Here is a 287,574-nt window from a genome sequence, read left to right as displayed (position 1 = left end):
GAGAAATGGACTGAAAAGCAGAGCACACACTTTTCATGGGGCTGCAGAAGGAAAACGAACAATGCTGGCATGGCTTAGAGTGCAAGGGGGGTGAACTACATGAAAAGAAAGGGATTAATAAAATCATAGGATCATTAAGGTTGGAGAAGACCTCCAAGATCACGGAGCCAAGATTGTCAGGTCCACAGTCCATTGCTCAGAGCTACCAGCTGATGTCCCGAGCAGCTCGCAGGGCTCATGAGCCCTCTGGAGCCGTTTGGAGGGGTGGGATAACCCCGGGAGTGCGTGGGCTGCCCCAGCCCCGGGAGCACTTTCACTCCTTCCGACAGATGCCACGGCCAGAGCGAGCCCAGGGCCCGCTGGCACCGGCCCAGCTGCTCTTGTGGAAAGGCCCCATCCCTGGGCAGGAAAAGGAAGTCGGCACTAAATCCATGTATATCAAAGGAAGTGAGTGGAAAAAACACAAGCCCTGCCAGAATGCTTAGTAACATTTTTTTTTTTTTCCCCCTTAAATAAAAGTTATCTTTACTTCCAAAGCTCCAAACTGGTGACAACAGGCTTGGGCTGTTTGGAGCTCAGGAACCACACAGGTCACTCTCCTGCTTGCAAAAAACTTTAGCTGAACACTGCTTTGGACTTTAATTGCATGACACAGTATGAGTTGGAGAGTCTCTGTGCCTGAAACACCAGCAAACAGGGCACATTCCTCCTCCAAACCAAAGACAGGAAAAGAGAAGGAAGAAGAAATTGATGCAAGACCAAGCTATTGCCAAATTACCAGCAGACCTCTGACACAACTGGAACTCTTCTGGAACCTCTTCATAATGTTTGGTACTCTGACACGTTCAGAAAATAAAACCAAAGGTTTCTTGACTGATGAATGACAAGCTATTCAGAAAGCATTCATAAGCTGGGGTAAGAGGAAAGTGTGTAACTGGGATACACAAGGAGCCCCTTATCACCATACAGTTTACCCATGACACTTGCTACAGTCTGTTGGCTTTGGCACCATTATCTGGATACCTCAGAATGTCAGTAAAGAAAAATACGGATATAGATATATTTTAAATGAAATAATTTTGGCATTCAGTTTGTCTGTTATAGAAGAAACGTGGTGTTCAGACATGCATAGATACCACTTCTCAGGACCAAGGAATGTTGCTCTTTTTATGCATATTAACTTCAAACTAGGAAGGAGAGTAAAAGTCTTTTTGTCCCCGTTTCAGTCACGTACTTCACAAGCTTTCAGTACTTCTTTGTTTGTTTGCTGCTTCATAAAAGCAAATTGCACAGAAGGGGATCAGCAAACTCTCCACAGGATACAAGCAGGTTTGTTAGACAAGTCCCACACTGAGAACTACTGCTCTAGTTCACAAGTCCTTCCCTCTGAGCTCACTCTCCCAGTTACCTCTGCTCAGAACAGTGTGGATCCAACTCTGGCTTGGACCCCCCCAGTATGGAGACTGTTGTGGTTTAAGCTGATTTATTATTTGATACTTTGCACTGCAAATACTGATCTAAAATCATGTAATAATTCTGCCTCAAGTTCACAGAGTTAATGAAACTGAAGCACTCCTTTGTTACAGTGAAGAACTTGCAAACAAAACAACTCTGACATTCCCAGCTCCTGGTACTGCCCTGTGTGACTGGCATCACTTGTCCTCAGGCATTAGCTCTGACAAGCCCCAAAATAGCTGTCATAAAAACAGTCATAAAAACTACAGAAGTCCTACATGAACATTTCCCCCAAACAGGAATTCACTGAGCTAACAGAAACCCAAAGAAATGAGACAGAGGTACATATTACTCTGATTTTTTTTATTATCTTTTGTGTACCTCTGATTTTGTCTTGTGCTCTACTCACTTGATAATTCTAGAAGTGAAAGTTGAGGCAACTCAGAATGTAGGACACTAGCTGGATAGGCAATAGTAATTCCTAGCAAAATGCTTGATTACAGGAGACAGGACAGATTCCAAAGCCCGACTTAAAAAAATCAAATCTAGGTTACATGAACTGAAATTGCCAATCTAAATAAAAAGCTTAGACTCACATCAGCTTTCCAAATTTCTAACCACAATGGCTCTGGCTTTAGGACATCCCCTTTAGCAGCTCCTCAGCTGTTCCACAACTTAGCAAGGAACTTTGAAACATTCTACTGTAAACATATTAAGAGCTTTTGAAAATGAACTGCCTTGTCCCAGAATAACCTTTCAATTTCTCATGGCTCTCCTAAATGCTGTACCATAATCACTAGTGCCCAAAAGCTACATTTCAACAAACAGAAACATGTAGAAGTGGCAAAAATACTCACTGACAGACAGATGCCTGCTTCTGGGTTCTGGCTGCTGATAGGGTGTGCTCACATCCCCTACAGACTGGGAAGTTTTAATCCTGACTTGCTTGGGCAGTCCAGAATGGGGTGAAGAACTGGTCTGTTGGGTAAAATGAAAAGAATAAAACAAAATAAAGTGAGACGAAGGAGCTCAAGCAGTTTCAAAAAATATTATGCTTAGTACCAAGAAAGTGCTGAGCAACAGTTCTAGAGCCTGAAATCTTATTAATTCAGAAAACACAAACAAAAAGACAGCAAAAGAGCCAGGTCTACAACTATGGTGTAAAACAGGAGTCAGAGAAGTAGAACAAGTGGAGCTCAACTCAAGTGCATGATTTGCAGGTCTCAGTGTCTGACTCTAGCAGGTAACTGTGAAACACGAGGTGCTCCTGGCACCCCCTGAGACCAGAACACAGAAGCACCTACAATTTCCATCAGCCACCTTGGCCAGGAGAGATAAATTCTGAATCTTGCACTGTTCCAGAAACAACCTGACTCCAAACAGCCTTTAAAAAGTAAATTGATAACTCAGACTAAGTAAAAATAAATTCTGGAGAGTTTAATAGCACCAACAGTCTGGAGATGCCAAGATGAATTTATTCATCCTTCCCCTGAACTTACATAGATATTATCTAATTAAAGATAATTTTTCCACAGAGCCCTCATCTCATTCAAAGCAGGAAGAGGAATGAGACACATGAAACCTCCCCCAAGCCAATGAGGTCCTGTGTTAAAGCAGGGGCTCAATACCTGCAGACACTTTCAATTTTAACCTTGACCCAACACACCTAGTTTTACAAGAAGGTGTAATAGTCTCTTCCTCTTGAGTTATAGAATTGATCTTATTTGAAAAGAACACAACCAAAGACACCTCAAGGAAATAAATTCTGACTTCTGAAAATTATTTGAGTATGACAGGCAAACGAGATACAACAATTCAAATACTTCAATTTGATATTAAAGTACTGGATGGATGCACATTTAATGAGTACATACACCTGAAAGCAGTAAGGAAAGAGCCTGATTGAAGTCACATGAACTCCACCATGGGCAGGTGTCGCCCTGGTTATCAAGAGTTTTCTAAAGCCTTCTGAGTTTACATTCTTGTAGAGAACTTTCTCACACAACTTTCTGTAAATAACCTATTGTTTTGCATTCTTTCATAGAGACAGAGAAATTTGATGTACAGGTAGTTTGTGCAGTGTCGTTGGAGAGGTGGCACGTTCACCCTCCAATCCACTGGCACCTTTGAGAACTATAAAAGATTGGAGTCAGAAAAAATAAATTAGTCTCTTCATCGTGACCAAGGCTGTGGTGCGTCGTTTTTGCTTGTGTCATTTAGTGACAGGCAGGTCCATGGGAGAGGGATAAAGGGTGCAGAGGTCACCCTGCTGATGGACAGTCTGCCTTTGGTACCACAGGTGCTCCAACTTCACCAGCTCTCTCCACTAGTTTCTAATTACAAAGAAAAAACTGGCAGCAGGGGTGAACTGACTGAGAAAAGAAATGAGTCGCAGAAAGAGGCATGAGAAAATTAATCTGAGTGCTGCTCACAGACACAGGCTCCTGTACAAGGGACCCAGCTACTGCTGTAAGGTTCATTTGCTTTCTGTACATATTTGTGCCAAAGTCACCTTTCCATCCCCAGAAAAAGAAGAGCACAACCAAAAGAAAATCTGCATCCTGTAGTTCAGGAAAATAATGCTTCCCGCTCCCTCAGTGGGATGAGATCATGCAGCCAAGAAACCTCCTTCAGGCTTGTGGGCTTTATCCCATGGAGGGCTCTCCCATCAGGCAACTCAGAGCAGCAGAGGAAGTTGGAGGAGAGGGGGGGAAACAGTGGCACTTAGTGAAGGCTGTTTGTTTCTGCTTTGAGTAAAAGAGGAAAAAACAGCTAATAAAAAAGGACATCAGCAGTGGCTACTGGCTGGCACAGGGTGAGATTTACCAAGTGTTTATGCAAAGTTAGATGGCATCATGTGACATCGGGTTGCAGCCTGAAGGCACTGAACAGAGGCCTGGAAAGAGGATTGTCTGAGTGTGTTGTACCAAAAGTTGGGGCTACCTTTCACAGGATGTTTCCTGACAACACAGAACTTTGGTCTGACTGCACCAGGTCAGACCAAAGACCTTCTTGCCAAGTGTTATCTAGAGAACAGGCAGCAACAATTGCACAGGACAAGGAACAGCATCATCCCCTCCTACACCTTCCCAGTCATTTGGGAAAGGGCTGTTAACACTCCTGAAGTTATTTGTATTTCCATTACCATGGATTATAAAATTAAAAAATAGCAAGAAGTAAATTTAAGTTATCATGACAGTGCCAAGAATTACAGGTGTGATTATTTCAAGAGTTGAGCTCCAGCCTGCAGAACTTGAATAGGGATGAACATTCCAGACTGACAAGCTACTACCAACAGAGCAGCTTTTTGTGTCACACTCTTCAGGAGAATGTGGTAATTTGCAAATCAACTATCTAAGCTATTGAGGTCTTTGGTTTGAAAAGCTGCATGACCTTAATTCTGAAGAAAAAAAAAATCTATATTGGTTGAGTGAACTGTGTTTTTCAGTCACAGATCAGGAATAAGGGAAAATTCTGACTCCTTTTGCCTTCTTCATCTTGCAGTTCATTCACTGTCTAAAATGGGCATCTTTGGGAGCTTGACTTAAAGATTTATTTCTCATATTATGATCTTTTCTGCTGAAAAAGCAAACTACATTGACACTCGCTTGCCACAGCCACCTGTGGTAGAGGAGAGTGAACCAAGAGACAACCCAGTTCATCTTGGGTCTGAATACACCACTATCAGCAAAGGCAACTCAGTTTCCAATGCATTAGGGCTACAGAGCTGAAAAATCACTGGAAGCTGTCCCCAGACTTCTCACCCAGGCAGAAAAGTGATAAAGGCTTTTCTTCAAGGACACCTGTACTCTAAAGGCAAAATGATTCCATGCATTTTCATCACTGTGCTATTAATCAAAGCTAATAAAACTTCTCTGCAAACCAAACTCATCGAGTGTTTTCTGCCTACAGCCACTGGGTATTTGATATAAAGTGGCCTTCACATGACAGCTTAAAAAGCTGCAATGTTTTAGCTGCCAAACAGCTGCTGAAGTTAGGGAAAAAAAACCCAACACAAAGAGACACCTATAGCTGAGCCAATGCAAAGAGGATCAACACATGCATTTGTGCCTGGCAAGAGTGATTTTATAATCCCTGTCACACTCAGTTAATGCTGCCATCATGCTTTAGAGTCTTAAGGGTAAACCCCTTGATTTTGCTGCAGTCCCAGTTGTTACCTACATGGTTTCTGTCCTGGGACAGCAATAGTATCCTCAGGCTTTTCACATTCGAGCTCCTGTCTAAGAGATCCACAGCTTTATCCAGGTCATCTTGGTTTTTCAAAGGAATAGAAAGCTGCAAAATCAAGAGCATGGAAGAAAATCATTAGAAAAGACAGAAAAAAAAAGTCTACTTCTACAATGGGTTTTTTAAATACAATGGGTATTTAAACAAATATTAGAAAAATACCAGACTGTACAACAAGATTCTGATTGCTCAGTTATTCCACAAATTTTCATTCCAATACTGTCTTACTGTCCTTTTTAATGAGGTTTTCCTCCCATGTCAGAGAAATGGCTGACCCTAATGCAACCTCCTCTAGAGCACCACCCACAAAAGTATGAATTGCTACCTGCATTTGCTGTTTGCAAAGAACAGAGACTTGTCAGCCCCTGACTCTCGGAGGAGAAAATGGTCTCAGAATATTTATGAATCCAGAACTAATGATCACGTGGAAATTGGGTTTCAAGTAGAAAGAGTGTCCTAAGCAGCAGCAGAACAAGGGAACAAGATGCTGATGTCTGTACAACACACACATCAGTGAGATGCTTTACCAGGATCAGCACATTTGCCTTTGGATCAGGGATTCAGCAATGGTTTGTATTAAAGAAAGACCCGAAAATTAAATTTCTGCGTAGGGGATTTGTGATGGGGAAAGGAGGTGTCATGCAGAGAGCACTGACAGCTCAGTACCTCGTTGTTCATGTAGTGGAGGTCCAGGGGCTGCCCAAATGCTGTTTTCACTTTCTGCTGCACATCTTCGTAGCGCACAGGACGGACAAACGGGATAATCCTGGGAGGAAACAGAGTCACGGACTCAGTTCAGAGATACACCTGATAATGCAATCAAATCACATGGCTGAACCATTAAAATCACATTTGAATGTCTCCTTTCATCCACAAGCAAGTAGTGAGCCTTGCAAATTTAAATTTATATGCATTAGTCCAATAAGGGATTATTGATCTCTGGCTCATTTCCATACAGTTTGTCAAAATGCAATATTCAGCTGGAGATTTCAAATAGAATCCCTTTGTCCCTGGGCAGAAAAGAATTCTTTTTTGAATAAATGTCTTTCACATAACAGGATACAAATGCCCTGTGCACCTTGGCTTAAAAAATACCACCTGCTTTGGCACAGATGAGATATTGCCACAAAGAGCTGGATTGTGAGCACCAATTAACAAACTTGTCACGAGGCAGAAATAACAGGATACAACAAGGTCTCCCCCGAGCCTACTCTTCTCCAGGCTAAACAATCCAAGATCCTCTTCACACATGAACTATTATAATATCTGGCTATACTTTTTGTCCTCAGTTGGAAGATTAGTGTTCTTTCCAATGCAATTTCTGCTAGTTAACTTTCAGGAAAAAAAAAAAAATCTGTTCCAACGAAAAAGCTTTCAGTTTTTTTATATTTATCTCCCTCCTATTTCTTTTGCTACATCAGCACACTACAAATGATCAAAGGACTGTTTGCACTTCCAATTTACTGAGTGGACCACGGAAACTCAAGACCTGCTCTTGCTCATAGAGGCGTCTCAGTGAGACCCTGAATTATCTCACAGGAGTTTGTGGGGAAAGGGAGGGACAGGGGCTTTCTGTAGGGGCCACAGATAGAAGCTGTGGCTGCCCCTGGGTCACTGGAAGTGCCCAAGGCCAGGCTGGACGGGGCTTGGAGTAACCTGGGACAGTGGAAGGTGTCCCTGCCATGGCAGGGCTGGCACTGGGTCTTTGAGGTCCCTTCCAACCCAAACCATCCTGGGATTCTACGGCTCTGTGATGAACCTGTGCTTTGGAGAGAAGGCTTAGCTTCCCAGTCATCCATCCACACAGCTTCATCAGCCCTGGCTATCCTTTCAGGAGATGCAGCTTTTGTTTTAAATTACCCTGGCTTCCTCAGCCCCTTCCCATGAAGGGTTATCTTGCTACCAGACCTACAGCATTCAGCTGTTTGCAAATAATTGTCCTTGTTAAAAAGCAGCCCACAATAACATTTTCTACATATTCCTAAGAAACCCATATGTGAAATCACAGTACGCTGGCACCACACAAACGCCTCAGTCCCTTATAAAGGCTCCCATTCTACACTCAAAGCTTTTAAAAGCAGAGCTGTTCTCAGGTGCCACAAATTTTATTAGTTTAAAAACTCTGTGCACTCCTCCAACACAAAATCGTGGACTGCAGGGTTTAAGGAGCCCATTCCTGCCTGACCACCTTAAATATTTGTGGTTAGATCTGGCAGCTCCCGTGAAACCAAGCACACACACTGACATTCTGGTGCAAGCTCCCTGTCTGGAACTGCACACTGTGCTGGGAGCAGGGAACTCAGGCGAGCACAACTGCATAATCAGACTGACATACAATCAACCTTTTCATTTTAGAAAAGAAAAACAAAAAAACCAGGAGAAAACCCTTCTGTCCCCCGGAGTGCACCCAGCAGACAGGCAAGATGATAAGCCTGTGGTGACACAGTGTGACAAGTAATTGTGACATGTCCCACTGTGGCTCTGTTGTTGTCCCCACAAAGCCCCTGACACAGAAGAGTGCTGAGCAGACCTGGCTGACAAAGGAGGAAGCAAATCCCAGTGATGACTACCTGTAAAATTTCTCCCACAGCACAAGAAGTCACTGACAGAATTCATCACATAGGATTTCAGTGAAAGAAACAGTTCAAGTTTTGAGGAAGAGTAGAAATTATTCTCCACAGCCTGCTTTGCCAACAGAGAACAGCTCTGCTTTCCTAACAAAAATCTCAAAATCTGACAAAGGAGGAGCTTCAACAACTCAGCCAATAACCTCTGCTAGAACAGGCTGTGAGGATCACTACAGACAACTTGTCCTCCTGTGTCACTGGCATTAAATTTGCATTTTATCTTGAAATTGCAAACTACTTCATGTTGGAAGTACTGCCTGGCCTGGGAGAAACCAAAGGATTCCCACAAGATGGCTGTGAAGATGGCACATACATTCATGCTTTCAACCCAGTTAATATCTTCCAAAATATGGACACTATAGCCCAGCATCAAGATCATGTTTTCCCTCAGTGAGAGCAGACCCAGCGACCACAGACAAGCCTGGAGCCTTCTTGTTCACACAGCCACGAGTCATTAAATGTTTCAAGAGTTCCTCTTCAACTGATAGCAAATAAGAGGCTTTTTGAGACTTACTTTGAAATATTTCAGCAATTTTACCCATTGTAAACAATGCTGTAAAAACTGAAACTGCTATTTCAGTTATTTCTGTTTTTTTCTTGTAAAAAAATGTCTCTCAAAACCAAATATCAAAGGAAATAACAAAGAAGCTTTTACACCAATGAAAAAAAAACCTTCCCTTGCTGTATCTGTTGCTCAATCACAGCAGGACAGTGATAGTGACAGGGCATCAGGAAGTGAGAAACTAGAAAAGAATGACGCTGATTTGATCAGCTTCATTTGGTTTCAGTTAAATGAAACAAAATGGGAACATATCTGAAATAAGACTTTCAGGTTGAACTTCTTTCAGGCTGGACAGCTTTTAAAAATGCTGCAGTTCACTTACAAATAAATGTTATGGAAATAAATCAGAGCTTTATGACACACTGATCTCTAAAAATAACCAAGTTGTGTGTGAGCTGCTTGCTATTGCCTTCACTGTGTGATTTCCATTCAGGAAAAAGGAAAGCAAAGCCAACAAAATATTTAAGCTAAATTACTGATGACTAAATTACTCTCCTAAGCAAAGAATCAAAGCAGTGAAGGCCAACTTACCGTCTCTCCCCGTTATGTTCAAACTTTATCCTGACATCATTCTGCAGGAGAAAGAACAAAAGGTGAGCTCAAAATCAAACTCTGGCACACACAACAGCACACAAATCCCATATTATGATTTTAGTATTTTAACTTTCTCCACAGAAGCTGAAGCAGATTGTGGAAATGAGTGGCTGACACATGGACACAGCACACGAAGAATGGAGAAACTGCTGCAGGAGAAAGAGAAGGAGAGGGGTAAAAACTAAGCTGTAATTTTTGTAAACTGGCACTTCAACAGAGGACATTGAAATAAACTTTAAAAAAAATTAATCTTTAACACTGCATGGGAAAAATCTGAAATTCAGTCCTAACTGCTTATTAATCTGAAGGCAATTTTCTTTAAGCATGCTCAAAGCATGCATGGCAGAAAACAGAGAGGGAATGTGTTACATTTTTTATTCCTACTCCTACTTTAGAATTTGTATTCCTATTTATTATTCTTTATTCTTAAGACATGGACTAAATATCTGCTTTTGCAAAAATGCAGCTCCTGAAACTTGGAGCTACAAACAGGTTGATTCTGTGTCACCTTTTAAAGTTCCAAGGTTTTATCACCACCACATGATATTTAAAAGCATTGACTGTGCAACCTGTGCAGTCACTCTAAACTCAGAAGATGCTGGGTGGCATGCAAGAGTCAACAAGCTGAACTTTCAACTCTGGACATTGAAGTTCAAATCCCAATTTAGGTCAGAAAGATAAAAATAAAAGGGAAAAATCTACTCTGATAAGACTCCATCATTTCTGCTGCACAATTTATGTGATTGGAATAGATTAAGCCATCTGTGAAAGCCTCAGACAATAGGCAATCATACATCTAGGAACTTCAAAAAAAAACGTGGCCAGGAAATGCTCTTTAGCTGGAGGAAGTTTCTGGCAGGCCCAGTGGTCAAGAATGCAGTTCAAAAGGACCCACGGAGTCCCTGGGAGCACACGGAATTCCTGCAGCATGGAGGGACAGCATGGACCAGGGAAAATGACCTTCCCAATCCCAGCAACGGCCAGCTGCAGGTGGGTCACCCACACATAACTTTAAAGAGTGGTTTTTCAGATGTGGGAAGAGAAAGAACTTAGTCTAGAATTACTCCCAAATGAAACAAATTCTAGAGAACCCATTTGAATTGATCAGTAAAGGAACAATGCCACAAACAGCACAGGAGTAACATCCTATAAAAGATGTCTAGCAGCCAACTCCTGATCACAAAAAGTTGTTCTTAGACATTGCTTGAAGGAACGATTGCTTTGTATCAGGGTTTTCAGGAAAGCAAGGCTCTGGTTTGGTTTTAACATTATACTACTTTAAGTAGCCCGGTCTAAAGGAACTAAACAGGACAGTTTGGATGAAATGGAATTCACACCATTTTTCAGATTAAATTTCTGACCTCAGGTGTGATTTAGGCCCTGGAGCAGCCAAGTGACATAGCTCTCACCAGCTGAAATTAGACAACACTAAAGGATCCCCAGGGCTCTTTGGAAGCCTCTCTTTTACTTGCTGGTACTCAAGCAAACTCCAACCTTTTCCTCAACTCCACTGCTTGCTTTGAAACCTGTAATTTGGAGTAAAGGAAAAAGGGGATGGAATTTGGCATTTATTGCTTCATTTTTCCAAAAGGACCTGACACTGCCCATTCATGTCTACTTATCAAAGACCTAAGAAAAGGTGTTCAGAGTGATCTTGGTGCTCCTGTTCCAGAGAAAGCCCAGAGGAGCTACACATCCAGTGCTTTCAGTTTCCCTTGAAAGCAGTGAATCCATCACTTCTTAAAGCAATTCACATAAACTGTCCTGAGAGATGATCAAAAAGGCAAATCCAACTTTATCACTTCATTGTTCCAGTTCTGAGATGTGGTATCATAAATCACAATTACGGATTTTGATTTAAGGATTTTGATCTCTGGATTTCTGTTTCAAAGCGATTTCAAAAGGATTTTGTATCAAAATCCATCTATGGATTTGTCCAACACATTCAAGGAAACCCCAGATCCAGTTGAACAAGTAGATTATGAGCAGGCAAAGAGTAAGGAAGACAGACATGAACTTCAAGGCCTGCTCCAAAAAGCTTAAACCTGTAACAGGAATAAAACTGAGAAGAGTTATTTTACTGACATAGGAAACTTCTCCTGTTCACGTCAGTCTTGCTGCCAGTAACTTGATTTGATTTTGAATGACAGTAATGGACAAACAGTTTTTGACTAAAATTGTTGCTTTTGCTTTGTTTCATTTAAATGACATTCAGCATCTCCAGACAAAGCTGCATTATTCTGTCCTTCCTTCCTACCAGAACATCAACACCATTGTTTTCTCCATGAAAAAGTCTGGAGAAATGTGGAATGAACCGAACAAGACCTCAAAGCATTGACCCACCACTCCTCACCTTGGGAGTCACAGACTGGTTTGGCTTGGGAGGGACCTCAAATCCCACCCAGTGTCACCCTGCCATGGCAGGGACACCTTCCACTGCCCAGCCTGGCCTTGGGCACTGCCAGGGATCCAGAGGCAGCACAGCTGCTCTGGGCACCTGTGCCAGGGCCTGCCCACCCTCCCAGGGAGGAATTTCTTCCCAATATCCCATCTAACCCTGCCCTCCTGCAGCTTAAGGCCTTTTCCCCTAGTCCTGACCCCACAATAAAAGTGCTACACCAGGACAGAGTCAGGGAAGAAAAGCTTTCCCTGCCTGCTACCTGCTTAAAGGAACTCTAAAAAGTCACTGCACACAACTTGAAGCTATACTCCTAATTTATAATTGCTAATATGGAAATGAAGTCAGTTTTCTTACCGGAATTTTTTTTTCTTCCACTGCAGAGGCACACTGGTTCATTATTGCAGGGCTGCCCAAGAGGGGGGGACTGCTGGCATTGTGTTTTTTCTTTAAAAAAAGAATAAAGTAACTTTAAAAAATGGAAATATGACTGTGAAATCAGAAAGCCACTTGCTAAATTTTTCAGCTGGGCAGACCAAACCCCATAAAAAATACATATGAGGAGAATGCAGTATACATACATGTATAATGTAATATATATTGAATATTTTATTAAACTACATGAATGTATAGCATATAATATATACAGTTGATATATGAAATTCATTAATCTTATATAAAAATATAAAAAGTAGAAAAACTACCATATTTGCCACAGCCTGAGCAGGATCAAGGAGCTACTTCACATCTGATGCTTTGGCTGTTGGAAGCACAGGACAGAGCCAAGGATGTGAGCCAGTCAGATCCTCTGCCCACCTGCTCTGGCCCTTCTGCCCCCAGGTCACCAGTTCAGGTATGCACAAACTGGCCCGTTACCTGTCTGTTGGAGTGAGCAGTGTCTTTATTCTTCATGGTGTCATAGCCAGGCAGCCGGTGACGCCGGCCCATCTGGAGTGCCACCAGGTCCTTCATGATGGACTTCAAAGCCTCTTGTTCATCTGTGATGCACAAGAATTTTAGGAGTAAGTTGTCTGAGTGAGCACCAATCATTTCTGCACCTCTGGTGCTTCTACACTGGTTTTCTGCTGGCTCATAGAACAACAATCCTTTTTAGGATCTTTGCAAATACATTGTGATTTAATTTAGTCATAAAAACGCCCAAACTTAACTGAATATCATGACATAATAAATTGACAGATAAATGTTAAGTCACTCGTCCAATATCATAGAAGGATCTGGCCAGAGTACAGATGAGAATGAGTATCCCCAGCTCCTAATTCCGTTCAAAAGTCTTCACAACAAACAGTAAAACCTGGACAGATTTGCTAGACCATCACAGGTCATTTAGGAAGGGCAAACTGACGTGCTTCTGCCAAGGAAAACCCGGTAGAAGTCTGTTCTTTCCCATTTTATATTCTGTTAACTCTGAATTCTTGCCTGCTAGTGGAACAAACCACGGCCAGTAGAAAGAGAAATGAAAATCTGGACAAAGATTCATCTTGGAGTATCTGTGAACACAAATCCACTTGCACTGATTGCCCCAACACGTTCCTCTCTTACCTCAGAACAAGCTGATGGAATAAAATTCAAACCATTTTATGAGATTTCAAGATCAGCACTAGGAACACTGTCTGCTGGCAAAGTACAATGCAGCAGGTTCAATTCAAGGCTTCTTGCCTTGCAGCAATATAAAAACACACATTGATTTTTTTCTTGTATGTTCCACTGACTAAGAATTACTTTCTGGAGATTCCTGATGTAACCAATTTCAAGTATTCTCTCCCACTCCTTGTTCGTTTTGAGAAGTGATACTTAGCAGAACTTTGTGCTTAGAGAAAAAAACAAAGATGTAAAATGAGAGAAAAGCACAGTAGCTGGGCTGTGATGGATGGCAGATGAAGGTCTAAAAGCTATGGAAATTAATCCTTCCCTTGAGCAAGGGTAACGACCCTAAATTCCTTGATACTCCAAAAGGTAAAGGAAGCTGCCAAGTGAAGTTCTGCCCAAAATGGGACTGCACTGGGCACTTGGCTGCCAGGCACTGTGCCACAGCTAACAAAGCAGCACCTCATGCTGTCACTGCTCCTGGCACACTCCTGCCCTCTGGATTGCCCGGCTGCTGTCTCACATATCAAGACTCAAAAAGGTTTTAGGGATAAAGTGTTGTTTCCTTGGCAAATAATACACTCGGTTAAATCCTTCCTGATATTAAGGCATTACTTAGGCATGGAATTTGAAGCAATGATTTGATCAGCTCTGGACATGCCCAGGAGAATCTGCCCTTTCCAAAAGAGTTTGGGAGGACCTGAACCCTAGTTTTGAAAGAAAAGCTTTTTTTTTTGATAATTGGGACTTCTAGAAATGATGTGAGCCAGACAAGGTTATCACAGCCCTACTCCCATGATGGTGTGTCAGGTGTGCAGTGCCTGATATGCACAGCTCCCCCTTTCTTCCCTCACTATGTCACTTTGAGAAGTTTGAATTGAAATGAGCATTTCTGAAGCTGATTTGTAAGTAACTGAAATTTAATTTTAAGAATCCACCACGGCTCACACACTCATCCCTGATTCATGGCAATGGTTTGATGGGTAATCACTTGCATTTGGAAGAGCTGTCCTGGGGACAGCTGCTGGACACCAAACGATGGACTGGCTCCCACTGGTACTTCTCTGTAAAAGGGACTCAGTGGGACTATTTGTTTCTGCAATTTCGTGTCCTGCATTTGTTCACGAGTCTTTCCAAAGCAGTTAGCTTATGTTTTATGCAGAAGGCTGGCTTCATAATTAATCAGTGTCTGAATAACAAACTAGATTTTCGCAATGCTTAAAGATGACAGATGTGGGACACACACGGCTTGTAAAGCACGCAGGGAGCGGATCCTGCTACAAGTTAAAAGCAGAACAGGAAAAATGCACCTCTTTGTAAGGTGGAAACATCTGAAAAAGTCCCAGTCAGAACAGAAGTCACATTAGGATTATCTTTGCTAAAACCAATAGTTTCTGTTTTAGCTTTCACAGGATCCCAAAATGGTTTGGGTTGGAAGGGACCTGAAAGCTCATCCAGGGACACCTTCCACTGTCCCAGGCTGCCACATCCAGCCTGGCCTGGGACACTTGCAGGGATCCAGGGACAGCCACAGCTGCTCTGGGCACCTGTGCCAGGGCCTGCCCACCCTCCCAGGGAGGAACTTCTTCCCAACATCCCATCTATCCCTGCCTTCTGGCAATGGGCAGCCATTCCCTGTGTCCTGTCCACGCAGGCCCTTGTAAAGTCTCTCTTTGCCTTTCTTGCAGGCTCTCTTCAGGCACTGGAAGGCGAGTCTTAACTTGGTCCTGAGAGCACCCAACATCTGAGATACATCCACTGTGGACTCCAGAATGTTATACCAGAAACATCAAGCCTAGACCAGATCATGAAAGGGAAGGAAAAGAAATCTCCCAATGCATTTGCAGAAGGTGTTAATTACAGAAAAAATCTTAAAAAAGGAACGCAGAGCAGAGAATATAAAAAAATCCAAATGAAAACCCACCAAATCTCTGCTGTCCAAGACAAGCCAAATGAGACAATAACCACATTGTGGCAGTGGAGAAGGGAGAGCACTCCTTGACATTCCAACTGCATGTGAAAGAAGCAAGCGGTGTAAGTAACACAACCAAAGCAAGAGGCTGCTTTTTGAGAAGCACATCAGCCAAAGGAAATAAGTGCTGGGATCTATCTCAGCACTAAGTAACCCCTTGTGGGATGAAAATCTGAAGAAACAGCTGTGAATGAAGCTAAAGTTCCAGGTAGGCAATGGCACAACTTTTTCCTTTTTTTTTTTTTTTTTTTTTAAGTTTCCAACTTTACAGTTGAACATTTAACCTTTTACCTTTACTGGAGCGCCTCCAATTTACTGGTATTCTTTCATTTTGATGGTATTAAGAGCAGCCTTGGAGTCACCTGGCAGACAAAGGCTGAAACCGTGCACAACAAAATACTACAACCTATGGCCTGGAATATCCCCGACCTTCCTACCACCCAAAACACTCAGGGAAGAGCTGGGCTACAAGTTTTCCACTACAGTGCAGTTTGGGTTTGGCCAGATACCAGGAGGATGAAGAAGAGCTTGTCTTGGCAGAGTTCCTTTGGGCAAGAAGCAAACGAGCTAAGAAAGCAGTTTATAACTGAGGGCTGATGACAAGAAATCAAGTCCATCAAAGAAAATGTCTGGGAATAAGAATTCTCCTCTAAACAGAATCATCACTGGAAAACAAAGATCAGTGGTTGCAATGGCTGGCTACAGGTGTTCCACCCCAGGTTCCAGGCTGTGTGGAGTCAGCAGTCACTCACTTGTGGCACAGAGGACACATCCAGCCAACTGTGTGTTCTTTATTACAGACTGTAGCTCGGCTATGAAGAGAATTTATTTACTAGCTGAGGCAACTTGTGAATTTACAACACAAACTCTGAAGGGCAGCATCTGGCAAACACTAGAGCTCGATGCTCTCAGGCACAGGGTGGGATTGTTGGGGTGTCCTGAGCAGGACCAGGAGCTGGACTCCACCATCCCTGTGGGTTCCTTCCAACTCAGGATATTCTATAAAGCCCAGTTAGTGCCCTGCAAGGTCTGTATCTTACTGCAGTCATTCTACTCCAAAATATTATTTATCTTCATAAAATGGGAACAGTTAATGTTCTAACAAAGGGGATGGAACAACTACAGGTGAGTTTGAATCTTATTATACATTTTTTAGTAGTCTTACACTGAGCTGTTGGTTCCCTACTACTAAACCATACATCCTGTAATTCATCCCTATGTTGATGAGGTAGGACATGACAGAGCATTTATCTCTTAAAAGGATAAAATGAAGTCAAATACTGATCTGAGCTGTATCTGGTGAGGACAGCAGTGTGATGGATTTAATGCTGAGAGCATGAGCACTTCTTTAGTTCCATCCCAACACAGGATTTCCATAGGCTGACTTGGAGAAGCACGTGGAGCAGCATTACATTAATCACACAATGCAGAAGCTGCTACAAATGAAAATGAAGCAATTTTTGGAGCACTGAGAGACCCTGTTTTGCCTGGTCTCCAGTCGGTCTGGGAAACACAGTTCTGCTTTGTGCGGGAAAGATGTTGTCCAGGAAATGCTTTTCATGTTTTAAAAACTACACTCAAGGATTTTTATAACTTCGATAAAAGCGAACTGCTGCTCACAGAGAAAGTTGTTCCTCTCCACAAAGCATTTACTTCAACCAATCCGTGGTTTGTTACACAGGTCTGAACAAGTCAGACATGGAAACAGTTTAGAAAAAGAAAAAAAAAAAATCAGAAAGTTAGAAGAGCGAAAGTATCTGCATATGTCTGTGAACCCCCCTTTTCCAGGATCATGTTTTATATGGTGTCACAGTGGGACACGTGATGCCATTTTGGTGTAAAAGAGAAAGAAGTGACCACATCTGTGTATTTGTTATCTACCACCACAACAGCAAAGCTGGCTTGGGCGAGTGATTGGCAGATCTGGGGACAATGAGGAAATTTTAGACAAATTGTCTCTATGTTAAAGGTCTCAAAAAAGCCTTGAAAAGAGTTTCATTTTGAGTCCTTTGCTGTGGGCAGTTTTAGTGGTACCAAAATGCTGCTTTAGGAAATCGCAAAGGACCTGGTTTGTGGAGTGAGAGGAAAAATCAGAGAGCTCCATCCTTGCAGGATATATTCAGGGTCCCTGTTCTCATTCACAAGTCAAGGGGGAGGAGTGGGCTTTGGGATTTGAGCCCATCCTGACCCGCCGGGCCGCGCTCCCTCCCGCGGCGTCGCTGGGTGCGTGTGAGCCAAGGGAAGGAAGTGACACAGGCAGGAAAAGCCAGCGGAGCGGGGAAGGCTGCAGGGAGCAGGGCCTGCACCCCCAAACCCTGCATGGCTCAGGGATGCACATCCCCGTTTTCCAGCCTGCCAAGGAGTGAAACAAACCCCAGGAATTGTCCCGGCCGTGCAGGGCTCGGAACCGCTCCAGGTGAGCCCTGGCTGAACCACTGGAGCTCCTGCAAACTCTGGCATCAGCCACTCCACGTGCCCTCCAGGTGGGTTATGAAACACCAGATTAAAGAAAATCAGAGCGTGATATACAGCCCACTGTCCATGATTAATCAGATTATTTGATCACAGCTGCTGAATGAATTTAGGTTTTTTTTCCCATTACAAAGGGAAAATCTGCTTGCAGCTCTGCCATGATACACACAATGCTATGGTGGAGTGGGCCATGAAATTGTTATTTTTTCATTCTGCACTCACATGTTTACAAACACAGGTCCAATTGCTACTGGAAGACACTTTCATGGAAATCCAAGTTCTTACTTCTAAACCATTTTAAGTTTATGAAGCACCCTGCTGCTCTAAACAGAGTGGATTACACTATTCCTCTCTGTAGCAGAGAAATCTAGCGATGGATTTGCATGAATTTGTTGTATTTACCAAATCAAATCAGAGTAAAGAGATATTGAAGTAGTTGTAGAATAACATTTGCAATGCTTTTTGAATTCAAAGTATAAAAGCTAATTATGCATACAGACTAAATGAAGGAGAGTCTTAGAAAACTAAGCTTGGTTGTTGGGAAGAAACGTTTAAGTTGTAGCCCATGAAGCCATGAAACTCCAGACTTAGAAAAGCAGGAATTTCCTTGCCAATATGCAAGTATGAGTAAGTTCTGGTTTAGAGCAATTAAAAGTTTCATTCTAGCACCTCTCTTTAAGCTGAAAAAGGAATTAGGAAGCACAAGACCCCCTCCATAAGCAGTTCTTTCTACAGGACATACGGTCCAAACCCAGATTAATTTGAATTAATCAATCACATTCAGTCGTGGCAGCTCCTCATAACGTTTTCCTCTTGAAAAGGAGTTCTTCCAACTCCTTTGCTTGTTTTTACATGTTGCTGTCTGGGCTAAGAATGGCAAATGAGCACTCGGGGGGGAGCTCCATAAAAGAAAACCTGTTTTGATGGACTCCCAAGCTGCACTTAATGCTAAAAATTTCTCCAATTAAGCTTGAGCGCAACAATTCCCGTCTCAAGAAGAGCCAGCGTCTGGAGGCTGAGAGCCCCCCGAGCCGAGCCCAGCCCGCCGCGCTGATCCCGGCCGGCGGGGCACCGCACCGTCCGGTAAACGCCGACTTTTTTACCATTTTAACCAAAATCCTTGAAAATCCACCGTTCCCCCGCGGCGCTGCCGATGCCCGGGCCCGCCCGGCGCCAGGAGCCCGAGCGCCCCCGGAGCGGGGCCCGGAGCGGGGCCCGGCCGAGCCCCCGCGCCCCCTTCCCGCCCGCAGCGGCCCCGGCCCGTGACGCGGCCCCGGCTCCTGGGGCTTCTCCGCCGCTCCTCACCCATGTCTGCGGGCGGCGGCCCCGCTCGCGGCGGGCGCTGCGGGACGGCGCTGTCACCGCCGCGGCTCCATGGCGGCCGGGCCGAGGGGAAGGGGGGGGAGGGCTCAGAGCCGCCGCCGCCGCCGCCACATTCCCCAGGCCCCGCGCCGCCGCCTCCTCCCGGCGGCCGCGCTCCGGGAGCGGCGGGCGGGGGCGGGAGGGGCGCGGGCGCTGCCGGTGCGGCCCGGTGCCCCCGGTGCGTGAGGGCCGGCCCCGCCGCCGCCGCCGCCCGCAAAACAAACCGCTCGGCGGCCGCCGCGCACCCGCCGCCTCCTGCCAATCACAGCGGCACCCGCCGCCGCCCGCCAATCAGCGCCGCCGGGGCGCCCACCCGACGGCGCTGCTGGCCAATGGGCGCGCCCGCAGCCGCGCCGCCCGCCCCGCCTCCCCGCGGAGCCGGCTGTCAATCACGGGGGCCCATTGCGCCGCGGCAGAGCCACGCCCCCCCCGCCGCCCGTCGGAGGCGGGGCATTACAGACCACGCCCATCTGGTGTTGTCAATCAGAGTGACGGACGGCGGCGCGGCCACGCCCACGGGCTGGGAGCGGGGCCGGATCCGAAAGGAAAAGAAGAATTTGTGCAGTTTGTGCTGTTTGTGTTGTTTGTGCTGTTTGTGCTGTTTGTTTGTGCAGTTTGTGCTGTTTGTTTGTGCAGTTTGTGCTGTTTGTTTGTGCTGTTTGTGCAGTTTGTGCTGTTTGTTTGTGCTGTTTGTGCTGTTTGTTTGTGCTGTTTGTGCTTGTGCCCCTGCTGTACCTGCGCTAAAGCACCTCTGCGAGCCGAGCCGCAGGGCTAATGGGAAGAAATGTTCCCTTAAAATTAACTGATTTAATTAAAAAGCTGATATAACTGATGTAATGAAAAAAATCATGCTGGACTGGGTCTGATGCAACTGCCGGGTAACTCCACGCACCACCGTGTGCTGCTGTCATCACCCAGTCTAAGCCAGGAATTCTTCTCTGAATCATGAATGCTTTGGGTTGGAAGTTACCTTTAAGATCATCTCATTCACCCCTCTGCCACAGGCTGTGTTGAAATCAAATCGTACCTTTTAAATCGAACCAAACCTTCTAAACCTGCCCCTTTCCCCCGCTGGTGTCCGTCCCAGCTGCAGGGTGCTGTTTTCATGGTGTCCTTCCCACCAAAGGGACGGCAGAAGGGGTTTGGTGTTTTGAAAAGAAGCCCAGCCCCGATTCCCTGTTGCGGCCAGGGCCGCCCTGCTGCTGGGAAACCCACCTCGAGCAGATGTCTCAGCTGCTGCTTCTCAACGTGCCAAATCTCTGGCAGGGCTCTGCTCACAAACAACGCGGCAGCGACGTCAAAGGGGTCACGGAACCTGGGCAAGGCACACGGAGAGGAAAGCTAGACTGGAAAGGGAACTTGCTCCCAAGTGTGACCCTACACATCAGGAGGAATTTGGGTCTTAGTCAAAACATGACAGCATTATCTGTAACATAATTGATTTTTTTAAAAATTTTTATTTAACTGTCGAGGTAATAAAAAGCTCTTAGAGTGTCATACCAGGTGGACACGGAAATAGGAAAAGGGATCCACAGACCCAGGCACCTTCCTTTCTCAATACAGGTCTTGTATTTGTGCTATCAAGCTGGCAGCTTTTTGTCCCTGTTCCAGTTTGAATTCCTCTCTCATTTGACAGCATCATTATTGATCTTGGAACCATTTTTTGACATGCTTCTTCACAGCTTCATGATGGCTTATCACTTTCCTTTATCAACCACTAAATCTCAGCTTCCTTTCCTCACTAATTTCCAATAAAATACTCTTGGTATCCTCCACAGATTTCTCCTTGTCCATAAATTCACATCCTTGCGCTCTCTGCTGCTACATTTAATCTCATCTCTATTTCTCACTCTTCAGTCATCCCATCTCCAAGATACTCCAGTTCCCTCACATTATTGAAGCCTCCCACTTCTGTTCATCACCAAATTTGATTTTAATGCTTGCTCTTTGTGCCAGGATCATTACAAAAAGGCTTTTCTAAGAGAGGGAAGAGCCCACCCCATGCCCTGGGAGGCAGAAATTTCCTATCAATTCCCCACTGCACCAGCCCTGATTTCAAACCACTCCATCATCACCTCACCATTTGCTATCTTTACCTGTCTTGCCCTGCTAAATGAGAAAGATTCCATGTCCTTTGAGTAGAAACTTGCTTTCCTGAGTCCAAAAGATATTAGAGCAGCGAGTGGCAGCTTGTGACAGGAGGCAGCAGCTCCTGGCAGATGGCAGGAGACACCCACCCTGGTGGAACTCGCTCTTCCCATCTCCAACTGCCCGGGGTGTCTGGATCTCACTGAAGCTTCCCCGCACCTTTTACCAGATTGAAAATAGAATGATTTGTCCTTAGCAGCTCATCACTTCACCCACCTGTCAAGCCTAATGTGTAAACTAACAATTTATCTCTTGATTTGTGGTTTCCCCACTTTACAGACATTCTCGCATCACTATCTACATGCAAGTGCCATCAGGATTTTTTTTGGACCACTACAGACCCTCACACCTTTTTTTTTTTTTTCCCCTCGACAAGCTGGTAAATCCTTCCTGAACTGGAATCCAACTTTCTACCAAAATAATTGCCCCTTTCTTGTGTAACTTGAGAAAAAAAAAAAAGAATAATTCCTTTCTGACTTTTACTGTGTACTTAATACAGCACTGGTTTTGTGCATAATCACAGAATCCCAGAAGGGTTTGAGTTGGAAGGGGCCTTAAAGACCCCCCAGTGTCACCCCTGCCATGGCAGGGACACCTCCCACTGTCCCAGCCTGGCCTTGGGCACTGCCAGGGATCCACAGCCAATCTGGGCACCTGTGCCAGGGCCTGCCCACCCTCCCAGGGAGGAAATATCCCATTGAATCCTTCTCTCTATCAGTCTGAACCCAGTTCTCCTTGTCCTGCCATTGCAGTTCCTGATGAGGATCAGGTTGTTTGTTTTACAGCAGCTGATATTCCGTGGTTTTCCACCCGGATTGTCCACATCCTTCCAAAGCTGCAGCTTTCCAGCAGAGAAGCTTCACTCCTGTGAACAGCAACTGCAGAACATACTTAATTCTTGAATTTATTCACATTGTCCGATGCCATTTAATGTAAAGTCATCAGTAAAGATATTCACAGAGACTCTCCAGGAGCTCCTATGTTCCCAGTCAGCCCATTTGTTTAAAAGGAACTTTATAAGGCCTAATTGTTTAATGCTGTCACGCAGCATCAACTAAGAAAAGGAAGTGCAATCCCTATTTTAGGGACTTACGGGCATTGCACAGAGAGACAGTGACTTGTTAAAAGTTACACAGGAAGTCTGGAGTAGACCTTTGGGATTTAACTCCTGGCATCTTTACCTAGTGTCTTAATCACTATGCCATCATTTTATTTTCTATTTTGGTAGTATTTCCATTTTCTGAAGCGTACCTGACTCAAAGAGCCCCTTTTCCTCACTATCAGATGTACTATTTCTTCTTTCCTTCCTGCTTCCCTTCTTGTTTAGGTAGACACATCCTTCCTGGGCAGCTGAGCAGGCTCCAGGCTGAGCCTTGTCCCATGCCAAAACTTCCTTATGCTACATCTTGGACTCTGCAGCCACAGAAGGGAGCAAGGAGGAGAAACCCTGTCAACAGAACTGGAGAATCCTTCAATGGTTTGGGTTGGAAGGACCTTAAAGCCCATCCATGCCAGCCCCTGCCATGGCAGGGACACCTTCCACTGTCCCAGGTTGCTCCAAGCCTGGCCTGGGACACTGCCAGGGATGGGATATCCAATCTTCAAAGGATGCAAGAAAGGGTCCTGCACTGTCTTCAGCAGATGTAAGAGTAATCTCATTAATCCCAGGCAGTTCTGTGTCCTAAAAATGTCTTGTTGTGTTCTCAGCTTTGAAAGCAAAGAGAATGGCACGCTGTCATCATGACCCAGCTCTAGGACAGCATGGCAGGGCAGATACGGGCCCAAATGGATCTCTTCCCCCAAGCAGAGACATGAATCATGTGAAACTCCTGTAAACCACAGCCTTTCTCCGCCGGGAGGAGAGGTGTGCACCTGGAGCTCTCCGGCTGCCGTGGGCTGCCAGCAGCATTCCAGCAGAGGGGGCTCTGAAGCTGGTTAAAAACCAGCAGCTCTTCTGCCTTTGGAATGGCAAAATTAGAGAAGGAAGGGGAGGAAGAACGTTAAAAATATTATATGCTGACAGTCTGGACTGTTTCTAAAACAGCACGAATGAAAAAGCTCAAAATGAAACGTCCCAGACCCCAGAATAATCTCAGAGACCACTTTTTCTCCACAGCTATTCCTGTGCATTGTGTTACCACGGAGGGTTTCTTTCAAGTATTTTCAAGCCCTTTACTGATTGCTGATTAAAAATGTGCTTTTCACCCACAGCTGGTATCAGAGCAGGGACTTTCCCATGGTCACAGAGCAAGACAGCTGTGCCAGATGTTGGCCATCCCATAGTATTTATCTTTTTTTTCTACCCACGTCCCTCTACATCATTTTATGGCACTTGTTTTGCCACACTGCCAGGCCACCTGCTTCACCCATTATCCACCACTTTTTGCACCGCTCCAATTTGCACAAGCTGCCTCCTCTTCCACCATAGTGGCAGCTGAGAACGTTTCTCTGGAGTATTCCAAAGCACAAATCCAGGGACAAAAATAATCTGTGAGGATGCAAATACCTTTCTAGGGTGAAAGACAAACAATTCTTAGGAAAAAAGTATTTTTTTCTGAGCAGGAGAAATTAACACAAAGTCCATATATAGCTTAAAAACCACTGCAGTATCTTTGCAGACACTCTTTCCACTGTGGTCATGAAGCTTAGTAAGCTTTTATTTCAAAGCCAGTACACAAAGAATTAGAAAGAAATCCAACCATTTAGTTGAACTAGATTTAATCTAAATGCTTAAGGAAGTCATCAGTCCTGCTTGCCAAGGCCTAAGGTACAAATTTCCAAGCTCTGCCACACTATTCTCCTCTTGGCCCCAATTCCAGACACGACAGCAGTGACTGAGTGTGTGGAAAAAATACCCTTTAAGAGAGGTCACCCTGCCCAGGAGAGACTTAAAGCTACAGAAGTGCCCAATTGCTGTGTTTTCACTTTGCCTTCATTCAAAATCCCTCAGTGACTAATTATTTGAATTCTAAAAAAAAATAATCCCTCTTCCTCTCATCTTAAAAACAAAACCACACAGCAGATAATTCCCATTTTTTTTTTTTTTTTTGTGCATGAGCAGAAACAAAACTGGAATACACAGACCCTGCAGCAGATTTTTAAGAAAACAAATATTTAATGTACAGCTGCATTAACCATTCTGCTGGAGTTTTGTCGTGACTGGGTTCCTAATAAAGTATTTGGGGAAAGTTGCAACTTAAGAGTAGGTGGAATTATCAGGTTTGTTTGGGTATTTGTAGGATGAGGGATCAATGTACTTCACCAGCTTTGCAGAGGCAAGGCAAAGCAATCAGCCTCTTCTTACAGCACCTAACTCCACACAGAAGAAATGAAGTTCATTTGTAATTCCCTGCTCCCCCCAGGTTTTCACTCATCACACAGGGAACTGCAGTCAATCTACAAATGTTCCGTTTTTATTACAAAGTATGAAAGGCAGAAAATACTGTACCTAATACACAGGAGGCTGAAACTTAGAAAGAAGGTTAAAAAATCTGAATAAAACTACATAGGAAGCAGGAAATAGCATAAAAGGATGCAACATTCCACTTTCAAGCAAGTTCAGAAAATTGCCTTAAAATTTACAGTTTCAACAATATGGTTCCATGACTCAGGTGTTAAAATCCATTGTAACAAACCCTTTATATTTTCTGCATAAAAATAAAGGAATATAGGCAGTTATCCATGTCAACAATATATGTCTGTTGAATAGCAGGATACTGGGACTCCTCTAGGACAGAAAAGTAGCGAAGTTGCAGGTGGAGAAAAGGACAGAAGTAAAATTACTATTGCTTTAACATACTCTAGTGAGAACAAGAAGTCAGGAATCTCATATGGATGTTTGTACAATCATGCTACAAAGATTACACCTTCAGGAAATTACCACAAGGGGACTGTGAATGGGGAGAGCAGAAGGGAAAACACACCTAAAAGTAGTATCTCCTACCCGGCTACTGGTAACAAAAATGCTTCGGCGCAATGGATTTAAATTACATTTTACACTGCTAGCAACCCAAGGGTTAAAAAAAAGGTTCTTTTTAAATAGTAGATTTCATCATTCCTATTTCCCAAGCTGTCAAAAAAAGCAACATACCTTTTTCCAGCTGCACTGGGACTCTGTCCTGCTCTGGTTCTTGCCTTTCTGCCTTGCTAAGATTCCACAGACTCACCCTCAGCACTAAGAGGGGGCTGGAGTTGCATGTGTTGCACATGGAAAGCAAACTCCAAGGAATGGGAGTGCTGGAGCACAGGCTGCACATGGCCACAATATTTTTTTAAGGAAATAGCTTATTTTTCCTTAATTTTGTTAGATTTCCTATAAAGAAACAAGCTTGATGGAAGCCACCGAGATAATTTTAATTATTTTTACGACTATGGAAGTTCTCGCATGAAGCTAAGTATCAGAGGCTGCACAAAAGGCCACTGAGGTCCTTGGCAGACACACTTGTCACGTGAAACAGGCAGCAGCAACACTCACAAGTCCCTTTGCATCTGGTGTCTGTCATGAATCAACAGATGAGCCTTCAGTGACTGGTATTTAGCTGCATTTCTTATTACTGTTCTTTTTACTGCTGGTGAAAGGTGCTGATTGGAAGTTCTGGAGATCTCTTCCAGAAAATAAACCAAGTCAGGGGCATGCTAAACTCTCCTCAATACCCTCAAGAATGAAACATTTCTGACTTCTTGGGTAAGCAGGGGAAGTACAGCTGCATCAGAAAGTGCTCTTTAAGTGCCACATACAATTAATTCCTTGCATTCTCTGCAAAGATCAAGAGGAACTGGGACAGAGTTGACAGTGACTTGCTCATTGCTTTCCATGTCCACAGAACAGTAGGTACAGGCTTGCTCTGAAATACTGGTCTGAGAGCAGAAAGCAGGAAACACGTGTTAGAGAGAATTTGTGTTACCTGACAGGATAACAGCACGCATTGGAGGTGGTGGAACCACTTTGCTACGAGCAGTGGGAAAACTCAGCCCTTTAGTACTTTGATGGGACTGAAACTGTGCAGTCTGCTGAGCCCAGAGCGTGGCTGTGCTGCTGTCCAGTGTGTCTGGAAAGAGTTAAAACACCACTAACCAGCTGGTCAGTTCAATGTTTCAGGCTGTGTGAATTTACAGGCAGCAGCTGCAGTTTCTCTCTCACAAAATTCAAGTTATCCAAAGACTCCAGGCACATCCCTACACAACCAGCTGGGCACTGCCATCATCATGCTCCGATGGTCAAGAAGAGGATTCCCAAACACCTCTAAGTTCCTAAAGGAAAAGGACTCTCTGGGGGACACGCAGCAGTACATCCCTTGGGTTGGCCTTACAGGACAGTGTCAGTTTCAGAACATGAAGCTTCAGTTTAACATTTACAGCCTTGTCAAGTGCTCATATTTTTGGCTTTCAGTAAAAACAAGTGAGGGTCCACTATGCCCCCAGTTTAGGATTTTGGTGACGGTCGTTATTTAACGTTTTCTACACAACACAGACAAATGCCTAGCCTAGAAGGGCTGAGGAAAAGATGATTCTCCTCCTAATCTTACCAAAAAGATCCCAGTTAAAGTGCCATCTGCAAGACAACAAAACGGACACACTCAGCTCCTTATTTCCATCGACAACGAGCACGAGAACATCTGTGAATTCTGTACAGACTCCTCCCCTCACCTGGTCTCTGGCAGGCTATGATCCACACTTGAGACTGAGGCAGCTTCTCATTGCACCACGAGGCAAAACCAGAGCTTTTCACTATTATCCAGAACATTCAGCAGAGTAATTACTGCTAAGTTTTGAAAGGATCATTAATTCTGACTTATGAGAGGCAATGCCTCCCCTGTTAAATACATTTCAAGGTTCCATAAGAAACAACCTGTTTTAGCAGTCTCCTTTCCTATTATTTGAAACCACTGTGTTTTCTTTCTAAATAGATTGTCAAAGCACTCAAATCCTTGCCTTTTAAATCCCTGCACACACAAGTACAATTCCCATAGATGCAAGCTACCATAGCCCTCCTCATTTAGACAGTTTACACACTACACGCTAATTGAACATTCAACTTGTTAGCTGCAGGTTTTCACCTCACTAACAAGTTTTACATTGTCAACAGATGCAGAATCTACCTGGCTATTCAGACCATGAGTTCCTTTATACAAGCTCTCTCTTCTTATTATCTTAGCATTCATCTTTGACTCATGCCATCTGTACAGGAATGAACTTTGAAGCAAAAAGGGGACATGGAAAGTACTAACATTGCAGGTAGTTCCCTCTTAGTAACAGCACGTTTTGCCTGCCATTTGTAATTAAACAGAGCATGACAAGCCTGTGAATGTATTTCAGATGACTCCTAAAGCTGTGAATGCCATTAGCTGCTCTTGCTAAGAAAACCCCAATTTTTGCTTCATTCTACGTAAGTTTTTTCCAGTTTCAGATGAAGTGCTATTGTAAAAAGTGATTGTTTGGCTAACACTGCTCTGACATCTAGTTAAAGCCTGTCTGTGGAACACACTACTCTCAGTACTGCTGCTAATAAGAAAAATTGACCTTCAAGTCAAATCAAGCTTTGTCAGAAATCCCACAACTGAACACACTGACAGAACATCAGCTTGAACAGTGTTAGTCTCTTGGTTCTCTGCTATCAAAAGGAGTGATGGAATACAGCTGCCCCTAATGAATTCCTATCAAATTCCTGAGGCAATGCCTTTCTGAGCTCCACGGTGAGAAGCAGCCTGCAGAAGAGCATTCCACTCTGTCTACAATGACAAAACTTTGCAGATTCTGTTCTGTATTTGACAGTGTTCTCAGTGTCAGCTTCAGTGTTCCACAGCAATTGCTTTCCCAGCTTGCCTTTCCTGCATAAACTGACAAGATGCAAGTTTGCCAGTGTCCTACTATTTATAATCTGCCTCCAGTTGCAGGTGAATAATCATTAGGTGGAAAGAATTTTGATGGTTTCTGACATTTACATAGACACTGGGCTGCACACCCTTCCAGACGAGCTCTGGCTGTCATGTCTTCATCAGAGAGCACTGCAGAGCCTTCAACACAGGACCTGTGTCAGGGTAAGACTCCAACAAGGATTTTTATCTTGCCTAATCCACTCAGCTTTCATTGAACAGTATTATTATAGAGTGATCTACTATTCCAAAGAGAAGCCCTCTGGCACATCCCCCGAAGTCAGGAGGATAACAAATGCCAAACCTTGGCCTCAATGGCACAGCTTCTTTCCTTCCAGATCCACCTCTGTGCATCACATTAGGGAGTAATTTCTTTCAAAAAAACAGCTTTCTTTTGGATAGCAGAGCAGCTTTTCTGACTCGTCATGTTCATTAAACAAGACCTGGCAGTATAAAGCAAATACACTTCACAAAAAGATTGCTTTGCACTCCCTTCAAGACCTCCCAGGAACACAGGCCAAGCACTATCTCCAAAGTACAGCCTAACCACAAAATCTTGCTCATATTATTTGCCAACCAAGCAAGCTACAAAGTGTGAAACCATTTTATTTTGACTTAGATAAGGTAAGTCTTCCAAGGGGAAATAATTTGATTGGAAGTGTCAATCCCAAGCCCATTACAAATACATTTTTTCAGGAATTGTTTACCTCCTGGGAGCTCACATCATGCATGGATCTTCTTTCTCAACCTATCACTGCTCTGTTTGCTAACACGACTGCAGGATACACACTAACTCAGTTCAAATTTAAAAATAAGACCTACCATAGTAACAACTGCCTTGAACATCAGAAAAATGTAAAGAAATTGTGCAACAAGTACTTGCACTTCACAGCACCAGAAAATTCTGCCCAGGTCACCAGATACAAGGAGCCAAGGCAACAGTTAATTCTGGCAGGCCTTTACTGCCAGGGAGCCTGCAGTGCTACTGTGGTTTGTATCCATGAACAGGTCCTGCTTTGGACATATGGAAGTGGATCACATATCAAAAGTAAGAATTAGGGAGAAAAACCTTACTCAATAGAAAGTTAGCCCAATATATAAAAAACATACAAACGTTTAAACAGTTTAGAGGCAGCAACAACAGGAATGATAAAGATTCCTGCCAAGGTGGCCGTTAACAACATTGTCTTTTTCCCCCCACCTTGTTTTGCACCTGCATCTATTAAACTGGTGGATGTGCTGCCTCAGCTGGCTGACAAACACGTGGACATATGCAGCAACTTAAAAGCCTGCAAGCTTATTAATACAGTCAACAAACAAATATACAGAACTTTTACTGAGGGAAAAAGAATTTCACAAGAAAACCAGAACCCAGAAGTTCCAAGAGGCTCAGCACGTCTCTGCATTTTAGAGTCTTGAGAGACAGGAGACCCCTGCCATCGATTCTTGTAACAGTTTCTTGTAACAGTAGATGCAAAGCAACAACAGATACTGGCCACTTGACTGGCGATGTTCTTACTTTGGAGGGGAGGGGGAAGGACACAGCCCTGCCTCGCTGTGCATGAAGCTGCAAAGTTAGACTCTGAGGATCTCCAGGCAGTTGTTGTAGCAGATGGCTATCCAGTCTGGCTGGGTGGATGCCCACTGTACATTGTTGATCTCTCCCTCGGCTGTGTAGGCCAGGATGGGGTCCTCAATGGCACGAGGCATTTGCTGGATGTCCCAGATGAGAGCCTGGTGATCATCCGCTGCACACAGACAACAAATGCAGGTACAGTCAGAGTGTAACAGTATCTCCACATGTGCCTACTACAGGCTGTAGCCTAAGGAGCCAGGTAAGACATGGCTGTTCCAGTCCTGATCCATATTCAAGCCAGATACGACAACACAATTACGCTCCTTGGATCATTATACATGTATAGATATTGTATATTGTATATTATACAAATCCAAGAGAGAGCTGATAAGAGAATGACCAGTGGAATGCATAACAGCAGAAAACATTTAAGAACTGTATTACAAAAAAAGCTAAGGAGCATTAAAATAACAGGAGCTTAGCCAGAGCTGATGTACAGCTTGGGTACTGGGCTCACCACTTCCACACAATAAACTCTAGTAGGTGTCTATTTCTGTAACATTTTAGGAAAGTCACCTAATAAAGAGCTTCTAAATTGCAAGTATTCTTTAGCAAAAGGCAGGCAGAGAATTGCATATACTTTAGGATGAAGAGGATTTTGCAAATGCAGTGGAAGACTCCGAGGTTCCCCTGTAGGTCACACTTACCTGCTGTACAGATGTGGCAGGAAGAGTGAGGTGCCCAAGCAATTCCATTTACACACGCTCTGTGGTTGTTTAACCTGGCAACAGGGGTGCAGGGAACTCTGACATCTAGAATCACAACCTTCAGGGAAAAAAAACAGCTACATTAATGAACTGCATTTTAAAAATTAATTTATTCAAAATACAAACTATTTTGAGGTAAGGCTATAAACATGGCTCTTTCCTAAAGGATGTGGTAGGTAAGCAAGCCCTGCTCCTAAAGAACAGCTTCCAGTTGGTCAGTGTGCCATGTGTCTCAAAAGAAGTCAGACTTCACAGGGGTCTTGTGAGTTAGGCCACAGTGGCAAACAAACTGTGCTTCCCTGAAGCAGCCTTGGTAGCAAACTAAAACTGGACTGGGAAAGAACAAAGTGACTCAAACACCTGCAGGTAAGATATTATATGAAAATTATCGCCCAACTGCTCACAGACTCCTCTTAAAATCAGCTGAAATATATACAAGCCATAAAGCTCAAATCTATAATGTCAAAGTCATCTCCTCAGTGCACTAAGAACTGGTCTTTAATCTTACTTTGGGTACTGACACTGCCCCCTTACCATTAATACTGGGGTATAAATGAGTATCAAGCCACCTGCCCCAGAAAATCACCATCAGCACCTAGGGGAGGGGCGCTGCTGCCTCACCTCCATGCCGTCCATGGCCATTGTGGCGAGATAGTTGGGGTCCTGCTTGTTCCAGCAGAGCCGCAGCAGCGGGTGGTGCTGGGGGTCCTCGTAGATGATGGTGCTGTGCTCCAGGTGCCGCAGGTCGAACATCCTCACCGAGCCGTCGGCGCCCACCGAGGCAAACATGTCCCTGCCGCCGCCCGCGCGGCTGAAGGCGATGTCGTACACCTGCCACACAGCAGGGCACAGCTGGCACGGCACAGCTGGCACAGCACAGCTGGCACGGCACAGCCGGCAAACCTGGCACAGCTGGCAAACCTGGCACGGTGCAGCTGGCACAGCACAGCTGGCAAACCTGGCATGACGCAGCTGGCACGGCACAGCCGGCACACCTGGCATGACGCAGCTGGCACGACACAGCTGGCAAACCTGGCACAGCACAGCTGGCACGGCATAGCCGGCACACCTGGCACGGTGCAGCTGGCACAACACAGCTGGCAAACCTAGCACGGCACAGCTGGCACGGCACAGCTGGCACGGCTGGCACAGCTGGCACACCCGGCACACCTGGCACGGCACAGCTGGCACACCTGGCACGGCACAGCCGGCACACCTGGCACGGCACAGCTGGCATGACGCAGCTGGCAAACCTGGCATGGCACAGCTGGCACGGCACAGCTGGCACGGCACAGCTGGCACACCTGGCACGGGTTGGGAGCCGTGCACACGACACGGCCTCCCAGTGCTTCCTGCTCCCTGCGACTCCTTAGCCACCCACCAAAAGGAGGAAATAACATGCCTATGGAATTATAGTATCACTCGCTGAAACAAAAATGTATCCATTTCCCAGACTCGGGAGGGTTTTTTACATTAGTTGTTGAAAAGTAAAATGTTAAAATGAAAGAATTTTGCAAGCTGTTTATTGCCTTTGATATGAAATCAATTTAAAGTCTAATTTGATGCTTTACCTCATTTTTCTACAATATTCTGGAGCACAATCTGTTAAAACAAGCATGTTCTTAAGTCAAGAGTCTATGATGAGTAAAAAGAATTGTTTCGATAGCCAGCAGTATTTAGGTACTCAAAACCATATATAATTTTAGAAAACCTGTATACAAACTTACATAAATTATCTTTTTGAATCATTAAATTGTTCAAGAAAAAAAAAAAAAGGAAAAGTTCTGTTCCTTTTCTACTGCTTTTAAAAGATAAAATGTAAACAATCAAAACCCCCCCATCACCTCTTTGTCATGTGCAATAAGCTGGGTCTTCACGTGGCCAGACACCAAATTTACTCTTCCCAGAACCTGTCCTGTCTCCAGACCCCAAATAGTGCAGGTTGTGTCGATACTAGAGGTACCTGAAACAAAACCACTTGTATTAGCAAAATTAATATTGTCACAAATGATTGAATCACTGTTAATGTAACATCCCCCAACATCTACAGATCAAAATAGCCATGAGAACAGCACAGAACTCAAATCAAGAATGTCAAACAGCCAGCAGCCTTCCATGCATTTAAATGACCCAAACCTTTTAGCTGCAGAAATAGCCTTCCACACAGGAATAAAGTGTAAATAGCTCATGTCTGCTTCAATCTTTTCCGAAGCCTGATGCAACTCTGAGATCAGCTTTCCCATCCTGTGCATCTCTTGTGTATGCCAAACCCCAAATTCAATCAGTGTTTTGATGGTGTGTTATTATTAATTGATTGCTGATGTGGGCTGAAGGTGGGGTTAGCAGTAAAGCTCTTAAGAGATGAGACATGTAACACACAAAAAATAAATAATGCACTAAATAATTACTAGGACAAATTATCACTGTTAATCTCTGGGCAAATCCCCCTGACATAAATGGCTGTTCTCTTCTGGGAAACAAACCTCTGCATCAGTCATCCTGGATTCACAATTTGTCCCGTAGGCTATAATTAAACCTTAAGTGTTCAGCCCCCTCCTCCAACTGAATTAAAGACTCTTGGCTCTCCTCCTGCTGCTGAAATGGCTTCACAAAATACACACCTCAGTGCAGAGTTTTAAATCCACTCCAGAACACTCTGAAATAAGTTACAGAGCTGATGGACATCCTTACTCAGAACTGCAACAACAGCTCACCAGCCCTGAAGGCCAAGACTCCCTATCCCCAATGTCCCTAGCCCAGCCTGAGTGACCCATGCTGCACTGAACAGGGCACCTTTCAATGAAAAAGAAAGTCCTCATGAGATGGCTGTTTCCATTTTTTAATGTAAAACAACAGCAGTTTCTACGATGCAGCAGTCTGGTTAATTATCAGCTCTACCAGTGGACACAACAGCAGTTACAGCCCAGACTTCATCAGATTCAATCAGAAAATGTGCCAAAACCACAACATTTTGTCAGTCCCACCTAACAGGTAAGGATCCACTTCATTCCAGTCAAATGATGTCAGTGGAGCGCAGAAATCCGAGTTCTTGTTGTTGTTCAGCAAACACTCCAGCCGGGTCTCAGTTTCACCCACCTTCAGAGCAAATGAAACATCTGACTTAAAAAGCAACATCACCTGACTTGTTTCCCTGGCACAAAACATTACGAGTTAATCCTAGGTTTCTTTCCTCTCAGCTTTACATCCTAAAGCCCTGGAAAGCACAGCCACCAGCTCCATTTTCAATAAGCTGATTAAAACAGCAATTGCCATGATAATTCTGCTTCTCTTAAAGTCTTCATAGCCACATTATTGCAGCCAAGAAAATCTTGTCTTGAGTGAAAAAGAGATCAATATATAACACAACTCAGTTCATGGTTCATCTTTTCCTAGGGAGGATTTACTCACTCTCCACACTCGCAGGTAGTCACCACTGGTGGCCAGCAGGTCTGGGTAGACTCCCTTGGTGTCTGGGATCCACATCAGCTTTGTGGTGGGGTAGGGGTGATCAAAGGTGTTCCTGCAAATGAATTCTGAGCTCTCTTCATCCAAACCAACAAGCTGCACCTGTGAGAAACCATATTTAAAAGAAAGCATTTTATCAAAATACTGATTTCTAATGACAGCATTAAGAGTGAGTGTGTTTCAGGACATTTTCTGTCACCTCAAGGACAACATAAAAGGATCATCATGTCAATGAAATGAGAAATCGTTAAAGCGCTGCTGGGGCATATAAGTAAAGAGAATATCCATAATCACACAGTGCTTTGATTTGAAGAGATGATCCCAAATGAACTGAAATCCAATCCAAAAGGATTAAAGACCACCCTTCTCTTTTCCACATTGCAAAGCCCAGTTTAAATCACAGACTTAAACTGCACAAACATTATTCTAATTCATCCTTAATTGAACTTATGCTGACAATGTCATCTTCAGGGAGCAAAACAAGCTGTAGTTTGCACAATTAAAGTGCATATTATGGAATTCTTGGCCATAACCTTGCACACTGTGATGGATCATGTCAGGTAGCTGGCAAGCTTTTTCAGCACCACATGATGCAAAATGTTCTGTCACAAGTGCATGAAAAACTCATAAATTAATCATATCAGAGAGGAAGAAAGTAAAACAGAATTCAAACTTAAAAAAATATATTGGGGAGCTAAAATAGTTACATAATTATTCAAATATTTTGTGTGAACAGAGCAAGAAAGCAGGTCTGCTGAAAGATTCTAGGTAACTGAATTCCAAATTAGAATCTTTGCACAATGATGTGTCAGGGGGAAGGGCTAAACTTGCCCCGTTGTGAGGATGATGCAAAACAGAGCAAACAAGAAACTATCTCCACACAGCCTGGTCATGACAACACCTGAAGTAATGCTTGAAGTCCCAGACATGATGCTATTAGAAAAATATTGACATGTCAGAAAGTGTGCAGAGAACAAAAGGTGCTGGGAGGACTTGTTTAACCTGCAGTGACTACGGGACCCAAACAGGATGAAAGTCCCACTGTGTAAAATGCTGCTCAAACACAAACACCATGGGGACAACTCACTGCAATTAGTTTGTAAGCTGCTCACAGTAGGAACTTCCTAGTACTTTCCACACAGCAGCTTCCTCCTGGGAATAGTAGCTTAATGGATTTTTTTTCTAAGATGTTTATCTGAAAAAATCCTAAATTTATGCTTATCCTGGGATAAGCAATTTGTCTAATAAACTACACATTTCAGCTAGATGGGAAATTTATCATATTTTTCCCCCATAACAGAAAATCAGCAAATACTTCAGTTGATCTTCAAATCTAATTAATTTGCTGTTTTATGAGCTCATTTAGAGATTCTCTTAAATGCAAAGCCTTGCCCGCCCTCCACAATGAGAAGCTCCATCCTTTCCATCTCATAACAAACACTAAAACATGCAGCCAAATATGCTTCCAAAAACTGAAATACAGCCTGTCTTGCCCTCTCTATTACAACTACTCCTTGCTATCCTTCACATCCTAGTATAAATCAGTCAAAAATCTCCCAGACTTCTCAAGTGATTGACAAACAGCTTTCTAACTCCTTTAGGGATCAGAAGTACTAAGCAGATTTTACAAAGGAAGCAAATTGTCCTTGATGATAGAAAATCTTATGGCAAGGTTAGGATCAGAAGACAAATGACCTCTAATCATTTCTCCTTTGCTTATGTTTTTTTTTTTTTTTTTGCCACTCAACATGATTGTATTAATCCTACACAAAACAATCAACATCCTCATCACCAGAAGCAAATCTCAAACAGCAAAGGATCCCCTCTCACTGGTGTTAATGTAAATATTCCTGCACTGCATAATCACATTTAACCCCTCCTCAGACCTTAAGATGAAGCAGTTCAGCAATCCAGCATCTCTGATCTTTGACATGTTTAGGTGCAGGCCGGGTGTTAGAGAACAGAAATTGTGCTATCATCACCAGAGCTGCTGCAGCTCAGGTGCCTGCCCAGCCCTCAGAGCTGGAGCTGCTGGCAGTAACTGCGAGGGGGAGGCAGGAGGAATGCTTGAGAAGCTCTGCAAATTCAGAGCTGTGACTCTTCTCTTGGGACTTGGTCACACACAGTCATGACAGAACCCCTCTACTCGTCCTCTCGTGCAGGCTGAGCACGAGGGGATGGAACATGGAATTATTTCTAGGATGCCAATGATATCAGAGCCCTGTCTCTCTCCCTTCTGCAAGTGAGGCAAGAATGCTGCTGCACAAAGGAGTGCCTGAGGTCCAGCCCAGATAAGACTGAGATAATGCCTATGGGAAAGTAACTGTCAGTCTGGATACAATTTGAACCATTCTACATCTCCCTGTAAGTCTTTCCAGTGAGAAAAGGAGGATCAGCGTGTTCAGTCTCAACTAGTTTTGGGATTTTGCCATTACAGTAGCTAGGAATGCTAAATATTTATTTGTTGCACAAAAACTTCAAGATAGGAAAATCCACATCTAATGTTAGCATATTATAATCCAAGCACTTACCAACACAAAGCATAATTGCAACAGTGCATGTGAGTAAAGAACTGCTTTTAATCAGCATTTCTTAACTTCTAAAAAAATCCTATCTCCAACTTGATACTAAAGAATTAGACAGCACTAAACTATGCAGAATTTGGTAACAGCTTCTTTTTCTTATATGGTTGGAGGAACAGTGAAGTAAGTCCACAGTAGTTTGAAAACCCCCTTAACTTTAATCTAATTAGTAACTACCTAAAATGACATTTCACGATTATTTTAGAGTCACGTACAGTCAGAAAGGTGTCACTGCACCAATTAATCTCCAGCATTCAACCAATTTTTTCTTTGCAGTGCAGGATCTTACAGAACAAATGACCTTCTGGCAGAAGAACTGCCCTGAACCCTCTCTCTTTTGAGGCACTGCTTGGGAGGAGGTGGAAATCTGGGAAGCACCTGGTCAGAGCCTGTCCATCTGCTCCAGTGCTGGGAGCGAGCTGTGTACAGCACAACCTCTACTGTCTCCTAAACTGTCACCACAGCCTTGCACAGAGCCCTATCCCCAACAGCAGCTTGCTGATGGTATTTCCCACAATCTCCTTTAAACACCTTGACAAGGCTACAAAGCTACATGCTACAAACCAAGCTCTATGGGCAAACCTTCAGTTTCACAGGATGCTCTATAACTTCATCCACCTTCTTATCTCTCTTCTATTTCTAAGTAATTCACTACACCAGACCAGCACCTTGAAGGTTGTTCAGAAGTGACTGCACGTGTGTTCTGAGAGATGAACGCAGTCTTTGTCACCAGTGTGACATCCTTCACTTACACTTTGCAGGGAAACACTGAAGATACAATCCCATGCCTCATTCCACCCTTGTTCTCAAGGAAAAGTACTGAGGAATCAATACTGAGAGTGGTTTATATACCCATGAAAAGAAGTTATCACACACAAGTCTTCCACAGCAAGAAAGTTCATGAGAACAGCACATTTCCAACAGTCCCAGACACCGTGTACATCACAGGGACTGGAAAGGAACTCTCGAGATCATCCAGTCCAATCCCCCTTTCTAGGCAGAGTAACCTGGATCAGGCGACACAGGAACACATCCAGGTGGGTTTGGAATGTCACCAGAAAGGGAGACTCCACAAGCTGCCTCACCAACCTGTTCCACTGCTCTGCCACCCTCCATGGAAAGAAGCTCTTCATTAGATTGAGGTGGAACTTCTTTATATGCATATATATATGTACAAACTTCAGTCCTGGCTACAAACTTTCCTTTGTATTGACCAAAAAGCCAGATATGCCCAAAACCAGGGAACTTTGTTTTATTTCTACAGCAGCAGCATCCCGACTCATCTCACACCTTTAGCTTCCAGCTCTTTACACCACAGAGAACTCACAGCACGCGGTGCTTATGTGACCGAAGCCAACACAATCGTTAATCCCGAAGATCACGGGTCACGAGAAGCCCTGCAGCAGCAGCGTTCTCCCAAAACCAGCAGCACCCAGGGCTCTTCCCACCGCAGCGGTCCCTCACCCCCGGGCTGCAAGGAGACCAGCCCGAACCTGGTCCAGCGCCCGCACTTCGGGGGGCACCTGACGGCTCTGTGCAGCTCCACCGCTCACCCCAACCCCGGCATGAGGCGGGCCAAGCCCTGTTCTGCCCCACTCCCTGCGCCCACCGCTGCCCACCTTGTTGTTGTACTCCTCTACGAAGCTCCCCAGCGCCAGGCGGAACCGCTTGTCGGGCCGGACGCTCCAGTTCATGGCGTACACGGTCCAGGGCGCCTCGTATTTGTAGATCTCCTTCCGCTTCCCGTGCAGCGACATGGCTGGGCCGGGTCGGGCCGCGGGCCTGGCCCCGGGAGCCTGCGGGGGGACCCGGCTGGAGCGAGCGCGGAGGCGGGGCGGGCCGGGGGGAGGCTCGGCGCGGCCCCCGGGACGGGGAGCGGAGGAGGCGCGGCACGGCCCCCTGGGCGTCGGGGAGCGGGGAAGGCTCGGCTCGGCTCTCGGGACGGCGCGGCTCGGCCCTCGCGGCGGCGGCGGCGGCGGGGAACGGGGAGGCCCCGGCTCGGCCCCCGGCCCCGGCCCAGACCCGGCGGCGGCGGCGGCGCTGAGGCCGTGTGCGACTCGGCCCCTCACACAACGGGAGCGGAAGCCACGCGGGGAGCCCCGCCCACTGCGCGCCGGTTGGGTGCCCTGGCTGTCATTTAGAGCGCCGGCTGCCTATTGGGTAATCTGCCAGCGCGCTCAGCCCGCTTCGGTTTCCCATTGGTCGTTTTGCCCTTCACTCCAAGCGGACACGCGCACTCTGGCTGGGGTAACCTACGGCTGCGCTTGGCCCCGCCCAGGAGGGCGGGCGCGCTCGTTGTCGACATCTTATTGGCTACCCGGGGTCGCAGTGACTGGAGGCGGGATCTCGAGCCCTTAGCGGTGATCGATTGGCTGGAAGCGATGTCAGTCACGCCAGCCCGAGGCGGGTGGGGCCACTTCGTGCTCTCGAGTGAGCCGCGGGTTCGAGTCCCGCCTCGGCCGAGTGGCGGACGGGCCCGGGCTTATCTCTAATTAACAACAAATTAATTATGGTGCTTGTTTTTGGACATGGGCTCTGTCAGCCCCACTCTCCTTGGATGAAGTAACCGGGCTTTGACCACGTCCTTTTTGGGGAGAAGACGCCCGGCATGAACTCGTGGATGCTCCGAACGAACACAGCTTCAATTCAACATTAGGTGCCAAAAACATCTTTATTAGCAAAGTGTACACTAAAACTCCAGAGAAAGAGATGCTCACAGTTTGACTACTCTCGGAGGGAGCTTGATACATTACTTGAGCTGGCGGCCTAGGACTATCACAGCATCTACCCGAGCGGCGAGGCGGCGGCGCTACGTGGGCTTCTCCTACGGGAATGCTGCGGAGTCTGCCGGGAGAAGGGGTGGGCAGGAGGAAGCACCTATTGAACCTTTATCAAAAGAGGGAGGCTGGGAGGGAGGACTGGGCACGGGGTGTCTGGGGCTCTTCAGCTTTCTGGGATTGTGCTTTTGAATTTTGTGCTTTATGCCCAGGCCAGTGGCGAGTTGGATTTACCTGGTGAGCTGTGGGATGCGTGTTGGGGTTTGCAAGGTGCGATCAGCCTTGCTGGAGGAGTCAGTGCTCTGGGACTTGTGCTGAAGCAGGCTGAGGTGGCAGGGGCTGTTGGCCCTTCACTTCTCAGTGGCAATCAAGTAGGACAAACTTCTGTCCTCTGTCCTTGTCCTGGGCTTGCCACCTGCAGTTTCCCCTGGACCACACCGTGGAGATCTCACACTCCTCCTCTGGTGACCCACCCTTCTGTAACACCTGCGGGCTCTGCTGGGCTGAGCCTTGTACCAACACAGTGCTCCCTGCTCCCGAGGATTCCAGCACGGCGGCCTCGCAGCCCAGAGCCCTGGATTGGCTCCCCTGCGGTCGCTGTGGCTCGCTCGGCTCGTGCCCTTCTCGAGAAGAAGCCTTGGCAAGGAGGAGGTGGTGGGAACCACGTGGCCTAACCAGCTCGATGGCGGCCGCAAGAACTGTTCTAGGTTCACTCTAATGTGCAAATGAAATCTACTCTATTGGGAACCGCTGGAAAACGTCGACCTTGGAAGCCAGCCACTCTATACTTCCTGTCACGGTGGCAGAAGATAGCTACAAATGATACCCCTGAGCCAATGTCCGATGTCTTACCCTTGCAGTCAAAAACCAACGTCAACTGACCGGGTTTGCGGCTGAGGTTCCTCTTGACTCGCCCCGCAGCCCCCACGTCTCTAACTTCCAGGAAGCACGGGGTCGGAGAGGTGTCTCTGAATGTCCTGGTGCTCGGAAGATGCCTCCAAGTGCTCAGGGAGGGAAGGGAAACGAGAGCCCCGCAAGAGTCCCTGGGTATTTGGTGCCCTTTGGTGGGGAGGCTCTGGGTTCGGGAGAGGTGGGGAGGGGTGCTCCTGCTCGGAGTAGACGGTCACGGTTTTGTCGGATGACACGGACAGCTGCATCCCGCTTGACAAGGAGTCCCTGGATTTCAAGTGGAACTTTTCTACCTCCGTGTAGCTCGGGCTCTGGTGGGAAACGAGGAATTGTGTGGGTGATGGTTAAAAGCAAAACGAAGTAGCCACACTCTCTCCTCATCAGCCTTGGAACCTCACCAGGCTCCAAGCCCCAAAATGTTATTTTTCACTTGAGGAAGCCTCAGAGCAGAGGAACCCACTTCCTTCCCTACTGATGGGGCAACCTGGCAGTGTTGGGGATGGCAGCTGTGCCCCAAAACCAGTGATGCACTGGGCAGATCTGCTCCCACGTCAAGACCCCGTGGCTTTGCCGGGACCCACGAGTGTTTGGCTGTGCCTTGCCTGGAGAGAACTCGGGACTGGGGCAGAAGGACCCCGTGTTCAGGGTGCTGAACCAGCAGCGGTGACCTTACCTGCTCCTGGGTCGGCAGCTCCTGCTCCTCCAGAGGCGCACAGGGGGCGAGCGGCTCCAGGCTCCGCGGGGCCATGCCGTACATGGCCAGGCTGTGGGAGGTCGGCGAGATGGGGCTGTACGCGGGTGGCACTTGGGACAGCTGGCGCTGCAGGAGCTGGAGGATTATATGAATGTCTGACGACATCCTGGACTCCAGCCTGGGGACAGAGCAGCCCGGCGTCAGCGCAGAGAACCCTTTTGCATCCTGCAGCTGGGGCGGGGAAGGCACAGGGAGGAGGTGCCGGTCCCGATACCCGAGGGCAGTGATGCTTTGCCTGCTGCTTGTTGAGGTTTTTAAGAGAGCTTCAAACCAGCACTGCCAGAGAGAGATCAATCCTGCCATCTCTCTCCTGCCACACTCAATCATCCTCTGCCCAATTTTATGTGGAGCCAAACTGGGATCTGGAGCGGGGATTTGAAAAAAGCTAAAATTACCCTGGAGGGGGGAAAAAATTGCAATGGTTAGTTTTAATCTGGATCAATTCTCCAGGCCAGCTGCCTGTGCTGACAGATGGAGCAAGGCAGGTTAGTGCCAACCACTTTTAACTCAGGAACAGAAGGAAACGGAAAAGTAGAAGTCTCTTCTTTCTGCCTTGTCCTTGACTGAAGTGAACAGCACTGGCAGGAGCGGGCACAGCCCCACTTGCAGGACACAGCCACAGCATCACTGACAGAGTGGGCAGATCTGTCCCCCAGTGCAGTAGGATGGTGCACTGGAGAGACACCTAAACACAAGTGTGTGGTGAAATGAGCTCAACAAGGGCAGCAGAACCCACAGTGGCAGCCCCTCATGTGCGTGCTGCCTGGGGACCTTAAACCTGCACCTCCAGCACGGGCTCTTCCTTCTTCAAAAATCACAGAACAGATGGGGTTGAAAGGGATCTTAAAGTTCATCCAGTTCCATCCCCAGCCATGGGCAGGGACACCTTCCATTAGAGCAGGTTGCTCCACGCCCCTTCCAATGTGACCTGGAAGACTTCAGGGATGGGGCAGCCACAGCTGCTCTGGGCACCCTGTGGCAGGTCTCACCCCTCTCACAGGGAAGGATTTTTTCCTAGTAATCAATCTAATCTAATCTAATCTAATCTAATCTAATCTCTGTCAGTTTGAAAAACCATGTATTTTTTCTTATTTAGAGGCCAGTGATGGCCATGAGGCTCATTTGCTCGAGCAAGAGGATGCCTGTAGGTCTTTGCAGCACGAAGAGGGGACCTGCAAAGGGCTCCCGTTTTGCCTGTGGATGGTTTAATATCTGCAGTTGCATTGAGTTTGGAAGCCACGGCAAAGTGACAGATCTCAGGTGGCACTGTGGGAGATCCTGGGGGTGGTGACAGATGCCAAGGGTGGTGGCACAGCAGCAGATGAGGGGCTGGGCTGCAGTCAGGGTCAGGACTTGCCCTTTGAGAAGCCGCTGCCTTTGCAAAGCACTCCTACCCCCTCCCCAGGAATGCAGTGTCCCAGGGGTCAGGACGTGGCGTTGCTGCACGCAGAGCCCGCTGCAGCCACCTCTAGAAAGCAGAAGGTGATGGCCCAGAGTCCTCCAGGTCCTCTCCAACCCTGCCTACCTGCTGAGCTGGGCCTGCAGGAGCTCCAGCCTGGACTCGATCTGCCCCGGCCTGCCGTCGCTGTGCAGGGGCACGTCCCGCGAGCTGTGCACCAGCGAGATGTGCTGCAGAGGCTCCGCAGGGTGGGCCGGCTGCCGATCCTCCCAGAAGCTGAACATGCTGGGGATATCCAGGGGAGTGGCTGGAAGGAGAGGAGGCATCTCAGCACTTGTCTCGCATCCTCCAGCCCCGCTGATGCGGAGGTGCTTCAGATTCTGTCACCTCACACGCACAGAGAGCCATCACCAACACACACACGTGGGGCCACCAGTGACGTGCACGGAGAGCTGTCCCAACACATACGGAGAGCCATCACCCACACACATGGACAGCCACCACCCTGACATACATGGAGTGGCACAGGAGGGACAGAGCAGATCCAGCTGGGGACAAAAGGCAGCGAAGACCCTTGGCCTTGGAGTGTGGCTCCCCTCAAATGCACATGAGCAGCTTGGCCCAGCTCCAAGACGAGGCCACCATACCCAAGCATCTCTCAGCACCCTCCTGCCAGCTCTGCCTGCAGCCCTGGGTACCTGTGTAGGACTGGCTGCTCTCTGCTGCCTGCTTGCCGACCTCCGTGTTGCCGGCGCTGGTGGTGATGAGGCTGAGCGAGGGCAGAGCAAAGTCATCCTTTTTGGCTGTGGGGAAGGGCTCAGCTTTCACAGGGCTGCCAGTCTTGGCCTCATCGTCACTGGCCTGGGAGCAGGGAGAGGTGCTGCTGCCCAGGTCGTCCCACTGGTCCTTACTCAGCGGGTCCTGCGGGTTGGTGAGCTCGGAGTAGGTGTGATACTGCTCTGCATCAGAGATGCCCGTGTCTGGGTCTGTGGCACAGCACAACAGGTCAGTTTGGCGAGCACCACACACGAAAAAAAAACAGCCCCCCATTCCCTCAGGGATGTCTGTAGGCAAGGGGAGGGAGGGAAGGCAGCTTGGTGCCTGCAGGATGGTTTGCAGGGACAGAGACACCATCAACCTCTGCTTTGGGGCACCTGCCCGGGTAGTAATTAATAGTGAGCCCACCCTCGTGCCCTGCAGGCGGGGCTCTGCCCCGGGCAGTGGGACTCACCAGGCTTGCTGGGCTGGCAAGGGGAGTGCTTGCGGCGGCGAGCCCGGCGGTAGGTGCAGTCGTACTCCTCGCTGAGGGGTGAGCGGGGAACGCTGTCTGCCTGAGGAACGAGAGGGGCTGCTCATCAGGGAAAGGGGCTCGTGTCCCATCCATGCGTCCCAGGGGGGCTACAGCCCTTTCCATGTCCTCTGAAGGTGATCTCTGTCTCTTCTCCACTGCCCTGTCCCACCCAGTGCCTTCTGGACTGGTTTCAGAGCTCAAGGGATTCCTGAAGCTGTCCTTGCTGCTGCGAGACTGAGGTAAGTGTGTGAGGGCCATGGGGAGGGAAGGAGCACCCAGAGAAGTGGCAGGACATCCCAGAGTGGGATAGGACATGGAGGGAATTTGACTCTTGTCTATATTTCAGGTCTCTGAAAAAAAAAAAGTCAAAGCTCAGTCACACACTATAAAAGTAGACATATCCTGCTGTGGGGGAATCATAACTCTCTGGAAAATGCCCTGGGAAATGTGGCTTGTTGCACCTCCTGACATCCTTGCTTCAGCCCTCCTGCTTGCCAAGTTTAAGCACTGACCACCCTTGCTCCCTGGGGCAGCCCTGGCACTCACATCTCGTAGGTTGAAGGTGATCTCTAGGTTGCTCCAGAAGTTGTCAGAGAAGGCTGGGTACATGTCCAAGACCTCCAGCAGGTCCTCGCGTTGGATCTTGTGCAAGTCGCAGTAGGTCAGGGCCCTCACGTCGGCGTTGGACTTCCCCGGGCGGGCGTAGAGGCTGATGGGCTCCCCAAAGATGTCATTCTTCCCTGTGTCAAAGAGACAGCTCATTATGGAGATGTGGGCACCCACTACTGCTCCAGCTGTTCTGGTCCAGAACCCCTTTCTCTGGGGCTTGTGAACAAGGGGATGCCCAGCAACCCCAACCCTGACTGTGTGTGTTGGGAAAAGCCACCAGTGATGGTGACACCAAGCCAGGGCAGTGGGTCATCAGTGATGGCTGGAGACTGCTGAGCCATGCTCTGCTCTCCTCACTCCTCTGTGGCTTCTCCCTGGCATCTCCCAGGGATCCTCCTTTCCCTGTCCACTGGCATGGGGATCCATCAGATGCTGAGGAGCAACCTTCCCTTCCCCAGTATGTGGGGAAGTTCTCTACCCTCACCTGCCACCCTTTGTCCACTGCTCACTGCCCCTCGCCCACCACCCCTCGCAAAAGGAAGCCCTTTTTCACCTAAGATGGCCACCACAATGTCTTCCCGGAGGATCTCAATGGAACCCCGGGAGATGAAGTAGAGTGTGGTGAGGACATCTCCGTAGTGCACCAGGGTGTCTCCGGGCGGTGCGTGAGTCGTTTTGAACTTCATGGCCAGGGCGCGCAGGCAGCCTTTGCTGGCTCCCCGGAACGCTTTGCAGTTCTGCAGCAGCGTGCGGTTCAGGTGCAGGCAGATGTCGGCCTGCAGGCAGTCGGGGAAGCCCTTCAGCACCTGTGGAGAGCCAGGGAGAGATGCCATCACGCCACTGTCCCACTGGGAGGGAATGCTGTGACAGAACTGAGAGGTTGTATGACACTCAGCAATAGGGCCAAGCAGGGAGACCGTGTGCCCGGAAAGCCAAAGGTGGGGACATTTTCCCATCCCTGGAAGTGTTCAAGGCCAGACTGGATGGGGCTTGGAGCAACCTGGTCTAGTGGAAGATGTTCTTGCTCATAGCATGGAGTGGAACAGTTTGAGCTTTGAGGTCCCTTTCAACCTTAAACCATTCTGTGATTCCGTAATTTCTGTGATCTTTTGATCTTCCCTTGGTGGATCCCTGCCTGCCTGCAGCTGGCTTTTACTGCTTGTCGCTGGGGACAAAAGCACTCCCAAGCAATAAATAAAAGTAACCAGTTCAATCTATTTATACCCACTGGTAGCATATCCCCTTTTTCATCTTTGCACCCACTAATGTTGGATGAATGAGAGCAGAAACTGGCACAAAGAGCACAAAAACCTTAATTAAACAGCACCTGCCTGAATGCCAAGAAACAGCAGCACAGGACAGTTGTGTGCACTGACAGCTAAATATACCTGTGCAAATACCTCATGTTGAACAAAAGCTGAATCTGAAGGTGACATCAAGGTAAAACTCACAATATGGAGAAAGCTGCTGCCATCAATGACTCACAGTGCCAAGGTGAAAACCACCTGGGTTTGGGTTTTTTTTGGAGAGCAGCATATGGCCCTGGGGTCCTCCTTGCTGTCCTCTTTGCTCACATCTCGCTGGTGGCCAAATCTGGAACAGCCAGGCTGGGGCTGGTGAGCACGACTTGTTCCTGGCTTCAGCTTGATCTCCCATGCTAGCAGAAGTGTTTCCCTACTGGGAAATCAGGGGTGGACGAATTGATCAGGCTGTGGGGTGATTGATGAGATCACGCTGTGTCTCTGCAGCAGCCAGCAGGAGTTGGTGTGAGCGGCGGCAGGGCTGAGCTGCAAGCTCAGCTCTCACTGGGGATTTGTGACCTGGGTTTGCACTAAGCCCAGAGCACCTGGTGCCATGGCACTGCTTCTTGTTATTGCCACTGATGTCCAGCCCAGGCTGTCTCCTCCACCTGAGAGGTGGAGCAAGCTCTCCCAGCAGCAAACCCCCAAATGCCGCCCAGTTGTTTCATGTGGCAGCGGCAACTTTAGAGGGAGATGCTGAATTCATACAAATCTGTGCCCTGATGCTGCTCAGGATTAAATCTTGAGGAAAAGAAGGAGCAATATCTGGGAATGAGTGGGCTGATAACCTGCCCAGGGCCAAGAGACCAGGAATACGAGGTCTCATGTCTCTCCTTGCCTCACTCTTTCTCATTCCTCTGCCTTGCTGCTGGCTGAGCCATCACGTCTGTGCACTGAATCCCAGGGCTGTGAGTCCAGTCCCCAGCCCAGAACTCCTTGGGGAGCCACATCCTCATCCCCACGGAGCCCCGGCGCTGTCGGCACAAGCCCTCCTGCCAGGCTCGGAGACACGGCGCCTCTCCAGCACAGCTCCGCCATTGATCCCCCCTTTGCTAACAAACAGCTGCCTCTCTGGGCTCTAATTAAAATGGATCGAGGTTTATTTAAATGCCCTCCTCTCCCTGCTGCGAGAGCAGGATGCACTTTGCTTAGCAACCGGTGGTGTGGAGAGGAGCTGGATCGATACCTGCTCCGCTCCTGTGACACCAACAGACACCAGCCTGAAAGTGCTCAGTGCCAAGAGGGACTCTGAGCTCCTCACCAAACCTGCTCTCTGGCCAAGAAATGTGCTCATGATCCTGGAAAACCTCTGGGTAGATGTAAAGGAATGGGCAGAAAAAGGAGAGAGGGAGAAAGGGGGATGTAGGAGGTGGAAATGCAGGTGTATGGATAGAATCTGTCTCCAGCCTCCCAAGTCTCCTGCCTCTATCCTGATCAAAAGGATGGAAATGTTTGGGTGGACCCAGATCTAGATGCCGTGTTGGTTAGGACAAAGTGCTGTGAGGACACAGGGCCTACCTGCCCGTACTCACCGCGTTCATGTCAATGCCGTTGGTGTAGGACCAGGCATGCTGGAAATACTCCTCCAGGCGCTGGCGCAGGGGGTTGGGGATCTGGTGGAAGCGGATGAACTCCTTGACCCGCAGCATCTGCGTGTGGTAGCGTGCTGTGCCTGAGTAGAGGCGCTGGATGATGGCTGAGACGTTGCCGAAGATACTGGCGTACATCAGAGCTGAAATGAGAGGGCAGGACTCAGCGGGGCATGGCGAGATGCATGTCCAGCTACGTAAGACCTGGAACCAGCAGATTCCCAAAACCCATATCTACAGAAACACGTATTTCTATCGCCATTTGTCTGTGTGGAAGAGGCACAGGCAAGGGGAGATGCTCCACCCTCCAAAGCAGGGATGGGAACAGTGGGACGTGCGCAGGCACTCACAGCCAATGAGCATGACACAGATGGAGAAGATCTTCTCGGAGTTGGTGTTGGGCGAGACATTGCCAAAGCCCACGCTGGTGAGGCTGCTGAAGGTGAAATACAGGGCAGTGACATATTTATCCTTGATGGACGGCCCAGAGGAGAGGTCGCTGTCGTTGTAGCGCTTGCCGATCTGGTCACCCAGGTTGTCCAGCCAGCCGATCTTGTGCTCCATGTAGGGCCGCTCCACGTTGCCGATGGCGTACCAGATGCAGGCCAGCCAGTGGGCGATGAGGGCGAAGGTGCACATGAGCAGGAAGAGCACGGCTGCTCCGTACTCCGAGTACCGGTCCAGCTTCCGCGCCACGCGCACCAGGCGCAGCAAGCGGGCAGTCTTCAGGAGGCCAATGAGGGTGGTGGTCTGCAGGGGAGAGGTGAGACGCCTCAGGGACAAGCAAAGGATAAGTATGGCATGTTCCAAAGGCACGTTCCCCGCTGAGCCGTGCTTCCTTTGAAGGACAGAAATGCATTTCTAGAGTGTGAATCACCTTGTCCTGGAGGTGACCTCTGAACTAGGTCAGATGAGTCACAGCACAGGAAGGGCAAATTGCCTCTGCTGATCATAAAGGCAACAAGCTCTGGGATTAGAGGTGAGCAAGTGAGAAGAGCCAAGGCCAAGCCCATGTTTCCTGATGGGTCCTCGCCTTGCCAGACCTTGCTCCCAAAAGAGCTGCCTTTCACTCCCAGATGTGGAGCCTCCAGGCAGTACAGTAGCTACAGGGTTATCCCACTGCCAACATTTTGAGTCTCGCTGGTAATGCACCCCAAATTCACCCACACTGGAGTGCGGGGTCAGCCCTTAAACTGAGCCCCCATCCTGCTCTGCTGGGTCGGCCTCAACAGGGGGAGTGGATCCACTCTTAACACTTAGAGTAGGGACTGCCTGACCCTAAAAAACAAAATCCCAGGTCCCTGCTGCTTAAACACCTGTAAAGACACCCTTCTCCACCCTGTGACCAACTACTCCTCTCCCCATGGATTTAGCCATCCACCACTTACATCAAACCACCCACATCCCTTTCTTTCTTTCTTTCTCACACATCTCCCCCTATCCATCCTCGTGTCCCCTCCTGTCCTGATAGACCCTGCTCTTACCTCATCAGAGCCAGAGCGGAAGATGAGCAGGTCGAAGGGGATGGCAGCCACCATGTCAATGAGGAACCACCCCTTGAAGTAATGAATGGCGATCTTGCCGGGGTGGCTCACCACCTCGTCGTTGATGTTGACGTAGGTGGTGCGGAAGTTGATGACAATGTCCACGATGAACATGATGTCCACGATGAGGTCAATGATGTTGAGTGGGTCACAGGAGTAGCTGCAGTCCCAGCGCTTCTCCTCCACCTGCTCCTCGTTGAGCAGGAAGGCGGCTGAGTAGGGGGTGAAGACGGCTGTGTAGATGACCAGCAGGAGGATGAGCCAGTCCCACACGGCCTTGAAGGGGCTGTAGTGCAGGATGGTCCATCGGTGGATGCGCGGCGCCTGCAGCTTGTACTCAGGAAGGACGTCAGCGCCCAGGGACAGCACCTGCCAGGAGAGGGGTGTGAGAAGGATGCGAGACCAGGAGAGAGGCTGGGTAATGCCAGGAACCAAGCAAGGGACTTCCATGAGCATCGAGGAGCACACAATGGTTTCCTACAGCTTTTTCACCTTTGTTGGCTGCATATGTGTTTGTCCAGTTCCCACTGTGGCTGACACCAAGGTCCTTGTCCGTCTCTGATGGTCACAGCACCCTTGGGGCAGCTTCTTACCTGCTTTATGGCCTTCTGACTCGGCAGAGAGGAAAGTGCCTGCTGCTGTGCCTCCTTCTGCCCTCAGCTCTGTGCCAGCTGCTTGGGAGCTGCTGGGTGACCCTGGTACATAGGATGGGCAGCTTGGAGATGCCCTCGCGTGGCTGTGTCACCTGAGGGTGACAGCATATTCGGCACCCTGCAAGCCTTGCACCATGCTTTTCCTGGCCGTAGCAAGTACCTTCCCCTGGACGCCCTGCTGGCACACTTGTCCTCCAAGCAGAGCTTGGGCCACCTGCAGCAACGCTGGTGCAAGCACCCTCCCATGCTGTCATGTGTCCCCACAGCTCGCTGCTTTCATGGGGACACTCCACAGCACCACTGAGTTCACAACACAAGACACTGGGTATGGGAGGGGTGGCGGCATGAAGGGGCTTATTTGGAATTGGAGGCAGCTGGATCCCCTTCCTGCCCCTGCTGCTCTGTTGTCCCCCAGTGTCCCTGTGGTGCTGGGACCAGTGCCAGTTGCAGAGGAGGGCGAGGGACACCTCAATTCTCTCTCCTGGCCCTGAGCCCCCAGCTAAAAGGGAGCTTTTTGCTGGGCTGCAAAGGAGAGGAGAGAGGAAAGAGAAGAGAGGAGACAGGAGGATCCACATATCCCAAGGCAACAGTGATGAGCATCACCGTGGCTCTGGCAACAGACCTGGAAGAAGGGTCTGATCCTTCCTGCCCTGACAGCTGTCTTGTTCAAGGGTTTGCCAAGGCTGCGATCTGAAGTGGATCCGTCCCTGTAGCCCCATCCCACGGCAAGCAGCCGCTCCCACATCCCAGCGCCCCAGGCCGCTGGAGGGTCCCGAGCCCCAGGGCTGTCCCCTGCTCCTACCTGCCTGCAGCTCGCCCGGCGCCCCAGGCGGCAGCTGGCCCTCGAAGTCCGGGTGTCCACCATGGGGGCCCCCAGCCCCACACGCCCGGGCAGCGTCCGGCACGGCGGGCGCAGCGCTCGGGCCGTGGCATTGCCCACGCAGGCACGCAGGCACTCGGCCAGGCGGGTGGGAGACATGCGGCTGCGAAGGGCACTCGGGAGCCCAGCGCGGATTAATCAAACCCGATCGATGCTGGGCCCCCGTGGGGACGGGAGCGCCAATGGAGCGGCGGGAGCCGTCGACGTCGTTGGTGGACGGAGAGGGGAGGGATTGGAAAAAGTGACCCGAACGCAATCGTTGTGAGGGAATGAGGCACCAGCTGGGCTTGGGGACCGGCTCCTTTAGGGACGGTGGGGAAGGGAACAAGGCAACACTGATAAAGCGCTTGATCCCAAAACTAGGAGGCACCCGGAAGACCTGAGATGGGCTCCTTCACCTTGTGTCTGGGAAAACCAGCAGTGCTCCCACTGTCAGCAGCTGAATGCTTGTTCTGCCTGGCTGGAGGCAGCTCTGTGGGGCCAGTCCTGAATTCAGGACACCAAATACTGTTCCCTATGCTGGGCACCTGCCCTGCCCCTCGTCCCTGTTCCTGGCACCTAGCTCTTGTGGCAGAAGCAATAACAGGTTAAGCACTCTTACTTTCCAGGCAGGAATGAATTAAAAAACCACAGCCTCGAAGATCTGAGGCAGAAAACGGTAAAGAAACAACTTCCAGAAGAGCATCCAAACCAACACGGAGCTAGGGAGCAGCTGCAGCCTTGTTCCTCTCTGCCCCTAAGGGATGGGAAGGTCACCCTTGGGTGGCCTGGGAGTCTCTGAAGGTGGCAGTGCCAGTGTTCCCCATGGTGATCCTCCTGGATGCCCCTTCCTCCCACACTTACTGGCTTTAGCTGCAGGCTCATGGCGTGGGGTGCTGGGTGCTGGCAGTGAGCAAGGGAGTGCAGAAGGGAGAAGGAGGAGGAGGAGGGAGCAGGGTGTGTGTGGGCTGTGGGTGACAGAGGGGGGAGGCTCCTGTAACCCTGGCTAATCCAGGTTCATCACCTTCCCAGTTGTCCCCCAGTGTCCCTTGCCCAGTGCTGGGGATAACAGGACTGACCTGAGGTGGGGCCCACTCCAGAACCACCAGGAGAGCCTCAAACACGAGTGGCTGGGCAGGTTCAGGCCCATGGTGCCGGCTGCAGGCTGGCAGTGACCCAGTGTCACTCCCAGCACATATCCTGGCACAGCTCAGCCCCCCATCCCCATCCCCAGCACCCTCCTGCCCAGCGGGGCAGATGGGGGGACTGGGACACGTGCCACCTGCAGACAGGACCCCAGCCTGCTGACACCGACCCCACAGCATCCCCAGGTGCCTCCAGCTGTGCTGCAGGGCCACAGCCCTGTGAGGCTGAGCCTGGCACCTTCACAGCACTTGTGGCCTGCCCTCCCTGCCAGCTCAGCGCGGGGCCAGGCCATCCCAAAGAGCCCATCTCCATCCCTGCCCACCCGCTGGTATTTTTAGCCGGTGTGTCTCGCCGCTGTCTCTGCCTCACCATGAATTATTTAGCAGCCAGGAGCTGTGGCTTGGGCGGGAGGAGTGGGGGACATTGTGGGGAGGACAGGCAGGGAGGGGAGGAGAGGCCCATCCTGTCCTGTCCCACCGCATCCCACCCCATCCTGAGGTTGAAAGTGAAGATTGACCTCTGTGGGTGCTGCGCTGCAGGGCCCTGCAGCCACCACCCGCCAGCCCCGATGCCATCGCTCCACCACCAGCTGCTGGGCCCACACTGCGTGGCCAGCACCACTGTGACAGTCACCCCAGTGCGACCACTCGTTCCTGGTGTGCTCCTCGTGATGGGGACTGGGGCGGGGAGGCTGCTCACTGTCCCACTGGGGAGTTCTGTGGGGCTAATCCTGGGTCACTGCAGTCACTCCCAGATTAGAGGGACTAATGAAGGGGACAAGCCAGGGGGAAAACAAGCCTAAGAACTGTTCCATGCTGTGTGAAGTGGAGGGCCCATCCCCTGTGCACGGAGGCTGTGAAGTTAAAGGTTTGCTGGCACCGAGACAGAAGGAGAATCCTGCATATCACCCCACTCTGATGGAGCAAACTCCCAAGCCTGGAGGCTTTTCTGGACTCAGATGGCTGCATTTTCATTAAATTTGCCCTGGGCTGCTGCTGGCAACAATGGGAGGTGCCCTTAGATGTATTTCGTACATTGAGGCTCTCCAGTGCCTCAGTTTCCCCACAGCTAGAAGAGCTCCTTACTCGGGACTGTGGGATACATCAGCATCTTTCACACACACTGGTATCCCCATGGGATGTACTGTTCCATGCGCGTCCCTTTGGGTGACAGTGTCCCCTGCAGTGACAGTGCAGTGCCACCTGCTGTCTCCCAGGGGATCCTGTGGCCCTTGGTGTGCTGACACCAGGCCGGCTCCTTGGCTGGGCACCTCGGGGTCAGTGGTGCCCCAGGGGCTCCATTCCCAGTGCTGGGGGGCAGGACCAGTGGCCAGATCTCCCCACAAAAGAAGCCACACAAACATGCAAACACGTGTCCCCTTCAAGGCCACCATCACGAGCAGTTCATGCCGGTGTTTCCCCAGCCACAGATTACCAAAAATACTCATTTAGGGGACTAAAACGAGAATTTCAGCCATTCAGAGGAAGGTATAACCAAACATAGGGATAACTGGCATTTCCTGGGATGGAATCTCCAGATGCCACTGCCCTCTCTGCTTCTCTCCTCCCAAAGCCACTGGAGTGCTTGTGACTGTCCCCCAGCAGCAACACCAGCACCCCATCACTGCCTTGGTGGCATCTCACGGCCCCCATACCTGCGTGACCTTCTCGGTGACGTTCTGGGTGCGCTCCATCACCTTGTGGGGAGCAATTATCTCAATCTCTGTGGTGGAGCCCGAGCGGTGCTTCTCCAGGTTGAACTCCACGAAGTTGAGCGTGAACTGGGGGATCTGGCTGATGGTCCTGTACTTCATGAGGTCCGAGTCCGACGTGGAGTTCGGGGGGTTGGGTTTGACATGGGAAGCCTCTGAAAGAGGATGGAGAGGAGCACTGAGAAGGGCAGTGTGAGCAGGAACAGATCCCCAGAGCCCTGACCTCATGTAGGACCTCCAGGAGCTGGAGACCACCACAAGGTGCCACCAAAAGATGCCAAAATCTGCTTGGCCATAAAGGCTTGACTTCTTCAGGCTGGCTCAGATGGGGGATGCCCAGCCTGGCTGTTTTTCCCACACATCACCCATCTTTTCACCATTAAACCTCCTGCAGGAGGCTCAGAGCAGCTGCCAAAACACAGAGACACTCAGTGTCCTTTGCTACCCCTGATGACTGTAGTGGGTTGGGGGCCAACCCACTGAGATTCACCAGGGAGAGATGCCAAAACTGGCATGAAAACAGAGAGGAGGAGGTCGTTCTCCTCCACCCTTGCATGCTTTAGCCCGACAAACATAGTTCCTGAGCTGCTGTCTTGGTTTTTGGCGACCAAACTGAACCAGGATTTGGATGACATTCCCACTCGGATGTATCCTCTACCCCCCGGTCCAGGTAGGGAGGTCAGAGCTTTCTCCAGAAGAAGAGCTGTAGTGAGCATGGATCCTGATATTTTTCCCTGGGGACCTGCCTCTGGGTCACCACAGGGCAGGACCAGGGAGGGAGCTGTGTAGGTGGTAATTTCATGGTCAGGCTTGTGGCAATGTGTTGTTATGAGTGGGAGCCTGTGCCCAGACCCAGAGCTCCAGGAAGATCCCCAGGCACTGTACTCAGTGTGCTCCAACCTTTCCATCTCCTACAGGCAGGGCAGGGTTGTATTTTCATTTTTTTACCCCCTCTAACCCTTGCACTCTGACATTGACCCAAGTGGTGGTGTGGGCAGGAGGTGTCTGAAGACATTGTAAAGGTGCCCAGTTAGCACCAGCCATCCTGCTGCCACCCTTCTCCCTGCTCATGCCCCTTCCCTCCCTCTACATTGTGTCTCCTCCTGAGGGTCTTTAACCTGTGACTATTGGAGGACCATGAACCCCCAGTCCATTTTTACAGCCAGATTCCACAGATCGATCTCTCTCACCCCCAGCTGAGAGGCTTCTCTTTCTTGACCTCCATCTAATTTGTCCTCATCACTCTCGTGAAAACCAGAGGTCTGGATGTGGACAGCATGGTGAAGGATCGTTCCCTCCAGCCCTTCAGAGTGGCCTGACTGGTGTCTCTCCCACCTCCAACACACGGACACAGCTCACACTGCACATGCCTGCAGACCCCTTCCCTCCCTCCAGGGAAGGTGGGATGGCATCGGGATGGCCCTTGTGTGGGGCAGCCAAATGCAGCCTCACACGGTCTCACATCTCACACACAAACCATGGATGGCTCTACCTACACAGCAGGACCTGCCTATGCAGGGAATCACATGGAGACCAGTGGGTTTTGGGGAGAAGACACAGGTAATCTCCACTTTGCAGGGGGAAAAGAGACCGAGACCTCCCACCCAAGATGTGCTGAGGCCATCGCCAGAACCCTGACTCCCGCAGTAGAACCGACAGCTCCGGGGTTTTCCCTACCTGAGTTTGCCCTCCTTTCCCTGAATTTTCTCTGGAATTCAGACCTCGCAGCCTCAAAGTTGTCCAAGGAGGAGACCCTGCGGAGGCTGTGGAAGCTGCCCCCAGGGCGAGACCGAAAGAAACCCCATGCGGGGTACGACCCTCGTGGGCCCAGCACGGGAGGCTCTTGTTTCGGGGACGAGTGTTGTAGGGTGGGGTCGGCCTCCAGGCTTGGCCTCCGCTCCTTTTCCAGGAGGGATTCGGTCTCTGACTGCATACAGTTTTCCTTGGGCGATGTCTTCAAGTCCCTCAAAATCAGGGAGTCACCACCAGGCTTTAAGACAGCCAGGAGAAAGCGTTGTATTAGAAGGAGTCCCCGCGTGCTGTGGGGGAAGGTGAGGGAGCCGGGGTAGGTAAGAGGAGAGGCAGAGAGGGCTGGGAAGCACTGCAGTTCCTGAGGTCATCTCCAGCCTGGACCAGGACCTGCTTTGGAGTGGGGCGACCGAGTCCCTGGGGACTGGGCAGCTCCTACCTCCTACCAGCTCCCGCCGGAGGCTGGGCGGCCGCGGGGAGGTTTGCAAGGCGATGCTGCACAGGTGGAAGCAGGTGAGAGCAAGAGAAGAGGAGACCTAGGGACAGGCTTGCCTGGAGTACCTGCTGTGCCATGCGTTCTTCTGAGATGTCCCAATGTCCCACCACTGGGGCTGCCCTTCCCTCCCCTGCTGCAAGAGCTCGGGCCACGGCCAAGGGTCAGTGCCCAGGCCCTGTGCTGGTGTTTATGGGAGAGGATGTGCTCTGCACCAGGAAGCACTGGAGGAGCTGCTGCGTTTGCAGATTTGGCCATATTGCTCCTCCTTCTCCTACAGCCGCCGTAAACCATGGCTAAACCTGGAGACCTGAAGAGTTTCCAGACTTTAATTTCTGCAATGGGGTGTGCAAAGCAACCACCTTCTGGAGTAGAAACCCATGAGAATGTGCGCCTCCAGTAATACCCACAGGAGGAACTGTGGCACTTCTCGCCGTCCCTAAGGCCCTTTAGGGCAGGTTTTAGGATGGGGTGCCCAGAGAGGCTGGCTGCTGGCTGGCCCTGCATCTCTGGGCTGTGCCCACTTGAGCAAGCTCCAGCAAAATGGTGGATCATCAGGTTGTCCTCAATGCACATTTTCCATGTGTGCCCTGAGACAGTGCAGTGCCCCGTGCAGCTCCAGCCTCGGGGTACCCAGAGCTTTTAGCAGTGCTGGTGCCTATGGGAATGACGTACCCAAAGCATCTGATAACCCTACACACATCTTCAACCTACCAAAAGCACAACCTCTGAGAAGACAGGCACCTTCCATCTCATTAGATCTATGATTTGGGGAAGCAGATTTATCCAGGCTGCCTGGATACACCCAGCACAGCAACACCCTGGCACCTGGGGATGCCTTAGCAGAGCAAAAGCCTCCTGCTCACAGCCTTGAGCTGCAGCATTTCAGAAAACAACAGGTCTTTGACTGGAGGTACCCTGAGCACTGTTGACAGTCAGGAAGCCACCAAGAACAGCAATCTCTAAACAGGCCCCACCAACAGTTTTTCAAGGTTGGTGACAGCATCCCCTTCCATCATGGGAAGTACAATCTTTGCTGAAGGGCTGAGAAGCTGGACCTGCCTGTGCTGCCTGGTCCCTGCCAGGAAAACATGGGGAAATGAGCCTGCCAGTCCTTGCTCAGAGCACACCTGATCCATGCTCCTACAGCCACCAGCACGTCCCCTCCTTGAGATGGGGACAACTCCCTGGAGCTCCACCATCCTGGACAACTTGGAGTATGGAGCCAGCCCTTCCTCCCCGCTTTGGCACATCTCCCGCTCCCCCCACGAGGCACGGAATGTGCAGAGCAGCAGGGTCGAGCTCCAGCCCACACCGCCAAAGCACCGCGCTCGCTGCCAGCCCCCAGCGGGGCCGGCGCTCGGCGCTGAGCCCGCGCCGCGGCCCTGCCGCCGGAGATGGCCCGAGCCACAGCAGCCAAGGGGCAGTGGGATGGGGACAGCGAGGAAGAGCGCTGGGACCTGGCCTGAGGTGTGGGCTGATATCAGACAAAGGCTACGGTTACCTTTCCATAGTCAATGGCTACTCCATCAAACTCACTGGTGGGCAGAGATTTCCGCTGGATTTTGAGTCGCCGCAGGGACGGGAGACTAAACTTCAAACTCCTACCTTCACCTTGTTAAAAAGAAAAACAAAACACAAGAGAGAAAGATGTGACCTAGCTGCATGTGATGGCTGGGGTGAAGCGGGACAAGGGAGAGGCCAAGGAGGATTTTGGGTGGCTCTGGGGGATGCACATGCTGTGTGGCCCTTTCTCCTCCAAAGCGCTTGCTATTCCCATGCCATCACAGTGCCATGTGCTCAAGGCAGACCCTGACCTGGCAGCAAGCTCCTCTGAGCTGGAGAAGAGTTCCCTACAACTGTGGATGTGAGATGGGAAAGGTGCAAAGCATCCCTAAGCCAATTAAAGAGGTTAAAGCCAATTAAGGGATTTGGTCCCAGAGGAAATCGAGCCTCTAAATCTCCTTGGTGGAACTTCAGGGGAAAAAAAACCCACACAAAAGAGATGGTAATTTAGAAAGGCATAGAAAGAAAAGTAGTTCTAACAATTTTGTTCCTGGATTTGTTTTGACTTTTCAGTGAGGGAATTTGAACCACACAAACTGGATCCCTTTCTGCCATCACAGGGGACCAGGAGACCACCTCACGGGGGACTGGGGCTGGGACAAGGGCAGCCAGGGCTGCTAGGAGCTGTGAGAGAGGTGCAGGAGAGGAAGAGCCCAGATCTGGAGAGGGTCCAATGGCCCTGGTTGTGACACTCCATGCAAAGTCACTTGTGCTCTTCTAGAGGAGACCACGGTCACTTGCTACTGCAGAGTTTGTGTGAGCAGCTAGGTTCACACCCTCAGGGCCTGGGTCAGTCCTGAAGCTCATCCAGCAGCACCAGCTCAGCTCCCTAACTGCACAAAAGGTGGCCTAAATCCTGGGGCACCTGGCATGTGGAATGACCTCCACAAAGACATTGTCCCCTGGGAAAAAAGCAGCACGTTGAGGAGCTCTTTGGTTTTGGCAAGATTAGCTTCCCTCATCCAGCCCCAAAACACCACCGAGCTGCTTGGGCAGGGTCCCAGCCTGCCCAGAAATGCCCCTGCCCATGGGGCACCACACAGGCTCCCCCTGCTCACCCCATCCCCACTGCCTAGAGCAGCTTTTCAGCTGGAAGAAGCAAGCATCCAACTTTCCCTGCACACCAATGAGCTGGCGACCAGCAACGCAGCCAGCAACGAAAGACTGTCAGAAAACCTGTGCACGAGAACCCAATCAGGACAGGCACCAGCAGTTCTGGCCTTTCCACACCCCCCGTCACTGGAGTGGGAAACCCAAGAAACACAACATCCCCTGGGATGCACAACACAACATCCAACATGCAGGGAAGTGGCAGGTACTCTTGATTTTGGGTGCCTTCTGGCTTTGGGTGGGACGGGGTATGGGTGCATCATACATTGAGATATTCTGAGAACTGGTGGGCTGCAAAGCAACGCTGGTGCTGGAATTTAGGATTTCCTCAGCAAGTCATGCATAGAGGGTAGCTGGTACTAAAGCACTCCATCAAAAAAATGAATCTCATCACTTCACAGACCAACGAACACGTGCACAGTTATCTGCCCACTCACACTCACACATCCACGAGCCCCCTGTGTACATGTGTGGCCTGAGCACATATAAACCCCTGCAAAACTCTGCTGGTACCTGCTGCCATAGACAGAGACCTGAATGGCTCCAGGATAGAGATACGCACCGGGCGGGGACGCACGGAGACACGCACACTCCAGTTCAACGGGCAGTTGTCCCCTGATGTGGCCCTGGCTCTGATCCTGGTCCTGCTGTGCCACCCCCTGTGCCAAGGGGGGACAGACCCACAGCTTTATTTTGAGGCCTGCCCAAAGCCTCCCAACAGCACCCCTGGGGAATGTGGTCATGAGGGCAGAGGTGGGATTATTTCCCTGACTCAAGTAGAGGTGACCAGCACTGAGGGCTGTATGGAAGGAGGAGATTTAGAAGTCACAGCTCTTTGTCAGGTCTAACATCTGCATCCCTGAATATCCACATCCCCTCAAGAGCCTCACCACAGCTTCCCTTTGATCCAGTCTTCCCAAAAAAGGGAATTTGAATTTTTCCACTGTCTCCAAAACCCTAGAATGAGCCTAGGAGAGCGGGGAACAGCCTGAAGCTGGGGCAGGCTGAGCTGCCACAGTGCAGCCATCCTTGTGCCATTGGCCTGCAGTGACACCCCCACAGCACAGCCAAGCTGTTGGTGACACCAAATGTCCCCTGGCCCTCCTGGTGACCCCGCACCAGCACCTCCAGCCCAAGGCAGTGTTAAATATGGAAAAGATCCAGCAATGCGGGGGGGTTCACGGAGGGGACTCCACAGCTCCACTTCCAGCGAGACCTCCTCTCAAAAATGCACCATCCCATGCAGAGGGTCAGTCCCCAGGTCTCTGGGATTTTGGGAAGTGTAGGCGGGCAGCTGTGAAGGCAAGGGGAGCACAGCTGGCTCAAAAAGCCTTTTCCCGTCCAGCTGGGGTTCGGCTGGGCCAGTCCCTGAGCAGGCAGAGCTGCGGCTGTGCAAAAGCCACAAACCTCTTCCCATGCAGCATCCTGCCCAGACACAGATGCATCCTTCGGTCCCCACGTGCTCCCAAGCAAACCATGGGATGAGGGTGCTGCTCTGCCGGCCCCCGCCGCCCCCGGACACGCACCTTTGTTCCAGCTGTGCGACAGGCGCTGGTGCAGGCTCCGCCCGGTGCTCTTGGCGATGAGCTGTGCCAGATCCTCGAAGTTGAGGATGAACATGATGACGACGCCTTCCTCGTTCTTCACAGGCACCACATCCACCAGGCAGCGGAAACACGACGCTGCCGAGCAGAGACAGGCTCAGGGGGGCTGCCCAGGAGACCCTGACCGCCCCCTCCCCTCCAGCACCAAATACTTTTGGCAGAAAAGCGGGTTTTTGAGCACTTTGATGGGTGTAATCCCTGCTGTTGGGTAGTGGAGGATATGGAACTTGATCTGAGCCCTGGGAAAGGGCCATATCCCTGAAGCATCCCAATCACACTGATCACATCTCTTTTTTCTGTCCCAGACAGTCATTTATATTAATGTACTTGAGAGCAGCAATTAAAGAGTGAGTAATTAAGAACTCAGGAAGTCCCAGGTAGTGGTTTAACCTCATTAAGCATCCTGCTTGTAATCACGCTGCAGTTAATTGCCCTGCAATCACCAGGCAGTTTTTTGGGGACTGGATGCAGGCAATGGGCGTGAGCCCACGTGGGCAGCAGGACCGGGTGGGATCGGTGTGAAGGTCTCCAAGGACATTCCCTAAAGGCATGGCCTTTTCTTGTCCTGCCATGGGGAAACTGAGGCACAAAGGGGGCACAAGGGCTGGCTCAGTGTCCTGGGAGGGATGGAGGCTGTGAGGAGCATCCCAAATACGTCCATAGGGATTTTCCTGTTGGATGTCAGCTCGACCCTGTGGCTCTTCTCGTGCAGCAGCCAGGCACCAGTCTGCAGTTAGAGGCAATTGAAAACACCTGCAGATCTTTTCCAATGCACCAAGTGAAGGATACAGGTGGTTTCCCACCTCCTTTGCCAGCTTTATTCCCACTAAATCCTCCAAAAACCCTACCTTAGAGTATAGTCACTGAGTCCCTTCCTTGAGCTGCTGTCTGCTGTTGCTTTGGCACTGATGGGAGCGGGACCCCCCCAAGCCACAGCCACTGTCACGGTCCCTCTGGCAAAACCCCCTGAACATCCCCAGGCTCCTATCCCACAGCTCCTAGAGATGATGGAGCACCCAGGTACCATTCCAGCTGATAGGGAGCCAAGTCACCTCCTTCCACGGCAGCTTTTGCCCCGTGCAGATCCCTGATCTCGCCTTTCCCCCGGGCTCTGATCAGCAGGGATTAGCAGACCGGCAGGGATGTGCTGCCGGCCCGACCCAGCGCTCCCGCTCCGGCCGTGGCCCCGCTCCAGCCGGGAGGGGCAGGCCGGCCTTTCTGCGTGTAATTTTAAGGAGCTCAGGGCCTCCCGTAATCAGGAGCAGATGGCCGGCATCGGGCAACTTCAAAATCTGCCGTGACGTCAGGGATGTGCACATACACGGACACACACAGGCACAAGAACAGGAAAGAAATGGATATGGTGAAATCTGTTTAAAGACCCCAGCAGCCGTGATTTGTTCATTCCTTCTTTCTTTCTCTCTCTTTCTCTTTCTCTCTTTCTCCACTGCTCACCAAAGGGAGAGGAAATCCACTTCAATGTGTGAGCTGGGGAGGAGAGAGTGGATTTTTGGCAGATAAAGCTGTTTGGGGGCTGCATGGCACATGACAGGTTACCTCCGTGTGGAGCAGGAAGAAGTGAACTCTTTTCCCTCCCTTTGTCAGGACTTTTAGGGGCCTTTAGATGAAGAGATGCCCTGTAAGTGATGCTGAGTGAGTGAGGTGGCATTGTGCCCGGTGGGGTGACACGGTGCCATCCCCAGGATGCCACCGTGCTGGTGTGTGCAGGGGCTGTGCACAGGGGAGCCCACTCATGGATGCTCTCTCCTTTGGTGGGTTAGAAAATGAGGAGGTCTTCTCCCCCCCAGGGGTGATTCTGAAGCATCACTGACTTCCTGGAACCCACATGGTTCATTGGCATGGGCAGCCATCAACTCCGTGCTTCCCCCTGGCCTGGGAATCCTGGTCCAGATAAGCCCAATCCTGGCTCAGGTGCTCTGCATTCCTTCACTGCCCCAGGTTTCCTTCATAAGTTCCTCCATGGCTGTGGGAGGGGATGGGCTCTGAGCTGCTCTCAGGGGGGCTGGATCCTGGCAGGCCCTGTGTGGCATAGGAAAGGGTTAATCCCATGGCCAGTGCTGAACAGCTGAAAACTGGGCCCAGTTACATCCAGTTGGAGGGATATAGGGAGCAGCTGGGAGGTGGCTGGGGGTGGGTTTGGGTGGCAGCTGGTGCCTGGTTTGATCCTGCAAATCTGGGAGGTGCTGAGCTTGAGCAGCCCTGGCCAATGTCACTGTGAGCCCCTCACTGATCCCTTCTTAAATTAAATAAAATAGACTATTTCTGTTGGGAGGGAACTACAGCAATAATCTAGTCTAACTGCCTGGCCAATTCAGGGCTGGCCAAAAGTTAATCCCCCTCCAAAACCAGGGGGAATCACCCCAGAAGTGGCCCCAACAGGCACAGCCCTGCATGCCAGGAACTCAGTGCCTTGCTCAGACCCACATCACACAGCACGGAGCTGTCAAGGGAATGAGGGAGTATCCGGGTCAGGGATGGGAGCAGCAGATTCCCTTAAGCCTGGCCCAAAGACAGGGCATTCCCCTAGGGTTTGGGGTCTGTGCAGCTGTGATTTGGGGTACCCCCAGCTCTGTGGAGAGGCTGCAGCTGGGAGAGCCGTGGCATTCTCTGCCCTGGCTCAGTTTCCCTATGGTGAGCCAGCCTGGGCTCTGCTGAATGCTGAGCCTCCTCCTCCTTCTTCCCAAAGCCCAGGCACCCCCGACCTGCTGTAGCACCAGCGGGCTGAGCCAGCCCCAGGAGGCACCTCAGGCCTGCCCTCCCATCCTTGTTCCTCCATCGACTGTCCCCATCCATCTGACTGTCTCTTCCCTTCAGCTGTTCAGCTAATCTGTCTCCATCCATCTAATTTTATCCAGCCACCAAATGATCTCTTGGAGGAGCCCTGGGGGCATTCACAACCTGCCCGTGCTCTGTGGCCACCAGCATGAGGGTGCCTGTGCCCATCTGGGGTGAAACCCAGCCTGGGGGCTGCAGAGAGGCCTTGGCAGGGGGGGGTACCACATGGATGCTGGTTTGAAGGGCCCCACAGCCAGTGTGGTGGGCTTGTATGGGCTGGGCAAACCAGCTCATTCCCTAAACTTCTGGTTTGATCTTCCAGCCCGGCTCCCCCAAGCTGAGAGTGAGGTTTGTGCTTTCTGACCCACCGTGTCTTCTGACCTTGATAAAAGCCAACACTTAATAACACTAAAAATGTCATTGTTGGGGGCCCTCCCTCCCTGTGCCTCTTATCCCCCGCAGGCTCCGGTGGTTAATGCACTTGTCAGTATCATCAGTATTAAACTAATCAACAGGACACGGGGGTTTCCGAGAGCCGGACACAAGCCAGTATTGTTATGAATATTAAAAAAGCGAGCTATTAATCTGTGCCTGGAGCTCTTACCCAGGCCTGCCCTCCCCCCGGCCAGGAGATTTAATCTGCAGGGTCTCATGGCAGAGTGGCTAAATCTATAGTGGTATTATATAAAGGAGCAGAGGAGAGGGGCTGGGAAGGGCACGGAGGGGACGGGGGCAGCGATGGGAACAGAGCTGTGCTCTGGAGATGGCTGGCATGCCCAGAGAGAAGCCTGGAGGACCAAGCTGTGCTCCCACCCTGGGATAAATCAGTGTCAGGGCTGGGTAGAACTTCAAAGGGAAGTGCAGATTGCTGGGAGGCCCTAAAGCAAATCCCTGAGGTGGGATTGGAAAAAAAATGGAGATAGAGTGAGCTAGTGGGAGATTGGTGACTCTTGGGACCTGGGGTGAGCCCCTGCATCCCCCTGCACAGGGAGGGATGTGCAGCACAGGGTCTGCCCTGGCCCCTCTCCCCACACCCAGACAGGGCATCAGGAGACAGAAACCCTCCAGGACACCAGGCCAGCAAAAATGACCTTATTAAGAAACATCAGCGGGACAGAGGTTCCCCTGTGCAGTGAGGAAGGGCAGGGGTTTGTGTGCTTGCAGGTCTCGCTGGCTGGGAGCAGCAGTGGAGAAGGAAAATCAGGAGTGTCAGCTGGCTGAGGGTACCCACCAAAATGTTGCCACAAGGAAGATCCAAGCCTAGCAGGGTGCTTTTGGGTGCAGGTGGAAGGACGCTCTGATCCCCAGGAGCCAAAAGGGGTCCTGGATCAATACAGTGGGTTGGCAAAATGCATCTTAACCTCCTCTGCAAGCGAAGTGAGTGGCTGAGTCTAGGCCCCCAGTCCTTCAATCCCGCTGGCTGCAGGAATTAGTCCATCTCAGAGCGGGGCTGTGTGGCCAAAGCTGCAGTGCTGACAGCATTTCCTGGGGCCATCCGGCCATCCCAGGGCCCTGCTCCCATGGCACATGGGGCTCCCTCCCACTGGGGATGCAACAGTCATTAAGGATGAGGATGGAGAGCTTGGGGTGGGAATCAGGGACTCTGCCAGGGCAGGGATTTTAGGAGAAAGCCTGCTCCAGGCAGCATTCTTAGAGGTGCTGGGGATGATCTGGGCCTGTCCTTTTGTTCGTGGGACATCAGGTCCAAGCAAAAAGCATCTGTGGAGCAACAGAGGATGAAAAATGTGTCTCTTCCAGCTCTCTGCCCTAGTCACACTGGCCCTAGGGCACAGCCAGGGCAATGGGGGTGCCTGGAGCTGCAGCACAGCCGTGCCAAGGATGGCAGAATCGGCTCCGCAGCGCAGGATCTCTGGCACCAGAGCTTTTGCCATTGTGAGGCGGGATGTTTATAAGTTCCCATCTGGAGCTGGGCCCTGGTGTCCATCCCTTTCCCAAGGTCACAGATTGACCCTTAAAGCAAACAGCAAGCAGCAAACAGCCCTAGCTTGGCATAAACCCCATGGGTTTGTATAAGCCAAGAGCTCAACTTGGGGTTGGGGTTTGTCAGCTGTCTGTGTCTTCCTACTCCTCCAACACCCAAAAAGGCCCCTTAATCCTGCCTTGACCCCACCATGGGGCAGGAGCAGAGGCTCCCTGGGGCTGCCAGCACCAAGTCCCTGACAGTGCCAGGATCCAGCAGCTGCTGGTGGGATTTGCCCTCCTGCTCCCAGTGCACCCGTTGGGCGCGTCACATTCTGCTGTTTACAAAGCTGTATGGAGAAACCCTGGCTGGATCCATCCCCCTGCCTTAGCCAGGCTTCCTGGCAGCAGCTGCTGGAGAGGTGCAGTGCCACGGATGTGCCCTGGGCTGGGGACAGAGGGGACATGTCACATGAGTGCCCCTGCCCCCTTTGGGTGCATTGGCACTTCCCAACCCACGCCTGCCTGGCTGCTTGCTTGACCCCCACCCATGGGGACCTGCTGGGGGGAGATGCTGAGTGGCACAGGGCACCCCAGTCACTCTCTGACCCTCCCACTCCTGGAGCCCCCGGGGGAAAATCCTGTCTTCCGCACCAGTGTTAGGAGTTTGCTGGCCGGGTCCCAGTCCCTAATCCCAGTTCCATGGGGCCTGACACGAGCTGCTGCTGGAGGGGACAAGCTGTGGGCCCTGCCCAGGAAAGGACAGCATGGCAGGGCTGGGGCTGCCCCACCAGCTGCTCCAGCTGTCACAGCCACATCTCCCCTTTCATATTCATCAGCATCACATTCACGCAGATTAAGCAGAGCGAGTGCCACCAGCTGCTGCTGCTCAGGCCACGCTAGCACCGTGGCACTCAGCACCTGTGGCCACCTTCTGCTCTGGGGACCCCGTGAGCCCTGGCCAGTGGCTTCTCTGCAAAGCACATCCCCACCTGGGGAGGGGAAAAACCAACCCTGGGTGCAGCTCAGCTCCTCAGTGTCGTCCTCAGGGGATGATTTGAGCTCACCCTGGCCACAGTGGACAGTGTGTCTCCAGGGCTGGAGGCCATGGCTGCTCCTTGCTGTGCCAGGAGCTGATCCCGTGCTGACCCCCCTGTCTGGGCCAGTTCCAGCTGTGTAGCATCTTGTAAGGAAATTAACTTTTCACTGATCTCCCAGCTTTGAGCTGGGGATTAGAGCTCACACGCGCTGCGGACGAGTTCTTCCCTCTTTCCAAGGCCTTTTTGGGGCTGGTGGGGCAGGGAGGGACAACTGCCCTGCCTGGGCTGGTCCCACCTTCCCCCATGGAACCCCTTGGTTCCATTTTGGATTTGGGCTCACTGTTGGCACCCCTGGCTCGTTTGGCTCTGTTTATAATTATAATTAGGTGATGGGCATCGGGGTGGGGACCGAGCAGCCAGGCTGTCCCCAGGGACACGCATCCCCATCACTCAGCATCCTGCCTGACCCCAGAACCCACTGGCCCAGACACCCTTGGGTGGCCCCTTCCTACCTACCTCCATCCATCCCACCCTGGCCCTGCTTGGGTGTCTCCAAGGGGCAGATTTTGGGTATAACATTGCCTCTCGTCAGCCAGAAAAGCGAGGAAACAACCCCGCGAGCTGCAGAGCCGGGAGTACCGCAGTAATAAACAGCAGGTCGAGGCTGGAGATTGGTGCTGCTGGTATGAAAAAGAGGACAGGCAGGTTCGGAGCTCCGCCGGCTAATTAAGCAGCAGCTCCCTATAATGCAAAAGCCTTTTCTTTGCCGATAAGACCCATTTATAATGGGCCGAGCGGTCGCAGGCTGAGTGCTGGGGGGAAACAATTGGAAAGCATTCTGCTGGTGGGGTTGGGTTTTAAAAATAGACATGAAGGGTTTGCTTCTGGGCTTTTTTTTATTTTTTTCCCCCTCTTTTTTAATAAAAAAAGAGAAGAAAGCAGTTCAGAGCTGCAATGAGAGTTCCCCATGGCCTAGAGGAAGAGCAGGGCTCTGAGGACAGCACCGAGCATCCCGTGAGCCCGGCAGGAATGCTTCAAAGCAGGGAGCACGGTGATGGATCAGGCTTGCAAGCCAAGTAGTCCCCAGGGATGGAATGGGAAACTATCCTGAAGGAGGGAGGAAGGAAATGGACCAGGGCTGCACATGCTGTCCTTGCCACAGCCAGTGCACGGCCACGCAGTGGCATTGGATGGGAGCAGGGGGACAGCGTGTGCTACTTCTCTGTGTCTCCTGCACTGCGCTGGGCTCCAGCCAGGCCCTGCAACTGCTGAAGGGGGGGACTTGCACCCAGACCTGGCACCACTCATGGCCCCTCTCCACCCAGGAGTGCCCCACAGGAAGAGCCTCGACCCTGTGGCCTGATCCTACCACCACAGGGTCGGGTCCTGACGGGATAACGCCGGGATAACGCGCGGAGGTGCTGCCAGTGAATAGCTCCAGGGGCCGATACGCTGGCACCTGGATGCCAGCCCGGGAGATAGGGTCTGGGAGGGAGGCCAGGACTCCTGGCTGCCAGCGCCCAAGATAGGGTGCTGGGCTGGCAAAAGCCTTCCTTTTGCTTCCAGTGGTTCTCCTCTAACTGGCTGTCCGGGAGCTGCCAGCAGTGGGGTGCAGCCCTCTGCTCAGGCCAAGCCCCTGTCAATACAATCTGAAGCCATGGGAAAGCTCCCTAGGTTAAAAAAAGGAAACTTCATATTTTTAACCTCCTGTGAGCACCGGACCTGCATTTCCCTGCCTCTGGGAGCCCTGGCCACTGCTGTTTTGCAGCATCAAGCACTAAATATTTATTTAACTTCCTGCCGTATTAGAACTAATCACTCGTATTTTCCATCAAAGCTTCATTTTCATCTTAACGTAATTCCATCTGTGCACGCACAGCCGCATCCTGCTCACTGGAAAGGCAGCTCTGAGGCCGTCGGCTGCACCCACTCTCAGCAGAGATGGGGGGTCTGTCTCATCTCACCTTGGAGCACAGACTGGGACACCCGTGTCTGAGCCTGGCTTCTCCATGGGCTTCCCACTGGGTTCTCATTCCCGGTGCAGGGATCCCACAAGCAATGACATTGCTTGTCCCAGGAGCTCCGAGCCATCCCCAAGGGCTCACAAATGACCTGATTCCCAAATAATCTGGCAACATCCTCTATTGCTCAAGGTCCCAATGTGCTCCATGACAGCAGAGATGCCTCCATCCCACCAGGAGCCACTTTGTTCTCAGCAAAGCCCTGAGCCTGGCTGCAATCCTGATGCCCTGGCAGCATCAGATCCCGTTTGTCTCCCACCACAGCCGAAATGCGGGGCAGGTCACACCGCCCGCCGCTGCATCACCCCACAGAGCGACTCTTACTGTCTTTGCGGTAGTAGAGGATCTCGAGCTTGCACTCCTCGGAGCCGAGCAGGGCCTGGGTGAGCTGGGCGATGGAGCTCTTGGTGGTGTCGGGGCCGGTGAGGAAGTCGCAGGTGCAGGGCTGCTGCATCACCTCCACGCGGGAGTAGCCGAACATCTCGCAGAAGCCGTCGTTGCAGTAGATGATGGCACAGTTCTCCATCTGGGCGTTGGCAATGAGGAACTTGCGGTCTGCGGGGAGGCAGAGCACGAGGCTTAGAGGGGTGGTGGGGACCCACGGGGACTGGGGGCAGCCTGGGTGCAGGGGGCGAGCTGGCGGATTTTGATGTCACCCGCTGTGGGGCTTGTGCAGAGACAGGCTCCCTGGGGACACTGGGGACAGGTCTGGGGGGAGAGTGGCTGACCTCAGCCCACGCAGTGCCAAGGATGGCACTCTCTGCTCTTCAGAGAGAGAAAATGTCCCCAGTTCAATGTGCATTTGTGACTGTGGGGTCAGGGGGACCCAAAGCGGGGGTTCTCAGGAGAGGCATTTTTGCTGGGATTGGCCAATCCCTGCAGCCTTGGCATTTCACCGCTGGCATGTGGGGACTCTCTGCTGTCTAATGGGCAACCTGTCCCTGACCGGCACTGCAGGCAGAGGGGAGAGCTGCAGCCTCTGTCCCTCCCCAGGAGCTTATCAGGGACCTGAGTTATCTCAGACTTTCCACCCTTGCTCAGATTTGACTGAAGTCAGGCAAGGGGCAAGAGGAGGAGTGAGTGTAAGGCTTGGCTTCATGGGAAGCAGGGGTGAAACCCATCACATTAATGATTCTCCTGATACTTTACAGGATAATTGTGCCTTTGGGCTGAAGGTGAAATCCAGGCTCTGCTGGGCTTTGTGGACCCTGTGCTCAAAAAGTAAAGTGCTCAAGGGAAGGAAAAGGGAAACTGAGGCAGAGAGTGGTGCTGCAGCCACCTAGGCTGGGCTGGGGCCAGACTTGCTGCCTTGCCAGGGTGTGTGGCAGTGCTGCACAGCCCACGTCATCCAGCCCACATGGAGCCACTTCCATCCTTATCTTGGGGTGAGCTCTGATTTGGTTTGATTTTGTTTTTTTTTTAAGGATATCGGGGAGTGCTGGGCTCTGGAACAGGTTTGCTGGGATGTGACAGGGGGCTGGATGCTTACGTGGTGAATGCCACATCCCCCCCCAGCAGCATCTCCCTCAGCATTTGGCATCAGCTCCGGGCTGGAGCTGAAGGCAAGTCTGAGCAGAGGGTCCATTTGGAGGCTGCCTCCCAGCCCAGACCCCAATTAATCTCCTGGATTACCCAGGAATGGCATCTGCAGCTGGCGTGCTCCAGAACCCTGCTGCACTCCAGCCTCACGGGGAATTTCACCCAAATGCAAGAGAAACCTCTGCACAGCTGCGGCACCGAGCGCTGGGACCTGGTGGGGCGGGGGGACCCCTCCCAGGCACATCAGGCCTGTCCCCCATGGCACCTGCAGAGTCCCAGCTCTGCAGGATGCCTGCCAGTGAAACCAGTGTCCCCAGGGATGCTGCACGAGTCTCCCGCTTCATTCCACCCTCTGACAGCCCCTTGGTAGCCCTTTATGGGGGACTCCCACTCTGGCACCTTTCCCTTTCCCACACAGGGCTGACGCTGGTGCCGATGCTGCAAACAGCACAAGCCACCACAGACAAATGTTTCCCAGCTCCTTCTTCCCGATCCTTCTCTATCCAAACTGCTTCAGCAGCTGGAAGACAGCACTAGGAGGGGACCTTCTCCCAGAGCCCTACTCCTGGGGCACACTCCCCACCTGTGATGAACAGTTTCCCCATCCAGTGTCAGCTCCATGGACTGGATCCAGTCTGGATCCTGGCTGGGCTGGCGCAGGACAGGATTTACAGGGCTGGCAGGGCGCCGGAGCAAGCTGTGCTGAGCACAGGGATGTGACCAAGACCAGGATGGGAAGGAGCTGCAGAGCCAGGTCTCCTTGGGGGTTTTTTCACCCCCAATTTGCTTTCTGCAGAAAATCACCTGCAGATTTTCCCTTGGTCCCACAGTACCAGGGCTCTGCACCAGCCCTGGCAGGGAAGAATTGGGCCCCTCTGGCTGCAACGGGGACTCACCAGGAGCAGCTACACCCATGGGAGCTGCGGCGTTGGGGGTGCAGGCACCCACAGGCACGGAAGAACTCGCTGCCTGTAGCAAAGATGTATTAGGTGTGCTGGTTTGGTGTCTCCCAACACCTGTCACAGCACGAAACTGCCGCGGGGGAGCGTGGGGTGATGTTTCGGCAGAACCCAGCTGGTGCCCGACATGGCTGGCAGAGTGCAGGCAGGGGACAGGGGGCCTGGCTGCCTCCTCGCTGTCACGCCTCACCGCGTGGCCCCGCTGCTCCCCAGCCGCCGCTTCCCAGGGGGAACTGATAGGAACCAGGGACAGTTTTTCTCACTTTCCATCCCCAGGGTCACGTCAGTCACTGCCAGGCCAGGCAGCGCAGAGCCTGCAGGGATGGCAGCGCCAGGGAATTTGCACACTCGGGAAACTTGGGCACCAGAAAACCCACAGTGAGCCCGGGCAGTGGGGGGTGCACGGCCCCGGCACCCCACAGCAGCCCCCCGAGCTCAGTTTTTGGGGGACCCCGGTCCCCTGGTCCCCTCCCGTCATCCTCAGCATTGTAGGGGGGACCCAGCCCCCTTGGGGTGCCCAGAGAGTGGGAGCGGAACCCCCGCGCCCCCACGCAGCCACACGCAAACCCCAGCGCTCCCCTATGTGCACGGACCTTCCTCTGCATTTGACACGAAACCAGCCCAAAAATTCATATAAAGGGATTACTCGGAGCAACAGCAAATGGCAACATTTCACCAGGGACGGCGGCCGCCGAGAGCGCAGAGTTGAAGGCAAACAGGCAGCGAGCCCGACTGCGCTGGGTACACCCTGTCCCCCAGTCCAGCCGGCCGGGACCCCCTCCCCGCCAGCCCGGGCACAGCGTCCCAGCCCGGGGGCTGCGAGGGGTCGCGGCGTCCCCAGCCCCCGGGGAAACACCGAGGCTGGGATGGCTCGTCCCCATGTGTCGCCCTGTCTATAAATACCCGCGGGGACACTGCCTGGCTGTCGCCCACCCCTCTCCCCCCCTCGGGAGGTCACAGGGGCGCCTCCGTGCCCCCGGGGACACCCTCCCGCCTTCCCCCCCCTCCTCTCCCCGCTCTGCTTCGAAGTTGGGGGGCCGCCCCGGCCGCGGGGGAGCGGAGCGGGACCGGAGGGTGCGGTACTCACTTTGTCCTTCAAATTTGCGAATGATGGTGTCCAGGTAGGTGTTTTGGGGGGCCACATGGCCCCGGCGCACCGGCATCGCTCCGCTGCGCTCTGCGCGCCCCGGGAGCAGCGGAACTTGCCGCGGGCGCGGCGGGGAGCGCGGCCCGGCCCCGGAGCGGCGCGGCACGGCACGGCGCGGCCCCGCTCCGCCTCACCCCAGGGCTGACCGAGCTCTGGAGCCCAGCCGGCCCGGGGCTCCCATGCTCCCGGTGGCCGGAAGGGGGAACCCCTCCGCCCGCCCTGCCGCGCCCGGCCCCGGGCGGGGGCGGCCGGGGAAGATGAGGATGGGAGGGGGAAGCGGGGGAGAGAGGGGGGAGCACCCGCTTGAAAGCGGGAGAAAATAATAGAATAAAATAATAAGAGTAGAAATCCCCAAAGTGCTTAGTCACCGCTGCCCCGGCCAGCCGGAGGAGCCGTCAGCAGCAACAGCTGCCGGCCGGGGAGCGCGCACCCCCCGGAGGCCCCCGGGGCTCCCCCGGACCCCCCGGCATCTCGCGGCACCGGCACCCGCACGGCCCCGTCTGGCACCGGCCCCGAGGGCGGGGGGGGCTCCGGGGCGGGGCGCGGGGCGGGCCGGGGGAGCAGGTGGGTGCTGGGGGTGCGGGGGTGGGGTCCCCGAGGGGCTGGGGCAGGGGGTGCTGAGAGGTGAAAGGGGCTCTGGGGCGCTGGGACGGGGAATGACTAGAGGCTGGGGGGAGAATCCCTATGGGGCTGGGATGGGGGGCGCTTGGCGGGGGTGGGGATGGGGTCCTCGGGGTGCTGGCGAAGGATGTCCTGGAGGTTTGGGGTGTTGGAGCTGGAGGTTGTGCTGGGGATGTGGGGATTTGGTGGGAGCGCAGCTGAAGGGTGTTGGGGGCGCTGGGGGAAGGGGTGGTGGAGGAAGGGGTGCTGGAGAGGGGTGCTGGAGGAGGAGGCACCGGGAGCGCCGGGAGCTGCCGGGTGGGGATGGTGAAGGAGGATGGTGGAGGAGGGAGTGATGAAGAGCGTTGGGGTGCTGGGGGTGGCAGAGGAGGGGATGCCGGGGTGCAGGGGTGGTGCAGGGGAGGAGGAGATGCAGAGCTGCAGAGGCAGAAGAGGGGGTGCTGCTGGGTGCAGGGGTTGGAGGGGGCAGTGTCTGTGGGTGCCAGGGGGCAGGAGCAGAGGAGAGGGTGCTGAGGAGGGGGCGCAGGGGCGCAGCCCGAGTAGGGAGTGTCAGAGGGTGAAAATGGGGTGCAAGGGGAGGGGAGCGGGGGGCTCTGTCGGGACGTTGGGAATGCCGGGGGGGAGGTCAGGGTGCTCCCAGAGGTCCCTGAGGTTCCGAGGAGGAGGTCAGGGTGTTCCTGAGGGGCCGGGGGTGCCGGGTGCCGCTCCAGGTGCGGGGCCCCGCACCTGGCGCTGTCCAGTGGAGGTGGTGCTGAAGGGGCGTGCGGGGCGGGTGGGAGGGGGGGACCGGCTGCTTCTTTTTGGGGGGGGCCTTGCCATGGGACGAGCCGGTCTTGCGCAGGGCTCTGCGGGCACGGCAAATCCTTGAGGAACACGGAGCGGTCTGAGAGTCCTGAGAACTCTGAAGGACGTGGAGAGTCCACGGCGTCCTGGGAGCTCTGGTGGACATGGAGAATACAGGAGGTTCCAGGGTTCTGGGGTCACAGAAAGCTCCATGGGCCCTGTAGAGCACGGGGGCTCTGGTGGGTCCCCAGGTCTCTTGGGGGACCCCCATCACATCGGGGTCCCATGGTGATGCTGCACGGCTAGAGCAGATATTCAGACCTAGACCCAATTCAGTTCTTCTCCTGCCCACCTCAGGGGTGGAGGCCAAGGGGACTAGCTCCCTTTCCTTCCTGAGAAATCCACTCTGGCTGACCCTCTTCTCCCGTGTCCACTGCTAAGGACAGTGTCCACTGAGGGGCTTTCTATTATTATTTTGTTATGCATGATTTTTCAGGCATGAAATTGCTCTAAGAGGATTACGGTCCATTATCATCAGCAGAAGTGTTTTGCTGGGATTTTCAATTAATATTCCAGTGCACCTCAGTGATGTCCATGTGGACCAGGCCATGCCAGTGGGGCACTCGACCCACAGCATGGTTTGCCCGGTTTGCCTCCTGTCCCTTGGCCAGCAATGCAAGTGGGTGAGGCAAGTGCCCTTTCAGGCCCATTTTGGAGCCTCAGTGCTGTTTTTATCTCCATCTCTCAGAGAAGTCAGCCTTCCCTAACGCAGAAAAACTTGTTCTATTGTTGAGGAGGGTGAAAAACCCATTATCTCCCCCCATCCACTCTGCACACTGCCTCTGCCGTGATTTACTGCGACTCGTGGAGGATGTTTTGCTCTATATTACACAGATGCAGCTTAATAGCATGGGGGAGGGAGAGGGACACAGAGTCCAGACTCCTGCCTTCTCTGTTTTCTTGTTGATATACTGTGTGACTCAAGGGAGACAGCTCTGTGCTGCAATTTCCTTTAGAAAATAGGGACATTGGTCACTTGGCCTGGTAAAACCTCTTTGAGATTCCTGGATGACCAGTTCTGCAGGGGAAAGCAAACTATTACTACTACAGCTAATATGATAGTAATTATGATTATTAATCACCAGGCAGTCAGGATTTAAGGCTGGCCTCCTGCCCTCCTCTCATCCCATAAATCAGTCCGGGATGTTCATGGACACATCACGTGGATGAGGATGTGTCTGACAGAAAGGGCACGTGCCGGCTCAGAGCCCTCCTGGTGGGGTCCAGAAGGCACCAGCACAGCTCTGGGCATGGGGCAGGGAACAGCCCCGGTGCCTCCAGCCCCTCTGCCAGGGCTGGGCTCTGCAATGACCCCAGAAAGGTCTGTCCTGCTCCAGCCATGGCAGTGGGGATCCTTTGATCCCACGTTCTCCACGCAGGGAGTTCGTTCCGGTGGAAGAACCTCTCTTACCTGCCCTCTTCCCCACACAGCCCTTGCATATGGAGCTGAGTCATGTCATTCTCTTTCAGGTTATTGTTGACTAAGCTCCGGGAGCCTCCCAGTGCACCCATGGTTCTTCCAGTCCCCTCACAGCTCCCCAGTCCCCTCAGTGCATCCCTGTAGGGGCAGGTCAGCCACGCAGCTGCAGTCCGTGCCCTGCCTCCCTGCCCTCTTTGGAGCACTTTATGCCCAGACTTTATCAATTCCCTGGGTTTTAAGCATATGCTTGTAGTTAATCCCGTGCTTACATTTTATCCCAAATTGGAAAAATTGGGGTCTTTGGGCAAATTCTCCTGCTGTTCAAGTCAGCTGAAGGGCTCCCTCTAATTTAACTGAACAGTAATCCTCTCTCTCCCTGCCCTGCTCTCCTCCTCCTCCCTCACTCAGTTCTACTTCTCCCCCCTCCTCCTCCTCCTCCTTTTCCTCCTCGCTGAATGTTTTTGAGGTTTTACTCCTTTCCTCTTTTTTTTTTTTTTTTTTTTTTTTTTAATTTTTATTCTTCCTTCCCACACCCTGGGGAATCAGTGGGAAACTACCTGGTTTCCAAGGGCAAAGGAGACCTGGGTGCTTCCCAAGGGTGTCCTCCCCCTCCCTGCTCCTGGAAGTGCAGGGATTTCTAATCTGTGAAGGAAATCATCACCTGCTCAGTGAGGGGCTGCCCTGGGCCGGCACAGGCACACTGGGAAAGGAGATGCAGCCTTAATGGGGTATGGATTTGTGGTGGGAGGTGTGGGATGGAGGGGATGGGAGCCCACTTGGATCCCAGCATGGCAGCTGTCGGCTGGCGCTTGCCAGGAGAAATGTTTGCCAACCGAGACGCGACATTTCTCCCTATTTCTGTAATTAGAGCCACACTGCAAACACAGCTGGGAAGGGAGAGACAGGGCTTTCGTGGTCCCCAAAGCTGCTTCCAGCCACCAGGACTGTCCCCAGACACTCTCAGGTGTCTTTCTGCCTGGCATGGCTCATGCCCCTGCTGTGCCCTTCACCTTTGGAAGATGCTCCACGGATGTGACACGGGATGGAGGACTTGGGGCTATAAATTTATTTTGCAGGTGGAAGGATGCTCCTTGTTTTGGCTCCTTTCTCTGCCTCACCACTCCAAATCTTGAGGTATTTTTTAAGGCTCTCACCTCCGCACTGTTTGTTAAGTAAAAAACAAAATCCCAAAACAAGGGTGAAACGTGCAGCCAAATTGAACTCTCATCAGCCTGGGCCTTCCCAGCCCTGGGAGACTGCAAATCTGGAAAGGACTCAGTGACATTAAACCAAGTCACGGACATTGTTTCCTGACAAAGCCACTTCCCACTTGTAAGTGGCAGGAAATGCCACGGAGACTCTGCTCTGGGACGTGGCCTGCTCAGGTCATGGCATCCCCCCTGGCATCCTGCCTGTCCTCACTGCACAGCAGGGGAAACTGAGGCACGGGGCAGGCTCGTGACTCACCTGCCAGGAGGATGGATGGGGCCTGCAGGCTGCAATAACTCGTGACGCTGCAGGGAAGAGCAGGGAAAGGCAGCATGCCCTGGGAAGGGGGTGCTGGCAGCGGCTGCAGCGGGTCTGTCTGATTGGAAACTCTCCTGGGCAAGGGGGGGTAGGAGCCTGTGCCGAGTTCCCAGCACTTTTGGTGGGGGACAGTTCTCTCCCTGTCACCTGGGATGCCTCAGTGGGACACTGTCAGCCCCGAAGGGTGGGGACAGTTCCCCACCAGCAGTGGGAGATGGGCAGAGCCTGCTTTGGGGTCCTGCTGCTGAGGCACCCTGAGACAGGGCGATGCTGCCCGTGCAGGGTAGGGTCTCTGTGGGGCTGGGGAGGGTCAGCACAGCTGGCACCCCTGGGCACATCCCCTGGGAAGGATGGCACCCCACTGGGTGCCCGGTGCATCCAGCCACAGGCACGGATGACACTCCTCCATCAGGGATGGACATCGGGAGCGTAGAGATGTCATTTGGCTTGGATCTGGCCCTGTCCCCCTTGGTAGGGAATTCTAGCTAAGCCATGGGGCTGGGAAGAGTCTGAACGTGCTTGGGGGGGAATATGGGGTTTTGCCCCTCACCCCCAAATTCACCTTTACCCCCCTCAGCCCTGCTTGAACAGTGGGGAGGGAAGGGTGGTGCTGAGCTCGCAGGGGCTGATGCCAAGGGCAGGGAGCTCCAGGGATGGAGCTTTTCCCTCCCTTTCCATCCCTTCCACAATTCTGCTGTCCCCTGAGACCCCCCCCCCAACACCACCTCGCCCCTCTCGTCTGCCCACGGTGGCCCCTTCTGACGGCCCCAGCTGCTGCCGAGCTGTGGCTGCGCATTTCCAGGCGCTCCTTGTCCCCGGGGAAGGGGAATGTGAGGAACGCAGCCCTGTGCACCCTTGTCTGCTCCTGCCTGGCCACCCGTCGGCTAAGAATAGACCTGGCTTGGCCAGGCCTCACCAGCACCAAGGGGCCGTGGGGTGTGGGAACCCCCAGCCACCTTCCTGAGGGGGAGAAATGGACCTGAGAAAATGAAAAATGGGTTCCTCTGATTCCCAAAGGGTCCTCGTGCTGGTGAAGGCAACCCAGAGTGTTTCTTGCTTTGAATTCATGTGATTTTAAAGCAAATATCCTCTGGAAGCTCCATGTACAGGCAGGGGGGGTGCAAAGCAGCCCCCCAAGCCTCAGTACCCACTGCCTCCTGAGCTCCCCTCTAGGAGTTCTGTGAATTAAGGGGGAATCTCCTCCTTTTTTCTGTTTTTACGTTTCTCTTTTCTCCTTAGGGAGTGATTTCGCTGAGCCTCCTAATTTCAGCTTGCAGGCATGATGCAGAAGGCAGAAGGCAGCAAAATCTCTCCAGATGTTATCACAACGGGGAAGGGAAATCATCCTTGGTTTAAAGGTATCTTGTAAAACACTGCTGCCGGCTTGGCAGAGCCCTTGGGGCACGAGCCAGCCCTCACAGCCCTCAGAAGTTTCACCCAGGCCCCCCATCTCAGCCAAGAAGTTCCAGTGGAGCTCAAGGTGGGACCTTCAGCCTCCCCCTGGGCTGGACTGGGCATAACCTTGTGTCCAGCCCCATCTCCTGGGTGAACTTTGCACCTGTGTTGAAGGTGGCCTGGTGTCCAGCCCCATCCCATCTGCTGTGTGGACCTTGGCCCCGTGTGGAAGGCTGGCTGGTGTCCAATCCCACCTGCTGCACAGAGCGTGGAGCTGTGCTGAAGGAGCCTGGTGTCTGCCTCTGTCTTCTGCACGGCTGGTGGGCCTGGGCTGTCTGTGTGCCTCTGGACACAGCGCAGTGCACCCATCATCCACCCTCGTGCCCATGGCCGGGCAAACTCAGCTCCTGTGTGGATTCTCTGATGTCTAGCTGGGGCTGAGTGCATGTTGCACTCCCTGAGTGACAGTGTTCAGTGTGGCTCCTTTTTTTTTCTTTTTCTTTCTTTTTTTTTTTTTTTTTTTTTTAAATTTAATCCTCTTCTCCAGAAAGCAATTTTCATGAAACTTGCAGGATCTTGATGATCTTGGAGACCTCTTTTCCTCCACTAATGGGGGCAGAAAGGAGCCAAGGAGCTCAAAATTACCAGTGAGGAACTGAGCTGGATGGAGCACACCTGCACCAGCCTGCTTTCCCAGGCTGAAAATACACTTGGCTTCCAGCTCAGCTCTCACCGTGCCAGGTCTCTGCTCCATGAGCAACGCACTGCTGGGAAGGGGGGAGAGGAGGGAGCCTGGTGTGCCGGGATAGAAAGCAGATGCACCAGGATGGGGCGAGGGAAGGAGCCCGGAGCTGCTGCTCGCTGGGGCTGGGGCTGCTGCTCCGGGACCTGGGCTCCAGAAAGACGGAAGGTCGGGGTGCCACCTCGCCGTGGGCGTCCTGTGCTCCAGGAGGATGGAAAGCAAACAAACACCCGAGCGTGGGCGGGCAGACACCTGCTTCCTGCTCCTCTGCCAGGTGCAATAAGCCGCTCCCAAGCCTCGGCTTCCCGGCTAAGACACGAGCGAGGGCAGAGGCCACGGGATGGGACAGGGACGGGTGGATCATCCAGATCCCCTCATTTCCCCTGCTGCTTCGGCCTGCAGCAGATCACAGCTCTTTAAGGCTGCAATAATCCCCGGCCTGGGATTAGTTTTGCACCTAATCACTGCAGAACAAATACGAAGTTTTATTTACAGAAGCAGAAGAAAGACGAGGCCGGGGATGGGGAGGACGGGGAGGGGGGGGGGACGGGTGGGCCTCAAAGCACGGCTGATCCCAAGATAATCAGGAGCTGGAGGGCAGCAGGCGATCGCTGACCTTGGAGCCCCCTCCCCGGCTCTTACGTAAATGTGGCACTGGTGCTGGAGTCACCGTGAGCTCCAGCCTGGTGACCCCCAGCCCTTTGAACAGTTCACGTCTGGACTTTGGGGATTCCTGGCCCTGATTCAGCCCCTGCCTTAGGCACGTGCTGCACTGTGAACCCACGAGCTGTCAGCTCTGATGGGAGCAGTGGCTCAGGGGAGGATGGAGACGCTGCAAACGGATGCTGGTCTTTCAGATGGGGAGGGGAGAAGCTGGGCGCTGCAGTTATGCTGCCCCAAAGCCAGACTGCTCCCCAGGGATTTGTGTTTGCACTGCACTGGGGTGGCAGCTCTCCTGCCTGAGAGCCTTGTTCCACTGAGCCCCCAGCCCACATGCAAGAAGAAGCTGAGCTGCTGCTTGAAGGGGGACAAGACATAAGTTTATTTTTCATCCATGCAAGCGAACAGCCTGGTAGCAGGCAAACCAGGATGTGCTCCATCCCTCCCCAAACTGCCCTCTGTCACTCAAGTCTCTGTGGCTTTGCCCACAGATCAGAATTGGCTGGTGGGTGACCAGGCTGGACCAGCTCCAGCCCTGGGCACAGGGGCAGCTTGTGACGGCTCCGTGCCTGCCGGAACCTGAACTTCTCTTTCCCCTGATTCAGACATTGACAAATAAATAGCTCTTCTCTGCTCTGGCTCTTGCATAGTGGAAAGGAATGTCTGACCTGATAGGAGAGAGGAATCCTGGGTTGTGGCAACCCATGGCTTCCTTGGCAAGTGTGCCCATGGCATGGCTGCCAGCCTGGCCAAGTGCCCATGCTTGCACCCTGTCTACGTTGCCCTGCTGGTGGCTGCCTTATTTCAGTTCCATTTCTGAGATGGATTTGAAGTCCTTTCCCCTGCCTGAGAAGAACTTGACACCAAAGAAGATGGTGGTGATCAGGAAGATGAGTGCCAGGGCGAGCAGGACCCAGCCCCCAGCTGTGGCTTGACTTTTGGTCAGGGACATTCCCAGGAAATCAGTTTTGCTGGAGTCGTCTTGGACTGGAAAAGAGAGAAATGAGAGACATGGCTGTTGCCAGGGGCTCTGGGCTGTGGTATGTTGGGCCACCTTTGCTGGTCTCTTGGATGCCCTTTGGCCTCAGCTCCAGGAGGAATCGAGGAGAAGGCTCCAAACACCCTGTGGTTTTTGGGATGGCCAAGCAGCACCGAGAGAGCTCCATTTCCTTCTGACCCTGGTGAGGGCTGAGCCCTGGCCAGTCATGGACCTGCTGTGCTTGGCTGAGCCCTGCATACCTGTGTAAGGAGTCCAGCTGTATTCGGGCCAGCCCAGGACCTCCCCGTTCTTCTTGTTCTCTTTCTCCAGCCACGTCATGAGTGGCTCGAAGTAGCTCATCAGGGCCTCTGCTGACATGTTGGGCTGCCCTGTGATGAGCTGCATGGCTTCGGGCCATGGCTTGCTGAAACCCAGCTTCAGGGCATCCCTGTGGCAGGAGAAATCAGCTCCAGTGTGTTCCCCGTCACCCTCTTGGCTGCCAGCCACTCCCTTTCCCTTGGGGTCCTTGGTATCAGCATCCCTGGGTACAGTGTGAACCCCCAGAACCACAGGGCTGCCAGCCTGGAGCACAGGGAAGGACATTTATCTGGGGGGGGGGGGAAGAGGGGTTTGCACAGGTTAAAAACCTCCAGTGGATCCAGGCTGATGCAGAGCAGTCCCTTGGTGAAAGAGTTAATTTTGCAGGTGCTTTTCTTGAAGCAAGGGGGGTGTTTTCTCTAAGGAACTGGGGGCTGGGAGGAGGAGGAGGAGGAGGAGGAGGAGGAGGAGGGAGCCTTCCCCCTGCCAGGGGCCTAGCTACCATCTAGCGGCTGCTTTTGCAATCACAGCCCCAGTGCCCAGCCCAGGGTGTCTGCCCCAGGGATGGGCTGGGAGGGATGACCAGGGGCTCTGTTGCCTCCTGTCTTGCTGGGCTGGCTTTAAGGTGTTTGGGGATATAGGTGCCTTGGCTTTACCCTGCCCACATACCTACCCCAAGATCTTCCCAGCCTCCTTGGACTGGTAGATGTCACAGGTGTGCAGGGGACCCTTGTGCCCGGCTGCATCACAGAGTGCCTGGTGGAATTGGAACTGGATCACAAAGCTGACGAAATACCTGGTCGAGAGGGATGAAGAGATGGGAATGGACCCTGCTTGTGCCTGTGCAAGAGAGGATGTGGCTCCCCTCATTCTCTGGTGGCAGCCTCCCAGTCTGGAGGAGCATCACTGGCTTTGGAGCTACACCTGCTTCAGCTCAGCTCAACCTGCTGAGGCCATTTCTCCCATAACGTGTTTTATGTTTGTCAGAGTGGATGAGCTCGTCTTCCTTGGACAGGGAGAAATTCCCCTAAATCCAGACTTCTCGTCTGAAGCTCTGTCAGGGTCTCTGGAGCTGCCCAGCCCATGCAGGATGGTACCACCAGCCATGGAAAAAGATGTCATCGCTGGCATCTGACCTGGGGATCCTGCTTCTATGTCCAAGTGGTGTCCCTCGTGCCCCAGCCCTGCTGGCTCACCTAATGTAAGGGACGTTGGCAGGAATGTGAAACTTTGCCCCGGGGTCAAAGTCATCTTCAGACCTCAGTGCTGGTGGGCACAAGCCCTGGTACTTCATCCTGTGTGAGAGAGGGAGAGTCAGGCCAGCTTGGGGAGCAGGAGATGGGGCAAAGCGGGAAGGAACGTAGTGGAGTGTGAGGGCAGAGGGAGGGGTTGTGTATCTCATCATTCCCATTGCAGTCAGCTGGACCACAAGGAGAAAACACCCAGTGGGATGATGGCCAAGGCTCTTGTCCCAGACAGGGGTCTGAATTCAATCCTACCTGAGGTTCCACCACTCCTTGTTGTACTCATCCTCCTTGATCCGCCTGTCAAACACCTTCCAGCGCCACTGGTCCATGAGGTATCCAAAGGGCAGGAAGGCGATTTTGTCCAGGGCGATGCTCATCAGATAGTTAATATCACTTTCTGCCCGGGGCATGAAGATGTGAGCAAGACAGTGCTGTATCCACCTCTCCTCCCTCTGTGGGTCATTGTGCCCCAGAACTGGTTGTCCCCAACAGGTCCTGTCCCCTCCATGCATGCAAAGCCACCACGTATGTCCCTGAGCCCTTCAACCTTGCCCAGCCCCTCCTGACTATCTGCATTTCCAGCTGTTCCCATCATCACCCCCACATTTGCTGTGTGTGGCCCTCCATCTCACCTTCGTTTTCCATTACTTGGTCCAGCAGATTGATGCTATGGAGGTGTTTGGGGGTGGAGACAGACAAGGCCATGACATCCCCAACAGCCTCATGGAAGCCAGGGTTGGCCCCGTCACGGAAGGAGACAGGCTGGTCCTTGTACTGCAGGAAGTACTGGACGTGGCCCATCTCGTGATGCACTGTGATGAGGTCGTCCATGTTCACCACGGTGCACTGCTTGATCCTGGACCGGGACACAGGGGTTGGGGGAGAAGGGTGGTGGCATGAAAACCTCCAGGAACCATCACACTCCCTTGAAGTATTTTTCCTTTCTGTGTGCCCCCTCCTCACATCTGATGCCAGAACAGGCTGGTCCTGCTCCACTGGGTTGGTCTCTTCCTCCTCCTGCATCTCCTCCTGACCCTGCCCATTCCCTGTCCCTGTTCATCAGCTTTTCCATTCCCCAGAACAGGGCAGGGCAGGCATGGATTCTCCTCCATCCACCCTGGGGACTCCTACCAGCACCTTGGGTACCAAGAGAAGTGCCATAGCTGGGGTGCCACAGCCACTGTGGTGGCATCAGCCTTCGTGCCCTTACTCTACGAAGACTCTTTCTGCCCCAGCACCACATCAGCAGTGGCCACCACCTGCTCCCCACGGGCACCTGAAGTCCTTGCGATTGTAGAAATCCCAGGCCGAGGCGTGGCACACCACCTCCCGCCCATCCGCTGGCTTCTCCATCATGGACTTGTCCCAGAACTCCTGTGGCATCGGGATGAGGCCCAGAGAGGTGAAGAAATGGTCTGACTCTTCAAACATTTTCTTGGGTGTCCAGCCCTGGGGAAAGAGCAGAGACCTGGTGAGGGGCAATGGGGGATGCTGGGGTGCTGGGGGCTGTGGAAGGATGGGAGGACAGGGATAACCTTGTTCTGGGCAGGGGAATCTCCTGGAGGCAGCTAGACCTGCATCCAGGTCTTGGCATATAGAGGTAGGGAGAATACAGATGAGGCATGGATTTTTTGGGCAACATTAGAGCATTTGGCAGTATGGGTATTGGCAACAGCCAAAGGTTGCTGGGTCCCAAGGGACTTCCCCAGAGCAGCCTAGAAAAGCACTGACCTGTTTCTTCATGGCCGGGGTGGCATCCACCTTGGTGGCATCTGGGAAAGGCATCACCAGGTCGAAAATGTTGGACCATGACTGAGCCCACATGTTGCCTGGGAAGCGCAGAAGGATGACACATGTCAGGAGGGAGACAGGGAGAGGAGAGCTACCAGTTACTCCCTCCTCCTGCACAGGTGGATCACGCTGCCTGGTCCCTGCCCTGTGTGCATAAGGGCAACGTGGGCAGGAGCCCATCCATGCAAGAGAAGTCAAACCATGCTGAGTGTGCTGCCCTTCTCTGGGGTAGATTGGCCTCTAAAGACCCATCCCAGGGGACCTTTCCCCTTCAGCCAGAGCTGAACAGAGACCAGTCTTAACTCTTGGCATGGCACAGAGACAGCCACGCCTGGTGGGAGTCGCAGCGTAGCTCAAGCAGAGCCCTTACCTAGCAGATGGGCAGGGATGGGACCCTTCAGGTTTATGTGCTCTGCACCATACTTCTTGTAGAGGGCTCGGCGTACATAAGCATGTAGGTTGAGGTACAGGGGCTGCAGCTGCAGATACAGCCTCTCCAGATCTTCCTCGAAGGTGGATGTCTCATACAGGGATCTCCAGTAGGCCCCATTGTCCTTGTAGCCTGTGGTAGGGCAAGAGCAGAAGCTGTCAGACTCTGTCCTTCTTGGGCAAGGCTCTGTCTTGCTGCTCAGACACTCCAAGTCCCTCCATATCTGTGAGAGAGTAAATCTCCTGGCAGTTAGTGAGACCTCCACACCCTTAGGATTTTGACCCCCAGTTGGATAAAGAGCCCAATCCTTTGCTCACGGGGGGTTAGGGCCATGGTGGGCTCTAGGGGAGCAGGGCACTGACCATTGAGCACGGCTGCCTTGTTGCTCAGTTCCACATATCGCTTGTAATTGTTCCTCATCTTCTTCCCAGAAGCATCCCGCCAGCCCTTCCAGGCAAAGAGGAGCTCATCATAGTCCCGAGAGGTGGCCATGATGTCTGTGAGGTCTAAGGGAGAGCAGTGAAGCCACTGTGATGCTGTGATGGGCCGAACAGTCGCAATGATTCTATACCCTGTTGCTCAGGGGCCATCACAGAAAAGGTGAAAGAACCCTTCACGGCCTTTCTTCATGCCCCATTTAAAAAAATCCCTCCCTTCTGGGCCAGTGCTGATGCCCCACAGGACACCCTGCTTGATCTTACCAGGATCCAGTGGGTGACAGGTTTTGTTCTCTCTGCAGACCTTGGCCACGCTGTACGTGGTCTCCATATCTGAGAGGAGGGTGTTATACTGCAAAGGAAATCAGAGTATGTAAAGTGGTTATCCTTGCTCCTGATATTGGAGGATACTGGAGGATGTCCCAGCCCATCGAGATTTTCGGGTGTTTTACTCTGGTCCCTTCCAAGATCAAGTGTGACCCCAACGGAGGCAACACAGAGTCAATACAAGAGAGCCTGGGGCCAACAAGCAACGTGCTATTGTCACCCAAACATCCAGGCCCCACTGCAGCCTGGGATAAGCAACCTTGGGGTGGGAAACCCTGAAGACAAGGATTTTGGCTTTGTGTAGAAGCTACCAAGCTATCACCTTTTTCAAGGCAGATAGTGGCTGCCCAGTGGCATTTCTTAAATTTTGAGAGAAACTTCTGTCTTCACACAAGGTGACGGCAAGGGACACCCTCTCTTGCTCTTGCCACCCACCTCCTTCAGCTCATTCTCAGGTAAGGCTGCCCTCTCAATGACACTCAGCTTCTTGAGGATGCGGGTGACACTTTCGTCCTGGAAATCGGAGGTGTCAAACTGCCTGGCCCTCATGCCGTACTCCAGGGTGTGCTTGGACATGGCCAGGTTCTTCTCCAGCTACAATGATAGAAGAAGAGTTACTTCAGGGAGAAGGCACAGGCCACCACTAGAAACTCCACCTGGCATCCCATGACTGACACCCTCCCCACAGCTGCCTCATTGGATGATGAGGATTTTCAAGGAAAAGGCACCTCCTGGGTGAGAATGTTAACCCTTTACAAGGGGCAGAGGTTGCCCTGGTTTTCAGAGCTCCTGTGAAAGGTGCCCTGGGTACCACCTGCCTTCCCTGGCTGTTGGCTCTCCCTGCATAGCCCCAGGGTCATGCCCATACCATGATCTCCTTGTTGTGGTCAGTGATGTTGGTGTTGTAGGCCCAGGACGCCTCTGTGTAGGCATTCCACACTTGCTCAGCTGTGCTGTTGTACTCGGACAAGAACTCTTTAGCTTGTGCCTCATCTGCTATTTTGTCTAGAGGAGGAAATAAATGGGGGAAGAGATGAGAAAGGTCAGGAGAGTTGCAAGAGCACTATCCCATGGAGAAGCCATAATTAAGCTTTTCTCAGAACTGCAGGTCCATTGAAGGATGCCACAACCTGGGAGCAGGCTGAGCTGAGAAATCAGGGAAGAGGTGCCCAGCTGGGGTGTCCCATTGGACAGAGGATGGCATAACAGGACAAGTTGCATGCTCTAGACTCTCCCACGTGAGCACAAAGGATACAACTAAGAAGAGAAACTCTTCACGCCCTGACTGATGACATCACTAGGCAGCTTCAGACAATGGCACCTGCCCCCTGGGAAGCAACACCCCGTGGGACTTCACTGGAGCTGGCTATTTCTCTTTCCTGGTATGGGGACCACCCCACCCACAGCAGAGACCTCCCTCTGCTTCTGCCTGTGAATTGATGATGTCCCTTGGGGGACATCTTCCTGACCCTCCCCAAACCCAGGATGCAGCTGCAGCCTTACCAATGCCTTCAGGGTAGCCTTCAGGGACAGGGGGACGCCAGTCAAACTCAGGCCAGCCCAGCACCTCATTGGTCTTGTTGTTCTGCTCCTGCAGCCACTTGGTGACAGGGCTGAAATACTCCAGAAGGGGTCCAGCATCCATCTGACCTGTGCCAGTGAGATTCAAGAGGATATCCTGCCACGACTTCGAGGACCCAGCTTTCAACACTTCCCTGCGGAGGAGCAGAACAGCAAGAGCCAGCGTGAGGCCAGAGGATGGATGGGAGAGAAGCAGTGATAGTATCTCAGCATCTCTAGGGTTGAAAATGCTGTTCCAGAGTGGGACATGAACCTGGGAACTGCCCTGGAAGCCACCACCTGTCCTGCATGTGGGAACTGAGGACTCCCTGTCACACACTCATGCATTTAACACTCAGGGAATCAACAGGAGCCAAGTGTGCTTTAGTGACCTCTTGTCTGGGTGGGAGTTCATGGCTGGGACAACAGCAATACTCTGGTGAGGACCACTCACCCCACCCCAGTGCTTCCACGTATTTCCATCCATCCATCCATCCATCTGCAAAGCTATTTCTCCAGTTCACTTTTCCTTCCTTCCTTTCTTCTTTCCTTCCTTTGCACACCATCAGCTGTCATGCACACATCTGCCCATGGCGATTTTCCTGACCCTCCTCTGTCCCCACCTGAGTTTGGCTCCAGCCTCTTTGGACCTGTAGATGTCACAGGTGTGCAGGGAACCGGTGTGGTTGGCTGCCTGGCACAGTGCCTTGTGAAACTGGAACTGGAGGATGAAGCTCACAAAGTACCTGCCAAGGAAGCCCGTGAAGGTCAAAACTGGGGACAAGGGGAAGCAGACAAGTCCAAGAGCTCAACCCCACCATTTGTGGTCCCAAGTGTTGGGAGATCTCTATGTCTTGAGCAGGAGCAGCACGTGACAGTACCTGCCCACAGAGGCGATCCCTCCCCCACTGCATCCCAAACCTTGGTCCCCTTGCCAACACTTCCTCTACCTGATGTAAGGAGTGTTCCCCGGGATGTGGTACTTTGCTCCGGGGTCAAAGTTGCTCTCATTCCTTGAAATTGGAGCGCAGATGCCCTGGTATTTGGTTCTGTGGACAACAGAGAACAACAGCATGAGCACGGGAATTATAAAGGGTCAGAAGAATCTAGTCAAAGAATGGGAAGACTTGGCACAGTGCTGAAGAAATCTGCACAATTAGAGCATGATTCCATGTATATCCATCCATCCATCCATCCATCCATCCATCCATCCATCCATCCATCCATCCACCATCCATCCATCCATCCATCCATCCATCATCCATCCATCCATCCATCCACCATCCATCCATCCATCATCCATCCATCCATCCATCATCCATCCATCCATCCATCCATCCATCCATCCATCCATCCATCATCCATCCATCATCCATCCATCCATCCATCCATCCATCATCCATCCATTCATCCATCCATCCATCCATCCATCCATCCATCCATCATCCATCCATCCATCCATCCATCCATCCATCCATCCATCCATCCTTCCATCCATCCATCCATCCATCCATCCATCCATCCATCCATCCATCCATCATCCATCCATCATCCATCCATCCATCCATCCATCCATCCATCATCCATCCATCCATCCATCCATCATCCATCCATCCATCCATCCATCATCCATACATTCATCTATCCATCCATCCATCATCCATCCATCCATCCATCCATCCATGCATCCTACCCTCCCACCCATCTATCCATTGTTCTCCCACCATCTCCGTGGCTACTTTTATGCTTTTTCTTTCCTCTTTCCTGCCTCCCTTTCCCTTGCACATGCCCAGCTTCCACACCCACATCCACCCTTGGTGACCGTCCCCTACCTCAGATACCACCAGTCGTAGTTGTAGCGGCTCGGCGGCGTGTGGCCACTGAACACATTCCAGCGCCATTGGTCGATGAGGTAGCCAAAGGGCAGGAAGGCAATCTTCTCCAGGGCCATCTTCAGCAGGTAGTTGATACTGCTCTCTGCATGAAACAGAGCCTGAACCAGGCTGGAAAGGAGTCTGCATAGACAGCACTACAGGCACCAGAATTTTAGTGGCCAAGAGAATGGGCAGATCTGGATGAGAAATGGGGACAGCACCTCAACACCTAACTTTGCTCCTAGAGAAGGCTGTGTAGGACACAGGAGGTTTCTCTAGATATAGTTACTACCTGGGGCAACACGTGCCTTTTACTGAGTGGGGACAACGAGAGTGACAAGCGTGGTGTCCCCTTGCCCTTAGCCCAGCTCACAGAGTTAAAAGGTCTTTGGTGAGTGTAACTCTTCACACTTCCACCCTGGGGCCTCAGGGTGAGGGGGTTTGGGGGAGTTTGTTCTGCAGTCACACCAAAGGCTCTGCAAAGGCTCTGATGGTTTGGAGTCAGCTCTAGGACAGTCACCACCGTGAGGAGCACAGGGGATGGTGACATCTCTTTTTCCCCTCAAAGAAACCCAGGGAAGGAAGTTTGGAGAAAAACCTGCTGGAGACCCAGCTGAAGCTGTGGGGTCAGAGGAGGGTTGGCAGCACTGCCCTGAGGGGCTATTGGCTACCATCACTATGGTGGCCTGGCTGCCAAGGGCTGGCAAGTCGGGTAGCAATGGCTTGAGGCAGAGACCATCTGCTGCATTGTGTTTATGCAGCACTGGCCCGATGCTCGTGGCTGCTGTGATGTCTTTCTTGTCATAAAACGTATTTAATGACACAGCAGGAGGATCCCGGGACTGTCCCTCCTCCGCCAAGCTGCCGCCTGGGGCAGGTCTGGCAGTGCTCAATTTCTTTTGCCACCATCTGCTTTGATGTGTCAGCTGAGGGACGTCGGGTGGGAGGATGAGGCTCTCGATGAGCTGGGCAGTGCCTGCAGCAACAAGTCCTGCCCTGCCGTGCCGGCTGGCAGCTGGGCATGTCACCCACCCTCGTGACCGTGCGTGTGCCACCTCCACAGAGCCGCGCCGGGAGCTCCAGCGGTGGATGCTTCTTGGTGAGGGAGGGAGGGAGGGAGGGAGGAATGCTAGAAAGGTCAAAGCCAATCAAGCACAAAAATGTTGTTTTCCAGTTCGGGCTCTGTTGGTGAAGGGAAAGGCACAGAGAGCATCACTCCGGCCTCAGGGGTGAAAAGGATGGAGCCAAGAAGGGCTCTACATGGACCCATGGAGACAAGAGGGCGTTGTGCATGGACCCATGGAGATGAGAAGGGGTTGTGGCAGCTCTGGGCTGCATTGCCAGACTACAACCCACCCTGGCACGTCTCAAACCCTTCCCAGTGCCACAGGCAGTGCCAGAGCCCTCCAGGTCACCCTGCTCCCCCGGGGTGGCTGCCATACCTTCATCCTCAGTAGCATTACTGAGGAGACCAATTTTCTTGAGGTGGCTGGGGGTGGAGACAGAGAGGGACAGGACATCACCGATGGCCTCATGGAAGCCAGGATTGGCCCCGCTGCGGAAGGACACGGGCTGGTCCTTGTACTGCAGGTAGTACTGGATGTGGCCCATCTCATGGTGCACTGTGAACAGCTGCTCCATGGTCACCGATGTGCACTGCTTGATCCTGCCGTGTGAAAACAGCATTGCCTGAGCTGAGTGAGGGACCCCAGCTGCCTGTGCACCCCCTTGATGGGAAGGACTCCCCACAGTCTCAGAGAGGGTGGCAACACCCCACAGGGTAAGGGAAAGTGGAGGGGAAGGCAGGGCAGCATTGCCGCTCCAGACCTTGCCCCAGAAAGTGCCATATTGGGCTGCATGGCCAGGCTGGGGGTACCCAGAAGGGGGATCAATGGGGATAGGAGAGGGTCTTGCCCCGTAGCCCTGGGTCCCTGCACGTCCCCACAGACCTGAAGTCCTTGCGGTTGTAGAAGTCCCAGGCCGAGGCATGGCACACCACCTCCCGCCCATCTGTCGGCTTTTCCAGCATGGACTTCTCCCAGAATTCAGTGGGCATCTCCAGAAGCCCCAGGGAGGTGAAGAACTCCTCCGAGACCCGGAACATGTGAGTGGCATTCCAGCCCTGGTGGGCAGCAGGCAATGGGTTATGGCTGAGGAAGGGGCTGCCTGTGCCCTGGGCATTGCCTCCAGTGCTCCAGGACCGTGGGAAGGAGGTGAACTGCTCCCAGGGACTGAGGTCCTGCCCCAGAACTGGTGTGAACATCACTAAAAAACACCGAGCGATGGTGCTGGAGCTCAGCAGGGGCAGGAGAAGGGAGCAGGACTTCCACCCAAGAAGTGCTTGGAGCTGTGTGATGGTGTGACTGCAGCAATGCAGCCGCAGCCTGGGACAGGCAGCAGTCCCAGTGCATTGCCCACTTTTCTCCACCTGCTGCCTCCTTGGTCATTGCCAGATATGGAGTAAGATCATTTCTTTGTCCCTTCCCCTCCCAGACATGGATTTTCTGCTGTCCCCTATACAAGTATGAGAAATGATTCCCACAGGGTCAATGTCATGGGCCAGCCTTGGAAACACCTCCTGCTTTTTCTCCCTGATCCCTCCAATGAGTCCTCCAGCCCATCACCTGCTGCACCATGGTGCTCGTGACATCAAGGTTGGGCTTCTCAGGGTAGGGGATCATCAGGTCATAGATGTTGTTCCACTGCTGAGCCCACATGTTCCCTGAAAGGAGAAAATAACTGGAGTAGAGCCGGTGGCAGGTCAGAAGAGAAACACAGTGGTTACTGGGACCTCTCTGGCCTTGTGTGTGCCCCTGTGACCCCACCAGCACCTCTGGGCTCAGGCTGGGGGAGTGTCATCTCTTACCCAGGAGGTGAGCAGGGATGGGACCCTTCAGGTTGATGTATTTGGGCCCATAGCGATCATAGAGCTTCCTCCGGACGAAGGCGTGCAGGTTGAGGTAGAGTGGCTCCAGCTGGTTGTAGATGTGCTCCAGGTCCTTCTCAAAGGAGTCTGAGTCGTACCAGGAGCGCCAGTAGCTGCCTGTGTCATTGAATCCTACCAGGGATACAGGGAAAACCTCTGTCTCCAGACCCCAAGGCTGCCCCCCACTACCCATCCCCAAAAGGTGGGACCAGGGACTAGCAGCAGGATCCTCCCCCCTTCCCTAAGTGCTGGTACTTGGGAAATAGAAGTCGGATGCCTGGCTGCACGTGGGATGGGGAGAGCAGTAGGGCATCCCAATGTCCCAGTCCCGATTTCCAGCCCCGGCCCCTGACCACCCCCTGGCTGGGGATCCCCTTGGTTTGTACCATCCTGCAAATAGGCGGCGTTGCTCAGCTTCACAAACTCCTTGTACTTGGGGCGCAGCGGGTTCCCCGCAGCGTTGTGCCACCCCTCCCAGGCGTACAGCAGCTTCTTGTAGCTGCGGGAGGTGGCCATGATGTCCGAGAGGTCTGGGACAGAGGGGACAAGTGGGACATGAGAAAGCGGCTGGAGAGGGAGGCGTATGCCACAGCTCTGCAGAGGTGCCACCACGCCACACCCAAGTGCCCACCCTCACACTGGGACAATCCTGATTAACGTGAGTGGCACATGCCAACCCCAACCCACTAAGGGTTGTGGGGACCAGGACAAAGTCATGGCCATGGGGTGCTCAGCAGCTGGCGGGATCGAGGGGACAGGGACATACCTGGCTCCAGATCCCAGCAGGTGCCGTTGGGCAGGCACACCTTGGCCGTGGAGTAGATTTTGTCCATGTCGCTCAGGATGGTGTTGTACTGTAGCAAAGGAAAAGACTGCTGAAAGCAAAGGGGCTGCCAAGGGACAGGAACAGCCCTTCAGGATCTACAGCCTTCCCAGCCCTGGAGTGTGTGTGTCCAGACGGATGTGGGGAAGGACTGGTGTGTTTATACAGCACGTTTTTGGTGAGATAAGTGTGTTATCACTCAGGGTTTTGGCATGGTGGGAGCAGGGAGGCTCTTTGGGACAGACAATCCCTGCAGAGCCATGCTCCAGAGAGGGGCTGTTTATAAAGCTGTTTGTCAGCAGGGCCACGGCACAGGCTGTTTATCTAAATGGGTTAAAAAAAATAGGAGAAGAAAAGCCGGAGGATGAGGGGGATTTATTGCTGTGAACTGCAACAACAGCAAACAATAGCAACAGGAGGTTTCCTGGAACATGCCTGGGAAGCTCATTCCCAGGGAAGGAAATTCCTCTGCTCCGTCCCTCTCTCCACTCCCATTCCTCTGCTCCATCTGTGCGGAGGGGATGGAGATGGGGACAATGGTGGCTGTGGGATAGAGCTGCCCAGGGATGGGCGAGGCATGACTGATGTGCAGGGAGGAGACATGATGCTGTCTGTTATCTGGAAGAGGGCAGGGATGGGTTTCCTGGAAGGAACCGGCGCCGACAGCTCTCCGGAAGGGATTGCATCACTAGGCTTTGCCAGGGTTTGGCTGGGAATGGCTGTCAGGGAGACGTGGGTCAGGATGGAAGGGCCTGTCCTGCGCTCACGTAGAGCAGAGTGGCTGCCAGATTCAGCCAGGGCAATATTTTCATGTGTGGAAATCAAAATTCAGATAAACTGCCCTGAAAGCTCAGGACTGTGATGGGGAAGGCTCGGGATGTCCTGATGTCCCAGGTGTGGGACTGTGTCACCAAGGCACAGCAGTCCTTGTCTTATGGGGAGATCAGGAGCCAGGTGGCTGCATCAGCCCTTCTTTTCAGCGGGCTGCATACCTGCTGAGCCCAGAGGGGTTGGGACAGCTGGCTCCAGCCATGGGCACAGCCTGGCTGCTCTCCAGGTGATGCCCAAGACTGCTCTGTGTAAGCAGGAAATCTCCAGTTCCTGCTGGGACAGCTCCAAGATACGGTTAGGGCTGGCTAATAGGGCCAGAAGGCACCCCTCATCCCCTGAAGATAGCACCCCATCTCCTCCTCAATCACTGTGTAGAGGCCAGTGACACCCTCCAAAATGCACCAGGTCAGCAGTGGAGTCTGGATGCTTGCAAGAAATCCCTCTAAGGCATTTCACAGCACCCCAGCCCTGCCCAGGGCTCCGCAGCCACCTCGCCTACCCGCTCTCTCATCTTCAGGGGCAGGTTGGAGGGTCCCAAGGTCTGGATTGATCCAATGATTTTCCTCAGCTGGGGGTCACTGAAGTTATTCCACTTGTCGCCATAGAGCTCCTTGGCTTTCTTCCCCCATAGCTCTGTGAAGTTCTGCTCCTCCAGTGATGCCGTGACCTGCATGGTGAGAGGGGACACGGGGGCTCAGGACCAGCCCTGGGACGCGCCACCACCCAGGCGATGGTTTGGGGGGCAAAGTCATCAGGGTTTGTGGAAGTCAGAGGTGACAGGACGTGGGATGGCAGGCAGGGCTTTCCCCAGTCCATGGGTAGGGACAGCAGCTTCCATCTGGCACTGCAGTGTCTGCAGCCCCTGCTTCCCTGTGGAGCTCTCCATGAGCACCCACGAGGGTGCCCTGTGAGGGTGTTTTGGAGGGAGCTCCAGGGTCTCATATGGGATGGGAATGCTCAGATTGGGTGTCCAGACCATGCAGTCAGGGTGTCTGGGTGCTCCTGGGCTGGCTTGGACATCTGCTGGACCCTGGTTTTGGAAGGAGCTCTGAGGTCTGGCTTAATTTTATTTCTATTCCTGCTGTTTTCTCACTTTCACAAAAGTCCAAAAGATAACTATAAAGGTGCCACATTCACCTTTCTCCTTCCTGTATGTCCTCATTTTGTCTGTACACTTCTATTTCTATACATTTCTCAATTGGCTGCCTGCACCCTGTGACCTGTAAATGCCACATCTGGTGTTCACCCATTTACTCTGAGTTCCCAGTTTTGGGTGTCTCACTGCCACCCAACTCCTGCCAGCCCTGATCTCCCTTCCTGGGGCCATGGGCTGGCAGTAAGCTGCTGGTCCTGTGGGGTGTTATTTAGGCAGCTGGGGCTGTGGCCCTGCTTTTGGGAAGGGGTGCATTGCAGGTGTTTGTATCCCAGCCTGATCAGTGTCAGCTGTGTTTCTGGGAAGCTCCATCAGGAGTGTCCTGGCCCGATGCAGGTGGAGTGAGATGGTGCAGAGTGCCTGGTCGGTGTCCATGTGCCATCCTGGTGTGATTTATGGAGCTCATTAGCTGTGACTTGTGGCATTTTTAGCCTGGCTCCAACATGCCTGGTTTGTTTTATTTTAATCTTCACATTCCCTCAGCAGGCAGCAGGGAAAGGAAGGGAGTTGTGGTGTGGTAGAGGTGGAGGCTGCCCGGGGCAGATACCCACACGGCTCTGGGACATGGGGGTGGGAATGCCAGAAGTGCCAGCTGCCCCTGGCTACCCTGCACTGCTCCCACTGCTTCCCTTGGACATCCCAGTGCCCACAGCATCACTGGTATCAAGTGGCTGCAATCCCCCAACATGCTAGGACATGCCAGCCCCACAGACACCCTGCTCTAGCCTCACCCCTCTAAAGAGGAGATGCCTTTACCCTTTCCCAGACTCCGTGCAGAGCTGGAGGAGCTGGAGGAAGCAGAGTTCAGCTGTGTTTTGCTTTCTCCTTGAACAGACACCTGTGTTTGGTCAGGCAAATTGTACCCTAAACTCTCCTGACAGCTCTGGTGGAGTGAGTTGAGGCCAGTGGTGCTGCCTGAGACCCCCTTGCCGTGGCCATGCCCACCAGTCCTGGCCCTTCACCCCCACATGTGGGATCTCTCTTTGGAGGGGATGCCCCTGTGGGGGGCTCAGAAGCCCCTTGGCACCCACAGCCTCAAACCTCCTACCAAAAGCTCCGTCCCAGCCCCTCCCAGCTGGGTGCACAGTGAGGACTCAGGACACTGGGACTGCCTTGGCCCAGGCATCTGCAGTAGTTCTGCACCCAAACATGAGCAGCCCCCAAGCCCCATTGCCAGCCTCTTGCCCAGAATCCCAGCTTGCCAAAGATGGTACATCCCTCTGTCTGTCCAGCATCCCTCTGTCCATCCCTGCCCCTGCCTTGGATCTCCTGCCTCTCATGTCATAGGGTCCCCTTTTGTGGCAGGCCCCAGAGCTGCCCATGCCCTGGTGGCCTGGCTCAGCCCCTCTTGTGTTGAGGTTTGCCTGGCCCAATGCTCTCCCAGGTCCCCCAAATCCAGCTTTTTTGGGCCAGCTGTTATTCCTTTAGCAGCCAGTGACTCCCCATCCCACCACACCTCCCTGCTGCCCCATCACAGACTGATCTCAGGGCTTCAGATCCTCTACCTGGGCTGGCTTAGGAGCCTTGACATTGCAGGGAGCTCCTGGACATCATCCTCACACATTTAATAGCACATAAAGGGGGGAAAGCTGGTCTGGAAACGCCTTCTGAGAAAAGTCCATGCAAGGTGCTCTCCTGGCCTTAATTATGGACTCGGTGTAGCTGGGATGTTCCTGCTCTGCCCCAAGGTCCCCCGCCCCAGCACATCTGCAGCTAGAGCTGGGTGCCTGCCCAGACATCACGTCAGCTTGACAAAAAAAGGCTGAAGGGGCACCTGGGCCCTCTTGAGTGTCCTGCCAAATTGGCAGTGCCCGGACCTGGCAGTGATCTTTCCCCTGCACAGGAAGATGCATTTCCTTCCTGCACAGGGCACACTGTGCTCCCGTCCCCACGGGATCTGGAGGGTTCAGGGCTCTGTGTGCCAGCCCCTGTGTGCCACCGCTGGCCAAACACACCACGGTCACGTATGGGCTGCGCTGCCCCCTGTGCTCTGTAGCCACGGGACTGGCACAGGTACCCCGAGCTGCGTGCAGTGACTTGTCCATGACCCCGTGCTGGGGACACCGGCAGCTCCCCGAGCACGGCGGCACCGGGGGAGCCACCACAGCCTGTCCTGGGCTGGGCTGGGCTGGGCTGGGCTGGGCTGGCTGGGCTGGGCTGGGCTGCAGCTCACCCGACCGAGAGCAGACCCGGGGCTGCTCCAGCTCCCTGCCCCCCCAAATACAACCCAGACACATGTGAACTCCTGGGAAAACACACACGTGCCTGTGGGATGCACACAGCGCTGCTCCCCGCAGAGGCTTTTCCTGCACTAACCTGGGCTGATGTCTAATTCCCTACAGCCTGGAGTGCTTTCCCACCGCTGTCTCTGTCCCCGTGGGCTGGGGACACAGCGACAAGAGGTGGCAGCCTCAGTCCCGATGCCACCCAGCTGCTTGTGCACTTTGGGCTCCCGGTGTCCGCCCCAGACTAAAACCCTCAGCACTGGGATGTGGTGACACCAGGCAGGGACAGGGACACGAACAACTGACACCTGGTCCAGCTCTGGGAAGGGGGAAAGGAAAGTGGAAGGTGCTGGGAGGAGGGAATCACCTCTAAAAATAACCTTGACTCTGCTCTGGGACCAGAGCTGTCATTCTGGGGCAGAGTCTCTCTGAAAGCAAATCTGGGGCAAAACCCCGCGGCTCCTGGACTACAAGTCCAGCCTTGGTTTGCCACCCCGAGGTGCTGAGACAGAAGCCCGCAGGGAGGAAGGGAACCACACCAAGTGTCTCCACCGTGACCCAGCCCCCCCCAGTCCCCGGTGCTGGGGACACCCCCGTGGTGGCATCGCCCCCGTCCCGCCGCCCACCTGCAGAGCAGCATTTTCGGCCGTCAGGTCGGTGTTGTAATTCCAGCTGGCCGAGACGCTGTCGAAGAGGACGAGCTCGGCCGTGGTGTTGTAGTCTCTGGCGAATAGGGCGGCCCCTTCCTCGCTGCTGTCGTGCTGGGGGGGCTCGAGGCCGGGCCGAAGGGCACCTGCGAGGCTCAGCCAGAGCAGCAGCCCCAGCGCCGCGGGCATCGCGCCGGGAGCGCTGCACGGAGGGGCCCCGTTCGGTGCCTTCCGAGACAGCTTTGCCTCCGCCGCCGGCTGCTTATAAGGCAGCAGCTTTCGCGCAAACCCTGCCCACCGAGCCTGCCTCCCCTCGCAGATAAGAGCGGAGAAATCTGTTCTCCCCTTCGGCGGCTCCAAGGCTTGAGGGAAGGAAGGAGAGGCGAGCGAACGCTGCCGTGGGGTGCAAAGTCCTTGTGGCTCCTGGCACTGCCGGGAGGGAAGGGGAAGGGGCTGGGACAGGAGGGAGGGAAGGAGACGGAGGAGAATCCAGGGAAAGGCAGAAAAACGAGAAAGGAGGAAGGCTAGGGTGGATGGGGTGGGTGAGATACAGCTCCATCCCTGCAGGGTCCCGGTCCCCTCCCGATTTGGCGCAGGGGGATCCAGCTCAAGCGGTCCTTAGCAGAACATCCTTCACCGGCATCACACGGCAGACGCCCCTCGGCAATCCCGATCACCGGCGGGGGGCTGCAAGGGCAAGCACAGGAGGGAAACTGTTCCTGTGGGACACAGCCAAGGTCTGTCTCACACTGCTTCCTGCCAAAGGTAACCCCTTCCCGGCAAAACCTCATTTTTCAGCGAAACAGAGTATTTCTTCTGGCTGTGAAGGAAGTCACATCCCATCACACCAAGCGTTTTGGACTTGGGGGAATTAGGCTGATGACAAACGGGTAACAAAAAGTTCCCTCGAAATGAAAACCAGACTCATGTTGGTGGGCTCGACAGCTCCTTTGTTTTGTTTTGTTTTCTATTTAATCAACCAAATCCCTTTTCCCCAGGGCCTGGCCTCAGCCCTGGGAATGGTGCCTGGGCTGAACTTAGGCCCTGGGTTGACTGACCTCATGACTCCCTGTTGGAGCAATCACCCCATAGACACACAGTGAACAACTGCCAAGAGAGAGCTTTTTTTTTGGGGGGGGGGACAGAGGGAAATCCCTTGACCTTTTGTCCCTGCTGGGAGCTGCAGAGCAGCTGGACACCATCATGGCCCCTTGGAGTGAATCACTGGGGTGACTCCATGGGGACAGTGTGACCACTCAAAAAGGGACATGTCCTCCTGTCAGCACTGGGCACCCTATGGGGTGTGCACAGCCATTAAAAAAACAACAACAACAAAAAAAAAGAACTTAGAAAACTGCAACCCTCCGATGTCTATTAAACCTCACTCCAAAAATCACAACTTCACACCCTGTTCCAGCACCCTCCACCTGCACAGGCTCATGTGGGCACATGAAAACCTTTCATCCCTCTGACCCCAGGCCCATGGGGGAATCCCTCATGCACCAGCACCACCTGTGAGCCTGGACATTGTAGACCTGGAGGCTCCAGGAGTCAGCATCTGCCTCCAGCCCCCCCTTGCTGACCCCTTTCCCCACCAGCCAAAGCTCTCTGGGAAGTCCAGTTTACTGGGAAGTTGGAAAAAAAATGGTTGGTTTGGGTCCAATTTGGCTGGAGACCAAGCGCCAGTGAATGGAGATTTCCTGCCCCCCTCCAGCCTCTGTTCCCAGCTGCGCCAGGGAGGGGTTTTCCCAGCTCTGGGTCGTGGTGCAGCCTCTGGCACCAGTGGGGGTTTCAGGAGATCAGTGAGGCTGAAACAGTCTGTGCAATGTCCCTGGTATCCAGAAATCCCAGCATCTGAGGCCTTTTCCAAGGCTGATGTGTCCAATGGATGATCCTTCAGGAGAAGGGTGGTGCTCCATCCTTTTACACAAGAGTGTCTTCCAAGGCTGGTGCAAGAGGGGCTGCTGCTGCTGCTGGACTTTGTGCAGGAGAAAAAGTTCCTCTCGAAGGCTGCATCTCCAAGGATGCCCATGGCTCTGTGTCACCCTGTCTTATAAAACTCCAGCTGCATCAGGCAGAAAAATATCCCACATGTAGGAAAGCAGGTTGTGTGGCTGTTGGTCCAGGAAGGCCGGTGAGATGCCTGCAAGCTGTCAGATGCTCATTGCTACCTCCGTGCTGCCCCAAATCCGTTCTGTGCTCCAGCACCCGCCAAGGATGGGGCTCTGAGTCACCTGTGGGCATTCTGTGGAGCAGCGGCACCAGTCCCGACTCTCCCCGCCCCTCTCAGGGGTGCTGGGGTGGGTGATGGACATCCATCTGCTCCCAGCCTGCAGGGTACCCGGCGCTGCCAGCACCGCAGACCAGAGGGGCAGGAGATACTGAGGAATGTGAAAAATGCGTTGCCACGGAGACGGATGCGGAGCTGCTCGCGGGGACGTGGGTTGGGGGGACGCCGGGGCGAGACGTGATGTCCCCCGGGCAGCTGCCCTGGCCCAGAGGATGCTTCCCCATCGGTTTGCATCGCCGTCATCACTCCGTGGAGGCTTTGTCCTCCCCCTCCCTGGGCACGTGTGAGTGGACACGTGTGCCATGGCCGGGCTGGCGCGTCGGCGGTGGCACCGCGGCGGAGCCTCGCACGTGAAGGAGCGCGACTTGCTCTTCAGCGTTTCGGGTCAGCTCCTTGGCTTGCCAGACCTGCAAAATCTCCCCTGCCCACAGTGAGCAGTGCTGAAAGGGGCGCTCGCTGGCGCAGTCCAGAATTCCCAGAAGAAAGAAATAAGGGGTTTTGGACAGGAAATGGTTTTTAGGGGGGGGGGCTACAAGGTGTCCATGATGGTGGTGTGATGGGAGACGGTGAGCAGGTGTGGTGCAGCAAAGGAGCAGGAATTTGGGAAAGATTTGGTGATTTATGTGGGTGTATCCCAGCCCTAAGGCCTCTGACTGGGGATGCTCAAGCTTATTTCCCCCTTCTTTTACTATAAACCACATTTTTGGCTTCTCCATCCAACCAGTTCTTAAAGGGTTCAGGGTTGCTTCATAACTTCTGTCTGATCCATCTCTCTAAAGAACCAAGGAGCTTCTGGAGGTGAGAGAAAGGATTCCCTTTTGCAGAGAAATCATTCCTTCCTTATTTAGACCCAAAAGGAGATTTTTTTAGTCCAGAGTGCAGTGCTGTGTGTCACTTTTCCTGGTGGCTGTGGTTTCATGGCCATGACGACTCCTGCACCTGTGGGTACAAACCACTGCAATGAGATTTTTTCCTCCCTCTCCAGACCCTGAGTTTAAAGGCGGCTGCTTTATTTACTGATGAATTCAATCAATTATCATAGTGTATAATTCGCTAAGCTGCTTTCCCAGCTGTGGTGATGCTGTCGTGAGGGAGAGGGGAAAAAGCACCTCTCCAGTCCAAATTTTTCATCTAAACAAATAGCTTTTTTTTTTCCTCAGCCTTCCAAAAAAAAATAAAAGAAATGCTCAAAGCAATCAGGCTTTTTACCATTTATTTCAGACCTCTGATTGCTAAGATAATTTTCAGCTATTCCAGTGAATGTTGAGGCCGGTGGAGCCCCTCGATGTCACCTGGATTTGGGGACTGTAATGGCAAGAGGGCACAGAAGTCATTGCTCCTGCTGTCTGATTGCAGAAGGTCTCTGCTGTGCAGTTGTGGCATCACTGTGAGGCTGTTTCCAGCTTTCCCCTGGATTTAAGGCGTGTTGAAAGCCTGGTGTGTCCCCTCTGAGGGGGATGGGGGGCAGTGAGCTGTGGGGGAGCCCACCCTGGCCCCATGACAGCAAGCGTTGCTTTATCACTCAACGTGCACACTCAGTGGCATGCAGCAGAAAGCTCCTTATCGTCACAATTTCCACCCCACCCCATAAAAACTCCTTCTAGCACATACCTACCCTAGGACAAGGGTTTATTGTCCTGCCAAGACTGGACCTGGCTCAGGTGTGGGGACGCATGTGATCCAGGCTGGCTGCACGGGGCAGCCCGAGAGGGACCATGTGTTTTCCCCAGCTGGGCGGCTCGGTGGGGCTGCAGGTGAGTGGGAAGGGGACAGACGTGTGGCTTTCACCATCAGATCTCCTCAGCCTCATTCCCAGACTGGGAGCAGTGCCAGCAGCCCAGGGATGTGCCCATTGCAAAGAGAGCCCTGAGGATGTGCTGTGACACTGCAAGGCCCTGAACGTGCAGCATGCTGAAGGCACTGGTGGACTCAGGGCTCCTAAATGATTCCCATGTTTTGGAAGGGTCCTAAATAAATGTAAGGCCCCAGTAGTCCAGCCCCTGGGGAGCCCCCAGCCACATGTGCACAGTGCCAGGTACACAGTCAGGAACATCACAGGGCAAGAAGTAAAAACCTGGTGAGAAATCATTGCTAATTCTTCGTCCTTCATCCTTCATCTGTCCTCTTTCGTCCCTCCTTCCTCCACGTTAATTTCTCATCTTTCATCTCTCATCCTTCATTCTTTGTCCTTCATCATTAATCCCTCATCCTTCATCACTCCATCCCCCACCTTTGCCACTCAGCCAGAGCTGGGCATGATACAGGGCGAGCAAAGAGGCCAACATGTTCCCCTCTGCACCTATCAGCCCAATAAAACACGGCAAAGTCCATTATTCCCCCCCCCCACCCCCCTGCTCTTTAATAAATGAAAACAATCCCAGCCCTGAGGCGAGCGAGCGTGACTGTTCCAGGAGCATTAATCATCCTCTGGGAGCCCAGCACGGGTTATCGACGCTGTTTATCCAAGCTGCTATTAAAAAATGGCCATAAACTCGCCTCCAGCCTCTCCTGAAGGAGATGAAGTGTCTGCAAGGGCTGCGCTGGGCTGATTGTATCAGCAAAGTTGTGTTCCTGGCGAGGAGGAGGACAGGGTGGCTTAATTGCTGCCAGGAAGAGAACCAGAGTCTTTTCCAGCTGATTTGCAGCCTGGGAAGGATCCAGGTTCTTGAGGAAGTTTTGTCCCAGCTGGGAATTACCTGTTTTTTCAGCCCTCAGAGCATCCCAGGGAACCAGAGATCAACCCTTTTGATGTTACCCAGTGCTTAATCCCGAGCCACTCCTCAGCCACCCTCTTGGCAGCCACCGAACCTTCCAACATGACTGTTAGTTTTTCTCTTATATTTAGTGAAAAATGGTTAATTTAGCCCCACAGTTTGGGGTTTCACATGGAACAGCAGCAGCTGAGGTTGTTTCAGGCTGCACCTCAGCTCCTCCAAGGCAGCTGGGCTCTTGAATCGCAGTCCTCAGGGGAGGCATCTTGCAAATTAGCATTTCTTAGCAATAAGAATTTGATTTAGGAAGGAGAAGAAAGAAACCAACCAAAAGAAGTTAGATCAGCAAAATGGTAATTTAATAATCTGTAGCAGAGAGAGGGAAGATGCCCATGCCAAGGTGGGAGGCACAGCTGGGCAAGGACAAGAACTGCTGGTTTTCCCTTGAATTATCAGTTGATGATGCTCTTATTGATCCCTGGATTCTTGACAGCCCAGGACAAACCTGGAACGGGTTCCAGGCTCAGCCAATAGCTGGGGAGCTGGAGCAGCATCTCTAGAGCCACTTCAACTCACTGATCTGAAGGAAGCTCTGGCAGTCCCACGCACACCCGAGCATGCCTGAACACCTCTAAGCATCCCTGAACATCCCCCAAGCATCCCTGAGCAGCACTGAACGTCCCTGAACATTCCTCAGCAGCCCTGAGAAGCCTTGAGCATCCCTGAGAGGCCTTGGGCAGCCCTGAGCAGCCCCAGAGGTCTCGAGCATCCCCTCAACCTGCAGGTCCCTGCCAGGACAGCCAGCACAGGTTCTGGTCCCTAACTGACACATGCCCATGCCAGCAGTGCCACAAGGATTTCATTACCTCCAGCCTGGGCAAGGCTCAAGCAGATCTAATAAAGCCATTATGCCCCTGGCAATGCCTTTAATTAAAGAGCTGATTATAAATGGCTGCTGCTCCCTGGTAAGAGGAACTCAGCAGGGAAGTGGCTCATTTGTCCCTGGACTGGCTGCCACCATGGCCCCTCAGCAAACACTGCCATTGTTCCTGCTGGATGGATGGGACAAGATCCACCTCCGTTTAATCCTGAAGGCTTAAGGGCTGTTCTCTTTCCTTGTCTGCTGCAAGTTGAGATAGTTCAGCTGGACACATGTTTATAAACATTTCTAAACCTATTTGGTATTGGGTTACACAGCGAAGCTCTCATCAGGGCGAAGCTTTATGTCTTGCCAAGTATCCTAAAGGATGAATCCCTAAATCTCATCCCCTTTGTGGATTTTCCAAGGATCTCAGCTGGGCTGTTGTGCGGGGAGTCTCTCTCTGCTCTGCCCAGCCCCCTGCCCAGCCCATCCCAGCCATGGCTGAAGGTTTTCAGTTTATGGTGGCTTTTATGGCTTTAGCAGAGGACTGTGGTAGAACATTTTCCAAGCAGTGATAAAGCCCCAGTGCAGGCCGGGTGGTGACAGTGTCACTGTGGCAGTGCCATATCTCGTGTGTCCCCTCCCTCTGCTCTGGGACTCTGCCCGGGCTGCAGCCAGGCCCGGACTTTGCTGCTGCTCTGTCACGTCTCCATCAGGCTCTGGGGCTGCAGTGGGGTTTCAGTTCTGCCGTGGCCCCACCTCCGGGGGTTTGTGCCCCACAGCACAAGTCCCTGCTGGGCAGGGAGAAGGGAATGGGGATGCTGGAGGAGGGCTCAGCTGGGACTTCGGGTGCCTTTACTCAGGGTTTCTGTGTGGGTGACAGCAGACTCGAGTGCCCAAGAGAAGGGCTGGGGGGCCAGCCCTGCACCCCAATAGAGGCTTTTACACCTGATCTTCTGCACCACGGGAGCCCCAGATCCCACCAGGCACTCCAAATCCCGGGATGCTCCAAGCTCCCACGGGTGGTCGAGGGCAAAGGGTGCTGCAAACCCCATCCTGAGCAAGGATGCGCTGGTTCCCCAGGGTGCTCTGGCTCTGGGGGTGCCCCGGGTCCCTCTGGGGGTCCAGCTTTAAGGCTGCTGCCGTTCCTACCCGGTTCGTGCCTGGGGTCTGATCCAGGGCCGAGGATGCTCCAGATCCTCTGGGCGGTCCCCCCCTCCCTCCCCAGGGCGCTGCGCGCTGCGGGCTCCTGGTGACATCTAGTGGTGTCACAGACAGGGACAGACACAGGGACACACACAGGGACAGACACGGGGACACACACAGGGACACACACAGGGACACGGACACACAGACACAGCGCGGGGGGGAGGTGGTCCGGGGGTGCTGCTCGCCCCGGTGCGCAGCGCTGCACCCCCGCGGCCCCTGCCCGCACTCGGCCAGGAAAAGCTGAGATGGGAACACCCCTCCTCTTCCCCCAGTTTGCCTTTATTTCCCCTCGTATCCTGCCTCCAGGCTTTTTCCCCCTCAGGGATTTTCCGCAGGGGGCGCAGGATGTGCCCGGCGGTGCTGGAAGGGTGCGGTGGCGCAGATGGAGGTCGGGGGGTGCTGTCACCCCTCTGCCATTCCCCGACCCACCAGCCCGGCCAAGGGGTTCTGGTTGCCAGGATGTCACTCCAGGGCTGCTGCTGGGTGCAGGGATGACCCAGACCCAGGCAAAGCCCAAACATGAATTAAACTGTGACCAAGCCCCTGTGCAGGGAACGGTCCTTGGGCTGACCCTGGTGCTGGGCTGGGCTGTCACGGCGTGCAGGGGCTCAGGTGGGTGCCTGGAACAGCTGGGGGGGGTGGGGAGTGTCACCTCCTTGGGGACTGTCCCCAGAACACACAGAGGTGGTGATCCCCCTCTCACTTTTGCAGCCCCCCCTGCCCCCGCTCCTGGCACCCTCCCCCTGCAGCCATGCCGGGGGTGCAGCTCCCCCTCGCTTTGTCATCGCTGCGTTGCCGTGCCAACGCGGTGGCCCTGTCCCTGCTCAGACACTGTCACCGCTGGGCCCGGCACAGGCAGCACCACCCGGCACCCACAGGTAGGGCTGGGGGACACGGGAGCTATGTGGGTATCTGCCTTCAACCCCCCCAGTATGTCCCTCAGGCCTTTCTCAGCTGTGAGCAGGAGAGAATCCCCTCCCCTGCATGAGCATAGAGCCCCCATCGAGAGCAGACACAGTCCCTGAGACCCTCCCCTGGCATTTTGGAGAGTCCCAGCCAGAGGCCACAGTGAGGGGCTGCCGGGCTGTGGAATGTGCATCTCCCCTCCCAGGGCACGGGGGTTTACCAGATTACCCGGAGAAAACAGCCCACGGAAAGTAAGGAGCACTGGATAAGGAGCCCCCTGTGAAGGGGGAACTGTGGATGTGCTTGGAGGTGCAGGGGAGACAGAGGTTGGGAGGGGAGCAGGCAGGTGCTGGAAGGGGCCCAGTCGCCTCCAGTTTTCCCAGCACTCAGTGGTGGCTAGTGGGCAGCTCAGAATACCCCACTCCCACAGGCACGCCCTGTGTCCCACTCTCAGGCCCTGTGTTTGGGGGTGTTCACTGCCTCTCCCTCCATCCTCAGTGCTGTCGGGGACTGTGTTTGCCCTGTGTGACTGCCAGCAGGGCCAGATGTTTGCCTCTGGTGGGAGGGCAGAACAGGGCTGCATGGGTCCCCATCTGCGAGGCCCAGATGTGCCAGCAGCCCCTCGGTGTGATGAGAGTTTGGGGGAGGCTCTTGTGATCTGGGGGGAGCCGGTGCCTCCCACTGCTCCCCCCCAGCCTGGTCCCCCTGCCCATCCCACAGAGCGCCCCATGGCCCCAGGCAGTGAGGCTGGACACAGGCAGCCTTTGCAGTGCAACTTAATGGGATAAACCAATTCCCTTAACCCACTTATCCGGCTGATCCAATAAAGGTGGCTGGGAATGAAGTGTGTGCGTGGCCTTAATGCATTTCCCCTCTCCACGCTCCCCCAGTCCTGGCAGCACCGTGGGTCCGTCTGCCACAGCTGGCAGGGGGCTCCTCCCCAGAGGCAGTGCAGAGGGGCCGGGGCAGAGGGGGGACATTGCACCTGGGGACGAGGACCTGCTGGCTCCAGGTGCCAGGGAAGAGGAGAGGTGGCTGTGGCAGTGGTGGAGGTGGCTCCGATCCATTGAGGGATAACAAAGCATAGCACAGGTGAGTTGTGGGGGCCATGGGAAGGGTCTCTGGTGTAGCTGTGGTTGGGTGACACCATGTGTTTGTGCCCCCCACCAGCACAGATGTTCACTCAGCCCCATGTCCCCAAGGGCCACTGCTTTTATCACGGAGGGGATCCCTTGCTTACCCTTGCACTTCCTTCCTCTCAGGGTTTGGGGGCTGTTGTGGGGGTCTGGGAGTGGGTGGGCTGGGGAGGGGGTGGATGTGGGACATGGGATGGGCATGGAGTGAGAGGGATGGGGATTGAGGGACAGCGCTGGAGGGATGGGGATGAAAAGGGTGGAGGCAGGGACAGAAGGACAAGGATGGAAGGGGGATGGATGGAGGGACGCTTGTTGCAGGAGGGCTGGGGCAGCAGGAGTGGGGCAGGCAGGGCATAGGCAGGGGAAGGAGGGTTGGGAAGAAGGACAGGAGCAGGCAGGCGGGGACAGGAAGGTTGGACAGGAGTCCAGGAGCAGGCAGGAGGTGCAGAAGCACGGGGATGGGTGTGCCGCGGCGCCTGGGAGCCACCTCCAGGTGCGGGTGACGCAGCGAGACCAGGAAGCGTCCGGCTCCGTGGCAGGTGAGGGTGGAGCAGAGGTGACAGACGCTGCTCGGAGCAGGACCTCACCCCAGGTTCGGCCAGCAGGGACCTGCTGTCGCTTGGGGCCACTGTGGCTTCGCTGTCCCCTCCTCTCTGCCCCTGCAGGCTGCCATGGACGGGGCCCCGCCGCCCACCAGCCCCACCGGGCTCTCGGCGTACGTGGCCGTGTCGCAGCTGCTGGGCCTGACGCTCCTGGCCACCACAGGTGCCTGGCTGGGCCGCTACCGGGGCGGCGTGGCCTGGCACAGCCCCCTCCAGTTCAACGCCCACCCCCTCTGCATGGTGCTGGGCATGGTGTTCCTCCAAGGTGACGGTGAGCAGAATGGTGGGACACGTGCCCTGTCCCAGCTGTGGTCGGGCAGGGAATGAAGGGGACAAAGTGGTGACAAAAGGCACAGGGAAGGAGCAGCAGCATCCCTGGGCAGTGCTGGGTGATCCCCGTGGATGCTCAGGTACCTTCTCTGTGCAGCTCTCCTGGTGTACCGGGTGTTCAGGCACGAAGCCAAGCGCTCCACCAAGGCACTGCACGCGTTGCTCCACGGCCTGGCCCTGGCCATCGCCCTGGTGGGTGAGTGCTGGGCCGCCGTGGCCGGGCTGGACGGGGCAGATGCAGCCCTGGTGGTGACGGGCCCTTCTCCGCAGGCATCATCGCCGTCTTCGAGTCACACCGGACGAAGGGCATCCCTGACATGTACAGCCTGCACTCCTGGTGTGGGATGGCCACCTTCGTGCTCTACCTCCTGCAGGTAAGGGGTGGGAAGCCCCTGGACCCCCCCCCCCGGCAGGGGAGGGACTCTGCAGCGCCTGTGACATCCCCGTGTCCCCACAGTGGTTCCTGGGCTGTGGTTTCTTTCTGTTCCCCGGTGCCTCCTTCTCGCTGAGAGGGTGGTACAAGCCCCAGCACATCTTCTTTGGCATCGCCCTCTTCATCCTCTCCATCGCTTCCTGCTTGTTGGGAATTACTGAGATGCTCCTCTTCAAAATCAGGTGAGTGACCGAACTGGGGTGAGGGGGTGGCCCCCCAGACCTCCAGCAGAGGGATGCCCCTGTCCCTGTGGCTCTTAAATCTCCCCTCGAGGTCTTTATTTCTGCTGCTGCCGAGTCACTTACCAGATGAAGTTTAACAAGGGGCTGGATCCTACAACAGCTTTGCTTGGGAATGTGGATAAAATGCCCAGTGCCACTTCCCTGCGTCCAGGTGTTTGCAGGACCACTCAGGGACTCATGTCCCTGAGACCTCTGCTCCTGCAGCTGGAGGACACTGCTGCACACTGGGGTCACCCCCAGCCCCAGCACTGTGGAGACAGGGCTATGGGGCACCCCAGGAGCCACTTCCCTCCAGCAGGGAGGGTACTGGGCTGGCTACAGCCCCAGTACAGGCTGTGCCACCAGTTTAATCTGCTGTCACCAAGCACCTCTCCCAAAAGTGAGCAAAACACCAACACCCCTCTCTTGCTCTGATTTGGGGAAGGAACCTTTCCCATGGTGTGTGCCTGAAGGATGAAGATGGGCATGAGGAGGGGGTCCCAGCCAGGATAGGGATAGGTCACCCATCCCGTAAGGCTTGAGCATCCCTCTCTATCCCTGCAGTGATTCCTACAGCCACTTTGTGCCTGAGGGCATCCTGGCCAACACCCTGGGGGTGCTGCTGGTGGCCTTTGGGCTGGTGGTGGGCTACGTGCTGACACGGGAGGAGTGGAAGCGCCCACCACTGGCAGAGGAGCTGGCCCTGTCCATGGACTTCAAGACCCTGACAGAGGGAGAGAGCCCTGGTGGTGGCAGCCAGTGACATCCGCAGCTCCTGGTCTCCAGCATGGGCTCCTTGTGATGTCTGAAATGCTCCTGTGCACCCTGTCCCTGGTGGTTTGCATCTCCGCCCAGCCCAGGGGGACGAGGACAGCTGGAGAAGGACATGCTTGGTGCAATGCTGCCTGCTGGACTCAGCTTGGCTTGGCCTTAATCATCCTAAGCTCTGCCCAGTGCAGGCCCTGGTGACCCCTGAACCCGTCCCAGCCCTGTGGGAATGGCAGTGCTGTGGGCAGGGCAGGGGCACGAAGGAGAGGGGTCTCCGGGCTCTTCCTCTTCCCTGCTCTGGGGACAGAGTGGGAGCAGAGATTTCTGCACTGTGGGCTGTTCTCAGTGCTGATGGACAGAGGGGATGTTTGCCACCACCAGGATGTCCCCCTCACTGGCAGCCCCTCACCCTCCAGCACGGCCCCGTGGTGGGGACGCTCCCCTAAAGGGCTCCCGGGGGGTTCGGAGTGACCCTATGCCTGTGCAGGTTCAGCAGCTTGGTGTCTGAAGTGTTTTCTCCCCACGCATGATGTGTTTGCTCAGTGGATGCTCCTGACCTAATAAAATGTTTGCAACTAACCCTGTCCTCCTCCTGACTCTGCCCCCCCAGATCACAGTTTTGGGGTATCCTCGAGTTCCCACACGCCGAGGGCAGCTGGGAGAGGAACTGCCTGAGGGGCTGGGGAGGGACCCCATGGGGATATCTCCAGGGTCTGGCCATGCACTGGGTGTTATAATTATTATCCACTCTATTATTATATGCCTTTTGCTGGTGGCAGCAGTAGTGCTGCCTCTGTTGCCTCCCACTCCTGGTGGCTCCCAGGTCTCTGTCCCCAACCCCATGGTGGCAGCGACTGTGAGACCCAACTCTCACACCATCATTTCCACACCAAGCATCAGAACACTCCTTCACTGACCCCAGTGTGGGAAAAACAGCAGCCCAGACACCGTTTCCAAGTGTTAACCATTTATAAATAGGTACATTTTTTTCATACATACAGTTTTCATTGTACAGATTACAATCTGTATACATTGGGGGGGGGGGGAATGCATTCTTTTGAACTTTTCACATCTATCTCACAGCTCACATGTACAGACAAGAAAACTCTGCTCAAGCAAATACAGCAAAGGAAAAAATATGTTTTCTTCTTTCCTTAGAGATGAGAGGCGAAGGCCTCTGCTGTTGGCAGGGGCTGCTCTTCCCACTGCACAATATCACAACTGTGTGGTGTTCAATATATCAGAGAGAACAGAACATGCATTGGATAATATACTGTACAGAGAGAAAGTCCTTTACATCTGAATTATAGAAAAGCTAAAGGAAAATTTAAGTGTCTTAAAGATCTTCCCAGCAAGTGTCTCAGAGCATGGCAACCAGGGAGCTGTACAAAGCACAAGGCAGGTGTAGTGGACGTGTTTGTACCCAACTCAGATCCTCTCGGATGTGAAGACAGAAAGGAGATGGAACGCTGAATGCAACACTATGGCAAAGAAAAGGCTGGACAGGGATGAGCCCGGCAGTACTGGCAGAGTCCACACGAGTCTCTGGATTATCAGTGTAGCAACACAAAGGACTTTATGGAGCACACAGTGCTGCTCTCAGCGGCTGGCTGAGCAGTGCACGGCGAGGCAGACCTGTGGGGACCCAGCTCTATGGGCACGAGGCTTCCCCACCTACCCATTCCAACCCTGACTGGCCTCCCCACCGCCGTCCCTGGGCAGCATCGCCCAAAGGGACGAAGCCTTTTAGCAAAGCAGCTCTCTGCTTTCACAACCACGGGATGTGATCCCATCAGATGGGAGCCGGCTGCTGACTCCCCAGTACCGTGACAGCTAAAAAGGAGCAGGAGGAAGGGCACGGCTGGTGGGTTGGGTGGCTGTTGGCTTTCCCCGGGATGGCCGCGCTTGCTGTGACCTCTTGGGTCGGTCTGTACCAGTTTGGCGAGATCCAGCTGTAGAGTCAAGAGTTGGACACGAATGCATCTTGCTAAAGAATTGAGCCCTTAGTGGTTTATATTAGAAAAAAGAGTTTGATTGAATGAAAATCCAGCAATTATTCACATAAAGCTGAAAAAAAAACGCAGATTCACTTTCAACCATTGTGCTTTGTGTCCAACACACCCTCCACCAGCCTGCAAAGTGCAGCCGGCATGGGGTGAAGGCTTTGATTTGCAGAGGTCCCAGCAGGTACAGCAGCTCTTTCCCTAAGCCCTTGGGTAAATGCTGATAAACCAGTAGAAGAATTACCTTGAATTCCCAAGAGTACAGCAAAGCACAACCAGCAGGGAGCTCGCGGCAGCGCGCTGTGGACCCCCGCAGGCGAGGAAGGCGGAGGAGGAGCAGGCACGCTGGCTTGCTTGGTTCTCTAGATAAGGCAGAGCTGGCACTTCGGTTTTAGCTAGACTTCTCCTGGGTAACCCTGAATGTACAGCAACCTTTGTAAAGGAGACTGAACCGCTCCCAGTTTGCTTCCCACCCTGGTTCCAGACCTAGTCCCAGCATGGCTCCGGTGTTTGGCACACGCACGCTCACACCTTCACACCAGCCACGTTCACACCAGCCACCGGTTTTCTTCACAGCCAGGTTCAGGAAAAATAACCAAAAAGTTCAGTGCTTAGACAGACTGAGCTGGGCACTGGTGCCACAGCAGACAGACAGATGGACAGACACATGTCTCAGATTGTTGGAACCATCACAGTCCTCCTGAACAGTGACACAGAGAAGGCAGCTCAGGCCGTACCTCCTTCAAAGGATCTGTCTTTGCAAAACCCTCCTTTTCCTCAGCACTTTAATGCCCACTCTGTCCAAAGCCCTCTGATGCCACTCCCAGCCTGGCTGGTGGGACTCTGCAGAGCCCTCCACCATGTGGGTGTCCCCTCCCCTGGGACCACAGCATCCTCCTGACCTGGGAGAAAAGCGAGAGCCACTGAAGCCCCACTGAGGGATGGGGCAGACACCCACACCTGATGCTGGGAGAGAAGATTCCAGCTCTGCAGTGGCACACCTGCATCTCAGAGCAGCCACAGGTGAGGATGAGAGACACCTGGTGGGAAGGTTGGCTAAAGAAAGGGATCAGCTTCAGCATCACTTCTGGCACTGCCTTCAGCATGTACCCCAAGAATGAAAACTGGAGTTTCAATCTCATCAAGAACCTGCTTTACTTGCTGGACCCAAAATCCTGCTTGCTAGAAGATGGGGCTTTTGCCAGCGGTACCACTGCAGTCAGGAGGGCATGAAGGCACCAGCTGGCAGCATTGACCTGCATCTTAATTACTCAAAAAGTAATTAAATACATAGCACAGACGTACAGAACAGCTGTCTGAAACGGAGTGTGATCCCACAGTGTGGCCTGATCTTGTCAGACCCAGATCTAAGGGTAGAGGATGAAGGGCCCTCAGGGTGAGACCTGACCTTGTGCTCCCCCAAGCACAATGGGGCCTTGCCAGCACAACACAGAATGACCCCTGCTTCTCCTCATGCAAAGACCAAATTATGACTTTGAAGACATAGGGGACTGAGCAAGAACAGCTTTTCCAGGAAGAAATGTGCTTCTTACCCACCTGGTGACCACAGCAGCCATCCTGCCTCAACTTTTCCTAAGCAGAATTGCCAGGGAAGTGCTTTAAAACCACTGCAAATAATTCTGTATTCAAAAATTACTCAATCTGTTGATGCTTATATACAGGAGTCAGTTCTTGTGCTATAAATGTTATGATTCATTGCTTCGTTTCTTTTCTCTTTTTTCTTTTTTTTTGAAAAATACACTAAGAGACATGAGCTGTTTTGCTATTTTTCTAATGAAGACACTACTCACGCTTAAATATCCAGTATTTATCATAGTAACAAATTCAAACAGTAAAGTGCACCCATTTACAGAGAGAACAGATGGAAAACCATTAGTGCAAGAATCCTGTGGAAAATGTAACACGTGGAATCGTGGAAAAAAACCTGCATGCTGCAGTGTTTCAGGCCTTCTTCAGCTTTGTGGTTGTGTTAAAAGCGTGAGCTGTTTTCTTTTTCCCTTGAAGCATCTTCAGAAAGTGGGAAGTTACAGACAGGAGTGCTGTGGGGGGATGTTGTGAAGGACAGGACTGGGAGCACAAGGCAGTGAGCAGTGAAAGCAAAGCGTGGGCAGTGCTCCTGTCACTGCCCCTGGACCACCCCGCTGGCGTGGCCGGATAGAACAGGGACAGGGCTGAACTGGGTTACTTTTTCCTTTCAAAGAAGCAACTACAGGTAGGAAGCCACTCACTCAGGCAGAAAGCTGGAGGACGGGAGGCACTAAGCAAAGTGACTGATGCTGCTCCAGACCCAGGAAACATCTCCCAGCTATGGGCATGTGGGAGGCAGAGGAGAAATCAGTTACTCCTTACAGTACAGAGCATGTTATTTCAGAAATGAGAGGAAGAAAGAAAACCATCACAGCCCATTTTCAAGGAGAGAAACCATGCACGGAGCTGGGTGTCCCCACGGGGCACCCACCCCATCGAAGGGGTCCCAGACAGGCCCCCATCTTACAGACTCCTGGGATAAAACAGAGTCAGCACTAGGTTGCATCTCAAGGAAGAAAACACCAACCTCAATCCAAATACTGGCTTTGACAAAGACCAAATGGTCCCTGGGGCACCCCAAAATTGCCAAAACTCATAGAGGAACGCCCCCTTCCAAATGCTCTCCATGTGTCTATGAGACACAAGCCTCCCCTGGCCCAAGGTGTGCATGTCCCAGCTTGCTCTGAGCAAGTTAGGCAATGAAACAGCAATGAGATGTGCTGAGCCACACACAGGGGAAAAGAAAAAAATGCCCCATCAAAGCCAGGGTTTGCTTTAAGACCCTGTCCTGAGCTGGTGTGAAAGGGTGCAGCTGCAGTGATTGTTGCTGGGATATGCTCACTCACACCAGCGGAGGTTGGAGCCTGTGATTTGGTTCAAAGTCTTGCAATCAATTCACAGTAGCCCTTTGGAGGTATTGCTCCCCTGCTCAGCACTGAATCGCTCCCAGGAGTTGATCTCAGTGAGGTTTGGCATTGGGCAACAGGCACTAGTTTGCTTTAAAACAAGCTACAGCGTTATCACTCTCCCTCCCGTCATCCCACCCTTCACCCTCAGAACAGAAAAGGCAGATTACAAACCCACCAGGAATAAAGGAATCGGTAAAGGAAGTTCTTCCCCCCCACCTCAAAAGAAATTTTCAGCAAATAATTGAAAAATTATTGAAAATCCGATAAAAAGGATTTTGGAACCGGCCCCTGCTTTTCACGTTGTCTTGATGTGACTTGCATTTGATTACAAAACTGAAAATAATAGAAAAAAAACCAACCTGAACTGGAAAATGTCCTGAAATAGATAACATAAATAAATTATAAATAGGTCTCTCTGAACTACAGCTTCTCAAAAAGCAGCACATGGTCTCTACCATGTACAGATATGGAACACGGTGTCCCATTCCAGGATTTTGGGAACAGAGGATCTTAGAGGAGCACAGCCCTTGCTACAGCCCCTGCTCCCTGGCAGGACTGAGCCAGAGAGAAGAGATGCTGCAGGGCTGGGACTGCAGAAGGACCCTTCCTCTTTTGGGACCATCATGCCATGTTCTGCATCCTCATCATAAAAAAAATGTAAAAACAAAAAAGATTAAGAATTGCAATTTTCCTCTTTGAATGCCATTTCCTAAGTGAGATTTTTGCTCTTCCTTGCAAGTGATAAATCCCCCCTAGATGAAGTCCCCGACACTGACTCGCCCCGTGCAAATGCTGTGGGTGAGGTGAAGTCTACCAACAGTGTGAAGAAGTAAGTGCAACCCCAGCTCATGCACAAGAGGTTCCTGGCCAATTCCCTTGCCTGATTAAAACACGTAACAAAGGGCCAACCTTACACCCTCAATGCTTGTAAAATGCCCCAGAGCAAAGAAATCAGTGTGAGGGCACCTGGTAGGTACTTGGGAAGAGGCAAAGTGCTGTGTGATCCCCACCCATTCTGGCCAGTGACAAGTTAAGTAAGGAAGGAAAGAGCTGTAAACCAGCAGATATTGTGGGTGCTGTGCATAGCTACTGGTGTTAAATCACATCACTGAGGGTAATCTGCTCTTTGGAGCAAAGAGCCAAACAACCTGGCTGGCACGGGGACCTGCGGACGCAGCCTTGGGAAAGGCTCCTGTGGAATTCCCTAGGAATTCCCATCAGAGTTGAGTAAGAGATCATTGAGACAAAAGAAACCAATTTAGAACCAAGGCAATTGTTGCTTGAAAAAGAGCTGGTTACCTCCTGCTGCGTAGGGATATCTCTGGACCACCCCACACCATGGACTAAGATATCCTGGTTGGAACTTTGCTGGAATTGGGCAAATGATACTGGCTCGGCTGATGTTGGCTTCACAGTCAGCTGGGGAACAAAAGGGCTGGAGCACGTGCATGGCTGTCTGACCACCACATAAAGTACCGGAGAAACTTGATCATGTAGCTATCAAAGAGAAATGAAAATAATAATAGTAATAATAATAATTATAATAGTATGCATGGAAATCAAGCTTGGAAGTGTGTGCTGAAAACATGAGGGTCTCACTCCAACAAGTGTCTTTTACACATTAGACTCCACAAATGGTCTCTTTGGTTTGATTGGGGATGTCTGCCCTTGCCTGGAGTCCCTGGAGAGCTGCCTGTACAGGTTATCCTGGTAGGCCTGCGCCACGGGCAGCGTCCTTGCCACCTTGACGTCGGGGTACGAGGAGGCTTGGGTGACTCTCTCCAGGAGGTCTCCCCGGGACCCATTGGCCAGCATCCCATGGGGGCTGTAATAGTCTTCCTCTAGCAAATGGCCATTCTGTGCATTGTTGGTTTTGTTATAAAAGGCAATGTTGCTGATTGAAGAGGGCGGGCTAAAGGATTCCGGCTGGGGCAGATTGCCAGGAGATGTAGGACTAATGACAGTGTCCACTGACGACACAGCCCAGGTCCGGTTCTGCTGATGGAGATGGGGGTACTGCTGAGTCCGAGCAGTTTTATCTATGATTCCCATGAACGGCGTGGTCCGGGAACGGGCCGGCTCACTGGGGTAGCCCCCCTGCGTGGGCGAGACTGGAGACAGCTCATCGCAGGATCTGTCATAGGCTGGCTTGAGGGGAATCTCCATTTGCTGAATCGAAGCAGAGGGGCGAAAGTTGGGAGTCAGGTTGGAGGTGGAGGAGATGCTATTGCTGGAAGGGGAAAAGCGGAGGCCAACGCTCTGAGAGTGGAGTAGAGGCCTTGGAGTCGGTGGGTGAGGCTTGATCTCGCTGGGATTGACTGAGATGGGCCTTCTTATGAGGTGAGACACATCTGGAGAGCCCAGCTGGTTGGCAGGGAGGGGAGAACGCTCCAGGTCAAGTTTGGAATGGCACACCGGATAGTAGGAGGCGGACTGGCTTCGCCCAATCTGAGGTGTCTGGCTGTATCTCATCCCCCCTCTGTAAGCTGAGGATGGTCTCTGTGGAAGGTCTTCTTTGGCCAGCCCTCCGTGCTGACAGATGGCTCCAGCGCTGAGACTTGCCTGCACATGCTGCACGGGCCTGCTGTCGCCCACGATGCCCCCAATGGAGCCCTGGTAGACCAGCCTGCTCTGGCTGACCCCCATGTCCCCCGATGACGACTGGTACTTGCTGGCCATGGAGTGGGCGACCTGGCTGTACGCACCAGTTGGGATGACAGTACTGGAATGGATGGCAGAGCTGGGCTGATTGCTCCTCACGATCTGCGCCTTGGCTGGCTGCAGCCTCAGCCCCGGCTGGGGCACGGCCACGGGGAGCTGGGGCATCTGGAAGGATCTCTGCGTCATCTTGGATAGCGGAGACTTGGGTCTGCCGGGGAGCTGGGAGACGGCGCTGGGCTCCTGCTGGTAGCGGACCGGGGAGCCGGACTGCGAGCGATAGACGCTCATGCTCTCTGCGGGGGGACTGGCGCGGTACTGGGGGCCCCTGCGAAGGGGAGACGGCGGTGGGCTCTGGTACTCCTTCCCTTGGCTTCCCACGGGAGGGGGGCTGAAGCGGTAAGTGGAGCCTTGGTGAGCTGGGGACGTGTGTGGAGGGCTGGGTCTGTAATGTGAGTTTTGGTGCGTCGGAGACAGAGCAGGAGACGTGGACTGGTAGCCCTGCCTGGTCGGTGAACCCACAGAGCTGTTGGACCTGAAATCAAAGACCTGATGAGAGCCAAGAGGTGAGCCGGAAATATAGGCTGAGTCCCTGTGAGCTGGAGATGGAGGTGGGCTCTGGATGATGGGCAGCCCTTGGTTTGGCCTGGACTCCGTCTGTAAGCCAATGGAAATATTTTCTACATCCTGCTCGAGGTATTCCTCCTCAAAGATATCTTGCACAGAATACAGCTCTTCATGCTGGGCTTCGGGTTCTGGCTCCACTGGGAGTGGAGGTGATGGCTGCTGCTGCTGCTGCTGCTGCTGCTGCTGCTGCTGCTGCTGCTGCTGCTGCTGTTGCTGCTGCTGCTGCTGCTGCTGCACCTGCCTGCACTCCTCCTCCACTCGCATCAGCAGCCGCTGGATCTCACGGTTGTTAGGGCACAGCTTGATGGCCTCGTTCAGGTCCTCCAGGGCTGCTGAAAACTGCCTGCTTGACAAAGGAACAGAAATGAGAACTGAAAAGTGCTTTGGATTTGGATGGAGCTGTTTTCAGGGATCCCAGGGGAAAAAAGTGGCTTGTGCATGTTACTGAGGGAGAGAGCTGTGATTGCTACTGCTTGCTGCACCTCTCACACGCTGCCTATGGGCCTCCCTTGGACTTATGTTATCCAAACAGAGGGAAAATTCTGGAGAAGAAGGGAACACAGTCCTTAGATGGCACAACCCAGACCAGCAAACACGCCTGCCTCTGCAGGTTATGTTAGGGGCTAATTAATTACTCCCCCTAGCATCACCATGAGCTTCACCTCTGTTTTAGCGAAGGGGACACCAACACATTGATCACTGCAAGCTCACCAACTGCTGTAAACAAGCTCTGACAGAGCTACAACCACTTATGCCAGTGAAAATTTAACTCCTGCCAGATGCCAAGACCACACAGCGGCAGGCCTGGCTCCAGAGTTCAGGGGCTCCCACAGGTCAGTGCTCTGGGCAAGGCTTGTCTCTCCAATTTTGCACTGGATTTGGCTAACTTCTTTGGAATGAAGCAATCAAGCAATGTGCCAGAGGCTGTGAGCCCAGGGAAGCCTTTGTGAGTGGAAGGCCAGCCTAAGAGGTGTAACAGGGAGGTGGGGGTTTGGGAAGGGGGTTGTCATTTACAGGGACACTGTTCACTCTGGAGTTTGAACATGACTGTTCAAACATGTTTGAACATGACTGATCTGGGAAAACCCACCATCTGGGGAAAAACTCCCCATGTGTGATCCCCCCAGCACCTCCCAACACCGGCTTCATCTTCTGTACAAGCCACTGAAGATCAGGAATAAGGAAAGGCCTTCTCTTCTACCAGCTGTGTGACCCTAGGGGTGCTGCTGGGCACAGACTGGGACAGGAAGAAGTAAAGCCAAAGTGGTGACAGTTTCTGTTGGAGACACCGGGGAGAAAAGGACACTGGTATGTGGGAGGCTGGTATAATCTGAAAGGGAACATGGGTCTTGAAGTTCCTCTTAATGTTTTGGGAACAACGGAGAGGAAACCATTAAAGGAAAGGCATTAGGTGTGTGTAGAGCTCAGCCTGCAGGGCTCCTCTGTGGAGCAGAAGGTGATGGCTTCACCTTCCACATCAGGACCTGGTGGACCTGGACCAGCTGGACCAGGGGCCCAGTTCCACACTTGCCTCCAGCATGGAATGTCACACACATTTTTGTGACATTGTCTGTGGTGTTTGCTGAGCTGGGATGTTTGCACAGAGGGGCTCACATACCTGTGCTGCCATGTGAGACATTCTGATTGCCAATTAAACAGGGATGCAGTGGCAGGGTGCCCAGTCCTTGAGAACAGGACTCTCAAGCAGCCCTGCTGCTCATTAGGAATGACAAATGGATCCCATCTAACATCTTTTAGGATGCAGTGCAGGAGATCCCTGCACTGCAGCTCTCCAGGAGCTGGTTGCAGTGCCCTGGGCACAAGTTCTGGCTGTAGGCTCCCTGGCCAGTGCCTGCCTGCAGCCACTGCCCAGCTGGTCAGCAGCATCTCCTGGGCAGAAAGGGCTGCAGGACAGAGGTGCACAGATTTTAAGGCCACAGGAGACCACTGTGATGAATGAGCCCTTCCCTCCTGTATAAAACAGGCCATGAGTCATATTCTGCTTTGAGTCCAAGTTGTGGTCAAACTGAAGTGTACTTTGAAAAAGAACACCCCACTTTGGTGCACAGGTCTCCAGTGTTGTAAGACGTCCAGACAAAGTTCTGCTAAGACAAACCTCTCAAAACATTCGGACTCAGAAATCACCAAATGAGGGAGGGCATTACTTTGGAGTTCAGGACATTTGTGATCTCACTAATGAACGTTCCTTGGCCATTTCTTCCCACGGGGGCACTGCCTGGCTTTGCAGGGTGGGTGCCCACACCTGATGTGACAGGCTGGCAGAGACTGGCCCCTCACACCCTTCTCTCTGTCCCTCCTCACCTGCTGCTGCGTTTGGCCCTTGCTCTTGCATAGTAAGCTTCGTAAGACTTCGGTTTCAGCTCCAGTGCTTTAGTGGCAAATTCCTCTGCCATTCCAAAATCCTGTCATTTGAACAGGTGTGCAGGTAAGTAACTGAATAAATTTAGCAATAAAAATACATACAGCATGGAAGAAAACAAACTTAGTATGGACTTTCTTTTTCATATCGCATGGAAAACTTGATGGTTTTGGAATAATTTACATGGATTCAACATCATTTACCAACAGGGAGCTATGACAGCATTTCCAAAGACTCGGGTGTTGTTAACCCAAGTTGCTGTCATCACCCACAGAGGCCAGCAAGCCTCACTGTGTCCCCAACATGTGCATGTAAATCCCTCTCCAACAATCTACAGTCTTGAGGAAACATCTGGTCTTGCACAGGCTGGAATGTTATCTCATGAACGATTTTTTTCCATAGTTGAAAGCAATAGGAAACCTTTCCCGTGCCCTTCTGCTTCCCTGAACACACTGACATCCTTCAAGGGGCTGAAGAAAATTGCCTGTGAAGGACAGGGCTCCATTAGCCACAAACAGGACTTGCCTGGCAAAGGTCTCCTATCAATCCCACTGCTCCTCACTTCTCCCTGACAGCTCACCTGGGAGGACAGTGTGGGATGGGACTGCTCTGGGTGCTTTCCAGGGGCAGTGCCATGAGACCAGATTATCAGCTCTGGTTCAGACCCTGTCACCACCCTCCCTTGCCTTGTTCTGAACGCTTCATGTCCTGCTAAGCTCAGCACTAGTGAAGGAGAACTCCTTCTAGTGGGGAGGATTCCATTTCACAGCCAAACACTGCTTTGGATTGCTGCATTGGGCTATGACCTGAGCAGCTCTGGGAGACAGGACTGAATAGTGCTGCTCCTGATTTGTGATGCCAACTCTTGCTATGGGCATGCCCTGCCTGGGGAACCTTATACTTCTGTTTGTACCTGCAGTTAGCAGTTTCTGAGGAGTTACTGTCCAACAAACTGAATTGGGAATGCAGTCATGAGACAGGTATCTTTATGGTCTCATCTATAGGTGCAAAAATTGCAGGAGCAATTACAACCCCCTAAAATTTTCTATCACAAAACCTGGCATTCCCCAGTTAATGATAAACCAAAAATCTTGTCCTCAAAGCACAGGACAAGAGCTGGAGTTGATTAGCTGTGAATTGGCTGATTTAAAGAGAAGGTTCACACTTTTTCTCCAAACTGTGTTTGTTCACCAGCATTAAGGTTTTACTCCCCTTGTTTTCCATCTTTCTTCCTCACAGAAAAAGAAATGAAGGTGTCCCAAAAGCTCCTTCCCCTCCAGTGTAACCTTTGCTGGCTCATGACCTCAGCTATGTCACTGAGTTTATGGGGACTTTAATTTGTGGAAGTTAAAGCCCCCGCACTCCAAGTCAGGGAAGGGTGGCAGAACAGGCACCTGCACGAGCTGGTTGCTGGATGCTGCCAGATTGCAGTGGGGAGAGTGACAGGGATCTGGAAGTTCTGGGCCGAGAGGGAGTCTTGTGGAGGTGTTTCTGGATGAGTCACTGCCCTGAGGAAGTGCTAACCCCCTAAGCATATGCTCCTTCATTTGAAATTAATTAGTATTCAAAGGAGCATATCTCCTGGCTCCTCCTCACTGCTGCCCCAGAAATCTGGAAGATGCCTCCACCCCCATATGACGATGTGAACATCATCATCAAAGGGGAGTAATAAAAAATTCAAAGAGCTATAAACATAGCAATGAATTTTTAATCATCTGAAACACATACTAAATCCCTACTGCTTTGGAATTATAAAATGTCAGTGCTCTGTGAAGGACAACCAGGTTACAGAAAGGAGAGATCTGAGAGGCCAAAGCACGATTAGGGGAGGACATGTCTCTGCAGAGGCACAAAGCTGTGGGGTTGTGCCATGAAAAGAGAGGACACTTACATTCATTTTCCTTCGACACCGGGAGAGGTTGAGAAGCAGCGACACCTTCAGCTCACGGAAGGTTTTCAGGTCTTCTCCAAACCCTTCCCTGGGGAATTTTTTCAGAGCATACTGGTAGCGCTGGGCAGCCTCTTTCACTTTGCCTTTCTATTAGAAGGAAAACATGTCAAAACTCATCCTTGGGTTGAGTGTACCTCCCTGCAGAGAATTCACTCACCAGCCCAACCAATGTTTTAGGTGGCTAAGGGAGCACAACTTCACTACACTTAGCTCTTTCCTAGAAAAGAAGGGCAGAACATTTGATCAAGGGAACATCTGAGCTGGAAAGGCAGATGCCTTGCACAAGTTGAGATCTCTCACTTCATACAGAGCTGTCACACTACAGCAGGAAAGGTGGAGAAATGGTGTTAACTCGATACAACTCCATCTGGTTCTTGGCTGGATGGTCTTTTGAGCTGGGTGATCAGTTACCCATTCCTGGAAAACACCCTTCACCCAGAGCTTAATACACATCCAGGAGGGTAAGGAACACAAACTGTGGGACTTGGGGTGGAGCTCCAGGGCTCGGAGAAGCCTCTGCAATAGCAAAGACAAATGTCATGGCACTGCTGTGGCTCTGAGCTTGGACAAACAGGGTGAGATCCACCTCCCTGGGCTACAGATGTTTGAAAATCTACATCTAAGTCTGTTAAGTGGGTTCCTTTCATAATTACTGGTATGCAACAGTCACCTTCAAAGGTGACTCATGTCTGCTATTTTGGGCAACTAATTTTGGGATGGGATGATGTACATCCTGAAGGGGGGCAGCCAACAGGCAGGTTGAGAGAAAGAGGGCAGGATGGGATCTAGGACACACACAGCTCCTCAGGCCCCAGACGTAAATTTTGCAGCTACAAACAGTGAGTTTTAAAAACTTGTAGACTCAGGTTTCTCAGCTGTATCACGTATCTCTGGCAGATAACTCCTACTACAATGCCAGCTTTGTGCATTTTCTGCTTCACCCTTAGAGCCTCACAGTGAATCATTGTTGTACTTGCACAATTTCTGTGTGTGTGCAAATCTCCAGGTTTTAAAGATGGGCTTAAAACAAACAGAGAGCAAAAAAAGACTACCTAACTGTAACAGTGGAATGTCTCCCATGGGCTAAAGGACATGACAAATCCAACTGTGTCCTGACAATCTGTTCTCATTGCAAGAAGTTTATTCCAGGAGTTTTTCTGGGATATTCTATTCTGTTCCCTTGATCTCCAACAGTGAGCCCACTAGGTAATGACAAGGCTGCCAGACCTGATGCAACGGCAGCAGCAGTCCCAACAAACACTTAGGTCCTGCTGTTTTCAAAGAGGAAACGAAGTCCTGGCTCTAATCCAGAGCAACTTGGCTTTGCTTCAGCTTTGTTACAGATTTGGGCAATCAATCCCCCTCTTCTCCAGCCCCACTAACCAAAACCAAGCAGTTTAGAACACAAGGAACACTGTGAGTGGGAGCTTTTACTTGTCATGGGTTAAGGCAGCAGCATGAGGATCACAGATCCACTTAGGCTGAGGAGGACCAACCACTGACCTAACACGGCCAAAACCTCACACCAAGTGATGCTGCCAGTTGCATCTGTTCCATGTTCCAAACCCACCCTTCTCACCTTATAAAACATGTCTCCCTCCTCCATCAGCTTGCTCAACAGGATGATCATGATGTCTGGTTTGGAGGTTGCCATTGCCCAAGTTGCTGGACCTGTAGTGTACAGGATGCATGATGGGTAAAGAACTCATACAATGCAAGGGTGGTAGGAAGCTGGGTGGAAAAAAATACCCTAGGGTGGGAATTTCTGCTGGAGAGAACAACTTGGCATGGTCAAAGGGCAGAGTGCTCCAAAGGACTGGGCTGACAATTCCTCTGACACCTAAATTAACGTCATCCCCCTTGCAATGGTTCTCCTTTGCAGTCATAAGGCTAATCCCAGTGGTCTGGGAAAGGATGGAGCAGTTTCCACAAGAGGGCAGTGCTGAATATGGGACAGGCTGAGATGGGGGAAACAAACTGTATTTAAAGGAAAAATCAGAGTGGTTACATAAAAGCATTTCTAAACTAAAATCTATGGAAGTGTACTAGGTAATCTGCAGTTTGACTGTTGATAGGTGGTTTGTGGCTAAGTGGATTGTGATTTCCAGCTTCACAAGATGTGAAAGACTAGAGTAGAAAATCCATTAAGGCAGAAAAAATTACAAAGGAAAGGTTGTGTGCAAGTGCTGCTGGTGCCGGAGGCGTCACTGGGCTGGGGGCACTGGCTCTGCACAGGGGCCACCCTGCAGAGCCAGCTCGTACCTCAAGGACTAACACTGGGAGGGAAGGGGTGGCAAAAATTTGAGGACAGCTCATTAGTGTGGGTGAAGAGTAAGTCAACAATATTCTATAAGTAGATTCAGTACGTTTTGGGGGAAGGAGGTTAGTTTTTCAGTTCAAGTTATTCTCTGCAACAGTCATTAAAAAAATTATTTGAAGGTGAGGTAAATTAAAAGATTAGAGGTGTTGGGGACGCATGCAGACTAAATCAAACAGGAGAAAGCAAGGCTAACAAAGCTATCAGATCGAAGCTGATGCTGACAGCAATGAGATATACCTCGTGGGCGACTCGGTAACGTCTGACAACCTTCAAAGAAAGGAGAAAACAAGAAGTTGTAGGAGAGAGGGGAGAAAAAAATGGATGAAGGTGAAAAAAAAAAAAAAAAAGAAAGGAAAAAAGCAGCTGTGAGAGGCAGGCAGCGAGGAAGCCAATGCACCAGCAAAATCCCCTTTCACAGGAAAACGTAACGTGAGCAGCTGTGTGGCGCAGTGCAGGTACACTGAGGTCTGGAAGCATACACAGAGCAAGTGAACGCAGCAGCTCACAGCAAGGCATGGACAGAGTACACTTGGCAACTCAGACTAGTAAAGATAGAAAAAGCATTACCAGAGGAAAGACCTTGCCAAAGAAACAGTTGTTTGTTGATTAACTTTTGCTAAGTAATACCACAGGAAAACAAATAAAGTCCCCGTTTTACTAAAGAGAACCAAGTAGTCCTGACTCGCCATCTGCTTTCCAAGTGTGAAGCAGTGGCTGCCTCTGGGTTATACTTGTGGTTTTTAGGATGCCAGCCCCACTGTTTGAGTCCTGACTGAGCACAGAGCTGCTGGCAGTGTCCCCCTGTTCCTACCTATCTTTGCTCCTTTCTTCAGGAGGGTGACGACAACCGAGGTGTTGCGGCAGCCCACTGCCCTGTCGAGGGGCCGCATCCCACTGTAGTCAACGTGCTCGATCATGGCCCCGTGGTCCACCAGGAACTGAACCTGCAACGAGAGCCCAAGAGTCAGTTCTGTTCTTGGCTGAGACCCCCACACACTGCTGGGGGTGTAGGATCAGCAGAAGCCTGCTCTCCTCCACTGCCTGGGCTAAAAGCATCTCCACGGCGTCTGAGGGTACATTGTGGGAAGCAGGTCAAGGGAGGGGATTCTGTCCCTTTACTCCATTCTGGTCTCTGGTGAGACTGGAGGGCTGTATCCAGCTCTGGGGTCCCGAGCACAGGAAAGACATCAACCTGTTGGAACAAGTCCAGAGAAGGCCATGGAGATGCTCCAAAGGCTAGAGAACCTCTGTTAAGGAGGCTGGGAGAATTGGGATTGTTCAGCCTGGAAAAGGCAAGGCTCCAGGAATACCTTAGAGCTCCTTCCAGTGCCTAAAGGGGCTCTAAAAAGGTTGGAGAGGGACTTTGGACAAGGGCCTGGAATGACAGAACAAGAGGGAGTGGCTTTAAATTGAAAAAGAGTAGGTTTTGACTGGGTATTAGGAAGAAATCCTTCCCTGCAGTGGTGGTGAGGCCCTGGCACAGGGTGCCCAGAGAAGCTGTGGCTTCCCCATCCCTTGAAGTGTTCAAGGCCAGGTTGGACAGGGCTTGGAGCAACCTGGGATAGTGGAAGGTGTCCCAGCCCATGGCACAGGGTGGAACGAGATGGTCCTTAAGTTCCCTTCCAACCCAAACCATTCTGGGATTCTCTGATCAGCTTCTGTGGAAGCACCTTCCCATACACAGGGCCAGGACTACATGTGTTTACTGCTTCTTCAAGCCGAGCTGTACGATTTTATGGCTTTTACACCGACTGCCCGTTTTCTCTGGCTGTGCCACAGGCCACTCACCACCTCAGCATCGCCGTAGAACGCCGCCAGGTCCAGCGGCGTGCGGCCGTTCTTGTCCGCGTGGTCCGTGGCAGCTCCGCTCTCCACGAGGGAACGCACCACGGGCAGGTGGCCCTTCAGGCAGGCCCAGCTGAGGGCTGTCAAGCCCTCTTTGTCCATCAGAGAAATGGAGGCACCTGAAACAAAGAGCAGCAGTTCCCTTCAGAGCTCTCCACTGTTTAGCACTGTTTACCACAAACCCTCTGCTCAGCAATGACAGCTTGTTTTCAAGCTCTGTGCTTAATTATTAATTCCTTTATTAACGTTTCTCCCACCACAGATCCCACCCTCTGTGGCAACTTCAAATGCACTGATGGGAACTGTGGCAAATGAGTTGATTCACACCAAGCTGCAAAGTTTTTCACGCCTACCTCTGCGGGCTTTCCTGGCAAACATCTGAGTAGCATGGTAGATCTGACTTCCCTCATCTGAAACATCATCTTTTTAACTGATTTGTTGTTTTTTGTTTTTTTTTTACTTAATCCAACCTCATTCCAGCCTGTGTGAGTCAGAGATGAAGACTATTTTGCTGTTTCAGCAGGTCACCATGGGGAATTAAGTCAATTCAGCTCAGTTCTCCTAAAAAAGCACATATTTTCCCTTCTTCACTCCCCTCCCCTTTACCCAAAAGTACACAATTTCCAGCACTATTTCTTCCTGAACTTTACCCAATATAAATACAACGTTGTGGGATATACTACTGCCAACTGCAAGCCAAGGAGAGGAGGACTTGACGTTTTCTTGGATGAGGAAATGGTGCTGCCATACCAACGGGTCAGTATTGCTCCACACGGCATATGGATACAGATATGAGAGCTGAACAGCAGTTTTAAGTGAGCACTCCTCTTCATGGCATGAAGACAACTCCTGTTGCCATGGCACAGCCATGGCTCTGGCTCTGGAGAGTGCAGAGATTATCTGTGTCAGCTCTGCTCCTCCGAGGAGCTGCAGCTACCTGCGGGGTGCTCCTGCCAGCAGCTGGGATGAATGGCTGCTGCAGTGCTTTTCTCCTGGAGGCAAACTCCAAACCTCCCAGCATGAGATTCCCTGCCTCTAGAATGTTCAGTGACTGTGGGAGTGATGTGAATTTCCTAAACGTTCCCGTTCATCCCAGCTGACACATCCCTGGTCTGCACGGGTTGCCCAGCTGAGAGCAGACTAAGAGGTCTCCCTGCTGGCACAAACTATTTGTGGAGGAGTACAGCACGTCAATGTTTGCTCCAGGTGTGTTCAGAAACCTCCGGCCAGAGCTCTCTCTCAGCGTGGAGTGTCAGTGGGGGAGGAGGCAAAAAGCATCTGGAGCAATCAGGAATGCCAAGGTGGGACACGGGCTGCAAGGTACAGGCTCAGGGAGGACAATGTAGAACCACAGACTCATCTGGGTTCGGAAAGACTTTGACATCATTGAATCCACCTGCTCCACCAGCACTGCCAAGCCCTCCACTAACCATGTCTCCAAGTGCCACATCTTTAAATCCTTTAAATCTCTCCAGGGATGGGGGCTCCACAACTGCTCTCAGCAGCCTGTGCCAGGGCTCAACAACCCTTTCAGTGAAGAAATTTTCCCACCCTTAGAGCAACTTGAGGCTTTTTCCTCTAGTGCCTTATTCCCTGGGAGCAGAGCCCGATCTCCATCTGGCTGCGCCCTCCTACCAGGAAGTTGTGCAGAGCCAGAAGGTCCCTCCTGAGCCTCCTTTTCTCCCGTCTGAGCCGCTCCCAACTCCCTCAGCCACTTATTGTGCTCCAGATCCTTCCCCACCTCTGTTTTCTTCTTTGGACATGCTCCAGCACCTCAATACATTGCCAGTCTTTTCTCACGTTGCCCACACTGTACCCAGGAACCATTCTGAAGCTGTGGGAAAGCCCCTCCAGATGATCCCGAGCTGACCCAAGCCCAAGTTTTGCTCAGGACGAAGCTGGAGCTGGAGTGGTGGGATGTACCACAGCTGGTCCCCAACACCTCCCAGCACGTGCTCTAACCTTGTGCAAGCAGGAACTCCACAGTGCCCAGGTGTCCCTCGGACGCGGCCATCATCAGCGGCGTCCGGCCCTGCTTGTCTGCCATGTTCACGTCAGCGCCGTGCGTGAGCAGGAGATCCACGATCTGCAGCACACAAGGCCAGGACTCGGGTTACACGTGGAGACACAGCTGAGAAGATGCCAGAGCCAAGGAAGAGCAGAGCAGACCCCACCATTCTTAAAAACTCCCACCTCTACAGGCACGGTGGCCTCCGGGACCGCTGAATGGATGATTAAGGATTATGAAAATGAAGGGAGGTATAAGGACAGGAAAAATGTTCTTGTAAGTCGTGAGCATCCTGTTTGCTTCTCAAATGGTGAGATAACCAGAGAAGCTGTGGCTGCCCCATCCCTGGAACTGTTCAAGGCCAGGCTGGATGGGGCTTGGAGAAACCTGGGATAGTGGAAGGTGTCTCTGCCCACAGCAGGGGGATGGAATTAGATGGCCTCTTAAGATCTCTTCCAACCCAAACTATTCCATGATTCTATGATAACACAGGACTTAAGCAAAGCTGTCTGCAGCCAGCCACAGCTTGGGGTGATAGAAGAACCAGCATCACTTCTTTTTGCTCTGACCATTCCCCAAAAGAGCTGGGGGTCGCCAGCAAGACAGAAGGGATGACCTGACCCACCATCTCCGGCCACCCCCAGGGCGAGAGGACCCCACTGACCTGCCAGTGTCCCTGTCTGACGGCGCTGAAGAGCGGGACGACCCCGCGGCGGTTGGGCTGCGCCACCGCGGCGCCCTGCTCCAGGAGCAGCCTGCACACCTCCAGCTTCCCGCGCCCCGCCGCCGCCGTCAGAGCTGCACGAGACAGGAGAGCGGTCAGGGAAAGAGCCACGCGCTCCGTGGAGTGCTTTCCTATCCAGAAACGGGTCTTTCTGCTGCATCCCAAAGTGACGGGGCCTGAAATGCCAAATCTCATGGCAGGAAAAACCAACAAAGGAAATGGGCTGCATTGGGACAGCTTCCACTCTTGTGATTTTAGTTACCTCCAAGGTCAGCTCTTCCGTGAAAAGTTTACACAATGTCACGGAACGAGGCTGTTTGGGACAATCAGCTTTTACTGTCTTCTGCAAGTCACAGTGAAATGGGATGAGAACCCAAATAAGTATAAAATAATCTACAGGCACTTGTGACTGAGGTTCAAGGGTTGTCTGAGGTTCAAATGTGACTGAGGTTAAAGGTGCGCCTTAAGTTCAGGTTTAGCTGCAAAGAAATGTCATCATAAATCTGTCACTGTTTTCCCTAATGCCAAAGCCATAGGCTGTGAGGCCAAATGTATCTGAGGAGGGGCACGATATCCAGAGAAAAGAAAGGTCTTCAGGTACTTGACAAGACCTTCTGCAACCTGTCATTGCCTCATCCCACCATGAGTACCAGGGAGCAAGTGAGGGATCAAGCAGGAGGCATGACAGATCCTGCTAGCCACTGATATCAGTCACATTTGTGGCTTTTCTTTGTCCAAACAAGCACAAAGCAGTGTAATCCAGATGGAGGACTTTTATTTTCCATATCCCACTTTAGTCTGTAGATCTTTGAAACCAGGGAAACAACTGGAAAGCAAAACAGGATGGATTTGTTCACCTGTCTTCCAAAAGAACACTATTTCTGGGCTTTGTTTCTGGCCAGGGCTGACCCTACCAGCCAGGGTCTTTGTGCAAACCCAGAAGTATCTCTCATTTTCATATGCTCATGATATTACAGGTGGGTAGAAGCAACACCTGAGAGCTCTTTCCCTGACAAAATGTGCTCTGTTAACTCAAAGTCTGGTTGAGTTAGAGAACACATATTCAATCTGAAAATAGTTCCAAGTTCAGGACCTGCCGGTGGCTTGTTTCAGTATTAATTTTAGATTTTCTGGTTCCTCCCTCTCCCTAACTTTCTGTGCACTTCAGCACAGCCCCACTGGCTCCACGTTCTGCTACTTCTGGTAGGAGTTGGAGCAGAAGGTGGGAGTCTATTTCTGACTGATGTCGCTTGTTTTTTCTTTGAAGTACATTTCTGTGGGTTGGCCGATTACAAGGTGTTGATGGGTTTCCAACTGCAACACTGTTAATGGTGGGGGATTTAATTAATTCTCAATTCTCTTCCAGATCATGGCTGAATTTTCTTCTCTTGGGGTTGAGAGACACCAAGAGTTAAATGAAAAATCATTTTGCTGCCACAAGCAGAACATTCTGCAAAATCTATAATCAGATCCATGTGGGTTTTAAACGTAAGCTACAAATATAGAAGGAGGCAGAGGGATTGGCATGCAGGGCTGCTGGGTTCCATTGCTAAACCTGCCTGCACTTGAAATGTTGCAGGTTAATTTGAGGTATTTTACATCAGAATTACTTGTGTTTGCAACAATGAAAATACCGTGAATCACTCCAGTGTTTGGTGCTTATTCTTTGGGGAAGACTTTACTGAAACAAGATGATTTGATCCACTATTTCTCTACCTTCCCTTGCAATTCCTTCTGCCTGTAGAGACATTTCTGCTGCTCTGTTCCTCAAGATCCAAGCAACTGGAGTGGGTATGTGGCTCCAGCCTGTCCTTTGCAGCTCCAGCTCAAGGGAAGCTCAAAAGCTCCTGTGCCACTGAGCAGTCAGACCTTGCTCCTCCAGGAGGAATTTAGGAGGATGAAAATGGGCTGGTTTGAAGTTTCACTGTCTGCTGGAGAGCTCCCATGGCCCAGCACAACCAAGGTGAGTCCACTGAGCCCAGCCAAGGAGCAGCAGCCAGGCTCCTGTGCCAGTACACAGGAATGCTCATTGTGCAGCTTTTCCATGGGGATGCAGTTCCAGAAGGACCATTCGCCGTGCAATAACCAAGTCTTGGCGTAAACACCACACAACAACTGCTGTGTTTCTCAAAACAGCTCAAACAGAGCCTGAGACCGGGTTCAGGTGTGGACATGCCCATCTCCTTCAGCGAGCAATGTCAAACCACGGCCTCCTACATCAGGGATCTGCAACAGTGTATTCTGCTTCTGCTGCTGTGTTTTCTTGCCGAAAAAAACAACTTTATCTGGAGAAGGAATCATTAAACTGCTCCTATCCAGCACATGGATCTGTTTCGCAGCCTGGCAGCAAGACAAACAGTTTGATGGAGATGTTTTTTGCACCTCCAACTCTGATGGAGATAGCATAAGTGACTCAGACACTTTTCTGCTGGGTTTTGATGTTAGTTCTGTCCCAGGGGGAAATGCTCCATCTGGAATTGGCTAGAGTGTGCTGTCAGCAATTCCTAAACTTATGATGTCATTTGGCACTGCCATTTGGATGATATCAGGCTGATATCATTGAGCCAGGCATTTGGTTCTGCTCTGTGGAAGATGAGACATGAGCAACAAGTATCAGAACTCAGACAAGCCAGGATTCAGATTTTCAGAGCAGACTGCTATTTTTAGGTGGAAACCTGCATTTCTCTCCAAATTTATTTAAACTCTCTATTTACTTTGGGAAAATAAATAATCCAGTTATGTGAAAGTCAGTCTTGAGTTTCATATGAACGTACAGACTTGTTTCATGTAGACAAAAGGCTGCTCAGTTTTGTGGCTGGCTCATTTTTGTTCATTTTCCCATCATAGCTACTACCAATTTTAATGTAAAAGTGCATATTCCTTTGAGATGGCTCCCCAGTTTGTGTGTGATTTGTCAATCACAAATTCACATTCCCAACTCTCCCAGTTACTCAGAAACCCCTCTCTGGTAGAGAAAACTCCAAGATGTCTGGTTAGTCCAGCTTTCTGCATTTTGGGGGTAGAGGTGTGGGACAACAGAGATGGAAACAAGTGGGCTGGGAATGTCAGAGCTACCGAAGGGAAGGGAAGGGAAGGAAGGGAAGGGAAGGGAAGGGAAGGGAAGGGAAGGGAAGGGAAGGGAAGGGAAGGGAAGGGAAGGGAAGCTACAGCTTCTACAGAAATCACCTGTCTCTCCCCAGAGGCTGTCAAAGCTGTTGATCTGTGCTCTCTCCACCTCCTCTTCATCTTTTTCTGGAAGATCGAGCAGGTAGGAGACAATCTAAAACGAAACGATGTGTCAGATCATGAACTTGAATGTGTTATACAGGAACTACTGACACCATCACACGAGCTGCTTGTAATACCCAGAGGGAAGGGAACAGTCTCTGCCTGGCACCCTGAGATCAAGGAAATATTCTTTCTGAGATTAATCACTGAACTTGCTGCCTTGTACAAGCAAAAAAACCTAACCAAGTGTCTTGATATGATGGCACGCGATGAGACTTGGTAGGGTCAGTTCCCTATAACTGTGGCTGTTCTGTTGGAGATGACCTGGTGTGTGCAGTGAGTGCATCTCCTGGAAGGAGGTGAGGCTGAGAGGAGGTATTTGGTAGGAAAGAAACTAATTCTTAAGGAAAGGAGAAGGAACTGGGGCTGCCATGGGTCGCTGGGACTCCGTGGAGTACAAATGGCACTGGTGGGCTTGGCACTGGCTTAACATTGGACCCAATGACCTTCATGGTCCCTTCCAACCTAAATGATTCTATATATAATTTTCCCCATCATAAATCTTTGTCAGGCTGGCAGGAGGAAGCTCTCTGGCTCTTCTCTCCCTCGACACACAGTCCAAAGTTACACGTCCTCACAACTCCCTATCCGTGCTGGAGGAGCGGTGTAGGCAACGTGTGTCCATCCATCTTATCCCTGCTTCAAAGTTTCTTCCAAAAGTTTATTCGGACAACTTAAAGGCTTGTTATCCTTCCTCTCCTGGATGCCTGCCCAGACCACAGGGTTTGCCAAGGGATCTGTGAGCACTGGGATGGGACAGGGAGGAAGAGCAGGACTCTGGACTCCACCTCCAGATGTTCTCTGGTGAGTGGGCAGGAAAAGGCCAACCCTTGGTTTCCCTCCCTGCACAGGCAGAGTAGGTCCTACCTCGGTGTAGCCCATGCTGGCAGCAGCGATCAGGGCCTGCTGGATTGCGTGGCTCTTCTTGAACACTCCCTGCTGCTGTCCAGCCATGCTCCAGTCGCACTGGATCAAGAACTTCACCACCTCCAAGTGTCCCCTGAGAGCAGCATGGACCAGGGCACACTGCCCGTTTTTGTCCAAATGATCCACCTTGAAAAGAGATGAAAAAATGCAATTAAACAAAATCATGAGCGACACATCTTTGCTTCTTCAGAGTTTCCAATCCCGGGTTCAAAATAATGCCACATTTGCAAAATGTGCATTTTTCTGGTAAACTATCACTTCCCCGAGCAGAAAACAAACACTTCCAAAACAATGTCCCAGGCTCTGGCATTATCTTGGCCACAAATGTTTGCTTTGGGAAAAATAGCATTACTCTTTTTTAGGTTTCTCCAGTTTTCTTCAAAAACTCAAAGACTACAAAAATATTTTTTTCCGTTGTGTCCTGAAGTCCAGCACTCAAATTTTCTTGTGCACTGAGATATTACACACTGCTATTATCTCCTTTAGCTATATCTACAAAAGGAAAACCAGTCTGTTTTTCAGGTCTCAGTTCTTTTGAGAGTGCCAGAAGTGCCTCAGCCTGCAGTCAGACACCGTAACGTGAACCCAGTGCAGGCACAATCAATAGGAATTAGAGACAGTGCTTGCCAGCCCTGCAGGAACTTATTTGGTTCTTTTTCAGGGCATGGTTTCCACTTGATGCCTGAATACATCAACTGGGATTTCTAGATACTACCCCAACAGGGATACTTGGGGAACACAGGAAAGGCAGGGCAGTTATCATCCTCCTGCTGGTTAACCCCTTCTGTGCTCTGCAGTGTACTATTTATCATAAAAATAATGAATAATTATTACAGTAATGTATTTTTACTAATATTAATTCATAGAATCACAGAATGGTTTGGGTTGGAAGGGACCTTAAACACCACCTCATTCCACTCCACTGCCATGGCAGGGACATCTCCCACTGCCCCAGGCTGCTCCAAGCCCTGTCCAACCGGGCCCTGGACACTTCCAGGGATCCAGGGGCAGCCACTGCTTCTCTGGGCACCTGTGCCAGGGCCTGACACTAAATTACAGTTATATAATATAGATGAGAAATACTGAATATATTATAACACATTCACATTAATAATATATCAATATTTCTCCTTTCTCAACTCCTTCAGTAATCAGTATTGCAATTTTCTGCAAATATCTCAGTCTTCAAACTACACCAAACTGTGTTTTGGGGTATTTCCTCAGTACTGTTAGGGATATTCAAGGAAAACTACAAGTGGCAGGACTTACGTTACTAAACTCTCTCAAAATATCCAACAAAAGCAAAATTCTTTCTTTCCTTCATACCGTCCTCACATTATTACAGACAACACAACCCAGAAAGATCTAAACAGTCCTTCAGTCATCCTGACATCCACACCAAAACTACATAAACCCATATTTTGCCCTTTGAACTAAAATTAAAGATATAGAGAAACCACAAATTGTTTCCAGGAGGCTCCACTTCAAAAATCAGCATAATTTTCTTCTTCGACAAAGTATTTTGACTTGACTCATAATATACAATTAAAACTCCACTCATCACAAAGCTAAACAAAGGGGATTTTTCTAGGACAAGTCTGATGAAAATTTTAGGAGAACGTGTCTCAGAGAGATATTTAAAGAATGGTTTGTGCTGGAAAAGCAGCGTTGCCATTTTAACCTTGTGAAGTTCAAGGATTTTCTCCAGCACATCCTTATGCAGGTCACCAGTGCAGCATCACAAGGCAGCTCCTACCTCAGACCTCAATTCCAGACACGACTCTCAGGAGCTGGTGTCAGTGTGGGACTTTTAAACCCGCTACACTTTAGCAGAAAAAGCACCACCAAAAGCAGCCTCCTGGCTTCATCTCCTGGAGGATGCTCCCTAGCAAAGCGTCCCACGTCCCGCCTGCAACAAACACGGAGCAGTTTAGATCAGCTTCTGAGCAATGTGGTTCCCTCACCTTGGCCCGTTTCTTGCACAGCAGCACCACGATGCTCAGGAAGCCGGCGGCAGCCGCGTAGCCCAGCGGGGTCAGGCCGCTCTCAGAAGCAGCATCAACGTTGGCCCCGAACTCCAGGAGCAAAGCCACCATCTCTGCGTAGCCCAGGTGAGATTGGACACACAAAACGGGGGCGTTGTTCAGAACTTCCGTCCGATAATTCACATTTGCACCTCCTAAAATCAGCAACCGACTGACCTGCGCAAGGACAGGAGAGCTGTAGGCTGAGCTTTGCAGAGAGACAGGAGCTTATCGTCAGGGTGACACCGCAGCAGAAACCAGGGCCTCGACTCCAAGCAAACAGCAAAGGACATAAAATGCTGAGCAAAACATCTGCCTCATAGATGGTTCCATTTGATGCAGATGGAGCAGTTTAAGCATTTCCCAAGTGGCCAGGAAGTGGTCTGAAGGGTGCTGCCACCCTTTGCTTTGGAACAGAGTGGCTCCAGCCCTGCTGCAGCATCTGGGGACATGGCAGGGATGGGGAATCAAAACACACAGCTGGAGAGAGCTGAACTCAGCACCCTTCCCATGGGATTCCTCTCTAGGGTTGGTCTGGCTGTCCCAGTGCACGGCTCCCTTCGCACTTGGCACCAGTGGGAAAGCCTGCGCCTGATGCTCGAGAGTGACAAGGAAGGGACAGGGGGACAGACCCTGAGCTCACCTCGCCTGGCTGGGAAGGACCTGGGATAAACATCCTCCCATGTGAGAAGACAATTCCAAACCTGTATCTCTGTCTGAAATCCTTTCTGCTGTAGAGATGGGCTCACCTGTGTCAACACGTTCATCTTGCAATGATGTCAAAGTGTCTGAACCAGCTCGTGTGCATGTGCTGCTGGATTTGGTGTCACCTCAGAGTTCATGCCTATCTAAGCCAGAGCCCTTTACATGTCAAGTTCTGACATCAGTTATCCCATTCCACATCTTTGGGAAGGAAAAATCCCATTTTGCACAGGCACAAACTCACTATTTGCTCATTGCAATGAAAAGGAGATCCTCTGTCAAAGTAGCAGAGCTGACAGACTACCTCACATGGTAAAAAAAAATCTCAACTGACTAAAGGCCTCTCCTCAGCCCAGCAAGCTGCTCAGCCTGGCCAGGACACTGGACACAGCTCCAGTGAATACTCTGCACTGTCACTGCCCATTGCTGGAGCTCCTTGTGTCAATTCTGAACCCCCCAGCTCTCCATCTCCTCCTCCAGTACCTTTATGTTTGGGGTGTAGAGATTTCTCAGAGATGCCAATGCCATTGAAAGACCTTCAGTACTGTAGGAGATCCAAAGCCCTTGCAGGATGGAGGAAGATACCCCAACTTTTTTACTCAGACCCTGAAAAAGAGAAAGGAACTTAGATCCACACTTACAAATCTGTTCAGTTACACTGGGGCAGATCCTCCTGGGTCTCTGGATTTCAAAGGAGTTTCAGGACAATAATGACTACACCCAAGATAATGTGATAATTTGCCATATCTGACCTCCACAGTCAATTAAACTTGCAGAAAATTACTTGTAAAGCTAATGTAGCCATCTCCAAGGTCGAGGAAAGGCAGGATTTAAATGTGACCAACCAGATCCATTCAACACCCTCACAAAATGCCATGTTAGGAACAGAGACTGCTGCTTTTTTTTTCCTTTTTAAATACAGTACACAGTATCTGCTCACAGTAAGATAAATTCAGGAACTTTCAACCACAGCCTGGAGCAGTATGCCCTGGTATCTTGTACCAGATTGTCTCCAACTTTTCTAGTTGGTGTCCATGATCAGGTTATACATAATATATTGAAGGCCTGACATATTTTCCAGCACCCCTAATTGGCAGAACGTAATTTAGCAGGTTTCTCCCTCCTGTGGAAGGAGACATCATTTCTCCATAGCCAAGAGACGGGAGCGAACAGCTGGATGGAAGAGCAGAGGGTGGGATGGCGAGTCCAGCAGGAGCCATGCCATGAGTATGCCCTGAATGCTGCTGTTCTGCTGCTGCTTTCCCACGAAAGCCTGCTGATTCCATGGAAACTGCACAGGCATCTTTAATTCTGTTTCGATGTGCAAACCCTGATTTCTGCTTTCTCTGCACGCCGGGTGGTCACTTCCACCCCTGCAGAACACCAGGGTCCCAGTCTGGCTCGTGTGCCTGGCATTGGGATGATGCTGGTGGAACAAAACCAGCAGCACAAGGTGGGATTTGTTTCCTCTGAAGGAAGATGTGTGGGAATCATCATCCCAACATTGCTGGACTCGGCTGCAACCTCTAATTCCTCTGTGTGAAAGATAATCTGCAGCATCACCCTAGCCATCAGCAGATTTGTCATTTCAAACGGTTTTATCACCAAAAGAAGCAATAGATTAGACAAGATCTTATAAATAACAGCTCCGTGTACTTGTTTCCTTAAAATTCAGGGAGCTAAACCACAAAAAATGCCCTGCTTGTATTGAGGGAAAAAGAGCTCAGGAATTTGAGCCACTGTTAAATGCTGCTTTTGAATTGACACAAAGCAGGACATTAGAGGTCAGTATTAAATTTCATGAACTCAGGATGGTGAAATTGGAAAGGGAAAGCATTTTTATAATAAACAGTTAAAATAATTTAAAACCAGTTATACTACTATCAAGCCCATAAATAAGCTGCCTGAATCACCATCAGGACCAAGGAAAAGGGTAGATATTTTGAGAATAGCCCTCTGAAGATAATCACAGATGCTATAGAAATCTTAACTGTTGCATTAGAATATATATATATACACTTAGATATTAGTGCAAGACATAAAAGGTGACATTTACCCCTTAAAGAAAAAGCACATTCAACACCATTATCATTCAGTTACCATTCAGGCAAAAGCCTGCCCTATTTCTCATGTTTTAGCTCATATCTTCCTTTTCTAATTCCCTCTTCAGAACATTGGGGCAGTGACACCTTCCACTAGACCAGGTTGCTGCAAGCATCACCCACCTCTGTATTACTGATATTTTAACTGGTTGGTTAATTTAAGATTAACCCAAAGCCTTCTCTTTTGCTGATTTGCAAAACATATGTCAGCCTGAAGTTTGGGCCCTCCTGTATCACAACTGCACATTTCTCTTTGTGCCCTTTTATTCCATGCCAGGCTTTTAGAAAGTTGGCTTTCTATATGCTCCTGTTAAGACTGGCAACTGATTTAAAAGACTAAAACACTTGGACTTATTTTTTTTTCCCTAAACTGTTTGAGGATGTTTGTGTTTAAAAGAGAAGACAAACCATCAGATCTCAGCCAGCAAGAGAAGATGGGAATGTGAAAATGTCTTCCCACACACGTGTCAGGTCAGCACTTTGTGTCTGTGCATCACTTACTTTTTTTACACCTGGAAATTCCAAGTGTTCCATCATCACCTTGCTAAGGTACCAGTGGATTCAAACTAGGAGAGATTGGAGAAGGATAAACAAATTTTCTGCTCTGTTTTATCCAAGTTTGCCTCTATACCCAGGTCTCAGTACTCCCTGGCTGGACAAAATGCTTTAGCTCTGGTCTAATATTCTTCTGGCTTCCTGGTGAGTACATAAAATGGAATTATGATGGCACCAGGCCTTCATAAATACCTTCAAAATTAGGATCTTTGTGTCTGCAGAACGATCTTTGTGTCTGCTGCTGTAAGGTGGCAACTTGAGGAAAAACACCCTGAATTGATGACCTGACGTGCTCCCTACTTGGCAGAAAGACTATGGCCACATTGGTAATGGCTTCAGCAAAAGATCAGCCAGAATGAAAAGCCTGAATGGGAAAAATGCTTGTTTAGAAACAAATACAGTTGGTAACAATGGGCAAAGAGTCTGTGCACGTACTCGTGGAAGTATTTTCTTTAAAGAATGCTTGAGCTCCTAAATATGGTCTGCAATATTCCAGCCTAGTGCCTCCTTCAGAAACGAATGCAGCTCTTGTTTCACTCAGTCCACACTCACAAATCCGCAGTAAACACTTGTTAAAATAAGCAATAAAAATACATCTATTCAAGGAAAAGCAAAATGCTAAGTTACAATTTCTAATCTGGCTAATTCAAACCCTTTCAAAACTTTGCAGTACTTGTAAACAACATTCTGTTATGGTTATCAGTCACTGTGGCACTGGTCTTCCTGCAGTGCTGTAAACCCAAGGATTTTGCTGAGTGATGTGGATCAGAAGGCTGGACTGACATTTGTCATATGCTAACTGGCATTTTCTATTATTGTAAAGACTGCTCAATTAAACCTGGAATCTACTGGAAACTTTTCCACTTAATGAAAATTACCATTTGCTCTGAGTCTGAATCCCTGTTACTGGTTCCCACTATGGACATGTGAAATGAAGAAGGTTTGGAACCAGATTCAGATGTAAATGGCAGCTGAACAGTAAACTCAGGGCTGAATTTGGCTTTGGGAATGTAACTGAAAATGTGAAATTGATACCCTGAGGGGTACTGCACCAGGCTGGGGTTCTTCCCTTTGGCTCCAGCCATTATCTTCCCAAACAAGGAGACTTTGCTGCTACACCTGATGGTGAATCTGCCATAGGGAATACAATAAATAAATCCAACAGGACTGACACAAGGCAGAAATCACCTGTTAGCTCTAGGAACAGAAACTGCAAGGCTATAAAATCATACAGAGACCAGATGAAAATACAGCCTTGTTTTTACTAGTGTTAAGCACCCACAGGTCCTAACAGTTTTAAGAAAATCTGTATTTCCTGTGACCTTACAAATCCACCCTCTCATTCCCACCTTCTGGTGCCTGGGCCAGCAGGAAGAATGACAGTTTATGGGTCACACTGGTACTCACATCCAAGTTTGCCTTTCAATCACCCAGGTCTTAAATGTTGGTGTGAAGAGTAGGGTGAACCAATCAGCCAATTTCAACAACAATCAGATTTTCCTGTTACAACCTAAATTTTCATTAGACTCTTCAAACCCACTCTTTTTAAAAGGTTTCCTTTTTTCTAGATGCTGCTACAGGAATTCATCTTTCAGGGCAAGAAGAGGATGGTAGAGAGCAATTTTAGGTAAGGAGGCTATCTGCTGAATTTACCATCTGAAGGAGGGTTTCATTTTAAGGACTTCTTAGGTACCACAGCCAATTTTCTAAAGCTGATTTCTACACTCTTCAGCAGCCTCAAGCAATCACACTTCTTGCACCAACCCCACGACGAGACCGAGTGCTGCCGGTGCTGCGGATGAGGTTGGCGTAAACCTTCACTTGAATTTTTGTTACCTTAAAAATATGTGCCTTGAGAATGTGATGTCCCAGTTCAATAGTCTGCTGTCTATTTAATTTTCCTTCTTGTCGAGAAAACCAGAAGGCAAGTAGTGTGTGGCCACTCCTAAAATCAGAAGAAAAAGTATGTTAGTATTTGTCATTACACCAACAAAACAACTTTTGAAGACAAAAATGCTAATCCTTCAACCACATCCAGCTTTGGGAAACAGAGCTGCATTCTTTATTATTGGTGATCACTGACAGCTCAAAACCCCTCAGACATGGGCAGACAGCAAAAAAAAAAAACCAAACCCCAATACATTCCTACGAGTAGATGTAAATTTAGAAACACCAGAGGTACAATGCAATGAAAGCTGAAGTGCTACTTTTATAATCATTTTGCAGAGGCAAACCACATTTGCAAAGCATGTAACCAACCTGAAGCCACTAGAAAATGCCACATTTAAAATATCCACACTTTGAATAAAATGTCCTTTAAATGACACCTGCACTCACTACCCTGTGGACAGTCCCATGGAATGAAACATCTTTATTTGTAAACATGTTCTCCAGCTTTTCCAGTAATAAAGATGCTTCTGGCAATGCCCTACCAGATTGACAACCACAGCAAATTAACTGAACTACACATCAAGTCCTGTTTAAGGCAAAAAAAAAAAAAAAAAAAGACAATAACTTCTGTTGCTAAAGATGATTTTACTGAGATTTTTAAACCTTTAAACATTTACAGATTTCCATCTTGTAATGCTGCAAGTTCAACATGGCTGAATCTTCTCAAAGATGCGAGAAGACGATTCTCCACAGACACACATGATGCAGAAGTGTGAAGCTTTGATAGCATTTCTGGGTGAGATCAATAAATACCTGCTCCTGCAGGTGCCCCAGGCACATGTGGATGCCACAGCAGGACACGCAGCAAGCAGGGCAGGAGCCAGAGAGGCTCCACCCTGGGACCTCAGTGGTCTGTGTGATATTTTTTTTTTGGTTTTACCAACAAAATTATATTCTTCCTTAAGCCCCTGGCTGCTCCCAAGGGAGTCCTTTTAAGCCACTTCATTTCTGGAAGTCCATAAAAATGTGACTGTACTAAAAGCAATCGAAGCCCTTCCAGCCAAGGAAAATAAAATATGATATCAACTGTGCCTTTAAAAGGGCTTTTAAGGACAGGAAATGTTATTAGCTCATCCCTGTCTGGCAAAGCAAAGAAATACCTTGGATGGCCAAACATCTAGTGAATATTACACAAGACAGAAGCTTTCACAGCAGTGAGGATTTACCAGCTCGTCCCCATTCAGGGATGAATACTATCCATCTCAAAATAAACTCAGAAAAAAAGTGAATGACTTCTAATGCCCTGGCCAGGTTTTTGGCAAAGTGTCCCCTGAGCCCTGCCAATGAACCTCCTTTTGGATTGGTAACACATGGATTTGTGTGAGCAGAGCCCAGTGATGCTCTGTCAGCCCTCATGGTGCTGGGAGGACAAGAATGTGCCTGCTGGAAAAACAAATAATATTTTTCTTACGAGGCAGGACTTGATCCCCAGGTTTGGACAGGTGAGAGAGCACCACATCCCATTTACAGGTAATAAAACTGTTGCACTGGGGGGGAATTCTGTTGTGCTTCATTCCAAAATGCAGCTCTGTTTATACAGGCAGCATCCACTCAAATAACTGTTTTCTGAAATGTTTTTATTGACTTACAGTACTTTCACTCTTAGGTCATAAAAAGAAACGGAAGAAAACCCCCTTTTTTTTGCCTGTCAAGCTGCTCTCCACACCCTTGGCCTGGCACACGGCCCGTGCTGGGATCCCATTGCTCCATGCTTCCCTTGACTGGAGGAAAAGCCTCTCCAGATGGTGACTCTGCCCATCACAACACAGCTCTGATGCCTCAGCTGAGTGCTGAAAACCTATCACCATGCCCTAGGGCACAGGGAGTGCCTCCAATCCCATGCATCTGTGCTGTGAGAATTCTCCATACAGCACCAACAGAAGGGACAAAACATAAAAATCTGGAACAGAAGGGCCCTGAAAGTGGTTATAGCACCTTGAGGTAACCCCAGCTTGTTGCCTTGCCTTCCTTTGGCTCTCCCCCTCTTTGGAATGGGAGGAGAATGTCAGGTCTCCTATTAGAGAAGACAGAAAAATGCATTTGCTCATTACAATGTTAACCTCTGGCAATGTCCATGAGAAGGAAGGAGATACAGATCAGAAGAAAACAAATGACCAGGAAACACAGCTTGAGTGTTGCCAGACACTGCTGGAAGTCAAGCTGGAATGGCAATTGCTGGATTGAACCCGGCCCCATTCTGCCAGGTTATGAAAACCTGTAATTGCTGGAATACACTCAGTCCATCCCGTTGAGTCATCACATTCACAAGGCTGCAAAGAGTTTTGAGAGAGGCCAAGGTGCTCAGCTCCACCCAAAGGCTGCTGGTGCAAGTTGAAGAACTTGTAGGTCACTGCCCAGGGAGCTGGAGAGAGACTTTGGACAAGGGTCTGGAGTGACAGATCAAGGGGGAACAGCTTCCAACTGACACAGAGTAGGTACAGATGAGACATGAGGAGAACACGCCTCCCTGTGAGGGTGGTGAGGCCCTGGCACAGGTTTCCCAGAGCATCTGTGGCTGCCCCATCCTGGAAATGTCCAAGGTCAGGTTGGACTGGGTTTGGAACAACCTGAGCCAGTGGAAAGTGTCTTGGACTGAATGGCCTTTAAGGTCCTCTCCAACACAAACCATTCTAAGGTGTTATGATTCCATGATTCAGAGCCATCAGCTCCTTCCCTTCCTGGGGACTCCCCAGGCAGGGGATCAGGAGCTGCATCTTTCTGCTCCAGACTGTGCACAAGGACTCTGCAGCCACACCCCTCTGCCTCTGAGCTCTGCACCACAGGAGAGCAGGTAACACCACCTTTTTGCTTGTTGGTGAAAAACTCTTTGAGAATGTTTGGGAAGACTCTGAATGGATCTGTAACTGCAATAATCCTAAGCATGAATTGAAAATCCAGAAGCTTCTGAGGTGCTAGTTCTTCACAGCAAGAGCTGAAGTGCAGCTCCTGCCTGACACACCAGTTCAGTCAGCTCCTAAATTGCTCTTCAGCTGCAGTTGGAAGAGAATTTTCCTAAATTTCATTATAGACATGACTTTGGTGTTATGAATAAGGCATGCACGAACTACTCCAGAATAAGGTACAGTATTCATGAGTAACACATTACCTCTGCAATGCTTCCCAGACCTTGGCTTTTGGCTGCTTGATAAATACTTGTTCTGTCAGCATTAATTGGAAACTAAACCAGGCTGCAACAGCACAGGATTTTTTTTTTTCTTTAGTACAGCAGAGTGGCAGTAATGATTTCTACATCAAGGAGCTCAGTGAAATGATACGCTCTGAATTTCATCACTGCAGAGTTTATCATCAGAGATTTTTCTATTTTTAATGTAAGAGTTGTTTGGTTTTTTTTTTTTTTTTTTTGGTTTTTTTTTTTTTTTTTTTTTTTTTTGTTTTTTTTTTTTTTGTGAAAAATTAATAGCCCTGACAGCTCAGCTCCTGCAGCTTTAATCTGCTCTCTGTGCCTGTATCAACTCCTGTCATGGTCAGGAGCCTGCCTAGATGGGCACATACGTGTGTGTGTGTGTGTACACATGTGCATATATACACTGTGTATATAGATAAATAATTACAGATGTGTAAGCATATATATATATTTATATATGTAAAAAAGACTTAAAAATGAGTCTCTAATCATTTCCAACACACTGCAAAGCACCAACCAGTGCACAGCTACAGCAGCTCTAAGGAAGGTAAGAGAAGGCTGCACGTGAGGTTATGTGGAACTATGGAATGGTCTGGGTTGGAAGGAACCCTGAAGTCCATCCAGTCCAACCCCAACCTTCCACTGCCCCAGGCTGCTCCCAGCCCTGTCCAACCTGGCCTTGGACACTTCCAGAGATCCAGGGGCAGCCACAGATGCTCTGGGCAACCTGTGCCAGAGCCTGACCACCCTCTCAGGAAAGAATGTTTTCCTAATATGCAATTTAAACCTACTCTCAGTCAGCTTGAAGCCATTCCCCCTTGTCCTGTCACTTCATGCACTTAAAAATAGATGCTGGCTCTGACCTCTACACAATTGTCCCTTATCCACCCAAACAGGAGGCACACACAGCTCTGGGTGCACAGCAAGATGTTGGTACCTCAAGCACAGTCCCCAGGTGACCCCATTCCTCACGTCACAGGTGGAAAAGGACAAAGTCTCACTGATAAAATGCTGGTGTGACCAAAGAGAAGTGAAGGGGAATGATTAAATACAAAAGAAAATATTGAAAGCTTCCAGATCTGTTAATCATCTAAACTCTTCCAGTTCTCAGGTAAAAAAAGAATTTAAAGAGTATAAAATTACTCTGGTGTTAAGGCATTGCAACACCAGAGTAAAAGACAAATAAAAAATAAATGAGAATCAGTCCTGTTCACTTCTGAACATACCAACGTCCAAATTCCCTGATTTATACCCACATCTCCCTTCTTCCAGCTAATCCCATGAAAACATTCCCAAATCAAGAGATTTGACAGTGTGCCCAGTGAATCTGGTCTTCAAAAGATGTGCATTCATGTTTTATTCAGCTCTGCCAAGTGCAATGTCATAACTGCAGTGCAGAGACTGATGTGTGCTCTGACAAAGCCCAGAGCCTCTTCCCCTGCAGAAGGATATCTGGATGTCTGTCCTGCAGAAAGGCCAAGCTCACCTCCAGGAGCCCCTCTCAAAGGAACAGTTTATCACCTAAATTGATTTATTTGTCATGTAGTTTCCCTCTGATGTCATAACTGCAAATTAACTTGGAAGGAATTCGCATGGTAAAAAAAATTCAAATAAAATAGTCAAGGCTACTCTCTCCTGCACTGCTGGAAGATGATTTTGCTCTAAAAGTGGGTATTAATATGTGAGGAATAAAGTAAGAGGAAGAAATTCAGTAACATTTCTTTCTTCAATCAGTTTCTGGTTAACTCTACTCCCCTCTTCTTGGTGGCTCAGTGCCACAGGATGAATTATTCTGTGAATATTTTCTTCCATTTAGAGGTGGAAATGGGCCAGCAGAATGAAGTTTAAAGTCCAGAAGAAAAGAAAAAGAGCAGATTTTATGAGGACAGTAACTTAAGATACTGAATATGTTCAACCCCTCGCTGCATCCCGATGCTGAGGTTTGCATGTCTAACGAGCCAGTTAAAACGAGCTGCTCTACTGATGTCCTTTATGGTGGCAGTGATCACATCTGCTCTCCATCTCATCTGTCATCATTTATAATCTGTGCCTTTTCTCCTTGTCTCTTCCAGCTGACACTGCAGCTGCAGTTCAGGGGAAAACCTGCAAAAAAGTCACTTCACTGCACTGCACAATCCCAGATTTACAGATTCCCAGCTTGCTACCAATGGCTTTAGCAATTTATTTTTGACCTCTGATTTCTGCATGAGATTAGAAAGGGATTCCAAGACAGCTGGAGAGAGACACTGGACAAGGGTCAGGAGTAACAGGGCAAGGGGGAAAGGCTTTCCACTGCCAGGGGGCAGGGTTAGACGGGATATTGGGAAGGGATTGTTCCCCGTGAGATTGGTGAGGTCCTTGCACAGGTTGCCCAGAGAAGCTGTGGCTGTCCCATCCCAACCTGGTGTAGTGGAAAGTGTCCTGGCCCATGGCAGGGGTGGAACTGGATAGGCTTTGAAGTCCTTTCAACACAAATCACTCCATGATTCTCTGACTAGAGTTAACATCTTGAGATGCTGGAGATGTGGAATTTGCATATGGTAAGTCTCCTACACTCACTTTGTTATTACCCATTCTTTTTACATTTCAAAATTACTGGGTTCCGAGTCATGCAATCAAAATTTTTTTTTCCGAAAGACATGTGGGATGCCTAAAAGTTGTATTCTCAGAGTCAGCACTCCATACTTGGTGAACAGATTGGGTTTGCCTCTCCAATTTACTGGAGGACGTGATGATGGACTCATCTCTGTGATTCACAAATATGGCACTCAATAAATATGGCTTGAGGGGTAAATTAAAAGAGTGAGAAATGTTTCACTCTCCTTCCCTTGCAATGGGTGCAGAGGAAGTTTTGCCCGAAATGACAGCTCAGCCACCACTTCCACCACACTCCACACCCCTGCCAAAATTAGAGCTGGGGAAATGATCTCGAACAGCCAGACCCCACGGTGATCTGGTCATTAATTGCACTAACTGAGCACGGGCCTTGCCCAAGTGCAGATGACCAGACAGCAGGTTGGGCAAAGAAATAACCCAACCTCATTTATCAATTAATCCACGCACCATAATGCCCAAGTGAGCGCCGCACGGAGGACTGATCGGGGGTAATTTTTAAGAAGTTAAGACGTGCCATGCAAGGACCAACTCCCCACTTAAAGCTGTTTGTTGTATTCCTGAATTGTTAGAAATATCACTTTCACCAATTTCTTTTTCTCCCAACTTTCTAAATGAATTATCTTTACACGGAGGGCTGTTATTTGTCAATCAGATTCAGCATTCCATCAAAATAAAACAAAACCCCCAATTTTGCTCTAAAGCCTTCACTCTATCATTTTGCTGGGTGATACATAAAAACATTAATTTTGTGTAGGAAAAGTCTCCCCTTGCAACGTGATCCCAAGAGAGAAAAAGGAAAATGTAAAATACAGACAGAGTATTGTACTGAAAGACAGTTCTGCTAGAAACCATGGCAACTCGGGTGTTAGATGAGAGCTGTATCCTTCTGCCTGGATTGCTGCTGCATATTTATCCATGCAGTGTCTCTTGATCTGGGGTTTGACAAACAGATTTGGTTTATGGATGTAGAAGAGGAGGGAAGAGCTGAGCAAATGGCCTTGTTGTGGGTTCATAAAATGCTTATCCTTCAAAGCCCACTGCCCTAAGAACAGCAACCAGGAGCAAAGCTACACCAAAGGCACCACCTCTGCTGCTTCCCATCTCTGCCACGTTCCAGTCCCGCACAGGTCACCTCCCTGGGCAGCATGTCCGTGCCTCAGTGACCCTGAGGCCAGGCCAGGGACTGGGGTTTGGGCTTCAGTCAGCAGCTAGAACAGGCCAGATGAACTGCTCCAAGGACCCAAGGAGATGAGAGTGAGTGCTTGAGCAACAGACACCTGGATGGCAGGCCCCTAAAAATTTGGTGAGTTTTGGCTGCACCAAGCCAGAGGTGAAGCACCTGAGGTGAAGATCTAAAAGGCTTCATTTTGCTATGGTCCCATGGATGCTGGGACACCCCCAGGCAGCACAAAGAGCCTCTTTCCTCAGCCACCACCACCAGCACACACAACGTTGGTTGGTCCAGTGCCACCCTGAGACACAGAAGCCCAAACTGGGATACTCACACAGGCAACAGCACTGAGAGTACCTTTATCCCACCTTAGCTTTCCTAAACAAGGAAAGAAAATCTGTGACTCTGCTTCAAAACCCTGTGTGTGGGGTAGAGGAGCAGCCTGGAGAGATTCACTTCATCCAGCCTTGTCAGTACTGGAAACATCTCCTGGGGAGCCCATCACCCTGAGATTCCTCATAACTCAGCTGGAGGAGATGCTTCCCAGGCACTCCTCATCTGGCCTACTGTAGCCTTTCAGCTCAGGATGAAATTAGTCACTCTAATTTCTCTCCTCTGACTATAAAGCAAGTCTAGACAAGTAACTCAGATGTTTACACTTAAACCTGGATAAAGTAATTTCACTTCTGGGGTCCATATCTGACTACAGCTGTAGTCAGGGCAAATCACTTCATTTCTGTCTTGCTCACAGCCCCTTCAGCAGTAGCACAAGGATAAAAAATTTTATTAGTGTTGTAAAAACATGGAAAATAATTGCATAGAAGTTTCTGATTAAGTCTGGGCAGAAAAAAAGCACTGCATTAGAGCAGAATTTAGGTTTAGAAATACAAGTGTAGGAGGAATGTGTAATAAGAACTATTTTCTCCAAGCACCAGTCACAAAGGATTGAGTCCTTCCCTAAATGTTTTATGTTATTTGTCAAGGAAGCCACTTGGTTGATGTGCTGGCCTGACAGGCTGGGGAGGTCGTTACTGCAATGCTGGTGAAGAGCTCTGACAAATGCCTCGCTGGAGCCCTGTGTTAAAAACTGGAGAGGCTGGGAGGGGTTCCTCTCTGGGGAGACCAGCAGTGAGAACGTTACCCTTCAGAGCCAATTAGCCTTTGCTTTGGACAGCAAATGCATGATAAGGGTTCAAAGAAGAGGGTCAGCATCTCAACGGGCTAACCAAAACCCCAGAGGGTGGAGATCTGCTGTTTTTCTTAAAAGCATAGAAAAATGTGGTAATTCCTGGATACTGTGCTCCTCCTCTCCCCTCCCCTCTTTTCCACGCTTCTGAGAACATGAGAACTCGCTGTCACTAATGAAATCAGGAAGATTATCCCAGCTGCACTGCTGGGATATGACTGGACACGAGGCCCATTATCCCAATTTCCTTCTTAATGGTCTCACACCTGGACACTCTGTCAGGGTCAGTCAATTAAAAGCAGCTTCACAAACCCACACTTGACTTCAAAGCTCTTCTTGCAGGGAAAAATACCAGGCTCAGCAACCTTACTCTTCACCGTACTGCCACGGTTTGGTCAAACTGCTCAACGTGTGACAACCCCGAGGACTGCTCTGCACAGTTGTCATGTCTTCTCAATTCCCAAGTGAGCAGAAAGCAATCCATCTGGCTGTGAACAAACCAGATGCAGACAAATTTTAACAGGCTACTGCCCTGAGCTCTGTCAGTGGCCAGCTCTGCTTCTCTTCCAAGAAATAAAATGAAAAATCATGACTTCTCTTGATTGTTGCTCAGGGTTTCCCATGCTCTGAGCTCAGTATCAGCTGGACAGGAGGATTTTGTGGAGTGTCGTAGCTCAGGGATCCCTCTCTATTAACCTCTGGATTGTATCTGGTTTCATTAGTTACCATCAGAGCAAAATGCAATTAGTGCACATTATACATCAGAGATTTATATTAGTCCTCCAGTATGTATGGGCTCATGCCCGTGGCAGTGAGAGCCTGTTGATGCACTGGAACTTCTTTTTGCCTGTGGGAAGGAGCTAAGCCAGGTCAGCTCTGTGGGGATACCCAGCTTGCACAGAGCATGAGTGGTCCCCATAAAGTCACCATTAACTTCCTCACATTAATGGCATATATGAGATGGAAAGTGATATCTGAAAATCTCCTGAATTGTCTTGAGGGCAGCATAATGTGTTTGTGATGCTCAGGAAAGGCAGCACCAAACCCAAATGTTGAGCAAAAATCTTTCTGGTGACTTGTTGAGAGAACACGGTCTGATTTGTGCCTTTGTGTTGATGACACACTTTGTTTCAGTGCAAAAACATCTGAAATGCAGCACATCTGAATTTCCTTCTGAATCTGGTATTCTGAGAGTGCCCTTTCCCACCACTGTGAGGATGAAGAGAAGTTCTGGACCCACAGTCCCCAGGTTACTCAGCCATAGGCACTGCTACCACCCACAGCACCCAATACACGCCTCACCCACCAGGGAAGCATCCTGCACCTAGATTCTATGTTCATGGCAGTGATGGGAAGCAGTGATTTGGAAAGCAGTGGTTTTTCTGAGTTGCTCTTGTTCTGGCAGGTGCTGTGTGATCAGTGACAATTGCCAGGAGCACTGGCTGCTGTCCCCCTCACCCAGCTCACAGCAAGCTCTCTTGCAGCCAGGCCACACAGAACCAGCAGCACCAGGTGGGAGTGACTGGGATGGAGGAAGCTCTCAGCTCCACTGGAGCAAGCACTGCACAGATGCTGCAAACAGGGCAGAACAGCATTACCTGGTGGCAAGCACTCAGTGACTTCCAAGTAAGGATATTAAATAGGTCTTTGATTGATCTGAAGGCACCTGCTGCTGTGAGATGCTTTACCAAGGGCTCACTCAACAGGAATATTGTCAGAACCCACTAAAAACAAGAAGATGCCCATTGGGAGAAGCTATTTCGTATTTTTCCACTGTAGCCTGTTTACCTTGGAATTTAAAGTGGTAAATTACTCTGATACCACTCCTAGCCACAGCTGCCTTCAGCAGCCAGGTGCTTCCCAGCTCCAGCAGATACCATGAGATTGTCTTCAGACTGACCACTGGGTCACTGACACATCCCTGAATCTGAGTGTTTCCCTGATGATTATAATAATATTTTAAGAAATGGGCAGAAAAATGGAGCAAAACTTATGCAGGGTAAACGATGAGAATTACAGTCAGATGGTCTGTTTCCTCTTGTCACGAGAAACAAAAGTCATGTTGTTGATAGAGATCACTGGGTTTAGAGAATATAAATCTAACCATGACTAAATTCTGTTCCCTGTGAGTTAAGCCAGGAACTCAGCTGCTGTCAGGATAGAGATTACAGATGCATTTACAGTCTGAAATCACTACAGAACAATTCTGCTCTTTATTTTGTTTTCAAAAAAACCTTTAGTAGAACTATGAGGAGCACAACATGAAAAATAAGCAACTACAGAAAATGTATCCACACTACTCATCTTTCCACTTCTTATCTTCTACTTCCTGTGCTTTTGATACCTTTGGAGAAAGGGACAATGGTGCCCCTTCTCCAGGACTGAGCTGGAAGGAGTAACCTGCCCCTGGTGATAACTGAGCTAGGCAGCCTGGGGCCTTCTGAGAAACAGCTCATCTCATTCTAAAGACAACTGTTAGGTTTGCCAAGTTAGGTGTGTGCCCAGGGGTGCTTGTTTCCTTCCATGAACAACATAAAGACCTCAGGTGATCAGGACAGAACGCAGAGACCTACAGTGTACACAGAGCAAACTCTGTGTACAGAGTAACTGCAGCCATGTGCAACCTCATAAAATAAGAGGACTCAGGTAGCAGTGTAGAGTAACACATTGGTAAGCTCTGATTTCTCAGAGCATTTTCTTACCTTGGATCACAAAGAAACTTGGTTTTTTCACCTTCTTCTCTCCAAATAAGCCATTCTCGGAAAGAGGGATGAACAAACATTCGCGTCATGTCTCTACGTTTGATAAGAAACATAGAAAGGTTCTCCATCCTCTGCTGAAAGTCCTCCCACTCCAAAGTGCCCTCAATGTTACCTGCATTAATGGCCTGAAAAATATGTTCATCTGTTAATGGGTGCAGAGAAGCCACTGCTACGTTCAAGAGAGGCATGACACGATCAAAGGAAGACTGTGTTGGGAACTTCATATTGCACTGCAACAGGTACACTTCGGACAGGGACACTGGGACCACTTTGTAGCTGGAGCTTTTTAGAACTAGGTATCCTTTCTCTATGAGATCAAAAGTAAGTTTCAGGTATAGGTAGGACCCTTGGCTCAAGGTCTTGAGGTGAGAACTGAGCTTGCCAAACGTAGTGTTGTCCATTTTGCCGTTGAGCGAGATGTTGTTCTGGATCTCCGAGCTGCTGTGTATCCGGTGAAGGATGTATGCCTGCAGGTCCTGGTCGATGGCTTCATTCTCTTCCAGTCTATCCAAAAATATTCTGTGGAAGGGCAACAGCTTAATTATTTCCTACAAAGAAAGAAAGAAAAAAAAGATACTAATGCCAGCAGTGTTTACTATTCATTAAGTAAACTTAGTTTCTATTACAACAGCACCTTTGAGACTTCTTTAAGACTTTCCATCAGGGCAAGGACACAAACAGCAGTTTGTGCCCTCAGAGCCTCACACCCCCATCTATAACCAAGCAAGTTGTGTGTGACACATGACTGATATAAAAACAAGGGACACTTTCTAACAGTACATCCATGGAAAGGGCTGGTAAATTCACACAGAGCAGTGCCCTTGTTATTCCCATCTCTCCCAACCACGGATTCACCTACCATTCCTTCTGCTGTCCAGGACATGCAGATGACAGATCTGAGCCCACAAGAAACTTTCTGAAGCTGAGACCAAGAACCTCCCTGGGAGCATCCTTCTGCATTCTACATCAACAGATGCACCAAAACATCAGGACAGAAAATAATGAGTATTTTCCAGTGCAAAGCACCTGTGTCTGTGTGCTGCAGGACACTGCGCTCAGGGAATGCTCATCTACTGATCTCCCTGGTTCAACATAAACCAAAGACCACCACAGGCCTCTCCAAAGAAATTCTTGCCTCACACACTCTCAGCCACTGTGAGGAGAGGCAAAGGGATGCAACAGATGTGTACAAGGCCAACTCCAGGAAAGCCAAAAGCTCTCCAACAAAACAGAGAGGGAGAGCACAGTGCAAACTCAAGTGGCAGTGAAGACTTTGCGGATGCAAAAGCCCTAATTAAGTGAGGAATTCAAGTCATCAGGATCCAATTTACTTACAATTACAAAAAGATTTCTTCCAAATTATATTTCATTTACTCCATTACTGAGCAAAAAATGGACCCCAGCACTGAACAGCAGATAGTCTGTGCTCTCCTGGATCTTGGGAAGCAGCTGCCATTCCCACTGACAAAGACTATGTGGAGGCTGGCTGCCCTGATGGGGCTGGAACCAGACTCAGCTCCCTGCTGACCTGCTCACAACACTCTGGAGCTGATGAACGTCTTGGCCCAATCAGACTGAAATCATCATGCTCTGGGTCACGCTGAAAGGAATGAAGATCTCAATTCCTCTGCCCTTCCACATTGAGCTGAGGATGTTCTTTAGCTGCACAGGCTGCCAGACACCAGGCCCTGCCTTCCTAATGGCTCCATGAGTCAGGCCCTGCTGGCGTGTGAACAGTCTCACAAAATGATCTGAGCTGTTTGCTGATGAACATTTATTTACACAAATAAGCAATAATGGATTAGAACCTTCCAAAGCTGTAGAGTGAGCCTAGGGACATGGATGTAAATCCAAGAATAAAAAAGCCAAAAGGATAACCCGAAATAAATGGTCTTGAGCAAATCCAGAAGATCCAGTAAGATCTTCTTTACCAAAGTCCATCATGACAATGACACAGTTTATTTATCCCTGTTTTGGGTCTCAACATACCTGTAGACTTGTCCTGACTGTCACTACCAGCTTCAGCCAGGAAGGGAATTTTCCAATCATTTTGCTCAGGAACGATACTATGGTGTCTCCATAATCTGGCTTGTGAAATTCAGCCTCATTTAAACCATCAATTAATATAATGAAATCTTCATCAGGGATCTTCCTCTCTGAGAGAAAGAGAAAAAGCATTTATTGGACAGGCTATAGACACGCAACCATAATGTACTGCAACGTCACTACAGAGCTTTAAAACATGACCAGATATTGCCAAAGAAGAAAACACCTACAGCAGCAGCACCTTGTTAATGATACATTAATTGCATATTGACCTTTACAGGTCATCTCATTCCACCCTCCAGTTGGGGACAGGGACATCTGCTGTTGCTCCAACCTGGCCTTGAAAATCCTACCAGAAGTAAATCATGGACTGTTTAAACAGGATTTTTTTGCTGCTGGAGAATACAGTAACCCAGGTGATGCTGACAATGCAGGCATTGACACTGAGAGCTGAGTATGGCTCTATGACTAATGGTAGAGATACCTTTGGACTTGTATCTTAAGCTCAAGGGCTATCTTCTCAATGGCAATTTTGCCTAATAAGACTCAAAACCAGGTGTAAAATGTGAAATCTGAGTCTATTGATGGCATATGCTAATCACATCTACTACAAGTCCTGATCTGTAAAGTACTACAGGTAAACTCCTGCTATCAAAAAGGTCAATGTTTCTGGCAGCAGGTGAGTTTTTCCTCTTTTGACTTTTAATTGCACCAGAAACTTTTCTGCAAAACCCCAGCACAAAATGTTCATTGGGGATGAGATGCTGTGGTCCCTGTGGTATTCCAGGGAGAACACAGGTGTGAAAACACCGTGTGTTTGGGACTGCTGAGCACCTTGTCCTTGCCTTACATCAACTGCACTGTAAACATACACATGAAAAATACTAATGTTAGTTAGTATTTGGCACTAAAATTACCATAGCTGCTTTTTCAGTTAATTTCTCAGTAAGATTTTTGGGTACACTAGAAAATATACTTTATTCCTCTCTGAAATCTTGAAGTGAACTTAGTGCCTGAGTTTTATACCCACATCTCATGTTCCTGATAAAGCCTAAGGGAGAGAGGAGAAAGCAGGAGTAGGGGAAGAATCAGAACTTTGTTCTCCTATATATTATTTAGATTCTTTGACATTAAATATATATATATATGTATGTCTTTGAGAAACATGAATCTTTCTCAGTGACGTTCACCGTTAACACCTGTGCAATAGTTTTGTCCCAGTAGCACTAAATCTTCAACAGCACCTTGTAAAAGGCCTGCTGACATATTTACATAGTCTTAAATATTATATATTTTGTATTTCCAGATACTGTTCATCTTGTTAGAGAACACTTGGTGCAAATTAGATTGCCAGCACTCTCAACCAGCAGGTTTGAAAAGTGGGAGTCTTGGTCAGTGGCTCCACTGGAGCTGTGCTGAGTGCAGAGCACAAGAGGAAAGGAGAAAAAAAAAAGGTTTCATATAAATTTTTTCCACCTCACAGAATTTAGGGCCAGATGGGGGTCAACCTCCTTGACAAGAAAAATAAGAATCCTCCAGAACACTCTGAAATCAAGAGCTGAAACATCTCCCAAGGAGCTACTGTAATAACCAAGAATTATTTTCCTCTGGAGCAGTGGTTCCTAAATGTATCCTTTTTCTTTTTGCCAGGAGTGACGATAGGAAAGAGCAGCCACACTCCTTCCACAGTGACATTTCTCCATGCCAGGAAAAACAACCTGTGCTGTGCTGGCTCTCCTTATGCTTTGTGCCTGGTGGAACAGGGCAGGTTGGACCCCGATGCTGCTGCTCAGAGCTTGGACACAGTTTTGAAGAGCTGATTTGAACATCAGGGCTTTGAATCTGGCAGAAGCTGCGTCTACTTCACGGTGGATCTTACACTGTAGTGTGTAGGGTGGTAACAAAATTAACTGAACTATTTTTGCAGCCAAGATGCAGCACAGGCACAGTAATAAACATGATTCTGCAGGACAACAGTCTTGAACTCTGCAATGCTCTGACAGTTTTCATGGCAACGAGCAAAGATCTTAAATTTAGTGACTGTCACAATGAATTACTTATAACTTGCAGAGGAGAGAAAGAAAAGAAGACAAAATCAATGCTGTATTAGAAAAAGCTCTGAGTCTGTTATCAGGATAAGGCTTGTCACCAGCTCCCCCAGGAGCTTTACACAGGGTGTCTATGGACTTTTATGATACCAGTCCTTTGGTGAAAGCTTCAGATTCTCCAAAACCCACTAAATAGTGACAGGGAAAGGGAAAAAAAGTCACCCCTACACAAATAAATCAGAACATTTTGCTGTAAGCAGTGCTGTGAATGGAACTGGTTGCTTGTTTTCATCTTGAGAACAGCAAGGACAGGTTTGGGAAATGAAAAAAGCAAGAAAAGGGAAGGCCAAATGGGATACTGGGAAAAAATTCCTCCCTGTGAGGGTGGGGATGCCCTGGCACAGGTTGCCCAGAGCAGCTGTGGCTGTCCCTGGAAGTGCCCAAGGCCAGATTGAATGGGGCTTGGAGCAGCCTGGGGTGGTGGAAGGTGCCCCTGCCCATGGCAGGGGGTGGAATGGGATGAGCTTTAAGGTCCCTTCCAACACAAACCATTCCATGATTCTCCATCTTCCCAGCTTCTCCAGATCCCACCTCTTCAGCTCGAGAAGCGATGCAGGCAGATGAATCCATTGCTTCATTTCAACGCCCAGAATCCAATTAAGCATCATTTATAAAATCATGATAAAAAAGGTGCATGGGAGTGTCGGGGTTGCGTTGGCAAGACCCCAACAGTATGAAAGTCCTTTTTTCCCTAGCCTGGCAGCCAAAGAAAAGCTCTGGAAGGTGTGAAGCTGAGTTTTAAGGTTGTTTATTTCTTATCTAAAATATTTTCTCTCTGACCTGCTGAGGTCCACCTAGTACAGAAGCCATGGCAGTCTGCCCCGAGCCCCGGGCGTCTCCCACATTATAAACTCAAAATTACGTGTACCATGTTTACAGTTCCTGTACCAACACCTAAAATCTGTGTTGGACAGGGTGTCCCTATCCTAAACCAACAGAAAAGTGTCACCATCACACCCAGACATGGAGGATAACAAGAAGGAAGAAAAGGCTAGGGCACACCCAGATTCCTCCATCTTGTACCCCTGAATTACATTCTAAAAACCCCAAAATTCTACTTTTTCACCCTGTGTCAATTCCCTTATTACACTACTCGAACCCTTTTGGCTTGCAATTCCTCATATAAGGTTGGCAGCCTCTCCCATGGGCTAGAATCAAAGCCACGGCTGTTTTTGACTTGTTGCCAAGGTCCCTGAGCCCCCTGAAGGGTCTGGAGGCATCCGGAGCAGCCAAAGGGATGCTCTGGACTCGGACACGGGAGGTTGGGGGCACACGTGAGGAACGTCAGTACCTTTGTGCAGGCTCTCCAGGGGCTCCAGGACGCCCCTGCGGAAGGAGGCCATGGGGTCCTGCACGCAGGAGCGGAGGCTGAGCAGGCTCTGCAGGTGCGGCTCGCGCAGCAGCTGCTCCCGGTACGCGACGAACTGCGGCGAGCGGCAGAGCAGGGCGGCCACGTTGTGCACGAACTCGGGCACCAGGCAGGTGTAGGCGTTGTCAGCCTGGCAGTAGTGGTAAGCTACGACCTAGCAGAGAGAAAAGAATGAAGAACTCCGCGTCGGGACAGTTGTAAAAAGCAGCGGTTTTTCCTTTGGTGAGTTTGATCTGTTCTGGCATGTGAAGTCTTTAAGGGCAATGAGTGTTAACTACCCGTGACAAGAATTCAGACAAATCAGTTGGTAAAAACAGGCACTGATCCTGAAAAATGACTGGACCTCCCACTTGAGGAATAAATGAAATTAAGCCATCGCTCTTTGCAGAGACAGACAGTGACAGTGGCTGACATCTCTGAAGTGCTGTGCTGAGCTTGGATTGTGCTCTGAGTTCTGTCTAAGGACTTGCTGCCAGTAAAAACTTGTGATTGTTTTCTTGAACTTATTCTTTATTTGCTCTGTTTTCACGTGTCAAGTTCTGTGGAAGTGGACAGACAGCACTCCCTCAGTCCATCACAACGAGGCAGCACCGTGGGTACAGACTCGCCTGAGCTGGGGGTGATGGCAGGCTCACTGTACTTTACTCATGCATTGTGATCCCAACGCTTCAATAAAAAAATAAATTCAATTTAAAAAAAAAGAAAAAAAAGAAAAAAAAAAGTTCCCCTTTTCCCAGCTTTCCCCTGATTTTTCCAGCCCAGCAAACTCTGCTAGAACCCTGCTACATTCTGCCCACCTATTAAAATAAGCAGAAAACCAGTGATATCTTCTCAGGCCATGCTGCCAACTTTCTTGTTTTCTTTTGCAATATAAAAAAGGCCCTCAAAAATCTGTCTCTGCTTGTGAATCCCCTGGGAAGCTGCTCTGGCACCACTCCAGCCCAGCTCCCTTGCTGCTTCCATCCTCAGGCACTGCCTGCCCACTTGGAATGAACCTCTGCCAGGGCACAAAGCTTTCCTCCAGCTCCCATTCTGGACTGGGTTTTCTTTTCAAATATCACTGAGTATCCAAAAATATCCCAGCAAGGCAGGTGGGAGCAGTTCTGTACCAAAACCATCACTGCCCTGGAGCACTGTAGCACAGAATGCTGCAAAATAAATTGCATTTTTGAACTTGGGAAGGACAAGATAGCTGAGGACACTGTGAAAAGGAAAAGCTCCTCTGGAGCTCAGGGCAGCTGGGGTGCAGTGTGCCCATGGCTGTGGACATGATGAAGGCTTTCTGTCTCTCCACCTGCAAAACCTGTCCCTTAGATTGCAGGAGGCTCCAGGGTGGCTATGGCAGTGAAGGATGGTACCAAGGAATGAACACATCAGGCTGTGGGGTCCTCACCCACTGCTGGTTCAGCACTGGCTTTTGATTTTCAATATGAAATTCCCCATGGGATCTAATGCAGTAATCTCCTTTCCAGTCCAAACGAGGTGTGACGCATGCAGCGATGAGAAAGCTGGGCTGTTATTTCAAGCATCAAGCTCTAATACATGTATTTAAGTTTTAATGGATACCTCCAAATTCCTTACAGAATTTTTCCTAACAGACAGTTAAAATATAATTAATTCCCTTAGAGAACAGCACTATGTAAAGTAATTACAGAGGTAATGATTTCTTTTCATCAATCCTATTTATTTGGGGAATTATAACTTGTGCATTTCACAGAATGAAGTTTGCAAGTTGCCATTCCTTGATATCAGGTTCCACTAACAGAAATTACTCTGATTTCCTATGCAATTTGTGTGTAGACACAAAAATAAAGCCTCTTTTAATGAGAGGCCAATTAATTTATTCCAGGAATCTGAAGAGTCATGTCATGGGAAAAGGGTCATGCGTAATCATCACCACCATCAGATTTTGGGACACACATGCAATTACAACCCAATTAATTTCAGCTGCTTCCCATGCATTACAGCTGGACTTGATGATCTTAAGAGGTCTTTTCAAACCTTAGCAATTCTATGATTCCATGATTTCTGATCCCTGTGCTCGATTTATTGGTGTATCAACTAAGCCTTATAACCAGTAGGATAAACATAATGCTTAATGGGTGGATCTGAAGCTAAAGCAGTAAGCAAAGGAAGATTCTGGGAAGTCAACCAAAGCAAAGGCAGAATGACGTTCTTAGAAAATGCAACCTGAGCCAGAATTTCATCTTGATGTTATTTATTCTCTGTGACATTTTCTCTGTCTTCAAATCACAGAGGGGCTGCCAAAAGCCAGTGCTGCGAGTGGAGCCTGGTGCTGGAGATGGGGCTGAGAATCAGGCTCCTCACTTCCACAGAGCTGGGTGGGAAGCAGTTTTCTCACACTGTAAAACTTCCCAAGGTTTCCAATCCTGTTCCACCCTTGGGAACGAGACCAGGTTAATGTGAGAAGTGAGTGTAAGAGCCTCCAGGATGGCCAGGGGCTGGTGTGGATGGGACTCACCCCAAACAGGTTCAAACTGTTCTTTCTACCCTGTGTTTGTTGAACACCAGTAATGCTCTGGGAAAGGTCCCTTTCCAATTATTTCACCTTAAATACTTCATTAATTGTTCAAGGTTAATTTCCTCAGGGAGAGGGATGGATCACCAGCTTCACTGCTAAGGATTCTCTTCTATGATACGTGAGAAGACATGCAGACTTTGCTCAGCATCTGGAATGACCACTCTGTTCTAGTCATGATTCTGAGGTGATTTTGGTCTCTCCTCCTTTTTGTTGACTAGATAAGCCAAAAAATAAACATAAAAACCCCTTGTATACCCTGGAAATTAACTTTTCACTGGAAAAGGAGTGCTCTCTTTCAATAAGAGCTTCATTTTCCACAGATCTAATTATTTTGCCTTAAAATAATGTTTGAACAAGTTCCAACCATGCCTTATGATAAACAAATCCTTGAGTTAAAGATTTACTTTTATCTAGAAACTGTTACAAAAAATGAAATCACCAGGGAACATCATGTGGTTCCAAAAGTATGGGCATGCCTGGATGTTGTGTTCAGCAAATTGGTATTTGTGTCTGATACAATTTAAGACATAATTTTTCTAACTGTAGTTTCAATTTGAACTTTGTCAGCCCATTGCACTAAATGCTATAAACACTAAATTAGACTTCCAAAACTTTTAAACCTTTATTTCAGCTATCAGGTTTGCTAAATGATTTCCTTGTTTTAAAGTTTGACTAAATTCCAATCACTGGATTGCAAAGCACACAAGGCCTATAAGCAACCCTAAAGCAAGAAGTGGGTTACAACAAAGGATGGGAAAAGTAACACCTATATCCAGTTCAGTGCTCAAAGTACCTGCTCATTTACTCTGAAATGACATAAACTTCATCTTTGTAACTGCCAAAGCAGAATGATGAAGACATTATTTGTACTCTCTCTAGGTGTTTAACCCAGTAGGCCTTCAGGAGTCTCTTCTCCCAACCTTTCCAACACCAGTCATTCTTTCTCTCCCTTTTTGCCACAATCACTTCCCAATTCTGCCTTCATTCAGCCTCATGTAACCTTTACCTTCCTGCTGTCCCAGAGAAACAGTTGCTGGATGTTCTGAGGATAATGGAAAATGCTGGTGGATGAGCGGGCAAGAGCCACGTGAATGGAGCAAGAGGACGAGGGTGAGAGGGCAAAGGAGAGGGAAAAAATGAGACACAAAAGAGATTGTGTATCAGTCATCAAGTACAGAGGGTGAGAAGGGACTGAACTGTGAGGGAGGAAAAGAAAAGAAACAGAAGGGGAACAAGTGACATGGCAGGAGAGGGAGAAGATGACAGTAACAGGAAAGGCTGGAGGGAGAGCACGAACATCAAAGGAGAGGGGGGGTCTGGAGATGTCTCAAGGGAAAAAAGTTATTTTTAATTATTAGCACAGGCCAATTTGATGCAATTCTCCAGCAATGCTTCTGAAACGGAATCTACTCCATTTAGGCAGCATTCCTTTGCCATCACACCTCCTCTGTGGCTTGTCTTGGCTTCCTTCTGGAAGCCTGTCCTGCAAGGACAGCCAGCCCCCCTTGGACAAACCTCCCAGACCCCTGAGCTCACAGCAACACCCCACTCCCTCCAGTGCTCTTAAAGGGCTTCAGCATTGTATTTTAACCTTTAACACGATTTTTTTTTTTTTTTTGACCCATACAGAATAGCTTCAAATAAATGCAGTGTAACACTGACCTGCCACACGCCAGGCACAATGCTGGCTGTGATAATGGAAATGGCCATTAGCACTGCATGTGACTGTGGCCCAGTATGTGGCACGTGGTGACCCAGTTTATTGGGAATATTCATTACCTTTACATAGCTGAGTACACTGGTAAGTGCTTTCTGAAACTCATTAGTGGCCCAGGGCATCAAAGCTCAGCAGCAATGAATCTCTCCACCTCTGTGTAAGGTAGGAGCACTCTCTTTTTATATGCCTGCAGCAATGTTAGTGATGCTTTGGATATGGCTTGGAGGATGGGGAGAAGAGCCTCTGGAGCCACCAGCTGTGTTCAGCATCAGAAAAATGAACTAATGCAATGGATGTGCAGCTCCTCCACCAGCTGCTCTGCACAGGGTACAACCCATTAGTGCAGCTGAGCTGGGTTTGAGGTCCATTTGTTTAAGTGCTGCAACCACAAGCCACCACACAGCATCCAGAAACCCAAAGAATAAAGCTGTTCAATGGGTTAGTTAAAACTGGCTAGCCAGTCCATTAAAAATCCTCTGTGAGTAAAGGATAAACCTTCAGGGAAAATGAAAGGTCAGCATGGCAGGACTGAGTCGAGCTCCTGCTTGCCAGTCAGCAGTTACTTATTTCTAAAATTAATGATTTGTTCATCTCTGACATTAAGAGCTAAATGCAAACTTTGCCCCCAAGAATTCACTGTACAAAAACCAGGCATAAAAGTACAACCCTGAGTAATCCAGAGGAGGAAAAGCAACTGTTTGCTCACCTTTCATTTCTGTCATCATAGATACACAACTTCAGAATATTGGGATAAGTGACATTTTCAGAGGGAAGGGAGTGGGTGAGAGGACAATGAGCTTCCCACCAGCATTCTGGAGCCTGCACCAGCCATGTTTGTGTATTATTAATCTGCTTTTGTAACAATCTGCATTTCTCCAGCACAGGGACCTCAGCCCCATCTGAGAACGTTCTGCTCTGCTCAGTGCAGGCAGAGTTGGAACATCTGCACACAGCTTTATCCAGCTCCTCACATATGGTTCATTTAGCTCCTAAAATAACCCTGACAATTGTGGTTGTCCATCACTGTCAACACTTTCTCCTGTGCTTCAATTCTGACTTCAGTGTAAACACAACTGTAAAACACACACATCCAAGATATACTTTTCCATCCAGGTACACCAAAGGACCTTAAAACCCTTCCTAAAGAGTCTGCAGCCAAGGTACAACAACCTATTTTTACTTTAATTTTGGCTGTAAGGATTGTTTTTAGTTCTTCTCCAGTGATCAGAGATACCAACAAAGCATCAGTGAGGGATCCATGCCATGGATGTGACACGGAGTTTGAAAGAGTCATATTCCTTACCTTTTCCAGGAGGAAACTGAAGCTAAACAGCATCCATTTATCAATTACATACCCAGCAGGATGACTTAAGCACTCAGGGGAAGTGATAGATGAGGTATTTTAAGCAGAGATAGCAGACTTTACTGCCCTTTCTGGTAGTCTGCAGAGCTTCAGATTTGCAAGGAATACAATGACTAATGCAACCTGAACAAAACCAGACTTGGGCATTGCATTCCTTTCAAGAACTGCATGTGGAAGAGGAGAGTATCAAATCTTAGTATTTGTTTATGCAGCACATGCTACCTGTCTGGCCATCTGTGTGCAGCAGGAAAGCAGACAGGACAAGACACAAGAAGCCAAGCAAAACACGTCCTGGTAATAATTTAGAACAGACTTTTCTTGCTGTTTTCCTCTCTGAAGTGGGAGCAGGTGACAGGAAAGCATTACCTGCTTCCAAACTCCCAAAGGGTGGAGGAGGAGCAAGAGCAAACTCCTTGGATTTCAAAGCAATAGCATGGCACCTTCCCACCACCACAGAATTAGGGTTAAACCTCAGTAATACAATAAAATTCAAGCTGCAAATCTTATGTACCTAAGTGACAGTGTTCCATATGTTCCATACAAACCATTCCTGCCAAAACAGCAAGTAATTTGTGTATTGTTCCAAAGGCTACGGTCTACTTTGGAGAATTTTCCAAAAAATTCCCAAGTGCACACACAGCATTAACGCTCAGCTTGTGCCTTCCCCAAGTACAGTACCTGCCCTTTTCAAACAAAACACTGCTCAAACACTGGGCAATTTTGTTCTCAGTGCTGAAGAAAAACCACAATTATTTCAATAATTGTGTCATTTCCTAACACTTGTAATGAGAAAGTAGGGTGGCCGTGAAAGACAAACCCTCGGAGTAACAGGGAAGTGTATTTGATGTGGAGGGAGTTTCATTTTTAGAGAAATAACTTTCCCAGGTACTAAAACTCCTTGCAGAAGCCTCTCTGTCTCTGCTCCCCAGGCGAACATCTGAACGCAGGGATTTTCCCCAGGTGACGCCAAGCAGGAGAAGCTCCAAGGAGTCCCAGGAGAGCTGCCCTTTCCCCGAGGAGCAGCAAAGGCCGGGCTGGCCGTTCCGTACCTGCGAAGCCAATCTCCGCATGGCCTCCTCCTGGCGCCGGCGCATCTCGGGCGTGCCCGGGCAGCTCCCGCTCGCGATGGACGCGTGCGCAGAAGGCGGCTGCGCCAAGGGCAGCTCTCGGTTGGCGTCCACATCTGCCCAAGGAAAAGAGGTCAGCACAAGCACGGGCATCGTTATTAAAAACCAGGCAGCGGCTGCTTCCTACGCGCGGCGGTTAAAATGCTTCCCGCTATTGGGATTTCAGGGATTTCCAGGCCGGGAGGCTTCTCAAGAAACTTCTTTTGGAAGCAGAAAAGGAGCGCTAAGAAAAAGCCTTGCGCTTGTCTTATTCATCTTCCCCACTGTAATTTTAGTGACTTCAAAATAATGACAATAATGGAGCGAGCTGGGCCCTCTGGCAGGGTCTGCCTTCAGGTTTGGTGGATTTGAGTGCAGAGCTCTCCTGCTCTCCACTTCTGCCAACAGACCTTCCCTTGTTATGAACAATTGCTGGTTAATTTGGTTCCAAGTCCTCCTTCAGCACAGACAGCCAATTTTTCTGAATTACAGGCCTATTTTCTAACATAAATAAACGAAGAGCTCCAGCTAATACAGCCATCTGAAGTCCATTAATTTAATCAGGGGGAGAGGAGCAGGAGCAGCACAAGGATCTGGAAAAGGCTTGCAAGCAAATAATAAATTATCCTGGAACCATCTCTGGCAAGTTTAACTGTGTCCTAGTGCATTTTAGCTGCTTCTTTTGCCTGGTAAAGCAGAAATTGGCTTTACCAGCAGATTGCTACAAAAGCTCATCCACCTGGTCTTTGTGGATAACATTCCCAAGCTATTTTTATTTTCATAATTTTTTATAATTTATTTTCATAATTTTATTTTCATAAACTATTTTTATTTTCAAAGTACTCATATGGAGCGTTTTTGAATGACACCACAACACGCAGCACTTGGTGATGTCTAATTATTGATTATTTTAAGAACAACACCACTCTGAAGTGCAGTCTGTGCTGGCAGAGGATTCTCCTGACTGGATTGCTGCAGTGCATTCCTGAGCTTGACTGGAAATAATCATGCAAACAATGACCCATTTAATGGCAAACAACAGAGGAGAACGACTGCTGCCTCCATAATTAAACCCTGAATGTGTTAGAATGGGGCACGTTCTTGATTCTGAGCATAACACCACTGTCACCTGTATTAATCTTCTGAGAGAGGAATTAGAGTATGAGGCTGTATTGAAGCCAGTTTAATTAGCTGATTGCACAACTGCCATAGCAGAGTCAGACCACCTGATTAGCATGTATTAATTAGCATAGATTTAATAAGCATAATAGATTTTTTTTTTCAGCATGTGGAAAAAGACAAAGAAATTTATCACAAAATGAGAGAGAAATCATAGAATATCCTGAATTGGAAGGGACCCAAAAGGATCTTGCAGAATAATAATTATCTTCTGTAGAAGATAATTGTGATCTCTTTAGGAAATCAAGTCTAATTAATTACTGATTCTGAAAGTTTCCATCCTAATAACTAACACTGAGGAATCATCCAGCTTTCAACTCCATGGACACACCAGAGTGAACTAAACAATGTGTTAGGTGGGACCAAGGATCTTCATCATCTGTGGACAAAGGGTGCAAGGCACCCCAGGTGAGAAATCCAGCTTTCAGTTCAGAAGGAGTTTAGCACAGCCCTATCTTTTATGTCCACCATCATCCTCAGGAGACTGGGGACACACAGTCACAGCTGGTGCACTGCAGAGCTGCAGTTAAAATACAGAAACAAGCCCTGCCTTTCACTACACATTGTTTATTTAGCTCTGACAAGTGACACTGTTCAACATGCCAACCCCGGTGACATTTCAGCTCTTCTGATAGGGCAAGAGCACAGCACTTCCAGTAAACAGATTTAACTACAGCTTCACTGAGATACAGTGACCTACATCCTTAAAGATACCTTCAGGTACCTAACTCAGTATTTTTAGTCCTGTCTTACTCACTCACTGAAAGCTGAGTGATTTTAAAATGCTGTCATCTCTACCTGCAAACCTGCCAGTGCCTAGTGATGGGAATTGGATGGGACCAGAGGAGGCAGAGCAATCTTGGGTCCTGAGCCTACAGGGGCTTGTGACCTGCATGGAATATTTACACCATGATTCAATCAGATAAACAATCCATATGGGAAGAAGAATGCATTGGCAAGCATTCATAACCACAGAACACTAGCTGCCTGACCCGGCTGCAGATGTCATAAGCAGGGGGATTGGACTACATGACCTTTAAAGGTCCCTTCAAATCCAAACCATTTTGTGATTCTATGATTCTGAAACTGGAGTCTTCCCAGCCAGAGAAAGTCTGTGATGTTTCTAAGCCAGACAAGTCAGAGACAGACTAGTCTGACTCTTCAAAAGGCAGCTTTGGAACAGGAGCAGTATAAAAGCTGCCTGTACCTAGAGGGACTCCAAGAGAGCTGCAGAGGGACTTTACACAAGGGCACGGAGGGATAGGACAAGAGGGAATGGCCTCAAGCTGAAGGAAATTTAGGTTAAGAAGAATTTAGATTAGGTATTAGGAAGAAATTGTTCCCTGTGAGGGTGGGGAGGCCCTGGCACAGGTTGCCCAGGGAAACTTTGGCTGCCCCATCTCTGGAAGTATCCAAGGCCAGGTTGGATGAGGCTTGGAGCAACCTGGGATAGTGGAAGGTGCCCCTGCCTATGGCAGGGAGCTGGAATGAGACAATCTTTAAAGTCCTTTCCAACCCAAGTCATTCAGGGCTTTGATAACATATTTCTCAAAGGTCCTTCCTTTGCTTGACTACAAAGACTAAGCTGACTCCTTGGGCCTGAAGACAAATGGGCTTATTTCAGCCAAGACCACTCTAAAAGCTGAGTTTTGGAGACCCTTACGTTTTGGAGAGGCGTGGGGGCTATCTGAAGCGATCTGCCTCATCCTCGTGCCGTGGCAGCTGAGCGCGACCAGCCTGGAGATGATGGCGGTTTTGCCGAAGCCGATGTTCCCGACGATCACCACGCCGCGGTTGACGCTGGCGTTGGAGCTCTGCAGCTGCGCGTCGATCTCGTGGAACACCCAGTCCCGGCCCACGAACACGGACTCGGTGGTGATGCTGGGCACCTCGAAGAGCAGCGGCTTCAGGGAGATGTCAGGGGGCCGGTAGGGCGCGAAGCGCACTGGAAAGGGAGACACGGGAAGAACGTCAACGCCCACGCCAGATGGGAAAGCAGAGGTTGCAAAAGGATGTTTATCTCACGCAGAAATCACCTTATGAAAGGTGAAAACACAGTTCTGTGTCACCCACAGGTTTGTTTTGAAACCCACAGGTTTGTTTTGAGTACTGTCTCATCCACAGTACTTTCCACCAAAGGCATTGAGGGTTTTACAGGGAGTAGCTCAGAGCTGGGGGAAAACTGTGGCTGGAAAAATTAATTTTCTTCTTAAATCCACCATCTTTGAAGGCCCTGGGCAGACTGCTGCACTCCGCACAGCACCTCCTGGGAGACAGGTCAAACAAAGAGACACACAATGCCTGTTCACCTGTTCAATCCAATGAGCCCACAACAATCTCAGCACCTGCAAGTGTTAATTCAATCTAAGCAAAGTTATTTCAATTCTTCTGGAGTGAGTAAGTTAAGCCAGATTGTTGACAGGATATTCGTGTTTGGCAATTAAAACATCTTCTCTTTTCACAATGAAAAATGATGCTTTAAAGCACCATAAAGTTACCAAGAAGATCAAGAAATACGTCCCTAAGACCATGTGTTCTGGTGCTGAAGAAATACTGTGCAACTTCTGTAGAGCCCAAGCAACAAATTAAAATACTAAACTGAAACACTCCCCACCATATGCAACTGGGCTCTTCCCTGCTGCTGAAAACTTCAATTCAAGCAACCCAGATCTGGGTGTATCATGTTAAACGAAGCAAATGTCTGAGTTTATTTCCTTTACTTGCTTCAGACTGCAACTTTTGGATACTAGGGAAAATTTCTTCACTGAAAGGGCTGTTCAGTCCTGGCACAGGCTGCCCAGGGCAGTGGTGGAATCCCCATCCCTGGAGGGATTTAAAAGGATGTGGCACTCGTGGACATGGCTCGGTGGTGGCCTTAAGCAGTGCTGGGGGAATGGCTGGATTTGATGAACTTACTGGATGCATTTCAAACCTTTAAGATTCTGTGATTCTTTCAAGTGTCATCTTAAACATCTACATCCACTGGGATGAAACCAGTTCCTTTTTTTTCCCCGCAGCCTCTGTGCCTAAAAAGGCTAAATTCCTTTTTAGTGTTTCCAAGAAGCACATGAAACTCTCTTACCCACAAGGCAACAGCATTAAACACATACTGAGAGGAGAATCCCTTGAGCATTGTAAAAACAACTTAAGGAAAGCATACCACTGCCATATTACATATATACAGATCCACAACATACTGGGGGAATTGGAACTATCCTCTCCTCCATCCCAAACCTCACCCAAAAATCTTGGTTCTTCCCATCCTGCAGCACTGCTGACATTTGCTTTCTGGAGAAGAAAACCCACAGCACATCACAGCCATCAGTTTGTGCCTTGGGTTTCAGCAACCTGAAAAGCCTCAAATCCCCAGGGATGAAAATGGGAGAAGCAAAAATTGCCTTCCCCATCCTATTAAAAAGCTGTCACTGGGATGAATCCTTGTCACACTCTTAGTGTTGGGATTCTTCTGTTGCTCCCCTTCTTAAAATAAATGATTTAACAAAAAATAGCAGGGATGATCTCCCATTTAGTCTCTCTCACTGGGATTTTGGAACACTGGGAACAGACAGTGGGCTGTAATGTGTCCCCCAGTGCAGGGCCATGAATGTCTTCACTATTTCAGCCCAGTGCCAAGACTAGGGATGTTAAAATTAAACACAAGTTTAGGATTTCCAGCTGGAACAAAGAGTTGCAGTTTGTAACAGCCCAGATTGATGCAATTTCACAGCAATAGCTGCAAAATGCAGCATTTCAGGGAAGGGCCTCCCACTGCATATGCAACGACATGAAAATATTTCCAAATGGTGATGGTTTGCACAGCACCTCAGGTAGGATAAGAAACAAACTTTAAAAAATTGAAACACTGCTTCTATTCTCATGCAACTGTCACAAAAAGGGGAAAAAAAAAACCAACAAAGCGTAGAAGGAAAATATGTAGTGCTACAAGGGTTTCAAAAGTGTGTCTGGAAAACAATTTGATTCTGTTCCTACAATAAAGATGAATGTTTTGGATGCAATCACTGCAAATTACACAGCCTTGGCAAGCTGCTGCCTCTGAACATATGGAAATTTGGTCTGTCAAACTTTGCTTTCTTCACTTATTGCCTGCTAATGCACTTCTAGAACTGCCTCAGCAGCCAGGAGGATTTCATTGCAGACTGCTCACAAACCCACTCTTTGGGGGGCTCCTGTGTTTGGTACAAAGTCCAGCCAGGCTGTACCAGGTCGAGCATGTTGGGTGAAAACCCAGCCTGAGCCTTCCAGCTCCCCAGTGCCCCACTCTAAGATGGTGGGCTCAAAAAAAGCCCCTAGAGAACAGGAACGTTTCAGGTATGGCCAGAAAAAAACCCTCTTCTATGCACAGGGGAGAATAAACCAGTCTCATAGCACAGAAACAACCTGGAAATATCCCAAATGAGCTTTCTCAGCCACTTACTCATCTGTGCAACAAAAAATGATGGGGCTGAAGCATTAGCCCAGTGATCTGCTGCAGACTCAGGCCTGCCACAGTGACAGCTTAAGCACGTGGTGGAGGACTGAGATCAGATTAAAAGAGGGATGTAAATTGAAGGGTGGGCTGAAATCCCAAGGAAATGGAGCAAATCGAGCTAGAGCTGCCTGGGAATAATAAGCAAAACACTAAAATGTCAGCCCTGGCTCCTCTTCTCATTGCTAACGTCTTGTTTGTGGAATTTGCCTCAAAGAACCACAAAAATTTCCCCTTCAAAAGGCTTTTTAGAACTCAAAGAGCTGTCTGAATATGGGCATTGTGAGGAACCCTACAAGCAGTGGCTGAGCTGGTGGCCTCGTCACTGCACTGGGCTCCTTCCCCACTGGCACACTGCAGAATGCAAGGGGGAACTGCAATCCCTGGCCTTGACTGAAAAAAAACAAGACAAAACAGTAGTAAGTCCATAAAATTTCTCCTTTTTAATAACTTATCGAATTATTAAGCCCAAGGAGACCAGCTGAGAGCTGGGGGTATTCATCCTGGAGGAGAGACAAGAGAAGGCTCTGATTTTACCTTATTTCAGCCTTTCAGTGCCTAAAGATGCTCCAAGAAAGCAGGAGAGGGACTTTGGACAAGGGCTTGAAGGGACAGGACAGAGGGCAGGGTCGGATGAGATATTAGGAAGGAACTGTTCCCTGTGAGGGTGGTGAAGCCCTGGCACAGTGTCAGGGTTTGACATGGTTCCCAGAGCAGCTGTGGCTGCCCCTGGATCCCTGGAAGTGTCCAGGGGTTTGGAGCAGCCTGGGACAGTGGAAGGTGTCCCTGCCCATGGGAACTGGTGGAAATGACTCTGTGTCTCCTGGTGCAGTCAGGGTTGCAGCTTTTGCTTTGAAAGTGGCTTGTGGGGCTGAGCTGGGGACACAACACACCCTTGGAGTGGGGCAGGGTGGTGGCCAGGCCAGGGAGCACCTGGCTTGGAGCTCCCATCTCCCCACATGGGAGCCATCATTTGTGTGCCTGAGGTCCAGAAACAAGCTGTAAGTTTAGGAGGTTGTGAGCAAAAGGCTACAAGGCTGGCATGTGTTTTAAAAAGGCCTGACCTGGAGCAGGAGGCACAAGAGCTGCACGTGGCCTCTCTGCACAGAGCTGGAGATCCTCAGCTGGGATTGCTGACCTTTAAGGTCCTTTTCAACCCCAAACATTCTGAGATTCTGGTTTTCACGTGGACATGGATGAAGGGGCTGCTGCCCGAGTTCAGCAGACACCCCCAGGACGGGGAAGCCCACAGGTTGTGCTCCTACCTCGCAGGTCCTGCTGTGCCCGGGCGCTGGCCGCGCTCTGCCGCGGCATCCGCAGCGACGTGCGCAGGGGAGCGTGTCTCTGCTCGTCCAGGTAAGCCAGATCTTCCAGGTGGGCCGAGCTGGTGGCTGCCACGAGAAAGCAAACAAGTACATCACACCTGGCTTTTGGATCTCATGCTCTGCTTACTGCATTTTTTCCGTTTTTAATGAAAATACGTGGAGATGGAATGCTTGTTCTCTTCAAGCTAGGTCTTATAAGCTCTCAGAGATAAGTATTAAACCCTTCATAGCTCATAAAGAAGTAGGATGGTTCTTGTGACAGTGTTAGAAACAAAAAGTTTTAATAAAAAGCAAAATAAAAAAGCTCTTTACAGAGAAAAACTGAGTCAGGGCAAGTGGTTCTTGCCCCTGCTAAAACACTTCACAAAGGTGATTACTTCTTTTGTTCTCTTCTTTTTCTGAGGAATTGCTCAGGACTTTTTGGCTCTTGTCTAATTAGCTATCCTTAAGTTTGAGGTGAACTCCCTAAGGTCCTATGATGTGTCTTTTAACCAAATTGAGGAAACTTCTGGGCTTTTTTCCTTTTTAAGGAGACAAAGGGTAACTTGTTTACTCCCTCAAGGGTGGGCACGTTCCTACAGAGATGTAACTACCACGAGTTGTGCAGAGTACAACAGTTGTACAACAGAGCTGTGAACCAAGTGCCATTTCCCCTCGGAAGAAGTAAAGTGTTTTGGTAACTTTTTCTCATGCTTCATTGGGATTTGCTCTGGTCTGGTCTCCTGTTGGTGTTCCCAAATAAAAGAAGATGCCTTCCACAATTGCAGGCTGCTCCAAGCCCTCTGCAACCCAGCCTTGGACACTTCCAGGGATGCAGGGGCAGCCACAGCTTCTCTGGGCACCCTGTGCCAGGGCCTCACTCCCCTCTCAGGGAAGAATGCGTTGTAAGAACTGCTCCCAGTTGTAAACTGCTCAGTGACAGCAGGGACACAACACAGTCAGTGACTGTACTTTGTAGGCTGCTATAAAAATGGGTATTTTTGTGCCGTTTTGGAAGATATTTGGGGAGAATATTAAAAAAAAAAAAAACAACTAAAAAGAAAAAAAAAGCCAGCAGGTGTAAGTGCTGCTATGCTTTGCTTCCCAAGAACAGACTGTATACAAACTCAGCTGTATTTGGGGGAAAAAAAAAGAGCCTGTTTTAGCAAAGCTGTGAATTCATGATTACCTTAAAATGTGGAATACCATGCAATACCACTAAAAGAAAGGCAGCTTTTTGCCCCATTCCCAGCTACACTGTCTCCACACTGATGACCTTGAGGCTCAAAATTAATATACCTGTTTTCTGGTGGGTTAATTTTCAGTTGGATTAATCAACTAATACTAATCTGGTTTATCAAGTGGTTACCCAACGTGTGTCACCAGAGCAAGGACATGGATTTGGCAGCTCAGCATTAACTCTTTGAGCAATGTCACATTTGCAGACAGACCTAAATCAACTCTGAAACTACACTTGGTTTCCCTTTCTCATCATTCAGGCACGAAGATAATGAGGTTAAACTCTTTGGCAAAAACCACCCACATGAATCCACTACCTAAACCCTGTAATTTTCTGGTGCCATAAGCATATAGGAGCTAATATATTTATCATTTGATGATAAAATGTTAAGCTAAATCTTGAATTCTCATCATACTGACTTCCACAATTTAATGAACTGTGTTAGCTGACGTAGTACTTCAAAGCAGCAAAATCTCTACCAAAAATAAACATCTAGAAGGAAAAGTTGCTCCTGGACTTTACTGGATAGATAGCTTCCTCTTGAAATACTATTTGCCTCTAAGTGCACCAAGCAAGTCAACAACTTCCAAAGACAATTAAATGAACACACATTTAAATTTATTTTAATTTATGGTGCCCAGCCTCCTCTGTTTGCTTTGGAAGATGTTTACACAGTGTCACTTATAAGGAATTCACCTAAAGCAAGCAGGCTATGGAAGCAGAGTTTTTGAGTTTTTTCTATCCCCTCTCTTCAGTCTGAGATCTCAGGTTTTCAGTCTTTGCTGCACCTCCATGCTCTGGCCTTGTACTTCACCATCTATAAATCTAATTTCTGCATTGCTTTTAGGTCTGTGACCAGGCAAAGTGGGATTAAAAAGGAAAACTAATCCAGTTATGCAATGCAGCCTGGTTCACCAAGGGATGCTGATTTAATAGACAATAACCCAGGCTCTTCGGGGTATTTCTCAGAATTGTCTCTGGGTTTTCTGGAGCAGCATCAGCCAGGACTCAGAATTCAAAGTGTGGATTTCTCCACATGTCTACACAGACACACAGACAACACGTTTTATCCCAGAGAAGTTACCCAGCAAGAAAAAAATATGGGACAATAAAGGAACAGGGAGTAATTCCAGGCAAGCAGCTTTGCAGCAAAGCTTTAATATTTCTAATCCCATCTCTTTTTTCTGCCCTGCTGTTACCAGCTTCAGGGGAACACTCAGCAGGCTGGTAAAAGACATCAATAAGGTATGGCACAGCATAATTTAGAAATGTTTCAAAGAACAAACATGAATTTAAATTAAATTAATGTTGATTTTATGCCAAGACAAAAAACATCAGGCACTAGCAAATGCCAGGTGCTGTGAGGTGTGAGATGTTTGGGGCACAGTCCACCAGGAGTGATGGGACCCAGAGCAGATCTTCTGTAGACAGAAAGTGCCACCATTCTCTTAACTCCAGAGCTCTTAAGCTCTTCAGAGAACATGAGACAGGTTATTTTACTTGCAATGAATCCTTTGAAATAGTAGAAATGGCTATGATGTCGTGGCACCTTAAACCCAAGACATTTGCATTGTAATGGCAGTAAAGAATCTGTCTTTTTCTTTTTAAACATATTCTCCCATAACCTTGTACAATTTTGTAAGAAAGGGATCATAAACTGCTGAAATAACCATTAAACACCATTAAAACCTGTTTTCCACAGCATAATTTTTAATTTCAAACCAATAAGTCAAACAAAAAAAACCCAGTTTTTGTCATTCTTAAGCATGATGACTCCAGGAAGGAGATTTCTTCTTCAATAAGGAAACACAAGAAGGGCTGTGGCATCAGTGTGCCGTGTCTGGCTCTGGCCTAAAGGCACAAACATGAATTTCTTACCTGCTACTGAATTTGGCCGTGGCATAAGGTACAGAGGAATTGACTGCACTGACTGGGACAGGACCGTCTCCAGGTTCCTCTCGGGGATTTTGTTGAGGCTGTAGGTGGAGGCTGACATGTTCTCATCCACGCGGTACAGGCAGGAGTCCATGCTGGATTTCTGGGATTGCCACTGTTTCAGGTTCCCCCCAGATCCAAGTTCCTTGCTGCTTTCCCCTCCATATTTCGTGCGTTCCACGTTTTCAGAGTAACTTGTCAATGTAGCTTGAAGGAAGAAATTATAAACAAAATGAGTAACAAAGAAAGAATGGCTTGAACACACGCTGCCCAAGCCATGCAAGCCATGCTCGCTGAGCCATGCAAGAGACAAAAGTGATCTTCATCATATTTTCCATAGCCACATAAATCAGAGATTATGGATTTTAGTTTAACGATACTGTTTCTGCTTACGACTTCTAAAAGAACATTTAAGCTCTAATGTTTTGGCTCATACTGTTAAAAGCCATTTGTAATTACAAAGAGTATTAAAAATTCTGTGCTGCATTGTATTCAAATAGACCATTCCAGAAAGAACAGAAATTATTTAGGAGGAAACATTACCATGGCTCCTCATGTCTTTTAATTGGCATCACAGTTTCTACCTTTCCTTTTCCAGGAAATGTTTGCAGAAGTTTGCAAGGTCTTGCAAGGTCTGACACTGAGAAGACTCCCATGGATTAGTTTGGTTCAGAAACTGAACCCCTAATCTCATTTGATTGACAGTCAGTTTTTATGAAGCTTTCATGGTGATCCACTCAATTTCCCCCACATTATTCCATTTTACACAGGAGGATTGTTGCTATATTGACTTTCCTACTGGGAAGTGAGAACTCTCAATTGATCCAGAACATCCCCATGTTCTCCCCATTTGTATTTTCTCTTCTGGATTCCAGCACAGTTACCCCCTGGCTGTAAATCCCTCTGGGCTATTGACTTTTCTCTCATCTTTAGTCCCCAGTATATTCATTCAAGGTCACAACAGGCACAAGTTGGGACGAGGTCCCAACACTCACACCAGCTTATCTGAGTGTGTTAGAGAATCACAGAATGGTTTGGCTTGGAGGGACCTTAGAGACCATCCAGTCCCACCCCCTGCCATGGGCAGGGACACCTTCCATCATCCCAGGGTTGTCCAGCCTGGCCTTGGACACTGCCAGGAACAGGGCAGAAGCAACCTGGGATAGTGGAAGCCACAGCTTCCCTGGGAAACCTTTTCTTTATCCATCCTAACAGACTCCACAAGAGCTTCAATCTTCACCCCTATTTCTATGGCTTGGTCAGTACTGGGTTTCTCTCTAAGGAGTGGGCTCAGTATCTTTGCATTTCATCAGATGTTCCAAAATTTAGTTGCTTGCAATGTAATTTGAAATTTAAAACCAACACATGAAACTGATAAGAACTGGTATTTATTTGTTGGCATTTATACATAGGCTTGCTGTCAGGTAAACATATTTATGATTTAAGATAAGAAAATCAGATAAAACCAGAAAACAGCTATTCACACACTTCTCTTGCTCCCTCAATTGTTTGAGAAATATCTTTGAAATGATTCTCTATTAAAAAAAAACATTTCAAAGACTGGATTTGCAGGGCAAGGCATGCCATGTTTTCTATTCACAGAAAAAATCCCCATTGATCCATTAGGATCCATTAGAATCTGTTAATTTTAAAAGCCTATCTCAGTATGTGTCTAATTAGTCTTTGTAGAAACAAATCAGCAGCTGACATCAGTCATCTTCCAACACATCAAAATGAGGAAAAACAAAAAAAACATGTGTCAAAATAAGTTTTCTTTAAGTGAAACAACAAAAAAGAAAAAAGAGCTATTAAGTCCTGCTGTCCCTTTTTCTAATCAACAATTTGTGTTCATTTTAAACATATTTTTCTCTGGTTTACACTAAAGCTATTTTATGTGCAAACTCGTCATTGAATCAGGTATTTAGGACTGTTCCCTGTGGATTAATTTACCTGCTGAACAGCCCTGGATGATCTAAGTGCTGCTACACATGCTGAAGTGATGGCTCTATGGATTTACTCTCTTCTAGGAACTATTTTAGACCAAAATCATTTGAACTTCAGTAAAAAAGCAAAAGCGTCAGGTTAGCTGTGAGTCAACAACATGAGCTGACGTGCTGAGCACATCTCTCATAGTGTGACCCCCAGAGCTGCTCAGACACTACACCTTCACAGTGACAACTGGAGAAAGCATATTTCAGCAAGATAATTTCAGAAAATTTAAGTTACCTGCAACTACTAAGAGGGGGAGTGAAATTCAGGGGAGAAAAGTTGTGAGCGCCAGACTGGCAGATAAATACAATGAAGGTGCAAAGATTTGGGCAGCCCTGAAATGGTCAGGGAGTTGGATCAGGTGATCACTGTAGGTCCCTTCACACTGAAATTCTATTCTATTCTGTTCTATTCTGTTCTGTTCTATTCTATTCTATTCTATTCTATTCTATTCTATTCTATTCTATTCCATTCCATTCCATTCCATTCCATTCCATCCCATCCCATTCAATTTTATCCCATTCCCTATTTTTCCATTCCATTCCATTGTGACAGGATGAGAGGAAACAGCCTCAAGTTTCACCAAGGAGGGTGAAGGTTGGACATAAGGGGAAATTTCTTCATTGAAAGGATGGTGAAGTCCTGGAACAGGCTGTCCAGGCCAGTGATGGAATAACTACCCCTGGAAACATTCAAAAAACGTGTGGATGTGGTACCTGGGGACAGTGCAAGGGGACTGGAATTAGCTGGTCCTTAAAGGTCCCTTCCAACACAAACCACTCTATAATTCTATGATTTTTAAACACAAGGACACCTCATTAATCAAGAGCTCAAAAACCTCTGAGCTGACAGCGTGCTCTAAACTGGGAAAAGATAAACTCATGAACTCAAATCTATCAAAGAGCAGGAATTTTTGCCTTAAGCCATCTGCAGAGAGGCAGATCCTTCAACCCCAGTCTCCAAGGGACCCAGTGCATCAGGGCACAGGTGGGACACGCTGGGGGTGCCACAGCAGGAACCCACCAGGGCACGAGATGCTAGAGAAGAACATTTGAGGCTCTTCAATTGCTAAATCCAGACAAAAAAGCACAACCTGGTGAAAAAAAATCAGAACTTTGCCATGCCTGTGCCCTGCTCCATCGGATCATGCCGACCACAGCGTGTGCTGGTGGCTGCTGGGAGCAAACAAGGCACTGCAAGGATGGAGAAGGATGGGACAGTCTGTTCACACTCAGAACAAGAGAAACCTGACATGCACAAACAGCTGAGGTTCTCTATAGCACTGAAGTAATACCACAGGGACATAAATATAGACATGTGTGCATACAGATCTGTATATTTATAGGTACACAGCCGTGTCTCCAGTCTCCACTGGCATAGTCTCACGCTATTTAATGTGAGCACAGACAGAATTTGGGGCATCCAGATCATCTGACTGCTGGAAAACACATAATAAATGATATCCCGTGGAAAGCCCCTGGGATGGGTGCGCAGGCAGTGCGGTGCCTGCCCGCAATCCTGTCTGCAGCTTCTTCCTGGGATTTGCTGATCTCTGTCCCCATGATCCCAACTCACTCACAGCACCAGCACTGTCGCAGTCCAGAGCATCCCTTTGGCTGCTCCAGATGCCTCCAGACCCTGCAGGGGGCTCAGGGACCTTGGCAACAAGTCAAAAACACCCGTGGCTTTGATTCTAGCCCATGGGAGAGGCTGCCAACCTTATATGAGGAATTACAAGCCAAAAGGGTTTGAGTAGTGTAATAAGGGAATTGATGACACAGGGTGAAAAAGTAGAATTTTGGGGTTTTTAGAATGTAATTCAGGGGTACAAGATGGAGGAATCTGGGCGTGCCCTAGCCTTTTCTTCCTTCTTCTTGTCCTCCATGTCTGGGTGTGATGGTGACACTTTTCTGTTGGTTTAGGATAGGGACACACTGTCCAACACAGATTTTAGGTGTTGGTACAGGAACTGTAAACATGGTACACGTAATTTTGAGTTTATAATGTGGGAGACGCCCGGGGCTCGGGGCAGACTGCCATGGCTTCTGTACTAGGTGGACCTCAGCAGGTCAGAGAGAAAATATTTTAGATAAGAAGAAATAAACAACCTTGAAAACTCAGCTTCACACCTTCCAGAGCTTTTCTTTGGCTGCCGGGCTAGGGAAAAAAGGACTTTCACACTGTTGGGGTCTTGCCAGAAGACCCTGACACAGCATCACCTGCACCAGCTTCAAGCAGCTTTGCAGGCAGATGGACTGTGGTGCCAGGAGGGAACACACTCCAGAAGTGCTGGAGTCCCTTCACAATCCCACCGTGCTTTGAGCACTCAAGATTTACTCCTGTGTTTCCTCTGTCAAACTTTCCTTTTCCAAGGTGGCTTGTTTCCCTTGGAAAGAAAAGTTCTGATTAGAACTTTTTGTAAATAACAAAAATTTGGTGAAATATATTTTAGTTTCTATGGGTGAAATATTTTTATTTCTTTGGGGAAATGACAGAGCTGTACTGAAGCAGCAGCAGCCCCCACAAGACAGCACCTCAGCACTACAAACAGCACTACACTTTCTCAAGACCATTTTGTGTATTTACAGGTCACAAATATTATTTCTCATTTAGTTGCAAGCTGGCCTATGCCCTGAGAGGTTTTCAACTGAATGTGTCTCTAGTCAAACACACAATGGAATTTTTACCATCCCATCCAATTCTCCTGAAGGCAAAGACCATGCCTGGAAAACATCAACCTTTACATTCACCTTCCAGCTGTAACTGTGGGAGAAGCAGTTTTTGTAGGTCCCACGTGACAATGACCAACAGCTGTATCATTAATTATATGTAAAGATTTATAGTGCCTCAAGTAAGAAACAGGGATTTTGTTGATTTAAAGAAATAACTGCAGCAAAGCAATGAGCTTTCATATGCTGTACTGCAACGAGCTACAAACCCAGCCTGAATTAACCTCATTTCACTTCAGCACCTCTTGCCTCGTTCCATTAGAGATGTCCCAGCTAACACGTACAAGTTGGCAAGGAGTGAAATAAATTTTTTACCCTAATCTACATAAGCCTCCATAAACTCAGCCACAGAAGGATACACCTAAATATAGCCACATCACCCCAGACTACTCCAGCTGCCAAACAGAAAAGTTTGGCAGCAGAAAGTGTAAGTCCAAGCCGTTCCCAAGGGCAGGCAGCAGCCTTGTGCTGTCACATGTGATCTGTGCCCCACCAACCTTGGTGCACCTTTAGAACATTATTCTCTGCTGGACACCACCAGGCAGTGAGTTTTTGGCATCTCCACACACAAAAAAAAAAAAAAAAAAAAAAAAAAAAAAAAAAAAAAAAAAAAAAAAAAAAAAAAAAAAATAAAATAAAATAAAAAAAAAAAAAAAAAAAAATCCCAAAAAAACCCCCAAGGTCTGTCCTGCTCAAGGCTTGAGGCCAAAATCCACACCACTTGCTGGATGTTTAACTTCTCTATCAACAGTGGTCTCAAATAGGAGAAAAAGAAAATTAAGATCACTGTCTTAATTCACATAAACAATCCCACAAATAGGCAGACATTAAACAGGTAAAGCCATTTCTGTGCCAGGCCTGGGGGTGTTATAAATCACAGTGAGCATGCAAAAGGTCTTAAAACAAAATGAAAAATACCTTGACAGTAGCATCACCTGACCCTAAATCGGTTCTGTGCTAGATCTGAATTCCCTGCTGCACCAGCTGACAAGCAGGATGAGAAATGGGATAAAGAATGGGATGACAAATGGGATGATTGCCTTGCAGGGCTCTATCCTGGCTGCTACTCTGGCTAGAAATGCAAGGTCTGGGTAAAACAGAACTGCAAGACCCTCCCACGTCCTGGGCCCAGCTCCCTGGAAATACTGTGAGACAGAACAGCTCAGCAAAGCCTCTGTTTAGAAACTGCAGTTTATTACTTGCAGAAACAAGGTAATTAATGTTGTAAAGCGCACTCCACTATTGTAAACATGAAAGAAATCTGTTAAAAAGGTCCCAACCCTAATGCAGAGGAAGCAGCCTTAATGATCTTTACCAAAACATCAACTCACTTTGGGGAATGAGCCCAACTAGAAGCCGTTGAGATTCAAAAAAAGATCTTCAATTCTCAGAAATGTTATTCATTATTAACAGAACATTTCATAATACTGATGAGAATGTCATAATTCAAATGCTTTAACTGTAAGATCACAAAAATATTTAACCTGAGTTAAATTTATCTTGATGTGCCTTTTGAGCTTTGTTCCCTTTTCAAAGTAGATGAAGTTGGAAACAAATCCATCTTGTTTCATTTTGTCAGCAGCATCTATTCTGCTTAGCAGCATCTATTTTGCTTAGCAGGCACTTAGATAAATTTATTAACAAACCTATTTTTAACCCAGAAACACATACATCTGTAGAAGGCAGCAATTTGATAAAAGCTTAGGAATAAAAGGAAAAAAATAGCAAAAAAAGGGTAACTGGAAGAAGCTACAGGCCAGGGATTCCCAGGAGGAATAGGGTTCCTTTATATGCTATTTTCCATCAAATAAATCCACAAAATCTAAGTGAAGACATCTCGTCCATCCAGTACCAGACCTGTGCACTTCACCACAGCAGCGGGGCCAGAGGATTTCCACTGCTCACTGCTTTTCCTTTTAAGCTGCTTTCCCCTCATACCTGTGTCCCTGCACAGGATAATCCCCTGACACTCCAGCGGGGAACAGAGCACAGATCATCACAGGGAAAAAGTGTGGCCCCACTTCAACTTGGGGTGCATGAACACACTTCCACAGGAGGATACCACATGGAAAACAGCCATTCTTTAGGGGATTGCTGCTAATGACATAAAGTGCTGCTTGAGCATCACTTGGATAAGCTTTGCTTACTGGCAAGAAAAGTTCACTGGTTATTTCAAAGGATTCCTAAGACTGGTGGAGCTTTTCCTGTACTCTGCAGTCCAGCAGCAAAGCTTCCAAGCTCCCACTGGAGCGGCTGTGACGTGCGAAGCTCCCTCGGAGCAGCACGTGATTCTTTGACCAGTTTTCTTTTCAGTAGTAGATTTTTGAACATTAACAGTTGGCTGCTTTTACATAGTGAGAGCCAAAAAATCCTGGAAGCTAGTCAGAGGTTACAGTCAAGTCAGGATTTTCACCACCATTCTGTTTTATATGGAAGGGATTCCATGGCATCCAGGAGAAAGGGCTGACTTGCTCTTGTCTCACCTTCTCCCCCATTCCCCAATCCTATTTTTTTATAAATAAAGAATATCTGAATTTGAAGATCTGGACCCTGTAGCTTTTTTTTTTTTTAATCCTTTCAACCTTTTCTCAGCTCTTAGAACTGACTGACAGCTTGGGCAGAGGCAGGGCCCAGCTGGGATCAAACACTCACTTGTACTCACTGTGACCCTCCAGCCCAGCCCAGCTTTGGGGTTGGATGTGGGGGAAGGTGCAGCTCTGATGGTGGGATCTGGTGAGCAGGGAAGTGAGGGGGTGGGATCCTGCAGTGACTTTGCCCAGGATTCATTAACCTACTTTGGCACACAGCTCAGAATAGCTCACCCATTTGCATTTTAAGATCACGCAGGCAGAAGTGCTGCAAGGGTTGCTGTGGCATCCAGGAGCTGAACTAAGCCCAGATTCCCTGATCAGCCAAGCAAAATGTTAACCACTAGTTCAGCTAACCTCCCTAAATTATCAACCTGCCTTGCTTTTTTTTTTTTTTTTTTTTAACACTAGATAAAGTGTTAGCAAAATAAAATCTTAAGTTGGGGAAATACTCAACCTAGAACATGTGGCAAAGACACCCAAGTGACAACCATCCTGTTTGATATCAAGCAAACATTAATGTTTTTCTATTGTGCCTGTACAGTTACTGAACAAAATTAATCTGTGTATATTTTCTCCAGATTCTTTACACCTGCAACCCACAGATCACTCAAATGAAAAACCTGCTACAGCACCTACAGAAATTCACTGAAATTTGTGATAATTTAGCCGCCCAAGGCTTCCTCTTGCACTATTTAAACAATTTCCAAAAGTAAATTAATTGATGCGAAGTTATCAACCTCATACATCCCAATTTTCATCAACTACTGTGTCATTTTACCTATGAGGAATGGAAGATGGAGGGGTACAGATCACCTTGGTCACTGCAGTATAAACCTGAATAATGCAAAACCATTCCCCTAATTAGCAAACACAGATAAATAACATTATCTAAATAGAGCACTGCATCCAGCTCTGGGGTCCTCAAGGGGCACGAAACAGTTGGGGTGAGTCCAGAGCAGGTCACTGAGTTGGTGACATGCCTGGAATCTCTCTGCTCTGGAGCCAGGCTGCGAGAGCAGGGGTTTTTCAGACTGGAGAACAGAAGGCTCCAGGGAGACCTTAGAGCCCCTTCCAGTGCCTGAAGGGGCTCCAAGAGAGCTGGGGAGGGACTTGGGACAAGGGCCTGGAGCAACAGGACAGGGGGGAATGGCTTCCCACTGCCAGAGGGCAGGGTTAGATGGGATATTGGGAAGGGATTGTTCCCTGTGAGGGTGGGGAGGACCCGACACAGGGCGCCCAGAGAAGCTGTGGCTGCCCCACCCCTGAAGTGTCCAAGGCCAGGCTGGATCTGACTTCACCTGGGATAGTGGAAGGTGTCCCTGCCCATGGCAGGGGGCAGAACTGGATGGTCTTTAAGATCCCTTCCAGCCCAAACCATCCTGGGATTCTCTGACTATGAACCAAACCTTGTTAGACCGGCCCAGCACACTGGGGCTGAGCCAGCAGCAGCGAGGAGGAGGAGGAGGAAGACAACGGGCCGGCACTCACCGATGATGCCGCTGTCCCTGCTCTCCAGCGTGGATGTGGGGCTGGTGACGGCCCCATAGGTGCAGTCCTTGGCCGTGACGCTGGCGCTGACGGGGGGCAGGGTGGAGCAGGGGCTGCTGGCCGGTGGCGAGGCCGTGCTGCTCGTCAGGGTGGAGCAGGGGCTGATGCGCTGCGTCACCGCTGAGCTCTGGAAAATGGGGAAGCAGGAACACATCACTCACCACGGGCACTGCGAGGGGGAAAGTCTTTCTGTAGCTCCCACTTGAGGATTTGCTCTGTCTGGTGAGGTTTAAAAGTGCTTTACGGTTTGAAATGAAAACATCCGCTAGGTCACCCCCCACCTGTGGCAGACACTGGGCTCGTTTTCCCCTTCACGCTTCAGAGATCCCAGGCTCCACGTTCAACAGGAGCCACAGGAAACATAAATAGTGGTATTCATCAAAAGCCTGATTCCATACTTGATCAGGAGTTTTGATTGCTTTCTTAGCACTGAACTGAAAGCTTAAAAGAAAAAAGCACAAATAAGCAAAAACTGTGACAGAAAGGTAAATTTGGTGCCCCTGTTGAAGTGGAGAGCTCTGGGGTGTGAAACACTCAGTGTGATCTCACCTTTACTTACAGTTACAATCACCACATCCAGGAAATCCTTACAAAGACCTCTGGGCCATTTCCATCTGCTCAGAATCCTTGTGGGGCTGCAGTTTTTATTTTGCTCTATAAATGTTTCCTCCATTCCAGAAAAACAACAGAGATCCTTTATCTAGATACCAGATGGCCCTTCCCTGCCCAAGCATGCTTTCCTCACCAGATAAATTTTAAACAAACCCTCAAAAATATGGAAAATAAAGCAGCGCAAAGAAGATGCTGTTTTAAAAGTGATTTTTGGTGAGACCCAAATACTGTGTGCAAGGAACCTGAAGGAGTTTATCCATCTGATCCTGTGCAGGGAGACGGATTTATTAAAAACCCCAAATCATTCTTGAATTCAATTTGATATTGTTTTAACTGCAGGCTACTGGATACAGAAGCTCCTCTGGAAAAAGCTTCTCCCTGCTGAAGACACATCCTGGAGCATCTGCAGGGGACAAAACTGCTATGCAGGGTCAAGAAGCAGATGGCTTCTTGTGTACCAAACTCACCAACTTCATCACCCTTACACTGGACTCCAGAGCTTTTTTTTTTTTTTTTTTTTAATAAACAGGCAATTTCAAGTTTCCTTGCACAGGACTGAGTGACAGAACAGGCACCCACTCACAGGGTGGGCACAAAGCAAGCATTAAAAAATGGGAGTTTCAGCATGTCATCCTCCCTTGAGTTCATCTTTAGGGTTCTGCAGAGGGAGGTGACCCCACATCTCCCTGGCTCAGGGGACAGTGAGGAGCACAGCAAGCTCTGCTGCACTGCTGCTCTTGGCTGAAGCTGGGCTCAGCAGGCAGCACTTCACTCACTGTACCATGAGCCTGGTCCCAAGGAAGGAACAGCAGAGGTTCATTCCCCATCTGGAATTTGATTAAGTGAGATTTCTTTTATTCTGTGTGAGCATCCCCATGTAATTGTGTGGCTTTGTATCCCCTTCTCTGTGGCATTTGAAGGAGACCACAGAAAGTATCATACCTGCAAACTGCATAACAGGCTTGACCCGTAATTTTTTTTCCTCCTCCCTATTCCATATTTGAAACTTCAAAAATGGCTGGGAGGGACTTTTTTTAAGTTGAACATGGTGTTTTATATTAGGGCACCATAATGGTAGCTACCACATGAAGCCACCAGGAAAAAGCCCACTTTGTCCAAGTATCCCCATGGGTTTTGTAAAAATCCTTCCTCAGTGTGCAACTGCCCTGGTGCTGGAGGCAACACAGAGCCTCCCTGGCAGGGGGGATGGGGCAGCCCCTTGGCCACCCCACAGCTCTGCTCTCATGCCAGAGGGAGCTGAATCGATCTCAGCCTAATTACAGAATATCCCCAGCATGGATCAGTGCATCAGCAAACCAGGGACACAGTGCCAAAGTCACAGCTCCGCCGGCAGGTTTGGTATTAACACAGACATCCCAACCCAGCAGAAAAGGAACTGAGTATTTCCGTGCTAATTTATAATCTCCCTGTGGTATCCATCAGGGTCAGTCTCTTCTTCCAAGCAACATGCATCAGGATATGGGGAAATAGCCTGAAGTTGAGCCAGGGGAGGTTCAGGTTGGATATTAGGGAAAATTTCTTTGCTGGCAGAGTGGTCAGGCATTGGAAGGGGCTGCCCATGGCACGGGGGAGTCACCACCCCTGGAAGCGTTCAGACAACAAGGAGATGTGGCACTTTGTGGTATGGCTTAGTGATATGGTGGGATTCACTCAAAGGCTGGACTTGATTATCCTGCAGGTCTTCTCCAACCCTAATGATCCAGTGATTCTGAACTACCCACAGTGTACATGATGGCTCCCAACACATGGTCATCTCTACTGAAATACCTGGGACAAGCAAAGCAACACTCTCCTCTCTCCATCCTATTTAAAGTGCCACTGGTAAATCCCAATTCTTGTTATTTTTCCATTCTTTCACATTCTAGGCACTTACCAATACCTCTCCTTTTTCCTCAGTGCCTTCTAGGAACTGCAGGCAAGCCGACTATGGTAATTTTGGCTCTCTGAATATTCTGGTTTCACACACATTACATTACCTGTCATGCACTTTCTCTCTCCACGAACCTTTTCCATATCCTCAGACTTAAAAGTGTTTCAGATGTTTAAATAAACTACTGATTTTTCTAAATCTGCTTTTAATTTTACAAAATGATTTATAGCTCATTCATTGTAGTGGCCAAATTATTTTTAAAATTGACGGCGTTTATTATTATTCTTAATATAACCAAATACAAGGCTCTTTTTGGCCTGCTGTGCCTGTGTCACACAGATACTTTCACTGAGCTACCCATCACAGTGGGACTATCTTCTGATTTATCACAGCTGATGGGACTCCATCAGCACACCTCAGCCATTTAATCAGTTTTCCCCAATATTTTCTTTAACTCACTGACAGTCCAATGAACTGCATCAAGTTTACAGTAATATAATTGGGGAGCTTTGGAAAAGGAAGGCCAAGGGTATCCTGGGCTGCATGTGGAAGGGGAAGGGGGTGATGCTTCTCCTCTGCTCAGTTCTATGTCCTTTTTATGTTGGGGGCACCAGAATTGTACAGAGAATTCCAGGTGGGGAATAACCCAACCCAATCTCAGCTGGCCCTGCTCGAAGCAGGTTGGTTTAGATGATCTCCAGAAGTGCCTGCCAATCTCAAACTGCAGCATTTGATCAGCTTACATATGGGATCTTCAAGAATGTAAAGCTTTATTACTATTATAAATTCTTTATGGTGGAGTTTTTCTATGCCTTTGTTTTAACTGTCATTTTAAGCAAATCCCCACTGAAACCTATCTCAGCACAAAATAACATCCACTAACTTTAAAACAAAGAAATCACTGCACTTTAAAGCAGATTAAAATTCAGTGCAAGGATGGTACACTTGTCTTCCCTCCAGCTGATAAAATTATTGTTTCATGAAATGCCAGAAGTGATAGAAGTTCCTTTATTTGCTGTGTTATCAATGCAGCTCCTGAAGAACAATCTCCTTGCAACTGGAAATTATGAAATAACACAGTATATCACTTGGCATTGATTGACATGTTTTATTTTTGTATTGATATAGAAAAATGTTCCTCTGTGTGAGTTTTAAATATAAATTTCCATTGACAGAACATTCTGTATTATTATTGCTGCTGTTTCATCTGTCACATTCTCACTGAACTTTGAAAAATGACTCCGTTCTGCCAGAACCTCAGTGTCCTTTGTGCTGCTCAGGCAGACAATACAGTTAGAAAGAATTTCCCAAAAAGTAGGAGAAAAAGGATTTAATCCTCAGCATTCCTCCCATTAAGGAAATCATGATTAAAAGCACAGAAAACATACTATTTTATTACAGTCTGGATTAGAGAATATATCCTTGGATATATTCAAAATATGGCAGCTGGGGGAAAAGGCATCATAGAGATGTAGAGATTGGGCAGTTTCAGTGCAAATACTCCCATTCCTTACCTTCCTTTCAGCTTAAGCACTGGTGAGATGGCAAATAATTATTGTCTCGCCGAAGGCGAAGCATGGCTGGAATAACAAGCAGCAGCTTTTGATACAAAGAATGTTTTCTTTGCTGAGCTCATGTAAATTAACACATTAAAACCCAAAAAATTGTTCTAATTTTTAGATTCAAGTGCAAACTACTGGTCAAAGTCTCAATCAGATTTTAATTAATCAATGGCTAACAGAAGAATTAATTTAATTAATGCAGATCCCATAAACGTCTCATTGCGTGATTTTCAACATGACTGCAAGTAAGGTAGCGGAAGAAATTCAGTTTGGGAGGGAGGTTTTCCCAAAATTTGCTGCAATTCAGAAGCAGCTTTAGCTTGGACAGGATTTGTTTGCTGAGACAACCAGGGGGAGATGGCAGAGTCAAAAGAGAGCCCCAAAAGTGTGAGGTGGCTGGGGCTGAGGTGGAGAGGCTGATGGAGAAGGCTCCTTCAGCCTACAGAAAGGACAGGTACACGGGATCCAAGGATAGCTGCACCCTTCCACTATCTGCAGGGCCTGGAGAGAAGACACAACCACGGTCCTCTCAGAAGTGGAAAGGGAAAGGACAAGGAGCTACAGTCACAGGTTCCATCGAGGACATCTTCTACCAGGTAGAAGAAAAATGGTTTTCACAGTTAAGAGTTGGTGAGCCCCAAGACAAGCTGTCAGCAGAGCCCACGGATGTGCATCAGTGGAGATCTTCAGACCCTGCCTGGATGAGCCCTGAGAACCATGATCCCTCCCTGAAGCCAGCCCTGCCTCCAAGGGTGCACGGATGGGTTGACCTCGCGAGGACACTTCCAATCTTGAGTATTCCAGGATTCAAGGCAAGTGCTGACATCAGGGGACACTTACAAAGGAAGGAAAAAATTAACTTGGTAATTGAGGAACCAGCCTCTCTTTATCTTCTCCTGAACATGAATAGCATTCAAAGGCCCTGGAAAACTTTTTCATGCAAAAATTAGCACACAGCCCAAGATACCAATCTAGTTTAGAGGACAAGTCTGCTATTTCTCTTTAGATTTTTTCTTTTATTTATTCTCCAAAGACATCTTTGGCTTTAGAGAAAAGACTGGATTTTAATTTCTGTCAAAAGGTAACAACAAAAGGAACCATTTATAGTAGAAAGCTCTGCTTGGCTTTGAAGTATTCAGTTGAAATAGGCGCCTGTTAAAAGGACATTTTCTAGCCCAATTTATAGTACAGTCCATTTTAAATCCACAACTTGCTTTAAAAATTTGAATGGGAAGTGTTCAAAGTGTAACATATGTGTATCTGTCAATTTAAAAACAAAAAGGGGTGGGGGGGGAGGGGGGGGGAGGCCTCCTATTTTCACTCTCAGCAAAACTTCTAATTGTCCATACCTGAGGAAAAGGAGGGAAAAAAAAACCTCAGGCTCAGACAGTTTGTACAAAGCCTGTATCATAGCCCAAAGCTTTCCAGCCAGCCAGGGGTGTAACAAGCTCCATCACAATGAAGATTTTATGATTTGCCTTCTTTATCTGTATTCAAGCATGAAATCACCTTGTTGGGCAAATACGAGCAAGAACCATGACTATCTGTAAAATGAGGCTATTACTATTTCCTTCTCCCTTCTGCAGAGTCAGTCTTTATGTAACACTACTGAAGCACTTCTGAAATATCACAGAGAAGACGCCAGGCGAGTACAGATTATTTTGGTCACTATAATCTGATTAGAAACACTGCCCACTCCTACATTTGCAGAAACAGAAAAACAACAGAAGCTGTCTCACATGGCTGATCCCTGAACCACGGCCTGCTGTTCTGCGAGGATGAGTCACGGTGTGATGAGGAGATACAACCTTTACCTCAGCACCATTATTTCACTGTTACGAGGCACCTGGTTGCCATGGAATTAGACAATTACCACCCTCTCCCAAACCCCACAGTGATGCCCAACCCATGCCACTGGGGATGGGGGCCATACCTGGTTCTCGTCCTGCACCTCCATGCTGTACTGGGGCCCTGGCTGAACCTCCGTGACTTTCTCTCCGAGGAGGAAGCCCAGGCGAGTCATGAGTGTGTTCGCTGCCTCATCTACGGATGGAGGGGGTCCCAGCTCTTGCTCAGTATCACCTAAACACAAGAAAACCAGTTTCAGACAGGAATTGTTTACTTTTGGCTGCTGCTCAGTGGTTTTGCCAACACAACGCCTGTACCTGCTGTGTACCCTCAGTATCCGGGTTTTCAGGTTATTCATGTTATTCAAGTCTGTTTTACCATTCCATGCTGGTCATTAATTTTAGGTCATGTACCACAGATATAAGTTTTCGCCAATGTTAACTGTTGCTTCTCCTCTCACTGCTCATTATTTTCTCAGCACCTCCCATGGAAGCACACCTAGGTATCTTGTCCCTGTAGCAGAAGCACCAGAGCTACCAGGGAACAAGATTTTCTGGACCAGCACTGGAGAAGAGTGTTTGCTCTCTTCCCTCTGTTTCTCACAGAGAAGACAAGGCTAGGAGAGCCATTTGCAAGGTGCTCCATGACTGCAGAGCAACCAAGCTGTGCTGCTGAGTAGTTACCAGGAAAGACCAGGACAGAAAATACACGTGCAACTTCCACTGTTACCTGCTGTCCCAACACACTCATAGTTGTACGGAAATCAAGTCTCTCCAAATACAACTCACTTTCTGCACTCACCCTATGGCCCCTGCCAATTCCCCATCAAGTCTGCAAAACAGACCAAAACCAACATTCCTAATGATTTTTTAAAATTTTTTTTTCTTTCCACCACCTGTATGGAAAGCAGCACAGATGAGTTTCTAGCTAACAATGCACACTGGGAAAAGGTCCAGCATGTATACTGGCATTTCTGTATCCTTTTAATTTTATAACAAAAAAGGAGGAACAAAAACCTGTGGAGCTTTTTGACTTGTAGTATCACACATGTAATTTGGGTTCTGAAAGTCAAGTTCCTTCCTGCTCACACCAATAGCAGGGTTAAAGCCTGAAGGTCAAGTTCTTACCACTTTACACTGAAGTAATACTGTGCTTAGTGCAGTTATAGGAGACAAATTAGGATTTGCAATTAGTCTACAGTTAATTATTCATCTGATAATGTACAATCTGGAAAAGAGCCCATCTCCATTTCCTAGCTCTGTCCTGGTTTGGGCTCCTCCAGCACTCAGCCTGCAGCAACAGCAAAAGGATGCTACTTTAAATAAAATATTGCTTTTTGATAACTGTAACTGAAACCCACAAATCATGGAACCTGGGATATGTACAAAACCTCAGGAAATTTAAGCCAGTTGCTTACAGAAATTCACATTTAATCTCATAGAGTACAGCTCACAGAAGCTTACAGCAATTTTTGGATGTCTCATCTGCACTACTGCAAATTAAAAACCCGGGAGGATCTCCCATGCAACCACGACTGCATTCCTAAGCACCACCAGCTCTGGGAGTTGAGCATCTGCAGCTGTCCTTCCACCACGGCTTCACTGCTATGAAAATGGATGCTACAGTAGGTCCACATAAGCTGTCTAAGTCACTGAATCCCCATTGTGCTGCTTGAACCAATGCTGACGTGAATCCGATAGATTTAAGAGAGACAAATTTAAACGGATGGCCCAATTTGCAGAACTGCTGACCACCCACAGCCAATCTGTGGGCATTTTCTGGCTCTAGGAGCCCAAGCCAGAAGAGAGACATTTATGTAAAATGAAAACTAGAGAGACTTTTATTTCCAAGGTTATTTCTTTCTTTGAAAGGCAGACTACCTTTTTAAAGGTAGATTTTTTGGTAAAAGCCATTGCCTGGATATGGCTCCACAGCTTATTGTGCATTCCCATTCTGTCTTCACAACCCTGATATTAAAAATATTCAAATTATGCTGACTTACACATCTGGGGCAGAAAGGAACAGCTGGATCTACCTCTATACTGCCCACCTGGAAGGATTTAGGAGTGCCCAGGTGAGGCAGCTGCAGGGCACTGGGAACAGCCAGTTTCCTTTGGCTTAGTGCTGGGAACAACTCCCTGCCAAAATTCACTCATTGGAGGTTGAGTTTAACCTTGTCCTTAACCCCCTGCTTCTTTTAAACTACCCTTAAAACATCTCCAAGGGGCACGAACCTGGCTTTCACCTGTAAATACAGGAAACTACAATCTTGCCTCAAGTCATTGTATAGGTACTTTGAAGATACAGAGGATAATAATTTCGTGCTTTGATAAGAGTCCCAAGGGTGCTGGAACCACACCTTCAACATCCCTTCAACCCAAACCAGTCTGTGATTGTAATTCACAGACTCATGGAAAGGTCTGGCATGGGAAGGATCTTAAAGCCTATCCATTCCCACCCCCTGCCATGGGCAGAGACCCCTTGCACTATCCCAGCTTGCTCCAAGCCCCATCCAACCTGTCCTTGGACACCCCCAGGGATGGGGCAAGCAACAGCTGCACTCTGTGTCAGGACCTCACCAGCCTCACAGGAATAATTTCTTCCTCATATCTAACTTTGACCTCCTTCAGCTTAAGGTTCTTCTGCCTTGTCTTGTCACTCCATGCTCATTCCCTGCGAGATGCTGGTCATGGTACAAGGTATCACCAGCTGAAACGCAGCAGTGGAGCTGGGAGACCTCCATATTTCATATAGAACTATCAATTATTTCATTATAACCTGGCTTTCAACATCCAGATAACTTTGAATTTAAGCAAAGCGCCATTGTACTGGATTATCCCCTCCTAAAGCCTTAAAAAATAAGTGGAATCATTTAACTGAATGTCAAAGAACAGCCATAACAGCTCTCAAGTGCCTGTGAATGGGTATTATGGAAAAAAGCTGTATGTTGCCTTTCAGGGTTGACAGTAAGACCTAATACTCTCTTCCTAAGTTCAGTGAAAGGGCATAACTGGTTTTTTCTCCCTTCTCCTGTGTGTTATCCAGTTGGTGCTGCAACCACATTTCACTCTGACTTCAGCACACTCCCGTCTCCCCAGGAAATCTGAGCACAGAACTGATAACACAACTCTCCTGAGATATTTTTAACTGGTTTGACACCACTGCTATAAGCAGCTACAACAGCTCTAACACACCCCCAGTTAACTCCAGTAACAGTGGTGTATCAATAACCAGTAACACGCTGCCCAGCTGTGCACATGCAAACCCAAAGCCAAACAGTGATTAAAGAGATCCCAACATGCTGATGGGCTGAAGCTGCTGCACTTCCTACATGAGCTCACGTGCTTCTGCATCAACACTCACTAATACTAAAAGCAACAACCAAATGCTTCATGCCAGGAATTTTAAAGAAGAATAAAACCCCTCCCTGACTCATTGCACGTGCACTAGTATTTTAAGAAGTTCTATGGGCTGTGTAACTTGATGTCTCTTTATGTTCAGCAGGAAGCTTATATTTTTTATATAAACACACACAAAACAACAGGAGAAAAAGGGTTTTTGGGAGCTGGTGTGCTGCTGTGCTGGAAGGTGACTAGCCACCCACCAAGCCAAGTGAGTGGTGGGTCAGCTTCCTCTTGGCCACCAAACCATGTAACTTGGGTTTTCATGCCAGCTGAGAGCTTTATTTGGCCGTTCCTTTCATTTATGTCTCATGGAATCACTCAGTAACCATCTCCCAACACTCACAGCCAGGTAAATGCTGCATCCCAGCACACTGTCACATCTCCAAGTCAGCTACGTTTGTCTGTCCGGGTATTCCAAGTGCTTTAGAGTAGACACATCTTGAATACACCCCTCAGTTGCTGGCAAAGCCACTATGTACCAACTTAACTATGGCAGGGAAGGCTGAATTCAGCTCCTAATGAAAACAGGAGAAGCAATTATTCCATGGGGAAAATGAAAAAAAGGTCATTCTTTTGCTGGCATGATAGAACTTGGGCTACTGAAGTGCTTGTGGCCCAGTAAAGCAGAGCCCATCCTGTCCCTCTGCTGGTGGACCCCAGCAAGCCCTGGCTGGTTGTCAGCAAGAGAGTTTAATGTCAAGCCCTTCTGCAGTGAAATGGCACTGGAAAGGACACCAGAGCCACCTAAGGCTCACACAGATACCTTCTTCTCTTTATTTTGAACAATTTCAGCAGAACCCAGCAGTGAACACCCCCATGCTTTCCATCCACTTCTGCCTCTTTTTTAGTTAATGACTTTTTCTTTGACTGAACTGCAAAGAATGCAAATTAGAAATACAACCTGAGCTTGTCAAGCAATTCAATACCTCTGATCCTCCCTTCAAAAAATTCAACCCACTTTAAATATGTCAGCAGATATCTGCAATTCACCCTGGAATTTACCCGATTTAGGCCATTTAGGAGCAATTTTACAGAGCCTGGCAGCTCTCTCAGATGTCTTATCTAGAAATACCCTTTGGATTTCTGAAAGGGTCAACTCTAACACCTCTGTAGGCATCACATGAAGCAGGATGGAGTTCGTAAGTGCTCATAAATGTTTAGAGTATTCATTGAAAACCAAATCTATCATTTCACAGCAGAGTTATTAGGTTTGCTCTTCTCAAGAAGCCATAACATTCAAAATGTCCAGTGTTTTTTCTGTACATTGTCATTTTCAAATAGTGTTTCTGTTACCTGTTTTCAATTCCTATATGAAAGCTGCCACATATTTCAGCTGCAATTGCTTACAAGCAAATGAAATTTCTTCATGATTTATTTGGTAATTCTGTGACTGGTTTGATAGCCACCCTCTTCTAATTCCAGATAAATGGTGGAGGGCAGTGCCCCTGGGAGACATTAACAATGCATCTGTAGTCCACAGAATATTTTCAGTTTAATTGCTGTACTTTTACTTTCAAACCAGCTGAAATCTATTTCAGTGAGTGTCTAACAAGAACTGGGTAACAGTTCCCTTAAAGGCACCCGTCCCCAAATCTGCCTGAGTATGAGACTGATTTACCTTCAGGAAATCAAAAATTCTTGAATTAGCAATGAAAAAAAGAATAGCTATGTGCAAAAAGTGAGCACCTATGGAAGGGAAGAAATAAATGATACCATTTAGGACCCTGATCTTCAATTACATAACTGCAGAGTTTTATCTAACTTCCCTACCTCCATGTGACCTGAATCTGTCCCATTATTATGTACATCTGCTTTAAATTATTCTGGATACACTCGAGCTGTATTTGGAAAATATCCTTGACCATTTCTGCATATCCCTCTAATCTCAGAATTAATGGAAGATGTTTTCATTAGTCTTGTTTACATCAAGAAGAGATTTTAAAATATTTAACTACTAAGGGATGAAGGCGGCCCTATATGCATCTCTAAAAATGTCAATTTTTGTACTGCTGCACCTCCAGCCCTGGGGTCAGTTTTGGGGAAGACATCGAAAGGCTGGAGCAGGGAAGGGAATGGAGCTGGGAAAAGGCTGGAGCCCCAGGAGAGGCTGAGGGAGCTGGGAAGGGGCTCAGCCTGGAGAAAAGGAGGCTCAGGGGGGCCCTTGTGGCTCTGCACAGCTCCTGCCAGGAGGGGACAGCCAGGGGGAGGTTTAGATTGGATATTAGGGAAAAATTCTTCATGGAAAGGGTTGTCCAGCAACTGCCCAGGGCAGTGGTGCAGTTCTCATCCTCGGAAGTGTTCAAAAAACATGTGGATGTGGCACCTGGGGACACGGTTAGTAGTGAACATGGTGGTGGTGCTGCTGGGGGAATGGTTGGACTTAATTATCTTAAGGATCTTTTCCAACCTGAACATTTCTGTGAATCAGGTATTAGTAGTTCTGTCAGCAATGGAAAATGGTCTGACTAAAGTCAATCCCATCACAAAGAAGTGGCAAAGTAAATATATTCTGCCTAGATATTGACATCAGAGCCCTCTCGTCAGCCAAAATCCAACACTGAACTGTGGAGGTGTTTATCTGCACCTCCAACTCAACCTGTGCTCCTACAGCTTCCCTCAGTGCCTCCTATTCCACAAAAAATTTCTGTAAGGAGCTGCACAAATTCCCACCATTAATCCCACTACATCAGCCTCTTGCACTCCTTCCTAAGACCTTCCCTCTAAGAAGAAATTAAAACAAAAGAAATTCTTCTCAGCACAACACATAAATACTGCTCCCTCCCCGCCACTTTTCCTTTCTTTAATAGTCCTTCAAGTGGATGGTCAGAAAGTTACTTTTAATCCCAAAGCCTTCTGAGCCAGAGCAGCTAATGAATGTAAATTCACTACTATCTTAAGACCTGGTTCAATGCATTTCATGTTCTGGAGTTAAAACCCCTCATGCACATTTCTGAATATATATATATATATATATATATATATATATATATACACACATATAAAAGGCCAGTCATCATAAATACGAGCCTGGGCATCTGGACTATCTCCTGGAAGCAGGATTACACTTTGATCTCTGAAAATGTTCCTAAGCTCTTTAACAAATCAAGGACACCAGGACGGAAGCAGTAAGTTCCCCACTGATGGAAAGCAGAGATGAAATTGTTTCTTTACAGTTTTTGGCACTTTAGCACAAAAAAAATGAATAAGGGGCTGTGCTCCAGCTCTGGAATCCAACACTGGATGTCAAAGGCCACTCCATCAAAGGCCTTGGCTGGTAAATAAAATTGTTTGTATTTATTTTTAGGTCTTAAACTGACCTTTTATTCCAGACAAGCCTGAGGGTAGGGTAATATCAAAAAAGAATAAACACCCCCTAAAACCCATTTTCATTTTGCAATATTAGGCATGTATCTTGGTTTGAAAGACAGGTGCTTGCCAAGGAAGGTGGGGACATCCCTTGGAATGGAGAATGTGACCCCCTTCCCTCCGAATTATCGTAATCCGGAATTACAGGGCTTTCAGGCAAAGGCACGGGAAAAGAAGCAGTTCTTAGCAGTAGGGATATGTATATGTATATGTATAGGTATATGTATAGGTACATGTACATGAATATGTAACAGTTCTTTAGCAGTATGTGTATATATACACAGTATATATGTGTATATATAAACAGCAGTATGTGGATGTGTGTACACACACAGTAGATGTGTATAAATGTATATATATATATGTATGTATAAATACACAGCAGTGTGCAGATATGTGTACATACACAGATGTGTATAAATGTATATATATATGTGTGTGTATAAATACACAGCAGTGTGCAGATGTGTGTACACACACAGTAGATGTGTATAAATGTATATATATATGTGTGTGTATATACACAGCAGTGTGCAGATGTGCACACACAGTAGATGTGTATAAATGTGTATATATATATATGTATGTATAAATACACAGCAGTGTGCAGATGTGTGTACACACACAGTAGATGTGTATAAATGTGTATATATATACATACATATATATATGTATGTATAAATACAAAGCAGTGTGCAGATGTGCACACACACAGTAGATGTGTATAAATGTATATATATGTATGTATAAATACACAGCAGTGTGCAGATGTGTGTACACACACAGTAGATGTGTATAAATGTATATATATGTGTGTATATACACAGCAGTGTGCAGATGTGTGTACACACACAGTAGATGTGTATAAATGTATATATATGTGTGTATATATACAAAGCAGTGTGCAGATGTATGTACACACACAGTAGATGTGTATAAATGTATATATATATATGTGTGTGTATATATACACAGCAGTGTGCAGATATGTGTACACACACAGAAGATGTGTATATATATATATGTGTGTATATACACAGCAGTGTGCAGATATGTGTACACACACAGTAGATGTGTATAAATGTATATATATATGTATGTATGTATAAATACACAGCAGTGTGCAGATGTGTGTACACACACAGTAGATGTGTATAAATGTATATATATATGTATAAATACACAGCAGTGTGCAGATGTGCACACACACAGTAGATGTGTATAAATGTGTATAAATGTATATATATATATGTGTGTATAAATACACAGCAGTGTGCAGATGTGCACACACACAGTAGATGTGTATAAATGTGTATATATATACATACATATATATATGTATGTATAAATACACAGCAGTGTGCAGATGTGCACACACACAGTAGATGTGTATAAATGTGTATAAATGTATATATATGTATGTATAAATACACAGCAGTGTGCAGATGTGCACACACACAGTAGATGTGTATAAATGTGTATAAATGTATATATATATGTGTGTATAAATACACGGCAGTGCGCAGATGTGCACACACACAGTAGATGTGTATAAATGTGTATAAATGTGTATAAATGTATATATATATATGTGTGTATAAATACACAGCAGTGTGCAGATGTGCACACATACAGTAGATGTGTATAAATGTGTATAAATGTATATATATATGTGTGTATAAATACACGGCAGTGCGCAGATGTGCACACACACAGTAGATGTGTATAAATGTGTATAAATGTGTATAAATGTATATATTATATATATATGTGTGTATAAATACACGGCAGTGCGCAGCTTTGCAGCAGGGGGCGCTGTGCCGCGGGCCTCTCCCCACACGGCAATGGCGGGCGGCGGAACGGGCCCGGGAAGCTCGCAGCGGCGGCTGGGGCGGCACAGGCAGGCACAGCCCCCGGGGCTGGCAAACAAAACGTGACGGACAACCCCGCGGCCTTAGCAGGAGCCGGATGGACACGGGGCGCTGGGGTTGAGCGATAAAGCCCGAGGCAGCGGCAGCCGGGCTCCTCCCGCGGCATCTCCCTCAGCCGGGGAGATGCGCCCTTCGCGAAGGGTCCCGGGTTTTCCTGCGCGGCATCCCAATAGCTGGTGAAGGCCCTTTCCAGTCAGATCGGGTGTAATAAGGTCCCAGTTAACCAGCTGCTCTTACAAGGCTCAGCCACGGTAGGAAAGCAGCGAGAGGACAAAAGCTCCGTAGTGGCAGCGAATCCTCCAGGCGGTGACCGCAGACCGGCTGTGCCGCCTCCGAGCCCGAGAGCGAAAGAGCAGCCGAGCCCAGCCCCTCACCCCCCGGCCAAATTCTCGCTGCATCTCTGCCCTTTTAAAGAGAAAACCCCTCAGGTAAGAGAGTAGCCAGCTGCACCCTTCTCCCTCCTCCTCCTCCTCCTCCCAGCCACATCTTTTGTTCTCTTAAGTATCAGTAGTTATTGTCTCTTAGCAACAAATGGGATAAAATTTCACGAGAGAAAGGGAAAAAAAAAAAAGAAAAAATATCCTAAGCTCCACCAGCATGTTGCATCACAACCGTCCAAATAATCTCTTTAATTCCAACAACTCCCTTTCAAAACCTCTCACATTCCTTCCTCTTATTTTTCACATCATTTTTTTCGATCAGGTGATAGAAATCTGACAAGAATTTTGAAAAACCTGCTCCCTTTGTGGTAAGGCCAACCCTGGCTAACTAACAGGGGCGCAAAGAAAGTTGGAGGAGACTTTCAGAAATATATACATACATATATAACATAGCATTCCATCATTTTCTTGGGGAGAAGAGTCTGTAGAAGAGGATTTTGACAAACACCTTTCCTTCTTCCAAGGCAGCTTTGCCACGTCAAAACACAACGAGCATTAAAATGAGCCAAACGTTCAGCAAGGCAAGTGACACTTTATTGTCACCTTTGACCACTGTTAAGTGGGAGGTCAGGAGCAAGAGACAAGACAGCACAAGGACCTTGGCCTTTACCTGATCTGACCTATTAGCACGCTCCCAGGATAAATTTATTAAAAGCAAATCTGACTAAAATTATGGTCTATGCATTTACAACACTGACAACAATCTTGAAAACCTACCATTACATACCTGAATAAGACTTCAAAAGTTCTGTTTGGATGTAATAACTGCTACAGAAATAGACTCATTTACTGTTGCCAGCTTTGAAAAGAACAAGTCAGACTGGACAGGGTTTAAAGCAACCTGATCTAGTGGAAGGTTCGCTGCCCTTGGAATGGTCCCTTCCAGCCCAGTCTGTTATTTTCTGATTCTTCTGGGGGCTAATTTCTAACAGAACCAATGTCTAGGGCTGTTGCTAATTGTGTATCTTCAATGACTGGAGAGGGAAGACTACTGTCCATGTGGATGAGATCAATTTAAAATTTGTTCTTTCTCTAAAACATAAACTATATTCATGAAAATCGTACCTCACTTAAATAAAATAAAATCACCCACACTGTCCTCACAGTGCCCTGAACTTACACAGAGTAGGAGCTGTAATTTCATCTGTAAAATGTAGGTGGAGAAACACCACTGAAGTTACTGAAGGGGGCAGATAAAGGTGACAGACGTGCAGGTAACTGCACACATCACCACAGCTCCTCTTGCCAGGCAAGACAGATGCCAAGAATAGATGGGAATAGAGCAGGCAGCCCAAGGATGCTGCCCCAGGCAGACTCTGCCAGCAGCCAGGAGTGGAGAGCAGCAGCAGGGACCTGCTCCAAGTGCTGACCATAGGCGGTGGCACAAGGCTTCCCCACAGGGACAGGGTTCCTCATGGGAACATATGGAAGAGCCCAGTGGGGACTTAACTCTGAGAAACAAAACCAGCAGGCACAGGAGTCGGGGAGGAAGGCTGCTGCAGTCTCAGTCCAAATACAAGGATTTTGGAGCCTGCAGTAAGTTCCGAGGCACTGGAGGAATTTGAAGCCAGGCTGGTACAACCAGTGCTTCCAAGCAAGGCTGCACTTTCAAACTGGCAGCTGGCCAAAATGGCCATGTTTGGACTCAAGGTAATTGTTTTCAAGTGAATTGGAGTTAAATAATTAGTGACATAACACGTAAAAAAATTTTGCTTAATGAGGTGGAAAATCTACTGTGGTACAGGAGGTTATGCACAAGTTGATCTCCTTTCTTCAGGGTCCAAGGGCAGCTGTGCTGCCCTGGAGAACAGAGCAGATGGGACACAGGGAATGCTGACGACTGAAGCCAATTTCACCAGGGGAACAAGAGTCACGCTAGATAAGAATAAAGAAGTTCTTGTTCTGCAGCCCTGGGGAGGGTGAGGAAGTCACAGCAACTGGCAAGAGAGCACAAGTCATGGTGTGGCTTTCAGAGCACTGCATACTTTCACTTATGGGCAGCTCTCCATAGCATCACTGAAATTCAAGGACTTTCATCTGTAGGCACTGGGACATGGGAACCAGGCTTATAAAAGAATGGCCAGCTTCCTACAAATGAAACCACCCCCTCTTCTATTGTTACAGCTAACAATAATGGTAAAATGAATACTGAGGGGGTTGCCTCCATGCAGAGGTGAAATAAAATAACAGCATATCAAAACATTGTAGGAAAAAAAAAGGAGTAGAATTACTGACCACTTCCTCTAGACCCTGAAGTATTTGGGAATAAAATCTGAGCCAGAATGAAAAAGGGAGGACTGATTAGTCACTCTAGTCACTAATCAGCACAACCATGACCAAGACCTCCAGCAACCCTCATCTCCTTCCTTTCTGTCTCGTTTAGCATCCCTTAGGACAGGCATAAACACAAGGCAGAGGCTAACTTCAAATTAAACCCCACCTAAAGAACTCCTACAGACCTCAACAGGGAACTAAGAAGGAAAATGAAGTTTGTGTAAAGACATCAAGGGCATTACAAGCAGGAGCCCAAACACAACTGGGATGGTGCTACCACCAGCAGGTCAGGTTGTCATTGTGCTGGGACCCACTGAGTGCCAACACACAGCTAATCCAGCCTGACAGACTCATAGTAGGAACAGAACTATCACAAGGTGAACAATTATGGATTTGTTTGGTTTATTGAGGGAGGTGCAACACTGATCCAGGAAAGCATTGACTGCACTGCTAAAATGCCTCATCACTTTTGCAGAAAGTTGCCTTTCTTTCTTTCCCCTCTCCTCCAGCTACATTTTTATGACAAAAATAAAATTCCCCTCCTTTGGAGCAGAGCATGGACATCTGCAGGGACTGTGCCTGACAGCACACACACTTCCTAACAGGTTGTCCTGTGGCTGCCTCCATCCCTGCAAGTGTTCAAGGCCAGGCTGAATGGAGCTTGGAGCAACCTCTTCTAGAAGTTGTCCCTACCCATGTCAGGGGGTGCCACTGGATGATCTTTAGGGTGCCATCCAACCCAAACCCTGCTGGGGTTCAAGAGCATCAGTGTGGGCTGCTCTTGTTGTCAAAAAATAATATGCTACAAGAGGCAACTCCTCTGCCAGAGTCACTCATCAGTGAGAAATCTGCCCCACCTGCTCAGATATGGAAGAAAAGGTTTTACACTGCTCCTCGCAGGCCCAACACTGACACTTTCAAAACCATCAGGGTTGGTTTGCTTATGTACATATTTATTCGCTGGCAGAAAGCTATAAATATTCAAAAAGCCAAAGTATCAGCACAAAAATGTTACTGTTTCCCAACAGATCAGTTGAAAGCGAGCACTGCTGCTTGCTGAGGCAAAACAACTCCTTAGATTCCCTGGGATCCATCTGAGTGGGCAGGCAGAGGTGCTAGGCTGCTGCTGCTGAAGTATCTGAAGCAAAACACATCTCAGGAGCCATCTAGGTTACATCTCTGAAAGCAGTCACAACACTTTAAAGTCGGGCAGTTCATCACAAAACCAGAATTTGGATCATTTACAGCCTTTTCCCCTCTTTTTTCCTCCTCCGGGTAGACTGGATCCAATCCCTGTAAGGGTTGGGTATTAACAGATTGCACCAGGAAGCTTCAAGAAAAGCATGTTGTCTCCAGTTATTTAACAGTTAAAACATATGGGAATAATCGGTGGGATTTGTATTGTTTTCACTTCTTATCTTGAACAACTCCTCTTTGGTAAAATTCAATACATTTGTCCCTAAACTCTGGACCCCGCCACAATTCTCCAAGTTGCAACTTTCAATTCAAGCAAACTCGATGACACCTAATGGTAACTGGTCTGTGGCCAATCCCAAATGGATTCACACCCAGAACTCTGGCAACACCTTCAGTATTCCTCCCTCTGATCCAGAACTTCAGACCAGACTGGGGTTTGTTTTGTAATACACGAGTTTATTCTGAAACTGGTTCCATCTCCTGATCTAGCAGAAGGAACCAACAGCATCCTCCCAGGAACAGCATGAGAAAAGTCAATCGCTTCCATAGCAACCAACGTGCCAAATTATGGCTCTTCTGCAATTAGGGCTGATCACAATGATTTCCCATTCCCTTCAGGTCAGTGGGCTTGACAGTGCTGGGACAACCACAAGATTCAACAGTAAAAGCATTTGTCAGATCACGGTTGGTTTGATTATTTCCTCTCCTTCCTCCCAGTTCATCACTGCTCAATATGACAGAGGTTGGACCAGAATCCTGCTGGCTAAATTTGTTTGGGGTTTTGTAGGATTTTTTTGGCTCAGTGCCTGTATTTTCACAATGAAAAATCAGAGAGGAGTGCTGGTTCCTGCATTCCCTCTTAAAGGGTTTTTTCTAAGACCTGAGAAGCATTTTGTTGTGTTTAGGAGAAACACGTGGATAGTGTAAAATGAAAAATACACTTTTTACATGATAAAAAGAGAGATGCAGCAGCAAGCAGATGTCAAGCTCAACGATTCTTTAACCAAAGGAAAAGAAAAAGGAGCGATGAGATGAACACAAGTGCTGCTGCCATGGTAAATCACTCCTCTCCCTGTCTGTGGCGGGAGCACCGCAGTGATTCCTACCTCAGTCACGGATGAAAACAGATGCCTGCCAGCCTAATGTGCAACAAGCGAACCAGACACTCAAGATCTGTGTCCCAAAATTTCTGAAGAAGGAGTTAATCAAATTAAAGGATAATGTCATAACAGACTTAGCCTTTGGAACACCACGACAAGGTAATAAATTATAGAAAATGCAACTGCAAACATTAATCTGAGGCAAAAGGCTATTACCTGAAAGCACCATCCATCTCCAACAGATTTTCTCAGCACTTAGAAGTCAAAACATGTTTTAGCTACCATGAAAGACAAAAAAGCAGCTCAAAGAAAGATGCCCTTGTGACCACAACTAAGAACCAAGAAGCCAGGACAGTGTTTACCACACAAGCAGTGCCTCTTGGCAAGAGTGAGGTGTGATAAAGTGGAGGAAAACCCCTACATATTAAACTGAGTCACTAGAATCACTGCAGAAAAGGTTTGACAGTTGAACAACAGAGGTTTGAAGGTCAATTCCTGCTATTCTACGTTATCCTCCTTGAAGAGCAATGATGGATGTGAGGGGGTCATCCCCAGCCTCCCTGCCTTCAGAGGGTTGACAAGAGGGAAAACACAAATGCCTCTGTTGAACAGTGTCTGCAGGACTGGAGCAGAGACAGGGAGGGAAGGTGGATCAGAAACCTTCCAAGACCCTCCTTATAAAGTCTCTGCTAAGTCACAGAATGGTCTGGGTTGGAGGAGACCTTTTAGCTCATCCAGTTCCACCATCCACTAGACCAGGTTGCTCTAAGCCCTGTCCAACCTGGCCTTGAACATTTCCAGGGATGGGAGACTTCTGCCAGGGCCTCATTACCCACACAGGGAAGAGACAAGGAAGAACTCCTTCTCCACCAGGGACACTTCAAGTCAAGGACTGAAATCTGAACAACCTCTGCAACTACAAAAACTTCTAGAGAAACATAATTTGACTCAATGATCCTTGTGGGTGCCTTTCAACTCAGCTTATTCTGTGATAATTCTGGTAGAAAGGAGTTTTTCGAAGTCATGGAACAGCTTTTTTTTTTGGCCATCATCTTAGCTGCAACAACTATAAAATATGGGCCAATTTCTAAATTCATTTAAGAAGATTTAATAATTTTTAAGTATCTCTGTTCTTTTCTCTATACAAGGAATGTAATAAAAAAAAGAAATTATACCCAGCTTAAAACTTTACTATTTGTGCTTGGTATTAGAACTTCCCTCCACGATACCACTCAGTATTGTGATCTTCTTCCTCCTTCCTTGGCATTGGAACGTTGGGAGCACGTCACTCCCCCACACTGACTCACACTGAAGATGTCACAAGCAAATTTTCCCCCCAGCAGCATGAGGGGCACTGCAGTTGCTCAGGAAACCACCTCCCTGGAATGTGCTGAAATTTGCCTGAAGCCTTAAAATAAACATTTTGATACTGAGCAAAATTTCACCTCTCGGCATCTCAAATTGAAGTCGTTATTCCTGTATATGCAGAGTAGCTAATGTTCTCTTTTCTTTGCTATTTAGTGTTTTAAACTGCTTTCAATTGTATAATTAATTACATTTTTTGTCAGGGATCACATTAAAAACCGCTCCACCTCCCCTCCACTGCCAGGCAGATCATCAGCCTAATTTTCTTCCTTCTTTCAACTCACACCGTTATTCTTGGAAACGCTCAGGATTTAGCACTGTGTGCTGTATCTTCACAGGATGCACACATTTTAGAAGAGGGTTAATGTAAGCCTAGCACAGAAGAAAGGAGTTGTATTTCCTTGGAAAACTGACTCCAGGCAGTGCCTGAAGCTTTGCCAAGATCCAGAGTAGGACTCTTCCTCCACCTTCCCATCAGGAGCTGGATGCTGTGTCCCCTTTGCTTCCTGCAAGTTGACCACAACTTAGTTCTTTCTTTACCTCTTCACACAAGGATCCTCCCCCAACCACCTCCTTCTTCCAAGGTGGTGTATCTCGAGCTTGGAATCCAGCCTTCCAGACCAGCAAAACCTCCAGCCCCCACATTACTGCTACTTTCACAGAAGAATCCATGAATTTGGGCAGTTGATTCCATGAACAACTTCAGAAATCCTTCCCCAATGGATTCTATCCTCCCCTCTTTCCCTGCCTGTCCCAACTGCCAATATAAATCTGGCCACAGTCCCTGGACATGGGCACACATGAAGAGAGCAGCTCCCTAACAGGTCCCTGGGATCACATTTAAGGAAACTGAAACAAACTGAATCCCCAACCTGCAGTTTCTACCTCGACTCCGAGTCCCTGCTCTTCCCTGGCTCGTCCTGTTCTGCTCTTATCTCATTTCCCTTTTCCAAGTACACCAAGATGGCACATGGGGACACAGTCTCATGGTGGCCTTGGGAGAGCTTGGTTTACAGTTGGACTCGATAGCTCTAAAGGGCTTTTCCAACCTTCTTGGTCCCACTGTGACAACTCTGCCATTGTCACTTTTTTCCTTCCTTAATGACGCTTCATGTTCCTTTCATGAAACTTCAAGGCAGTACAAAACTGCACTTTTCCTTTCAGATCACTAAACTATCAGCAAGAGGAGGAGATCCAACAGCAGAAACAGAAATTTAAGAAATTGCAGATCCCATTGTCAGAGCCCATCCCTGGGCTTGGCAGGAGTCCTGCCCTCCAAAGCTCTGGAAGAGGGGAGGCACATGTCTGGGTGTGGGAATGTGGAATTTATGTTTTTTTAATCTTACAAGGCAATGATAATTCTCTGTGGATGCAATCATAATAAGTTTATAATTATTAACAATTATAAACATGACAGCTGAAGCCGTTCAGTTAGGAAAAAAGGTCTGCAGCAGCACAATTTTAATTGTAATTCATGATGACTGAAAAAGGAGCAGCACTTTTCACGGCAACTGTGGCCTCAAATTAGGCATTGCCAAGCACAGGAACTGTCTTTTGATTTTCTGAGACAACTTCTCTTTCAGACAATACATTCAAGAAAGCCCACATTCAAAATCTGGACAACATTCAATTAATTCCTCCAATTTTGAGTACTCTGTAAGTTCTTCTTCAAGTTCATCAGCCACAGGAATAAGCAACATCCTGATTCCACAGTCATTTATTAGTATGACCTGGGTGACTGTAGCTACAGATTTCAGAGGCAGATGTCACACATTTGCACACCGTTTCAACATATTAAACATTCTTTTTTCCATCCAAAGCCTATAGCGAGTATGGATCCCTTTGGTTCATTATCAAGGAAAGCCAGGGGAAGAATCTGCATAATTCAGCACAGAATCCACCAAAACACTTGCTGCTGTTTTCAGCCTTCTCCCAGCACCTCCAGCCTTCCCCAGGTTGCCACTTCCAAGTGAGGAAGAATCTGGGATACAATACTGAGCTGCAGATTCCAGGCACTCCCATGTGCTGGGTTTGCCGGGGCTTGGGGGATTTAGGTAAAGCCTGCCTGAGCTGACAGACATGAACAGGGTTGAGCCTGGAAGGGACATGACCCACTTTATTTATTTTTCAACCAGAGGCCTCAAGCAACATGTATGCATTTCAGAGCAACTGCTACAGGATACATAAATTAGAAGGTATTCCTTAACAAAATAAAAGTAAACACCCCAATATTCTTGGATGCAGGCAACAAAGTCCTTCAGTTTTGCTTTAAGCTGATTTAATGATGTTTCTGAGACGTGGTTTTATTCCAGCAGACTAGCATTAAAAATTAAATTTAAAGCAAGACTGTTTATTGGCTCATTTTTATCTTCTCAAAAGCAACTCTCTAGACCTTCTAAATTATTCTGAGGAGAGAGCAGCCACATGCAAAATTGCAAGAAACAAACGTAAATGGGCAATAATCAGAAATTAATGCTTACTCAAATTTCCAAGACAGTGAAACTTGGTTAGGGAAGGTCCAACCAACCATCTAGCCAAAGGAGCCATATTATACATTTAAAAAGTCTTTCTGGCCGTTGCCCCTGTTTGCACAGAGCCTTTGCATGCAGCTTACCGGGGCAGAATGCATCAACGTCCAGCTTCTGGGCAGAGAGGGTTGGGGAGCCAAGCTCGGACTCTGGGATTCGAGGGCTCTCAACAAACTTTGCTTTCCTCAGAGGGGCTACAGGAGAAGGAGGGGGAGAGAAAAAGAGAGGTCATGAGTAAGGGAAATAGCAAGCAACAGATGGAAGCACTTAACTAAACGACACTGTCAGACTCATATCAGGTTACCCTTTTTTTTTTTTCCCCAGGAAAAAAAATTATCTACATTCTTTACAAAGGAGATGGCTCTTGGTTAAACTTTCAAACCGCACAGGCCGACTTTAAAGCGTGTGAACACTGAGGCACATTCCTGATACTCTAAAACATTTTCTTTTCTCCTACTTTATTAATTTTTTTATAGGAAGTAAATGAGCCTGGATCCAGCAACTGTGGAAAAGCAAAGATCTTAGAGAGGTGCACAGAGCCCATCAGGTTTTAAGATATTTAACTGTAAATATCTGAACTGAACACATAAATGCTGTGTTCCATAATTGTTTCCTTGAACGTAAAATTTCAATTTCAAGACAGTCTCATTGTTGGACCAAACAGGTTTGGTGTTCAACACAAAAGAGCAGAGCACTGTGGAAGCCAAGAAGAAGCACTCCACTTTTATCCCTGCAAATCCATAAAAGATCAAGAGACTTAATAGAGGATGGGGAAAAGGTAAAAGTGTCTGTAACAAAGCATCACTGACCACTAGTGCTAGAAAAATGGGATTTTCTCCATGTTTTAACAGTCTGAACTCTAAAAGACATGAAATTCCAGACAACATTTTTTTTGGAGTAAAATTAATAAAATTGGTTTAGTAAAAGTCTTTAAATATATTCCAGACCAGAGAAAGAGAACTAGAGAATAAGTTACATGCAGAGATTGTCATATTGCATTTCCAAGTTAAACTCTCATGCCCATTACAATGAAAGGCTAATTTGAAAAGCCCCTCAGCACTGATTCTGGGGGTCAGTGGCTTCTGCCCCTCCATTTACATAATTTATCGTTCCCTGTCTAGCAAATTAAATTTGGGATCTGCAGCTAAAGATTGGGAGGTTGTTCTTTTGCATCTCCTGTAATAAAAGCTCAACAGGTCAGAGAATGATCTCTGAGGCAGCAATAAATCTCTTGGTTTTAGGGAGCTGCTGTGGTGCTAGGAAAGGCTGAGAAGGTCCAAGATGGGGAGCCTGACAGACAATGCACAACCAGATCACTCAAACTGAGCTACACATTAGTGATCCCAGAGTTCTTTTTAAATGGAGCGCGCAAAACAGAGATGCAGATTGAGGTGTGGTTTTTTAATAGAAAGTCCCTGTGAAGCAGAAGAAAGGCAAGGAATCAACCCCCCCATCTCTGCACCAGAACAGGTGTGCTAAAAGGCCTCCTCTCTACCCCCTCATGATCCATCTCAGGAGATGTGCTGAGGGAAAACAGGTACCACGGTTCCATTTTGCACACAAAAATCCCGGATGAATATGAGACATATTGCCAGCACATTCCCTGCAAGCCCATCAGGGCTGGTGTAACAGGAGCCCTGCAGGGCAGGAGGAATGTGAGAAACTCAGGAAGATAAGGACAGCCTGGAGCCCCTTCTCCCCCCATCCCACGATGGTCATGGATGTGGCAGCACCACTCAAACACACAACCTGATGCTAAACGCTGCAAGCCAGCAGTCAATTCTGTATAATCCCCCCTGGAAAAAATCCCACAAACACCCCACAGCCACACACTGGCCAACACCCAGGAAACATCCCAGTAACAATCTTGTGCCAGATCCTGATGTAATGAAAACATTTTAATATTGAAAAGATTATTGCTATGGCCCGAAAATTGTTTAAAATAATAATTCTGCACAGGTCAATCCTTTAATATTTAGTTTGTCATTGCAGTTTTAATAAATATGTTTTATTACAGTCTCAGTAACAGCCATTTCTATAATATACATTAAAAATAGCTTGTCTTTTCTTTATCATTTCTGGCTGACACCAGGACCATATATCATCCCATGCACATGTGGCAGTGCTCGCTGTGTGCTAAAATACAAAACTCAGAGAATTTTCACAGTTCAAGAAATGTTAATGACTGATGGGATTGTCACTAGACAGTTCTGCACTAAAAAGCATTTTTAAAAAGAGGAAGGAGAATTTTAATAAACACAGAGAGGGCAATGTGCTCACTGCACCACTTGCTGTGTGGACACACAGGTCTGTGGAAGATGCAGGACCTGCATGTTTTGACAGATTGGCACTGAACAGCTCTCACCTGTAAGGAAGGAATTGATCTCCCATTCCACTGGGTTTTATTTCTACATTTACTCTGGATCTCTTTTACTCCTCACTGAGGTGCCCACTGCCCCACTGATTCCACAGAACTGACTGATGACAGCAGATGTGATCAGCTCATGGATCCAACAAGCTGATCCACTATTTTTTCTCTTGAGGGCAATAAAGAACATCATATCACCAATGTGGTGAAATCTCCATATACTGCAAGTTCAACACACAATTTTAATGCATTTCACAGTGTCACAAAATCACAGAGTGGGTTGTGTTGGAAGGGAATTTAAAGCTCATTCAGTTCCACTCCCTGGAACTGGGCAGGGGATATCTTCCACTGCACCAGGTACTACTGTCCAGCCTGGCCTGGCATCTATTTTATTTTGTTTTTGTTCCCTCAAAAGCATGACTTGAGCCTTAAAAACACACTTCCACCAGCCAAGACACACCACGTCACCATGACTCACAGACAACAGTTTACTTTAAAAGGCTCAAGTCAATACAAACTTCTCCATGTAAATACAGGTGGGGAAAAATCACAGAAGGAAGAGTTTCTGTTATTACAAATACCCTAAGTGTGGAAAAGGCAAAACTCCTCCTAACTCACCCATAACTCGATTACAGGAAAGGAGGATTTTCATGTACAAGAATTAAGCACCTCTGACTCATGTTCAAATGAAGATTATCCTGACAGATTCAGATTTGGGCATTAGTCTTCTACTGGAAAAATGGAAATATCATCAACTCTAAAATCTGGTTTGACACTCTACAGCCAAATGTTAATGGGTAACTCTGATCTTTTTTATAAAAATGGCTTTTCAAGGCACAACGGTTTGCCTTGGTCCTGAACCCCTTCCTGAGAGCAAAGGCAAATCTTATAATCATAGTCATGGGATGAGCTTCTGGCACAAGTTATAAAAACTAACAAAAGCATGAAACAATTATTTGAAGTATTCTGTACCTGCTCAGTCCTTTAGGCCTCTTATTCCTGTAAGGATTTTCTGTATGAAACTGAAAACTGACCAACTCCTGGCGTTAAACAGCATGAAAATAGCCCTTCATGTTACACAACTGGAGTTTTTCTGAGCAGAAAAAATGACATCTTCCAAGAACACCAGGGAAAAGGATGTCTGCAATAACCAGTTATAAAAATATAACGGACTGAGTAAAGATGGCAGTCACTGGCAACACTGGTTTTCTAGAACTGCAAAACTAGCATTTAGTTCAGAAAAAGCATATTGATTACTTGGAGCCTAAAGTCACAACCCTGTCCCTGGGGTCCCACTGCCTGGCTGCAGCCCATGATCTGTGTCCACCTCACGGGCCAGTCCCGTGCCCAGTGGCTTGGTGACAAACACGTTTGCATCACACAGGAACTGACTTGCTACTACTGAAGAAGGAACTGCAATTTCAGTGGCTGAGATGTTATTTCAAACCAATACTGCACATGTTTGGGGCCAGTTCTGCAGTTCTTAGTGAGATTAATCCCCACTGGTGTCCAAGCCAGCAGAGCAAAACTGAAAATCCTTCTGTCGATGCAAATAAAATTCTCATTTGACTTTGCCAGCAACTTGTCCTGTGTGAGGAAAATGATGCTTATTCCGGGGCAGGAATTAACCATGTAATGCAAAACACTTAGCAGTGCCAGCAGTCAGAAAATTTAATTAGCTGGCTTGTTTATGACACCTTCTGCATCAGGTTATCTATCTTCCAGTGGGGACAAAGTATGTTCCTTGTGGGAGTTGGGAGGCCCTGGCACAGGTGCCCAGAGCAGCTGTGCCTGCCCCTGGATCCCTGGCAGTGCCCCAGGCCAGGTTGGACGGGGCTTGGAGCAGCCTGGGGCAGTGGAAGGTGTCCCTGCCATGGCAGGACATGAGACCAGATGGGCTTTAAGGTCCCTTCCCACCCAAACCAGTCTATCACAGAATCCCAGACCTAACACGAGGGGAATTATTTCATTAGTAACTGCAATGTCAGCAGCCTGACTTTTTAAGGCTCTCTTTAAAAACAGGGGTTCAGAACACTGGAGAAGTTCTGGTTTTTGCCTGGCAAACTGAAACGATCTGCCCCATTCAGAACATCCCTCACTCTTGCATGCCCATACTAGTGACCACTGAGGCTGCCACTCTAGAGTCTGGATGAGCAATTTGGGAGAGCTGTGACCCCACTGTGAGCAGGAGCTGCTGCTGGTTTATCCTTCTGAACATTGGCAGGTAGTACTGGGATCAATGCAAGCATCTACTCCCACATCGAACCAAACCAAAATAAATACAGATGTGTCTAGTCTTTTGGAATAATCACTTTATCTCTAGCAGCACTGCGTTCTCATTCAGCCTATTGAGTTCCATAATTCTATTGCATTTTCTGTAACACCATTTAACCATTTATAGATGAGTTAGTATTTTAATTAAAAAAGGGTTTTCTTTAGATTAAAAGGCATTGATAAAAGAAAATTATAATGGATTAGCAAAAGGTTTCAGCTGTGAAATTCAGTTTGAGCTCTGAAAGGAATCTTTACTAACAAGGGGTTATTAACACCTTAATGACCAGACTGAACAAGGCTTTATTTCAGCAGATGTGAATTCACACAACAATTTGGCTACAACATACACACAGACACCTTTGTCTGTGCACACACCCACAAAGATACACAGATTTATCTATGTCCAAGGAAAATGTTGGAGGAAACAGCAACTCTTTTCCCATTGCATGGATGATGGAATGATGCATCCCAGGGAACCTGGAAGCCTCTCAGTGTCCCAGCCCCTTACAAGAACTAGGAAAATGGACATTACTGCCCAAACTGCATCAACACAAACCACTGCAGCTTTTTATTCACAGACTCTCACACACTTCATCACACAAACACACATGGCCACATGCCTGGATTCTCCTGGCTTGCTCCTATGCCAGGTCCTGGAAGAGTCTGGCCAAGGAGCTGGGCTCAAAATCAAATTTGTGCCCAGTTTTCTGTTCTCTCCATGTTAAACAGTTGAATTTCACCTGTGCTTTGAACCTCCCTCTGCCACAAGAGGATGAAATAATGAAATTTGCTCTCTCTGTGTGAAAATATTTTGTTTATCACGGGTTGTTGAGGTGAAAACATGCCAAAAAAATGATGAGTACATTTCATAGAATCACAAACTGGTTTGGATTGGAAAGAATCTTGAAGATCACCTGGTTCCAACCCCCTGCTATTGGATATTTACTCATGTCTTGTTACTAATCCAGCTGAGGAAGAGTTGAATTTTGCACATTAATACTGTGTTTTAAACTACTGTAAGCACAATTTTATCACAGAATGTTAAGGGGTTGGAATGGACCCTAAAGTTCACCTAGTTGAAATCCCCCCTGGATGGGAAGGGACATCTCCTACTAGACCACGTTGCTCAAGCTTTATCCAACCCTGCTTTTAACACTTCCAGGAATGGGAAAGCCACAGCCTTCATAACTCCCACAGCCTCTTTTGTAACATAAATTTGATATTTGAATCAAATCCTCAAAATCACTAAGGTTTACAAAATCCTGCCCAAGCTGTGCTATGTTTGGGAAAAGCCAGAGTCATGATTTGAAGAGCAAACTTTGGAAGCTTAGACTTAAAGAGGAAAGGTGGGTGCCCAGTGCATCCTCCCTTCCCATCTTTCACTCATGCCAGATCCTGGCTCCTGTTTGGAAGCACCTCAGCAGCTCTGCAGTGCTGTGCAGAGCTGACTTTATTGAAGTCTCCCTCAAACGAAAATGTTTTTAGTGCTGCAGAGTTATTGATCCACAGAGCTCCTGGAACAAATAACTGTCACATTCAGCACAGCTGCACGAAGCCCAGCACACGGGTGATGCAGCTTTGCTCCTTCCTCTGGCCCAAAGGACCCTTTATTTGGCTGAGGTAAGAGCCAGAAAGAGGAAATTATGGAACATGTGATTATTTTTGCTGTGGCACTAATGCTGGAACCCTAGAATGGCTTTTGTTAGAAAAAACCTTAAAAAAATGATCCAGTCCCACTCCCTGTCATGGGCAGGGACATCTCCCACTAGACCAGCTTGCTCCAAGCTCCATCCAACCCAGCCATGAACATTTCCAGGGATGGGGCAGCCACAGCTTCTCTGGGAAAGCAGATGAAATAATACACCAGCCATGTGTAATAAGGATTTTTAGGTATATATATTTTTTTTAAATTAAAATTAAACCAGTGACAATACATACAATGAAGGTTAACATCCTCTTTACATAATCCAGCATTATTTTATAGAATCCATTGTGTAACAGTTTTTTCCTCTTCTATTATTTGAGACTATAAAAGCTTTTTAAATTACATTCCCCAGCCTCTCTCCTCTCATCCTACATTATCACAGCAGTGAGGGCAGGGCAGCAGAGAAAAGTGGTGAGAACAATGTGCTGTCTGGAAACATCATACTTGTTCTAAAACTTTCAGAAAACATGTTGAGTTTAGGAGATAAGGCTCTGAAACAAGAAAATGGAAGGAAACATAGGTGGAAAGAGGAAAAGAACACATAAAAGCAGGAAGAGAGTTCAGCAAGCTGGTGATGGCAGGACAGCAATGGGAAAGGAGAGCTCAAAAAAGCAACTACATTAATGTAGAAGTTCTTCTTTTAACTGTCTGATGTCTGTAACACGAAGGTTTTGCCTATTACTGCCCCTGAAATTTATTTTTCCTTTGGAAAAATGAGGAATAACCTTCTCCAAAGCAGTGGATTTTGCAATCCCATGGGACCACAGAAACCTCTTGGAATATTCTTTCCTCCTCTCTGCCTCTCTACAGATGAACAAGGCACAGAAAATATCAGCAAGAATACGTTCAGTGACCTCAAAAAGGAATGAGTCTTCTGAAAATGTATAATTAAATCAAATTATTACCTATCTTACCAGAATTATTACAAACCCACCCAAATAATTGATCAAAATGGTCTTCTCTCTGAATAGACATCCCTAATCAATGTTCAAGGGACAAAATCACCCACTTTTGAAAAGCCTTATATGAATTTTAAATATATGTAGAATAAAATAAGACAGATTTCTGCCTGAAGTGTTCAATAATGGCAATACAATGATGCTTACAATACATTTATATATTCAGAGAGAAAAGTATTCCTCCTAGAATACTAACCTGGCTGTACTCTGTGCTTCCAAAAGGAATTCAGCTCCATTTCCATTTTGCTTATTATTATAAACCATTTTCTGTCACTCAGAGAAATGGAACAGTGATTTTTACATCAAACTTACCACTGCTGGAGACACCAGCCAGCAAAGTCCCCTCCCCCAGCTCAGCTCAGCCCAAAGGGTTTTGTTTTGGAGCATCCCAGTGCCAACCTCCTGAGCAGATGCTCCCTGGAATACTCAGCACGATGGTTGCTCCTATTCTTGATCCCAGAAAGAAAAACACACCCTCACTTTCCCCCTAGATAAGGCTTTTTTCCAAAGTGGGCTGCCAACAAGTCTTTGTGCATGTAGGGGATAGCTTTGAGGAGAAAGAAGTGATTTAATTAAGATACAGACATGGCAGGGGGAGGAGATGGGACATTCCTCTTCCCATCCAAACTTATCGAGTCATGTTGACTCCTTGGAGCTGTGGCACACTGTACATGTCTCCATGTCATTTCCCATCGAAAATTCTTCTTTTCAGCATCTTCTGAAGCCTCTTAGCAGGCTTTCTGCTAAAAAAATTGCCTTTTTTAGCAGAAATTCCTCATCTGTGACTCAAGGTCACAGATGCATGAGACGAGGGAGATGAAAGCAGAGAAGGGAAGGCAGCACCACTTGCTCCAGCTTTCTAAGTCATCTTGTCATGAAAACAAGCAATAAATTTCTGTTGCAGTCAGTTTTCAAGTTTCAGACTTTGTTTGCACTAAAAAAAAAATAAATAGAGTGACTGGAGAGCTGGGACTATGGGATGAAACCACGTCATCAGTATTTTAAGCCTACGTAAGATCTGCTCAAATACCCCAAAATCCTCCCAAAAGACAGAAACAGGGCAGAGCTGGAGGGGAAATAATTCCTCAACCCCTCATATCCCTTTCCCCAACAGTTTTATTTCATTAAATGTTAAATTTAAAACAGATGAGAGGAGAATACTGCAAAACACAAGTGCTGAATTGCATTATTCCCATTCAATCTCCTACTATCCTGGAGTTCAGTGACTCAGATATTGCACTGGCACTAAAAATGAGGGAAAATGTCCAAAAAAGGACCTGGCTGTACTGTAAAGGCCATTTAGAGAGCTCCATTTTGTACACTGAGAAGTGCAGGCAGGAAGGTATCCCTGCCCATGGCAGGGGGTGGAACTGGATTGCTGTTTAGGTCCTTTCCAACCCAAACCATTCCGTGTCTGTGTGATTAACTCTGCCCTTCACCCTCCTTCTATTACCATGTTCCACATACACACCAGGCCAACGGGTCTGCAGCTTCCCAGAGCTCCCTCCAAGCCCTTTTTAGCTCTTGATGCCACAACCACCACCTGTCAGCTGCCTGGTGTTAAAAGAGTTACACATGAGCAGTTATCCAGCAGAGAAGTAATTCAGCACCCTTGGCCACCTCCTGCTCCTCATGCTCAGCCCAGTTTGCTCTCAGGACCTGCTCTCCCTTTGCTGCCATCCCAGACAAAGCTCTGCCATCCTGTCTTTGCAGTGCCTGCACCCACACACTGGCTAGCCACTGTAATTCTCTGTAATTAGAGCAGTAAAAAATTAAAACCTGCACGAGGGGTTTGGAAAGGAACTGAAAAAGAACAACAAATGCACTCTAGACAGCACTAGACTGCAAGAGTGCTGCTGAAGCATTTTACAAGGAGCCAAGAATGATCAAATTATACCAGCAAATGAAATTGGAACAGGAGTGGCAGGGCAAAGGCCAGCAGTAAGCCTAAGCTGCATGTAAACAAAATCTCATTCATTCTGCCACCATATCCTTAAGATCAAACCAAGATATTGTAACCATAAAAGAGAAGAGCAAACTGTAAAATATCTATCTGACCATTCACAGCCCAAGTAATCCCAAGTTAGAGCATGTGAGAGACTGGATCCTGTTCACTCTATAAAGCACTGTTTATGACCAGGACTACACAGCCACAAGCCAATATAAATTCACTCCTTGATAACAGCATTTTAAAATAAAGGCAAGAGATTAAGAACAGCTAAGGTAATTTTATTTCTGTGCAAAACATTCAAATTTTGCAATGCTAAAACTGATTTAGTTGGGTTAGTTGATACCACCAGAGCTGTAATTACATTGACACATATGCAAAACTGTTCCATTCATATGAAACTGGATTTAGGATCCCTATTGCTCCAATGGTAGCACCTTCACAGAATATTCTATCCTTAAAATGAAGCGGCTTATCTGGCAAGGCACAAGCCTGAATGAGCTGAACTTGTTTGTTAACACTTGAAAAACTGCATTATGCTGCATTTACAAGGTGGGTTTTACCTAAGAAAATTGCTAATTCAGCCATCTGTAGTTTTCAGTAATTTATATGCTTTTCCAATTCTTCCTTTCCTTGCAAAATTAAAGGAGCTGTTAGAACTTTCTGTTTTGAGGAGTGATGACTGCTCATCATCCCTTCCTTCCACAGAGGAGCAGGGACAATGCTCCAAGGCCACGTGGCATGCCTCAAGGATTTAACTGAAATATGAATAACCATGTGATTATTTGTGTGAACACAGATGGTTGAAGCAGACTGTCACTGACACAGGAGTGCCATGCTCCTCATCGTGAGTGGATTTAAGACCCAAAACTTCTCTGAGGCTTTGGTGCACACAAATCCTGTGACACCACCAATGTCCCAGGACCAGGGGACATTGAAGTGTAAATAATGGGAAGGCAGCACTTGCAGGACCCACAGTTCCAAGCTGAAAGGGCAACAGCCATGGCATGCAACAGGGCCAGGACCATTTATGGACAGAAACGCACCCATCTGGTGACTTCCCTTCTAAAAACCACTTTCTCACTTACACCTACTCACTTCCATGGCTGAGAAGATAAAAAGAAAAGCGTAACAGGGATAAAACCTGTATTGTGCTAATCCTGCCTTCATCTCTGCAGAGGAAACGCTCACAGAAATTTCAAGTTTAAGCCTTCCACTGCAACCAAAGGGGCAGGGACATCTTCCACTATCCCAGGTTGCTCCAAGCCCTGTCCAACCTGGCCTTGGACATTGTCAGGGATGAGGCAGCCACAGCTGCTCTGGGCACCCTGTGCCAGGGCCTGATCACCACTGCAGGGAAGGATTTCTTCCTAATATCCAATCTAAACCTACCCTCTGCCAGTTTAAAGCCATTCCCCCTTATTCTGCCACCACAAGCCCTGGTAAAAACTCCTTCTCCATCCTTCTTGCAGCTCCTCTATCTAGCAATCTAGGAAATTTATCTAGCTCCAAGCTATCTAGGAATTACTCGGCATCAGCAGCTACTCCAGGAAAATCACCACCAGAGCAAGGAAAGAGAAGTGCCAAAGCAATGGTCCAGGGCCAGACATCCAGCTCAATCCTCAACCTCCTGTATGGTTTGAGCTTCAGTCAGGGGATCTGTGATGAAAACCTGGCATGTGACACTGCAATGACCCCAGCAGGACCCTGTTCATGTCGTGCTAGGACATCCCATGCATGGCATCATCCCAAACTTGGTGATAAGACCATGAGTTTAATTGAACCTGATCAAGGTTTCCCGCGTGGTTAGAGCCAGCCAGGTACAAATCACATCAGAAATTAACTTCTGCAAAAGTAATGCTCAATCTTTGGGCAAGTGACTCAACCCAACACCTCTGTGTTGTCATTCCTTCTTCACACAGGAAGAAGTTTCCAGAACAGGTTGTCCTGTTGTGACAGAAGTAGGAGAGGACCAGAGAACATGCCCAGCTGGAGATGAGGCCTTTTCCTTAGGAAACAAGTAGCCTAGAAGAATGCAAGGGCTTACTGCACACGGGTGTGTGCTGTGAATGGCTTTCTGCTCTCAAGTGCACAGGATACCTCCGAAGGCACGTTCCAGGAGTAGGAGGAAAGACGCAGCCAAGGGAAGAGCGATGGCCTGATTTAACTCCACAGGAGGCTTTCTACACCACCTCCTCTTGCTATAGAAACCTCTTAGCTATGTCTAAAAATTAAAAATTCTCACACACCAGAAGTGTAATCGTGACAGATGCTCCATTTTGTGCAGCTCCAGTGTGAAATAAGGACAATTTCTCTCTCCGAGCGTCTGAAAACCCATGGAGTCTCAAGGCAATTTTTTTGCCTTTTAAACACTATCGACAGTAGAGAAACTTTTGGGGTTCTCCCTCTGTTTAAGCATCCACACAAGTATCTGAAATGCAGAGCTATTACCACCTTTTCTCAGCTCCAGTGCTGTGATGACATGTTTACCACATCCTCTGCAAGGCTGAGCAGTCCAACAGCCTCGATGCAAATAAAAATACCCTTGGGAAGAGCAAATTCTAAAGGTTCTGCAACAATCTCACAGCAGCACCAAGAGAAAAACACAGGCTTTTCTGCATATCTCTATTGCAATTTCTGCTCTGTCAATATGAAAGACAGTTGGGTGTCAAAATAAGACAGATAGGGTTTGTCTTGAAAACAGCACTGAGGAAAATCCATGCTAGAACTGGTGTCTTTCAAAAGCCAGTTTTTTCCTTCCCTTTATTTAAGAAAATAAAGGTTACATACAAACTATCCTGAAATTAATGCAGAAATATCTTGAGTTTGACAGGTCTCCAACAAACAAAAACCCTTCAACACAGGATTTGGTTTCATTCCAAAAATTACAAACAGACACACTACTTATCTGCATACATTTCAGGGACAGTTTTGGAGCTCCAAAAAATTTAAATCAGAAATTTTCTCATTTCACACAAAGAATTGCATTGGTTTAATAGAGATAAAAGTCCATCTGTGAGTACGCAGTGACACATTCACCCACCTGTTTCATCTCTGCAAGCCCAAATGGTTTCCATTTGAGTATGTGCCTGTCAAAACAAATCACAAGTCCCAAAATAATGGATGAAGAATCCCAAAAATGGATAGTAAGAACTGACACACCAGGAAAAATACACTCAGCATATGTTATTGCAACTGAACAAGGATCCTCCTTCTCCAGCAGGTTTCATTGCTGGAGACAGAATCCCAGAATCACTGAGGTTGGGAAAGACCTCCAAGATCATCGAGTCCAACCTGCCTGATCCTCATCTTGTCACCAGCCCAGAGCACTGAGTGCCACATCCAGTTATTCCTTGGACACCTCCAGGGATGGGGACTCCATAACCACCCTGAGCAGCCCCTTCCAGTGCATGACCACCCTTCCCATGAAGAAATTCTTCCTGAGACATCATCAGGATTTGCCACATGAAGAGCATAAAACAGGACCAAAAATCCAGATGGCCAAACCTCAATGAAAAGTTGTGTGTATTTTAGGTCGTTTTTTTTAAAAAGGGACAATTCAGTCATTCTGACAAAACACAAGTTTTCTACTCATGAAACCTCTAGGCACACAGAGATTGCAAAGGATCAGGGAAACTTCGATGATAAATTAATTATGCACAGGAAAAATACATTATACACCTGGAATCACAGAAATCTAATGGCACTTTCCAGGTAACTGGGTCCTTGGCACTGCTGTGCATTCTGAGACACGGGGTGGGCCTCCCACCCAACCTCCACTCCTAACCAGGAACAGGAATTTCAGATCAGTGCCATGCTGACAGCATGACAGAGAATTCAATGAAAAGAAATGTCAGCCTACTGCAAACACTGTGGTATAAAAATACTTTAAAAAGACGAAGTCTCTCCTGACACCAACAATTTTAAGCACAATACCCTTCAAAAATTAGCTTCAACATGAGCATCAGGCACTTCAACAGCTTTTCCTCAAATTCTACCTTGGTAATGATTGTTTATTTACTTTTATTTCTAGAAACTCACTCTTTCAGTGAAAAGCAAATATTTCTTTCCCTCAGCACAAAATCCACTCAAATTGAATTTGTGGTCATTTCAGAACACAAAAGGAAAACATTATCTCAATCCCATTGTTCTAACATTTTGAAAACAAACGACTTGCTGTCTATCATTTTCAAGTCACTCCTCAGCAGTTCTATTTCAGCAATGCTCAGAAATAAAATCTTTTCATTGACCATTCATTTGATGTTTTGTATGAGAAATTCTGCACATCTGAGCAAGGAGGTGACAAACTCAGATTATGTAAAACGATTGCACCCACTAAAAGACAGATAGCCACCAGCAGCATCACTGTATCCGACACTAACTCCCTCCTAGTAATGGCTTCCTTACCAACTAGGAGCCCCACAATCCCTTACTGTACGCTGGTTTTCTGCAGTTAGAGGAGGCTGAGGAATGCCCAACACAATCCCAATCAAAGAACCGTGCACGACAAATTGTCCAAATACTCACAGGGCTTTGCTGGCTCTCCCCATCCCCTGCGCGTGCAGCCCGGCAGCGCAGTCAGCCAGGCTGGGAATTCAGGGGTACCGCTGCCTGGAGAGCACTCTGGCACAAATCCTCCTCTGATCCCTCCCTCTCCCTAGCGCTGGCTCCATCCTGCTGCTCCCCACGTCAGGGTGATGTTACAGGTGACACCTCCCGCTGCTGATGTCAAGCTCTGCTCCCAAAATCACAAGCGCCGTCTCCCCGCGGTGCTCGCTGCTCCTACGAGCATCACCTGCACATCCCCTGGGTGCCAGGAAGCGAGCTCCAGCAGGATTCCAGAGAAGCTCATGGACACACAGCCTTCCCTCTTCGTCAAGTCTTACAGAGCTGCTTTAATTCCTACCAGAACGCTGCAGCAAATGTAGCCTCTACGCCTCCCCTGGGGGGAAAAGGAAGGATTTTTACAGTTTCTTTCTCTGGTGCAGCTTAATTTGCTCTTTTCCTAGAGCAAACTGCTGAAAGAACGGGGAAATAATGGATCAGGAGACCAGAGTGACTGACTCATGGATGCTCTCCCGAACATTTCGGAGTAAGCTGAGGGGCTGGTGATGCAGCCCAGGACCAGAGCTGATGAATGGCGCAGTGCTGCTGTTGTCATGGCAACTAAGAGGAAAAGAAAAAAAAAGCAGCACCATATAAGGAGTTGTGACATGGATTCTGGGAACAATTTATACTAAAAGGCTCCAAGCCCTAGGATACTTTAAAGCTGCAGCACCCCCTTGGTTGGGGACAGGTTTCATTGCTCACATTGAAGCAGTCGGCACAAATTTCCGACACGATCGCATCCAGCCCAGACACGTTTGCATCAGAGAGTTGCACCAAAACAACGTGATTCTGCAGTGTGTGTACATAACTGGAATTTGAATAACTGAAATTATTAATTAAGGGAAATGGCTGGACACTAATAAGGAGCCAGACTAACATCTGTGAGAACAGAGTACCCACAGGTAGGGGCAGCCCCACACAGGTGAGGAGCTCTGTCCTTACAGAGCGAGGCTCAGATGAGCCAAACTGCAGCACCATCAGGTGGCTGAGTGCCTGAGTGGCACTGACACCAACACAGATCCTGCCAGGCCTCCCAGAGACAGGAGAACATTCCCAAATTAACCCATAACCCAGGCACTGCTGGGCAAGGGAGGCTGGCAGAGCCCCTAAAGCATCTTCAGGTATGGCAGAGCAGGGAAAGCCAGCTCACACACACCTGGCATCACAAGCTGTGAGCAAGGCCAAGGTTTTTATTCCTTGTGCAACTGGGAAAAACACATTATTTACTAGAACCATCATCAGCTGCTTTTCACTTTGTGCATGTGCTCAAACAAACACTACACAGTGAGGGAGAGAATGGCCACTGTCACACCCAGCACAGCCACAACACTGCAGAGCTGGAGCCTGGGCTCAGCAACTGAAACTTTGTCAGAAATCCTTCCCATTGATGATTTATTTTACTTTTAAACACAGAATCCCACAATGGCCTGAGCTGGAAGGGACATTAAAAATCATCCAGTTGCCACTGCTGTGCCCATGGCCAGGGACACTTTCCACTGTCCCAGGTTGCTCCAAGCCTTGTCCAGCCTGGCCTTGGACACCTCCAGGGATCCACAGCTTCTCTGGGCAGCCTGTGCCAGGGCCTCACCACACATTGTTATGGTTGGAAAAGACCTTGAAGATTATCAGATCCAACCATTGCAACACCATCACATTCCACACTAAAGCGTGTAATCAAGTGCCAGGGCCACACATTTGTTGAGTGCTTCCAGGAGTAGTGACTTCACCACTTCCCACATGTGCCAGCACTGACAGCTTCCCCCCAGCACTCCCACCCCTGAAGCTGTGCCTCATCATCTCTCACGCTCCCACCCAGCTGAGCTGGTACAACAATTTGGAGAGAACGTGTGGTCCTGGGGGCTGCAATCATTAATCTGGGTTTATCATCCCTAAACAAGAAACAATAAAGTTTTCAAGTAGAGAGATCTGAGCTTTTCAGTCCCACAGTTACAGTTAACATCAAAGAATACTGAACCATTTGCTGAAGATATAGAGAAGGGAGATGTGACACTCCTTGTGGCTACTCCCAAGAAATGCAAGGGTATCCCATGAGGGATGGGGAGAAGACAAGAGCCCAGCACTACAAATGACGTGTGATGATGGCACAGAAAATGTTGTGTGTTGAGGTCCCCATCCCAGATGGACCTGGAGGGTGTTGAGAGCCACAGTGGTGGGTCCTTACTGGGAAGATCAAGTCTCCATCCTGCTCAGCCCTGCTCTCATCATATCTCTGAAGGATCTAGTGAAAAAATACACATCTTTAGGAAAGAGGCTGCTATTAACTGCCTGAACCCACTGATTTACAGGAATATTCCTATTGATTTGTATGAATTTTATTCTTAGGGGAAGTTCCCACATTCCCCAGACCCAAGGGAAGAACGCTCTCAAAGAGAGGATCTGCAATGAAACCAGTTCCCCAGGCCCATGTCTTTGAAGACACTGAAGCAGTTAATTCCCACTGGATACAGCAGGATCAGGCCTCCGAGAATCCAAACCAAAAGATCCAGGCCAGGTTTTTGTTAGAAGAACACGATTTCCTTCCTAAATTTCTTGCTAATATTCTCCCCTCCTCACTCTCTGCACAGGCACTCACGCACATCCTCTTTCTAAGAGAATCCCAATGCTTGCAATCTGTCATTCAATAGAAAAAATAGCAATAGCCAAGTATGGCGATGAATAAAATTATCCCTGCGCATATAAATGTACAATATGTAAATGAACACTCCTTCCTGAGGAGGAGGAGGAGGAGTGGGATGCAGCATAGGGCTTTGTGCAAACCCTCTGCACATGGTGGGTTCCACAGGAGTGGAATAAAACATCATGAGCTGAGTCTTTCAGCCCAGTATCTCCTTTATTAACCTAATGTATGTATTTTTGGCACCAATTCCCAAAAGCACTTCCATACATTTATCCCTAAGCACCCTCCTGGAAAGCACTGCTGTCCTCAAAGCAGGTATACAGGGCACCTGCATTATTTTCTTCACAGTTATGGTTTTGAGTCAGCAATAACACACCCTTGATGTACAGTAGAATATTTATGCCCATTGTTTCAACAGCAGTTGCTCTTTGTGCAGCAAGCACGGTAACTTTTAAGTGCTAATTTTATTGCAGACACAAACCAAAATGGTGTCTCCCATTACTTAACCTGGGCTGGGAGGGTGGGGAGTTCTCTTTGCCTTTATTACACTTTTTTTGCATTATTTTTGTTAATAAAGCCACTATTACAAAAAAAACCCAAAAACTGAAATAACACAAACTGAGGTTGAATGTGCTGATTTAAGTATGTTTTCAGTCAGTGCTAAACAAGAGGTGACACAGGCAGGAGGGGGAGAACTGATTACTTATGCTATTACTTCACTCTTTAGAGTGACAGTGATCTTAGTTTTTCTTAATCACCAGACTATTCAGCAGAGTGGAAATTGCACCCACATGGAATATTTATCACCCTCAGAACCCAGCCAAGGCTTCATACCCAGCAAACCCAGATACCAAGATGTGAGCGAGAGACCTTAGTTCCTCTGGGTAGAAAACTCTCACTCTGTGGAATGTCTTCCTGAGGTTTTTTTTACCAAAAATGGACATTTTAACTTTTCTGTGGATGAAAAGCTGCCTTGGTTAAAATCAGATTAAGAACTTTTAAAGATTATATTATCAAAGAATTATGGAATGGTTTGGATTGGAAAGGACATTGAAGCCCACACCCTGCCATGGGCAGGGGCATCTTCCACTGTCCCAGGGTGTTCCAAGCCCCATCCAGCCTGGCCTTGGACACTTCCAGGGATCCAGGGGCAGCCACAGCTGCTCTGGGCACCTGTGCCAGGGCCTTACCATCCTCACAGCCAGGAATTCCTTCCACATATCCAATCTAAATCTCCTCTCTTGTAGTCTGAACCCATTCCCCCTTGTCCTGTTGCTCCAGTTCCCAACACAAAGTCCCTCTTTGGCTGTAGGCTGCTTCAGATACTGGAAGACTGCTGTGAGTATCTAGTAAATGGTTCTAGGACAAAAATTTTTATTTAAAAAAAATTAAAATATAAATATTTTTATGTACCATAAGGGTGAGGGTCCCATCCTCTCACCAACCGCTCTGCAGACACAGAATTATGACAGGAACAGAATCTCTCTCCTCTATTCTTTCCAAGTTCTCCTTTCACCAGAGGGCAGAGGAAACAAAAGGCACCAAGTGCGTCAAAGCTCCCTTTTGTACACATAGATCAGATTATATTCCATAGAAACTCTTTTTGGGGATTTCCCTCAGCACAAGCACAGGACCCTGGCTGACCATAAAGCTGGGCACAGAGGGGGTCAGAGTTTAGGCAAAAAGCGAGTTTCTCAAAAACTGTTACCAGTAGAAATACTTTTTTTCAGGCTTTTATACGGATGTTGGACTCCAAGTGCTTTTGAAAATCACACTACTGCATCACCTCTAGGTATTCATACCACAGTCCTGACAGGTTAGATAAACAAAGCAGTATCTAAAAATATGCATGGACCAAAACCAAAATCACTTTGCTATAGAAGTTCATAATTTCTCTGATGTTCTCTTGACATTCAAGATTTAACATCAACTTCTTTAAAATCACTGTAATGATTCCACTGTGCGTAACAGCAACACAAAGTGGAACTGAAACACACTCTGATAGAAATTTCTCAAAAATGAGAGAATATCTGTAAACCAGAGAGACCTTTTTTTAGCACAGAAAGATTTCTCTGTCAACACAAAAATCCAATCCATCCCCAGGTTTGACTGAAGCAGATGCTGTAACAAACAAGGGAACGACTTCCATACAGAAACCATTCAAAGCTTTCTCTTACAGAGTTTTGCACCAACGGACCTTAAAAGCCCCAGTGAACTTTATTTAAGTCCTTACCAGTTAACTTCTTCACAGGTTGGAGCCGAACACTGATAGACTGATGTGTGAGTAAGGGGGAGGATGGAAGGGAGCGGGACATGCCCTCCATTATCCGAATGTGCTGCATACCTTCGGTCACTGGGAGTGGCGGAATAGCGTAGTCGGGTTCAAAAGCACAGTCGTTCTCTGTGGAGGTGCCTAATGGGGAGGGCAAAATACAAATGAATCGGTTAGAAAGCAAGGGAAAAAATCCTGCTTCCATCATTCCAAAAGGGAGCCCTGTGCAGAGCTGACCTGCCAGCTGCTTGTTCCCTTTGCACACTCGTGACACATCCCTTGAAGAAACTTTAAAGAGCATCTCAGTACCCCTCTCTATATGATGAGCAGCAGAACCACGAAGAATTTCTTTCAATGTTCTTAATTTGTCTTTCAGAGTCTTGCAGTCACCAGTTTTCAATAGAATGACCACAGTTTTTAGATTGATGGTTTCTAATAAAAAACCTCCCGGCTAAATTAAATTTCAACAGGAGGACCTTCAGCCTAAAAAAACCTACAAACCCCAAATAAAATGAAGAACAAACACCTCTAAAAACAGCCACCAGCTCCAACTCTCCCAAGAGACATACAAAGCCCATGTGGGGGTCGCATCACTACACATCCACAATGGAACACACGGAATAGCACGAGAACAAGTGAAGATAGAACAATAAAAGGACTCGATCCTAATTGTAATCAACATTAATGAACAGTGAAGGGAAGGTGCTTCAGATCAGCAAGAGTCAGAAGCCATAAGGTTCCTCCTATTAGCAGCAGATATGGAAACCTTGGGGTCAACGACACCTGGATCTCCACTCTTGTCAGTAAACAACCTAACCCAGACAACTAATAAATCATATGCAAAAACCAACCCAAGCTGTTATCATTAATATTTCACTAATTTTTCAATAATGTGAGATGGCCAGACTTGTGGCACTCTGTTACAAGACAGATTTTAGCTCTTATTGCGTGCCAATGTTTTCCCTCCATAAAGACATTCCTCACTGGATTTCCACTGGATAGCTGTGCTGTTCTCAGTGGCTTGTGAGAGTGTTTTTAAAAGAGAAAATGTTTCCTGGACAGAAAGGGAGATGGGCAAGAGTGGGAATAAGACTGAAGGGTAAGAGCCTCAAATGCATGGTACTTCAGAGGAGATGATGGACGAGCTGTATTCCCAATATCCAAAGTATAATGTGAACAACCCAACATATTGCTTACAATCAGCAGGAAAACCCATGTTGAAATAAGTGCCAAAAATCTTGGAGCAGCTCCCAAAGGGTTCTAGAAGGCTGCAGCATCAGTGGCTGAAGTGCATCCATTCCTGGTGCCAGCAATCAGGAATGTCTCTCAGCACTTTCGTAATGCTCTTTACATGAAAGCCAAATAAGCACTAACACCCTTCACACCTACACTGGTTCTGACAGTTCAAAACACAACTCACTCCCTGCTTGCTCATCACTCACCACTTACCACGAGCTCTCTGCAGGCTTTGCCAGCCCGGCCAGGCTCACCAGGAGTGTCAGGGAAGACAAACCACCATCACTGCCAAAACCAGCATCCAAAAAGCCAACCCATGATGGGTTTTTAAAATTCATTTGGCACCAGGCATGAAAAAACAGATTTGCCACCAATGATTTTGATTCTTAAAAATAATTTCAATTGCCTCAGGCTAAATTTTAGGGAACCATAAACCATGGGCATCTCCTGCAGCTTAAAGTCTGGGAAAGACTTACAAGTCTATGTGCATTTCACTGGTTATTATGGTGTAAGTTCCCAGTGTCTTTGATCAATCTACTTAAAATCAAGGGCAGTATGTTATATAAAAATAGAAGTAATTATAGGTTGGCAAAGCTTTCCCTCTTAAAATTCAAAGGCTTTACAACAAAACAGTGAACTCACAAAACATCCACAAGGTACTACCTTCATTTAACACATACCAAAATTTCTCTCTCCTCCTAGGCAGAGTAAATAAACACATAAGCAAAACCCCTGAAACAGTCTGAAAATTGTTTTGACCAGAAAGAATATTGGGCTTATAAAACCCTGGAATTAGGGCTCATTGATGGCTGAACTCGAACTTTAACAGTTTGCTTATATAATATATTTGAATAAAATGTTACTGCAAAGTGCATATTTGAACTAATAAACTATTTCTTGGGAGTTTTACAAGATTACCACAGAATCATTCAGGTTGGAAAAGACCTCTAAGATCGTCAAGTCCAACCATCAACCCAGCATCACCACTATGTTCACCACTAAACCATGTCCTTAAGCGTCACATTCACACATTTTTGGAACACTTCCAGGGATGGTGACTCCACCACTGCCCTGGCCAGTCTGTTCCAGGGCTTGACAATTCTTTCCATGAAAAATATTTTCCTAAACCAACCTAACCAAAACCTCCAACCTAAACCTCCCCTGGCACAACTTGAGGCTGTTTGCTCTTGTCCTGCCAGTGAAGCTTTGAAGACACCTGGGCATCACACGGTAACATGGAAGGTGAGACAGCAGGAAGACAACTGCCCCATTTCAGCTGGATGCTTTATCCAAGGATAATAAACTTCCTCAACCCACCATCATGAAAAATGCCCATCAGCAGACAGATCTCAAGTGATGGACACAGAGCTGGGAAAAGTTAGAGATAATGCTTCTACAGAGCAGAGACTTCTTCCATGCTGCAGAAAGCCTGCCTCTACAATTGCATCCACTGATCCAAATAGAAATATTTAGCTCAGAAGCTTGTTGCTCCGAGAACTTGGAAGCTTTTTAACCTTTTCCCCTTCTATTCCCTGTTATGCTGAAACATCTTGCTGGTTACTGCAGCTCCTTCAGTCCGTCACCAAAGAGGTACAGACTGGTGATTCTTGAGGAAGGATTTGCAAAAAAAAAGATCTCCTCTTACTCTGCCAAAACCCATGCCTTTCCCACAGCAGCAGAGATCCAGAAGAGATGAGTTGAAAGGGAACTTGAGAGAATATAATGTGTTCAGAGAGATCCCAGCAGCAGCTGCATCTGAGCTGCTCTGCCCCATAACAAGAAACCACTGGACACAAGCCAAACACAGAGAAGGACATGCCAGGGACCCACGGCAGAGCCTCCAGCACACAGTTACACAGCAACAGCTTCATCTGAGCTCACAGTGGGAAAGAACAGCCACTCTGAATGTCAAAGCACTCCTCCTTCTATGCAACCTGCCACAGGATATGTACAGCTGTAAATTCCTTGGTTCCTTCCTAATTTTACTATAACATGTCTTTAAAATAATAAAATTAAAAATATTAAATTTAAATACAGCAATTGGAAGATCCTATGTGAAAAGAGCAGTTGACACTTCTGAGCTTCAGGGTTTTAACTACTAATTCCGATCCCCCTAATTCTGATCACAGCTTCAATGACTCAAAACCATCTCACCCAGGCAACACTGGAATACTGCCAAACAAGGACAATTCTCTGGAGAAAATGTCCCCGTAATAAGTCATTAGGACACCATGACAACAACAGGCTCGAGCCTAAATGAAAGGAAAATTATTGCTGCAATCCCAAAGACAGAGTAAGTCAATGCACATAGAACCTACTAGAGCCCTTACTTCCAAAAAATGCTGCTCAGCCTTAAAGCTGTGTGAGAATACAACATTTTCACAACCCTCACAAATGAGAAAATGCTTAAAACTTAGTAAAGCTGCTTCAAAGGACACGTAACCCAGCACAGATCTAAGACCAGCTGCTGTCAGGGACAGAAATCCCCATGACAGGACTCTGTGTGGTGTTAACCAACCACCAAACCTACTCTGAGTGACAGCTACTCAACAAAAGAGTCTGTTGGATTGTTATTTAAAGAATATAAAGCCTGGTTTTAGTACTTCCTTCCTTGGACCTTTTGTCCTCTTCCTGTGGGATGAAACAAACCAAAGCAAAAGATGTAACGTGAGGCTGTTCAGCTCCCAGACAGGTCCTTCTCCATTGCATCCCAGGGCTTGGGGAAGGATAACCTGGTTCTGGTGAACCTGCCAGGCTCCCCCTTTGATATCAGGGGGAAGACAAGTAGAAACTTGAATGCTGGTTTGGGCTGGTGTGTGCTGAAGAGTTCCAGCACCACCAGCTCCAACAGCAGAACGCTCTGCCCCTCTGGCTGCAGTACAGGGGACAGGTGCCCTGCAGGTCCACCTGTGCTGCACCAGGAGTTAGCTTAAACTCCTTCAGCCGCCCAAAGATCGCCTGCTTTGTGAAGCTCAGTACCCTGGTAGCCGTGTGGATAATAACGATGGGTGCAAAGTCTGCCAGGTCACACAGTTTGACGAGAAACACGACATGTGGGAAATATCAAAGGTGAGCAAACGAGACGAGTCCCCGAGGCAGAACAACGCTCAGGTTTTACCTTGCCCAGCTCGGCTCTGACGGGAGTCTACACTTGCCTGTCTTCGGTCTGGTGGCTCCTCGTTCCCTCCATCTGCACGAGAACCAAAACAGCACAAGTAGAACATCATAGTGGACAGGTCAGGCAGATGCAACTTTTCCTTGAATCCCATCACCTATCTCGGAGGAACAGCAGGACAAAAGGTCCCTGTGGCAGACTGAAACTGGGGAAACTGCTGCTTGACTCTGCTGCTCCTTCCACCTTTGCCCCAGCTCACTGCAATGAAATCCATGGGGTCCTCAGGGACAGAAGGAAGGTTTTACTTGCTCCTACTGATTCCACAGACATCTGAATGAGATAAAAACCAAATTGTGCATCTTCAAAGAGTTCCTTCACTTTGGGCTGTTATATCAAAATATAAAAATATTAAGCACTGGAATAAAGAGATCCAGAAAAAACAAAAAAAAATTGAGATGTGAAATTTGAAACTGTGTCCCTTTAAAATTATTTGTCCGCTAAAAACCAGGAAGGCTGGGAAGAATAAAACCTCTTATTACATCCTCTTGAAACTGTTTAGGAGAGCAGCTACAGTTAACAAATCCCAAATCCATCTGTGTAAATGCAGAGTGGGACATTGTGTACAATATTATACAATTAATTACAGGCTGCTCTTCATTGATCAACTGACCAGATTAGAAACAATAGATACACCCATCAATACAGATGCTTGAGTACATGGAGTCTCTGGCAGCGGAGAGCAAAAAGAAGCCCAACTCCACAGACAGGGAAAAAGCAAACCCAGGGATTTCAAACACAGGCTGTATTTCAGTGGCTCTTTCCTTATGGCAGGGGAAGGGGAAGCTTTTAAAATCTTTAAAAACAGTTTTGAAATAACTGAATTCTTAAACAGCTGTTTAAAAACTCAATAGCCGGTTTAGCATTGATGTGTTTTGATGATACTAAAAGCAATTGCATTTTAATATATTTGTATCTCTGAAAAACTCTACAGGTTATCTGGTGGAGGGGCCTATTGTGCCTAATTTAACTTTATCAACTTCTGCTACATCTGAGCTCTATCTGGCTTAATGGGAAGTTGTGAATTGCAGCACAAGAGCAGAACTAAAATGGGGACTAAAAATTTAAGTCTACCCCACCCCCAAAAAGAGAGGAACCACACCCCAGGCCGGGAGAGGTTTTCTGCTCCCTCTTCCCTTGGTGAAATGCTCCCAGCCCTCAGTTTTCCTGAAGCAATGCTCAGGCACCTTGAACAGATGCCAGCCAGGCCATTTCTGTCACCTTTGCATCTTTCTCTGCTGACACAGCAGCTGCATGTGAAGGTCGTCTGGCTACAGCAGCCCAGAATCCTGATTTTAAATGAGCTGCACCCAGCCCAACAAGCCAACAGTTGCCAAGTGCCAGGGAGGCCACAGACCACAACACTTGCCCAGTTCCCTTTTGCACTGTGCCAGAAGGATGTCACACTGAAAATACAACTGCAACTGCAATATCATTATCATCATCATCATCATCCCTAATGGCCCCTGGCTATGAGCCTCCACAGACAACCTCTAGTCATGGAGAAAACAAAAACCCTTTTGCACTGTGAACATAAATCCAAATGCAAAATAATCCTAAGGACTAAACATTTCAAAAGACAAGAAAGTCCCAGTATCAAAATCAGGAGTAAACCCCTGTATTTATCCAAAGACACACGATTGTGAGCAAAAGACAAACTCCCTCCCTGAAAGTTTCATCATCCTTTCAAGTGCTTGACACCAAGCTACATGGGGCTTGGTGGGTGGAACGGGATGAGCTTTAAGGTCCCTTCCAACCCAACCCTGAGATCTCTGATGATTCTGTGAATCAATCTCCTTGGAGATCCGTGGAAAGACAATTCCTCTGCTGTACAGTTACCCAGGTGTATCAAACCCTGCTTTGAGAACCAGCCATGGCCAAGGGAGGGGCTGGGGGCAGCAGATCTGGGGTCCTGCTCCCCAAAATGCTCCAACACTCAATGGAGGGACACAAAACATGACAACAGTCTGCCAAAGCCACTGGGTTGGAGAAGAGGAACAGGAATCAAGAGTCTGGGATGGATCTCCCTGCAAGTTATACAACATATTAAGGGGGAAAGAAAGCTCATAGTAAATTAATTTCCAAAATGCATTTTTAGCGTGTGGGAAAGGAAAAAATAAATCAGATGACTCAGCAAATATGAAATCTTCAGTCAGCATACAACTGCTGCTGCATTTGATTTGGATGCAGCAAAGGTGGAGCTTGGTGGAAACCAAAGATGGAAAGAACAGCCACAGTTAAGAGCTGAATAACTGAACTATTTAATTATTTTTCTCTTCACTGCAAATCAAAATGTTGAGCATAATCTGCTCCTGGCAGTGGAGGAGCAAGGTTAGCAGGGAACAATCCCACACTTAATTATGAAGTTATCTCACTGTACATGCAGAAAAGAGGAGATTACTGTTTCTAAGGGAATATTAATTCTCACATTTTTTGAACTTCCAAGTGCTTGTATTTACATCCACCTCTGTGTGCAGATCGGGACTCTGTCATTGCAGCAACACTCCCAGATATTTTATTTATGCTTGATTTAGGTAGTTGTTACTATTTGCTTTAGCAATAGCTACTGTTTATAGACATGACCTACTATTCAAACAACATTTTCGGACAGTATCACTCCTGAAGTTCAATTGACTCAGTTGCTGTAACGATTGCCAGGGTGGTGAAACACCAAAGTTATTGACAAATCCTTCAATGCAACAGCTAAAATAGGTCACCAGAAGTAAATCAGTTGTGAAATCATTGCTAGAGAACACAGCTATCTGTGTTAATTTAAAATAAAGACCAGCACAGACTGAGATGAACCTGTTTCAGGAGCTTTACAGAAGTTGTCAAGCAAAAGAGAAAACAATCAAATGCCATGAGGGAAGTGCATAATATTGTAAATATTGACTCAGCAGTTCATATTCTCTTGCATCTCACTATGAAAGGGAGAAAAACTTTTGTGACCCTTTAAAAAAATCTCACTGTTAAGAAAATCCATGAACTCTTACACAGTATTTTAGTTTTTGGAAGCTGCTGTCTCCTCAGTGTCCAGCATCTGTCCACCTGGGATGCTGGACACACGTCAGAAACCCGACAAGGCTTCTGAGTGCCTGATTCTGAGTCAAGAACAGAGTAAGCAGTCATGGCTATTAACTCTTTCTCTCAGTTACAAGGAGATGAAGGGATCTCAAAGATCATGATTAGTCACAGGATCAGCAGAGTAGCCTCTCCTGCTATAGCCAGGTATGAGAAACCCTCCTGCTTCCTCTTCTCCCCCATCTCCATTCCACCAGTTCTTCATTAAAACCAATGACACAACAAATCCTCCCCAATAGACACAACTGGATTTTTTGAACTGACTGCTCTGACAGAGAAAGAAAATCTCAAGATTTCAGCATTCCTAAACAAATCCCCTGCACAGAGCACCACAATTAGTATGAGGGGGCTAACAAACAGGAGCCAGATCTGCACCAGCATCTGCACCAGCACATCTGATGTCAGTAAATCCCACAGCACCTCTGGCATCAGCTCTGTCAGCACCTCCTGCCAGGCATTCTCGTTAAAGGCAAACACAACAAGTTTCACACAAAATCAAGTGCTAGCAGCCCAATATTTCTGGTTTCCCATTTAATTAAAAGGCCTTTAAAACTCACACTATGACTAAACGTTTCCCAAGATCTCTGATCTGACAAAGCAATTTTTAAGGCAGAAGAATCCAAGGGTGGGTGAGGCTGCTCCACGCATGCTGGGGAATCTGCGGCAGGAACCGACTGCATTGGATGTGCTGCTGCTCTCACAGCAACCAGCAGAGCACACTCCACTGTAAGAGCCGATAAATCAATAGTTCAAATCCCTATCATATCAAAATTGTATCTGGAAAAGGTGGAAGACTCACACAAAGCCAGTCAAGCTGTTAGGGACGGATCCGATTCCAGCCCAGCCCAGCATCCCCGCAGAAGCATCCCTGTACGCATGGCACAGCGTCTGGAGATGTGGCTCCCAGCTGCCATTGTGCTCCCAAAACAAAGATACAGGGGGAAAAGCCTTGAAATAAATAAATCAGACAGCTCCAGGGGCTAGAGCCCACCGGGAGGATCCTGGAGCTGCCGGCACAGCTGCTGCAGGAGCCGGTGCCGAGTCTGACCCTGGAACCGCCGCAGCGATGCCGGCGTAGGAGAGGGAGCTGCAAATCCTGCTCTCAGCATTCCCGATGGATTCCAGCCTGGTAAGAAATGACACGTGCCACATGATCTGCCTGCTGCTCTCCCAGGGTGAGATGTGCCTGGAAAGGGGCAAAGTGTTTCCCAGCCGGAGCAGGAGAGAAGAGGGAGCCCAGTCTGGTACTGAAAACAATTATTTTAATCAAAAGTCCTTCCTGATCATTTAGTTTGTGGGTATTTTTTGGCCTCAGAAAACAATATGCAGCACCATTACATATTCTTATTATGCTATTATTAATTCAATTATAAATTCTATTATATATCCTATTAATTCTATTAAATATTGTATTAATTCTGTTTTTATTATTATTATTGTTGTTGTTGCTATAAAATAGCAACTCGGCTTAAGAGGCTTTGGCAATTCATAAAACATACTTAAGTCCATCCATTTATCATCCAAGTTCCTCTGTCTTTGAGGAAAGTCACTTGGGCAGAGCAGGAATTACAAATTTGTTTGGTTTATCGAGGGAGCTCTAACACAGACCCAGGGAAGCATCACCCAGCAAATGTGATGCTAAAATGCCTCAGCCCCTTCCAAAAGTTGGCACTTTTTTCCTCCACCTGCTCCTGCTACATTTTTATGGTAAAAACTTCCTCTTTTTTAGGAGCAGAGCGTGGACTGTGCATGGCAACAGAGGCACTTCCTAACAGGCTGCTCAGAGCAGCTGTGGCTGCCCCTGGATCCCTGGAATGCCCAAGGCCAGGCTGGACAGGGCTTGGAACACCTGGGACAGTGGAAGGTGTCCCTGCCAGGGCAGGGGGTGGCACTGGATGGGCTTTAAGGTCCCTTCCCAACCCAAACCACTCTGCAATTCAATGATAAATGGACTTGAAATTGTAAAGGTCCATTGTCTTCTTGTGGGACATCTTGCGTTAACTCCCAGTGTTGCTTATTAGTTATGAAAATCCACAGAAAAAAAGAAAAAGAAAAAAAACCAAAAAACCAACAATAAAACCAATCCAGTGGTCAGAGGTCAAAAGACTTCTTAGAGGAGCCACAGATTAAAAAAAAATTCTTTGCCTCTGCAAGTACATTTGTGTTTATTTTTGTTGCTGCAGTACTTGGAAGCCTGAACTGAAATTAAGGTCCTACTGTGCTGGCAGCTTGTACAAAAAACACAGCAAGAAAACACCCCTGTCATAATAAATTTATTAAATTAAGTCCTATTCCTACAAGAGACATTGCCAGCATTCCTGCCCAGGAATTTCAGACACAAGTACAAATGAGGTTTTTCTCCAGCGTGTAGAGGAGATCAGAAATCATATAAGCCAACATCTGAGTTATTCTGGAGCAGAATGAATCCTGAGTCAGTTCAGGTATCAGTGATACAGATCTGTGCCTTCATCATCTCAGAGGCTGTTATTTGTCACTGGAAAAAAGCAGGTACTTCTCATCTGAGGCATGATTTATCTCACCTATTTCATACAAAAAAGTAGCATCCTTGTTTACATTAACTTCATTAACATCAAGTGACTCTTTTATCCAGAGACACCTGTACTGAGTAGGTAAATCAAACCCAACAACTCTTTTTTGTTTGGTTTTTTTTAATGTGGGAAGATGACTTCATGACAAAAATATATGGAGTAAAAAACTGTGCTGCTAATCATATTTGGAAATTATACAGTGTATTTAATTCATTAATTTTAAAGCCACCGTAACGATGTATAAGTAGAAAACAGACTATATTTAACATAAAATTAAATTGTGGCACTTGAAATCATAACAAAAAAATACATAAATTAAAAGCTTCTTTTTAAATCTGTATGTTGGAATCATGAGATAATTCATGCTCTTTATTTCTTACTCTAAGAATGGTCCAAAGGTCCAGTTCAACAGTTTAGTTTTGTCTACCAGCAAATCAGTTACAGAGTCTCAGAAGGGAAGTGATGGCTGATAATCATTCTGAATTCACCTAAAGAAGATTTTCAGACCTATTTAGATGACAAAAAGTATGTTCTGCCAAGGTCTGGACACCTTATCAAAGCTTCTAATAAAACCATGTCCATAACTTGCTTAGATTTTGAGGGTCTTTTGTACACTAAGAGAATATGGGTCGGCTTCTGTACTGATCTCATCCTCAAAAAGAAAATTATATAAAAGGAAACATAAATCCTCCCACTTCAGAAAGATCTTGCAGCAAAAATTTCCACAATTCCTTCAAATAGGTCAGTTATAGATGGAAGCTCTAGCAAAAATTATCCATGAGTTATCTAAAAATATATCTGATACTAAAAAAAATAGTCCTCACAGACATGCTGAGAGGAGAAGTTTGTGTGAGCAGTAGAAGAGGCTGAAGAGGAGAAACTCCTGAAAAGGTGCAGCTCAAAAGTCAATCCTCTCCCAAAGAAAATATGATTTTTCCATTAAAAGTATTAGTAAGTTACAGACATTTACTCTTTCTTAAGGAAAAAAAGGAAAAAGGAAGGGCAACTGCAACTCCAAAAAGAGAATTTAATGATGGAATTGCAGAGTCATCCCTCACACCTGGCACAGGTACTTCCTGCAGCCAAGAAATGCTTTATGTGAACCAAGTGGAACATGTGTCTTAGAAAAGCAATCACTTCACATATACAGTGCTGATCGTAAAAATCCCTCAAAAATAAAAACATTAGTCATACCTGGAATATAATCCTCAAATGGATCAATATGCATTCAACATCTGTCAATATAATAAACAGCTGCAAGAATCTGCACTAACACTTCCCAGGGACAAGCAACACTGAATACAAATAATGTTTATCTTTAGGAACTGGGGGGAAAATATTGAATAATCTCACATCTTGGGTGAAGATTTAAGTAAAGGCACGTCAAGACTAACAGGGATGGAATTACACGGAGGGAAGTGAGATGCAAACGGAGCTGGGTACCAGCCACAAAGTACAGCAGGGTTTGTTCCAGCTCCACTGGGAATGCTCCTACATCTCCAGCCAGCACCCAACTGTTCACAGCCAAAAGGAGCACAGAATCAATATCCAGCCTCGTACGCTGCTCCACGAGATCCCTTCCTCCTTGTGAGAACTTAGGAAACTGCAGTGAGTGGGCAGGCCCTGGCACAGGTGCCCAGAGCACCCCTGGATCCCTGGCAGTGCCCCTGGATCCCTGGCAGTGCCCCTGGATCCCTGGATCCCTGGCAGTGCCCCTGGATCCCTGGCAGTGCCCCTGGATCCCTGGATCCCTGGCAGTGCCCCTGGATCCCTGGCAGTGCCCCTGGATCCCTGGATCCCTGGCAGTGCCCCTGGATCCCTGGCAGTGCCCCTGGATCCCTGGATCCCTGGCAGTGCCCCTGGATCCCTGGCAGTGCCCCTGGATCCCTGGCAGTGCCCCTGGATCCCTGGATCCCTGGCAGTGCCCCTGGATCCCTGGCAGTGCCCCTGGATCCCTGGATCTCTGGCAGTGCCCCTGGATCCCTGGCAGTGCCCCTGGATCCCTGGCAGTGCCCAAGGCCAGGCTGGACAGGGCTGGGAGCACCTGGGACAGTGGGAGGTGTCCCTGCCATGGCAGGGGTGGCACTGGATGAATTTTGAGGTCCCTTCCCACCCAAACCACTCTGGGAATCTCTGATGCTGTATTTATCTTAGACTTTTCTCCATTTTAGTTCTCTTTCCTGCACATGAAGACGTTGCTTATTTTTGTAACAGGTCAAGTTCTGATGACAAGAAAACATATATTCAACACACTGAGGTAAAATGGCAAAATCAACATGTATGTGCTGAATATTTTTAAAATAATTTATTTATTTAGAAACATTTAATACTTAGTAAGCTTCTAGAATTGTGAGAAGCATTACTTGTAGGTTGCTTGTATAAAATCCAAAAATCCATTTTAGTAGATCAGATTACAGATTTTGTTTAAATCCTGCTTTAAGGGAAGGAATCCAAGTTTGTTCCGGGGGTCAGGCCTCTTCCAGCAGAAAACCCCTGAGTTATAAGACATCTCAGTGACTTCTTACTCATTTTCCAGATGAAAAGGTTGAATTCACTGAAATACACATTATTTTCTTAAAAGATTTGACTGGATTTCAAACTGTTACAGATATACAAATCCTTACGGTTTCCTCAGACATTCTGGAAAGGACATTCCACTTTCCCAAGAGTGTGGCTGAAGAAATCCCTCAAATTGATATTATTTCCTTTTGAAGGTAGTGTGTATATTCTCTTTGAATTGTGTATGAGAATACCTTTTTTTATATTGAATAAGGGAAGACAAGGTCATTTGATGTGGGAAGATGTAACTTCACCTCCTTTGCACATCGGCACAGGAATTTCAGGGATTTGATGGAAAACTCCTGCTCCCTCTACTGGCTTCAATATTTCATCACAAATCTGTCAGTAAATGGGAGTCACGCCACAAAATCCCCCTTGCATCCGAAATGTGAGTCCCGTGTCCTGCGTTCTGGGGCCCTCACTACAAGAAAGACCATGCCCAGGGAAGGGAATGGAGCTGGGAAAGGGGCTCAGCCTGGAGGAAAGGAGGCTCAGGGGGGACCTTCTGGCTCTGCACATGTCCTTAGAGCTGGTGATAGTCACACGTGTGAAAATCTTGTCTGGTATTTGTGAAACAGAAGGAAATAAATACATATTATTCTAATACAGGCTGCTAAAATTCCCTCTACAATAGTAATGCAAGAGAGAAGCAGAAGCTTCATTGTCCACACATCTTGTATTTGTCTGGGAAGAGAGTTTGGTACATGAACAAGACATCTTTTGATCAAATAAATCAGAATGCTAGGAACCAAACAGCATGCCTGTGTACATATACATCTTCCTGATACACTGCCTTCCTCAGAAGGAAAACACTGAATTACATAAATGCAAAACAAACTTTCAGAAAGGTCAGTTCATGCTTAAACAAACTCAAGGACAAACTTTACTGTGGTCAGAGGATTTGTCAACATACTCAAGCCTTGTTTAAAAATGGATTTATGAAAAACCAGCCATCTTTGTGGAAGAACAGGACCTGAATTATTATTTGGCTGGAATACCTTAAACGTGTGGATGCAGTCAGCATTCAGGACCATAATACATGATGGGTCTTTTAATACCTCACTTCTAACACTTTATTAAATTAAGTTACCTGACATCTATAGGACCCACCAATTGGATCTCACCACTCAGCAATTTCTTTCAGAACTGAAATTGAAAAAGCAGTTATGACCCCCAAACTCTTCTGGGGTAAAAGTTATCCTCAGACTTTCACAAGAAATCATAGTTGAGAAACTGCACAGAGATCTGGCCAGGCAGAAATGAGACCTTCACAGCAATGCCTTTTATCTTCAAAAGGCAGGAATCGAAGGAGAAGAGCATTTGACAGGGGCCCTTTCAGTCCCAGAATTAAAATATAAAGTGTCAGGTTCCAAAAAGCCCTATAAATACATTGGAAGTGAGAAGTAATTGGGTCTTCTGCAAACCAGGAAAGAAGAAGAGGGTTTTTTAAAACCCTGCGCCAAAAATATTCTGAAAGACAGGCAGACTCCTGGCTGGGAAGCTCCAGATAAAAACTGTGCATTTTATAGTCAAGAACAAGCAAGATGTAATTTCTAACTAACCCAGAAGAGAAAAGCAGACCCTTTGGGCTAAGGATTACATGGCTCAGATTTTAGAGTACTTCCCTTGTCTTGATTTGTTTTTTCTGTGTGCGGGTGGGTTTGTTTGTTTTTTAGTTTTGTTTTGTTGTTATTGTTATTTTCTTGTTGGTTTTTTGTTTTGTTTCATTGTTGTTGTCCTTGTTCTTTTGTTGTTGTTTTTTTGTTTTGTTTTCCCCCTGGTTTTTTCTTTTGTTTAATGTTACATTTATCTTGGCCTCTGTCAGAAATAAACAGCACAAATTCTTGGGCTTACTCCTCACAAAGTGAAGGGAAATATAAAACAAAACAAAACAAAACGTGCGGTTTTGCAGCTGAATTTTACCAGGTTCTAAAGCAAATCCAAACTCTTACAGCAGCATTAATTTAATGTGATAAGGTAAGAGGGAAATAGTCCATCTGCTTGGAAAAGAACAAGGATAACTGTAAGAGGTGGGATGGTGAATCCCTTCCATGGACTTATTTCCCTAACAGGATACTGGAATGAATACAAGTGCGTTGATTTGATGTGCACTACTTCAATATACACCCAGACCAAGGAATGATTAACACAAGCAAGAAAACTGCAGATAAATGAGACAGGGCCTTAATAAAAACAAATGAAAACAACAGAGAACCTCATAGTCTCTGGATTCAGAGAACAGCACTGCCCCAGAAGAAGTGAATTTGGGGGGAAGAAGCCACAAACATCTCTTACCAAGCAGCAGCAGCAGGTTTGCCTAGCTACAGATCAATACACCTGCTAGCCCTGACCACAGGGCTCTGGCCACAACAATCCTGCTGGATCTTCACCCAGAAGGAACAACACAGGAGAAAAACACAGTCCCTTATACTTTAAAACAAACACATCTCACGTAATATAGCTCTGGATATAAACAAATGAGAAAGCTGGTATGTCTGCGTATCTCTAAGGTAATTTACACTGGAAAAACAAAGGTAATCTGCAACTATACTGAGATCAGATTTCAGCACTACAGATGCTATCTGGCAGCTTTGTGGAATATCCATTTATAGATGGATAAAGCAACCTAATCAAAATACTGTTGCAGGCATATTGTGTCCTCAGGGCATTACTGTGAACCACCCTGAGTGCTCTTGAGTCATGGGAGAATTTTTCTTAAGACAAGACATTAAGTATGTCATTATGTATGACATTAAGTATGTATGACATTAAGTATGACATTAAGTATGTGCACACACATGTGCACTGAGCACTGTGTGTCCAGACCATGAAACTCCAGCACTGAAGCTCTGAAAGGACACCCAGACAACCAAAATTAATCACACAGGAGATTACACAGGCTGATGTTGCAGTAGAAATTAATTAATTTTAATTAGCACTACTGCATGTAACTGTCTATTCAGATGCATGTAATTGTATTCTCATTTATAAATATTTCGTGTGTTCCTGAATCACAACACCATCAAGCAGCAAAGGGGAAAACCACCCTGGCTGAGGTAAAATAAATGTTAACCACAGTTCTCAGAGAAGTTGCTTAGCAGTTTCTAAAGGAGGAAAATTAAGAAGGCTACTGCTATCATTACCAGAGGTCTTTTAATCACAAAGAATTGTCAAAACCACATCACACTTAGGAATCATTAGCTTGACTCCACTGCTCCTGTTTGTCAAGTGCTACTGCAAATGAAAGTCACAGCAAAGCAGAGGAATTTCAAAGGCCAGTGTGCTCCTTTGGATTCCCCAAGAAAAGAGCACAGTGCCTTTAACCCTGCTTCAAAGGTTTATTCCCACACTGGAATGCAAAATGAGTGGAGTGTAGGAAATGAAAAAAAATTTGAAAAAATGAAAATTTCACAGAGACCTCTGGGGGGGCTGTCACCAACCCACAAGCCTCAGACTCAGCACATGGCACACCTGAAACCTCCAACAGATGATCTCCCTAACATGGAGTTTAGGATTTTGTTCAGAGTTCTCAGAGCTGGGTGTAGCTCTGATGGGGCAAATCAGAGCACCAAAACCATCAGGGAAGCTTAATTTTAATTAGCATTCTAAACCATGTTAGCGATAAACAAAATTTTACAATTTCAATGAACACATGATCATTTTAGAACACTTGAATGAGAAAAAAATCCAAAACCTGCAGTGTCCCACCCCATGTCCCTGTAGAAACAAAACCCACCAGTGAAGCCAACACTGTTGGAGGGACCTGAAGGACAGCACTGACCGTGTGAAAACGTTCAAGAGAATGAAACACCTGGACCAAGCTGTTGAAAGGCAGTTTGCATTTACTGAGAGGGTGGGGAGGCCCTGGCACAGGGGACCCAGCTCATCCCTGGAGTGTCCAGGGCCAGGCTGGGCAGGGCTTGGAGCAGCCTGGTGTAGCAAAAGGCATCCCTGACCACAGCAGGAGGATGGACTGCACATTTAAGTTCCCTTCCACCCCAAATGATTCATTTAAAGGGTTTGGAGGAGTCATCAAGATCCTGTCATTGCCAGGGTGACTAAATGCCTTTTGTATATTATTTTGTAAATTCTGTCCTTTTTAATCTGCTTTTAAAGTACCAAATTTGTAGTTTGCCAGAACTGCAAAGCAAATAAATACAGCAAGTTTCAGGCTTACAGTACTGCACGCAACACAGAAAATGTACACTGTAATAAACAAGGAAGATTTACTGATTGTTTTCCTCACTGTGGTGCAAAAAAATACAGACTTAAATATATTTATCTTTAAAAAAATGGATTTTTAAAGAATGTCTTACGTGACATTCATCTAATGTCACGTAAGAGTTTAGAAGATTAATAACTATCTGAAAAATTATTATGCAGTGCAGGGATGTTTGCCACTTAGTCACAAACAATATAAACAAATCTGATAATCTCATTTTCCCATTCCCTCTCCTGCCCTGAAGAATGCCAAACAGAACTTTTCAATAAAGCAACTTATTATAAGGGCAGAATTGCAGTAAATTTAACATACACTCCAGTCACCAGGCATTAGAGAGAACCTCATCAATTCAATTCTGTCATATTATTTTTCAATACATGAATAAGAAAACCCATATCCTCTTCTGCTTTGCCCAAAACCAGACTGTCGAATCTCGGCACTTCAGAACTGACATTTTTCATTCACAAAATAAGAAACAGGTATTTGCAGAGCTTGGTATATACAAAATCCTTAATATTGCTTCTGGGAGATAAGCCAAAAGGAATACCAGGGCCTGTTAGCAGCACATCTGACAAAGAGAGGGCTTTGTACAGAAATCACAAGTTAAGGTGATTTGTCTACGTACAGTTTTCTAAAGGTATCATCAAAGGACTTGCACTTTCAAACCGTAACCGTGACACAAATCACAAGAGGATGGAGCCATCTGCTCACATATCTTCCACAAACCTGTCTTTTCATGCAGGTGCCTGCCTCTCACTCACCATTCCTGCTACAAGAGACTGAGGAGCTCCTGTGGGAAGGAAATCTTCCCCATAAAGGCACTGAACGGCCACCACCTCGGCCCTAAATTCTTACGGTGCCTTTGCAAAACAGACTTTTACCTGCTTTGAGATCCACACCAACTGCAGCACCACGGGGAGTGCTTGAACTGCCCAGGACAAACGCCTTCAGGGCCGACCAACACCCCACAGCTGTCACCAGACACTGGAATAAGGCCCCACAGCAAAGCCCCACAATTTTCCTTCCCCAAATACAACATGGCCGGGAAGATATTAACAATGGCCAAATTCTGGCAGCGTGAGAAGCACAGAACAACTTGCTTAAACCAAAGGAAAAAAACCTTCTTGCCCACTGCATTTAGCAGCGCTGTGCCTCCTCATCCTCACCTCTGGTTTCTCAAGGAACATCCATTTGAACATCCGTAACATAAATATCCACGTTAACACAGATGCACAAGCACAAATAAACACTGTATCCCAAAATGTTTAAAATGTGCTGCCAGATGGCTTTAAAATTCAAAATGAAAGATCTAATTAAAAGCTCTTCTCCTGCCAACACTCCATTTTTGGAAAAAAAAACTAAAAAAGTTAAATAAAAATGTTTTTAAAGCCTATCAATATTTTGTAATGTTTTGTTTTACAATTACAATCTCCCCCAATCTCTGTCATGGATGAAACAGGCCAAGTCACATGAACCAATACTAACTGTAAGCTCCTTTCCTGAGGCGGTGGAAAAACAAAATTGACATAAATGATGACTAAATTTGGGCAATTTCTCCTTTAATTTCAACTATTCCCATTCCTCTTTCTCCCTCCTGTTTAAAAATAAAAGCTTAAAAGAAATTGCTGCCGCTCTCACAAGTTTTGGCTGTAATTAAGCAGGTTTCACTGCCACAAGTTATCACAGACACTTCAGAGGAAAAAAAATTTCTTACTTTCCATAAATGAAACGTGAACTTTGATGCTTGTTTACTACAAGCTTATGTAGAACTCTTACTTGGTTTTCCCTACATTTTACCTCCTCAAGAAAACCAGATGATGGTTTACATACGTTTAAAAATAAATACGCATATAGTTTCAAATTAAACGTACAGCACAATATTAAAATGAAGTATAACGATGTTTGGAGTCTACAAGATTGTCAACTGAGCACCTCTGTTCATTAAGAAGAAGGAAGTCCTGCTAAGAGCAAAACACACATGAAAGGAATGGTTTCAGAAGTGCCAGTGTTCCACGTGCACGAGGAGGTGACGGTTACTTACCGCTGGACCTGTTTTTGCGGTTTGACTTCCCTCCTGTAAGAAGCATCTTGAGACTGTTTCGAAACATGGCGCTCCTGTTCCACTTGGTTTATTGCAAACCCTGTGGAAAGCAGAACAAACAGACGTACAAAATCAACACTCCCATTTGGACCACTGGAAGCCATTATGGGGAAGAGGTAAACAAGAGCTAAAACCAAGATAAAATGATGAGAAACTGTTTTTGCCAATAAAATTCCTAACAACAATATGCACATAAAGCCTACCCTTCAGTTTGCTTTCAGTCATCTAGGCTTTATTTCCAGGACACACAATTCCAGTGCTGGAAGAGCCAACCTATTTTGCCAAATAATTTATCAGCACACAGAAATGGGAAAGACATAGCATTGAGCAAATTGTCTCCATTTCCCATCACTATTAAAGCCAAACCCGTCAGAAGGAGCTGCTGCCCTTCCTGTTGCCCAGAAAATCAATCCTGCTGACACCAACCACAACTCCAGATGCTCTGCAGCTCTTGGGCTGGTTGACTGTCAAACTCTCCTGTGAGTTGAATAAATTGTCATGAGGAGACAAGTCACTCAAACCCAGAGTAACTGATGCAAAAAAATCAAACAGAAACATTATCCCTATATTTTCCTTGCTGTATAAGTCTCAGGAGAAAAAGAAAAAAAGGTTGTTTGAGTATTGCTGAAGATAAAAGAGTGTCTGGGATCACCAGGCACACTGACAGCCTGTGCTGGGGAGCAGACATTTATTAAAGCATGTAAAGCATGAAAACACCTACAACAAAAGCAGTTCAAACCAGACCAAAAGAATTGTGAAGAGTCTTTGATCAGTACATACAATAAACCACAATTTTCTTTCTATTGTACACATGATATTCCATAGTTACAAGATAACACATTCATCTTGTAAAAATAAATAATGATTTTTTTTTTTCCTGTAACAATATTTGGTTCCTCCTGGAGGATGCTCAGTAAATGCCATCTTGCATTTCTTCACACTTTCATGTCTAACAATACAATAACACACAGTTCAAGGAGCTTTATGTGTATATTTAAAGCCACTGAAAGCCCTTTTACTATGGTGTACTCACTTACTGAGAGACACCAGCATTCCAGGGCAGCAGCTCAGAGTACACACATCCCAAGCCCCAGTAAGCAAACAGGGATCACAGCAACTGCAGCCTTTCCTGACACAAGCTCTCATTCACTTACCAGATTCCACAAACAGATTTGGGAGTCTGTGTGCATGCACAGATGAGTATTAAACAGTGGAACTGGTATTTCCTTTGCGTTTATGAATCACTTGAGCATCCCCTGGCACCCTTCTGCCATCAAAACACAAGGAGCTGCTGCTCAGGCTCATTCCCAAGGCTCCTAAATGAGGCATAGGTCCCTTCAGAGCATCCCACTGTTACATGACTATCAAAAAAAAAATCCATCTGTCTACAGAGACAATTGTTTAGGGACTTTCCACATACTGAGCAGAGCTACGCCACCAGTGCTGAGCTACAACTGAATTCAACCAAATTCTGTCCAAGAAGCCACCCAGCCTGGGCCTAGGCCATGCCAAAGGCAAGCCTGATAGTTGGCTGGTAATTATATTTACCTGTATCTTGCACGTGGCAAACAGGGCCAGGAGGTGCTGTGCTGCTACTAGGGCTGAATTAAGGCTCTGCAGAGGGCACAGACAGAGCCTCTGTGAATTTGCTCCTAAGAAGCACAGGGTGGAGAGAGAACTGATGACTTGTATAAAGGCCCTGAGTTACCAGCCAAGGGACACCCCAAGGACTAATTCCATACTCTCAGGGGACTGCTGGACTACAGGAAGATGACTCTGCCCATGCCAGGGGGTTGAACTAGGTGGTCTTTAAGGTCCCTTCAACCCAAAGCACTCAGTGATTCTGTGACTCTACTTTAGCTGCAGTTCCTGACGTGGTTCCTCATTGTAGCTTACACATAATACTGATGTATTCTACGTGTAAGCTCTCATTAGACTTACATCCTGATTAGTTAAGGTGTTCACAACACAGAGGAGCAGGTGACCAAAATCAGCTGCTGGTTTTCATTTTCATGCACAACTGCGTCCCTTTGTGTCTTTGAGCAAACATGGTCACGGCTCTTCCTCTGTTCAGCCAACACCACTAAGCCAGAAGTCATATTTAAGAGTAAGCACTCTAAATTAAAAATCCTGTGGGTTGTATTAGTTCATGGAATTAGAAGCATTAAACAGCAAACAGAATTACAGTATTAGGAAGAGCTGGATCAGACAACTTTTCATCCTACCCCGTGAAGTCCTTCATGCACCTCACAGCCCAGGTTAATGCCTTTCTCCAGGATCAGCAGCAGCTCTGTCAGCAGAAGCAAAAGCTGCAGGAATGTGATGGGGACCTTTCACACCCCTACTAACACAGGATGCCTCTGGCAACAATTTGGGCAACCAAGAGCTACTACACTTGATTTGTCCTTTATCTTGTCATTTGTAAGTTTACCAAACAAAATGAACACATTGTATGAGCGCAAGTCTCCAAACAGTATCAGTAGATGAATAAAAAAGATATAATCTCTACGCAGCATTTTTAGAAAAAACAGCTCAAGAATCTCCTGGTTTATGTCCAGACACTCTGACACGTGTTGTTTGATCTTCTAACAAATCTAAATTTCAATGAAATACACAAACAATAATAACTTTCTGGAGCATGAGAAGGCAGTAGTACAAGTATGATGAGGAAAAAACCACAAAGTGGAAGGGGTAGAGGCAGACCGAGAGCTGCAAGCTGCAGACTTACACCAAATGCTAAGCTTGAACAAGTCAGAGACATCTCATTAAATCCTTCAGGATGACTAAGGCCTATTTCAGTGTTTTCTTCATCTTAAGACAGAGTTTGTAGACAGGCTGCAAAAACCACCTCATGTTTTCGGTGGCTACACATTATTATAGCCCACAGAAGTAACTTTTGCTTCTTTTTATAGAGGTATTGTCTGTCAGACACAGAATTACAAAATCAAAGCAAATTTTTTTGCCTATATACCACCAGTAGAACAACCAAATCCCTGTATTCTCCTCCTCTCTGATCGCCCCACTAAAAATAAAATTTTATTTTATATAAAGCTGATTAGCAAAGCTAAGCTCTTGTTCAAAAGAGTGTTTGATGTCCAATGAGTCATACAAACATTGCTGGCAAATTTTGTGCATGTCAGCATGAGAAGCTATTAAATGCATATCTTAAGGTTAGAATGCTGTGTTTTTTCCAGTAAGACCAATTTCTTGCCAAGTGGCAGGAGCTCCATGAACTCCATGACGATCAAATCCATTAAACTCTGCCTCACCACAGGGGTGGGAATAACTGATTACAACAACACTGAAATCTAAAGAAATATATATATTTATAAGTTTGGTCCATGCACATTTAAGCACAAAGGAGCAGAATTTAGAGATTAAGTTTAGAGATTAAATATTTCCAGGAACTTTAGGAATGAAAACAGCACTGTTGTGACTTAGCAAGCTTGCCAAGAACTTCTAGGATTATTTGGAAATACGAAAACAGCATAGGTATTAAATGCACTAAACCCTACCAATTAGAGGTCTTTAAGCAATTAAGAGTTTATTAAACAGAGTTCTCTAATAGGCTTTAGAACAACAAAATTAATTGTTTGATGTTCTGTTTCCTCACAAAAGCCTGAACACCAATAACTATCTCGGGGGGCCTGACATGAAGGCCAATCTGCCAATCCACTCTTGAACAAAATACTGGGAGATCTCTGGATGGGATCTTTCCTACAGACCCTGCACGGACTCCCATAATCCTTGAGCCCCTGCACTTGTGCTCTGTCCTGTCCTCCTGATATGACCCCACTGTCTTTGCTTCTCCAAGTATCTTGGACAGAAATACATAAAAATACACCCATAAAACACCTAACAGCATTCCCACTGGAAAAACGTGTGCAGCAGGTCAACATAATGTTTCACAAGGAAGCAGGAGCTTGGCCTCATTCCCTGCTTTTATTTTATCAAAAGAAGCAGCCCTTAATGCTCCAGTTAAAAAGCAGTTCTGAGAGCATAACAAAGAACTAATCCCATGTTTGTGAAGTTCCCAGCAACAGCCCTAAGCTGAATGTGGCCCTACAAATTTCTTGACGAGTCTGCGGTGATTATGCTCACTCGAAGTCTGTGGCATTTATGTTCAGAGGTAATTTTTATACAGTTACAGCCTGGGAGGAAGGAGACAAGCACCGTATTATTATGGAAACCCACACAATTTAGCAGAGGAACAGCTCATTTTGGTGCTATGCTTGGAAAACAGCACTTCCAGAGGCTGAAGCTGTTTGTGCCTGGAGCTGAGGCAGGAGGACACCACCAGGAAGATGCAATGCTCAATCCCTCCACACACACGTGCTCTGTGCAGGCTCGAGCTTCCCCTTCTCTGCTAACGTGAGATTGTTTTTCTTTTTGTCTGGAACGCAGTCATGCTTCAAGTAAGGACAAGGGAGAGTAAAAGCACGGCTGCTCTCAGAGAAAGACTGACAGCTTATGATTCACTCTGAATCCAGAGAAACTCACTACTCCCAAACAATAACAATCCTCATGAGATAACCCTGCCAGCCACAGAATACCAACTAATAGACTTCCTAACCATAACTTTTTGGTCAACATTTGAATTTACTTCTCTGGGAAAAAGATTTCTCCAGCAAAACTTTTTATTTAAGTGTTGACATTTAACACCTATTTAAAACGAGATCAGAAACATTGCAGAAAAGAATGCAATCACTCACTAGGAGAAAGCCAGAAGTCAGTTCTCACCTCAACACGAAAATTGGATGACCTTGAAATTCAGGAAACTTAATTTTGAACCAGGCTTTGTCATTTTGCATAACCTGGTTTCTAATTCTAGATTCACGATACAGACTGAATTCCCAAAGGACACTTCCACTCTCCATATACAACGTCATAATTATCCAGCCTTGGAGAAAAATGACAACCAAACAAAAGCTAGAAATGCCATCACCTCACTTTCATCAATTCACCCGTGGTGCTTTTAGTGTCTTCTGTGTTGCTCATAACAGTAAAAATTATTGCTTTGGTTTTAAATATTACTAGTAACTGCTTCCATCAACAACCAAGTGAATAGTATCTAAGCTTGAAATAAAATGGGGCACAGTTCTGCACAAGCTGAGTCTTGCTAAACTGCCTTGAAACAAATTTTAGGGCGTTTCCTACAAGCTGGAATCACAAAATGGCCAAGACTGGAATGGACCTTAGAGGTCACCCAGTCCCACCCCCTGCCATGGGCAGGGACAGCTTTTATCCCAGGCTGCTCCAAGCCCCATCCAGCCTGGCCTTGGACACTTCCAGGCATCCAGGGGCAGCCACAGCTGCCCTGGGCACCTGTGCCAGAGCCTCACCCCCCTCACAGGGAACAATTTCTCAATCTAGTCAAACCTACTCTCTGGCACTGAAGCCATTCCTCCTTGTCCTGTCCCTCCAGGTCCTTGTAAATGATCTCTCTCCATCTTTCCTGCAGGCTCCCTCCAGGTGTTGGAAGGTCACCCTGGAGTCCTCTGTTTTCTGAACAATCCCAGCTCTCCCAGCCTTTCCTCACAGCAGAGCTGCTCCATGCCTGTGGTCATGTTGGTGCCTCCTCTGGACTCACTCCAACAGCTCCACATCCTTCCCACACTGAACCAACAAATTTCACTGTGCCAGGATCCACCATCCTGATTCTGCCTCAAATCACCTGAAAACTGAAATGCAGAGAGTTTCTTGCATTTCAGCTTTTGGCTGTGACATGGAGCATCCAAAAACTTGTCAACTTCCATGTCAAACCGTGACACTTGTCACTCAAAACCACACCAGCCCCATACTGGATGCTCTGCTTGAGGTTCCTATCAATCTGAAGTTACTTTTATAGATTAACTGGTACAACAGAAAATGAAAAAAAAAATAGGCAATGTATAAAGTCAGAAAATGTTATGGCACTTGTTTATTCCATGAGATTAAGGGAAACTGCAATTATTTCTTCATTTTTAAATAATCAAAAATACATCCTAAAATACAGACCTAATTAAGGAGCTGCTGTAAGCCTGTTCTGCAAATTTGCTCAAATCTCAGTAATATTTTATATGAAACTGGAGTTCAATCCACTGGCAATCACTGGAGATTTTCTCAGAACATGGAATATTTTGGATTTTATATTAAAAAAAACCCCAAAACATTGAAAAATTAAAACACCGTACTCCATTTTTACAGAATGCAATGTCACTATTACACACTGCATTTACAAAAAAAAAATCAATATTTTAGTTAGTTAGAATGAACCCAGTAAACAACATGAAAACCCACATATTGTTTTATTACATCCATTCTCTTTCCTACCTCCAGTAAGAATAGAGGATGATCAAACACTAATATGTGAAAGCTCCTACATCTTTTTCTCTAATAAATCAGGTTAAGAATTGGTAAAACTGCTATAGAAAGACAGTGCCCTTGTTCCACTTCCAGGTGATCACACATTAACAAAGAGACAACAGAAGACAACTGTGACTCTATTTAAACAATTAAATCATGCCTGCAAAGAACATGTGGGATTGTAGAAAGAAAAAATTCTCCTACCTTGATATTTTAGACAAGGTAAATCTTTAGCAAGAAGTGTCCTCCTCCATTCACTGCAAGTCCTGAAAGACAAACACAACAGAATTTAGAAGCATCTTCTCAGCACCCTCTGTGCCCCACCCTGTCCAGATGCACACACAGAGCTAAAATAATCCCATCCCAGGAATAAACCTACTTTTCCACAGGATTACTGTGTAAGCATCAGGCAGACCCTACTCTTCATCTTTACACTGAAAAAGTTAATGTTCCTGCTTTTAAATCGTTGTTGACCAATACTAACTTTGGTCACTTGCCTCTTCCTTCTCACCACTTTTCAAATGGGAAGAGAAAAAAAGCAGATATACTGCCCTTTGACACACATCATATAGTACATGATTTAACCAGTGTATTTCCCTTCATCCTATCAAGTTCTCCTGCTGAAAGCCTACAACCTCCCCACTGTGTCTTTTTTAAAACTCAATCCTTACATAAACATAATTCCCAAGAGGAATCCAGCACTAAATCAAGGGTTCAGTACTTGGCCCTTCGCTCTATCATCACCTACTTAGAACATGAAGTTCATCAACAAAAAGCCACAAGAAATATATCTTGCCACTTACTGAAAAAGATGACAGCAGCTATTTTACTCCCAGCCTGTGTTTTATTTGTGCTGACGATTTTGTATGAGAGCCTTCACCAATCTATTGTTCTAGAAATCTCATTTGAGAACCAGCAAGTAGAAGGAAATAGAGACACATTTCATTTGTCATCCAACAAACAAACAAAAAGAATCAAAGTAAATTGAGGCCACCTTGTATTTGCACGTTTAAAGCAGAGTAAGTGTTCAACTGCATCAGTCAGGATTTTTGCTCTCCTGCAAGAGGATCCTGAGAAGTCACTGACAGCTTTACTTGGGATTCATGGTGCTCCCAGAATCGTAACAGTGACTTCTATGGTCTCAGATCAATAGTTTTGTATGCAAAACTAAGATATTCTACAAATTAATCTAAAACCCTCTTTTATTTCTCATGGCTGCCAATTACCTCCCTGCTTTCAATTCTTCATTTCTCTGGGAAAACAAATAAAGAGCTAGCAACCAGCACAGCCCTTCCACGGGAGCAGGGAGGTTTCCTTCAGTCAAGTAAGGAAACACCTCCACAGGCAGCTCGTCCTGCAGCACTAATGGGGATCCCTGTGATGGGAGGAATGTCCCACAGCCTCTGCAGAGACCCCAGCTCCCACACAGCCCTGCCCTGGGCTTGTCCCACCTCTGCCAGAGGATGCTCCTTCTTCAAATTCCCTTCCTGGCTTGTACAAGCTGCCTGTGCCCCCAGTCACCTGAATGCCCAAGCATCCAGCCTTTGGCAGAAACTGTCTCATCAGAAAGACTCAGCTACACTGAAATTTTTCAGTGTCTGATCACGTAGAGCACAAGACCAGCATGGAACCTAAACCCAAAGAGGCTCAGATCAAGCAAGACTTTTATCAGATATTACTTCACATGATTTAAGTCCCTATAGGGGGAGTTTTTGTAGGGGCACAGAGTGACAGGACAAGGGGAGAACTGCCTTAAGCTGAAGGAGGGCAGGGTTAGATCAAATACTGGGCAGAAATTCCTTCCTGTGAGGGTGGTGAGGCCCTGGCACAGGGTGCCCAGAGAAGCTGTGGCTGCCCCTGGATGCCTGGAAATGTCCCAGTCCAGGTTGGATGGGGCTCAGAGCAACCTGGTCTAGTGGAAGGTGTCTCTGCCTATGATATGCTGTGGAACTGGATGAACTTGAAGGTCCATTTCACCCCAAACCATTCTGGGACTCTATGATTCTAAAAAAAAAAAAACTCTATTCCTTAGATCCTAAGTAGACAAAGGAAAAAAACAGATCTTAAAATAAATATTTGGCCTTCTCCACAATTATTTTAAACGGTCTAAATCTGGGTACTTGCAAACACCTCAGGTGAGTGAGTATTTTTTTTTTCAAAAGCAGCAACGTTAGAGTTTTTGGAAAACGGAAAACATTCATGGAATAATTAAAAATAACTCCTTATAAATGTTTCAGTGTGCTGCCATCTATCTTCTTAATACAGCTCTTAATGTGATACCCTGTAAAACAAAGAGCAGAAATGGCCTGTGCTGTGTGAGTTGCAGACAAGCACTTACAACCCATCATTTGCTCAGGAACTCCCCATCTGCATTCCATGAGCGGATCCAATGAATCTGCTTTGCATTGAGCTTTTAAACAGCAGAGCTTTTATCTGCTCACAGGATTACATTAGAAATCTTTATGTGAATGCAGCAGATATTAGTGGGTTGTCAATAAAAACTGCATGTCATTAAAGTGCTTTAGTTCTTTAAACGCCTTTAACCCTCTAATTATATTTGTAAATTCTGCTATTCAACTGTAAGCAGATGTTATAAAAGTTATAAAAGCAGAATGTTGTATGTTATAAAAGCATGCAAAATGTAGTATGTTATAAAAGCAGAAAGTTATAAATTCTGACATGATGTATCACAACAAATACATTTAGAGACTAATATACACACAGCTTTGGTGGCAGAGAATCACTTTTAGAATCATTCCCTCTTGATTAAACACACAAATCACCAACTGGCATGTTTCAATCAGAAGCAACATTCAGTCACAGTTTCTGAAGACAATGAAAAGTTTGGAGGGTTAAAACCTCTGGCTGGCTGCAAGTCATAGTACTATTTTTTAAATTATTATTATAAAACGATTCCCTTTTTTTTATTGTATCAGCATTGGTTTTCCAAGTTCTGCTAGACTTGGCAGGGAGATCTCAACTCTTCCCTCCCAAAGCAGTAACTGCCTGGTTATCACTTTTCCCTGCTGGTTTCTGTCCCAGGTACAAGGTGGGTGTTGGGTAACACAGTCCCTGCCGGGCACTGAGCTGCCAAGTGCTGAGCTGCTGAGCTTCAGACTCTTCCTGCCTGCCCATGAAGCCAATTGCTGCCAAGTGGGATTTTTTTGCCCATAAAATCCAGCTAGGAATTGCCAGCTATCAACTCCAAACTGCCATCCAGGTTTGCAAATGTAAAACATGACCATGGATTAGGAATATTCTCGAGTTCCACCATAAAGACAATAATATAATGAATGCTTTTTGCCAAGGGGGTCAGGTAATTTACGTCAGGAACAACATGAAGAAAACCCACTGAGAGTGTCACAAGGCCCTCCTGTGATACAGAATAGCAGGGAAATACACTTTGCCCATGGATCCTTTCACTGACTTTGCAACCAACTGCTGATTCCTTTTCCTCTGAACAATCCTCAGCCCAGAACAGAATCAATTCAAATATACATTTCTTATAGCATCTTTACTGTTCTAGTCCATCCATCACTTCGTTCACGTCCATCACTATAACAGAAATTACCAATTTGAACAGTTTTTGATAACTCTCTTTGTTTGGTACCTTTTCACTGCTTCAGACAATTTCTGACTGAAGCCATCATGGACAGAGCTGCTCAGACAGTTGAGAATGAAGAGATTATTATTTAATTTCCAGACTAAGAGAAGAAAGAAATGCTATTAAAAAGTACAAGTTGGTAATAATGTCACAAAGCCAAGTAAGCAAACACTTAAAAACTCCACAGTCAGGAGAGGAGGTAGTTAAGTAACTCGGACACAAACTAGTCATCCCACAGTCCCAATTAATTTCTTACTTATATACCTGTTAGTTAGTAACCACTGAAGTGTAAAACAGCAAAAAGCTGCACACTCGCCACCCCTCTAACATCCTTCACATCCATGCTGAAATATTTCTTAAAAAGAGCTTTTCTTATATGCTGTTAAACCCATAAGTATATGGCACGCAAATCAACTCAATTTTTGAATAGCCTAGTGAATGAAAGCACCCAAAAAAAGTATAAAATCAAAGCCAGCTGAGTGGCTGCCCAAGAGAAGGGCTCCTACCTAATGTAGGAATCACTGAAACAGGCAAGAATGATTTATGAAAAAAGGATCCCAATACTGTCGACACTTTCAGCTGTCAGAATTAAGCACCTTCTTGTCACTCTAATATAGAATACTGCCTATATAAGGAATGAATACTTTCAGGCACAGTAACATGCACTATAGCTGCAATATTTTCCTGTCAGGCTAAAATCCATATAGAAAAAAAAAATTTAAGCTTTAAGATTTAAGGCAGAAACCAGAAAAGCTGCCATCCATGGAAACTTGACTACATAGCCTGAAATCACACCAGAATGTTTGATTTCACAGCAACAAGTTTGAGAAATGTCTTGAGATATCTTGAGCTGAATACCACCCATTCTATATTTGAAAATATTGAACATTAGTACTGAGAAACATCCAAATAAAAGGCTGAAATAAGACTATTTCTAGAAGAAGATTTCTATTCATTCCAGAGTAAACAAAGGAACCTTTTTTCCCCTCGATCCAAGCAAGCAGGTAAAAATGCACAGCAATTTTGAAAAGCTAATTGAATCTGAAGCCTCTGGACCAAACATAGCACAGGTCACATGTATCCCGATCTCAACAGTTGAATTATATTTTCCCAGAGAAATTAGCAACTTACTCATGCTTTTATCAACAGAACATTAATACACAGACATTAAACGCAATGACCATCTGTCTTTGAAAACCAAAACTACCCCAATGATCAGAACATGCTGCTCAACCAGTCCTGCTGGAAAGCAAAGGCTCTAAAACGGTCTCATGAATAGGGATTTCCATCTTTTAATGCAGTTATTTTTCTAGTTTTGGCTGTCAGATGCACCAGCTGGCATAAATTGAGTAAGCCTGGATGGTATTCTAAAATCAAATCAAATCACAGTTTAAATTCTTTGCACATATATACATGTTGGAAAGAAAATACATACTGACTAAAAATAATCTTGATCCCAGTTCTAACTTGCATAAATTAATTTCTAAGCAAAATGTGTGTTTTAATGATGTCTGTCACATAACAAATCAAAGATCAGGAAAATGACAGCATTCTTTAAATTACTGTCATGCAACTATGACTGACCTAATTTTACTGGGGACTAATCCAGAAAAAAAAGTCTCATGTTTCTATCTTGACAAAGAGTTTGACTTCTTAACCTCATATTCTCTAATTAAAAGTAGGATTTGAATCATATGTTACCATACATAATGACTGCACTTACACAGTTCATTACACAGGAAAGCAGACCATTGATAAATCAAGAATTCCACAAATAAAACCATACAACATAACACTCCAGTCCAGAATTAGATACCTCTTGGCTGATTTTCAACAGTATTACACAAGCATCCACTCTACCATATTTTAAGTTGGCAACAGTTTCTTCATGATCATCACTCTAAATAACTATGGGAGAGCATCCAGACCTCAATGGAATCATGAAAAAAAAAAAATAAATCAGAAAACTGACCATGCTTTAAATTAAGATTTTTTTACTTATCACGTATGCCTTAAAAAAAACCCACCCTGTGTGTTAAATCTAGATGACTTCCACATTCTGCTCTTCACAACTCAGACTCCTGCTTTTATACTGCAATTATAAGGAGATCCCATTTTATTTTCTGCTCACATGAAACCTATGAACCTATTCATGAAGGATTGCATTTTTCAGCATCTTAATCATGTTTGTCAAAATTTACAAACGTACCTATTTACCACCTTTTCCCCAGCAATATGGGGGCAGGAGCTGTCACTGTTTTACAGCACCTGGTGGTCCCCAGCCCTCATCTCTCTCATATTTTCACACTCTAATTACCATTTTATGTTTAATAACTCTTTCAGAGACTGTTAATGTAGGAGTTAGTGGTGGTGCCACAGCAGAAAGGAGCAAGAAGAAAGAGTAAGTCTTGGGTCATGCTACTCTTACCAGCAAATCTGCTCAATGGCTTTAGAGAGAACAAGTGTTGAGTGAGTGTTGATTATTTCTTGACTGGTCTTCATTTCAAGTGTTCCAATACTGTAGGCTCCAGAAGGAAAGCAAGCCAGTTATTTTTGTTGTTTCTTCTTGTTTTTCTTGGTTGTGCATGCTCTTCAATGCCAAGAAATGGATTTGGGATTTGCCTCGGTGAATGATGATATAAGTTATTAATGATTATACATGCCTACATTTGCATTCCAAATGTAGAGGAAAATACATTCCCTCTCTTTCCATCTCTAGGAGGCATTAGATTACCTCCATAGGACAGACCAGAGATACAATTTTAAAAATCTGGTTTTGTAGTTATGCAACTTTATGGAGTAATCTCACCCTTTTATTGAAGCTAAAAGTGGGGGAGCGGCGTAAAGGCTTTGTGTAAAACCCGAAGAACACTGCAGTATTCAGCTCTGCTGCGTTATCACTGACTGACACAGACGTTCTGATACTCCTTGACTATACCCACGAGTCACACACAGAGCATTTCCTTTCCCTGAATGAAAGAGAACAGTGTCCCCAAGCATTCTGGTGCTGCAGGGACTCAGAAAAGCGCTGGAACTGCAGCATCACCACCACCCATGCTCGCGTGGCTCTGTGTGAAACCAGGGAAAGGACTGTGCAGGAAAGCAGGCAGGAGGGGCAGGGCAAAGCAAATTGCACCTCGGGTTTTCCCAATGCTCCTGGACCAGCCAGCTGAAGTGACTAAGGCGCTTCCGAGCCGCGGGCAAGGATCCTGAGGCCAATATAATGTTTTGGTTTACAACTGGGATAAGTTAAGAGGGTACTTGGTATTCAAAGCCCACTTCTTAAGCCGTGGTAATGTAGTTTTCAGGAGTCACATTGAAAGTAACTCAGTCTTGGATTTGGGAAGTGCTCAGCTTACTCTGGCTCTCTCACTATGAATGTTTTCTGCCTGCTACTGTTTATCTCCTCAAGGCTTTGTGGACTTTGTTCTTTGATTCCCTTTGTGGCCCCCTAACAGCTTGCTTTATGGTCAGCTGGTTTCTCCTGTTAAAAAAAAAAAATCTCACTGGGCTTTCAGTTCTCACTTGCACCGGACTGAGGAACCACAGTTGTTTTTGCCAGAACTGTAACTCTGTATATCTCCATTTTTGCTGCTGGTTGTGGGATGAAACCATGAACTCCTGATTGTTGTTACTTGAGGAGGACAGCGTGGAGTGGAGCTCGTGTACACAACACTGAATTCTTTTGAAGTCTGCTATGTGCTGTAATTTCAAGTGTACTCATACAATGGCTTCATTTATAACTCCCAGTTTAAACACACTGTCTGAAGTAACCCCTTTGGTTACATTCCCAATTCATTGGTCTCAGCCTTAAACAGCAGTCCATTGTCTCCTTTGCTGTAGCTAACACAGCCAAAATGCCTGATTCACCTTCATTATACTCTGAAACAATGTCTGTTAAGAAACAATGGTCTAAAACCTCCTCAGGCAAGTTCTGCAGAAAAACATTTCTGACACCAAGATGCGTTACAGCACATACAGCAATCGCCTGGCTGTATCACCACCCGCATCAAAAAGGCTTTTTTCTTTAGCAAGAATGAGTGTGAAACATGAAAAATAGTTAAATGTTCAGAATCTTGTAGCTAGATCGGATTATCTTACATCTAAATTGAGTATGGGTAGCATGTTTTCCAAGGTTTATTGCTTTTGAAGCCAAATAATGCAAATGATGCTGCAGAAACCACTTCAGGATAGTGGTTTCTAAATCCAAAAAAAGCCGTATTTTCACAGCTACCAGAGAGCTTTTATGCTCTATAAACATGCACAAGGAAAGCAAAGGAGGAAAATCTCTGCTCTTGGCTTTCGGGCTCTTGCTATTAAAGCAATATTCATAATCCCTACTGCCCAGCTGTGTGATACAGTCATTTCACTTGTTAACCTTTAGAGATCACAAGACCCATGAATAAATCCCTCCTTAATAAGTGATCGAAGCAACTCCTCCCAGGAACTGAGCCAAGGCAAGAAGATGAACATGGATACTAAAGAACACAAGAAAAGCGGCATGACCTCACTTCCAGCAAGGATTTAAAGGGCATCCTGCTGAGAGACAAGCGTGTACATACCATGTACATGCATATATTCCCCTTGAAAGCCGTGCTTCATTCCTTCTTTTCCAACAACTGGTCTTAAAACACATCTCCTTCTCTGCTACACAGTTCCTCTGCACTCTATCATTCCTTTTCTACCTAAGCCATGTCCTATTTCAAGTCTTCCTCAGCTCTAAAATATCTTCTATGAAACAACTGAAAAGGAACTAAAGTGAGTCTTAGGAAAATTTCTCGGTTTACTTTATTTACAAGTTTATTTCTATTAACCAAACCACTGAGCTGCTACAATGTCCCTCCATAACAACTGATATAGATCTCAAAAATTCCTTTAAGGTTAAGCTATTAAAATACTAAGGGAAAACATAAGAAAGCTGATGACTAAGATATAATTTCTCTCCTCTATAAAGCCCAGGCAATTGAAATTACAGTAAATGAAGCCTGCAGAAAAAAACCCAAAAATCTTCCTTCTCCCAGCAAGCTCATTCTGCAGGGCTGACAGCATGTGTTTGCCTTTGGTTTTCCGGGTATAGGAAGTCCATTTCCTCCTCTGCTCCTGCAGCCCGCTGCGGGAGAGATTCACAGAGCAACAATGACCAGAAAAAGAAACTAAAATAAGAAAACCTCAACTGAGTCAACAGTGAACCTAAAATTACTCCTTCAGTGTCAAGCTACGGTCTCTCCTGTTAAAAGGTTACTCTGCTCATGGGTGACTTTGTGTATAATAATTACTTTTAATACACTAATACACACAGGCACCAACGGTGTGGTTTTGTTGTAGTCCCTATGCTGCTCTATCAAGAAAAAAAAAAAAGGATTCTTCCACTTGAACCAGAATAAAGAGGCTTCCTCCTTTCCAACACAGTTTGAATCATGTATCAATATGTGAAATATAATACAGATTCAGTGTTAGTTCTAGGTAATTTGACAGTAGAGAATTAGATTCCGAACTTGAAATCCTTCTAGGAAGTTATTACTGCTACAAAATTACTAGAATATGACTTCTGCAACAGTTAATTAAAAAGATCTGTCACCATGTTCAGGAAAGAATTTCTTCACAGGCTGTTTCTGCTACAAACTCCACCTGCTTTAAGTACCCACACTATACTGGGGGTAAAGTGGAATGCTCAGTTGAATCTATGTAAGCAAACTTAAAATAACTACATCCCTGAAGTGACTAAAAGAGGAAAACAAGGAATGAATTTCAATATTATTAACAATACCCCTTCTCTTTAGCTCTCAATTATATTTGTTTGTACAAAATCATTTGTGTCAAGGCACATTTTATTAGCTTGCTCTAAAACATCTGTAGAAAACTCAGGCAGCAATTAGATAGATTAATGTCTAATACTGAGGAGTAATTTACCCCATTCCCCAATGCCAGCTAAGAAATCCTTCTTAGTCCTCTCTAAATGTACTCTTGCTACATATTTCCAGACTACTGCAGAATATAAATTATGGTTATAAATACATACACATAGAAGAATTTTAAGGACTCTATCAAATTGTTAGAAAAAGGGAAACCATATAAAATTCTCTATTAAAAGTTGCAGTCAACAAGACACCAAGTCCCAAAGACCTTATTACAAATACACATAAACAACATGGTAAATTCAGAAGAACTTGAGGGAAAAAAAATTCATGAAGATTTACCAGCTTCCAGTACTCAGCTAATAATTAAAGATGTGAAAATCCACTAAACATCCACTGAGAAGATGCTGCTTAGAGCAAAAGGTGACCTGTAACCTTTACTATGAGGGTGTATAAAAAAATAATGCTGATTGGCATTCCAATTCAGTCTCCAGCCTGTCTGCCCTGCAGATAAGATAAATGCACCTGTAACACCAGGCAGGTTTCGTCAGAAACAAATACAAAACTACTACAATACAAAAATACTACATTCCTTACAGCTCAGTCTCAGCAATACCCACCCCCTTAACCACTGCCCCACATGCACAATGCAAACAAATTCTTGTGAAAAGTGTATTAAGTAAAATTTAAACTTCCTTTCCTCACATTTATTTGAAAATAATAGTAATTTTTAAACCCTTTGATCCAAGGTGCCATGAAAGGGCAATGTATGTGTATCCAAGGAGAAAAAGCAGCTGCACGCTCGCCCATGGTTGATAGTGAGTCACCCCGAGTGCAGTGATCCCTTCTGTTCAGAAGGATGCTGACTGGCATTTGTAGCACAGGTATAAATGTGTCAAAATCCTGTTTGACTTCTGAATCACTCAACCAAGTCAGTCTTAATCTTCAGATGTGCTTTTGTTCTCTCTAAATGCTTCATTAGGAGACTGGGAGCCTTTTTCACACAAGCTTTTCAAAATACATTATTACTAAGTTCACCACTTTTCAGCTACTCTTCCCACCAGCCCATCCACATATTTATTTACATGCAATTATCTATTCAGGAAACACATTTACAAATTCAGAAACATCTTGTTGCTGCTCTGTCCCTCAATGTCATCTTCACTACCTGAGTCCTCCAATAATTTCTTTGCTCATCTTCCTTCACCCCCAGGATGCACAAGACAATAATGAGAAATATAATTTACAGACCTGTACCTGCAGGAGCAACTCACAGCAAGGGAGAAGAAAGTAACACTACTCTCACACACAGGCAGCTCCTGGGTCGTCTTGACAAGCAGGACAACTCAGGAGGGAAAAGTATCCAGGAATGCTGGAAAAATACAGGGATTGCCATCCCAGAAAAGATTTCCTTTCAGCCTACTGAAAGGCACAGAGCAGAAGCCTGAGTTCCCAGAAAATAGACTCTCGTGGAACAGGGATGACAACCTGACATCTTTTTGGGAGAGCTCACAGGATGAAGGAGAAGCAGATTTGCTCAGCCCAAGGGTGTTTTGAAGGTGACCCTGCAAGCAGCAGACACACCACTCAAGGCCTCTCAGTCCTGCACACCAGCACAGACTGGCCCCTTTGGAAGAAGAAGAATTTCTCATACACTTACTTTATTGTCACACACACACGTAATTCTCTCTCGAGGCCAGGTAGAAACACTTTCCCATGGCTGCTTTTAATGGTTTAAAAGTTTGCATGTTGATGGAAACACGTGGAAAGTGCTTCTCTCTGCGTGATTATTTACTTAAATCCTTCCCATTACGAACAAGCAGAAGGATAAAAACCACCTAAGCATGAGGAGGTGGAAGACCTCACTTCATACAAATGGTTTCATTTCAGATCTGAGCACACAGGAGCAGAAGGGAAATCGGTGGTGTTTGTGCAGCAGGTCCTGCCCAAGGCTCTGCTGCCCACCCACAGCTCGCTCTGCACCCGAGGGACCAGAGATCAATTCCTGCTCCCCCAATTCAACAACGCCACAAAGATCAAACAAGAGCTGCATGAGAAGGGGGAGGGAGGAGGAAGAGGAAGAGCACAAATAAAGGAAGGAAAACCAAGCTGATGTTCCTCTAATGAGTAATGTGCAAAAGCTCGCCAGCTGATATCTATACTGGGTAAAAACAACTTCTGGAGGAAAACAAACAAAACACAGATGAGAAAACACCAGGCTCTTTCTGGAGCTTTCTTACAGTATTTCCAGGCTACTCCACATTTTGGCCTATAGTATTTCTCCATATTATTTAGTAAAGCTGCACACAGATAAAATCCATCGCCTCAATGAAAATCTAGAATTCCCAGAGGTACACAAGTAACACAATATGAAATCTGGAGACTTCTTTCCTTCATCTAAAAGGCAAACAGCTATAAATATTGCATCTTTTCATCAAATTAGGGGCATTAAACACGTAAGTGAAGTGACTAATGTTTTAAGTGGTTTCTTATTTGGAAGAAAATAATAAAATTCAATTTTATGAAGTATTTACACTTTCAGTAATCATTTACAGTTTCTGTTTAATATTAAAAAAAAAAATCAGATCAAATCCCACTAGCACGAGCACTTCAGATAGAACAACTTGACAACATGAATGGAAAGTCAGTATTTTTCAAGAGGGAGAATGGACACAGAGTGCTTTTTCCTGGGCTCTCTCTAGTTATATTTGATGTGAATGATCTGTTACAGAGCGTCATAAAAATACAAGCAGGCATCCTACACAAGAATTTTGTAGTTCCTTTGAATTATCCAAAATAATTCCAGGCTGAGACTGAACTTCCCTTCCTACACAGGCCCTCCAGAACATTTCAAAAGATACTGTTTGCCTTAACATACCCAAGCATGGACTGTATCAAACAAAAAGCTATTTCTCCCCAAAAACCATGAAGATTAAATTATATATAAAATTCTGTATATTACTATGAGCTTATTTTTTAACTTCTTCTGAGCTTGGTCTAGTGATGTTTATTATACACTGAAGTGACAGAGCCAGACTCTGCCCTTAGAGAGTTAGAAAAGGCTCCAGAATTTATTCCCTTTGTTGTTGTTGTTTATGAAATTCAGGATATTCTTCTGGATATTCTATTTGCTGGCGTGCCACGAAAATTCTCAGAAAACCAAAACCAATTGAAAGTTCAGCCCAGGTTTGGAAAAACTCACAAACAAAACCAGCCTTGACAGCCAGGAAACAAGTGCTTTGTTATAGCCATGGCTTTGTCAGCCTCAGTTTCAAGGAGATTTGGGGTTTTTTTCTTATTGAGAACTCAAAAGTCACTATACACAATTTATATGGAACCAAAATTATTGTTTTAATAAAGATTAATAAATAAAGGTTTTATAAATAAATTAATTAATTAACTTAATTAATATTTAATAACGTTTAATTAATAAAATTATTGTTTTAATAAAGGAGAGAGTCTGGGAGGTCAAAAAAAGTTTGAACCTTTTTTAAAAAGCATTACCTATTGTACATTAAAAGTTCCAAAATAGAATAATATATAAAACATAGTTCTTGTACCTAATTAATCCTAGTAAAAATCAAAAGACCCTCTTTCTAATGATAAATGATAAACTCTGGAGCATATTCAGTGTCAAAAGGAAACACACACACAGTTTTTCACAGCAGTGAAACCTGTTCCAATTAGCAGCCATTACGTTTGCCCCTAACCCACAGTGAATGAGGCCCAAGTGGAGACTGCTCTTCCCTAATCCAGCCCCTACCCACTGCTCAATCTCATTTTTAATCACATCCTGCACCACAACCAGCCACGCCACATCCTTTCTATCGCATAATATTAATATTTATTCACATTTTCTTGAAGAACTTATCTAGAAATCAGTCAGTCAATAACTTGTCGTGATTTATGGTTGGCTTTTTTTTTTTTTTTTTTTTTTTTTTTTTTTTTTTTTTTTTTGTCCTGACTATTCACAAAGAGCCTGGGCTCAGAATATGGAATAGCAGGCCTGCTGCCAGCAGACTTCCTGCACTCCAAGCCTGAAGCATATGGATAAGCTCTTAATACAATACAGAAAGACACTTCTTGAATGCAAGCAGGCAGGACTGGCTTTGCACAGAAGTTCAGCACAAGTGTACAGACTACGAGCAAAGCGCCAGCAGATATAAATCTGGGGATTTATGGTATAGATGGCTGACAGGAGAGGTTTAAGCTGCCCAAATTCCAGAACTGCACACTGCAGCCAGCGCTCACGTCCGTCACACACAAGAGCACAGGTGGCAGAATGTGACATGTGAGAAGGGTAAATAAATCTCCACATCCACACTCGGCTCTGCTGCATCCACAGCTAAACAGGTAATCATTAATACTACAAGATTATTCTGCATATTACATTACTCTTAAACTGAGGAAAACCAACCCAGAGGAAAGTGAGGAAAACCAACACGGTACATAAAGACAGACTCATCACTTGGAAGGTTTGTATGGTTGCTCAGCTTCCAGATAATGATGAACAGCTAAATAAGCTTATGTTACATGATTCCATCTAAAGATTGTTCTATCCAAACTGGGAAAGGTTTTTCATTTGCCTCCATTTATGAAGAATGTTTATTTGCATCTGATTCTTATAATGTCCTCCATTTATGAAGAATCTTTATTTGCATCTGATTTTTATAATGTCCTCCATTTATGAAGAATCTTTATTTGCATCTCACAGGACAGCAGCCACATTTATGCAGAAAATCTGATGAAGACCAAAGCCCTCTCTGAAAGCCTCTCTGTGTCTGTGCAAAAATTTTCTCCACACTGATCCCACAATATTGACAGAGTCTGAGCAAGTCTACAACAAGAACCCAGGTCTGAAAAAGGGCACTAATTCACAACTCCCCCTAAATTTCCCTTGCTCTGTGTACATGCAAATGATATTTTTCAATTTTCCTTTCAGATGTTTTACAGCGCTTTATGCTGCTCCTGTTCTTCTATTTATAGTGCTGACCATTTTCACTCAGAATAAACGCTGAGAAATTAACTTGCTCATACTCTAAGCTTCCAATTTTTCAAGATCCATTTGAATCTAACCCTTTCCTCCTATCCCTGCAGCACCTTGAAAGCCAATGTCATCCACAGGTTTTACCTCCATCTCAATTTTACTCTCAATTCCTCCATCCAGGTTACTTAGCAACCTGGTAACCAGCTCTGCAGCCACTGCACAGCACTTCTGATTATGCCACATCCAACTTTTCAGACAAAAATACCACCAGCCACCATACTGAAGTGATTCCAAAAGCAAGATAGAGAGTTTTCCACCCCGTTACAAAGTTTCTCCTATTTTAGAGCAGCAATTTGTTCCAAGACTAGTTAATAGTGCCAAAGGTAAAGACTGAGATCTTCAGTCCCCATTGGGTAAAGTCTAAATCAAATCAACAGACCACTCCATTATACAGCCTTTAAAAAAATTCCTCAGTTTCAATCCATCAATTCCTTGATGGATTCATCAAGTTGAGGCTTACATAATACAAAGAAAAAGCCAATTTTTTTTAGTGCCTAGGAGCTGGTCTAGCAGGCATCACAGCCATACTCGTCTGACTTACTCCCCTCACACTTTCTCTCAAATGCCAGCAACTAAAACCCCAGCAGAGACCCCCATGACCAAAAATACTTCTCAGGTTGGCAAAAATAAATACTTGCATCTCCTTCTCTTTGAAAACGTACACTGATTTAGAATGACACCATTTGGCCTGTGATCACAACTTGTAACTGGCAAGAACTCCCACTGTTATTACTTTTTGGGATAACTGCTACCCACATAGTGCCAGATGGTCCTTTCCACCTCTGCTGAGGAGGTGGAGCAGCACTGCCTGCTGTCAGCATTACAGCTTCTTCATTTTCTCTAAATCAAGACAGAGATGATATTACCAGTCTGAAGAGAAAGCGGGTGGGCACTTGTAGCTCCATTAGTTTCAGCCTTCAAAGAACAATAGTCCTTTCTTTCATGGTGCCTGTTACACTAAATCCCCACTCCCAAAGACAAGAAAACAAGGGATGTCATGGCCCCCATGCAGGTATCAACCAAAGACTGGTGCCAATGAAAAGCTGCTCAGAAAGACTTCAATCAAGCACAGATGTTTTAACTGTGAAGCTGAGTATTTCATACTAACAACTGTGTGAAGCAGCAGCAAACTGAGTTGGGGTCTTCTAATCAGATCTGAAAATTAAATAGGAAAATCATTTGAGTAAGAGGAGAGAAACCCATTAAGTAAGAAAACGGGGAATTTGTCCCTCCATAAAACATAAATTATCTGTTAAACTAAGATTATGTGGAACTGCAAAAGCTGCTGGGAAAGATAATCAGCATCAGACTCCAACTTATACAGAAAGTAACAGATGAAGCAGCACACAGCTACACACACAGAATACCTGCCACAACCCAGATCATTTTGCAAATATCCTTAAAGTCACATGAAGAACACCAGAGCCTGCAAGCTGGGATAAACCAGCAAAATCTGCAGACACAAGCATTTATTTTGATCATTCAAATCACACTATCCACTTGCATTTGTACCTCTTCACAGGCTCAGTTTAACTCTCATAAAAGTTACACACACATCCTTCTGTCACTCTTCTCCAAGCATCTCTGATTTCTAAAAATCTATCCTCACTATTTAGCTTTGGTTTTCCCTCTCTCAGAACCCTTCCATATTCTATTCCATAAAATCCCTGAAGGATAGAAAGTTGTTTATCTGTTTGCCTGCTAAACTGCCCTTTGCTGAAGACTTTCCTCTAGAGCATGTGCAGGAGCAGCCTGGCTAAGCCCATTCCAATTATCTACTCAGTCCCTGACCCCTTCTGTGCTCAGATCTTCTGCTCAGACACTGAGCAGGGAACCAGGAATGTGCCTGCTCTGAAGGAGCCTGGAGAAACAGGAGTAGCACAGGGGTCTTAGTCCTGAAAAGACAACACTTTTTGACCAATTTCAAATTCCAAGCACCCTAAACAATAAATTAATAAATGCTGCCATCTCCCAGTCCTGGTGAGCTACAGAACGTACAGGCTTTCCCACTGATACCTCTCAGCATTAAAAACATGGAACTCATTTCTACAAGAGCACTTTGTACTTTTATCTTCTTGTTACCAGGCCTCTTCACACCACTATCTGGAACATTAAGGGCACCTGACTATCAAAAATAATTTCTAGACAGAGAATAATCCCACACAAGACAATGGAAGATAAGGCAAAAGGGAAAATCATTTGTTATTAAAGAGGTAAATAAAAGGACTGACCATGGGGATATGCACGCATCACTGTTCAGCACACTCTGGTTGCACATTGTTCCTTCACTTTCTTATATTTCTTCATTAAAAATGCCAACTTTAGGAGATCCAACCCAAGAAGTCAAAACAGCAGAAGCTCGCTTTTATTGATGGAAAAAGGCTACACCAGAATCTCCTGTGCCAGACTGGCAGGACAGAACAGGGCTGCCAACTCCACTTGACCAGCTCTACCAGTGAGCAATTTCAGGGCAAGAACACCAGAAGAAAGGCAGTACAACGTGATTATTCTTTTTACCTTACACCCAGACATCTGGTTCAGCTTTCAGCAGGAATCACCAGCTGGATGATGGGACAGGGCAGGCGAAACTTCCTCAAAGAGCAATAAAAGACAAGCCCTATTTTCTTTTGTGTTGCTTCTCTAAAATAATAAAGCCAATAAGCAATATTCCATCTAGCAAATGCCGAAATAAACTAAATCCTCCAGCATTTATACCTCCAGATACAGGACCAGGGATCAATTCACATTTCCTTCTCTCCAATGTCTTCTCCCAGTTTTCTTTGTATTTTCTCCTTGACTTCATTGGAAATAGTATTTCACAACCTCAGCCAGAGGCAGCCCGTTGGAAGTGCTAAGCATGGCAACAGAGCCCATCAATACAATATTTAGATTATTACCAGTATTTAAGCCAACTGTTCAAACACTGACCACAGGATCCAACTCAATGAGCTTCACACTCCACAATTCAAGGACAGAAAATTCACCTCCAGGGAAGTCCGGATTACCAACAAGGTGACTGGCAGGAACAGAAGAGACCATAATTATTTCCACGTTAAAGGCATTAAGGCACTTTCAAGAGTATCAGTTCATGCTTTTCAGCCTCTTAGAGGCAATGCACAACTGCTTTCTGAACCACCAACACCACAAATACTCAGACTCCCATTCTGGAAGATATTATACTCTGTCTTTAATTTTGGTATTTTTCATATGCACTGATGGTTTCTCTGTTTCATATGCACTCAACAAGGTTCTCAAGGAAACACAAATTTTTAGGAAAGACACCTGAAGAGAACACGAAAAAAGGAGGAAACCACTTACACTCATGTACAAGCTTTACTCATTAAGGCATGTAAAAAATATAAATTGCAGCAGAGGTGTTTCCTAATGATTGCTTTGTAAAAGCATTTTGCTTAAATAATCTGAATACAGAAAAAAAGCAGCAATCTGTCAAATATTATTGTACCCGCCATGGAAATAGTACAGGCATGAAAGGGAAAATCAAATAAATACCCAAAATACTTAGAAAGAAAGTAAAAAAGAAGCTCCCCATCATAAAATACAAATTCACCATCTCCTTTCTCACACTTCTTAATTAATAACAAATACTCAGTGTGACTTGTACTGCAAATAACAATTCACCTATCCAAAATACTTCCTTCATTAATGAGATCATTACAAATCCTAAACTTGAGATCACTACAATTCAACCATAATTAGCAATTACAGCTGATGTAAGTAAAAATAAAACAATTGAATAGTCACCAATAAAGTGAGGAACTCAGAGAAAAGTGATGCATTTACCCTGTTCATTGTTATTTGGGAATTTTTCCTCGATTGTCAAGCTATTCTATATTTTAATCCTAAATATAGTCCCTGCAGATGAGGGTAAAAGATGCAGTTCAACTAGTCAGCTGAATTTCATTAGTGGTGCGATATGAGCTTCAACTATTACACACTGGAAATGTGCAAATCTGATCTCTGAAAACCAAGTCAGCTAATTCTAATGGCAGCAAACCAGACCATATGGAAATCTGGATGTAAAGACAAATCATTTCAAAAGACAAGCAGAGCTCTGCTGTCTCACACGCGACCTACTCTAAAAGAAATTGTCGCAAATTTACGAACTAAAAACTCAAGGGAAGAGCAGCAAGAAGGCTTATCTCCATTCTTCCAGGCTCTGGGAAGGCTGCAGTGATGGCAGACACGCTTTTGGTATTTGCGTACGCTCGCAGCACAGCGAGGAACAAGCACAGCTTTCAGCCCGCTCCGCTTTGATCGGCACAGTAAGGTCACAAATGCTCATCAGATGACTTTTCAGTAACTTCTGAGAAATGGGGCACCATGAATAGAACTGCTTGTGGTGCAAGAAAGGATCATTCATCTACCCCAGGTCCTCCACTCCGGACATACCACTCGATTCTTTCTCGTTAAGTACAAGTGAACAACTAATGAGCAAAAAGTTGCTCCAACGCTCTGAAATTACGTGTCTGAAAGATCTCTCACAACAAATCCCTCTGCAGCCAAACAGCAAAATTAACAGCAAGCCAGCAGAGCTCCCAGTCTGCTCAGGAAGATGCTCCTTCAGTCATAAATATGTTCTTTTCATAAAGGACAAATAAATAACAAATACTGGTAAGAGCTGAAATGTCAACATGCATGATTCATGGCTCTCTTCATTAAGGATGCCAGTTCAAGAGACAGCACCACTCTCCCAGATTACTTCCCTGCCATTAGCTCACACAACATCACTCCTCAGCAGCACCAGGGCTCCAGCGGCGTGCAGAGACCTGCCCGTGTAGGAATAGTAACATGAACTCACCAGGATTCTGTATGTTCCTCAAGTATCTGCATGTGCCTCTGCCAAATTGGCTCTTAAGGATTCCTACCTCAGGTTACTCCTTCAGCAAAGCTAAATAATCCTCATCTCTACAATGAGATGGAAAGGGGGAAAAAAAGCTACTCAAATTTTAAGTTCAAAAAAAGCAACATTTTTAGTAAATAAGCCCTACACTCAGAGCAGGAAAAAATTTCACCCAAGTGTTATTAAAAATACTGAGGAAGCAAAACTTTGACCAAAGTTTGCTTTATGCAGAATACACAGAAACCCAACTATTGCATACATTTTATAAAAGCCATGAATAAGTAATGATTCCTTCACAATCAAGTAACAACGCAACATGGCACAAACCCAAAGTTGAGACAAATAAGCACATGGTACTTTTTATGTTTTATCGTTACTAATTAACATTTTCTTACAGAGTATTTTTCAAGATAGAGTTTCTCACGCCACAGTATAAATTCTGTTACTTGATGAATTTTGGGAAGATAGGGAATAAGTGCTAGCCAGGAAGAAAGCCAGGCTGCTCAGGGGACTCAACAGATTATTTAAAGATTTCTCTTCCTGAGGAGCTGAAACACCACAGTCCCATTACCACAGCACCCAGAACATAAAGCATTTTTATTCACAACCTAGTAAAGTAACTTCTGCTCTCTCATCAGAATCCCACAGGCAATTCCATGCTGAATTCCTCTCCAATGTGTCCAGCATCCTTGTTAAACTAGATCCTTTAATCACAGGCTGCTGAAGTAGAAACTTAAGGGACCCTGGGATGGGACAGCTTCACAAGGGATAACGCCAAGGCTGGGCTCTAAATTCCCAGTTTCTTCCTTTCTAATGCAAGTCCACAAAACAGGCGCTATTTCCTCGACAAATGCAGAGTTTGTATTTAAAGCAATTATTCTTAAGTTAATGTAAAACAAACAACTGCATTTTAGCCCCATACAATTATGGGACTGGAACCATTCTATGGAACATAACTAGAATTTGGTTTTTCCAAGCTCATAAAATCCAGCTGGCAAATAAACCAGAGACAAATGACCCAGTCCACTGGATCAAGTATTTGCAGGCGCAGTGAGCTCCAAACACGAATTTATCTCCAGTGAGTGCAACAGGCACGTGCTCCACCTTCAAGTTAAAATGAAGGTGCCATTCTGGGTTGGCTGGAGCCACTTTTCTTCGCAGCAGCTCACACAGGGCCGTGTTTTGGTCGAAGACTTGAACTACAAGAGTCAAAAACAAGCAGTGGGCCCAGTTACCACTGACGACCACAGCAACCTCCCAAAGCCCTTACTGGCAATGTCACCACGTCATGTGTCACCACAGAGCTTCCTTCACATGTCCTAGGGATGCTGAAAGAATTCCTAGAGGTGGGCACACATTTATCTCATTTGAAACAAAGCACGAGACAAAACAATCTGAAATTACTGATCAGGCTGCCTGCGAGGGTTATAACCAGTGACGTACCAAAGGCTGCAAGACTGGGAGTGTTTGTGGAGTACTAAACATAAACCATTCGCCTCCTGTACACCAAAAGGTGCCATTTTAAGGCTTTGCACAATACTCCAGACACAAGTTCCCAACTGGCATCAACCATTCAGAGAGCTCACGGCTGCCAGAAAGGATAAACCCAGCCACTCCATTTCCTGCTCCTGCACCCTCCTCCTGCCACTTTCAGGCTCCACAGGTGAAGTTCAGTTTGTTGATCCAGCAAGAAATGAACTCCACAAAATAAACAGCTGCCATTCACACAACAGTTGCTCTGAAGTTCAACGCAGCACACGACAGAGGGTCCACAACACTGCAGGTGGGAGAACAGGACACCGATTCAGCAGTGCTTCTTAAAATCTGCCTCACCTCATCAAGAAACAACACTCGAAGCCATTTGCTTGTCTGGATGTCACAGGACAAGTACCCTTGTCAAAGGAAATAACCATTGTGCGCTAAAGAAAATTCATCCTCCAAAGAATCAATGTTTATACATCAAAGAGACAAGAAACAAGGATTCTGCTTTCGAAAAAAATTCAAAGTGAAAGATTTTTTTTAATAGTGCAAAATATGGGATTATATGCAAAATACAGGCTCTCGGCTGATCTCATGTTTAACCACCTCTAGAAAAGGCAAACCTTGATAAAACATGAGGCCATTATCCTTCTCTTTTTCTAATGAGAAAAACTATGCACAAATTTGGGAGAGCCACAGGTCCTTCTTTTTTTGTTTCTAATATACCAAGGGGTTCTTCTAGTTTTCTGGCTTCCCTCTTATTGTTTTTCTTTTGCAGTCTTACAAAAAAGTAAGATATACTACTACGAATTTTACCAAGCATCCTGAAATTAAACAAAATACAAGATTATAAACTAATGAATACACAGTATAAATAACTTAAATGTGTCACAAGCAGGCCTGGCATCAAAGTGTTCTTCTGGAAATATATATGAACTCACACCTGCAAAACTCAAGAGTAAACAGTGCATAATGCTGCGTGTGATACATATTTGGGCCTTAAACCATTTGCATTTATGGTCATTAATATTAATAAGTGAGAATTTGCAAGCAGGAAGTTAGGGATGCTTGTCTGCAATGTATTAAAGAATTCATCTTGTAAAAATTCCCTGCACATAACAGGTATGCTCATGGATTTCTCAACATTAACATATACATCACCAGTATTTCTAAAGGTTTAGCTGAAAGTAAATCTAGTGTATGCAACCTGAAATTTAAAACAACCCAGACGCTCACACAGGATTATGGGAAAACCAATGGAAAAGACAGAAAGATGAGAACAAGAGAGGAATTGCCACAAGGCAATCAATACTGATAAGGAGTTTATTTTAATTTTATAAAATTGTATTAGTCATCCAGTTACCCTGAACATGTAACCAGTAATTCACACAGTAATTACAAGTCTACATTGCAGGCCAGCATGCTCCAGTATTCTATGGCCACAGCAGAGATCCAAACAGGATACGACCCTGCCACTCCAAAGACATTGGGGTAAATTTGGAGTACACAGTCTTTCACTGTGTAGGATGCCCTTAGGATGAGTCACTACAGAAAGCAAGCACAACTCTAAGTAGTTTATTTTCTTAGAAGCCCAAGAGTCGTAAAAGCCACAGACCTGAAGTTGACTAGGATGGTCTTTGCCTAAGCATTACTGCTCTCTTTCAAACCAACAGTTGGTTTGCAGAGTCAAAAAATGAGATTTCGATTATGGCAAACGCCAATATATTGTATTTTCTTCATTCAACCACAGGTCTACCATGTATTTCCTAAGTAAACATTCCTCCACACCAACTGTCCATAATCTAAGGCGTCTCTCACCACACAGCAAAAAGCCTCATATGACTGTAGCCAGAAAATCCTCTTCAAAACATTCTCACCAAAAGCCGCTTATTACACCAGCTCCTTTTTCCTTTTTAATTCACGCCTTAGGAACGGATGTTCCCAGGTGCAGGTTCGGAAATTAAGTTCTGAAGATTAAATAAGGAAAATAAACAACACCCAACCTTTAGCATTTTGCAGGAATCATTCCACGCTCCAGCCTGAGCAATGCTGCTGGCAGGCTCTCCTGGCCATGTTGCTGCTCTCCATAGCACGCTTGCAGTATTTCTTCTTCTCCTCCCAATCCAACATCGATTTTGCCTTCGCTTCCATACCGTGGCTACGTTGCACTCCCCAGCACCGCTAATCAGCCTCCATAATTTATTTAAGTTCTCCAGCTATTTCATTTTCCTCGCACTATTTTCACCTTTATAAAAGCCTAAAACCCACACTGGTCCATCACTGTCGGAATCAGCTCACCGACACCAGCTCCGGAACTTCCCAGCACAAACGGGGATGAGAATCTGCCTTTTTCCTTCCATAGCACCCATCTGAGCGCCGTCTGCCTCATCATCTCGCATTGCCTTTTTTTTTTTTTTTTTTTTGCATTTTAGCCCCCACCAACCAACCCACGCCCGCAACGGAGAGATAGAGTGTGTGTCATTAGACTCCACACGCCTTACTCACCCCTCCGAGGGCGCAGAGGGAGGGGATTTAACCCTCCCGCTCCCCGCAGCAGCGGGGGCGAGGGCGATGCGTGTTCGCATCACGCGTGCGGTACCTGCGGCACCTCCCGCTACACACGGGGCGAGAAAATCGACCTCCGTACAGCCTCCGCCGGGCCCGAGGGGATGGATCGGCATTCCGCAGGGCGGAATGAGCGCCCATCACCTACCCCCGGCACGCCGCCTTCTTTTGAAACAGAACAGCCGGTCTATTTTTAAACAAAATGTTAAATTTCTCATCGAGGATACAGAATTTTGGGGAACTCGCTGCTCCTCGCGCCGACCCCGCCTTTCCCGGCGCTCGCCGCCGCCGCATCCCCAGTCGAATCAGCGAGGCACCGACGGCGCCGGCTTCCCGTGCCCGGGAATGGCGGGGAGGAACCCCCACCCCAGCCCCGTTGTTGCGGTCCCCTCGGCCCCGTCCCCCGCCCGCGGGAGGGGCGTGGCGGGGATCGCGATCTCCCCCCCACACACACCGCCGGGCGTTGCCCCCTCACGGTGTGTCCCCGTCGCGTCCCACCCTCGTCGGCGGCCGCGGGGGCTTCGCTCGCAGCCTCCGCTGCGCCCGGCGCTCCGCTGGCTCCTTACCTGGCGCGGGAGGCTCCCGGCGGCCCCTCACAGAGCGCGGCGGCGCCTCCCTCTTCACCGCATCGCCGGGAGCCGCCGCCGCCGCCGCGGCGAGAGCGCGCCCGAATGGGAGGGGACGGGGGGCGGCCGGTCTCGCCCCTCCTCGGCGGCTCCTTCACCGCCCGCCCGCTACAGCGCCCCCTCCGCCCGTTCGTCCGCGCCCGCCGCGGCCTCCCCGGGGAGCCGCCGCTCCTCCCCTGCTCCTTTTCCCCCTCCCTCCCCCGGCTCCTTCGCTCGGTCGCACCGAGCTCGCCGCCGCCTCACGGGAGCCCGCGGAGGGCGGGGAGGGGAAGCGGCGGACGGGCGCGCGCGCTCCCGGGGCTCCCTACCCACCCCTCAGCGGGAGGGCACGGAGGGGCGCGGCCGAGCGCGGATTCATGACGAGGGCACGGTTATACAAAACAGGCGCGCCGCGCTCCTCCGGAGCGCAGCCTGCGCTAGGGGCGGTTGCTGTGGCCTCCGCGCTGCGCTCATCGCCTTTCCTTCCTTCCCTTCCTTCCCTTTTCCTCCCCACCCCTTCCTCTCCGGCCGTACCTGGCGCGGCGGGGGATGCGCCTCGCTGACCCCCCGCCGCCTGCAGCCAGCCCCGGCCGGGAGCGGCGGAGCAGCGCTCGGCGAGCCACAGAAACTTTGTCCGGACCGGGCGGGGTCCCGTGGGCCGGGGGCAGGGCAGCGGCGGCGGCCGGTGCGGGGCGGGATCCGCCGGGGATGGGGGGGAAGGCGGCAGGGGCGGCTGTGGCTCGGGGCTGAGCACCGGGACGTGCCCGAGCCATGCGCGCTCGCAGCCCGGAAAGCCGATCGCAGCCTGCGTTCTTGCCTCCCCAGCCGCTGTGGGCAGCGGGTCCAAGGCCCCTTGTGCCCCGCTCAGGTGAGACGCCACCTGCAGAGCTGCATCCAGCCCTGGGGTGTCCCAGGAAGGATGTGGACTTGTTGGAGGGAGTCCAGAAGAGGCACCAAGCTGATTAGAGGAGTGGAGCAGTTCTGCTCTGAGGAAAGGCTGAGAGAATTGGGATTGTCCAGCCTGGAGAAGAAACCAAGGGTGACCTAATTGCCCCTTCCACTACCAGAAGGCAGCCTACGAGAAAGATGGAGAGAGAGACTATTTACGAGGGCCTGGAGTGACAGGACAAGGGGGAATGCCTTCAAACTGGATGGTCTTCAGGGTCCCGTCCAACCCAAAGCACTGCACGATTCTGTGAGCTGCAGGGAGGGTCGCCCACAAGGGAGGGAGCAGGAAACACTTCCCAGGGCAGCTCCACGGGCCAGGAACAGAGCTCCAGGCTCTGTCAGGACCTGCGCAGGGCCCAGGCACCAAAGCCACCTCTGAGGGTTGAACCTGTTCCTGCAGGTAGTGCTCGGCCAGGGCTGCCGGCGGGATGTTTGGGTGCTGACACGTCGTGATGTGATGGAACATGATGACCCCGGAGCCTCTGTGCTCCTCCAGGTACCTCTGCATGTGTGGCAACACCCTCACTGACTTCCACTGGTTCTTCTTAACAAATGAGACTTCTGGGAATAACACCTGGAAACCAAAATGTTTTACTGATCATCACATACTGTTGAAGACCAGAGGCACAAGGAGCACACAGGAAATGCTGTATTACCTGTTTAAAGCTAATATAAACATCTATTTAAATTACCTAAATAGTGTAAGGTAGCCACTGAAACCAGCAATCCAATCAGCATCTTGGCATTGCTTAATTGCCCGTGTGAATGAAATGTAACTGACAGAAATTTGAGATTCTCATCAAACTGAAAAACATTCTTTTTGCACTATAAAAATAGATGGTAAACAGAATATCGGTTTTTCACTGGCTATTTCCCTTTAAGAAAACTAATATTTATGTCTTAAGTCAACAAAATAATCTTTTTAGTCCAGTACAAAATGTTTTCTTTAATTAAATTATGTCCACTCCCTTGGGATGGATGCCTCATTAAACCTCCTGGGTGCAGATTGCTTGCCTCCATCTCACCCTGGGATGGTTAAGAGCTTTACATCACATCTGCCCACAGTGCCAAATTAATCACCAAATAAATGAAGCAACAGGGTAATCTTCAGTTGTGAGTCAAGAAAATGACTTGTACAAGAAATAAACTGCAATAGAAAGAATCCTACCTAGGAGGTGTTAATGAAACCCAGAGAGCACTCTGCTTTGGGTTTTATGCATATTTGTAGCAGAACTGATGAACAAGATGCCAAGTTTCTGGAATGAAGCTGGGATCAGAGGGAATGCAGACTTGTCATCCACATTATCTGTCAGTGCAGTCGCTGGGTTTTGCCTTCACAGGAGAGCAGCATCACAGGAAACAGTGCAACAAGCACTTAAACAACAAATTACAGTAGGGAAATCGTCCAGGAATGTTTTCCTCTAAATGTATACCCTCCTGCCTCCCTTGATCCCTGTGGGAATAGCATTGCTGTCCTCAGCATCCCACCCTCGTTGCTTTTGAAGTCCACAGAGGACAGTAAGTGACAGGAACTGGTGTGGCTGTGTGGCTTGTGCCACTCCAGAGCCTTTTGTGGTGCTTCTTCCCTGAAGGAGGGTGATGAGACAGACCAAACCACTCTGTGCACAAACAGGGACTGCCAGAATAATTCAGACCACCACTGGAACCTTTCAGCTCATGCCTAGAGCTTTGCCATGCCTTTTTTTTTTTTTTTTTTTTTTTAATTCATGAATATCTGTTATGTAACAGCAGTTACTTTGCAACTAATTTTTTTTAAAGGTAAATCATATTTGAACAGAATCAAAAATAAGCAGGAGCTAAAATATCTGCAGTGCTGGGGCTGTGCCAAACACCCACAGATTCTGTACCCTGTACTCAAGCCTTGTCAAGTAGCTCAGCACATCTTTATTCCAATAATTTACTTTCATTTTATGCCTAACAGAGAATTGTCCTGATTACTCAAGCAAAGCACAGCAAGAAAAGCACAGAAAACATTTGGTCAGCTTTGGGTCCTTGGTGCTCCTGGCATAGCTTGAGCCTCCACAGTCCCTTACCAGGAAGGATTTTGGTGTATGTGCAGCGATCGCACAGCTCTTGACTAGATTTCCACTAAACCTTTTCAATAAGTGGTCGGATCACTCTAAGCAGAGAGGCAGCAAGAGCTGCTGGAGTGACTTGAACAGCTGAAAACGTCCAGAGGCTCATAACTCTTTGGGCAATGCAATTCCAGCCAGGAATTTATCGTCGGACTCCTGACCACGGACACCCTGATACAGCAGGGGATGGACTGAACAAGGGCTCTTCACTCACACACACAGCTCTGCACCTCTGCACAGACACTGTTTGGTTAGGTGACAAAATCGCAGAGCCAGGGAATCATTAAGTCTTGTAGTGTGTTTTGTTTAAATTCATGTCTGCCCCCTGTTCTCCTCCTTAATCCCCTCCTCTCCCGAGCTGCCAATCTTCCCAAGGCCTTCCCTAACCCCCTCCATTCCAAGTTGTCAGTCCTCCCCTTCCCCACCTCTTTCTCCAGAATGTTCCTTGTCAATCCTCCTTATCCCTACCCCTTCTTCCAGCGTGTTCCCTGTCTATTTTGTGATACTCGACACCCCATTCGTTACTTTGTGTTATTCCCCTCCCCTGTTCTCCCTGATAGGTTTATAAAATGTTATTCCCACCTTAGACCCAGCCTTACCCTCACTGGTTCATGTTCCTACACCACTCCTCCTAAGCTACTGTATAAAATGTCTGTTCACGCCCACCCTGAGCTTGGTCTTGGGGATCTTGGGGCTCCATCTACACTCTGGTTTACCCCAAGACCCGTGTCGTGTCCATCTGTCCCCGTGCCGAACCCGCCGATGCTGGGATTGCAGAGCTCGCGGGGGCCGCTCGCTGCCCTGGCCCGCCCCGCTCGGCGCTGCTACAGTTAAGGTTGGAAAAGACCTCTCAGATCATCTGATGATCCTCAGATCATTTGATTTTCCAACTTTAATGGTTCTAGGATCATTGAATCCAACTGTCAGCCCAGCACCACGACCACGTTTACCACTAAACCCTATCCTCAAGTGCCACATCCACGTGTTTTTTGAGCACTTCCAGGGATGTGAGTCCATGACTGTCCTGGGCAACCTGTACCAATGTTTTACAACCCTTTCTATGAAAATACGTTCCCTAATAACTGATCTAAATCTCCCCTGGCACAACTTTGAGACAATTCCCTCTCATCCTGTCAAAGACAAAGGCACTTAGTCCTCATTATAAAGATGAGCACTATAGAACAGTCATCTCACACACACACAGAGGTGCAGAGTGAGATGGGCAGGCAGAGCCCCAGGGACCTAATGAGGGGAGCAGGGTCCCCAGCCCCGCTTGCCAGAGCACTGGCTGCAGCTGGGAAAGGAGCTGCAGTAGTCTCAGCTGTTGAGTGAAGATATTTGGCAGCCCCAGCAGCAGCCTCTGCAGACAAGTCCGTGCAGCCTTCTGCTCATATGGCAGTTCCCTGGCATGACCAGCATCACCATGGGAACGTTTCTGAAGTCATTATAAAGAGTTCAAAAAAATCTCCGCTCCAGTGAAAATGGGCACAGTTACAGAATCCTGGAACGGTTTGGGTTGTTGTACTCACTTTTACCAGGGGTGGAGATCATTCTCACTCCACGTGAGGAGTGAGAGGAGCTGCCCCGGCACTCTCGATTAGCATGCACAGGGAACGCTGACTGTACCAAAACAAAGAATTCCATGATAACATGCCCAGCTCAAAGGCAGAGTCTGGAACAGGAGGGAAAGGCAAGAGCAAGGCAAAACCAAACAGGAAATGTATAAACTCCTGCTGTTAGTGAAAGGCTGAGAGGACTTTGTGCTGCAGAGCAGCAGGTGTAGGGCCCAGGGCTACAAACAGCACCCTGAGCTGGTCAGGATGAGTCCTTTCACCACAGACCCAGGAGCACAACCCTCTGCAGAGTTAATACCCTGCTGTGGGCAGTGCCTGCAGCTGATCTCTGTGCCACTTCTTGAACTGTCCTACCCCCAGACACTCATTTTCACAGAAGTGCCTCACCTTCTAATACTCAGTTAATGATTGACTTTTTAAAGTATTCCTCAGGTCACAATAATAATAAACCTGCCAAATAGTGTGACCTGAGGGGCAAAAGAAACCTTGTCCTCCATCTTTCAGAGCTAGAACTTCAGGGCTTGTGCCCTGGGAAAATTTGGGTGCAGTAAATTAAAAGTTAAATCAAAGTTACAAAAATTAACTTGAAGGTAAAAAAAAAAAAATTACAAATTCTAATCATTCAAGTACTCAAGGTGGTCCGGAAAGGAAGAAGCCTGAAATAGTACTTAAGCACTGTTTGAGCAGGAACTAGAAAATGCCTGCTGGGAATAGGCTATGATTTCAGTGTATTGTGGTGGAGCATTATGTCTGCTACATACAGGTAATACATAGAGACCGAGATTATTTGATCAAGGCTGGACTTCCTAGAATAGGAAAAATAAGTAAATGTTAAAAACATCTCAGATTCAAAAAAAAAAAAAAAAAAGAAAAAAATCAGCTGAAAAGCAGTCATTTGCTGAAGCAGAAGGATTCTTTTCCCGGGACAGAGATTACGTGCACCAAGGTGAGGCACGGGGTAGAGGCAGCCCCATGTGACCTGCTCCTCACCACGTGCCCCCAGCTGTGCTGACCATGCTCAAACTGTCCCACATCCACATTGCCTCTTTTATATTCCCTTTTAATAGAGGAAAAATCCATAAGCTGACAAGTGCTGATAGTACAATCCCAAATCTCCGTATTTACATACCTGAGTGCTGCTGTTATTGGCGGAGCCCTTCCCCAGTGGCTGCCATCAAACCAGTCGTTTATTCAGCCAACACTATTCAAACACAGATTGTTTATTCAGTTACTGCTGACATTTCCTGCAGTCTGTTTAATCCACCACAGGGGCGCTGAGGGGAGAGGGGGCACGCTCACCACCAGTGGGAGATCCCACTGCCTGTCACAGCTCCCCCAGCCATTCCCACTTGGTTATAAAAGAAGTGGTAATTTTAGCAGCATTCCTTTTGGTTTTTTCTCTGTTCAGACAACCAAAGTTAAACCTTCTGAGGAAGCTTTGGGAGCTCACTTGCCTGTTGCATCACTCTAGGAAATGTTTTTACCCCCCGACCCCCAGAGACCCCTGTAGGTGTAACCATGTTCGTTTAACCCTTTCTTCCTTTATGGACCCAGTTGGGTGGGAGCCAATTGGCTTTTCCTGAACAGGGGTCTGGATAATGCCCTGTCCCTTCCTGGTTCACACTCTTTCCCTCTTCCTCCCGTGGAATAAACGTCTTGGACCGCATCGGGGGTTAGAGCCTCTTTTGGAATCTTTTGCCTTAACCCTGAAATATTTCCCCCCGAAGCTCTCTCAGATCTGGGCTAGCCTGGTAGCCCCAGGGGGCTGCAGGGGTAAGTATTTCACTTGCCATTAATACTTGGAGAGCTGCATCCAGCCCTGGGATCCCAGCACGGGAAGGACAGGGACCTGTTGGGGTGAGTCCAGAGGAGGCACCAAGCTGATCAGAAGCATGGAGCAGCTCTGCTGTGTGGAAAGACTGAAAGAATTGGGATTGTTCAGCCTGGGGAAGAGACCAAGGGTGACCTAATTGTCACCTTCCAGTACCTGAAGGGAGCCTACAAGAAAGATGGAGAGAGATCATTTACAAGGGCCTGGAGTGCCAAGACAAGGGGGAAGGGTTTTAAACTGCCAGAGGGCAGGGTGAGATGGGATACTGGGAAGAAATCGTTCCCTCTAAGGGTGGTGAGGCCTGGCACAGGCTGCCCAGAGCAGCTGTGGCTGCTCCATCCCCAGAAGTGTCCAAGGCCAGGTTGGACACTGGGGCTTGGAGCAGCCTGGTCTCATGGAAGGTGTCCCTGCCCATGGCAGGAGATGGGACTGGATGATCCTTAAGGTCCTTTCCTACTCAAACCATTCTGGTTCTATGATAGCACGAGTGACACGTTGACCTCAGCAGCAGCAACACAGCTAAAAATCTTGGATTCTGGATCAGAGTGCTGAGCTGTCGGGACAGCTGAGGGCAGGAGCTGCCAATCTAGCAGATATTTGCCTTTCAGCCAACACTTTATTCACATGCAGTAAAGGTTTTCCCCTTTTTCATTGCTTCCCACTGGCTTTCCAGATGCTGTTTGGCTGAGTGTTTGCCACAGATCTGTTCAGAACTGTAAAAAGCCAAAGGTTTTTACGCCAGCCATCGAGCCACGCCTGCCACAGCTCCACTGGAAATATCCCAGCTTCATGCTGGGACTTTGACAGCTCAGTGTAAACACGCAATTGCAGGCATGCAGGTTAAAGGAATAATGAACAGAGAACAGCTGGAGACATGAGTCCAGTGCAGCATTACCTCTGCTTCACACACTGAGTTATTCCTGTGTAGTCAGGCTACGGAATTCCTACAGCAGTAACATGGAGGGGGTTGGTGCACACTTGGCCCTACGTCAGTGAGAACCCAGCAGGTGATGGAAAACAAAATGAAATGTGTAGCAAGGACAGCTCAGGACTAAATAATGAATGAAATCAAACAGGAGCCTCAATTTCCTCATTTCTTAAGCTTAAATCCTTGGCTTTGCAATTCTAACATCATTTTCATTTAATGCTTAATATAATTTCCTAGAGTCTCCTGTTTTTTTTATTTTTTTATTTTTAGAGGAATAGGAAAAGGAAATGCTCCATCCCCTATAGGAGAATTTAAATGGGTCAGAAAAATTTTACAAAAGTATTATTATTAGGAAAATAAGATTTAATTTAATTGCAACTGTTTTTGAAAAGTAAGATTTTGGTTAGTTTAATTTTATTTTATTTCAACTGTACTTGGATAAAGGTTGCTTCCAAACATGTTTCCAGGATTTTGCAGAGTGAGCTTTCCCTCCTGACATACACGCACGCTTCTCTACTATTTTCCAAAATTTTCCAGTTGGAAGACAGTAGAAGTATGTGGGAAATGCTCTCAAGCTACGGAACACTTTTCCAATTAAAATAACTTTCAGTTTTGAAAGTAACACTTGCCAGGTGTTGAGTGTTTGATGGGCTCATTTTTAAAATGGCTGAGTGCACAACCCCGAGGTTGTGCAGGTCTTTTAGGCTATTTGGGTACAAAATGTCAGGGTCCTGCTCCAAAGAAGCTCCAGAGCTCTTCGAGAAGAACAGCCACGTTTCTGGAAATGGCAAAGAGGCTGTTTACAGGAGGGGACATCAGCACCTTCCAGGGTCAGCTGCACCACGGGGTTGGAGAACACCACCTCTGCAGCACACAGATACAGCTGCACTGCTCAGCCACAGGAGGCTCAGGCTGGACATCAGGAGCAATTTCTTGGGAGAAAAGCCACTGGAAGGAGCTGCCCAGGGAGGTGGTGGAGTTCTCACCCCCGGAGGTGGCAAAGGAGTGACTGGATGTGGCACTCAGTGCTCTGATCTGCTTGACAAGGTGGGAGTCAGTCACAGGCTGGGCTCGATGAACTTGAAGCTCTTTTCCATCTGCAATGATTCTTGGATTTTCTTAAAGCACTGTGCTAAAAGACATAATAATTTAAGAGTAGCTGATGCATTTTTTTCTTTAATCAAATCAAGTGCAGATCTATGTGATTACATGATGAATTATGCAGTATGACCCTGCCATAAAAATGGAAAATCAGTGGGCAGTGTGTGAACGCAAAGTTTTCCTAAAAAACAACCTGTAAATATCCGCAGGGGAAGCAGCATCTTTGGAAAACAATGATTCATGCAGGTTTTGTTTTCTTTCCTTGCCATCCTGAGCACAACAGGGAGCTAACATGGGTAGTAGCTGCTAGCATGTTTGTCTTACACCAACTGCTTCATGTCTGAGAAGAAAAGGAACCCTTTAAAACATGGCAGGTAAATATCTGTCCTGGTTCTTTTTTTATTATTATTATTTTCCCTTGGATTAAGCACTCCATTTCCAGTCACTTATTCCCCATGTGTCCTGGCTTCTGACGTTTTGTTTCTCTTTCTCAATTCATTAAAGCAACATTTTGCCATAAAGAGATTCCCAAATAACCTGAAATGAGTTCAGATGACTGGGCAGGGGGCAGGGGGGTTGCACAGATCAGCACATACAAAGAACACAGAGTGTAAATATAATTCAGTCACAGGAGTATGTCTGAGCAGGATGGATTCTCTCAGCATAACCCAGAGAGGAGAAGATGCTGCCCTACAGGTGGATCCTTTTAATCAAATGCCATAATACACAGCCTGAAGTAGGAGAAGGTTTTCCACAGCAATCACCACCTGGCATAGCCGTGTTCCTCCTGAACAAATATTTAAAAATAAACTCAGAGGGTCCTGATTTACCAGATGTTTGGCATATTTTTTTGAAATCTGATTCTGACTCTTGAGAGGGATTGCTGGCAGAGGAATCGCAAGGAACCCAGTGCTGCAGAGCAGATGTGCTCATACAGACACAAGGCCTTGTCCCATCTGAAGCAGCATTAACTCACTGCATAGACAGACTGAAAGTTCTGCAGTAAATAAAGGCACAACCTGCTTTATACAGACAGGTCAATCTCCCACACCCTTATTCCAGCTTTGTTTCTTCATAGAATCTTAGCATATCCTAAGTTGGAAGGAACCCACAAGGGTCATCAAGTCCAACTCCTGGCCCTGCACAGGACACCCAAACAGAAAGAGGCAAAAGGAGGGAAATTGAGCATTAAAAGCCACATTCTGTCAGATTGCTGCAGGCCGCCCTCAACAGCTTAAAACACAAGAGCAATCCAGAGTTGTAGCTTTGTTGCTGTAAGAGGTGAGTTTAGTGCCATCACATCCCACAGCACATGGGGAAGGACAGCCCTGCAGAACACGTGCCAGCACAGCTCCTCAGCCACTGACCTGAACCTTTCTCTTCTCTTTTCACATCTGGAGCTGATATTCCTTTCCTAGAAAGAATCATGGAATCATTAAGGTTGGAAAAGATCTTTAAGGTCATCAGCTAAACACCACTGTGTTCAGCACTAAACCATCTCCTCGAGTGCCACATCCTCACATTGTTCCAAGCTTCCATCGTAAGCAATGTGTGACATCCAGGCCTGAAATGCAGTGTACATGCAGTTGTCATTTTCCCACAAATGTACAGATTTTTTTTGCAAGTGATTCATTTTAAACATTACAGCAATTTGCAAAGCACATTCATATTGGTCTTGCATCTTTAGCCTCACTGGGATAGAATATTTAAAATGAAAATAATGTACTGAATGTTGAGGTTAAGTCATACGACAGTTGGAGTTGGGAGGGTCCTGAAAGCTCATCTTGTTTCCACCCTCTGCCACGGGCAGGGTCACCTTCCACTAGACCAGGTTGTTCCAAGACCCATCCAGCCTGGCTTTGGACATTTCCAGGGATGGGGCAGCCACAGCTTCTCTGGGCACCAAATCATTGCAATGTTACCCTTTATAATCTAAAACTGTTTGGGCAGAATCCCTCCAGAAGTATAAAACAAGCCAGATTTTCAATCGGATTTACAGTGCTGGTCACTCACAGGCAGCCAGAATCCACTCATGTATACACAGATTGTGGATAAATGGGAAATTGTTACCTTTGGAGCTGTCCCTTCATCACTGGCATTTACTGCAGAAGATTAAAAGAACCAGTTACAGCTGACAACAGACTGGATTGAAGCTGTGCAGGTACAGGAATCTGCTCTGCTTCGCTGAGGCTGTGACACACTTCATTAAAATAACAAGGGTCCATTTTTGTGAAGGTGATAAAAACCTATTTTCTCAAAACAACAAAGATCAACTTTCACAATCTGTTTGCTAAATAGGTGGAATGTCAAATCACTTCTCCTGACAACGAGCATTCTGGGGGGACAGTACACCCACAGCACAACTTAATGGGAAATTTTAAATAAGAGCACACAGGCCATTATTAAGTGTCACCATTTCTTGGTGCTGACATGGGACTAATCACAGTCTCTTTAGGGTTGATGTTAAGTTTGTCATTTTTACAAGGATTGAGTAATGTTAAATATCACTGTGGGCAGGTATAATTGTTATTTGAAAGAAAATTGATACCAGATATGAAGGATCATGTCTACAGTTGGTGTCACAAGCTGGTACTGCCTCTTTCAGGACGGCAGAACGATCCCAAATGAAATCACAGAATCCCCATGGGTTGGAAGTGACCATAAAGATCATTTTGTTTCAATGCCCTGCATGGGCAGGGACACCTTCCAGCAGATCAGGTCGCTCCAGTCATTCTAGGAGCCTTCTTGCTCTATCCAAACAAATTCTCACATGCTGCTAAAAAATCCTCCAAACTCAGTATAAAAGCTGTGCAACCAAATATAGTGTTTACATCTGCCTCAAGAAGCACAAGCACAAATGAATCTCAGGCTTTGGCATACACGAATCCCCTGGCCAAAGTTCAGGGCTCTTCTTGAGTTCAGAACATCCATTAAATGGATCATCACCATCTTCATGATTTCCTATCCTTTATAATTCACATCCTTCTTCACAAGTAGATTGTTATCAAAATCCCTCTAAGTACTGGGGAGATAAAACAGAAGGAATGAGAATCAGAGCAGAAACTGGGAGAAACTTCCAAAGAGCATTTCAACACCTGCATTTTGGGAGGCTTGTCCTGGAACATGACACTGGATCAGGTGCAGACCTGGGAAGCAAAGGGGCAAAGGGTGCAGCTCTTTCCATCCTGGCAAATGGGCTGCCTTTAATTATTCTTCAGCAGCATATGTTGAATACAATGTTTGTTTGTTTGGGTTTTTTTTGGTAAAGAAATGGACTGTTGTCTTTGCCTTCCTATGAATGTTCCCATACTGAAAATTCATGTGAGAGAAACCATGGATGGGGAGGTCCCCACAAAACAGGGATCTTTCTGTAGTACTCCACAGCAATTATTTTGCACCAGAAAGACCAAAGTTGGCAAAATGAACATATGCTCAAATTCCTGGGCAATATTAAAAAGCACTGGCTGCATTTCCTAGTTATGGGAGCATAGGAGTGGGTTGCTTGGTAACAGCTCCTGCCACGATCTGCTCGGAAATCAGCCTTAAAAGCAGCTCCCATGCCACTGCAGCGTTGCTACAGCAACATGCGCAAGTGATGGATCCCAAGTTAGAGACACACCTTAAGCAAAAAGATGTTTCCTGTCATTTTAAACACTTCCCAACCCATAAATACGTGGTGTCTGCCATTCTGAGCAGCTCCAAGCGAGGCTGGCTCCCAGGGGCTTTGTCAGCATTCCCATCGGTTGGGAATTTGTACGTGGAGGAAAGCAATTGGCAAGGGGGGAAAAAACCAAACCATGAAGTGTGCAGCCCTGGATTGCAGTCCTCCATCAAACCCTCAGTGCTCGCACAGCAGCCGTGTCACTGCAGCCACACAGGGCGTCAGGGACAGAGCAGAGGTTTCTCCCTGCAGGTGTGAGCTGCACCGAGGCTGCAGCAGGGACCGTGTGCCAGAGGGGCTGTGGCTCAGAAAACCCTTCAGGGGCTCAGCAGAGAAGCACCTCACCTCACAGGTGCAGGTCCACCTGTGCCTCACACAGGTGGGATCTTTGGCCCACAGGAGACATCTGCAGCAGACAGGGTGTCTGCTGCCTCTCAGCCCATGGGTCGAGTCCTCACGGGCTAGAGGTGAAACAACTGACCAAGCAAGGAGGACCTATTTTGCAGGGGGGCAAATCACACCTCTGGGATGATTGACCATGAGTTTGTTCTTCAGGACCCCTGAGTGACACAGGATAAACAGGTCAGATGGAGATACCTGTGTACAAGACACCCACTTTGAGCTGAGAACCTGTCCTGCTGCTCTCTCAGCGCCCCTCTGTGCACAGCTGTAACAAACTTATATAGAATCATGGAATGGTTTGAGTTAGAAGGACCTTAGAGCCCATCTCATTCCACCTTCCATGAGACCAGGCTGCTCCAAGCCCCGTCCAACCTGGCCTGGGACACTTCCAGGGATGGGGCAGCCACAGCTTCTCTGGGCAACCTGTGCCAGGGCCTGAGCACCCTCACAATATCCCATCTAACCCTGCCCTCTGGCAGTGGAAAGCCATTCCCTCTTGTCCTGTCACTCCAGGCCCTTGTCCAAAGTCCCTCTTCTGCTCTCCCAGAGCCCCTGGTAGCCCCTGGAGGGGCCTCTAAGGTCTCTCAAAGCCTTCTCTGCTCCAGGCTGAATACTTCCAGCTCTCTCGGTCTCTCTCCATAACAGAGGTGTACCAGCCCTCTGATCATAAAAACTAACTAAAGAGCTTCCATATCCTACAAAAACAGTCTGATGGGGGAAAACCTTACTACAGCCACGTAGAAGAGTGAGTTTATTGACTCCCAGAAGTCTTTGCCCTGAAGTGAAAGAGTTCAGTCACTTTGCAGCATGTCAGCCTTAACCCAAAGTGCACGTCCTTGGCTCCAGCAGCTGCTGTCCACGACCTCTCCTCCACACAGACATCCTGCCACTAAACCAGACACTTACTTCGACAGGGAGCTTCACTTTTCAAAGTCAGTCCGTGCCAGTGTGTCACCACGTCAGCTCCGTGTTCATCTCACGGCTGGTGCCAGATCCTCAGGCAAGTACCAAGTGCAAATGATGAGCTCAGACACAGAGCTCCTCTGTCTGTGCTGCGACACGCCAGTGACTGGCAGCCGACTATGAAGGGGGTTAACAAAAGCTGAATTATTTTTCTCTGTAAACCTCTAAAATGGCCCCACAAACCAAAATTATAAAATAATTACACTCTGCCTTGAGCTGAACACAAAAAGGTTATTCACTACAAAGCCCTAGCAACCATCTTAGCCTTAAAGGAAAAGAAAGCAGACTGCCAAAGCAGTAATGAAATGACACACAACTGTTAATTTCATGTCTGTTTTTCAGAGGTCTGTAATAATAACCAGTAATTCCTTACAAAGCATCCATTCTTGCTCCCTAATTCCCACCTGAGGATATTGAAAGGCTTAACCATTCCCTGGCTGTATCTTTTAGGAAGATAATGTCCACTTCATGCCTTAAGTATAGGTAGGCTTATTATTTCTTAAGGGAAAAAATCAAGTTTATAAGGCTCTATAAAGTGGTCAAGTGAGTCCAAAGGGCTAAACAGGACCAGGAATGACACCTGGACAGGCGGATTTATTTATTCCATGGCCCAGCACGTGGGAGTTCGGAGGCCTCAGCACAGGGCAGAAGGTCACCTTGCAGATCCTTAACAGCTCTGGGCAGAAAAGAATGAGACCTGCACCAAACGAAGCTGCACAGGTTTATGCTGTAATTAGCTGAAAAATACACTATTTCATTGTCACCATTTGTGTGTCTTCCGAGAGGCTATGTGTATTTATTACCGAGTAAACAGAGATCTGAAAATAACAGCAAAGGCAGGCAGGATTAGGAAGAGCTCCTCTAATTGTGCCTCAACACAAGGCTACCACATAATCACAAAGAATTCAGTTCCAGGAGCAGAAATCTTTGTGCAGCTCCTGTGGTCAGCCACTTGAGAGATGGAACTGCCTCAAAACGTCGATCCTGCTGTCTGACTCGGGATTGCCATTGATAGGTCTCGTGGTCTCACCCACCTGCTCTGATGTACACAGGAATAAACGGGGCTACAAAGATACTTGTGGTGTCAGAGGAACACCAAACTTCTTCACATAAGGTCCCTACTCAACATAAACAGATGCAGGCACACAAATGTTGTGAGATTGAACAGGAGGAATTTCAGTGAGCAGCCACCAACAGATGGCTGCCACTCCTTGAGAATTCATCCAACGCTCATTCACCTCCTCAGCATCCAGCACAGGGTCTGCTCTGGTTTGAGCTGGAGAAACCCCCAGGGTATTTGGGCAAGGTGGTGGCTGCACAGGCTCAGTCACTGTTTGAATTCCTGGGGCTCCAGGACTGAGCTCCTTGTTCTCTCTCCAAAGGGCAACGTTGTAGTGTGTTTTGTTTAAATTCATGTCTGCCCCCTGTTCTCCTCCTTAATCCCCTCCTCTCCCGAGCTGCCAATCTTCCCAAGGCCTTCCCTAACCCCCTCCATTCCAAGTTGTCAGTCCTCCCCTTCCCCACCTCTTTCTCCAGAATGTTCCTTGTCAATCCTCCTTATCCCTACCCCTTCTTCCAGCGTGTTCCCTGTCTATTTTGTGATACTCGACACCCCATTCGTTACTTTGTGTTACTCCCCTCCCCTGTTCTCCCTGATAGGTTTATAAAATGTTATTCCCACCTTAGACCCAGCCTTACCCTCACTGGTTCATGTTCCTACACCACTCCTCCTAAGCTACTGTATAAAATGTCTGTTCACGCCCACCCCAGGATCGGTCTTGGGGATCTTGGGGCTCCATCTACACTCTGGTTTACCCCAAGACCCGTGTCGTGTCCATCTGTCCCCGTGCCGAACCCGCCGATGCTGGGATTGCAGAGCTCGCGGGGGACGCTCGCTGCCCTGGCCCGCCC

At 47.5% G+C, this 287,574-nt stretch overlaps 6 protein-coding genes across 8 annotated transcripts in view; 1 reads left to right on the top strand and 5 right to left on the bottom strand.

Annotated features, from left to right (window-relative positions):
- Positions 1-19,425, bottom strand: part of MAP3K3 (mitogen-activated protein kinase kinase kinase 3) — a 35,167-nt gene extending 15,742 nt beyond the window's left edge. Inside the window, exons 1-7 of the mRNA XM_053965026.1 lie at positions 19,239-19,425; positions 12,761-12,882; positions 12,242-12,331; positions 9,424-9,464; positions 6,370-6,469; positions 5,638-5,751; positions 2,313-2,433 (exon numbers count right to left, since the gene is read on the bottom strand). Of these exons, the coding sequence (XP_053821001.1) occupies positions 2,313-2,433; positions 5,638-5,751; positions 6,370-6,469; positions 9,424-9,464; positions 12,242-12,331; positions 12,761-12,882; positions 19,239-19,242 (592 nt within the window). The 5' untranslated portion in view covers positions 19,243-19,425. The remainder of the gene's footprint in view (positions 1-2,312; positions 2,434-5,637; positions 5,752-6,369; positions 6,470-9,423; positions 9,465-12,241; positions 12,332-12,760; positions 12,883-19,238) is intronic.
- A 5,409-nt stretch (positions 19,426-24,834) lies between these two features.
- Positions 24,835-38,720, bottom strand: DCAF7 (DDB1 and CUL4 associated factor 7). The gene is made up of 7 exons (XM_053965070.1): positions 38,325-38,720; positions 34,067-34,225; positions 33,643-33,754; positions 32,503-32,621; positions 31,280-31,489; positions 30,599-30,716; positions 24,835-30,063 (listed from the first exon to the last, which is right to left on the bottom strand). Exons 1-7 carry the CDS (start codon positions 38,460-38,462, stop codon positions 29,891-29,893), a joined length of 1,029 nt encoding a protein of 342 aa, XP_053821045.1. The 5' UTR covers positions 38,463-38,720; the 3' UTR covers positions 24,835-29,890.
- A 637-nt stretch (positions 38,721-39,357) lies between these two features.
- Positions 39,358-71,213, bottom strand: KCNH6 (potassium voltage-gated channel subfamily H member 6). Its single transcript, XM_053965019.1, has 14 exons — positions 71,132-71,213; positions 67,871-68,101; positions 59,692-59,847; positions 53,191-53,402; positions 48,819-49,247; positions 47,685-48,084; positions 47,278-47,477; positions 44,998-45,250; positions 44,382-44,575; positions 43,776-43,875; positions 43,243-43,530; positions 42,671-42,851; positions 41,065-41,263; positions 39,358-40,702 (listed from the first exon to the last, which is right to left on the bottom strand). Exons 1-14 carry the CDS (start codon positions 71,205-71,207, stop codon positions 40,415-40,417), a joined length of 3,207 nt encoding a protein of 1,068 aa, XP_053820994.1. The 5' UTR covers positions 71,208-71,213; the 3' UTR covers positions 39,358-40,414.
- Positions 71,214-78,759: 7,546 nt separating this feature from the next.
- On the bottom strand, positions 78,760-96,526 carry ACE (angiotensin I converting enzyme). Its single transcript, XM_053965008.1, is given in 28 exon segments — positions 78,760-79,386; positions 79,639-79,826; positions 80,370-80,492; positions 80,893-80,991; positions 81,196-81,340; positions 81,576-81,799; positions 82,220-82,392; positions 82,675-82,772; positions 83,105-83,296; positions 83,527-83,670; positions 83,866-83,953; positions 84,364-84,522; positions 84,797-84,933; positions 85,432-85,643; positions 86,112-86,234; positions 86,439-86,537; positions 87,321-87,465; positions 88,805-89,028; positions 89,312-89,484; positions 89,987-90,084; positions 90,229-90,420; positions 90,675-90,818; positions 91,055-91,142; positions 92,442-92,609; positions 95,947-96,182; positions 96,185-96,311; positions 96,313-96,351; positions 96,353-96,526. Coding segments are annotated over 28 exon segments (4,200 nt in total). The 3' UTR covers positions 78,760-79,198.
- Positions 96,527-103,852: 7,326 nt separating this feature from the next.
- LOC128800218 (transmembrane ascorbate-dependent reductase CYB561) lies at positions 103,853-108,005 on the top strand. Of its 3 annotated transcripts, XM_053965266.1 has the most exons (7): positions 103,853-103,917; positions 104,958-105,037; positions 105,747-105,954; positions 106,111-106,209; positions 106,284-106,387; positions 106,471-106,628; positions 107,232-108,005. In XM_053965266.1, exons 3-7 carry the CDS (start codon positions 105,753-105,755, stop codon positions 107,428-107,430), a joined length of 762 nt encoding a protein of 253 aa, XP_053821241.1. In that variant the 5' UTR covers positions 103,853-103,917; positions 104,958-105,037; positions 105,747-105,752; the 3' UTR covers positions 107,431-108,005. The 3 variants fall into 3 exon arrangements, with proteins under 3 accessions (XP_053821241.1, XP_053821242.1, XP_053821240.1); XM_053965267.1 differs by lacking the exon at positions 104,958-105,037 and having other exon boundaries at positions 103,869-103,917; XM_053965265.1 differs by lacking the exon at positions 103,853-103,917 and having other exon boundaries at positions 104,925-105,037.
- A 380-nt stretch (positions 108,006-108,385) lies between these two features.
- TANC2 (tetratricopeptide repeat, ankyrin repeat and coiled-coil containing 2) lies at positions 108,386-272,266 on the bottom strand. Its single transcript, XM_053965105.1, has 29 exons — positions 272,121-272,266; positions 248,348-248,409; positions 241,739-241,838; positions 227,233-227,304; positions 222,840-223,019; positions 204,193-204,300; positions 186,587-186,735; positions 180,529-180,715; positions 171,675-171,938; positions 168,518-168,643; positions 164,430-164,711; positions 161,531-161,664; positions 154,782-155,013; positions 151,326-151,492; positions 149,277-149,884; positions 138,343-138,451; positions 134,333-134,455; positions 133,088-133,324; positions 131,064-131,249; positions 130,095-130,188; positions 126,849-126,982; positions 126,139-126,262; positions 124,120-124,295; positions 123,143-123,275; positions 122,569-122,598; positions 121,591-121,682; positions 119,952-120,098; positions 118,003-118,103; positions 108,386-116,023 (listed from the first exon to the last, which is right to left on the bottom strand). The coding sequence occupies exons 3-29, from the start codon at positions 241,803-241,805 to the stop codon at positions 114,010-114,012; spliced, it is 6,276 nt and encodes a 2,091-aa protein (XP_053821080.1). The 5' UTR covers positions 241,806-241,838; positions 248,348-248,409; positions 272,121-272,266; the 3' UTR covers positions 108,386-114,009.
- Positions 272,267-287,574: the final 15,308 nt, after the last annotated feature.

The sequence above is a fragment of the Vidua chalybeata genome, chromosome 26 (genome assembly GCF_026979565.1).
Source record: "Vidua chalybeata isolate OUT-0048 chromosome 26, bVidCha1 merged haplotype, whole genome shotgun sequence".
NCBI lineage: Eukaryota > Metazoa > Chordata > Aves > Passeriformes > Viduidae > Vidua > Vidua chalybeata.
This window is presented reverse-complemented; position numbering and strand designations above follow the sequence as displayed.

Coding starts and splice junctions, on each gene's coding strand:
- DCAF7 (XM_053965070.1), bottom strand. CDS start 38,462: ATGTCGCTGCACGGGAAGCGGAAGGAGATCTACAAATACGAGGCGCCC. Junction 32,622..33,642: donor AGTGGATCCTTACCTGTTAG/GTGGGACTGACA, acceptor GTTTTGTTTCAG/GTACCTCTAGTATCGACACA. Junction 30,064..30,598: donor CTGCCACATCTGTACAGCAG/GTAAGTGTGACC, acceptor GTCTGTGTGCAG/CGGATGATCACCAGGCTCTC.
- KCNH6 (XM_053965019.1), bottom strand. CDS start 71,207: ATGCCGGTGCGCCGGGGCCATGTGGCCCCCCAAAACACCTACCTGGAC. Junction 43,531..43,775: donor TTGCCAGCCCAGCAAGCCTG/GTGAGTCCCACT, acceptor GCTGTGCCACAG/ACCCAGACACGGGCATCTCT. Junction 42,852..43,242: donor GAGCAGCCAGTCCTACACAG/GTACCCAGGGCT, acceptor CTCTCCTTCCAG/CCACTCCCCTGGATATCCCC.
- LOC128800218 (XM_053965266.1), top strand. CDS start 105,753: ATGGACGGGGCCCCGCCGCCCACCAGCCCCACCGGGCTCTCGGCGTAC. Junction 106,210..106,283: donor CCTGGCCATCGCCCTGGTGG/GTGAGTGCTGGG, acceptor CCTTCTCCGCAG/GCATCATCGCCGTCTTCGAG. Junction 106,629..107,231: donor ATGCTCCTCTTCAAAATCAG/GTGAGTGACCGA, acceptor CTATCCCTGCAG/TGATTCCTACAGCCACTTTG.
- TANC2 (XM_053965105.1), bottom strand. CDS start 241,805: ATGTTTCGAAACAGTCTCAAGATGCTTCTTACAGGAGGGAAGTCAAAC. Junction 121,683..122,568: donor GTTACCGAGTCGCCCACGAG/GTATATCTCATT, acceptor TGTACACTACAG/GTCCAGCAACTTGGGCAATG. Junction 120,099..121,590: donor AGGGAGACATGTTTTATAAG/GTGAGAAGGGTG, acceptor TCCTTCTAATAG/AAAGGCAAAGTGAAAGAGGC.